General features: G+C 36.2%; 1 protein-coding gene and 2 long non-coding RNA genes across 5 annotated transcripts; 1 reads left to right on the top strand and 2 right to left on the bottom strand.

The window, feature by feature from the left end:
* Positions 1–33058: 33058 nt before the first annotated feature.
* LOC134478203 (uncharacterized) lies at positions 33059–38777 on the bottom strand. Its single transcript, XR_010050688.1, has 3 exons — positions 38250–38777; positions 33759–33926; positions 33059–33159 (listed from the first exon to the last, which is right to left on the bottom strand). It is a non-coding gene; the product is annotated as an uncharacterized LOC134478203 (long non-coding RNA).
* Positions 38778–81239: 42462 nt separating this feature from the next.
* LOC134478285 (uncharacterized) lies at positions 81240–238212 on the bottom strand. Of its 3 annotated transcripts, XR_010050799.1 has the most exons (7): positions 237551–238212; positions 196298–196465; positions 195212–195402; positions 190084–190159; positions 189412–189513; positions 90979–91224; positions 81240–86631 (listed from the first exon to the last, which is right to left on the bottom strand). It is a non-coding gene; the product is annotated as an uncharacterized LOC134478285 (long non-coding RNA). The 3 variants fall into 3 exon arrangements; XR_010050797.1 differs by lacking the exons at positions 81240–86631; positions 90979–91224 and adding an exon at positions 170590–176435 and having other exon boundaries at positions 237551–238207; XR_010050798.1 differs by lacking the exons at positions 81240–86631; positions 90979–91224; positions 195212–195402; positions 196298–196465 and adding an exon at positions 170590–176435 and having other exon boundaries at positions 237551–238202.
* On the top strand, positions 235719–254414 carry Rnd3 (Rho family GTPase 3). Its single transcript, XM_003478700.5, has 5 exons — positions 235719–236156; positions 236608–236695; positions 246567–246676; positions 249508–249642; positions 251164–254414. Exons 1-5 carry the CDS (start codon positions 236007–236009, stop codon positions 251413–251415), a joined length of 735 nt encoding a protein of 244 aa, XP_003478748.1. The 5' UTR covers positions 235719–236006; the 3' UTR covers positions 251416–254414.
* The last annotated feature ends 33944 nt before the right edge of the window (positions 254415–288358 follow it).

Below are 288358 nucleotides of genomic sequence, written 5' to 3'. Positions count from 1 at the left end.
ATACCTAAAGTTCTACCATTCTTCACTTGAAAGGACATCGAGATATACTACACAATTTACATTCTGCACTTGACTGTACTACTAACATTATGGTCACAAAACTGAAGTAGGTCAGGAAGCTAAGACACTAACAGTAAGTAAATTTGATTTAAAGATAATTTTTTCACTTAAATAAAAATGAAAATGATCACCCATGAATGCTCTTACTTGTGTCTTCAGGTTATATTCTAAAAAAGCAATAAATATTATAATTAGAAGCCCACAATTTCTTTTGCTATTCTGTCATTTATAAACTATATGCCCTTAGTAAGTAATTTTTTTTCCTATGGGTCTTTCCATTCTTCAGTCTTGCTTCATCTAGAAAGAATTCTAAAACAGATCAAGATCATTAATAGAATATTGTGAGTGATAACCTGGGGTTGATGAGACTGTACTAACTCAAAGAATTTCTTTCATTCTTGGATGGGATATAAACATCCTTGTTAGAAAATCATCTGGCAAAACTAAATAAAATTTACAGCTCTCTGAGCAGTGATTCCACTTCCAGTAACATAAGTTACTGGATGTGACTGTATCACCATTTAAACACATCTGTCTTGGACAGTTGTCACATTGGTGGAATAAAATATCTGATACCCACACTTCAAGAGAAGAGTTTATTTTAGCTTACAATTTGAAAGGATTCAGTCCATGGTTTGCTTGACCCCAGGGTAGAAACATCATGTTGGATGTGTGAGGTTGAGCAAAACTATTTAGGTTATCACATCTGAGAAGCAGAGCAGGGTAACAGTGCCAGAGACCAGATGTAGTAACCAAGAATATCCCTATATAATTCACAAACACATGTGGAAATGTGCTTTATTCATTTCTTAGGCAAGTTTCAAGCCAATCATATAAAAATCTATGTAAGAATTTATCAAGTTGTTATTCTTGGTAGCCAAGAACTGGACAACCTCCAGAGTGTTCAATAACACTATAGGTGTTCAGAGAGGTAACTTGGTAGGTAATTAATATTCTAAAATACTATGAACCATTTGAAAAAGATATAGGTCAATGTGAATTGACTTTGAAAAATATTCACAACATATGTAAAAGATGAAAAGCAGTTTACAGTTAACCTGTTTGGTATTAAATATTTATATTTTCATATGTATGTTTTATATATGTAATAAGGAAAATGAACACATCCTGAATTAGTAGTAGATAAACCACAGGAAATGGAGAACTTATTACTTCATCTCAAGATTTACTGTGTGTATACATGAAATATGTTACTTTTATTTTTTATTTTATGAAAAAATAAAACAAAATTTCATAATCAAGTAAAAAGAGAACAATAATAGGTATTACACTGTGTATTGTTGTCTTCAAAGTAGTTACTCAGAGTACAACATATATACTAAAAAGATTTTTACAAAAAGAAGCAAACAAAACAGCATAAAATTTTGTTTTTAATTAACTAAACAAAACTAGTAGCATAAATTAAACCAATTAGTATACACATTCAATTCATGATGGCTTCTGTTTGCAAACAACATGGTTGTCAAACAAAAGTGTTCAGCAAAATTTTGCTTCCATTTGGAAACTCTGCATCTGGCAAAAGACCAGAACATGGATATCTTCCCCCAAATTGTAAAACACATTAAGCTCAAAGCATTTGAAATATTTTTAAAACAGTGTAATACATTACTTTTAATACAAATGTTCTTTCATATATTATGAAAATTGTAAGCATTCAGCAAAGCCCTAGTAATTATTGTATGTAGCCATATATTCACACTACTTGAACTCTGACCCAATAAAAATTTACTGTACTTTCTTTATCACGTATTAAACAATTTATCCATCTTACTATGTATCCCTCATTCCACTTTATTTCCATGATGCATTACAAAACAAATTGCACAAATCATTCCATGTTCTTCTAGTATTTTATCTTGCATAAGAAATGACATTTTGATAGAAATCTAAATACAATAAATTTTCAAAACAGTTGCTGTGAGAGTTCTGTTTCTGGTTCAATTTGTTAAGAATTTTGTGTTATCCTTCTCTCCTTCCTCTCCACCCTTTCAAACCCTTAACAGGCTTCTTAAAGTCTAAGAAATGAAGGCAAAATTGAGTGTCAAAGTTCTGAGAAGGGATCTTAAACATATTAGGAAAGTTAATATTTTTTCTGTGCTCTTTGGGAATCCACAGAGTGGCATACCTTTTAGTAAATGTTTTCTTGGAATTCAATGTAAACAATATGTTATTGAGAACATGAGAATGAGGTATCTCCGAGAAGATTTCAAGCTTTTGGAGATATAGTTGTTGTATTGCTATGAATTTAATTGCCAAGAATAGAAGCTACCGTTTCTCAGCAGACAGTTATTAGAAGGTATTATAAGAAGTACAGACTAATTTTCTGATGATAAATCTATTGTTGAAATTTTGAAAAGGCCTTGCCAAATCTACACAATAGAACTAGCCTAGGGAGGTACATTATTTGCTCTGGCCAGAAAATATTATAGAATACTAAGTGCGTCTTCACTTTGTAGGCACTTCACTACTGCCTTCAAAATGATACTTCTGTCTTTGTCAGGAATCTTCCCAAGGAGAAAACTCCCTGTGGAGTCAGAAAGCCAACATTGAAATTATAATATTCCAGAACCAGGCTCTCTTAACCATATTCTACCCCAGCAATTGGGAAGGCCCTTACCCTGCTTCCTACTGAAAATGGGCAGTACTAAAATCAAGATAATATCTACAACTTCACTAAAAGAGAATACAGAAGATGTTTTATGAGAAGTACTAATTAATTGTTATACAACTCAATTTTTTTCTTGTACATATTGCTAACTAAATTATGCTTTCAAATATCCCTTGCTCAGAGAATACTAAGTGATCCTTCCTGCAGATCGGTCCGTGGGCCTCGCCTGGAAGAAGGGATGGTGATGAAGGGCTGGGCAAGAGAAAAGAGAGATGGAGACAGGTTGAGATTCCAATAGGGTCTCATTTATTCAGGAAGTGTACATAGCTTATATAGAGTCAAAGGGGACTTGGCCTTATAGGATGGGCCAGCTTGGATCTTCTCATATGCAGTGGGCCTACCAGACTAGCAGGAAGTCATACATAGGCACATAGGTAAGCGGAGGTGATGTCAACAAGAGGGGATTATGGGAGAAGTAGGATGAAGTGGGAAGTTGCTCACGTCATGCACACGGTAGGCAAGGAGAGGCTTATGGGAAATGTAGGCTGACACACAAAATGCCCTCAGGTGGGAGGGACAGGGCAGCAGCAGCCATTCTGAGCCACTCCCTACATAATAGAAGTGTATATTTGTCTATGACAGTGCTCATACCCCAGTTGCACTTCCTTACATTTATCATGACTGATATCTGGGCCACCTTCAATCACACAAGTGACAATGCCAGTGGATATAGAGCTACTCAGGATGCAGAGCTACTCAGGTAAAGCATTGATTTCTTGCAAGAACATAATCAAGTAAAAAGAAAAAAAGAAAAAGTAAAGAACAGAAAAGAAAAGAAAAGAAAAATGAAAAGCATAAACTAGGAAAATTGAGAGACAAATTTGAGGGCAATTTTGAAGGTAAAATGAAAAAGAATCACTAACTCATTGAATGATAAAGTAAAAGAGATAATCTCTAATTTGCAAATTGAGTTGAAAAAAGCAAATATAAACAAGGAAGAGAATTATGTTCATGGAGTAAATTAAGTAATAGAATTTGTCTTTCAGCCTTCCATTACATGATAGGCTATGCAAATATTGAGTATCTACTTGCAAATATGGGTCTGGAAGATAAAAGACTCATTAAGATACTGGTAATTTAGACTTGTGAATCACAAGCAATATAAATTACTGCTTCTCAAGGCAATCTGAAAAGCTTAGCATTAGAGGTACTTGCCTTAAGGTATTTCTGAAAAATAAATGTTCTTGGGCCTTCATCTGGATATAGTCAATCAGATCTTACAGAGAATGGGGCTGAATAATATGTCTTTATAGAAATATTCTTTATTTTAATGTTAAAATTTTGAGAACCACTGCCAGCATAAAAGCAATAAAAAGAGAGTTCAGTGGCAATAAGAATTCCTGGCAGGAGGTATGTCTGGTGGAGAGAATGTGGATAAACACATGTAAGAGAATAATGGCAGATTGCAGAGATTAAATAAATTTCTCAAGGAGAAGGTTTTGGCAGAGTAGAGAATTAGTAGCGGGAAGAGAAATCTTTTAGAAGGGCAGTGAAGATTCCAGGGAAAGTAGCAGGATATCCCTCCAAGATTGAACCACAGTAAAATGTATTGGCATTGTGTGTTTGTTGCCCATCTTTGATCTCTGGTCATAATTTCAACAAATTGATGGGAGCGGAGTAATATAGCACCAGGAACCATTGAAGAGCTGAGGCTCCAGGGATGGATTATGTCCTTCATACTTTAGTCCTTCATATATATTTTCAGCTTCCACATACACAGGTTTGAGCAACTAGAGGTTAAAATTTAAAAAAAAAAAAAAAAAACCCAAAAAACAAAAATCCTTGCGTCTGTTCTGACTATGTACCTTGGGGTCCTTACTGATCCCAAAGTACATATTGACCACTGATCTCCTGCTAAAGGGTAGGATGACTGAATAAAACACAAATGAGATTATCTATCTATCTATCTAATCTATCTATATCTTTTTTAGTTCCAGGAGAACCATAATGGTCAGATTCTAAAAAAAAATTAAGACCATGAGTCAGGGTGTCCCTGGCCTTTATTAGGTACACAGCTTGATTGGAGGGTGTACTGCAGGGAGTGATGGGGAGAGACAAAACTCAAAGATTCAAAGAACAAAGGATTTTTGCATAAACACACAGGAACAGATCACGATTAACAGGAACCTGCTTATCTGCTGACAGTATTGAACTAGAAGGAATTTGGGTGAGTTAAAGCCTTCAGCTGTAGTGGTTTTTTGCTTTGAGGCACCAGAACTTCACAGAATGTTTGCTCATTTTTTTTTTTTTTTCAGTTGTGGCTTTTGGCCTAACCTGACTGTCAATCTCACCACAAGTCACTCAGGCCTAGGATAGACTCTTGATTCAATTTATTTTTACATCAATTTATTATTGTCAGACACTGTTTGCTCTGCACCATGTCAAGATAGTCCTCAGCAAAGTACATCCCTTTTTGTTGCAATTATTTCTTAATTGGTAACAACTACAACATAGCATTTAATTTGTAGTAGAGCTTATAAGCTATCTAGAGATAATTTAAAATGTAGGACAGGATGCATGTAGATTATATGCAAATACTATGCTATCTTATATGAAGAACTCAAAAATCTACAAGTTGTTTTAGAGTAGGAGTGAGGAGGAATCTGAAACCAATCTTTTATGGAAGCTGGGGAGTGACTAATTTTTTTTAGGAACAGTAAATATTATTTATCAACTAATATAATTTCTATTTCAAATTCTTAAATAGTTAAGCAAGAAAAAATGTAAACTTAGTTGGTAATTTATCTGTATACAGTAGTTTTTTCTCCTGCATTTGCAACCTCTTTTATCGTGCTCAAGAAGCATGGATAGTATAGCTCTGACCCCATTTTCAAGGATCTTTCTGGTCTGACAGCTTTCTTATTCTTGCTTCTCAAGTAAGGAAATTCTATGGGTCAGACATGGCTCAGTATACATCAGTATATCACATAGTCACTTTGCTTGTAGTTAATTCTTTTTTTGGGCAATTTGTTCTTGGGCTTAATTCATGCATTCTGCAGTTCTTTGTTTCTCAGAAACCAGAAATGTGGCTCCTGCTTCTTCCTTTGTGATGTTTTTCCTCTGTCCCAGAGGCTTTCCAAATGCCTCACAAACTTCACAAATGCACTGCCTACCTAATCTTCAAAACAGTACATGATCCTTACTTTTATTTGGTGTTTATATGCAGAAAGAGCATAGTTGGAGTCTAAATTAGGACTAAGGAGTTTGTGTGCTTTATTCAGCTGGAAAATGAAGAGGCTGCAGGTGAGAGAGTTCTCTTTATGATGAAGCAAATAAGCGTGAAAAAGAAGAGTTCTTTTTAGGGGAAGAATCAAGATTTTATTCATGTAGAGTATACAAAAATGATTTCATGGACAGTATACTGTACACTGCACGATCTCGGTCGATGTTTGTGCTTCAGGGAGTAAGGCAAAAGAATCAGTAAAAGTTAAAAAACTGCTTTCTTCAAATTCCCATGGTCACTGATGTCCAAATTGTCAGCTACAGTGAGAAATAAGTGATCCTTGCAGTAACAGTAGTAGTAGACGCAATATTGACTTCCACAGCAATACTGGTGAGAGTGATGGTGGTGCCATTACAGATGGAGGCATCTTTATGTTGATTTCTTCTGAAATTTTCCTTTGGCAACCAGTAGCGTTGCTAAAAAGCACTCTCCAGTCTTGGGCGGTGATATTTATACTGTCTTGGAAGGCAGCAATGGGTAATGCTGGCACTGATGTCACTGTCAGACTCCTTAGAGAATAGTGATGCTACTCTGGTGGGCTACATTAAATGGGGGAAAGATGGAAGCATGTGTGTTACAGAGAGAAAGAGTTCTTGGAGCATAATGAAGTAGAAAAATTTCAATAGCCTTTCAAAGAGAATAAAGGTCACATAAAGGAGGTCAGAGGAATAGTCATACGGTTAGGATACCTTTGTATCAGTTATTTTTATTCTACTTTTGCTTTTCTCAGGTTTAGTGAACAAAATATATTAAAATGGTGAGAAAATTGAGGCCCAGAGGGTTAAGCTAAGTATGCACAAACTTGTGTACAAATGTGGATTCATTTGATTACTCACTCTGCCATCATATCTGGGAGGTAAACAAGATGTCAGGTGGAGAAAAGATTGTGGTTATCTAAAGTAATCAATGGCATTATCCTAGATAAATTTGGAGATGATAGGATGAAGCATATGAGGAATTAAAGACACTTTGAGAATGAAATATAAGAAACTCAAACAGAAATATTTCAGACAAAAATTATAAACATATAGAAGTAGATAATGACAAACCTAACAGAATCTACACACAAAAAAAAGGCTGTTACACAAAGACGCCTGGAACAAAAGAGAAATAAGAAAAAGAAGAGGAAATAAAAACAGGTTTGAGATAAACTGGCATATACTGGTAAGCTAGATTTCTTTTTCTTACTTTTCCTGAAATAAAGTATATGTTTCTTAAGGAAAACTTCAACTATTGTATATTTTAACATGTTACGTTTATTTCTGGAAACATCTAAATATTATACAAACCTAACTGTTCAGGCAAATTATGTAAAGATGATTAACAAGCTCTGTTTCTCATGTCTGACAGCAAGTGTCTAGCTTCCAAAAAATCTAGATTTTATGTTCCAACAAAAATCTAAGTCATATCCACAAAAAAGTAATGAAAATGGCTATTTGGAATAGTTTTCTAGAACAATGGAGAATAAGTAGAGTACTACCAAAATATTATTATCACGCTTTTCATATAACATTAAGATATGAAATAAGGCAATTTTCACAACAAGAGATAAAGATATTGTTGTTTTGTTTTTTCTTACTCTAGAGGTAACCAAATATGTACAAATGATGAGACTACCTCATTTTACATGGATTTTTCTCATTTATGTTTGAAGTGTTACTTTAATTTGTGGAATGTCTTTGGTGATAACCTGAACTACGTAGTCATGCAAGTGATTGCTGACATGATGTTATTTGTAGGGAGGCATTGAAAAAAGGGAGGCATTGTTCACCTCCAAATGTTTTTCCCATTACCTGATTAGATTTGGAATTACAAATTACTATCATTTTCCAGAAGGAAAGGGGACTCAACAAATGAATAATTCCACTGTAAAAATATCCTTTTATTCTTGTTTAAGAGTGTATTACTTAGTCACAGGTATCCTTTTAAGTACTTACATGGAAAGTATGTAAAATTCAAAGTCTCTGGGCATGAAAGCAAGCAGAAATTTGAAATAAACATAAAATTCCTGTACTCAATGAAATAATCTTGCAACAATGATCTGTGGTTGTAAATTCTGTTATTTATGGGTAGAATATGCACAACACAACTTGCTATGATTCTGAGCAAGCTCTTGTCCCTAGATCAGTGCCAAATAAAGATAAGTTCAAAAGCACACTTGAACGTAAATTAATGCCACATTGTTTTCTCTTTAACCTTCCAAATACTGAATGTCTTGGGAGAACTGAAAGGAGTCTAAATTCCAATCATTAATTTTTATTCAGTTAGTATTTACTGTGAATCTAGTAAGGATCAGATTCTTTTTTTAAAGTATTGAATTTTCAATACTTATCGAGTGTTTATTAAAAACCACAATTTTCAATATTGACTTTTCTGGTGTGTATGGACACCAAATTCTGCCTGCATGTCTCTGCTCTGCTGGCTGCCTGCAGGAAGCAAGCTTTCTGGCAGGCAGAGACGGATCTGTCAGGGTGTAGATTTTTTATTAGGTAGTGAAAACATAAGAGCAAATACACTAAGTTTTAAAAAAAATCTCTTTCCACCCCACCTAAGTCTAAAACAATAAAGTCTTATAAGTAGCATAGACTATCTGTTCAAACTATTGCTGGAGTACAGAATAAGGGAACAAATCTGGAAATATTCAAAGAAATTACCCTGAGTTTGGTGAGTTGAAATTTTCAGTAAACAATCAGGTGGCCTTTAAAAAAAAAAAAAAAAAAAAGGAAAAGGAGCATAGTAAAGTAGCAGGACTCATTAACTTATCAAGAATGGATGTTAAAAACAGTAATATGCTACCTCTAAGTAAGGGCTCAGAGATGGTCACACCCAGTTGGTAAGTGTAATGGTTGATTGATTGTGTCAACTTGAGAAATTTAGAAGCTTAATTTAATTGGCTCAGTAATTCTACACCAAAGGGTGTAGATGACCTGTCTTGGGGCAGCCCTTTGCTTGCACAGCATAAAGGGGAACTAAGAAAGGATGGATTTGCTTCTGTTCTTCCGAGGATCTCTAGTCTTCACCTTTTGCTTGGACATCATTTGCTGGGTTTTAGTGCAGACTCTCCAGATTCCACCTCAGATCCTTCAGCTTCCTGGCACAGACTCTTCAACCTTATATCACACAACCATCGGCCTCTTGATATGAACTTGCGCAGGACACTGCAGTGAACTCCAGACCTTGGATTAAAACCTTCCATCTCAAGTATGGAAACACCCTCTGCATAATTTTTCATCTGACTATGTGTCTGACCACCATACATTTGTGTATTTTGTGTTATATCTGTATCTCTTGTAAAACACTGACTGACACAGTAAGTTTCTCTCCACTGGGATGTGATTCCAAGGAGGATGCCACAGCACTAACCTGAGCATCAAGGAGGCGATGGGGAGCCTGGTGAGCAAGTAACTGGGGAAAGGTTGCTGATAGAAGCACAGGTGAAGTCACTGAAAATACATTTTACTTTTAAAATGCCTTTTCTTAGTATTCATCCTAATCAATTTCGACTGACTAGAAAACATGTATCCAAATCAAGATGACATTAAAAATATGGAAAAATCAAAAATCAGTATCTATGGCTCTAACAAATAGCTGAACTCAGCATGTATCAGAGAAATTGCCAAAATCTCATGCTAGCCTTGTAAATTCTAGAGTGTTGAGCTTTGCAAACAGGCTGCATCTGCTCTGGAATTGCACGCAATTATTGTGAAAGTCAGAGTACACTCCTGACACTGTTTACCTAACATCTCCGTATGCAGAGTTAACTTTTGAGGCCAAATATATATTTTTTGTTTACTTTGAGTTTTCTCAAGGCATCTGCTCTATAGTTGTGAAGGGTCACATTGAACCTTTGGCGATTTTTGTCCTAGAACCAGCTACTGACAATCAAGATTGGGCAGACTCTCAGAGAAAGTCTGAACAGGAGCACAGTGTTAGGGTATAGTCTTAGGGTATAGGTATCTCAGAAATAGGACGTTAAACACTACATCTCATAAGTGACATTTAGCTGCTAAGAACAAGATTGCGCTTCTTTGACTCAAGAGAATTGCTAGAAGCTTCTCTACAATAATGGATGTGTGAACTTGGTGTAACTGAAACATCTTTTAGCAGGAGAATTTGGCTGTATATAGGAAAAGTAATTAAAAATAAGAAACAATTACTAGTTTTGTAGAAGTAAAGCAAATTTTCCTGCAGACAGCAAGAAAGTCTTCTTGTTCAGAAAGACAGATAAAGAATGATAAGATTTCTATGTACCTTGGTATAAAGAGAGCCACTGACTAAGTGATAAAGGACTGACTCATTTTATTGAGGACTCTGCAGATGCTATTTTGGAAGAAGGGATCGTCTTATGCCCTGGAAATTGCACCACAGCGGTCAACATTCATTCTTGAATCCTTACAGCAATGTACTTCTACTTGTAAGGTTATGTATTTTGAAAGCTGCCATTATTTGCCCCATCTTGAGGCTCCTACCATTGCCATTCTTTCCAGGTAGAATCTAATGTTGACAAATGTTTTTGTTGCTCAACCTGACAATTGCTAAACCTAATCTTGGAGTTGGAAGAGAGCTCTTGAAGAGAAAGCAGTATCTCTCAAGTGAGTGATGTGGTGGCAGCTTCGAGAACCATGTACCAATATAGAGTATGTTTCAAATCCTTTACATATATTGACATAACTAATCTTCACAGAAATCCTATGAAGTAGGTGGTATTAGTATTATGCCTATTTTTTATTTTTATAGTTCAAAAATATTATTGTCACTATAAAGGATTTACAAAGCAAGTTTAGAGTTGCTATCTACGGAGTCAGGTGTGGCACAGACTCGTCAACTTTATATTACATACCCATCAGCCTCCTGATACGAATTTGCACAGGACACTGCAGTGAACTCCAGACCTTGGAGACCTTTTACTGTGGTGCAAAAGCTCTGTCTGCTTGCTGGAGAAAAAATTTAGCAAAAATTGAAAGGGCTGGAGCTTATGGCACAGTCCCATGTGAATCCGTATCAGGAAGCTGAAGGCTCTGCTCCGGAAGGTTAGGGATGTCCAAAAGCCATGACTAACACTAGAAGTGAAAAGTGAGATTGTTTTTCTTTTTTCTTTTCTTTTTATTCTACCCCTAGTATAAACTTAATGGTTGGTGACCTCCAAACCCACAGTAGGTCTTCCTTCTTCACTAAGTCTATCATCCAACCATGCCCAGAACTATGCTAAACTAAGGTACTAGGTGTTTTTTATTCAAGCTGACAGCACAATCAACTATCACAGGAACACACATTATGCTTGTTTCAAAGGTAAGTTTTCCAAGGTTAGATAAGGGGTAATTATCTGAGCTGGCATTTCAAACAATTCATTGGAGTCTGAAACATGTGCTTTTCATCATCGTGCAATATACATGTACATATATGCAGATACAGTTATATAGGTAATTTTATATGTAGGCAGTTGTTTCTATTTCCTTCGCCTGTAGCTACCAACCCAGTTCTTAAGAGTACAATGATTGCTTCAGTATTTTCAGTTATTGTATGATCTTGCTTTCCTCTTATCATTTTTTATTAATCTTGTGAAAATTTCACCAAAATACATGTGCCCCAGACAATGTGGGAAGAAACAACTATTAATTTGGCAAATAGTAAAAGAGCACCTATTCTAACCACAGAATTATTCTAAGAAAAGAAAAACTGCAAAGGCATAGATCAGTGTCTCTGAACTCAAATTGCTAAATACCTTTAAAGGAGGATCAGATAAGACGTAGGGCAGGAAGTAGATTGCATAAGAGCAGGATCAATCACATTTCCCGCAGTGTTAAGAACAAGGCCCTGGGAAGCCTAGAGGTCATGAGGATTTTGGCAGCAGGACTGAGTAGGCGCACTGCTGCTGCCACCTTGCCATGCCCCAGCTTCTTTTCTCCGAATGCCCGGCTCAGGTTCCCTTCTTAAATATATTTATAGCTTTGAGTGTCTTTTTTCTTACATTTACAGAAGTTTAAATTTTACCTACGTGCTATAGGACTAGGCTATTTTTGGTCACATCAGTTGTCTGGCCAATATCCCTGACTCAGAATACATATGGGATAAATATTTTAGTTTATTTGCTGCCAAAGCAAGCACGTAGTGTGGGATGAGTATCGCACGTGCCATGAAATCTTTTCTCAAGTGAGAAAACCTGTGTGCCTAGTAAGGGTGTACTAAGGGAAGAGTCAGCTTAGAAGGAGCTACGGCTGGCATACAAGTTGGGTCTCCATTAAGAATTATAAACACTAGTGGAAAGTGAAGTTGCAGAAACTTTTGAGGAAAGAGCATCAGAATAGCAAGTAGGCAGAGTTGAAGTTTTATCAGAATGCAGTGTAGAGCTGGATCAATAAGGAGCATCAGTGTGGCCCCAGAGGAGTCTAACCAAAAGCATGTTTTGTCTTCTACTACTTATATGTTGCCAAAGAATGGGGCCATGCAGCAGTGTTCCTTCATTCCCTTCCCTTCCCTCTGGGCTATGTGGATTGATTTTTCTTTATACGTTTTTCTAAGGCCAAAAACTAATAATCCAGTCCTTAAACAAGTAAGGGTTTATATTTAACAACTAGGGAGCTACGGTTATAAAATAGAACACCATTCATGTTGAAGAAAGAGAAGATACCAGCAGTGTCTTTGCAGACTATGCAGTTTGATTTGAGGGAGTTCTGTTTCCCATTATTGCTGTACTTGTGTTTGCTTCCCTGACATCTGAATTTGCAGCTAAGAAAGGGATGCTTTTTACAGAGGCTCTGTTAGAATGAGATGAAATTCTGGAGACTCCAACTCATCTGTTTTTCAGTTCATGATTGAAGTTTCTTCAGGGTTAATGTGCTGTCTCTCAAAGTGACTTCTGTCTGCTTCTTCACTGATCAGTCCACTGAAGGCTAGCAGCACACCAGCATCCAGGAGGGGAGGCCAAGTGTGCTTTTTTTCTGAATTGGAGTCAAAATGGAAATTGAAGAGTTTGTTACTGTCGCTGTGTGTATCAGTTGTTATCACAAGTAGGCATGGGAAGAAACAGGAAATAAAGAATGTATTCAACATAAAGGAATTATTTCAATGACCAAGGACTTAATATAACAATTGTCAGCTTTATTACTTTTGCTGACAATCTTCCCAATATCACTTGGTCTGAGAGTTGACTGAGAGTGGAGGTTGATTTCTCTTACGTAAAGAATACTTTCTAGAAAAAGGTAAGCAGGATGTGAATGCCATATAAGACACTGGAAAAGAGTAAATTGTAAATGATGAGACTGTATGTGTACCAGGCATTTGAATATTCCATAAAAGATTCTACTGGGGAAAGAGAAACTAAAGGTGTAGAAACAAATTAGAATCACATAAAGAGTAAAGAATAGTTTATATGAGAGTGGTGACCATTAGCATGCCAAAGAAAATGTAAGTATGAAAATATTCACTAAGAGCAGGCAAGACTTGCCAACTGACATTAGATGGCTAACAAAAGACACAAAGGATGCAAAGATAATTATTCAATTAGAAGATGGTAATAGTGATAGAACATGAAGACAGGAGGAGCACATTGAAATGAAAGGATGCTGGCACTGTATTGGGCCAGCCTGAGTTCAAGGCTGTGACTCGGAGTAAGGCGACAAATGTGTAGTAGGTGGCGGACAGTATAACTTTGGACTGGGGAGAGTTTCTAAGGAAAATGGAGAGCTTACAGAAGCCATGAGAGGAGACCAGATGTTATCTAAGGGCTTCACATAGATAAATTGGATAGTTTTAAGCAAAATGCTAACAACTTCAGATTCTGCAGGCATTAGGGGCTTTGAAATTAATCACAGTAAGAGTACTATGCAGAGAAAGAAATAGGGGCTAAAAATGAAATTGAGACCTTGGAGACCATGAATATAGACTAATTTTCTAGAATTTTGGCAATGAAAGAAAAGAACTAGTTATGATTGCTTGATGGGCGAGTCCTATGTACAAAGAAGGATTTTAGACTAAAGATGACCTGGACATGCTACAGGTAAAGCAAGTGGGGTACAGAAATGAAGAATAACAAAATTCAAAATATTCCTGTAGAGGGAGACAATTATTCATGAAGCCTTATTGTAGAAATAGCATTAAAGCAGCAAAATGAAGACAATATTCACAAATAGGGTAGAGAGGACTGTTATTCTGAATCAGGAAATGTGAGATAAAAATTATGGAAGATATAAAAAGAAACTGTGGAGAAGCAAAGGAGTATAAAAAGATTATACTGAATTTTTTCAGTCTTACAGCAATAATAGAAAACAAAGCCATGCCATTTGAGACAAGAACTGTACTCAACATTATGCAACAAAAATGGACCGATACTTGTGTTAGCTATGTTTTAAATTTTCTGTATTCTGACACTTTGACACCTACGGTCTCATCGTGGAAGAAACTGCCCCTCCTGGGTTTAGGTAATTCCTAGAGACAATAAACAGTTCACCTTCAAGTATGCTCTTCAAATGCAAGCTCACCAACCTAGAGTTCATACCTAACCCACCTTCTTCGTGGATTGCACCCTCCTAGCCAGTGTCTAGTTTTCCTAATCACCGCAGGCCTCAGTACCAGATTTCTAAGAATAGAGCCCGGCCTCCGGGCCCACCGAAACTGTTTTCCTCAGTCATATGTAAGCCTGATTGCCCTGCTTGGTCCATTCTTCCCTGAACACATCGTAGTACAGACTCTTGGTGCCAGGCATTTGAAATATTCCATAAAAAGTTTCCACTGGGGAAAGAGAAACTGAAGGTGTGGAAATAAATTAGAAACACATAAAGAGTAAAGAATAGTTCAAATGAGAGTGATGAGGAGAGAAGACTCTCGCCTTCTTTCTTCATCTCCAGGGTTTGATCTCTGTGCTTTCCAGGTGATTTGCCAGGAGCAGAGTGCTTCCTTTCTGGAAAGCTGTGATAGAGGAACCATCATTCCATAGCAATCATTTTTAGGTTTATTGGATATATCATACCAAAAAAAGTTTTTTACTTAAAATTAAGAAAATTAAAGTACCTCGCAATTTTATTTCTCTACCTAATTGTAAAGCAGATAGGCATAAGTGGCGGCTCGTAAAAGGATAATGAATAGTTACTTTCCAAATCAAGTTTCAAGAATTGTTTTATATCATTGCGGACACTCTATTGCCTAAACTATTAGAAATTATAATTTGTGATGAAGCACATATTGCTTTTTAAGTATTTAAAGCATAATGTGTGTCAAATTTGAACATATTTACATGATGCATGCCTTACAGTAAAGGCTTATAAAGAGACTAGATGCACTAATAGCCATGAGAAAGTTGATGCTAGCTGGCAATGTGTGATATGTTAAATTGCAAAAGCAAAATTGCCTCTACTCTACTCTAGGCCCTGCATGGACAGATAGTAAAGGGCTAACAAAGCCAACAGTGAATTCTAGAATGATAGCAACATTCTTTCTGCCCTTATCTATTTGCTCTTAGTTCGTGGTACCCACCACATTTTATAAGCAGTGTTCTTTGTGATGGATTAAAACACAAACTTACAGTACACTGATGCTGAGTAAGATTCTATAGCTATATTTTTCTTTTGCAATTTGACATATCACACATTGCCAGCTAGCATTCTAAACATTATATGTTGCAAACATGAGTTAAGAATAATACTAACAAGAATGCAAATAGAGAAAGGAGATCTAGAGACAGAAGGAGGCAGGCGAGAGGAAGGGGGTTAGGAAAAGAAACAAGCTGTGTTATGCACATGAACCTACTCCTGGGGATGAATGTAAACTGCATGTGCTACAAACATGCATTAATAAAACAAGAATAAAAAATTAAAAAATATTTCAACCAGCAGTGTTGAAGGACCTTTAAACTGAACTGAATTATTTTTTACTGTTCAGAATATGGTCACTGCAGTGGTGTGACCAAACCATTTATTCAGTTATCCTACTGTATTATATCTCACGTACTCCCTGTTTCCCATGCAGTTTTGTCATAATGAATGGAGACTTTCGTGCATTTTACAATTACCAAAATCTCCTATCCGAAGGTTGATGTTTATTGGGGTAAGTCAGCTTCCAGTAGGATTATACTTTGTGCTTATGTAACAGTTGAATGGGCCAAAAATAATCCAGGTTCTAGTGTACAACAAAGAAAGAACTGCCATGCGTATACTCCTAGTATATAGTAAGTAGCTACACTGATTGAAGATTACCAGATGTTAGCAAGAACAGGGAAAAGGGAGAAGGGAGAGAGAGGGTGAGGGAAAAAAGGCCTCAAAGGTGTAAAGGAAAAGGACTAGAGTGCAAAGCAGGAAAAAAAAAAAAAAAAAAAAAAAAAAGGCTTGAGAGGGAAAATAAAGAGCCTTGATGACTCAGGCTCCCAGTATTTGTAGAGTCAGACATCACTCATCCAAGGTGCCTCTCACTGGCACTCTGGTGTCAGAAGTCTGCCCAACCTCTTAAATTTAACCAGGATGATTGGGGTGGCGTGGCGTTTACAGCGAAGGAAGGGAAGGGTGTGACTCTCCTCTCCTTTGTTTCTAACTGTATTACCCAGAGCAGTGAGACACATCCGAGCCTCCCACTGTCACTTCACATATGATTCTAATAAGTGATTACTTTGATCTTTCTTGGAAGATCTGCTGTTTCACTTCTGTAAGTTTTGCAAAGAATTGGTAACAAGCAATTACTCTAAAATACACTGGGAGAAAAATGATCTTTGGCTCTCATTCTTCTATCAACATCTTACTTTGATTTTGATTAGAAATGGTGGTGTCACCTACAAAAACCTGAGGAATTCAGTAATAAAAGGGAAATTTCACAAAAGTGGCTGTGAATGTATTTAATGCCATCATAATAATGGAACTTACCATTTCAAATAAAAAAGATTACTTGCATATTGAAACCACTATTGAAACTGTGTGCAGAATTATAGGGTTTCTTGATTAATTGATGAACTGAGTTTTAGTGAAGTATTCCACTAGGATTGTGAAAAAATGATCGGCTTAAATATCTATTATTTCTGTGACCTCCTGCCAAACTCATAATTCACACAGAATCCACCTAGTTGAACAATATTTTTCTCCAAAGTTATATTTGTTTTTGAAAATGCTATTAAAAGCTCTGTGTGTTGAAACTGTAGACAATTTATCTAGCAACGCCTTGTTCTATGAATATCAACATTCTTCCAAAAGCTGGGCCCAAGGTCTTCTGAGGGTTATCACACACACACACACACACACACACACACACACACACACACACACAAATCCTTTTTGAGACAGGGTTCCTCAATTCAGTCAGGCTGATTTTGAACTCACTTTGTAGCCCACGCTGGCCTTGAACTTGCAGAGATCCTCCTGCCTCAGCCTCCTGAGTTCTGGGATTACAGGCTATCATGTATTTTCATTTAATATGCTTTGCTTGATACTCAGAAAGGACTTTACCACAGAAGAAAATGTATATCAGGAGCTGAATAGTTCAGAGCGGACTTTCTTTCTTCCTCAGGTGTTTATCTAAAGAAGGTAGCTTTTCCTTTGGTTAATTTATATGGCAGCCTATGGAAATAAAATTGTAGACATGAGGAGCAAAAATAGTATGTACTTATTATTATACTTTATTTACCAAATTTATTTTACTAAGTAGAGATGATAACAACAGGAAGATAATCTGATATATTACAGCTAATGCCTGCCCATTCTCTTTAAATCTTCAAAGTTAGACTAACACATTTGTACAAATATATTTTGGGGAGACAGTAATATAATACAGCAAACAATGTGAAGAATTTAGGAAGGACACTGAAAGAAGTAAACTCTTAAAAAAGCACCTCATTTCTTTCAGAATGTTAGTGCCCATGTAGAAAAATAGTCTTTTCCCTTTCAATAAGCAGTGCCCAAATCAAGGGTTAGTAAATGCTTTCTGTTAAGGAACAGAAAGTGAACGTGTAGCTTTCCATAGACCAGGACATCTGTTACTTTCCCTATACAACTATGCACTTGTAGAATGAAAGTAGCCACAAATAATTTATGAATGAACAATGTAATTGTTTTCCAAACGATATTTTTGTGAACTCTGAATTTCATTATTTTTATATGTTACAAAAAATTATTATTTGGATATTTTTAGTCATTTGAAACTGTAGAAAGCATTCTTTACTCACTTGATTTACACAAATCATGGACACTGGATTTGACTGTAGTTTGTAGTTTGTCTTAATACTGGTTTATTATGATGTTATAATTTCATCAGAAGATTCAAGTATAAATTACACTTTTGTTTTCTTATGAATGCATCTCAGCCCAGATAGTGACAATAAACTTTCCTCTTCATGGGATCTTAGAAAAATGAAGAGTGACAGGTTAACCTGATGTTCAAGGGTTCTCCAAGGCTTTCCGGTGCTTCCATGCAGTATGCATAGGCATTATTTATAGTTTTATTTGTAAAGTTTTAGTTTATTAGAAATTTACAGCATGGTTTTTAAACCCCCTGACCTTTTTCTTCTTCTTTCTCTCTTCCATAGCCTCTTTCTCCACGTAGGTGATTATGAGACTTCATGGGACAAAAAGAATTTTCATTTGATGAAGGAAAGCAAGAAATAACAGAGAACAGAGAACTAGTGGGGGCAGAAAGGTAAGAGAAAAGATGAAAGAGAAGCACAAGAGTTCTCACCTGGAGAGGCTGTAGAGACACAGCACCCTGCCCCGTGCGCCTTTCTTGGCCACTGTTCCCTTTCTCCTCTCCCTGTTTCTCTTGCCTCATTCCCATCTTGCTTAACTCCTGTTTTCTAGCATTTTCACCTCATTTCTTGACTCTGTTGTTTCATTTCCTGCTTCTCTCTGACCTTCGTACTGAATTCATTCATTCCTCCTTCCTGCTTCACTCTTTGGTTCTTGCCCTTAACACTGGGCTCATCTCTTTGTGTGGCTAGACAGCCTTCCACCTGCCTCTGCTTCTGAGGTTCCAGATAACTGCCTCACGGGCTCTGATTGATCTGCAGACCAGTGCCAGAACCCCCGACTCCCCGTCTCTGTTCACTGAGGAGCGTGGTGGCAGTGCAGACTTTCTCCCATACTTTTGCAGAAAGAAAAAGTTCAGTTGGGCTTGCACATTTGCAGGGCATATTATTATTCTGGTTTCACCAATCTCCTATTTAAGTACAAAATTTAGGTTTTATCATCCTTTTCCTTAAACTTTATTGACTACTTGGGAACTCAGATATTGACTTCTGGTACCATGTTAGAGCTCAAGGATTTAATTACAATATTTCTTTTTTTAAATAAGTGGACTAAACAATGAGACAGATTAAAAATAACTATCATTTTTAGCATCATTTGGCTTCAAGTAACATATGCACTATTAAGAATTTCAATGTAGGGACTGGGGATTTAGCTCAGCGGCATAAACGCCTGCCTTGCAAGCAGGCAGTCATGAGTTCGATCCCCGGTACCGGTAAAAATGAAAAAGACAAAAAAAAAAAAAAAAAAAAAAAAAAAGAATTTCAATGTATACACTTGAGCAAATGAAACCAGAGCCCCCTATGAATGCTATTTCTTAGAAGTCATCACTTTTAACATTTGAGAGTACAATCTCACAGGGGCTGGATAAATATTCTGAGGCTACGGCTTCTGTACTTCAAGTTTCAAGACTTCTTTTCAGGCCAGTATAGTTTGACAATTTTTCCATTTATAAAATGAAAAATGGCAATATTTACCTAACAGGATTTTTATAAGTATCAACATTAAATGAAAAAAGTAAGTAACATAACAATGCAGTTAAAAGTTTGTAGAAGAGCTCAATAAGTCTTAGGAGTGATGACCATTAGTAATAATAATAATCATAGTGATTATTACATTTTCCTGTCACTGACATTTACTAGCTGCAGATAATTTACACAGCTTTCCTAGACTCAGTTCCATCCCTTGTAAAACGAAGCCATTGCTACTTACCTCAAAGTGCTGTTGCAAAAATTAAATGACAAAGTAAATCTAAAATACCTAGCACAGGAATTGCATAAATGTCATGCAGAATGAAGTCTATGATAGTCCTAATGTTAAAATTGCATTAGCCTCATCATCTTCATTTACCTCCATGGTGTTTGTTTACATAATTTCGCCACCCTAAGCTTGAAAACTTTTGTTTCTGCCACTCAGCATAGAATTTTACATTTATTGCTCTTCTTTTCCACTTAAATTTATACACCATATCTCAGAATACCAAGGTTTCTTTTAAACTTAATTCTAGTTCTAAAGTGGTAGTTATTGTTCCTTGCTATATTAATCCTTTGAAAAATAAAATCCACACTCCTGTGAATCCACATGTCTTTAAAGGCTGAGCTTTGGCTTGCTGTTTTCATAAGTCGGAATCTGTCACATACTGACAGAAGTGTGTGGCGCAACTTGGAGTTGAGCAGAACATAGTCAAGGACATGTTGTGAGTAGTCTTGACCTTTGGAGGTCATGAATCTGAGAAATCTACTGAAATCAACTTACTTCCTTTACAAAATACACACATGTACACGCATGTGCGCGCGCGCACACACACACACACACACACACATACACACACACAGTCTTTTTATTGCTTTAGCTATTGCTTTCTTTCATAGTAGACTGGAAAACTATTTTCCATTTTTTTTCAAAAATTGCATTAAAGCTAAAATGTAAAACTTAATCATGCTTAATTTTAAATTTAATAAGGAGACATTTATTTTTGGCTTGAATAAGAAGTAAATACTGTGGAGTAAACTTACATGATCTTGTGAAAATCATCTTTTGACAACCAGTTTTGATTTTTCACTTTTGTGCCTGCACTAGATACTCAAACTGACAAATGTCTATAATAGCAAACCAAATAGAATCAGACCCTACACATTAGTGGTTTACTAGATGGGAATGACTTGTTTCAAGAAGTAGAATTATTAGGGCTTCAGGAATAATTTATATCATACCACATCCTGTGCTCTCTAGTCAGGAAGGTGAACTTTTGTGTCTGCAGGTCAGCAGAGTAAGCATTATGAATCCACATCCACTTTCAGGTCATTTAAAGAGAGTCAGTCTTCTAAAAATATTTTCTGGGGTTTCCAAGTGTTTGTAGATTTTGACCTGGCTAAAAATTGACACAGAATTTTTACTTTTGATTTCAGCTTACAGAATCACTTCTTCCAATGAAAGAAAAGTCTTCAGAGCTCTTTGTTTCTGGTCTTTTATTCCATAAAGCCTATTTGGCAAAATATCTTACAGTTTTACAACACTATATATAATGCTGACTATAGGGTTTTAATGGAATGGTTTCCACTATTCCTGTCACCACTATTTTGTCAAGTGAGAGGTAAACTAATTCAGAATGACATTCTTATACCATTAACCATTTATAAAATGAATTTCTTCTGTCAAATAAAAAGGGCAATAAGTGAGCAAAAGTTCAACATTATGGTTCACCATTATGGTTTGGATTTTAAATGACTCCTGAAACTCATGTCTTTAAGACTTGATTCTTGGGAGATGCTAGAAACTTTTGGGGTGGGACCTAATTAGAAGTAGATCACTGAAAATAATACCCTTGAAAAGTATATTTTTCTTTAGCTTCTTCTCTCTCTGTCTACTTCCTGGATGTGATGAGGTTAAGAAGTTCCCTCCATCATATACCACTGGCTAATTGCCTAGAGTTGACAGAGCCAGGAGACCAGGCACTGAACCTTTGGAACTGTAAGCCAGAATAAATCTTTCCTCCATTTAAGTTCTTCTTCCTCAGATATTTTGTCACAATGATAGAAAGCTGACTAACATAAGGATTTTGTTTGTAATGTGTGAAAGAATCCCATATTCTGCTCTTATATCCCATAAAGCCTCTTGGTAAAGTGATTTCTGTTCCTAACTATGGGACTCTAACAGAAAACCTGAGATAGAATAACTTTAAAGAAAAGAGGTTTATTTGGCTCATAGCTTTGGAGATTTACAGTTCAAACAGTATGACACAGTCTCTGAAAAGGCCCTCATTGTGGATGGTGAATATATTTGTGAAGAAGGATGACATTTAAAAAACAGGAAGATAGACTGGATGGAGTCAGGCTCAGGCTTTTATAAAATGCTTCTTAGTATAACTAATTGGAATCTCACGAGGAATACTTCAGTTTCTGCCAAGAGCATGACCTCAGCTGACCTCCGGACCTCCCATTAGGCCCTATACCTTAAAGGTTCTATATCTCTTCCAAAGAGCACTTGCTCTCTGTAAAGGAAACTTTGGGAGCGTACTTCATACCCAAACCAAAGCACACCCCTTTTAAAAACAGATCAACAAGAGAGAAGGATAACACATTAATTTAACCAAGGTTTTACATGACAAAGGAGTCTCTAGAACTTTAAGCCCAGACACAAGGAAAGCTAAATATTTTTATGTAAAATCTAGTGAAACAAATGAAGAATTGTGGATAAAAATGAGTGGAAAAAGAGTGATATGACTTAATAAACTAGAGTATGTGGATTCAGGCCTGTTCTTTTCAGATTCTTTCCTGTCTCTCTTTCCTCTAGTTTAAAGGTCAGAACAACTGTTACCTGAGAATTTTCAGGATGGAAGGGAAGAGGTGATGGTGTAACATTTCTAGGTTTTATGTGCTTTAGGGGAAAAAGTTCTGATTTCTTTGAGTCTCTTATGGGAGAAAAGGGCCAGAGAAAGAGAGACTGTTCTGCTTCTTTGGTATCTGGCATTTTCAACTCCCCTGAGAAACACTAGCCAGAGATCCTCAAGGACAAATGTGCTACAGAGGTGGCATTTACCTGTCCTCTGTGTCACTTCTCACTGAAAGAACATAGTGTGTGCATCATTCACCTTTTCAGATCACAAGCATAGAATAATTGCTATACATTTATTAGAGTACTAAAAAGATGAACAGAAATAAGCATGCTTCAAATAACATCTAATTTATACAACTAATAATATATCATTATTAATAATAAATTGCATTGAAATGTTTACTTTAACTTTCATTATTATAAGCCATCTCAGTTATTGGTTAAATATGATAGCTATAGCAAACTTGTTCAAAAATTTTCTTTTAATTTCCTCCAATTAATGACAGTTGGCCAATCTGCTTTTTGGCTCAAACTTTATGGGCAGTTTTGCTTTCATTTTATATACACTTTTGTTTATGATTTCAACTTTCACTGCCACAGTGTTTTCCTTCCAAATTCTTTCTCATAGGCCAAACTAGTGTTTATATGGTTATTATTTCCATATGGTTCTCGATGTTACTGAACATTTCTATTGTGGAAATTTTCTTTTTGGCTTTTTCCTTCTACTTACTCAAATGTATCATTACTTTTATTTGAAACACTGGGAAAAAAAAGGCATTGACCAAGATTTCTGTGGTCAACTATCATTCATTCAATGTTATAAAACAGTGTGTAAATGTCTCTCTATTCTCAAGTTAGAAATTTTCCTGAGACTACTAATTGATGTACAAAACACTAATTTTTCTGTTAGATTTGTTTTGGTTAGTTTGAGACAGTGTCTGACTATGTAATCTGAGCTGATCTTTAACTCACTATGTAGCCTTGGGTGAACACCATCACAGGACTACCCTCCTGCCTCAGCTGCCTGAGTGGTAGGATTTTAGGTATGTTTCACTTTGTGTTTCTGTCTAATAATGACCATTTTCCATTCTGCATTTCTAGCTATACTATCAACTACAAATAAGTCATTATATAAGATAATATTTACTTGACAGTATCTAAAATTTAATTTTAAATGTTTAAAATTTTAGCTTATAAAAGTCTTAGAGAATTAGAATTTCTTGTTTTCTGTTACTTACTTGAAACTTATTGGAATATTATTATTTTATTCTCATCTTTATTTACATATCATCCTTATTGTTCACCATTTTTCTTTTTGTTCTCCTTTCTGAAACTATTATTTTAAAGCTTTCTTAATTAGATTACTGAATTAATGAAATTACTGGCAAACTGCAGACTTTCAAAAATACTCTTTGTCCCTTTTCAAAAGAGGAGTGAATTCAATAAGTATAAGAATGAAGTTTTTTAAAGGTGGAGAGGCACAGAACACTAACTTCCTATTAAGGAAATATTGTTCATTTCACTTGTTTATGAAACACGTAAGCCAAGGTCTTTGAGTTAGGGTGTGTGTGTGTGTGTGTGTGTGTGTGTGTGTGTATGCATGCACATGTGTGTGCAGACAAAGGAGGTCTTCTCTCCCTTACATTTCCATGGATGTATACAGTTTCTACAGAGCATTGCTTGAAACCACACAGCTGTTACTTTTCTCAAATTGTTGAGACAAAATATTTGATGCCCAAAGTGAAGCAAGGGAAAGTTTATTTTGCTTACAGGTTTTTGGAGGTTTCAGTCCATGTTCAGCTGGCTCCAAGGCACTGTGTTGTGACTGAGAGGCAGCAAGAAACAGCAAAAGCAAAAGGGGAAAGAAAGAAAAAAAAGGAGGCGGGGGAAGGTACACCTTCTTCCCTCCCCTACACTGTACGTCAGTGATCCGCCTCTGGGTGGGTACAGCACTCACACCACCAACGAATCAATCACAAATGCTGGGTTCACCTGCCTTCATGACTGCATGAGGCTTGTGGGGCTACCCAGACACAAACTATAAAAGTTGTGCTGAACACAGTTCTGCCTGCCATGGTGAAATTAAGCAATTGTTTCTTTTTATGGAAATTATTTTCTTTCCTGAGCAAGACTTGAATGCTCACCACTTGGAAAATGCTGTGTTATGCATTGCTTATATCCCACTCTCATTTCCAAAATGATACCTTTATGCTAGAAGAAGAAATGAAAACATTATATCCCCTTTATCTCAGAAATCTGCAGGAACCCATTCTGGGCAACTTTGGCAATCACATTGTTGTTAAAGTAAGCACAAAATAACATGATAACCAGTTTCCTTTTAAAAGCCTTGAACCTATCCATTAAATTTGAATGTCATTCAACTGAAGGCATGGCACATACTGTGGAGGACATGGCTGCCCTTGGCACTGAGGATTCCTCAGTTCTTTTGGCTGTGTTTCCCCAGGGCCCATCCCCCAATTAAAGCCTCTGCCTGTCCTGCATGCACCTCGCCCTGCTGTACACCTTTATCCATGCTGTCCGCTTTAAATGGGCTGCCGATCCTCTTCTTTTTGTTTATTAAAATTCTGTCCTTCAAGTCTCCCCAGTCCTGTCAGTCAAAAATAATTGTTTTCTCTTCTATGCAACAAACTATACCTTATTCTAAAACCACACATTAATCCTTTTATTACATCTATTTTTATATGTTTTATGTTTGTCTTCTTCCAAATTGGTAAATGTCCCAAGGACAGAAAGTTTTGCCTCAAGGGACTCATTGAAAAATTTGATTACCACAGGTGCCTTGTCTACTTGTTTGCTTCTGTAAACTAAGTAAATTTTACATGGATACACAAAAGGGGGAGAAATACAGGCAGCACAGGCATCATGTTTGTGTCCCTGGATGAAATGATGCATCTCAATAATAGGGTCAGCCATTTTCTCTCCACCAAATGCCAATAGAATTTTAGCCCTTCAAGAATGGGCACATTTGGGAACATTGTAAGTGTAGTTTCTGCAAGGTTTGGCTTTCTCATGATGAACACAGAAGCCAGGAAGACAGTCCCAAGAAAACAAGACACTGGTCAGAAGGAGCTAGCATGGGGCCCGAGGAATTTGCAAAGCTCTGTGCGGTCAAGAAGTGACTGTGGTTCGTGGATACATTTAAACACATCGGAGAGACATGGATACATTTTAACACATAGGAGAAACCTGCACTGGATGATGGGGTAGATGGAAGAGGGTTTGCATGGGATTAAAAGTCATAGTTAGCAAAAATAGATCTAAAAAACTGAAATTTGAGCATAATACTTGATACAAATTACTATATATCTGAAAACCAATGAGATACTGAGATATTTGAAATACATTCACTTCATAGAGAATGAACAGGATTAGATAAAGGTTATTTGAAGGCAAAAGATGTGGTTTAGTGGTGAGGTACTAACATAGTATGTGCAAGAATCTAAGTTCCATCCTCTGTACTGTAAAAAAAAATGCTTTAAAAAGAAAAATCTATAAAGATTAAGGTAAAAGCACATGATCTAATTGTATATACACAGTGTGTACATCATGTGTGTACATCTGTGCTTCTCTTCTCAAGAACAGATTTTGCTAAAAGGCAAAAATGGCTAAGCAAAGCAGACATAAAAAGGAGAAAAATGGATTTTCTGAGGTGTTGGGAGCTGCAGCCCCGAGCCCGGTCGCCTTACTTGGCGGACGTGAGGCCTGTAGGAAAGAGTAAAGCCTGAGGTAGATTACCCCTCCCATCGAGCACGTTAGTTTCCTGCTTACCGCGTAAGCAACCCGCTCAACAATATAGTCTGCCTGGCAACTGATGATGTTAGCCAATCAGCTTGCCTTGCTCACTTTAACATGATTGGACACTGTATCTGTATATATACTGGTGCCACCCCTGGGGGGGAAGAAGAAGCCCGGAAGTAGAAGCCCAGAAGGAGCCGCGGGGAGCGGACCAAAGGAGGCTTTGGCTGGGAGCGATCCCAGGGCAGGCTGTACGGAGAAGGAAAATAAAAAGAAAAGGTTGTCCACTGCCAGACTTTGTCGTGTGTCCTTCCTGCCGGCCAGGAGCGACATCGACATTTGGAGGCCCGCACGGGGACTGATCACCCCCGAGACGTGACAGCGGACAACGCTCCAGTACAGAGCTGCGAGACAGGTGAGTTGGGGATAAGCCTGGGCTCTGGGTGGCGCGCACCTACAGGGCTTTTAGACTCCCCTCAGGCTCACGCGTAAGTGGCGGATTCCTTGGGCCTCACGCGGTGAGTAACATATTAAAAGATGGGAAACATGCTAGGTAGCAACACTAAGAGCGAGGGTGGTTGTGGAGAAAGCTCTCAAGAGCTTACAAAAGTACGCAGGGTATTTGAGCAGGCCCAGTCGGGGAGCTCCCGAGAGGGGCCCGTCAAGGGGAACAAAGATGCTAAGGAGAAGGACGGGGCTCTAGCCTCGGAGTCGTCTGACTCCGAGGACGAGGGAAAGTTGAATGGCAAGGAGGCCAAAGAGACCAGCTGTCAGGAGCCTAAGTCGCTCGATAAGGAGTCGCAGGGTTCTTTCCCAGTAATTCAGGGTACCACAGAGCCATTTGTTGACTTTGTGGCCCGAATGCAAGATGCTGCCGATAAGATATTTTCTGATCCGGGAGTGGCTCGACCGCTGGTAAGGCAGCTGATTTTCGAGCAATGTACAAAGGAGTGCAAGGCAGCGATAGCTCCTCATAAGAACAAGGACCTCAACGCCTGGATTAGGATATGCAGAGAGATAGGGGGGCCGCTCTCCAACTCGGGAGTGGCTGCTCTCCTGGCCGCGGCTGTACAGCAGAGGGGACCTCGCGGGTTAGAAGGGGAATGTAAGGCTAAAGGGTGTTTTGCCTGCGGGGAGCCAGGACACATTAAACATCATTGCCCAAACAATGCAGATGCTAGGCCTCGCCCTAGGAATGAAGAACCATATGTTTGTGGGCGATGCAAAAGGGGATCACACAAAGCTGAGGAGTGTAGGTCGGTCTTTGATGCTCAGGGCAACCGTATTTGTGGACGAGATGTTAGAGGGCCAAAAAACGGCCAGAGGGGGCCCCCTTCACAGGCGGGCCCCCGCCCCAGAGACAGGACAGCTCAGGATGGCAGCCTTCAACAAGGGCCACCCCTGGGTCAGCAGGTGTGGACCTCAGTGTCGCCTCCAGACTTATATTAGTGCCTGATATGGGTGTTCAAGTGGTTGAAACCACCTTTAAGGGACCGTTACCCAAAAATTCCGTGGGTCTGGTGATCGGGAGATCCTCCACGGCCCTTCGGGGTCTCATAGTAGTCCCGGGGGTCATAGACTCAGACTACACAGGACACATTAAAATTATGGTTCAATCTCTTGTGGGTACTATGGTAATCAATAAAGGAGACAAGATAGCGCAGCTCTTGCTGCTCCCCAGTCTCCACAAGAGATTCCCCTCAAAGCAGAAAATTAGAGAAAGTCAAGGTTTCGGTTCCTCAGGGGAAGTCTTCGAGGGACTCCATATACTACTTGATAAAAGGCCCATGCTCTCACTTAAGGTCAATGGCAAGAATATAACAGGGCTCCTAGACACAGGAGCTGACCGTTCCATTATCTCTAGAAAGGATTGGCCCTCCAACTGGCCCACCAACACTGCAGATAACACGCTGCAGGGCCTGGGGATGGTGTCAGCTCCTCAGGTTAGTGCTTCAACCCTGCTCTGGTGCGATGAGGAGGGTCATCAGGGCCATTTCCAACTATTTGTGTTGCAGTTGCCAGTGTCTCTATGGGGAAGGGACATCCTCACTCAGATGGATGTCACGCTTACGTCAAACTGCTCCCCCCAGGCTAAGGATATACTCAGGAACCAGGGATATACCCCCGGCAAAGGCTTGGGCAATGCCCTACAGGGTCGGACATCCCCAATACCAGTAGAGAACAAAAAAGGTAGGCAAGGGCTGGGTTTTTCTTAGGGGCCGCTGAAGAAGCTCTCCTACCCACTTCGATCAAAATCACCTGGAGGTCAAATGATCCGGTTTGGGTACCTCAGTGGCCCCTGCCTAAGGAGAAGCTATTAGCCTTGTCAGAAATAGACAGTACACAACTTAGATTAGGACACATTAAGCCGTCAACCTCCCCATGGAACACCCCCATTTTTATAATTAAGAAAAAGTCTGGCAAATGGAGGCTGCTCCATGATCTAAGGGCGGTCAACGCGCAGATGCAGTCCCTGGGGGCGGTCCAGAGGGGGCTGCCAGCTCTCTCAGCCATCCCTCAGTCCTGGCCAGTTTATGTTATAGATCTTAGAGACTGTTTCTTCTCAATCCCCCTGCATCCAGAGGACACTCATAGGTTCGCCTTTACTTTACCCACCATTAACCAAGAAAGCCCTGATCTCAGATACGAGTGGATAACGCTGCCCCAAGGTATGGCCAACAGTCCCACTATGTGTCAGATTTACCTTGATTCCCTACTGGCCCCCCTACGGAAATCCTTTCCCAAGATAAGATGTGTGCATTACATGGACAACCTTTTGCTCAGCGGCAGGGACCCAGACATGCTAAATAATATGCTCGGCCAGTTGGTCGAGGCCCTGAGACAAGCTAATCTGCATGTTGCCCCCGACAAGATTCAGGGAGGAGAAATGGTGACCTACTTAGGCGCGAAAATCTCCCCTATGCTAGTCTCTCCACAGAAGGTCACCATTAGGACGGATGGCGTTAGGACCCTAAATGACATGCAAAAACTATTGGGAGACATTAATTGGATTAGGCCATATTTACATATACCAAATTCAGATCTCAAACCCCTGTTCGACCTTCTAAAGGGAGACCCAGATATAGCCTCCCACAGGAGGCTCACTCCTGAGGCAAGAGCTGCCTTACAGAGAGTGGAAAAAGCCTTAGGTGGGGCTACCTTACACAGAATTGAACCAGGGCGACCCTTTGATGTCTGTTTGCTACAGACTAGTCTACAGCCCACAGCGGTGATTTGGCAGAAAGGACCATTACTGTGGATACACCCTAAGGTCTCACCTACAAAAGTCATAGAGCATTACCCGGAGGCAGTCGCTTCATTGGCCCTTGAAGCGCATGATAGAGCTGTCCAACATTTTGGCTCAGGACCACAAGCCATCTGAGTACCCTATACCGCCAGCCAGATCAAGACCCTGGCTGCCTGCATAGATACATGGGCCATTCTGAGATGTGTTTTCCATGGGGATATAAACAATCAATACCCTAAAGACCCTATCTTGTCATTTGTCACTCAGCACTCTATAATTTTTTCAAAGGTTACTGCCTCTGAGCCATTAGTCCCAGCAACTACAATATACACAGATGGCTCCAAGACGGGGATAGGCGCCTATGTGATCCTAGGCAAGCCCCCGGTTACCATACAATTTGAACCTGATCAGCCTCAGGTGGTGGAACTGCAGATCGTTAAAATGATTCTTGAACGGTTCTCAGAAGCCATTAATATTGTCTCCGATTCTAGGTATGTGGTCAATGCTATGCAAGTGCTTGAGACTGCCGGTTTAATTAGATCCACTTCCACAGTGGCTGGGCTGTTCCTGTCTATCCAGACATTGCTTCAGAACAGACACCATAAGGTCTTCACCACCCACATAAGAGCACATACATCCCTGCCGGGGCCCATGGCACAGGGGAATGCGGCTGCTGATACTGCCACTCGCCCGTTATGGATTTTTACCTTACTAACACCAATCGAGCGAGCCCGTGCCTTCCATGATAAGTTTCATGTCAATGCCAGGACACTAGCAAACCATTTCCATGTTTCCAGAGCAGATGCACGAGATATCGTGCGACTATGTGACTCCTGTGCCACATACAAACCTGCCATACCGATGGGAGTAAACCCTCGAGGTTTGATCCCTGGTGATGTTTGGCAGATGGACATCATACATATACAGGAGTTTGGGACTCTTAAATATGTTCATGTTTCCACAGACACCTGTTCTCACGTCATATTTGCAACAGCAGAAACAGGTGAAAAAGTGTCTAATGTGATCAATCATTGCCTGGCGGCTTGGGCCGCATGGGGCAAACCAAAAATATTAAAAACTGATAATGGACCAGCCTATATAGGCAAAGCCTTCAATGAGTTCTGCAAAATGATGGAGGTTCAATTAAAACATGGTATCCCATACAATCCCCAAGGTCAAGGAATCATTGAGAGGGCTCATAGAAGCCTCAAAGAAATTTTACAAAAACAAAAAGGGGGAGTAGGCCAAGGCCTGGCCCCAAAGGCACGATTATCCATGGCACTATTCACACACAATTTTTTAAATTTAAATAATGATAATTGCTCCCCAGCCGTGGAGCACTGCAACCCTTCCCCCAACCATAAAGGGTGGGTGAAGTGGAAAGATGTCCTGACAGGACAATGGATGGGCCCGGATCCAGTGGTCAGCTGGAACCGAGGCGCGGTTTGTGTTTTCCCACAGGAATCGGGACGAGAACCACTGTGGGTACCGGAGAGACTGACACGGGCGACAAAGCCCTCGACTGAAGATCAGACCTGCCCTACCGGAGATCCATCACAGACCAACCAACAAGATGAATAGAAATAGCGGTAGCCCGAAATGGACAAGAAGATCCTCAGGCATATGCATGGCTCGCTCGCCTAGCCTACGACCGAGTCTAGAGGTGGTGAGCTTCCCACACTCCTCCTCTAAAAAATTATGACATAGCTGGGTAGGAGAGTCAATGACGGGTAAGAGCGTACTCCCCCGGTGCGACTCAACCTAAGCCAGGCCCTACCCCATCCTGCACGTAAGCCGCTGGACTGTTAGATGCTGCCCAGGTCTAAATTTCTCTCCGAGGGGATTTCTTTACGGAGAGGAAATGAGTGCAAGCTTGTGTGCATCCAGGTTCCGTCCAGTTTGTGCCTGGCCCTAGAAAAAGGACAAGGGCCTCAGGGCCTTGGCAGACCATGGGACGGCCGACCAGGGTCTAAGCCAAGGACCTACGGTGGGCCTACACATAGGGCATAAGCCTCTGCACCCAGTCTAGGAAGGGCTACGATGCGCACATTTATAAAAAAAATAAAAAAGGGGGAGATGTTGGGAGCCGCAGCCCCGAGCCCGGTCGCCTTACTTGGCGGACGTGAGGCCTGTAGGAAAGAGTAAAGCCTGAGGTAGATTACCCCTCCCATCGAGCACGTTAGTTTCCTGCTTACCGCGTAAGCAACCCGCTCAACAATATAGTCTGCCTGGCAACTGATGATGTTAGCCAATCAGCTTGCCTTGCTCACTTTAACATGATTGGACACTGTATCCGTATATATACTGGTGCCACCCCTGGGGGGGAAGAAGAAGCCCGGAAGTAGAAGCCCAGAAGGAGCCGCGGGGAGCGGACCAAAGGAGGCTTCGGCTGGGAGCGATCCCAGGGCAGGCTGTACGGAGAAGAAAAATAAAAGAAAAGGTTGTCCACTGCCAGACTTTGTCGTGTGTCCTTCCTGCCGGCCAGGAGCGACATCGACACTGAGGATTCTTAGGAAGCAAATATACTCTATTTTCCAATTTTGACTGTGATTACCCATCTTGCTAAGCTTTCTTTCATATTATCTTAACACTTTGTCCAACTTGCTAAAAAATAGATTGACAGGAAGAGAGAAAACATGCTTTGGACAAAAATTTGAAAATACTTGTTCTAAAACCTTGGAAATGGTGAGACCATAAGGATCACTATAAACAGATGTCTCTGAAAAAGTGTAAGTCACAAAAATTCAATTGTCCTGCTATTATTGGCATACTCCTCTTTGATTGTCAGTCTGTCAGTTATATATAAACTTTTTCTCAAAAGTGCAAATATTTGGGACTGGTGGATGTCTGGATCATCTCTATGCTATGTTTCAACCAAAAACTGTTTTGGATAAAGTTAAGCCAGTGCCTACAGTTTACTACCATGTGAGTTGTTTCTGGCCCTAAAATTTTTTAAATTGTGTGGATTCTTTTGGATTTCAAAATGAAACATAAGTTTACTATTGCCTCATTCTTCTCATTGATTCAACTGCTTTTCAATATGTTTGGAAGAAACATAATTAAATCTGTGCTAATTATACTTTGAGGTAACTGTGAATAAAACAGAATCATAGACAGATATCTGACCCAATAAAACCAGGTGGAGACTTATGTTTTTAACTCTCAAATCCTTGCGAATCATGTCGATAATGTCAAATCATTTGGATTAAACCGAGGGAAACAATGGCCTAAGTTTAGGGCACTTCTTTTCTTTGTAAAGTGTATTTTAAGCTGTTACTATGGACTTGCATGCTATATATTTTAAGTATAAATATAATTATGTACAAACTTTGATTAACATGTTATTCCGTGAATTGATTCTTATTCTTTGCTATATTGCCTTTGAGAGTTACACAATTCAAGGTGATACTGATGGAATAAATGATAACATAATATACACTGGTAACTTTTAGTGGTATTTCTAATTTTTTATTTATTTTTTTTATTTTAAAGAAGATAAAACCAAGGTAAAGAAAACAATAAAACCAATCAAAATAAACCAGGATAAGTGATATAAGACTTCAAAATCTTATAAAATCAAGAATAGTTACCATAACACCTTTTGTTGTCTTCAAAATAGCTGCAGATATCTTCAGACATACTAAAAATTGAACAGAACAGAATAGAATATAAACAACAAAAACAAAACAATGAATGCAATAAACAAGCCAATAGTAAATCCAAAATGGCTACCATAATATGTCTTGCCATCTTTGAGATAGGTACTCCTGTCATCAGATTTAACATACTCAAAACAAAGAGAATAAAACCCAACCTACAAAACAATGAAATGATACGGTTTCCAGGCAGGAACTGCTTCCAGTTGAGTCTTGTTCTCTCCATCTGCAGTCTGTGAATGGCACTGACTCACAGAGAGAGGCTTGGGTGTGGATGTCCCTGTTCCAGCAGTGGCCCGTGCATGGCGCTGGTTTCCAGTGAGGATCACTTCCTGTTGAGGCTGTTCCCCTCCCCCTGCAGTCTGTCAATGGCACTGACTCATAGAGAGCTGTATTTCTAATTTTACTATCAGTCTTGGGGTTCATCTTGCTGCTTGGTACCAAGCAGACAAAGACTTTCCTGGTAACCAAATACTCAATACTCAAACATAGATGCGACATGGCTGCACACCTCCAAGAAATTGACTTCGTGTACCTAATAACTTAGGTAAAGATTTCACAGCAGGAGACATTGAATGCTTACCAGTCACTCTATTTCTTTCTTGCTGAAACATTCCCAGTTGTTTGTGCTCCATCACTAACTCAACAGAGAAGAGGAGAACTGCACCAACTTCTGCCTCTCTGAGCATTATGTGGAGATGACCCATTCCTCACGTCATTCCCCTCTATCAGTGACTGGATTGGTACAGTCCTGGGATGAAGAGGCATTTAGAACAATTCAGTCAATGCTGTGAAAAGTTAGATGACCAACTTAGGATTTAAAATTAGCAGAACTTTTTCTTCACTAAGCACTCACTGTGGGAAAGAGGAAGTATTTTATCCACTAATAGCTACATGTCCATCAAGCCCCACCTCTCTAAGACATAAAATTGTAGACTTTCTTTTGTATGCTGGGCCTTTCTAGGACATCCTTCAAGAACTGCATTTTGGTCAGTAGAGAAGGAGTGGTTTTGTTCACCTCAGGGAGACGGATGGAGGAAACTGTGGGAGAAGATGTAGGAACAGACTCTGTAAAGGTAACTAGAAAAACTTAGGAAAAAATTCTTTGAATGATGTAAGTTAGTGAAGGTGATCATTGTTATAGGAAAATACTGTGAATCAATCATTTTATTGAGATTTAAATTTTGTTTCTCTAGATACCAACAAGAAGTAGAATTATTGAGGATGAAGTATTTCATTTCAGATGTTAATTCTCAAAGAAAGACCTTTCTCCCTCCCCTCCTGCCCCCACCTCTTCCTCTGCTTTTTGCATTGTATGCGTCTCACATGCGTCTGTGAGGTTAGTTGGTCTTTGACAAAGTGCCAGTCTGAAAGTGACAGAACAGAAAGGAAGAGCTCCAAGCTGCTACTGATGCCATCGAGTTGATGATTTAATCAACCCAGTGTTGCTTTGCCTCAGTATTCCTTGCTCTATGAGGTAATTAAAGTTCCTGTTGCTTAGGTCACCTTGACTTGAAATTTCTTTTATTTGCATTCATAAGCCATCTTATTCATTGTTAAATATAAATTTCTTTATTATTTAATGGAAATAATGGTACTTAGAATACTACTTGTTCCATAAAAAATATTAAATGAGCAAGACTATACATTTCAGCTGAAGAAATTATTGTCTGAAGGAATAAGCAAAATGACTGGGATTATCATTAAGAAACATTTGTGGTAAAGCAATACTGCTTTTAGATTAGACAATTATTTTCAAGAATGTGTGGTTGTTATGGTTGATATGCTGTGTCAACTTGAGAAATTCAGCAAATTAGGAGACTAGGCAGGAAGTCAAGGTTCTTATTTTGTAAATATCCTCGGCCTGTGTAAAGCAGGGCAAGGAGATTTTGTGACTACTACATCTGCCCTCAGGGTGCAGGGTGATCTTCATACACTATAAGGGAGGAGAAGAGGCTTGTTTTCCCCTTTTTTGCTCTGGCTTCTGACTTGTAATGTTTCCCCAGTGCCATGGCACCCTCGCTTAGAGCCAGCTGATTATAGACTGAAACCTCCAAAGACTGTAAGCTAAATAAACTCTTCCTTGCTTCACTTTTGGCATCAGGTATTTTGTCTCAGCAAGGAGAGAAAAATAATCAAGATAGCGGTTTAGGTTGTTATCATGCATTGATATCTTAGATTCATGAGATTTCCAGAGTCAACTAAACAAACTTGGTAATTTATGCTTAAAATACAACTAAAATGCTTTTTTGGGGGGGGGGGCTTTTCATTTTTAATCAGTACCGGGGATCAAACTCACAACTGCCTGCTTGCAAGGCAGGCGCTTATGCTGCTGAGCTAAATCCCCAGCCCCTAAACTGCTTTCTTCAAGGTATATATTTCCTCATTTTGAGAATCAGAATATTTCACAGAAACATTATTGAACAAGAAGAAACTACTAGTTTCTTTAGTGGGGAATGAATGGTATCCCAAGGCACAGCATCTGTATTCACCAACATTAAATGAGTGTCGTAAAAAGCAGCCTACTTTTCGCACCAGTTTTGTCTCTGGACTTAACCTGTTGAGGAACATGTTTTGTGCGGGAGTCAGTAAATTTGTACACAATGAACAGGGTGGGAAAAACTAGGACGAAATTTGGGAAATCTAGGTTAGATAAAAGGGGAGAGTTGGATTCTAACTGGTTTCAACCTTATTGGAAATGAAATTGGGAGAAGCTGTCAAGGTTCTGGAATTTAACCTTTCTTCAATGCTCTTTATCTCTGTTTTCTCAAACTGAAAATAAGGGTTTTATTTGCTTGTGTTCAAATTCAGTGGTGAAATGGGGGATGCTGAAAACCTGGGATGGAATCTGTAGTCAATTGTGGGAAACCAGAAACTAATGAATAGTAAATCTATGTGCAGCTTGGAAGGAGGAATCGAAGAAGAATAGAAACAAAAGGGGTTCCCCAAGTGGTTTTCCGCAGAACAGTCTGTGTAGTTTGTGAAGGGAAGGCCCTAGTGAGTTAAGTCACAGAGGTCATCAAAACAGGACAGCAGATATCTGGGAACATAGCAGAGCCTTGGACCGTGTCTTATAGTGTTGCTGGAAGTTGCTACGAGCACTTAAAAGGCTTTTATTGGAAAGGAAAAGGTCAGCTGTTACAGAGTCCACCAGATGGAAGACTATCTGGATAGTGGAGGGGACTTTGGGATCTTAAAGGTCATCCTGGCTACCTGCCTTTGTGCTCATTTCTATCACAGCATTGGCCACTCATTCCTTGAGGCTGATAGACCCTCCCATCGCTATTGAGTGTACTGTTTAGCTCAAGACCCTTCAACATTTTAGAGATTTAAAAAAGTATCTTTTCTTCATTCTTTTACTCTAAGCAATAACCTTCACTGTAAATTAAACAAAGTTTTAAAGAAGCTTCTCATTACCCAGCTGCAATCTTAACTGGGTAAATGAAGGCCACACTCTATTTTGAACATCAAAAAGCAAGAAGCACTGGGGATCAGCTGAAGCTATAGAGGAGATCTAAGAGACTGGTTCTGAGGGAAGCGAACATTTTGGACTGCTTCCTGAATATTTTGGCTTCCTTCACACCAAAGCTCTGCCATAGCCAAGGCGCAGAGAGTATGCAGCTCATTTGCCGCTGAGCCCTTTAACATGTAGGATTTGGTAGCATGCCCTTAGTTGAAGGGATCAGTTCTGTTAGCCAACTGAGTTAAACTAGAGACAGCTCAATTTCATATTGTTCCAGGAGCAAAGATGGTTAGAGTCAGATGTATGTATTTTTTAGTTTTATTGAAGGGAGCATATTCTAGAATTTTGTGGTTAAAAGTTCCCTGCTGTCATCTTTCCAAAGTCTTAAGATCAAATTATATTTCCATTTGTTTTTATGTGAAAGATTGAATAAAAGAGGGAACCTGAAGAAGTTCAGCTGCTGTTGTCTAATCTCTTCTTCATACTTTGGAGAGTATTTTTGTATCAAACAAAATGCCAGGGAACTCAGTAACATCTACCATGCACATTCAGTTTGTTAGGTATTTCATATACTAGTACTTTATTTAACCATTATAGAAGTCTAGTCAGGTTAATATTACTTCCAATTTATTGAAAGAAAAGTTGGGTATACCTACCCGAAGACAAGGATAGGAAATTAGACAGGGATCACTGAAGGTCTTGAAACCATGTTCTTGATGAAAATAAATGTTTGTGTAGTGGCATTTCACAAGTATTATATCCTTCATCTCCAACAGCCTGATAAAATAGATTTTAATCTCACTACTAATTATCAGTAAGAGTATTTAAGTTTAAAAGGTTCATGAATTTGTCCAATGAGAAGCATTGTGTTAGTAGTAAAAGCGATATTTGACCACAGGCATTTTAACTGCATACTTTCACTTATTAGCATACACAGTCTAATTTGTATATGAGGCTGCCTGCTGGATCTTATTAGTGTAGTGATGTCTGGAGTATTTTTCTAGCAATTGGTATAACTTTCTACAGGCCTTCGTAGAAATAAATTCAAATTTTTTCACAGATAAACTTTTAAAAATCCAAACTAATTATCAAATCATAATTTATAAGCTCAAAGTAATTTCTGATTGCCAGAACCATCATCAGAACCATAGTTTTAGGAGAAATTGTAGCATGGATAAGGTAATTCCAAGCACACAATAGTCCTAATGTCCAGTCATAACTTCAACTCTGCACTAGTATTTTTTTTTTTGAGACAGGGTCTCACTATATAGTTTGAGTTGGCCTCTCCACATTTTGGTACTTTACTATAGGTGACATTATTTATGTATGTGTATTGTATGTATAAGACAAAAATTAAATCAAAACATGTTATGATATCTCATCTTCCAAAGACTCCTCCATTCTAACATTCTGTGAATTTGTATAGCTGATAAGGTTGATCATCTGCCCAGATCCTCTTGGACCTCATTTTTATGTTTTACCATTGGAGCGTTTTTATGGGCTTCTAGAGGCTTTGTATCTGGGTCTGAGGGCTGAAGTGCCAGGTACTTGTATCCCAAGAGTGTTGAACCACCAGTGACTTTCACATGTAAGAGTATGACAGCAGTATACCTCCTGTCTTGTGTGGGAATTCCTTAGTGAAAGAGTTCGCAACTGCAGTTTTAGCAGGATCAGATTGCCACCAGCTCTGGGAGACTCTGGCTGAAGCCATCTCTTACTTGCATTCTTTCCTGTTTCCATCTTGTTTCCGGCTCCTCTCTGGTTTCTCTAGGAGAACATGACATGGAGTCAGTTAAAGTAGATTCATCTTCTCAAGTCTGTGTCTGAGGAGAAAAGCTAACAATGTATCTCCTGGTTCCTATAAGAGGTAATGAGGGAAGGAGAGGAGGAAAGAAGGGAAAGGGAGGAAGCAAAAGAGAAAGAGAGAGGGAGGGAGGAAGAGAAAGAGCAGGCAGAACTAAGGCACACAGCAGTCCTAGAGCCCAGGAGAGAGACAGAGAGAGAGAGAGAGAGAGAGAGAGAGAGAGAGAGAGAGAGAGGCAGAGGCAGAGACAGAGACACAGAGAGAGATTTGTTTGTGCTTCTAGGTCCCACATGGGGTGTCAACATCAGGATGACTCAACATGAGAATTTCAACCATTTCTTTTTCTAGTCTTCTCCTAGTGATATAGGCTCAAAGTAAGTCCACTACCTAAGTAGATATCCAAATGAGAAATAGCATGTAATCTCTATGACACATTCTCTTGAAGTTTCCATGCATAGCCCTCACATCTATAAAAGGAAATAATTTCTGAATTCTAATACAGTGTCTGTTATGAGGCCAAAGCTAAAGATAATAATGACTCCTCCTTTCTCTATGTCTGAGATTTTAAAATAAGTGGATATCTATAGACTGATAGACAAATAGATGATAGATAGATAAATTGAGAGGGTTTTGCTCAGTTATGATAGATACATAAAAGACACCCAGATAGATGACTGGTGAAAGATGATAAATGGACAAATGATCAGATAGGTAAGTGTATTAGCCAGTTAGATAACTACATAATTCTGCTTTTCTCTAACTACATCTTGAAAAAGTGTGTTTGACCCTCATTCTTGGTGGTTCTTTTCAACTAAGGGTGCTGACCACATGTTGTTTGGTCTGTGCTCTGTAAAGCAAGGATCAGCAAAAACTATAACCCATTATACACGTATAATCAGTAGTCTATCTTTATATGGTTTGACAACTAAGGTTGAATTTTTATTTTTAAAAGTTTGTAAAACTCAAAATGGCAACCACAATGGCAAAGTCTAAAATGTTTCCCTGTCGATCATTTACAGAAAAAGTTGATTTTTAAAATGTGAAACCAATATCAAGCTTACAGGAAAAATTTCTCTTAACATTCTTTTTGACATTTACTCAAGTAAGGAGAAGAGATATTGAAGTGGTTTTTCAGCATTCCTCTTTTGTCCATGGAAAACATAAAATTTTAAAAGCATTTTAAAAGCATTTAAATTCCAACTGTGAAATTTGAATGTGATGGTCACAATCAATGTCATCAGAATTGAACTTAGAGAGCTTCAAACTCAGGAAAACTTACATCATATATGTAAAATGTTAAATGATAATGCAGACCAATCTATGAGTAAGTATCTAAAGAAACGCTTAACTGTAATTGCTGTGTGATTAAGATGATTACAAAATCTGTGTAGGTTGAAATAAGTAGGGAAGTATTAGCCTTGATTTGTATGTCAAGACATGTTTAGAGCTGTGTAATTCCCAAAAGACTGAGAAGTCATGATTTTAAGTGCTCAGAATTTCGTGGAACTTGGGAATATCAGATATCCAATGACTTAGGAAAATAGGATACCATTTTTCTAGGAGTCTTAGAATTCTATAAATGATTAGCAGTAACACCAGTTGAATAAGGATTTGCTGTTGCTCGAGGTGTACTTATACAAATAGCACGTAACCTTTAGTGATGTTGCAAAAGCCTAGCCCAAGGATGCAGGCAGTGTTCTGAGGATCATAAAAGATGGTCACAGTCTCCTCAAACTTTTATGGGAGAGTGGTAATCATACTTCCTCATGTTAAACCAAGTGTGTGGTTAGTATAGCTTAGAGATGTGTGTGCTATTATCTTTGGAAGCAAGAGATGAGTCCCACAGAATCAGTCTGTGTGTGCTTGTTGTCAACTATGGTTGCATGTGACTACCTGTGTCAGCAGCTACAGCTCCACCTCTTAACTCTATCTGCATTCATAAATATACCCACATAGATACCCATTTCATATTATGCTGGTGGTTTTTCAGACTTTTAAAAAACTGTTTTAGTTTATAACTACTTAAGATAACTTCAGGGAAATGTTTCTTTCTGCCAAATGTGCATTTTTGAGATTGCGGGGGAGTAGATCATTATAAGCAGAACCAGGGCCTGGAAATATGATCACATCTGTGTTTTATAATGATTTTGAGCCTAGAGTCTAGAAGGGATTTTTGTTTATTCTGCAGAGGTAGTAACGTGCTTATCATAAAACAAAGTAAAAACACAAACAACCAAAATCAACCACTAACAGAAAAGAAAGGAGAAAACACAGGCATGGCTGAATAGACTAGTTTTCTTAATTTCCTTGGCTTTTAAAATCCTTTCCTGAAATTCTGCATTGACCATCATTTTCCTTGGTATACAATTACAAAAAAATGGTTGAATTGATGTGTCTTGCTAAGCCAACTTTATAAAAGCAAAACAAAAAATAAAAATACTTTGATAACATTAATTTGGTGAACTATCTCTTAAAGTACTGGGTGAAAGAGGCATCTAATCTTTGTTGGCTATTCATCAAGTCACAACACTTGGGGAAAAACATCTCTATATGTAAGGCATTCCAGAATATTGACACGATGCCTATGAAACAAAGCTCAGAAATCAGTCTTGCGTAGAAATAGAAAGATAATTGACTTTTTAATTTACAGAAGGTTTTCAATAGAATTTAGTTAATGAAAGTATGTTTTGAAATCTTATAGATCTAAAGGTGAATCTGGTTTGTGCTTTTTCTCTTGAGGATATTCCTTGACTTCACTGATCTTATTTATTCCTTATCCAATTAGGACTCTACGTTAAGATTCATATATACAGTATATTTAAAATTTTTAAATCAGAGTAATTAATAAGAAATAATTACTCTTTATACTTCCACATGTCCCACAAACAGTTCTTAGAATATATCCTAACTCATCAAACTGTAGAATGGACACCACTTAAGAACACATGGATTTCTAAATAACTTATGCAAGCAGTCTTAGTTTAATTGTCTTTTATACTAATGTTGTGAATGCTAGAAACCTGCAAATTATTTAGCTTCAGAGAGTCTTTTCTTTGTTTATAAAAAGGTAAATTTTTACAGTGGATCCAGACTAGTTTGGAAGACAAAGACGATGAGTGTTTTGGTGAACTTCCTTTCCTGTATCTCTTGTGATTGGCGTATCTTAGGAATACTATGTGTGTTCTTACAGAGAAATTCATAGCTCATACTTGCTATGAGTCTTCCCTTATTTATCCAAAACCACATAGTAGCAAAACAAACACAAGCATTAAAATGAATCCTAACTCTTAATAAATATTTTCGGTGAGTGAAAAGGACACACAGAAAACACCATCCTGATGCATTAGTTCTGGTAGCTCCCCAGAGCTGAAGCCACTGTTTTTTAAATGCCTTCCATAAAATTCTCCTCCATAAAATAAGGAAATGTGGAGTAACCTTGACCTTTTTAGGAATATAGGATATTCTGGACATTGAGGTTGCTTTTTTTCCCCCCGCAGTGAATAGAGCTGTTTATGTTCATCAGTAAATGTCCGGCGCCGCGTCTGTCCCGCAGAATGAGGCACACGAACACTTTGTCTCTGCAGGCTCCTTTATTGACTGGGCTACAACCTCAATACACGTCCGTCCTTGACGGCTTCCTACGTGTTGTGCGTCGGGCACTTCCTATTCTTGGGCTTATATAGCTAATGTTATCCAATCATGGGATTATACGTGGGGACAGGGGATTGGGCGGCAACAAGGAAGCAATCAATCATTACCATATATGGCGGGGACAATAAGCCGAGCAAGAACCAGGAAGCAGGATGTGTGCGCCATCTTGGGCACACGATGGGCGGGGGAGCAGCGAGGCGGTAGGCGGATGCCATCCTGTGGCTATATTCTCATGGGTAATACGGCAGGCTCCCAACAAGTAGATTAGAAGGAGAAGGAGAAGATGCAGAGGAGAAGTCTCCAGCTGGCAACCAAAGATGAATTATGCTTGTAGACTTGTTTTGTTGAATCCAAAAAGGGTTAAAATTATATGTTAAGTTAGCTGCCAACTTCATATGCAGATGTGAACTTCCTGCATCTTTTGAGCAATTGGGAGATTTGGCAACACAGTACTTATATTTTTATTTTCCAAATGCACTCTGCACATGACTAGTATTTGTGGTTCAAAGAAAAGACATAAATTTTCCAACTTTTCCTTACCTCTGGCCTGGATCATTTACCTGGCATCTGTAACATCTGAAATTGTAACCCTTTGTGCTAGACATTTTTGTATTTCTATCTTTGTACATTTATGCAAAGCAATACAAATAAGAAACCAGAAAAAAGGACAAAGATTGCTTCTCATTTAGGATAGAAAACTATTAAACGTAACTATTCTCTGAGTAAATGCACCAGACAAAAAGAAACATGCAAAAGGTGATGACAATACAGAGATACGACTAAGGCAGTGACTCAGTCCCATGCCAGAGGAAGTTCATCATTCTACAGAGAGAAAGGGCTGATGGTCAAGCTGTGCTTGTATCTATTGTTGCTTCTGAGTTAATATAAAGACATTTGCTGAAGAACATTCATCACATGTGAAACTTAGCATGCTTCTTATTTCTTTTATTTTATTTATTTTAGTTGACATATAACATTTGCATGTATTTTGAGTCAATGATAAAATTGAGATAATTTATTACCTTGAATTAGAAACCTTCAGAGTTCTTTTTTCTAGTTATATTGAAATATGTCACAAGTTGTTATATTCTTAATTATCTACTATAGACTGCCAGAATGTATTCTTTCTACCTGATTGTTTTAGTATCCATTGTCTAACTTCTCTTCACCTTTATTTCTGTCTCCCCTTTCCAGTCTCCAGTCACCACTATTCCACCCTTTTTTTCTATGATATATACTGTTTCAGATTCCACAATTGAAATTAGATACGAGGTATTTGTCTTTCTGAGTTACATTTATCTCATTTACACCTTCAGTTATACCCTCATGGCCAGGAATGATGAGATTTAATTTTTTAATGGCCAAATAATATTCTAGTATAACATTCTATCTATGTATCTATGTATGTATATCTATCTACCGATCATCTATTTATCTATCATCTATTTATTTAGTTTCTTTGTCCATTTATCAGTTGATAGATACTTACGCTGTATCGATCTCTTAGCTACCATGAATATGGCAATAACGTGGGAGTGGAGGTACCTCTTGAATATAATGATGTCATTTCCCTTGGGTGTATACTTTATAGTGGAATCGATGGATTTTTCTTTTTTCAAAAAGCAGTAGCAAAATTTAATTAAAAAAGTGAAAGTAAAGAGTAGGAAAGAAAATGGCTCTACAAAAGTGAGCTTGGGTTGAGTAGACAGAAAAAGAATACAAACAATGATAAAATTACATGCTGCATCTAGAAAATATAGAGTGGGTTATCTTGGAAAATTATGCTAGCCCGCTGGATCTTTTGTAGCTCTATTTTTAGTTTTTTGAGGAATCTCCACGCATTTTCTGTGATGGTTGCTAGGAAGCTTCACTGAAGCATTAATTTGTAGGAAAAGAAACAAAAACAAAGATATCAAGTCACATATGGTAACAGAATTGGCAAACAAATTAATAATTAGTGTTATCTTTTGACTAGATTCTATTAAATTAATCCTAAAATCAATTTAATCAAACATTGGATTTCATCAATTCCTATGAATTTTATATAATATATATAAAATTATAGAATAGTATGATGACTTTCAGTGTACCCAGCATTCATTTTAAAAAATAATACATTTAAAAAACAGTTGAGGTCTCCATAAGCCCCACCTCTATAATATTTTTTCTTACTTCCATTCAAGGATAATCATATCCTGTATTGAGTGCATTTAGTTTTGCATATGACTTTAGAGTAGATAAGGAGGTTCATTAATCAAATATATTTCTTTTCATATTTTAAGATTCATGAAAAGACACCAAAACAGCATATTATTCTGTATCTTGCTTTTTTTCACTTAGCTTCTGAGATTCAACTACATTAATACTTGGGTCTTTATATTTTTGGCTGCCATGTAGAATTTTCTTATATGTATGCTGTTTTTCTACTTTTTTAGTACAGATATTTCTGAAGTTGACATTTTTGCACTAGGTGTTTCAATATAGGAGTGCATTTGCTGTGTAGATCTGTATATCTTTCTCACAGTGGCAGATTTTGTCTAATTCTTCCCAGTCAAGAATATAAATGTGTGGTCCTGTCAGTTTTGGAAAAGAGTTGCTTTGTTACAATCTTGCTAGTACTTTTTTATTATTTAACAAAAACCGAGGGGGTGTGAAACTGTGTGTCAGTATTGGCTTAATTTTGATTTCTCTGATTATTGGCACAGCTTAATACCTTTTTATGTGTTTTTGGTTTTCTTATGAACAGTTGCTTCAAACTGATTGGGCATTTTTTTTTTACTTTCTTTTTTACCTTGGATTGTTAATTTTTAAGAGAGTTTGAGTTTTGAAAACACAAATGCAAATAAACTGACTATGCATACTGAGGTAGTCTCAATTTTCTTGGTCTTTTAAGAGCAATTATGAAAAAATAAAACTAGATATAGATTTTTGTTGCCATTGAAAATGTACCAAAGTAAATGGGTCTAGTTGCACTTTATGATCCATAAAATGATTAGTGTATTCTCTTCTTATATAATAAAATATCTTTGATCTTTAAAATTGGTCTCAGTATTTTAGAAAGATTTTTATCTTTCTGTATTTCGCTATTGGAAGTTTCTGGAAAAACTGCAGTGTAGAGTAATTTATGTTTACTTTCAATTTTATCCCTGATGGTTTCCAAATTTTGTCTACTTATTTCTTATAAAAATAAATACTTCATTTAACTACACATGGGGACAAATCTTTTTACATATTTAACATCTGCTTTCTACATCAACCATTGCTTCTAAAGCTCATTCTTTGGATGGTAAATCATCTGTTTTTGCTACAGAGGAGACTTTCTTCATTTTCTTTTCTTTTCCTTTTGCAATTCATTAAGGTAGTGCTTGCCATTATGGATAAAGTCATGTTTCTCAGTTGTATTTCGTATTATAGTAAAGCTACTCAGCATTAAAAAGGCATAAATCACCTCAATTTATTTTCTTGACCTAAATTTGAATGATAGTAATATGGTTATTCTTCATCATTGCTCTGTACTTAGAAAGCTGTGAGATAATTATCCAAATTATAAGTATACAAATGCTGGGTTTAAGCCATTGTATTTGTTTATAAATATATTTTGAACAGGATGCATCAAGATCTCTGTGATATGAATTCATTAGATTTGTAATGTCAACATTTCCTTGCAAAGACAGCCAGAAATGAAATCCAAGGTAAACATTTCAAACTCAGAAGACAAGTTCAAAAGATTACGAAGCATATACAATTATATAGTCTATTTAGAGACAAATGTAAAATTTAACATGTATAGAGATTGTTAAAAAATAAAAGCTGCTTAAAGTCACTTTCTGAATCAAGGCAAACAAACATTATAGTTATATATATACAACTAAGGTAACCAAAGAGCACTTTTAAGAAGCTTGAGGGTCAGTGATTAGGAATCATAATCATATCGTTACTTAAAAATTGACAGAATTCTTCTGTTCTTGTAGAACCTTATGGCACCATAGTGACTGACAAAAGTCAAAAGGACAGAACTGCAAGTCACAATGTGAGGACAAAGAAAGAATTCCCCAATAAACTTCCAAAATAAGGCAAGATATCTGCTTAGAGGGAGAAACAAATGATATACTAAATTGTGTTTTATATAGGTTAAATCACTAGAATAATTTTAGTTAGGAGTTGCATAATACACTAATGTGACATAACAAAGGAAAACTATCCAGAAGGTACCAGAGGACAATGTGGCAATATATCAGTTAGCAGTATATTGGAACACTAAAACAGAGTTCTGAGCTAGCAACAGCAGTATTATCTTTAAATGTAGACAGAAATATATTTTTAAAAAACACTAGTGCTAGGTCAAAAGAGCTGAGCCAAGAGGGTTTGGGATGTTTTATCATCTGTGACTAATTTTATAAACCATTAAGTAACATTTTGTTCAGTCTTCTTATGTATTAGAAATCTTTGATTTTTGCAGATTATTGTCTCTATAAAGGTACATTACATAACTTTTGTACATTTTCTAATTTTGTTAGGTTTATTTTTAAAAGAAAGTAGTGAAAGTAGTCTGTTATATGACATTGTAGTCCTTATTATCCTTGAACTCAAAATGCATTTCTTTATATGAATTCGTGAATAAATATAAATACCCTTTGTATTTTCTATCTGTTATTTCTTAGCACCCAGTACAACAGAAATGACATAGACGCTTGGGGAAGTAGAAAACTAAAAAATCACCTTACTCCTTGACATTTAGGTGAACTATTCTTTTTTTTTTTTTTTGTGGGGGGTGGCATCAAACACGAGCTTTGCAATTTATCTTAATGTATCTTAAGCAATTTATAATCAAATCAATTTTTGTTTCTCTGAGATGCATATACTCACCCTTTGTCTCTTTATTCCCTCGAGGACAGTGGTGGTGAACCTTTGGTATGTGTAGGACAGCAGGCTGTCTGCATCACTGAAAGCTTTAAAAGATTTACCGTTATTGCTCTAGGGTATATGGTAACCCTCCTTGCCCTGCAGTGCTGCCTGTGCCAGAAGTGTAAGAACAAAGAACCTGGTCCTGCCATGTAAGATCATTCACTTCACAGATCCTAAATGAATACTGACGAGATGCCTGTCACTAGGCAGGGTTGGAGGGTACAGCAGTGAACAAGATGCAAGACTTTAAAGGCAGTACCAAAACCCCTTCTTCCCAGAAGAGAAATGGTATAGATTAGTATTTCTGTACAGAGTTCTGCGAATATTGCCAAATAGAAAGGGTAAAGGTCAACTCAGAAGGCTGAAGAGATCTACAGATAGTAGAAAATGGGTATATTATTTGCATGTAAGTGTATCAGTCACTAACAGGATTGACAATGCAGGGTAACTCTTAGGTTTTAAGTTTCTCCAAGCACTGGACTGTGCTTTAGATGTCACAATTTTAAATCTGGGACTATTGACTTAAAAAAAAAAAAAACTAAAAAGAAAGGAAGGAGGATGTGAGGAGATCAAAGGAGTATGTGAGGATGAATAAGCCAAGAGTTCCAGAATGCATTGCAAGGTTTTTAAGGGTGGCCCAGTTGGGAGATACGGAGTGAAAAGGCAAATGTGCAGAACTGAGTCTGTGGGATGAAGGGTGACTCAGGAATCTCAGGCTTCCTCAGGTGGTTAACATGACAGGAAGAGAAAGCATAAAAAGAATTACCTACATAAAAAGAATTGCCTCAGAGCGCACAGTGGGAGTTTGTGAATATGGAGAAGAAAGTCAGATGGCTGTAAACAGGGTCCCGCCAGAAGCATGATCAGCTGTGACCCCCTCCAGTGAGCCATGGAGGCTGGAGGAGCGGTTCTTCCCTGGCATGTGTGGAAGTGCCAGCTTTGTGCCCTGATGCGTGTTGCTGCCATCAGTGCCATTTGAGTTTGTTTCTCATGTCCCCGTACACTGAGAATCTTCCATCTCACTCCAAGTGAAGGTTGGTAACATTTAGAAATAATATTATTTTGGAGATTTATTTATTTTAGGATGGGCATTATTCGAGGATGAATAAAAAGTTACTTTGATGCACTTAAGCCTTAGCTTCCTTAGTGAGGTACAAGCTAAAACTAATTGTGCTTTCTTTATATGTATTGTTTTGATATTCTAAAGTTGCCATTCTTGGAAAAATGTATTAAAACATTCTATTTCCATGTTATCTATTCCAGACAATGCTGTGGCCAATATTGGTTTCTGAGTGTGGTATCCCAATCAAATCTGTAAATCTGTTTCAAACAGGCACACTTTAGAAAGCCAGAGAATCCAGTAACCCTCAGTTAAATTGGGTTCCTATGTACAAACTATAACACATGTTCTGTTTAAGTAAGTATTAGTTTGGAGGGATTTTACACATGCACTTTAACACACTACTTTAAATCCTGTTTTGGTTGTGGAAAGCACTGTTCACCTTTGTTACTATCTTATATAATTTTTTGGGATTTTGTTATCAATTTCTGTTGAACTAGCTGATGGAGCCTGCAGACATATGTCTCTCACACAGTTCTGTTGTTTATTCTGAATCTTGCACGCCCCAAACAGTTGTTTTGTTTTTTTTTTTGGCAAAGTTTCCTTTTCCATAAGTAGAGACGGTTTGGTTTTGCTACATTTCTAACTAGGCTCATTTAAAGAAAAATGTCCTTTTCCAAGTTGGGATAATTTCCCTGGCTGCAAGACAACCTTACTATTTAAAGAGGCCAGGAATTTCTCCCTGTTGAATGTTCTGAACCCTGAACCCTCCCCAGAAAACAAACACAGGGTAGAAATTATTGAACCACTATCTTTACAGACAAGACAAATAGACCATAATTTGTCATTTATTAATTATGCCTATCTAATTTGTTTCCAGAAAGTAGTTTATGATAAGAAAAAAATACAATCAAGCTATTAAAATTAGTAGAAACTGAAAATCCAGATAAGAAAATAAGGCATTGCTTGTTAACTATCCTTTCTAATGAGTACTCATGATTAACATTAATTTTGCTTCTGAGCCTCCTGGAAGTCAAACCAAAACTGGGTGAATTATAAACTCACCTAGTTATTGGCAAAGAGCATGATAATTTTAGTGCCTGCCATGTGTCACTTTTATTCTAATATGAACATTACAGAAACTCAGAAATTAGCTTACCACCCCCATTTTAATATGACATAGTAGGGGCTGGAGATTTAGCTCAGCGGCATAAGCGCCTGCCTTGCAAGTACAGGGTCGTGAGTTCAATCTCTGGTACCGATTTAAAAAAAAAAAGATTAAAAAAATATGACACAGTATATGGAGATTGATAAAGGGAAAATGCCTTTAGCAAGGCCCAATAGCTAGAAATCACTGAACTATTTTGTCTTGAGATATATCCTGCCTTTAGTGCAGTGCATCTAAAGTATACCATAAAATTCAGAATCATGATGATAAATTTTAATTTAGTGAAAGTGCTCCTAAAAATCGTTCACTGGTATCATTTCCTAGATATCAGATAACAAAAATGGGATATTCGGGGACCCAGTATTGTAGCCTGTGCATCATTCTTTTGCTCTCTAGGACCCATACCAGGTGGGAATGCCCGCAGCAGTTTCTGCTTTCCAGCAAAGGAAAGCAGGAAAGGAAGTTAGGGTGAGCTTGCTTAGGAAGCGGAACAGAGTGCAAGCACGTGATTCTTCTTCCAGAGGGGCTTTCTACACGCCAATAATAACTGACTTATTATTTACCTTATGTTATAGTCAGGATTTGCAAGGGAATAAATTCAAGACAGGACAGTAGTTTATAGGATTATTTTATAATATTCACCCAAAGAGTCAAGTGTACAGGGGTACAAGAGATCTGTCCATACAACAGTGACCCAAAGAACCCAGCTTGTGGATCCCGTGGCAATGTCTACATGAGTCCAGCTGAAGACCTGGAGTTCATGGCAAAATCCTCCATGAGTCCAGCTAGAGACCTAGAGCTCACAACAATCTCATGCAAGTTTGTATCAAGGATCTGTTCTGGGAAGGTCCAGAGGTCAATGGTGGAAGCTCGAAAGTCTATGCCAACAGAATGAAGGATCTGTTCCAGCAGGCTGAGGGGTCTGCACTGGAGCCAGGAAGTGATGTTCAGGGAAAGGACAAGAGCTTCCCCAAAGAGAACAACCACCAACCTCAGCAATAGCAAGGACCCTACCACCTCTGATGAAACAGCTGAATTTACATCACGAAAGCCAAAGTGACAAGCTTCTCCAGGAAAACTGACAGCGCACTCTCTTGCTCTCCTGTTCTCTTTTTATGCTGTTGCTAACAGTTCTCAAGTGGGCCATCCACACCCAGCACAATGCTGATTCAGTTCAGCTGGGTGTTACAATTTGATTATTAGTTAATCCACTGCATCTTATATACTAGTTTTTTTTGGGGGGAGGGGGGTCTCTAGTTAGAAATTACCAGAACTAGGTAGTTTAAAAAGAAAAGAATTTGTTCTTTCATAGTTCTGGAAGTTAAAATCAAGGTGTTGGCCAGTAGCTTTTCTTGAAGACGCTTTAAGGGGGAGATTTATTCTGATCTACCTAACTGTTTATGGCTGTCAGCATTCTCTGTCTTGTGGCTGCATCCTTCCAAAGCTTATCTCTGTGGTCATGTTACTTCCTTCCCTTCTGTGTTTTTGTTTCTGATTTTGCATTTTTGATGTAAAAAGACCCTGGCGATAGGTTTTAAGGCCAACCTGGATAACTCAATAAAAGGAGGCACTGTTCCCAACAACCTATTTGTCATTTCCTTGTCAGCAGTTGCATGTTCTACCAACATTCTGCTCATGACAATGTGTATGTTTTTTTAGACAATGGAAGCTGTCTGCACTGTGTTTCTCATTCTTTCAGTCCTCACCAGTAGTATGTGTTACACCATACTTCTTCCAACCTTCTGCTCAAATTAATTTAGTTTTTACTTTTATATACTTTATAGTTCTTCAGATGTTATCCATTATCTAATTACAAAATCCCTCTCAAATTTACATCACCCCAATTCCTGGTATCTAAATCTGTGTTTCCTTTCTGGGAATGTTGTAGTGAATTCCTACATATTGGATGGCTTCAAAATTACATGCATGTGTAGTGGTAGTGCACTCCTGTAATCCCAGCTCTCAAGAGGCTGAGGCAGGAGGATCATTTCAAGTTCAAGACCAACTTAGTCTATGAAGTGACAAGGCCAGCATGACCAGCATAGTGAGACCCCGCCTCAAAAAGACAAAAACAAAATGCAAAATAAAACAAAAACCCTACATGAACGAATTTTCTCACAGTATTGGAGGTCAGCAGTCCACCACACAAAACCATGCTCATAGAGGGGCTCAGAGAAAGATCCATTCTGTGCATTTCCAGCTTTCTGTTGCAATCAGCATTCTTGGTTTGGAGCCTCACGGCTCTAATCTTGGTGTCATTTTAGTTCCTCCCCTTTTCTGTGACTGTCCCTAATTTTACTCTGCCTTTCTATTGTAAGGACACTCTGATGGCACTTGGGGTCAACAAGGATGGGTTGTCCTCTAAAGACCATTAGCCAATTCTTTAACTATATAAGGTGATATTTTACACTTTAATATAAAACACATTTTAGCCATTAAGGCACTATTCACAGGTTCTGGGGACTAGAAACCAAATACATCCTTTTGTTTGAAAGTAGGGAAAGAACATATCATAGCCTACCATACTCTGGAAAACGTATGCCCTTCAGAGATGAAGAACTTCTTTTAAGACCATGTCACCAAATGTGAGTTTGATCCAGGTTATCAGTTAATTCTTGTTTAGAGGAAACATTTTGATTTTAAGCCTTAATGTACAGATTTCAAAAGTACAGAGTAGAAAGCAAAACCAGGTTATTATTTTATGATAAGTCTCATGCTTCTCTGTACACAGACATAGGATTTGAATGTTGAGGGCTAATGTGAGAATGTGGAGAGGCAGAGGCAGAATGAGACATCCTGTTGCTATGGAGATACAACTAGTATTTCCTTTAACGTCCCTAAGAAACCTTGCAGGCAACCTTTCTACATACAGATATTTGGCACAGATTGAAATCTTTAGCTTCCTTGGTTTAAAAAAAAAAAAAAAACTTGTTTTCTTAAACAGAGAATTATGATGTCCAGCAAGTGTTTTCTTATTGTTTCTCTTCTTCTTCAACAAATAGAAGCGCGTGCACACACACACACACACACACACACACACACACACAGTTCCATGTGCACATTTTGTAACAATATCTTTGTCCTTCATTGTGGTAATCCAGAAATTTTCAGTCTTGGGTGCACACTGTTATCTCATGCTGAGTTATTTATAGACACAAATATTTAGCTCAGGTCAAAAACAAAACAAAACAAAGCCCCTCAAACAAACAAACAAATATAAACCACAATATCTGGTGAAGAGGTACAAACACACGGATGCTGACAAACTCTGTTGAAGATTAGGTTGATTTATCAAAGTACAAAAGCCCCTTGGTTAACTTAACTTTGATGCCTCCTACTGTCAACCCTAAGTCACTGTCTTAAGTCATTGCTTAGTATCCTAACTTTCTCTGTGTCATATGAACATAATTTCAAAACTTAATTGAGATTCTGAAATAAGATTCCTAATACTGTAATATTTGATGCCAACTTCTTGTTTGTATCTAATATCTGCTAACAAATTGCCCTGATATTTGCACCTGAATAACTGTAGGACTGGTTTCTCATTGTTCACCTTCTGGACTGCTAAAAACTAAATGCCTTGAATTTCTTCTGTTGCTTAATAATGTACTTTCCTTTATCATCTGTGGAGCTTTGAAAATTGGGTATGATTTCTTATGTATGACAATATTGAATCGTGTCATTAAGTCTTGTCATTTAAGAAACATGGGCAGGAAAACAGAAATATTTCAACCCTTGTGGGTTATATGAACTTTTAAAACAAAACCACAAGATCATACCCAGATCATACTCAGAATTCTGAATCACTGTAGTCAGTTATCCATAGTATTTTTCCTTCAAAAACTAGGAACTAGGATAAATGATCCATAAAGCATACTGTAATTTTCTGTGTCCTTGTCTGTAACTCTTAAGAAAAACACTCATATCTATATTTACACTTATATTCCCCATATCTCATGTTGTACGTAGCATATAATAGTTACCTAACCAATGTCTTTTTGGTAAGGAAATTAGTGAAAGATTAGATAGGTACAATTACAGTGAAAAAACTCTCCACAATTCCCTTCTTCTTTAAATGGTACTTACCTTTTCTCTCTTCAGTAACTGCCTCGTGTGAATTTAACAAATAAAGTCCAAATAATACATATCCTGTGTATTTATTACACTACCAAGAACCAGGCCTTTCTACCTATCAATTTATAACAAAACAAATTGGCAAAGGTCAGCGAAGTCTTCCATATTTTATCACAGAAGGCCTTATTGACTCTCATTCATTGGTTACAATAATCTAGGCACTAGGAGTGGTGTCATTTTAAGCAGAATAGAGTTTCTTCTCTTAAGTTTACCAATGAATCATGCAGATCTGAATTAGTTTTCTAGGTCTGCCATATCAAAGTACCATAGGCTGAGTGATTTTAAACACAGAAATGTATATCACAATCTAGGAGGCTAAAAACCTAAGGTCAAGGTGTTGTTGGCAGGGTTAGTTTCTTCTGAAGCATCTGTTCTTGACTTGTAGGTTGTTGACTTCTGTGTCTTCATATGACCATGTGTCTTAATTTCCTTTTTTTATAAGGACAATAATGGCTTTACAATAAGGCCTACTCTAGTAACTTAATGTGACAGTTAAGCTTACTTGTCAACTCTATTGATTTGCAATTTCCCAAGGGAGATTAGTAAAACACATTTCTGAGTGTGCTTGGGTCATGGAGGTACGACCTTTGTACTGTGCAGTTCATGATCTCCTCTTCTGTGATATTTACCTGCTCTGGTTTCCAGCTTCCATGAACTAAGCAGCTTGTTGTGGTATGACTGACTTGCCTGCCATAGAGGCAACTGGCCATCTACTGCATTCTCTGAAACTGTGAGAGTCAACTAAACCTCTCCTCCTTTAAATTTTAGAAGTTGGGTAAGTTGTTCCAGCAAGAGGAAAGTGACTTTCCCATTTAACTACATTTTTAGTTATCTTACTTAAAAGAGAATTCCATTCTCATATTCCAAGAGTTGAGCATTCAATATAGGAATCCCAGAATGTAAATTTCATCTCTAACATCACTACAAGCCACAGTTACAGTTCCACTCCATGATCAGTACAAAACACTTGTGGAACCTACCCTTTTTTTTCTATATTGGAATAAAGATCTAATTTATTAGAGAAAATAGTACAAAATGAGGTTTTAGTTTAATTACTTAACGTCCATGCTACAGTGTACTTCTCTACTAACAACTCTTGAAATAATTCTGAAGAGGTGGATCACTGGACTTTCACAGTGCTTTTTGCTAACTACTTTTACATTATCTCCAGACTATAATCTTTGAATACTTTCCTAAAGAAATTTGAATTGAATCATTAGACTTTAGTTGATTTAAATTCCATAAAAATGAAATACTGTGTCATATATTCTCAAGATGTTATGTTAAAATTTCTTTTAGTGTTCTGGATCTACATGACTCTTCCTTAAGACTTTGTCAATGTCAGTTTTATTTAACTAAAATTTGTAACACTTTCTACAATTTCTAGAGTTTGAATGGGCAACAAAGAAGTAAGATTTCCTGGCACATTCATATCACTATTTTTCTTGAATAGCTGGGAGTTATTTTCCTTGAGGAACAAAATATCATTTATCAAAACCAATGGTGTTCTCATTACCCCTGTTGCTAATTATTTCTATATGGGCTTATGACCCACATTTCTATCCAATGAAAACAAACAGAAAAAACACTAAGAGCGCAAGGGAAATATTTGTTATACCTAATAGTTAAAAATATAAGAAAGAGCACCTCTTCCTTTTTGAACATGATCAATTCTGAAGTAAGTATAGCTGTGTACTATTAGTGTTAGGCAAAGTGAAGCACAACTGAGACCACTGAGACAGGCGAGGTTGAAGCAAATAGCAGTAACTTTCTTGCAGATCAGGTGAGGTCAGGCCAAGGACAAAATGACTATTGGCTCTGAGTGAGGAAGGAGAGTGTGTTTTATAGGGAAGTTTAGACATAGGAGGGGGATTTTGCTGAGAGAGGTAAAAATTTGGGGGCTTTCTAGTAGTGGGGGATTGAGTGGGTGCAGGATGTCATCAGTGATTTTTGGCATCAAACAAGGGGCACAGGATGTCTTCTGTGGGCTCCTTGTACCAGAAACATGGAGTGCAGGGGGCTTCCTGTGGCAAGGTATGAAGCATGGAGAGGTTTTACTATTCTGTTTGGATGGGGCACATTCTTGGGTCCTAACAATTAGCCTATAAGTAAAACTAGCAAACAGAAGAAAGAACACATGAGAACCCAACAGACCATTCTGAAGCTGCCCTATTGTTGGGCTTCTGATTGAGTCTTTGAGATAACAAAGTTGAAATAAAAGTACTATTTTCTCTCATACTATTCTGATCTTGCTATAGTATTCTTCAACCTAGAATTGATAATGCCTTCATCCAAAGATGATAAATGGTCAGATAAAAATTTTACACTTAGAAATTTAGGAGAAAATGAAGCCAAAAGACTACCTGAAGAATTATGGCAAACAGAGAAAGTGTTTTTAACAAAGACTTTTCTATAGTTCAAAATGTTGTGGCACTCCGGTTATGGTTAAGGTTTAATAAATCCATTAAAGCCTGTTTCTCCCATTGATTACAACTAAAACAATAGGCAAGGTATAGAAAAGCAACTATCCAAGGACTCTGAAAATTTTATAATAAATAGCACAAAGACAGAGAGGATCCAATATTAGAAAATTGACATTTGTGAACTGATTCTCTAGACATGGAAAATAGTCTAAAATAAAAATTTATATAATTTACTAGAAGACAAGTCAAACAAAATGAAGGATGTATAGAAGAAAATAATCTTAATAATTTTAAACCTATAATACAAAAAAACCTTTCAGAAATGAAGAAATTTTGGAAATGAAGATCAAAAGAACAAAAAAGAATCTCATGCAAAATTATAAAGAATAAAATATTTTGGTAATATTTCTAAGTTTCAAGGATTAAAGAGATTTAAGTCAGAAAATAATAAATGTTGTAACTATAAAGGAAAGATCTTAATTATTTTAGAATTATTCATATGTAGAAAGATTGCTAAAGTTCTGAGGAAAAATGTGTGATAGAAATATTTTACATGCTAATATTTATTTTGAGAAAATAGATATCTAAAAGTCACAAACAGCAAATGCAAAGTCTATGAATCCTCTTGGGAAAAAATACTATGCAAGGAATAAAAGAGAGTAATCAGGATCTATCAAATTTAGAAACTCAAAAGTGCAGAAAATATGAACAGAAGTCTTTACAAGATGTGATAAAAAAATATGGTGAATAATACTGCCAACCACCATCCAATGGGAAAGCAAACTTATAAAAACAAATGTATCTTATTCAATACATCTGACATCATATAATTTTTGCCTCTTCTCCAAAATCAAAACAATGGTAAAAGATAAACATTTTTAAATGATTCAAGATATTGAGATCCCCAGGGCAGTGCAACTGAAAACATTCAAGAAAGAGGCTTTCTAGAACTGCTTCAGAAAGTAGCAACAAAAATGGGATAAGTGGGGGATTATTTTGAGGGATATTAATAGCAATGTGTCTTTTACTGTAATAATGTTTTAAAAACTTTAAGCATTCACCATATTTGTTGATTACACTTTGTCTTAGTTACTGTCTTGGGTACCTTTCTCACTGCTGAAATAAAATATATGACACATAAAGTTAAAGGAGGAAATGTTCATTTGGCTCATCATTTGAAGAGGTTTCAGTCTATAGTTGACTGGCTCTGAGGCAGGTTGGCATAGCAGAGAGACATCACAGAAGAGAAGCAGTCCACGGCAAAACAAGGCAGGCAGCAGGGAGCAAGCAGCAAGCAATAAGCAACATCACTTTCTATTTCTTATATTTTATCCTCTTACACCCTAAACCAAGCAATGCCAGTATTACCACTTTGATAAAAGTCTTGTTGGTAAAGACCAAGCTCAGGAGGTTTCTGCATTGGTTGTTGGAGTCCAGAGATGATGTGTGTTATGGCTTGGAAAAAAGTTTATCTAAATTTGCTCATTTCTTGAGATTTTGCCTGAGACTAAGGTTAAAGGTGGCAGAAGAAATTCCAAGGCAGCCAAATGCTGAGGTGGTGCGATGGATACTGTTGGTGGCCTTTAGCCAGATTTAAATTGTGAATCAGGAGCAAAAATAAGGATGATTTAAAATGCTGTGAGTTTTGCCAGAAAGGAAACTTCAGGAAAGCTGAGGAGATCTAGATTGCTGAGAAGGAACAGGAGAATATAAAAGATGACATCACAAGAAGCACAAAGTCTCTACCCTTTGCAGCCTCAGAACTGCAAAAGGCTTTGCTTTGAGAGGAAAGCCACAGATCACCATGTTCCAGAATGGCAGCAGCATCCACATCAGGTCCAAAATGGTAATGGCCACACCAGATTCCAGAATGGTGGCTGCATAGATAATTTGTTCCTCAGAGTGAGATTCACAGTACTCAGCAATCCAGGCACTTGACTCCTACAGCAAAGAGGGAAAAAATCCTGTTAACTGCTCCACCTGGCAGCAGACCTTGGCTTCATCTACGTGGTACTGGTTTTCGGTGCATGCACAGTTTTGAGGTTACAAAGGCTTCCACCAAGATTCAGTCCTGGAGACTAGGCAGTTTGCCCTTAAGAGGGCAGTGTGTGAAGCTATTAATGCGAAGCCAAAAGTACAGTGGAGAACCCACAAGTTTGAAAAAACCAGGAATGTGGACTGTCCAAGGAAACCTGCAAGGAGGGAGCAGAGCCAATCCAAGAGAGCATCCATGGGAGCTATAACCACCAAAACTGCTGTGGGGATGGAGTCACTCAAATCCTTTAGAGCTCACAACCAGAGTGCTTCAGATGCTAGATATGGAACTACACAACGTAATGTTTGTCCTGCTGGATTTTGGACTTACTTTGGTCCAATTCCTTTGTATTCATGTTTTTACCCTTTAGAATGATAATGTTTTTCTTGTGCCATTGAATGTTGGAAGTGTTTGACTATCTTTATATTTGTACAGGAGCTCATAGCTAAAAGTTTGCCTTAGAGCTTGTAGGAGACTTGAGATTTAGGTTTTTGCTGAAACTGTTGGAGATGGAGTAAATATCTTTTGCACAAAGAAGTGTGCATGAGTCTTTGGGGGCCCATAGTGGAATGCTATGATTTGTGTCTAGATGTCACCTCAAACCCTTATTCTGTCAAGGGGACAGGTTCCTAGAGTTTGTGACTGATTCATAGTCTAATGCTGGGATTATGGATATGAGTGCCATACCCACCTTAGGATGGACAGGCTACCTACAATATAAGGGACAGAAAGAGTCTTTTCTCATGCTCCTCCATTTTTGCTTTTGTTGATTTTGCTATCTTCTGCCAACCAGAAGTGCTACCCTTGTGCCATGTCACCCTGCCTTGGAGCCAGTTGATTACAGACTGAAACCTTCACAAACTGAGCTGAATGAAACTTTCTTTCCTTAATTTTGGGTGTCAGGTATTTTGTTACAGCAATGAGAGAAAAGTAACCAACAAAACGTCATTTCCAAAAATTGTTATACTGATTCAGTAAACTATTAGACAAATGCACTATCTTAATTTTTTAGTGCCAATATGCATTTATATAATTTTAAAAGCTTGTATTTTTTTATATTTAAAATACACTTCTAGCAGTATATGTGTAAGTATGAACCCTTTTCTCATGATTTCTATTTTGGATGGATTATGACTCAATATTTTTTACACATTAAAGACGTAAAGACTTAAAATCATCATTTACTACTTCAAATATGATGTACAATATTTTTCTATTACTTTTCTATTGATCATGAAGAATTAAATACAGTTTGATCTGTCTTTCTTATAATATAAAAAATACAAGCTTTTAAAATTATATAAATGAAGCTTTCCTCATCAGTGTTGATAAAAATCACCCGATTTCTTTTTAATTTTTTGCCTTAGAAATGTTTAAGAAATGAGGCAAATATTCAACTTTATTTTCTTTTACACCAAGTGGCCTATTATGTTCAGGCAACATTTTTTGAAAAGCTACATTTCCTTACTGACTTGTGCCATTTCTACACCAAGATCTCATGCGTATGTGAAATGGTTACACCCTTGTAATGGAGCCAGTGTGAATAAGGTAAGGTGGAGGAGGAATAATGGATCCATTTTGGGAAATATTTGGGAAACATTTAGGAAGGACAGACAGAGAGGCCCATTAGACACTGGTGATATCTGTGTTTTGCCTCATTTTAAATCAGGCTTTCATTAGAATTTAATCACCATTATGAAAGGCTGGTCAAGCGGATCACTCCAAATATTTTGTCGTCAGTTTCACCATGCTTTGTTTTTTATGACAGGATTTTCAGTCTTGGCATTACCATAATTTGGAAAAGTAAAATGGTTCTATCTCCAAGTAAGCTGGCAGAGAATTTACCCATGACTTTTTGTATTTGATTTTATGTAAAGAGAAACAGCTTAGGAAGGCAACTTTTATGAACACACAGTTCTGGCAAGATATAGCCTTATATAACGTTAAAATGAGTTATTTTTGAAGTATTGATATTTTCCAGGCACATTATGTGAAAGGTAACTCTTTATGGAGAATATATGAAACAATCACCTTTTTAAAAAATATTATAAAATTGTATTACTTTTTAGAATCCAAAGACTTGAGAACTTTGTTTTTGCAAAATGAACAATGACAATAGTTTTATGAAAATCTTTAAAAATTTTATTTTGGCCAAGAATCTTATTGGGAAAAAAATTCCTGAAGAAACCAACGAAGTTACTAGCTTTATACTTCTGATTTAACATTGTACTGAGTGAAAACAGTGATTGATTGCAATCCCCTAAAATCTCTTTGTTATTAATTAAAAGTTAAACCTTTCTTTTGTATTTTCCCTGATTATTTCTAGATAAAATTCAGTAGTCAGCCAATTTGTTTTTGAATTTTAATTCAAAAACCCATCCTTTGCATAAGCACAACTCCTTTTGAAATGAGTGTGCACACACTGAGTCATTTTGTGTTAGATGCAGTGGTATGTATGTGCCTGATTGCTACACTACAGTTCCTACTTCTCAATTTTTCCAAGCCTCTAGATTTTATGACTAGATTTCAGATTCAGCCAAGAAGGATGCCAGTGCGTGAAAATTATTTTAACTGAAGTTAAAAAGTAGATAAAATTACCACCAGAGGATCAGAAAGCTGATCCTTTGTCAGAATATTAGAAGGTTTTAAACAAACACAACGAACCAAGTGTAAGCCAATTTTCAAGATATCAAGAAATGAAAATATTTTACACAGGAAAATGATTTAATGAACTCATGGAGAATGCTAAAAATGAATAAAAATGTTAAATTGAAAAGTGTAGACTAATGGGCGTAATTATGGACTTGTAACATACAGTTTCTACTTTCTTAGCTACTTTTTATAGCTCTTGATTATTAACTGCACAACTACCCAATAACATAACAGGCCTTGGAGTGTATATATGGAAATCTTGAGTAATAACACTAAACAATGTATCCTGTTGTTATGATATTAGGATCTAATAGTAGCCAACAGAGCAATTGGGCCTACATCCAAGTAGTATTCCTTTAAGGTTCTTGCCAGTCATGAGATGTTTTATTCTTTGGAAATAAGATGGTTTTCTAAACAACTGCTCATAAGCCAAATGAATAAATTTCCAAATTTTCAAAGTCATCCAATTCTTGTTGAGAATTACTGATGTTTCAGGTTCATGGATGCTGTAAGACTGGATATTTATTGATAGAGTGTGCAATATCACTAGAACTACTGGGTCATGGTCTTCAGTGAGCTATGGACTGAAACCTCACCAAAATGGAATTAAAAAAACTTCTTTAACTTGTGGGTATCAGATATTTTGTCCCAATAAGTAACTAAGACACAAGGTAATGGAGAACAGTGACCACTTGGAAGATTGGAGTATGTGAATTTGTGGTTATCAGTTATATATAGACCTGGGAAAATTGATGAAGAATCATGACATCCCATAATACTGCTGCCACAATGAATGGCTGCTAAGTAGTTTTCATGGTTCTTTCAGTTGTTCATAAAATCTTCTTCTGGTTAGTCACACTGCTAGGCACAGCACTGGGGACTTGTGTCACTAGCCTACTGGAAAATTGCCTAGGGTATCCCGAAATAGTCCTTAAAATCTAAGTTGTTTTTACTCACTGAACCATTCTTTTTTTTTTTTTTTTTTTGTCTTTTTTCTTTTTATTGGCTTTCAAGGCAGGCACTTATGCCGCTGAGCTAAACCCCCAGCCCCCACTGAACCATTCTTTTCTTCACTTGGAAACACTGTTTGTGTCACATTCACTTATTCATTCACTCCATTATGCATATTGAGCTTTTTTGTATGTCAGGTATTATCTAAGATATTGAGACTGAAGAATGTTAATATATTGTACCTTCCCTCATGTAGCTTAAATAGGATGAGAGAGAGATGAGCATTCCAACAATAGAATGATTTTAAAATAGATGCACAGACTCAAACAAGATCCCCACAGAAGAGACATAGCTGATTGCCTGGGGAAGCCAAAGAAACCTTCTCAGAAGAGGTAGCATTTGATTGGAGATTTAAGAATGACGAATTTGTTGGGAACATGAGTAGAGGAGGATGTTTTATGCAGAGCATGTGTAAGGCAGGGTGCCAGCAGAGAAATTGGTGTGTTCAAAGAAATCAAAGTGGTTCAATATTGCTGGCTTTCAAAGTGCAAAGCAGGAAATCACAAATGAGACATTACATTTGGGCAATGACCCAATCTTGAAGCTCTTTGTATGCCAAGTAAAGGAAGTTTATAGTTTATTGTGCAGGCATTTTAAGGGAGTTAAGTCAAGGTTTCATAGTTAGATTTTCATATTGGAGCTATCATATTGACAGCCTTATAGAAGATGGATTCCAGGAAGCTGATAGTAAGGCAGGGGCCCAGTTGGGATTCTGTGACTGGGGATTTCTTGGCACTGGAATAGCAATAGCCCTGGCCTTCTCCTATGGGTCTGGGCCAGATGTCATGGAATTGCAGAGTCCAGTGTTGAGTGAGATCAAGAAGCTGGTACAAGAAAAGCAGATTGTCTTAGTCTGCACAGTGAAGGGTGCCAAGGGGAAGAGAAAGGGTTGGAAATTTGAGCCATGTGTGTTTTTAGTGTGGAAAATTTTCTCATTCATTTCACACATTCAAGCAAGAGCAATGTCACTCGCAAATGCTGAATTTTACTGTCTTAGCACTGTTGTTTTCATCACAATGCTATAAAATCTGCTGAGAGGCCAAACAATTCATAATTCCACTTTGTAATCCTGCCACTTACACTGTAGCCAAGTGAAATACATAAATGGAATCTACACTGCAGGCAGTATGTTTATGTTGAGTGTATTAGTGTTCACTGTGCTTTTACTTATTTCAGGCAATCCTTGATTAAATTAGCCTTAGTTTTGTAATGTTTATGCCATAAGTTCCCTGAGTTGATCAACAACAAGTTCATTCCTCACTTTCTCTAGAGGATTTATTCACACTCATCCACGCACCACACCCACATATAGCTCAGAAGTACATTCATATATATGGAAAAGTTGCTGGAGAAGATAAATTTTAAATTGTGACTTAACGTCAGTTGATGCTTTTATAGAAGGCAAAGCCTCAATTTAATGACCTGAAATCACATTTTAAAATTCATCTCCAATAAGTTTTCCAAAATATTCTAAATATTTAAGCCAATAAAGTTTGTTTTTCATGCTAAATTCATTGTATCTCCATTTTGTTGCTTTTTTTTTTTTTTTTTTGGTTGTCATCTCCTAGCAATATTTCTAGCAAGGTCAGTATTAAAACAAGCACTGTCAATACATGCATTTGAAAGGTGTTGAGACCCTGGATGATTTTCTTACATGAGTCATTCCCTCAGCATTCTACTCATGCAGCTAATTGGTCTCCAGTACACTGGCACATTAAAGTGATATAATTAGTTGAAAGATTACTACTAAGCAACATGTACTGTCTTATTGTGTTTTTCATTGGATTTTGTGTATCTCTGGACACATATATAAACCACATAGGAACTTCTGTACTCTCTGACAGCTTCTAGCTCTAATTTCATGTTTTAATTACACACTCACACATGTCTCTTAATAAAATAAGCCCATCTGAAATGAAGGGAGTAAAGTGGAAAACATGGCAGAGCTGAATGCCACAATACTGATCTGTATATTCCTGGCATGAGCTAATGCCTCAAAGACTATGCTATTGTGCTGCATGTCGAAACTCATGAACCTCAACTAACAGTCATTGTCCCTGAATGTTTCAAGGCAGTCATCATCTTTGTAACTAATACGAATTTGTAATTTGGCAATGTAACCGAAGATTAAGACATCTACAGAAATATAAGTCAGGAAAAATTATTATTTGTCCATACATGGTATCTTAGTTACTTTTTACACATTGAGACAAAATACCTGATGCCCAAAGTTAGGGAAGGAAAGGTTTATTTCTTATAGTTCTTGGAGGTTTCAGTGTATACTCAGTTGGCTCCAAGGAAGCATGGTGTGGCAGGCCAGCCATTCATGGCTGTTGCAAAACAGCAGAAGTGAAAGCAAAAGAGCGAGACACACCTTCTTCCTGCCCTCACATCATTATGTAAAGCTTTATGGTTCCACCCTTAGGCAGATGGAACACTCCCATCGCCAATCCCAGCACTACACAGCAAACCAATCACAGACTCTAGATTCAGCTGCATCCATATTACATGAGGCCTGGGGGACCAAACTATAAGTAGACATGTTAGAGTTAGACTGACTCATGGGCTCATATTATAGGAAATTAATCACATGATCTTGAGCAAAATTGTTAACTTTTATCTTAGTTTTCTCATTTGTAAATAGAAACAAACCAGAAGAGGTAAAATAAATACTACAGTTAGTACCTCATGAAGGTTGGTTCTTTTATTATTATTTATCTAACTTTACTCTTGTCTTATTGATTTAACACTTTCAGTTAATGTAATACCTTAAAATTTATGAAGCCCTTTTATATTTATTAGCACAACAGCCTTCAAAGAGCCAATATGAATTCCATTTTTCTCTCATAGACTAACTCAATAAATTATGATTATATAATAGTACTTTTGCCACAAGGAATTCTTATTTTCAGAGTATGTAGTATTGTAAGTCTGTTAGAATTATAGCAAATACAGCGACAAGGTGGCTTGTAAACTACAGAACTTTATTTTCATAGTATTGGAGACTATGAAATCAAAGACCAAGGTGCTGACAGATTTGGTGTCTAGGGACACCCTGCTTTCTAGTTCATAGACTGTGAATATTTTTTGTATCCTCACATAGTATAAGGGTAGAAAAGAAATCTGGTTTTGTATGAGCAGGAATCCCACTCATGAGTGTTCCACCTCCATGTGATAATTACTTTCCAAAGTGTTCATGCTGTAATTCATTACCTTTAAGGTTAGAATTTCAATATATAAATTAAAAGAGGACATGAACAATTTAGAAAGTAGCTAGTCGTGAATGGTGATCAATTAAAAATGTAGCCCCTTGACAGGCAATTGCTGATTAATGATAATAATATTTATTCTAGAAAAGTAGGAGAAAAAGAAAAAAAAGTTTGGCATCAAAGTAAAAGCATAGAAGAAATACATGGTATGACACTTGAAAAATAAGAGTCATGTATAAATTTGCATTGTGTTTTCATTTTATTTCATTTTAGATAGAGATAAATGTAAATTTAAAGGAAAAGTGTTATCTTTTTAGAATGACAAGTTAGTTAGCTGGCCATACTCTGAAGAATTATGTGATGTAAGTGGTCTCTCTTTGAAAAAATTTGTGGTGGGATTGAAATAGTTGGAAAACTTGTATGGGTGAAACAAATGAAAGTTTTGGGTTTTTTTCTTTGAGTTGCTTTTGAATTTTGCTTTGAGTCTAGTTACTCTTAATAAATTTTATATTTGAAAAATAGTTCAGAATCTGAAAAATGCTATCTCTTTTTACTCCAGCAAATTGAAGATATATAAAATGCTATTATTTCAGAGGATCATAATATCTAGCCATGAGGCTTAACATTAAGAAACACAGTTTAGATTACTTTAAAAAAGTATTTAACACTCTTTGTATAGAACTACAAGTCCAGTTTTTTTGTCTGTACAGTTAGCATGGAGTTGGATTATTTGTAAATCAATCATTTTAACATATAAACATTCATTTATCTAGGAGTTTATAATAGGCTTTAACATACATATATATATTAATGAGTGAATAATTTTAACTAAACATGAACAAGGAAAGGGTTAATGCTACTGTATTAGTTTCATCTCATAAATACCTAACATAAGCTTGCTAGATAAGAAAGCAGAACACTAAGCTAAATTTGAATTTTAGATAAAGCACAAGCATTTCTCCACATACATATTCCCATGCTGGGAATTTCCTTAAAATTCAAATATGTCCCTGTGCACCAGTGCATATACCACAGTTATACTAGAGAAACTATTCATTTACTATCTGAAATTTAAATGTAAGTAGGTATCCTGAAATGTTCCACAATTCATATTCTTTCCCATTAGCAAGTAAAGACTGTTACATTTTCCCCTACTCCCACCATGTCTGTTAAAGACCAGAGGAGAAAATTGTAATGAAATGTTCTAAATGAAAAAATAAGAGTTCAATTTTAAATTTTATATTTGATTGGGATATTGTAAGTCTCTAGGATAGCCCTGAATTCCAAGTTAGTTTTAATTGAAATTGCAAGATAAAATTTGAACTGATATCTTCTTAATTTCAAAACTCATATTTTTAACTTCCATTAAAGTTCTCAAAGGAGAAATGCTGTATCTCAGGGAGTATTTTAATTAACAGGGGTAATGTGAGAGATGGAGAGTGAAAACAGAGAAAGCTATTGGAATTTAGTGGGCAGGAGCCAGGAATAATATATATCCAGTAGTGTGTGAAGACACCCCCATAGAGTAATGACTAGTTCTGGTCCCACAGGAGTTTTGACAGATATTCACATGAGAAATAAACCTTAAAAATTCCCTGAAGCTAGAACCTAACTTTAGTTGAAACATGCAGACAAAATTTTGCATAGTTTGAATAAACAGTGATTTTTCTATAATAAAAATAATGTGTAAGTCAAGAGGTTTTATATGTAAAACTCTATCATTTGATAAATGAAGTAAAACAAAAAAATACAGTAGTGTATAAAGTACCAGATAATCTTACTAAACATTAATGAAATGATCAAAGTACAATCCACACAGCCAGTTTGGAAATGATGGCTCCAGTAGCTCAAATGCAAGATCTACAATCCAAATGCCTTATTTTGCAGATGTGATGTGGCACTAGCTTCAGGCAGTTGTTTGCTCCAGATTTACACTGTTGCAGACAGCTATAGATATTGCAGTTGGCTGAATCTTCAGGAACAGCAGCACGGATTCCATAAAGCTTATGACTGTTTGATATTGGTTCATAGCTCAGTAGGACAGTCTACTTTGCTTAAATATTTTTCTAGATCCCATTTGCCACTTAGCTTTGCTTTTGTGTCTTGTGTTTAATTGTCTTCAAAATAAGAACTTTATTTATCATTTATTGACAAGGGTGCTAGGCTGAGGATGGAAATAAATTTTTTATCTGTATTTCTCATTTTGTGAATTTTCTGTATTTGTTCTGGAACTTGACTAAGAGTTTTTCATCAGTTTAGAAAAATCCATTGATGGTATTTTCATCAGATTTGTTCCTTTAATTTACAGTTATAGCTATCAAATTCAATTATATACAAAAGGTAAAATATCTGTTAAATGTTTTTATTGAAGTCATATTGAAATGCTAACTATACTAGCATATATTATAAATTATTGTTTTTAATCTTTCTAATATAAATCGGATTCTATTTTTCAAAATGATACATGTATATAAGTATATTACATATAAATATCATTTGAGAATATTTATTGAGAGCTGCTGCCTTGAGTTATCTGATGGACCTATCTATCTCAAAGAGCACCTATCAATCTGAGAAATGTCCAACATTTAGTTGATTCACCAATTGGCAGATTAGTTAACTAGAGTATCAAACTGTAGCTCAAAACACAAACAAACAAAAAAAAAAACTGAAACAAACTTCTGCCACAAAGACAATAAGAATAAATAATATTTCTTGATACATATTTTCTGGAAAATTTCTCTACACATATATTGAAATCATTTGCAATTTACTGTGTAATTATATATCTCTCTTAAGAATCAAAAGTTCTTATTATATCAACATATATACTTCCATATATGCCAATTGAATAGAAAATTCAAAAGAAGTTAGTATTTCTTATGGTCTTGAGGTTGCATTGGTAAAGGGCCAGATCTCTTTCTTATAAAAAGTCGGCAGGCACTTCTGGACCAACTGTTATTGAGAAAGGGTCACCTTCTCAGAACTGTGCAGGACACCGTGCATTTTACTAGATACAAGATGCAAAGTAGTGTAGTGATTGAGAGGCTCACTTAGAGTTGGACAGCACTCAGCTAGAGTCCCAGGTGTGCCACTTCATATGCCTTAAACGTTTGACTTAATCTCTCTAAGGTTCAATTACCTCCTCTGTAAATGAGGATAATTGTAGGTCTTCCCTCTTATCCCTACGTAAAGTAACACATTTAGTGCTGCACTCAGTCTGTTCAGGCACCATAAAAACTACCATAAACTGTGTGACTTCAACAACAGGAATTTATTTTCTTAGGTAGGGACTGGGAGTTTTTGATCAAAGTACTGGCAAATTCGGTTTCTGATATGGGAGCTCTTTTGAGGGTTATGGAGAGCAGCCTACTCTGATTTCTTTCTTTAGTTTATGGCAGAGAAACAGGGATAGAGACAGAAAGAGATAGAGGGAATGCACTGTTGCCTCTTCTTAGGGGACACTAATCCTATCAGAACAGGGTTCTTTCTACCCTTTCAGCTTCACACAATTCAATGCCAGACCCTTAGCTGCGTTAGTAAACACTGAATATTACTAACATCTGATTTCAAATAAAATATAATCCTACTGTGAATTAAGCATTATTATCTTCATTTTGGGCAGAAAGATAGACCCACTGCCTCAGAAAAGTTGGCTTATGTACTTTGGTGACACACTTTGGCATAAAACATTCTGAAAGAGGTGATATCAGAATTTAAAGTTAGTTCAGGCTGATAGCAAGACATAGGTTCATTTAATTCCATACCTCATAGCTTCTCAAAATAGTGGTGTTACAATTATTCATAACTAGCATTCTTACAACACCCAGTAATTCATCAAAGATTTTTCTGGTCTTAATTGTAGAAGTTGTCTGGAGATTACAAGGTGCCACAAAGGAGGCCAAGGAAAAGGATCAAAAGGAAGAGTGAGCGTTAGGAAAATGAACTGAGCAACAATCAGAGTAGACTTGGCATCACCTGTGAGGACCACAGTTAGCCACTAGTCAGCTGGGTGCCTCAGGTAACTCAAGCAGACTGGGAATGGTTGTGTGCAGCTTGTACTTTCTCTAATCTATTAGAAGAATCAGGAAGTGGGCAGAGTGAGTGTTCATCATGACAGAAAAGCCCATTGTTCCTGAGATCACGGTGGCGTGAGTGTTGCATCTGGAGTCAAACTATCTTTCCCAGTGGTGTGGGTTGTATTAAATAATATACAGGACATTATGTGCTTAGCATTGTACCAAGGTTGCAGAAAAACAAGCAAAGTCCTAGCAGTGAGAGCAGTGATGATGATGGTGAGGGTGTTGATGATGATGATTTTATCCTTAGGATGATTACATTATGGATAATGTATATTGAAGCCATGACTGTGACTAAGCACTTCAGGTGGGAGAGTAGAAGTTACAATATTTACATAAAATGTTTTTGTGTGCTTCCTACCTTGTCTAGGAAGTCCTCTGGAAGACAGCACAGACAGTGCCTGAGTTGAGAAAGCAGCTCCCACAGAATATCAACTAAACAGAGCAGTGAAGCTCATCATAATGGTAAGAGCAGAGCATCAAGACTCTGAAGCCAGCTAGCTGGGCGTCCTGGGCTGGGGTGGCCTGCTGTCTCATGCTTGATCTCCTATGCTGCTTCTGTAAGTCTGCTTCTCCAAGCCAGAGAGTAGTTACTGTGTATCATCTGAACTGAACCACTTTCCCTGTTCAGATATTTTGGTTCTAATATGAATGAAAGAGAAAATGACAGAAGAAGAAAAGGAAAGGGAAATGTTGGTGATCTCAGAAAGAGTTTCACAACTATTACCTTTTGAGAAAAAGGACTAGCATTCTCATTTTATAACTAGAAAAACTGACATATGACCAAGGTTTTACAGTTGAAAAGGGCAGGAAATAGATCATCAGTTCAGCTCTACTAACTCAAAATTGCACTGACCTATCATATTAAATTCTCCTTTAACCTCACAGAGTATGGGAACATAAAATGCTAGATGATGCATGTATCTGTTTCAACATGCAGCTCTTATACAGAGAAAAATGGCTATGTGTCTGGTGCATTGTGTTTGCTTAGTTGACTGAAGTTTTATTTGAAAAAATAATAATTAGTTTCTTGTAGTATCATAAGTAAAACCAGTTTGTTGAACATCAAAACTTATGGTTAAATATTTTTGAAAATTATTTATAAAATAGAAAGATAAACTTAATAGTTAATCTGTTTCTCTTTGTATGACTTCATATAAAAATTTGTAGATTTAAGGTATCACAAATTTCTTAATTGTACATCATGGAAACCACAAACTCACATACTTTATTCTGCATATAATTGAGGTCGACCTTTGGAGGAAACTGGGACATCTCAATTGTACAACCTCTATTCTTATTATTTATGTCCACACTATTCTTATTATTTATGACTTCAATCTTGTTCTATATTACCCTTCTCTAAAATAAGAAATATAACATGTACTTGCCATGGATGAACCTTGATTATTTTTTTCATTAAAAGAATTATAAAATGTTGATGTAAAGTAACATGGATGATGTCAAACGAAATATAATTCCTGAAAAAAGCAAGCCATGAATCTTGCAAGACTATCTTTAGAAAACAACTATTATGATCATATACTTCTAGAGAGATGTTCACTTAAATCACATGGTCAGAAGTCTGAGTGCCTTTTACTTCCTAGAGGGATGCATATATCTGAACTCTGGCACAACCTACCAAATGTCAGTGCATTACATATTGCAGGGAGAACAATGAAGAAAAAGGAAATATATGAAAATAGACAGATGAATTTGAGAAGCTTACTGGCCTTGGGGGAAAAAGCTATGAAATAGCTGCTAGCATCCTTGAAAATAGTGCTTATATGCCTCATTATGCCACCTAGATTTCCAGCCTGTCGCATCCAATGAGGTCTTTGCAAGCCAATGATGCTGGGACTGTCAGTCTGATATTTTGTAATTTGAAATGACTACCACCCCTACCACTTTGTACTGCTTCCTGAAAAGCAATGGAGGGAGCTCTGCCAGATAAGTCTTGAAAACTCCATTTAGTAAGAGTATTTTAAGATTTCAGTAAGAAAACTCTTTGCTATTGATGTGCTAGAGTATTCAGTCCTTCTCTGTATAATTCATGCTTTTCTAAAAAACTAGTAGAAATTAGACTTATATGGCACCCTCAGATTCACCAACCTACTTGGAATTTGGGCAATCAGCCTAATCTACTCTCTCAATTCTGCTGCCTTTTTGATGATGTTCTGATTGTATCTACTGGGTCAGTTTTTAAGAATTGGATGAACATACTTCTTTGAGAAAATGAGTATCGTCTGGGACTTGGGTAGCAGCTGCTTAGCACATCCTGGAGTTCTCCATGGGATTCCTGGGATTCCATGTAGTATGAGGAAAATAAGCTTCTCTTTCTCCCAGCATGTGGTCAATGGATGGGATTGGGTGGAGCTTGTGTTTTGGAGCTCATCCTAGATTTTGTCTTAGTCTAGGTTTGAAGGGATACTGGCAGACACATCCAGTGGCAGAAGCCCCCACAACTGTGGAGGGAAATCAAAGTCAGTGGAGAGTAAACTGCTATGATTCAGTTCATGAGGTGATTATAAAGTGACTGTCAGAAGCATAAATTATGAGAAGTGTTGAGGTCAGAGACCACTTAGACAGCTATTCCTATACAGAGGGAGGGGATGAGTGATCTTTCTTTCTTAATTCCTGAAAGGAAAGCCACCTGCCACCTACCACCCAACTTCTTTTAAGAACAGTAGAATTGAATTGCACATTTGTAATGCATCTAGAAAGATCATTTTGTAGTAGGGCTCATTTTCCTTGCTTCTTAAGCAGGTATGGAGTATGCTTCATATAGGGAAACATTTGATCTCACTCTTTTGAAGAGATCCTGATGGACTCATTGGGAAATAATAGAGGAAGCAAAAGAGAAGACAAAAGTGCCTTAGACAGCCCTCTAGTCATGGCTAAAAATTATTTTGGGAATTGTCTCTTCCTCTTCCGCCTGTTCTCTCAATGAATGTGTGCCCTTGTTTTTTGAGTCACACAAACATTCAGATGTCCTTGATGACCTCAGTTTATTTCTCTTCCTAGACAGCAGAGGATAATTATTTCTGTTCACATTTCCCTCATTTGGCCTTTCTCACATCATTAGGTTACAGTTATATTCCAAGAATGGTGACCTTGGTTTATGTGTATTTTCTAGGAACATCGTTCTCATTACTTGACTGAAGAGCAGTCTCTCTTTGCTCTCTTTTTCTCTGGATTTCTTCCTCTAGTTTAGTACAAAGAATCAGCAATCCACTTTCAGTCTTTACTGTTGACACATCAAAGAAATATGGCTTTAATTTTTCAAAGAAAATATGAATCATGCAGTGTTCCCACCACAGACAGTACTCTCCTCTGTTAGCTAGCTGCGCAATCAAAAATTCTGAGCATCACTTTATACATCAGTGACGGTCTGATTAGTGGGGCCAGGCAATGAAGAGTGCTACCATACCAGGATGTGACCTCATCTGCTGAGAAACGAAGTAGGGTTGAGTTGGGTCAGTATTTGTAGGAACATGTTTCCGGTGAATGTTGAGAATCTCAGAAAAGGACAACAATTTCTCATTCTGGACAACAGCCTCCTTTGATGAAAATACTTCAGCTGAAAATTCAAAATCAGCAGTAAATTCATTTCTGTCACAGAAAAGCTAGTTAACAGAAAACATGCTCTGTTCTTACTACCAAACAAGGCATATCAACCAAATTGCATAGCACGAAAGTTCTTATGTGGTTCATTTAGTGCAAGTAACAGACAAATGCCAGTAAATGGAACTCAGATTTTCACCCAGATTATCAAATTCTAAGATACAGATGTGGTTAGAACAGTTTAAGCTTATTTTCTGTAGATTGAATGCTTTATATAGAAGGTGGGTTTTGCTATAGATGCCTCTGTCATTACAAGACCTTGCATGTGCTTGTGACTCACCCAGATACTTTGAAAATAAATCTACCAGTAAATGCAAAGCATTCACTAATCAAAACGAAGCACTGAACTATTGTGACAGTACAAAGGAATGAGAATATCTCATGAAACAAAGCATATCATCCTCTAGTTGCTCAAATCAAAAGGGACTTACTGTCTTGTGATGATGAGGCAGAAGACCTGAGGTAGCAGATGATGAGTAATCAAGAGCGGCACCTCAGTCTGAATCTTATAATGACACTCTGCCCACCACAGGTCTGTAAATATCACTTGGACATAAATCCCTCTCATGACTCATCATTGTATCATCCCCAAGCTCTTATCCAACCTACAGTGAGGGGGCCGTATTCCAAAGCTGAGGGAATGACTTCCTGAGTAGGGTGCAGGTGAGTGGGTGCATTTACAGTTGCAGGCATTCCAGAATGTATCAGTGACAGTAAGATACCCCAAGTTCATTTCAGTTGCCTAAAAACTACTTTGATGAATATTTTTTGGGGGGATGAACATGCGCCTTTTAAAATTTTTTCATATTAGCATACATTTGTAATATGTAATAATTACATTCATCTTGGAGGATTAGTACATGTAATTATTTTAATGCATCTTAATCATTTTTACAGCCTGTTTCCCACCCTGCCTTGTGTTGATTCCATTTTTTTTGCATGTTACCCTTTATTGTAGTCACTGTGGACACAGTGAACACACACACACACACACACACACACACACACACACACACACACAGACAGACTCCTGCTCCTGCAGCCCATTGAGCAATCACACATAGCTCTTAGGTGAGCTGGGCTAGATTTAGTTTCTGGGATCAGCTGTAGGCAGAGAAGTATTCTAGATCATGTGTGTATTCTGGGAGAGGATGGAGGCTGATTATATGTAGCAGAGAATATTTTATCAGTCCAATCTAATAAAATGTTTTATTAACCTGTATTGATGTCTCAATGAAAAAATATAAAATAAAAACCCACTAATAGACACAATTAAATAGCAGTAAAATACTATGTACATCATGAGAATTTTATAAAGAAAAGGATAAAAGGAAGAATAAAGGGAGGTGACTTGGAGAAAACTGTAGGCAAAATGCTGATTCTCTGGTAAATTCTAAAAGAGATGACCACAAAGCTAATATTTTTTTGATCTTAAAGGAGAAAAATGAAGTTGGTGTATTTAAGGCAAATGGATGCCCAGGGGCAGCATGTCCAAAACTGTCACTCTTAAAAGGCATGCAATATTCAGAAGCATTTCCTGTATTCTATGAAAAACAAGCCCTGGTTTTAGAAAGCAAGAAACTATGCCCTGGCTTACAGGTTAACAAAGAACATCAGTACCTTAAGGGTCCTGAAAATGCTTCTGTAAGACAGTTTTCTAGTTGGTTTTAGTTCTATTTCTCCCCACCAAACTTATTAATATTATTTTCTGGTCCTGGGAATTGAACTCAGGACCTCATGCTTGGCAGACAGGTATTGTGCCACTGAGCTATATTTCTGGCACCTCCCCAAAACATAACGCTTATAGTAGGTCTGCTTTTGATTTTTCAATATTTTGCTCTTACTTTCATTCTTTTGTTCTTTTGCCCTCTACCTTCCCCAGAGCACTGAGAAACTTCTGTGACACTGGGTGAGATGACTATAGTGAAATCATAGAAAAAGACGAAGTTAGGTACTTGTCTCATCCTACTCGCCCTGCTAGTAGAACCATAGAAATGATCGTTCCAAAGCATTTCGTGAGTTTGTTATTTTCCTGTTTGGTTCCTCATTTTGCCTCTTTCTTTTAAAACTTTTAATGAGCCAATTTAATAGCATCAATTATTTTTAAAATACTAACAATTGATTGCCTTCATTGAACAGGTTTCTGTAATCTTTTGAATAATTTGCTTCTATATTAGATTGTTTAGGATCGGTTTATGTTAAAGAGTATAAAATCAGGCCTGTGAAGAATGCTTCAAACAACTCCTATCACTCAAAATATAGCACAAGGTCAAGTATTTTTAATGGATTCAGTTATAAAAATTATTTTTATTTACCATTGTTTAACATCAAATCTAGTTACTTCCTTGTGTGTCATAGATTTGATAATATGCACTTGGTTTCATCCTGAAACGTCCCCCTGGGTTTTGCAGCTTTCTCTCCTGCTTTTCTGTGTACTAAGCCTACCAGCTCTTTTCACTTACTCAGTGATTCTTAATTCTTTCCTGTCACAAAACCTTTGTGCAAATGTCCCCCCCCCCCCCCGAATACCCTTTCCTTTCTGGTAGGCTTCCCCCAAGAAGATTTACTTAACATTCTTTGTAAGTTCAATTAAATCCCATCAGTTTTTCATGTCATAATGTACTTTTTTTTCAGTTTCCTTGCCAGTTTGTCATAGTCATATTATGTGGTTCTTAATATTTTCCTCTCTGTCAGAGCAGTGTTCATGCAGGCAGGAATTTTATCTTTAAAACAAACAAGCAAACCAATTAATGAAACCTATTAAATCACATTATAGTATGATACTTGACAGCATATAAATTATTTTTGAATGAAAAAAGAAATACATTAAGCCTACCCTGGTAATTCTTGTTTTTAAAAGCACTTCTTTATTCCACTTCTGGGTCTCCTGAAATATTCCAAAGTAAGCTAAAACACAAGTCTAAGCAATCACAGAACAAAACTATTTTAATTCATGATTTTGAATAATATTCTGAATGAACAGAAACATCCCTTGGTGCCACTTACAAGGGTAAGTTCTGTTCTCAATTTCTCTGTATCCGTAAGAGATGGGTATCTCAGTCCTGCTAAACATTAGTGCTGCTACAATCCCAGCTATGAGGGGAGCCTTGTGCTAAATTGTGCTGTTTTAACTCATATTTTATTTCTGACAATTTAAATTTTATGTCCTACTATTTTTATATATATATGACAACAACAGATCTGTTCTTATATTCTCCAAACTTAGAAGTTTCCCTTTGATGAAGAAGTTGGTGAGATGAGAATGCAGGAAAGCCTCCTACCAAAAATAATTCTCTAGGAAAGAAAGAGAAACAGAAATCTAAGCCTGTCTTCCTGAGTCAAGTACTACTTGCATTTTGCAAAAGATCTTATTAAAGTATTCCAAGTTCCTAAGTTTCCTTTGGCTTGCTTTAATTTACCATTTCGGCTAATAAAATCTGCATTTTATACCAATTTTAGAAGTATTTTACATTAAGCACTAATTAAGCCCTTTGAAAGGCTTCACAATAGAAAGTAGGTCATTAAATAAAAGAAAGAAATCTATTAGATAGATTTTAAGATATTAAAGAAGACTTCAACAAGGAAGCAATAGAAAATATAGGGAAAATATTGCCTTAGATTCATAGGATTTTTTTTCTCTAGAGTTCCAGAATGGACATATTTTCATTATTTTTTCTATTTTTCTGTAGGTTAAAATTCTCAAAACTGAGTTCTAATTGCACCAGTCTGAGTGAAGCTTCCACACCAGCACCCAAAGAAGCATTATAGAAATAGTTCTGTGAATGGAGCAGGTATTTGTAGTAAGTGCTTGGACCACACATCAATGCATGTTCATTGTGCCTAGCCAATAAATTTTGTTGAAATACTCACTTGTTGATTGATACTAACAAACTTGTTATTATAAGGGGATACTCACTGAAACTCCGAAAAAAACATATTTGAATAATAGAATTCTACAATAAATTTTGTTTAAATATAGAATAACACAAGGAATCCATGTTCTTGAGCATAAAACATTGACCAGTAAGCAATATGGCTTCATATCTCTCCAGTCTCCTTCTGGATAAGAGAAAGAACATTTTCTGCTACATATTGTATCTTCCTAGGTTGGACTGCTTTTCTCTCTTTGCACACATCCAAAGTTTTACCATCAGTTCTTTTTACCCTTTTGACACTGTCCTCCCTTATCATTGTCATCTCTCTTGATAGCTCTAACATCATCACCTCTTTCCCAAAGGTTAACATTGCTCATTGAGTCTTCTGTTCTACAGTTATCCCCACCTGTATCCCATCTCACTCTTAAAACTTGATGTTTGCATCAAGATAATATCCTCAAAAAACATTTAACTCATCTTTGTCTCACTTAATTCATTGTAATCTCTGTTGATCTGCTCAAATCCTTTGATAATTTGGGCACCTTTATTCACACTTAATTTCTACTCTTGTTTAGTATGAAGACGTGTGTATCATGTCAGTTTGGCTCCTTATAATCCTCTTTCAATCACTGAATAGTCTCCCATCTACTCCTATTCTCAGCTTTCTTTTGCTTACTTACTTCACTAAGAGATATTTCATCTCACATGTTTACCTATTTCAATTCAAATTATTATTCTAAACTCACATTAACTATTACCTAAAATGAGATCTCCCTCATGCTTCCTATCCTATTTTTTAAAACTTATTTTACTTTTGAATTTATTATTTTATAGCTTTACAAAAGGTTAATCTGTTTTAATAAATGTACAATTTATAAATTTAACATAAAAATGTGAAGGATACACCTATTTTCATTAGTTATTTTGAATAGATAAGTATATCTCTCACATACCTGATGTTCTGGATAATGCAAAATAGAAGGAGCAAGCAGATGGGGACATCTGTCCTTGGGGTACTTAGTTCTGTGGGAGAAGACAAATTGCATTCAGGGCAAAGTGAGAAGCGTCAAGAGATAGGGTAAGAGAGAGAGGTGGGGTCAGACAAAATAGAAAGATGGTTTCTCTTTTTCTTCCACCTCTTCTCTTTCTATGCTAAGCTGTAGGGATTTTTATTTCAAGTGTAGTGGATGATTATTGACTCCTGTGTCAAGGAAGGCAAAAGGAAAAACACGGGGCATAAATCTAGGAAAGAGTTTCTGGTGGCTTGGGCCAGGGCAATAATAATGAAACCAAGCAATTATTTCATATATTTATGCATAACTACTGTATTAAAATTCACCAAAAGTAGCTAACATATCTTAATCCACAAAATATTCCACAGATAAAAGTACATACCAGACACTTTATACATTAGCAGAAAGACTGGATTTGATTTCACTTCTGCTTTATTCTTTTTTAAAAAAAATTACAGATGGAAAAAGTTATAGTATATAACAAATGAAATTTTTGTTAAACATTTCTCTTCATCATCATCACAGATACATGCACAATTTATTTGTTTGGTTATTCAGTCAAAACAACCAGACTACTAAATTGAACTTTGCTAATATTTTTCAGTTTTCTCATGTGTCCTCAGTATGTCATAATATTTTAAAGACTTTTCATAAGAAAATCTCAAGTCAAGGTAGGATAGCTGACCACATTTTTCTTCCCACAAATGCATTCTTTTTAGCTCAGTATGATTATTTGCGTATATTTGAATGCCATGGCAATGTTTCAAATGAGTACTTAGTCCCCAATGTATAGTTTCTGAGTAGGATGTGCCAATGATTAAAAATCTATGTATGGAAATGCAACTGCTGCTTATGAAGGTGCTAAAGCTCAAGGCTGAGCTTGGGTGTTTTTCTTTTTATAACTGTAACTTGACTATTTGAGAACTTTTTCCAAGTAACTTTTAAAAAAAAATTAAGTATTTGAACAAGAGTGGCACCACATAAATGAGATGACCCAAACATCCATGATTTGTCCCTTACAGATGAAATATATATATATGTGTATATATATATATATATATATATATATATATATATATGTATATGTATGTGTTTATAGATATTATATGTTTGACAGCCTAGGATATTTGAAATATTTTAAGAATCATCTAGGTAGACAAAATAACAAACACAAAATCACTTTGAAAAAATTAAATTACATACATCTTTGGCAGTTTTTTGTTTAATAAATCACAATAGCTTCATTTTATTCTTTATTCATAACAGTTCCAAACCTTGAGTTTGTTGAAGAAGCTGTGTGGAGCTCTCTTAAACAATGTCTTCTACGATGATGCCTCTCAAAACAATTCATTTCTGAGTGACTCGTTGACAAAATAATAACAAGACCTCAATTATGAACCCACTGGAATCAAACCACTTCTATAAAACTTCAGGGTGGACAAGTAGAAATCTTCTCCTTAAATTCCTTTGTCATATAAGTAATAAAAAGCAAGTTATTGGGCCAGACAGAGGAACGCACAACTGACAAAGATCCTTGTACAGCTGTGAGCCCTGCTTACTGTAAGTCTTTTGTGGCAGAGTTAAGGTTCGACCTCAGATTTCCTAAATCCGAGGCCAATATTCTTCACTGGATCCAGCTTCTTTGATTATCTTGTGTTATTGAAGCCATTTCATTAACTAACATGCAGACAATGAAATAAAAATGCTTCTGTGGACAATAACTATTTTAAGCACTCTGCATCTGTCCAAGTTTTGCCATTATTGCAGTCTTATTATGTACGTACCATTGTGATTTCCATTTTACAGATGAGAAAAGCGTGACACAGAACAGTTGGTCATTCATCAAAGTCAAAGGACTAAACTATAGAATAAAGACGGCAAAATAGAAACAAGGCCTTTGTAAATGAGGAGAAGAGAGATTGAAAAAAGGGAAGGAGAATGGGAAAAAAGAAAAGAATCAGTTATACCATGAAAAAGTACAAATTCCTTATGATAAATGTGATCATTATGTATACCTAAAATGTATCAATAAACAATAAAAAGTAAACTATAGAATATAGTATGAATTCATATAACTTATGACTATCCAAGGTCATTAACTTAAAATCATAATAAGATTAAAAATAAATTATGTTCCTTAAAATAAATGACATATGAAAATTTGATATGGTTATTTTTTTGGAACATAGTAATTTTAGGTTTAACTTTCAACATTAGAACTCTAGTGTACCATCAAAGAGGGAATCGTGGAAGTAGTTCATTAATTTGAAAAATAATATTTATGGAAAAGGTGTTGCATATGCTTTAATCTTGTCTGTATATACAACTGTCAACAACAAAGGGCTTAAAGCATAGAAGTTCAATTATATTTGTTGAATTAAAGAAGAATTTGATGGAGGAAAAATTATTGAAATGCAAACAAATTTTATGTCCAAGAAATATTTAAGATATTTATTTTATTTTATTAACACATTGATGATTTTCACTGTGATAAACATAGTTATTAAGGCAGTTCTGATGACCTGGAATTATTCATATAACTCCCTTAACTATTATCTAATTTATAAGATGTACTTTATATAAGTTATGCTAAGCAAATAAGAATTGCTAAACAGATTTATAAAGAATTGTATTGTCTTTTGCTAAGTATTATAGCAGTTTCATTGTACTTTTAAAATCCAAAACACCAGAAATACTTATGACAAGATAATATTATTTTTAAAATCTAATTTTCATTGTCAACATAATTGCTTTTCTCGCCTACCAAGTAAGTTTCCAATCTTTGTAATCAATCATATTAAGTAGTGAAATAGCGATTTAATCTACATATTTAAAAATATTTGCCAAGTAAATCCTTCATTCTTTTTGGTTTTTGTTGAATTCTGCAGTGGTAACCCAGGAGGCAAATAAATACATACTTATTTCATTTACTAAGGTTTATTCTGTGTTGATAATTCCAGATATTTAAAAGTCCATTTATTATCAGAAATTTCCTACCCAGTAACTTTCATAACACACACAAAATCAAATACCATGGAAAGATAACTGGCAAGTTGATGATTAATAGCAGCAGAATGTTGTGTAGGAAACCCAAAACATAAGGTTATTTCATCCATATTGCATTCTTTTTCATCTGGGTCATCTTTTTTTGTGAAATAATAATTTTTTATTATTAAACATTTAACATTATAAATGTTAAATTTTAGGGCAATTTAAGCAACAATAGGTAGATCATTCAATTATTGGAACTGTTATATAGCATCATTTTGTCAGCTATTTTAATTTTAATTTTTCATAGCCCAGGTTTGCAGTACATAATGATCACATTCATGGTGGGGAATTACTGCCCATACGTAGCGCATCTTAATTCTTTTTACATCTCTTTTCCCTCCACACTCTCTTGCCTCCCCTCATCTTTGGTGCCCATTCCATTTGCGTAAGATCATCCAATATTTTTCTCCATATTGAATTCTAGTCAAGTGAGTCAATGCAATACTCAGAGAAAACTATATTTGGCCTCATATGTTTCAAATATTTAGATAGTTGCTATTTTAAAAACCATACCTGCATTATCTGACAGTCCTGAGTGATTTCTCTTGAATAGCAGGGAGAGCTATTTCTGCTTAGCTTTACATAACTAGAGAAGCCTTGTGGCTCACAATGATGCACTGCATACTACAGCTGGGTGATCCGGAAGAATCTGCTAAAAATACATAATTTTTGGTTGAATAATGTTAAGATTTTTATCTGCAATAAGATTGTAATAATTTTAAGATTTCCAAGCCACTGTTAAAAGTGATGAATTATTTCATTCATTGAGTGGAAGAGGGAAGAAGTGAATTTTAAACAGATCTTTCAGTCTGAGATTCTGCAATTTTTTAGATATTAACAATCAAGTTGAAAAAATAAGCCTGAAAGAAGCTGACTACAGAAGCCTATTATCTGTAATTCCTTAATGAATGAAGATATAGAAAAAAAGAACATTAAGCAAATGGCATGGAGGAAGAGAAGCAATGTGAAGTTTAACAAAATTGGTGTACAACAAATTTGTTATGACAGAATATTTTTAAAAGCTTCCTCAATAAGAACTGCATTTACAAGACAGATCTCTATGCTTCTCCCAATAGATTTTATATAAAATGATCTACTAAATTGAAATTCATTCTAGTTTTTATATATAAACTCTATAGATTACTAAATTATGTAATCCTAACAATTCTACTAGATAACTGTGATTATCTGGATTAAATGTTTGTTTTTTCTTTCTTTTTAAAAATATATTAATGCATATTAATTGTACAAGTTGTGGTGTTCACTGTGATACTTATGCACACATACATCATGTATTGATTATGTACATTACTCCTTTATTTACTCCCTTCTCTGCCTTCTCACTCTATTCTCCACCATCCATTTGTCCTCCTTCTCAGTCCCTTATTGTCGAGGGTCATTCTATATAATTGCTAGGGGAAAATCATTTTATAATTAAATTGTGACCATGGCTTGTCTGAGGCCTAGTATCTTGCCATGTGGACCAGCAATGGTATGTAGGAATGTAAATCTATGTGTTTCCCGTCACAACTGAGACCTCAGTGATCCTGAGATGCTGTGATGCACAGGGCAAGAGTAGCTGAAGACATCCTGGTTCCTTTAGAACCGAGTAGTAATAAAAACAGCATTTCACCTTGGGGAAAGGACAAACTCTCCTCACCATCCTCATCAACCTAGAGATTCTCATCAGCAGGAGATTACCACTGGCCACTGAGTCCAGTACTCTTTCCCATTATGGTGTACACTTGGTAAATAGTGGCTATCCCAGAGTTCCCTTGTCTCTGCCCATCCTGAGACCTTCCAGTCTCCTGTCATGCATTTACTGAATTCGTCTCTCTTTCTTAGTTCATCCTTTCACCTTACCCCTTGTGCAGGCAGCTGGGAATCCTGATCAGGTCCCTGATACTTTTTAATCCTTTTTTTACTTTTAGATCATTTGCTGTTTTATTTATTTTTGTTTGATATTGTTTCTGTTTTGTTTTGTTTTTACTTTCCACAAAGAAAGAAAACGTGTAATACTTGTGTTTCTATATCTGGTGTAATTATATTATTTATTTTATTTTTGTTTTTTTTTTTTGAGAAAGGGCCTTCGTAGTTCAGGCTGGCCTTGAACTCATCACATAGCGTAGGTTGATCTCAAATTTGAAGTGATCCTCCTACCTTGTTAGTGATCCTCCTACCTCTCAAGTGTTAGGATTACTGGTGTACTGTACCATGCCCAGCCAGATTTATTTACTTTAATATGATGCCCTCCAGTTGTACCCATTTTCCTGTGAATGATAGGATTTAATCCTTTTTATTGTGAATCCAAACCATATTTTTAAAATTCATTATCTACTGACAGCCACTTAGACTTATTTTATGTCAGCTATTGTGAATAGTGCCAAAATATTGGGCATGTGGGGCTCTCTTTCGTATCTTACTCCACTTTCTTTGTACATATGTCCAAGGTGATGTAACTGAGTAACATCATAAATTAATTTTCAATTATTGGAGTAATGTTTTTTTTCCACTGGCTCTACCATTTTATATTTCCACCAAAAGTGTGTAAGTGTTCCTTTTTCTCCATACTCTCATCAGCACTTTCTTGTTTTTATTTTTGTTATTGTTTTTGTATTGATATTGGCATTTCTTACTGGAATCAGATGAAATCTCAATGCTGTTTTAATTTGCATTTCCCTGATGTTCAAATATATTGACAATTTTTCAACTATATATCGGTCATTTTTATTTATTCTTTTGCAACTTGTCTATTCAAACTGATTTGTGCATTTTAAAAATGAATTTCATGATTATTTTTTGCTAATTTTTCCAAGTTATCGGTGTGTTCTGAATATTAATCCTGTGCCAGATGACAAGTTGGCAAACGTTTTCTCCTATTCTGTAATTTTTCTCTTCGCTGTGTTGAATGCTTCCTTTGCTGTGCAGAAGCAAATATTTCTTGATTTCAGTAAATAATATCATATCCTCTGCAGTGGGTTGATTGCAAGATCATTAACTTTCAATAATAGGTTTTCTTATATGTCTTTCAGTAATAATTGAGCTGTTTCTATGATATCATATTTCTAATATTAATTCTCAGAGAAACATTTTATAAATATTCAAAAACCAATTTTCAGTATTATCTCTTGCTTCCTTTATTAGTCATTGGTATTTTACCCAATAATGTAAACTTCCAACTCAAGTGGCATATATTACAAGTGTATGAAAAGCTGAAACAACAATGATGTCTTAATACTATCCTGTCCAGGCCTTTATTGTACTTTGTGTTGCATTTAGTATAATATTTCCCTAAATCACATTAAAAAATCCTCACCTTCTGTTCCACCCATACACTTTAGCTTTTCCTTCTATCAGTCTTGTACATTCCAGTGGCCATAAAGGTTGTTTTCTAAAAGCTCCTGGTTATCAAAAGCTTCAGAGAATAAATGTAAACCTAACTTAGGAGGAAGCACAAAAGGAAGTTTAGAAAATAACCTCACTGTAAAGCTTACAGGTTGAACATTCGTTGAAAACAGTCACATCTTGACCTGTATGGCTTGGCCATCCATGATGGCAGATCACTGGTGGAGGAACCTGGTGGGCCATTCCTGATCCCTCCCTTAGGAAAGAGGTCTCCTCCTTGGGTAGATCTCTTTGGCCTTTATCTCAGATCTGGGAGAAAATTGCTTCATCTATTATTATTATTATCTGTCTTTTCTGCTTTCCAACATCTTTTTGTTTCTGTTTTCTTCCCTGTCACTAGAAACTCTACAACATATTTTCATTTATTTGTTTAGATACAAAAGCTTAAATAAATAAATACCTACGAAATGCATTGGTTATCTGTGAACATGAGCTATAACCATTTGCAGATGAAATTTTTAAATGAGATTTGTGATTCCGCCACTGACTCAGATACACTGAATTATGAAGAAAGGCTAAAAGAGATTTTAGGTGATTGCAGTAACAGCTTTTTGCATCCTTTACCAGAAATTAATTCAGAGTCCTTGCAAATTCTCCGGAAAGAAGATTCTTTTAACCTTCTTCTAATTTTTTTTTTTGGTCAAAGATTCCTTTCATATTTTTGAAAAAATCTTTTCTGAACTCAAAGAAACACACACATAGTAATATGTATCTTACATATTTAAAAATTAAATTTCATGAGCACTTTTCTTCTTGTGCCATGATACATAAAAGGCTTCCCATATTTCAGGAAAGTACCTGATATAAATGTCAACCCAACTTCCTGATGACTGCTTTTAGGGGAACTATTGATAAGTACATGCTCCTTGGACAGCGCCATGTTATCTTCCAGAAACACTTATCTAGAATATCACTGAGTTATAACCCCACATAAACAGACAAAACCACAAACATCATTCTTCTGATCAGCAATAAGGCACTTTGCGCGTGATTTCAGACCTCATCAAAAATGTCTGCAGGCCAGTTCATCACAGTATCTGTGACACTCCATTAGCTATGCAAAAAGGAATGCCACTTGCTCTGTGTTCTGTGAGGCAGAACAATGGGGCACTCTCCTCTGGAATAGCTGCTGATTCCTTCAAAGTTCAGTCAAAGCCCACAGTTTTCCCCTCTGAATAATGTATGAGTTTGGTTCGCCCACGTGCTGCTAATCTAGTATGGAAGAAACTTACAACAGCTTCTGTCTTCTTTTCTGATGTTACACACACACACACACACACACACACACACACACACACACTCCTCACTGGTTCAGAGAGACTTGGTTTGCTTCTATTTGGCAGAGGGATGTGATGAAAGGCAGGAGTGGGAGGAACCAGAGGAGCACACAAGTAGCATACAGTTGAACACATCTCACCCTAGGGGCTCCTCCTGGACAGGAATGTAAACCCAATCCTCAGTGCATGGCAGAGAGCAGATATTCCTTTGAAGTTCCTATTGCATCAATCCTTTAAGACACTTAAGGACCACTCAATGGCCAACTCTTAAGTCTCATTATTTCAAGATGATATAATAACCTCTAACGTGCATATTATTCTTAGGCTTACCATAACAAATCACCACAAGATGGGTGGCTTAAAACAACAGAAAATTATTTTCACATACTTTTGTGGGCCAGAAGTTCAAATTCAAAGTATTTTCAGATCCATGTTTCTTTGGAAGCTGTTAAGAAGAATCCTAGCTGGAATTCCATGGCTTGCTTAACTTCAGACTCTGCCTCTGTCCTCATGTGAATTCTTTCCTGTGTGCTTTCTCAAATGCACCAGTCATTGGATTTAGGCCCCACTTGAAGTATGACCTCATCTTAATTAATTGTGCTTGTTTCTAAATAATACTGTATTTGGGTTCTAGGATAACTAAACTTTGGGGGGTGCTTTTTGATGCAGTGCAACCTGTAAGAGAAGAAAAGTGATCCATAATATATAAATTTCTATACTACATGCTAGAAATGCCTTGGAGGCAAGCTGAGTATATAAATATTCATGAAAAAAGGGTCACACCCTACTCCTCAGTCAGAGGAGGAAGCTTCCATGTGTGCATGCCTGCTTGTGTCCCAGATAGAATACCCCATCGATTCCAACCTATCTATCATTAGGTATTAGTTGACTATGTGAGAGACATTTTTGCATACATCAGAGTGGAGGATGGTTTTGGAGTGATTCAATCATATTTTTGTGTAATTTATTTCTATTATTGTTGTCATTATTACATTGTAATATGTAATGAAATAATGACACAACTCACCAAAATGTAAAATCAATGGAGGTGTTTCTGGTCATGGTGGTGCATACCTGCAATCCCAGCATTCAGGAAGCCAAAGCAGGAAGATGGCTGTGCATTTGAGACCAGCCTAGGCTACATAGTAAGTTCAAGGTCAGCCTGCAGTATATAACAAGATCCTGCCTCAAACCTCCACTCAGCCCAAAAAATATCAATGGGAGGAAATGATCTCATCTGGAGGTGATGATGAGAGATGCTGACACCTGAGGTATATTTCATATCTGCAGACTATTCTGTAATCTCATTTTGGTTTCTGTCATTACAGAAAATCCTGTTTCTTGAAGATAAGATATTGGAAATGGAAGCAGATTTTTCAGTGCTTTCATGGCAGTCTTGAGATTGTATGCTTGGACTTTAATTTAGAACACATGGAGATTTGCAGTTGTTTCAAACGTACTTTTAAGGTAACCATCATTTCTGATCAAGCAGTTGATTGCTTTTAATATGGACAAAGTTCATTCATCTGACTTTCTCAGAAGTGGATTGTGGATCCATTCCTTTCCAGTTCAGGAGTCTCTTGTGGTTGGGACATAACGCTCAAACTCTCCTGAAAGCTGAAATAAGAGATTATGCACCAACTAGGAGAAAGAAGGCCGTAGCTCATTTTCTTTCAAAATCTCTGCTAATGTTTGAAACATGCCAGACATTTCAGTGTTCACTCCATACTCTCAGAATTCCAATTTGGCTCTGGATGCAGGCACTTTATCTGGCAAACTATACACAGTTGTTGTTCTCCTCCAAGTGGAGGATTGAGAGGTTTTTTTTTTTTTTATTAAGTCGAACATGTCACAAGAGTCAGCAAGTTTTGTGACACATTCTGTGTCAGTGAAATGAACTGCCAGTGGTGAGAGTTTTTTCTAAAAAAAAAATATCTCTGGAATGGCTCCATAATTTAAAAATTCTGGCCAATGATATACTTTAAGAAACCAGCTCACTTATGTGTATAAGAGAAGATGTATGTCCATTTCCTCTCAGAGCTATGTGAACAGATGTGAGTTAAGAGTGTGTGTTTTAATGCGGTTTATAATTTTAATCACACCCTACAAAATGTGGTTACATGCTGTGCACCTCTTTTCTTGACTAGCAAGTGTTTTCTATGGATGAAACAGTGTCTAGACTCATTTTCAGAAGTGGCTTCTGTGATCCAAGTAGTGAAACTTAAATTCATCAAATTCACCTGCTCCCACCATGCATATACTGAAACAAAATAACAAATTAGTTTTTCTGATATGAAGTCGTTCAAAGGCTTAAACAGTCCTGTGGCTGTAGTATTAATGGGTAACAAAAGTTCACAAAACATATCCTTATGAACATCCTCCTGTTATCTTCCCATCACATAGTAACAAGCATTTTTTTTTTTGTTGTCAACAATAACAGGCATGTCAACTTGGATTGTGTACCATGGTAATTCATTAATCCTCTCTAACAATTGTACTTCATTGTCTTTTGCTATTTCATCAATTCTCACATCAATGGTGCTAGCCAATAGAGAACCACTTGCCACTTTTTGAACTACAGCCTGTCCTAAAGTTTATGATGAATGTCCTTAGTAGTTGGTAGGATCAACTTCACCAATGGTAGAAGGCTTCTTAACTTTAGCAATGTAGTTAGGTATGGAGAATGATGCTCCCAGGGCACATTTAAAGAAGTGATAGCATTTAATAATCATTGTTTGTTGGGTGTGGTAGTGCACACCTGTAATTATAGAAGTCAGGAGGCTGAGGCAAAAGTTCGAGACCATACTGGGTTTTACAGTGAACTTAAGTCATTTGAACTAATAGAGATACCCTGTCCCAAAAAAACAAAAGGAAATTGTTTTTGTTCTTTGTGTTCACATTTTTTCTTTTGAAAGACTCTGGTTTTTCATTTAGTGCCTGTGGTGATGCAGCTTTGAAGGTTTCATGGCTTCCCTGGATAGTTGGTTGCCATATGTTATACACAGTACGTTTGGAAAATGTGAATCACTGTTGCAATGAAACTGTAATTTAACAGTGATCCTTTTATATTTTCTTTTAAATTCATCATTTTGTTGGCAGATTTAGAGTCTTCTGTGTCACTATTGGAACTTCCCTTTTCAAAGAGCTGTCTACTGATGTTTGTTTTTAAACAATTTTGACTAGGGTTAGATTGTGGGCTTACTGGAACTGTAACTTAGGCAAGTGTACAGGAAAGAGGTACAGGTGGAAAATAATGATTGGGCCACACGTGGACCAAAATAAGTGTCAGATTCTAATTTAGTCTGTCAGTAGATACAACTGTATAATTGAAGTATATGGATTCACTTGCCAGTATAAAGATCCCATCAGGTACAGCTTAATTGCCATTTGCCTCTCACTGATAGTTTTGATATGAGTCTGCAAGGAAGTGATTTATTATGGTCTCTGTGAACTCAAGCCTCTGTAACGTTAATCTGTATTGCAGATGCTTCCCAGTGTTAGCATCATTGCCTCAGCTCTATCTCAGTTTATTAGGCAGTGGATTCCTTCAAGAAATGTGCAAGCTAGGTCTCTTGCATGTGCAGTTCATGGTAGAACTCAGACTCCTATGGGAATCAAATGCCCTAGCTGTTATGATAAGAGATGGAGATCAGGTGGCAGTGTGAGTGATGGGTACTGGCTAAACACAGATGAAATTTTATTCAGTTGCTTGCCATTCATCTCCTGCTGTGTGACCCGGTTCTCAACAGGACATAGATCTGTTGGAGCCCTCTCAAATAACTTTTCTCCTGGTTTGTCAGCAAACACAGTTTTAATACCTTTCTCTTATAAAAATTCTCTCTGAAGCTGTTTTTCCTAGAAGGTGTTATTCTTCTTTTTAAATTTAATGTAGAATTTTAAGGTTCTACAGCTTCTTATGATCTCCAAAGGTTCAATATCCCAGGATGTCTAGGTAATAGAGGTAGGAATCAGGGAGTGAAGAATAATAAAATCTCAAATACTTGAAGGAAATTGGCCAACCAGTTTTTTTTTTTTTTTTTCTCAAGAAGGTCAGTGTGCTCTTGGCGGAGACCATGAGCATTAGCAAGAACATCAGCACCCAGGTAGTGCACCAGAACTGGCCAGCGGCATCACCCCCCAGTACAAGTTCTTGGAGGTGACTGGATGTGGTGGTACTAGACAGAGCAGTGGACCTGGGATCGGCCCCTTCCTAACTCCGTGGTCAGCGAATCTTTATGTAAACAGTATCTTAAATTTATTAGTTAGCTTCAATAACAGAAATGGATATGAACAAAATTTAAGAGATTTGGAAAATGGATTATTTCTAGAGATTAGAAAAGTAATTTTTAATGTTGGTGGGAGATCCCAAAATAAGCTTCATTAATCTTAGTCTATTTGTGCTGCTCTTAACAGAATACCACAGATTAAGTAATTTATTAAAAATAGAAGTTCATTTGGTTCATGATTCTGAAGACTGGAAGTCCAAGACTGAGTGGTTACATGGGGGGAATGTCTTCATGCTGAGTCAAAACACAGTGGAAGACATTACCTGATGTAAAGGAAAAGAAAAAAAGGAGAGCAAGAAAGGGATGTGAACTCATCCTTTTGAGACAGAAGGGTGTGGCAAACCAGCTGTGCACGTGGGCATCACCTGTTAATTATGGAGATTTAAGTCACACGCACAAAACAACTGCACTTGATACCAATCAGAGAACTCAAGCAGGGTTTTTGCCAGGATGGCCTAGATCTGACGTCAGAGCGACAATATAAATGACTGTGGCCATTGGCCTTGTGGCCACTGTCTTCTTTCTTTCACAGTGGCTCACTCTGTTGGCGGGGTGTACTTTCTGTCCTCATACTCACTCTGCAAAGCACTTCTCAGAGCACTTCTCCCTTCTTGTATCTTTGGTGAAGGTAAAATACCTTACAACTTCATTTTCTGTCTTAGTCTTTTTTTCAGGACAACAGAGCTTACAAAGGACCTCTGAGAAGAATGCAACACCCCAGTCTCTGGTAACACTTATTAGGAAAACTGCTTTCAAGATATTGATCCAGTCTCATGATAGTGGCATTACCCATTCATGTAGATAGAGTTATGCAGATCTAATCATCTTCTGAAGGTCCTAGCTCTCAACACTACCACATTGAGGTTTAAATTTCCAACCTACGAACTTTGGGGAACCTGTTTAAATCATATCCTTGCCTACTTTATAACCTAACTTCAAACAGTCCATGCAGCTCACAGTGACCTCATTCATCACTTCAGCTCGTGGGCACCTAAATATCATTGTGGGTGTAGGTGTTGTGTTCAGGTTATGTGTTATAGTTTACTAATTTTACCCTACTTGAATTCCTAAGAGCAGAGCTCTTAAGAATTGAAGAATGCGAGGGGGTGGGATGTAAGGGCATTGTCTATTCTCTAGTTCCAAAGAACACACTGTCTCTCTCATGTCCCACACAATAGCCAAGAAAAATAGGAACAGCATCTTCTCAGTGAATCACCACAGATTTGCACATTAGAACCAAACTTTTCCAACTTTATCCATTGTTTTAGTGCCTTTGTGAACTTTTCCTTCAGTGTAATCTTTCTGATTAGTTAGAATACTTTCAGCTGTAATTAATAAAACCTACAAAGAAAAAAAAATAGCCTTTAAACCTGTGGTCTATTACCGCATGCAATAGAATTCTTGAATTTGGTTAGTTTCCAAGGTTAGCTCATTTGGTAGCTTAATAACAACAAGGGAGCAGGTGCTTTTTATCTTTCTTTCCTAATGTGACCCTGTTTCCCCTGTATCCAGTTTCTCCTGGCTGATACTAATACAGAAGACACTTACAGATATAAAGACTGGGCCAGCTTTATGGGCTTGCTTTGTGCACACTCCTAGCACACCCATGGCTTAGAAGGTTCCATACTAAGGCATTAACACTCTGTGATCAACATCTTGAAATTGATAGTAATTTTACCTTGAATTTGTGTTTTTTAAGTGAGGTATGATGGGACAGAGAACAGTGTATCAAAGTCTTAGGGATCCTTAGTTCACAGGCAACGCTGAATCACCTTCTCCCCAGGAAAGATTCTAGACCATCTGCTGTCCAGATTTCCAGCTTCTGCCACCTTTGGCACACCATGGAGCTCAAGGTCAGAGAGGACACATTCTGTGAGCTGAGTGACAGGATACAGCTCCAGGTGTCAGCGGGGGCACTCCACATCTATGTAGCAAACAAGAACCAGTAAGAGGGAAGATCAACCAAAAAGAAGAAGCTTTTCTGTTGCCTTTTGAATAAAGATCTTCACATTGTCAGTTTTCTTTTGGCTCCACAGGTTACGTGGGTGACCATAACACATAATTGCAGCAGTGGAAACAGACTTTGCTCTAAGCTTCTTTTCTCTAGCCAGGGAAGTCTTTTCCAGACACTCCTGGTAGTTTCTAATTTCACATAGCCCTGTTAGAACACACTTTCATGCCTGTACCAGTGACTGACTTGCAATTGAGGCTGCTCTAATTAGCACAGACTCATCAAGACTTCCTTTGGTCAGTGGAAGGCTGTGTCCCTGAATCCATACCTGCCCCAAACATTAGAATAAAGTATCATTTCTGCAAGGAAAGATGGGGGGGGTGGAGTAGGAAGTAAGAGGTATTAGAAAATGAGCAGTATATATCATTTCATTCTTTCCCTGATTCAACTTCTTTTTCACTTTCATTGTATCAGCTTGAAACAGCTGAAAATGATCCAAATAAAACATGCAGATGTGAAGACTAGGGCCATAAGGATCTTGGACATAATCTGAAGCCTTTCCAGTGCTTTTTTCAGTGCAAACTTTTCTCCAAGAGAAATAGACAGTGAATCTTAATATTAGAGAGCATTAAGGAAAATAAATGGTAGCAATTTTGATTGAAAAAAATGAGCATTTGGGGGGTCTTGGAAAATTAGGAAAGTTTATGAAAATAGTATTATGGTCACTCTGTATTGTTCTCTGAAAATTTTCTGTGTACCTTACATTTTTTGAAACCTTGTGTATATCCTCAAAATTGATGTATGGTAAAACATATGTGCTCTATGGTTTAATTTATTTTCTAGTTCAAGGGCAACTTTTAAATTATTCTTATAGGACTGATAAAGTAATCTGTAAGAGGAAATGCTATAAAAATTTTTTAGTTTAAGTCTTATTTTATCTAAGACTTACTATTCAATAAAGGTTTTAAGTTAGGTCCTCATAGCCTATTTCTGAAACACCAGAATTACACTAAAATCTCTAATTATTTGGGATTGGCTGATTTGAGACAGTCCTGAATGTTAGTAGTTAAGAAACTGAATAGGAAATTGATTTTGTACTCTTGTAATATTAAACTTTCAGCCACCAGAACAGTAAATATCACATTTTTCTTACTGTTTCAGAAGATTTTAGTACAACCACTCAGGTAAATTCATACAGAAGTACAAATGCAATCAGCTGAAAATGTCAAAAGAGGAAATCCAAGTCTGACTGAACATTTGGGCTTTGGAGAAAACATTTGGTAAATTGGAAAGGTCTCAGTAGAGTGCATACTAACCCCTCCATGTTCCATTCGCCACTTTACCATGGTACAAATTCATGTACCCACTGTCTTGCCCAAAAAATGCACACTGTAATCCATAAAACTGCACCCCAGTGCCCACACAGTCAGAAACAGAAGATTTCTTGTGCATAAGAATTATGAAAATAAAGGTCAGAGTCTGAGGTTTTTTTTACCACAAAGATTCCACTAGGATTAAAACAGCTGCCTGGGAAAGAGAGGAACTCAGGTAGGTGAAACACATCACAGAAGCTTAATTGAGTGTCACAAGCAGGAGAGAATAAAGCACCTAACACTCAAGCATATTGCAAGCTCTTATGTACAAGGGTCCAGTTCAGAGGGGCTGGTGTAGAGATTTAAAGTGTTGTTTGAAAATATCACATTTCTTAGCTTTTTCCAGTCTTAGGTGAGTGGCATGACTATTTGAGACCATTACCTAGAGTGTAAAAAGAGGGCAAATAAGTTATGGCATAAATTAGTATAGAAAACAAACAAAAGCCAATGATTAGAATACTTTGCACTTAAACAATATCTGTGTATTATATAGAAGATGTAGAGGAAAATAAGAATCAAATCCTACTTCAAGGCTGTGAGGGCTCTTCCTATCCATGATCAAAGGATATCTTTCCATTTTCACAGTACTATAATTTTCTTTTTTTTTCTGTTTCACCTTCTTTTTTTTTTTATTTAAAGCAAGACAAAACAAAATAGGAAACGGGCAGAAATAGCACATACTTTCAAAGAAAAGAAATAGTAATAAATCACTAGCTGATGTATATACATATTGTCCCCCTATAAATATACACAAGTGGAACATATAAATAGGATTTCAATGAGGGAGACTGCAAACAATTCTGTTCAACAATCTAACTAAGTATTATGGCTATCAATCCTATACACTTAGACATGTACGTGTTTATCCATATCTTCATTTATGTTGAGACATAACAGAGTATATTAGATTAAAATCCTTCTGAACAAAGATTGATAACATTACTGGATTTCATATCATAACACTCTGGAATCAGGATTGGGTACTGCAGTGCCACTATATTAGAAATTATATCCAACCTTCTCTGCCTCACTTCTGTTGAGCTCTTTTTCTGTCATTAGTTGTCAGTTTGTCTTCTTCATTTCACTTTCTGCTCCATTCATTGTGGCCTCTCTGTTACTGTTTTTGGAATCTTGCTATTTTTCTCTTTTACAATGTCCTGCAGTATTCCCCATAGAGTTGAATTAGTGGCTGCAAATTCTCCTAGATCCTCTTTATCCTTGAAGCACCTTATTTCTCCATTAATTTCTAGGGACAGTTGTGTAGGATATATCAGTCTTGGCTGGAGGTTATTGTCTTTCAAAGCTTGAATTATTTCGCCCCATGCTCTTTGTGATTAGATGGTTTGTGCTGAGAAGTCTGCTGTAATTCTGATGGGTATTCCCTTGTAAGTGATCTGTTTCTTGTATCTGATGGCTTTTAATATTCTGTTCTTATATTGGATTTCTGGAATTTTGATTATGATATGCCTGGATGTAGTTCTGTTTGGGTTGTAGGTGGCTGGGGTCCTGTATGCCTCATACATCTGAGTATCTTTACCTTTTTCTAAATTAGGAAAATTCTCCTGGATTATTTCTGTGAATAGCTTTTGTAATTCATTTGTTTGTGTCCCTACTTCTTCCTTTACATTCTTAATTCTTAAGTTATAGATCCTCTTATCATCTTTTAGCCTTTGTATTATTGCTGTTTGTTTCCTTGTTATTTTTAAGAAGTTTTTCATTTCATGCTCCCACATTACAAATCTGTCCTCCAGTTCAGATACTCTATCCTTAGTTTCTTTCAAGCTGTTGTGCCAGCTTTCAATAGAGTTTTTAGTTTCCTGGTAATCTCTTTGAACCTGCTTTATGTATTCTATGTTTTCTTTATTTTCTCCATCAAACAATTCTCCCCTTTTTTTCTGTTCTTCCATTCCACCATCTGTTTTTTCTTGGGCAGTGCTTAGCATTTCTCTAACTATTTTACTTATATTTTGCTTTACTTCATTAAATACTTCACTTTTGAACTCGTCTATGAGGCTCCGGAGATATCGCTTTATGTCTATTGGTGCTGTTTCTAATATTTCATGTTTTCTGTCCTCATTCTCCTTTGCATTTGCTTTTCCTGGATCAGTGTTCTCAAGATTGGGGACCTTGTTGGTCCCTCTTCCCATACTTTTTGTTCCTTCCATACAAGCATATATAGGAGGCCCACTTTCTTTCTTTGTCAGTTAGTTTGTTTGAATCCGCCAGCTAGGTGTTCCTGCTCACTGCAGTGTACTAGGAGACACAGACCTGGGCAGCCTCTGCTGGGCCCACCCCTCCAGGTCAACCTACTGAAGGCTTCACTGCTAGGGTGCACCATCAGGTGCAGGGACCTAGTTTGGGCTAGCCTACTGGGTCTTAGTCCACAGCTTCACCCAAGTCAGGTACTCTCCACCAATCCCACTTGAGAGGGGAATATGCTACTGAAGTCACTGCAGTGTCCTGTTCTGGCTAGTCTGCCTGGTCCCAGAATGTCCTCTGTTGGAGCCTCCTTATCTATGGAGGGGTCCCCATTCCTCTCAATCACCACAGGTCGATGTAGGGCTCCCCGCCAGTTCCGTTATCAACTCCATTTGCCGATTCCAGCTCTCAGAGCGTTCGCACCTCTATCCCTGCTGTGCCGTTTCAGATGCAGCAGCAGCAGCAGGAAATTCAAATCGTGGTTTCCAGAGGTGCGGGTTCCAGCTTCGGCACTGAGATTTTATCTATTCTGGTGATAGCACTGGGATTACATTTCCAGTTTGGTTTCTCTCAGCTTAGTTCGTTCCTGGGTTGGCAGGGAATATCACCCCTTGCTAGGACTCCCCACACCACACCATTCCTGGATTCTAAGCTGGCTATCTCAGAGAGCCTCTGTAGCTGTTATTATCTTATCTGCCATGTTCTCTAGATCCTCTATAATTTTCAACATATAGATCTTTTACTTTGTTACACTGATTCCTACATTTTTCATTTTTTGTATGATGCTGCAAAAGGTGTTTCCCTAATTCTCTTTCAGTGAGTTTATGTTGTTTGTGTATAGGAATGTTATTGATTTTTGAGTGTTGCCTTTGTATCAGATATGCTACTGAATTTGTTTATTAAATCCAGTAATGTTTTGGTAGAGTTTTTAGAATCTTCTACGTAGAGTATCATGGAATCTACAAATAATGATAATTTAACTTCTTCCTTGCTTATCCTTATTCCTTTTATTTCACTCTCATGTCTAATTGTTCTGGCTAATGTTTTCAGAACTTTATTGAATAGGAGAGGTAATAGTAGACATTCTTTTCTTGTTTCTCATTTTAGAATGAAAGCTTTTAGCTTTTGTCCATTTAGTATTATGAAAATGACCATACCCACAAAACTCTTACACAGATTTAATGCAATCCTGATCAAAATTAGCATAACTCACAAATCTAGGAAAAACATTTTTAAAATTTATGTGGAAGTATAGAAGACCTAGAATAGCAAAGGCAATCCTGGGGAACAAAAGCAAGGCAGGAAGCATCACAATGCCTGACTTGGAATTAAACTATAAAGCTACTACAATAAAATCAGCATGGTACTGGCAATAAAATAGACCTGAGAATCAGTGGAATAAATTAGAAGATAAAGGCATAATCACAAACACACTGTCAACTTATCTTTGACAAAGTTTTTTGACTAAAAACTTATCAGTGACTAACATGTTTACTGGAAATAAGGTACACTAATAAATGGTACAGGAAAACTGGATTTCCATATGCTAAAGACTTAAAGTAGATCCATTCTTTTCACCAGGCACTACACTAAAGTCTAAATGGATCACAAAAAAACTAAATATTAAAATAAAAACACTAAATTTACTGGAAGACATGGTAGGTAGAAATCTTGAAGACATAGTGGAAGACAGAGAGTTCATGAACGACACACAAACAGAACAGGAAGTACTTCAAAAAATTAACAACTTAGATTGCATCTTATTAAAAGTTTTTTGCATGTTAAAAGAAATCATCAACAGAGTGAAAAGACAAGGACTTCTATCTAGAGCATATAAAAAATTGAAAAAGATCAGGACTCCAAATTCAAAGACTCGGTCCAAAAATGGGCATCTGAGATGATTATACATTTCTCAGATGAAGAAATACAAATGAAAAATAAATACATGAAAAAATGTTCAACATCATTGGTCATTTGAGAAATGCAAATTAAAACAACACTGAGATTCCATCTCACTCCAGAAAGAATGGCTGTCATCAAGAAATCAACTGATGATAAATGTTGATAAGGCTGCGAGGAAAAAGGAATTCTTCTCCACTGTTGATAGAAATGTAAACTGTTGCAACCACCATAAAAATCAATGTGGTGATTCCTCAAAAAAACTAGAATTAGAGGTCCCATTTGACTCAGCTATTCCTCTTCTGGGTATTTTCCCAGAAGAAATGAAAACATCGTAACACAGTTATATATGTTTACTCATGGTTATAACAGCACAATTCATAATAGCTAAATCTTGGAATTAACCCAAATCCCCATTAACTGAGGAATGAATATCAAAGATGTGTTATTTTTATATAATGTAGTACTACTCAGCTCTATGGAAGGATACACTCCAGGCTTTTATAGGTAAATGGTTTCAACTTGATATCTTATTTATAAGTGAAATAAATAAGACTAACATTTGTAAACATAGTATTGTCTCCCTAGTATAAAAAATTGAAGTAAATAAAGTCCAAAATGTATAATAGATGTTGTGAAAATGAAAGGGTAGTAAACTGTTCAAAAGAAAAGAACAACTGGGATGGGGATAAGGAGAAAAGGGAAAAAATATGACATATAATTCTACCAATCTCTATAATTTCATCAGAAAGAATGGTTTGTGCTTTCATCATTTGATCATTTTTTCATGCCTGTATCTTGTAATCTGAGCAACTACTTTGAAAATAATAATACACAAAGTATTGTTAATCTCCTATTATTTTGTTTTGGAATTCTATATCATTATTTTTATTCTTTTTTCTCTAAAAAAAGAAAAAAATATTGTGAAGGTTTCCATGATGGTTCCAGAGTTTTGAATGTCATTTAGGTATCTTGGAAATGCACTATTCATCTAAAACCATAGAAAAGCAACACAGAATAATAACACTTGTGAAAATGCTTTTGAACTAAGAGAATAACTTTCCTGTTATGTAGTCTGAGCTCTCATTTTCAGAATCAATCTAAACCCAAAGAAAATTTGTGACTAGGCTTGGGTCAAGGAACTTTGGGTCTCCTGGCTCAGTCCAGTATAAAAAAGCAAAATGTGTATGTTTACAAAAATTATGAGCATATTTTCTTGGGTTAACTTGGGAAAAGTTAACTTTTCCAAATACATTTTATGTATAAAATATCAGTAATTATACTGTTAGGAAACTAATATTAATAACTGTAGTGAGTCTTAAATAGAACTTCTTTGAATTATCATTTTCATATTACCTGGATCAGTTAGGTGATTTTCCAACTCACAATTACATAAGTACAAAAAATATATTATTTGTCTGCTACATCCAGTCACCCTCTACCTGTGGTTTCCTTGAAGACTGAAGAGACATAGTCACTCTCTGGTAATGGCTGCATGAACCAGAGCTGAGTGAAGTTTGTTAGTGTGTCATTCTGAAGGACATTTTGTTCCCCATACATCACTAGCTTCCTCAGTCACTTTGGATGTGCCAATTTCATGGTCCTTGTTATGGTTTGTGTTTAAATGTCTCCCCCAAAGCCTCATGCGGTCATAGGAGCAGTTCTTTTGAAGGCGTTTGTGAATCTACCATTTGTGATTGGTTCTTCATCTAGTTCTGGAATTGGTGGTATCAGTGCTGCACCCGCCCAGGAGTGGGTAGCCCACATACAGTATAAGGGAGGGAAGGTTGCATGCTTTCCCTTTTTGTCTTTTGCTCTTGTTTCTTTTGGTATCTGCTACAGTCACCATGTTGACCCTCAGCCTAGTCGCCCTTACTTAGAGTCAGTAAATTATCGACTGAAACCTCCAAAACCTGTAAGCTAAATAAATCTTTCCTCCCTTCATTTTGGGCATCAAATATTTTGTCACAGCAATGAGAGAAAAGTAACCAAAACAGTCCTCAAGTTTGAGTTAACAGGCCTTGGAAGTGATCACAGCTTAAGCAAAAGAGACAGAGAGAGAAATTAAATCCCTGTGTTATTTCATTGGTAATGTTGAGGAGAGTGATTATAAGAAAGTAGGGAATAATTTCTTATTAAGAAAGGGACCACTTTATGGAAACTACTTTTATTTTTTATTTTTTTAAGAATTAAAAGCTAAAATTCAGTGTTTGGCTCTAGTTTTGTTACTCCCTTGCTGTAAGTATTGTATAATTTAAATGACACCTTTTTGACCTGCTCCTTCTTAGTCATTATGTGTAATCTTTTTAGTCTTTCAGATTACAGGAATGTGTTACTCAGGGATTTCTCATAGTCTTTTAGTAAAGAGCCACAAATAAATACTTTAGGCTTTGTGGATCATTGGAACTCTATTGGTACTACTCAATGTTGTCTTTGTAGCGGAAAGCTGCCATAGTCTGTAAAGATGTAAACATTGATGGGATCCAATAAAACTTTATTTACAAAAACAACCAGCTGGTTGGATTTGACCTGGGAGCTACTGTTTTTTGAATTTGGCTTTTATTCTTTTGAAACTTCCGAACTTACTATTGCGAGTAAGAGAATATCTTTGAAGGAATTCTGGGAAACAGCAATATTAAAGTGAAAGAAGGATTGTTCTCCACTAATCCTAGCCATCTGTAGAAGTCTAAGAAGGGAGAGATTTGAGACCTTATGAGGTACTCCTAGAATGATTTAAATACCTCTGCATGTAAGCAAATTGGTTAGGGTTGGAGGTTGTAGCTCAGTAGCCTGGCAAGTGTGAGGTTCTGAGTTCGAGTCTCAGTAACAAAAAAATTGTTTAAACTGATCCTGCTACCATGTTCTACATGTTCTTTTTGCTAAAGATAGAAAAATCATCTGAGATTTCATCTACTACCATCTTGAAACTTGTGAACACCACTTGACTTGAATTGCACTTTAGTGTAAGCTTATAGATTTTGAGTTTATACTCTAATATGTAGTTAATTGTTATTTTGCTCAGTGCAATATAGCTTGCAGGAAAAGAAGCATATGGCTTTAGCTCTCTCTCTCTCTCTCTCTCTCTCTCTCTCTCTCTCTCTCTCTCTTTCTCTCTCTCTCTCTCTCTGTGTGTGTGTGTGTAGTATAAAACAATGCCATCTGACTAAGCAGTAGGCTTGGTGCCAGATGCCAATATATCCAAGTGAATTAAGTGAACCTCAGACTCCACTTCCTTCTCCCCCAGAATCTATTTAAAGACTGAAAAGGCCTTTTAGTGACACAGTTGGGACATATGCTAACATGCACATTCTGATGTATCAGAACCAGCAGCAGCTGCAGTAAAGTTTCAATGACAATTGCTCATACTTCTATACCCCACCATATTCCAGGATGTAGAAAAGTAAAACTCTGGACTTCCAGGATGTGGAGACTACTATGAGCAGTGGAACAAAGCACACATTATAGAGCCGTAGGAGACAGCTGTGGGGATGCGGAAACTTTCTTTGCCACAGATAAGTGACAGAGACTGAATCCACTGGTGACAAACTTTCCTCTATTTTGCTTCTTAAATAAAACTAGGAAAAAATAAATGAGGTGTCAAAATTCAGTCTTTAATTAATGCTGGAGAAGATGCCAAAATTCAAAGGATTATGACGTTTTCCAGTTCTTCCCCATAAGACCCTAAGAAAATTATCAAATAGTATTTTTGTATTAAGTATGAATTATGGAATTTCTCAAGCTTATAAGCATGTACTAAAGTATCTATTATGCAAATATATCGGGTACTAATGAATCTGTCATACTTGCATTTTTAAAGTAAATAAGTAAATAAATAATAAAATATTAAAGATATAAAACATGAGTAATTTGGCTAACGCTTTCCATGTATCTCTTTCTTCCCTAGTTTCTTTTGTGTTCTCAAGTATAACTGCAGTAATTTCTGAATTTGGTGCATATTTCCTTAATATTTTATATAATATAAAATGGAATAGACACAAACTATACATAGTACATGCAAATAATATAGACATACTAAATTCACCCTACAAATTTTTAATTTTTACAAAACTAAGCAGTGTTACTTTGATGCTTTTGTTTTGCATAAATTAAATTTTAATGTAGTAAAATTTAGCAACATTTCTCCTTTTGAAATGTGTGTTTTTCTGTCTTGATATGTTTGATGCTATAGCATATGAAGTTATATTCAAATATTTCAAGGAAAAATACACTATGGTAACTACTATTAAGTCATGTTATTTGGTGGTGAAGCACTAGGTTGCTGGAACTGTCATGATTTGACCTGTATTGTTATGTTGTTAAGCCCTCTTTTATCTCAACCTCTCCCTTATTCATTAAAAAATTATTTAATTTTTTTTTTCTTTTTTAAACTAAGGGGAAAAATTTTTAAAAAATAGCAGGATATATTATAGTAACCTTCTTGATTTCCTAATAACTTGATTTGAAGTCCTGTAATACTCCCACTATGTTGTTTTGACTGATTAGACTCTGTTCCACTCTGTATGATAGTATTAAGTATCGGAGTATAGGCAACTACTTTGAAGGCAATAAGATTCACTTGATGCCCATTCTGGTTTGACTATTATCCTCTTTTGAAGTTCTGTAAGGTTTACAATGTTTAGGTTTTATTGGACTTGTTCTCTACTGTTTTGTTCAACTTTATAATACCTAATGAGATGGACAATTCTTCTTAAGGAAGCAAGAGGCATTATGGTAACCGTTGTTGATAACCCATATTCTGTTTTTACATCATGTGCTATGTCTATCCTTGGTTTTGACTGACAGCTTTGTTTTATCATGTTTGATTTTATTCTCTTACAAAAAAAAGTAATAAGATCTATGGGAGCAATAAAACCCAAAATGTGTAAATTTTGTTGTAATAAAGAGAGAGAGAAAAAAAGTTCCCAAAAGGATACAATAGCAAGTGTGTTTAGGTACGTTAAATAGATGACCATATTAATATTTTTGATTGGATCATTGAACACAACTATTTGCAGTCTCACTGTTTGAATGTTCACTTTGTATGTTTGATCCTGTGACCTGAATCACCGTTTCAAAGATGATAGTGTGTAATCTATTAACTGGTGATATCTTACTGGTTTTTTTTCTTTTTGTAGTTCTGTATTACTTGTACCCTTACACTGTTTTGTTTTGTTCTATTTTTTTCTCTTTTTCCTTTTAAATAAAAAAAAAAGAAATGTGTGCTTTTGTCTTTTTAAAGACAACATCCTTATCCTGAGATTACATAGTATTTTCTTATAAGTATTACCCTGTTTACATTTAAGTTTTAAATGTAAAACTCTGTAAAAAGTGCTCTCTGGCACTGCTTTTCTCTGATCCACACTAGTGAGGTTTGGTTTATTTTATGACTTTCTATTCTAGGGCAATTTATGAAATGACCTTTTACTTCTCCATTGACCTACAGGGCCCCATTCATAAATAGGAGCTTCCCCTTTAAATGTGCATCCCTCTACTTGATAAGAGGCTGAGCATTCCTAGCGGTCTGGTAAAATGCTGCATTATCTTGTTCAGCAGCAGAAAGAAACTTAATCACTGCAGAAAATCTTTCTTTATGTATTTGTAACTTGTGGTAATCAAACTTCAGAGACAACTTTCTGACTTAAGGCCTGTTTAAAATTCTAGGTAAATCAGCCATGCTAAGCTTGCGTGCTATTGCTGTGAGCTCCAGCCTTTAACATCAGGGTGAGTCACAGGCAAAGTGAAGTCTATTCGACTCTGCCTTCAAATTCATAGATTCCAGCCTGGAGAAATGTAATTAGTAGACCTACAATAAACATACTTTATCACTTACGCATGTTTTGGTCTGTTTCTTGCAAACTGTGAGACATTTTCATTATAAATTTCATACATTATTAAAAGAGCTGCTTTTTTCTAAATTGCTTGGCAGAATAATATTGGAATTAGACCAATTCAACTTTCTGGACTTTAAAGTGGCACAGATCCAGAGTGAGATTCAGAAAAAATAAACAACAATCCTCAGCTATTTTAATTAACAACCACAATGACAACAAATCAGCTGTTTAAAAAAAACTTCACAAATATCCTTATGGTAGATATTTCTGTTAAAGGAAATACTAAGGTAATGCCAACCCAATGAAAAGGGAAAAGAACCTAATTTTTGCTCAACACCACTGTCCCCACGGAAAGCAGTTTTACATGTGCTGTGCCAGTTAGAACTTACCATTGCCCTCCAAAACATAAACAAAACTCCCATTTTAAGGATGAAAAGCTGAAGTTTAAAAATCTTGATAGACTTGACAGGGGAATGGAGCTAGGAAGTGGTAGGGCCAGTCTTCAAATCCACAAAAATCACTTAGTATTATTTCTCATTCATTTTTCAATGTGGCTTCTTACGGCTCTTGAAAATGTTCTAAAACAGAACCACTCACAGAACCACACAGCTCAAGGTGAAGTCAGACTGGAAGTGTCTGTTTTGGAGTAGACTCAGTAAGACTGAGCCCATGATCACTTCATTTCCCCATAATCCTCACTCAGACCTTTAGCAAGCTATCATCTGATAGTCTCTAAACAGAGTACACAAGAATCCCTTCTATGTTCTAAACCCCATTATACCTCTTCCAGATCTAAAACAGTGTATTGAGATGCAGCAGCTTTGGATTTGAAGAAGATAATGTATTATGCTAGCAGTTACTGTAGAATATGTCTTACACAAATGAAATGGTGACTCATAACCTTATAATTGCATTGATATTTCAGCTGTACAAAGAATACATATTTTCACTAAATGAGACAAAAGCTAGGAAAAAACCCATGTCTGCATGTTCAATTAAGATAAAATTTGCTACTAAATAAATTTAGAAAATAGTTTTAGTATTTTGGAGATTTTGAAATTGCAGATAATGAGCTAAGTACCCATTTTGCTATACCTGGATGCTTCTGGAGAACTACAATTACTGTTTGGAAAGAATAAGAGAAGAAGCAGAGTTTAACCCCTGAGTAATACTATGCTGTTCACAAAACCATTTTCATGTATTATCGCATTCTCAGAGTAATGATTTGAGAGTATTTTATTCTATTTTACTAAGGAAGCTGCTCTAGCTTAGAGTACTTGAGAAACTTTCAGTGTCACCAGCCAGGAAGTAGTAGGATTTGACACACTTAACACTTGACACAGGGGATCTAATACTATGTCCCCTTTCCAATTTAACCCTTTTCTACGGTGGATTCTGTGCGATCAACCTCACCAAATTTGGGTTTTTTGCTTGTAATGTAGGAACAGTGATCGTTCCTGCCTCATTTAAGGGACTGTAGTGAGAAACATATTGTATTGTGTAAATAAAAGATATTATTATGATTTTGCATGAGTATCACTTGGTTCGAAGCTCATATAAGCCTTTTTAGGGCAGAAGACATTGTCCCATTCCCGGGTAAGCTCATCAGAGCTCTTTGTCAGAAGGCCCAAAGGAAAGCTTTCCTCTCCTGCTAGATATACATACATAGCACAGCTGCAAAGCCCTGATATTTTAAAACTTTTCAGTTGATCTGTGAGCACATTCTATTCTCACTATGTGCAGAGTTTAAAGGATATTTCCTCCAAGCATGTTGGCAAAAACACAATTTCTTTTATAGTCTTTGGGCCACAGAATATGTAACTCAGGCAACAACAACAACAACAACAACAAAAAAAAACACAGCACATCCCATGTTTTACTGTATATTTACTTATTATTCAGAAATAGAAGTTATTTTTTCATTAGTCTTTTTAGCATCTCACTAAAACATAGAAATGCCAAAATCTGCTTCATTAGAAAAGTCTTGAAGTATACCTACAAAAATTCTCTAAAGGATATTATTATGCCAGGGATTTGGTTAAAATGCACACCAAACCAGGTCTCATACATATATTTTGTACATTACCACTTGTACTTTAACGTTGTTTTACGCAGCTTCTCCATTGTTGGGCTACAGTGCCTGACATTCACAGCTTATGGAAGGAGAAGTGTAGTTTAGCTGTGGTTTCAGGGGAGTCTATAGCACCAGGCAGGAACAGCAAGGTGGCAGCATGTGGCAGAGCAAAGACACTTACTTCATGGCACCCAGGAAATAGAGCAGGGAACAGGGTCAGAGAGAAAGGGGCAGGCACCTGGCACAGGCCCTCGAAGATCAGCTCCCATAATGCACCCAGACACACTCAGAAATGTGCTCCACTAATCTCCCAGGCAGATCCCAAAGCCAATCAAGTTGTTACTCTACTCAGACCTCCACAAGCATAAAGAACAAATAAGTTATTAGCCTGTTTTCTCAACACTGCAAGGTGAAGGAAAGATTATAGTACATTTGTCATTCTTCCTTCTGATAATATATGCACACCTATCTATCTGTCTGTCTATCTATATCCTCACATATATATGCATAAATTATACATATATGTATACATACATATACTACAAATGGTCATTCATTCAATAAGTATACATTAGTCACCTTAAATTAGCTCTTATATGAAGCACTGGAGAGACAAAACAGATCAATCATAATCTCATTCATAATCTCTAGCAGAAGGATGATCAAGGAACTGAATAATTTGATCAGTTAGTATAAGAAATTATGAGTTTTATTGCTATTCCACAGAAGTTGCATAGAAGAGGCTATATATCTTCTCAATTAGCTGTCAGCCAAACTCTAAGGAATATAGCAATACTACTTTACTTATTTTTAACACAGAATATTGTTGTGTAAACAGTATATTCTCACTTTGTGTTTTATTGATTAATAATATTTGGTTTTTAAAATCTGAAAAGCATTATTTTGCAGAAGTGAGAAGGCCGAATTTGAAGTTCATAAAGCAAGTGTGATTTGTGCATATAGGACACTCAAATAAATGCTTTTTGTTTAGTCTGTGAAAACATTAAAGTGTTTTTCCATGTGTTATTAAATTCCACATGTGCATGATAAAAAGCAAAAAAATAAACAAATTAAATGTTTATAGTTTCAAAGTGAGACACTCATTTCTTTGCTATCAACCTTAATTTTCTTGCTAATCTTTGTTACTAACATTGAATATATCATGTCATATCTCTGTTGCTTTTTGGAGATAAGATGGAAACAGAAGGTAAAGAGGTAAGATGGAAAAACACTTTTAAAAAGCATGATTGGTTATTTTATAATCTCTACTTATGCAAATTGAATTTGCTGGGTATTTTTGGTCTTGCAAAGATTAATAACAAACCGGTAAGTCTTTGCCGGCTAACGTGTGAACTTTTAACTAACAATAGTGGAAGTAAGATTTACTTTTTTCATAGTTGGAACATAGTAAGGAGGTATAAATGAACAAGTAATATTTAAAATCTACAATGAACACAAGGCAGTAGAAAAGTAATGCCATTAAACTACGTTACAGAGTTTGAAAAATTCAATTAGTCTTGACTCTAGGTAGAGAATGCTCTATCAGTGCACAACAACTTTCGGGTATATTCACCTTGGTCTAGGTCTTAATTTCCTTATGGAATTGCTATATATGCACACACAGTTCTTTGCACTACTCTTTATCTAGAAATTTAAGATTTTAAAATGCCAATATGTTGCTAGTTTAGAGGTACTGCTACAAGATATCTCTGAGGTAACTTTGAGTCTTGAACAACATTTTTTTTGCATGCTATCATTTGTAACATGTTTTATGAAAATTGTTATAAGATCTACTTCCAAAATTAAATATAATTAAAGATTGTTTGTTGGATTCCATGAAATTCGGCAAACTGAAGTTGACTCTGACTAAGACAAAGGAGGCTAGAAATGCACTCTACATAGGCTGAAAGAAAGAAAAATTCTTCTCTGAAATATTAAGTTAGTGGCCTGGGCTTTTGTTTGCCTTATTTGTTGTTAGGACCTTGGGTAAGTATAGAGACAGAGTTGTCATTAATTTCTGTTCACGAGGCATTCCGAAGATATTGTGTAAAAATAATAAGCAGCATTGTTATTTTCAGGTATGTGAGCTGTAAAGCTGACATTTTAGCCCTTTGGCCATTTTTCAAGACATTACCTAATACATTACCTCATAATGATGACTAGAGGGAAACATTTTCAAAAGCTCAGTCATAAAGTGCTTTGATGAAGCCCACCCTAGGTCTTGTAGGAAAACCTAGACATTAATATCTCCTTAAATGAGTTACTGTCTCTGTGAACTTGCTGTAGTATCATTTATACTTTTCACAATTCCTGGTTTCACACTGGAACAGAAGTCATGGCAGGTGGGCTATGTGACATAAATTGTACCTACTTCTGGCCCAGGGGAGAAGAGCCCATGAGCAGTTGTGACAAACAAATCTCTCTCTCTCTCTCTCTCATTTTTATTCAAGGTGGAGACTCTAAGCAATAAAGTCTTACTTTTCTTCCATTCTGCATCTCAGAGGTTTTAATCCCAAAGAAGCAGAAAGATTGGAATGCAAAGGCACAGAATATAGACAGTGGCCTACCAAAATAGCACTAGGAATCGTAACACATTGTAACACTTATGCCATAGTCAGGCATAAATGACTGAGGGCTGGTTGAGGGATTGTAATTAGCAAGGACTGATGTGAAGTATATTTTCCATTTGTACTCAGAGAGTAACAGCCATGTTTTCCCATGCCCATTGTATCCATTAGCAAAACCTCAATTTTATCCTCCTTATTGTACATATTTTAGCTCTGTCTGTGTATATCATACCAAAATTTCTGGGAAATCATCCGAGAGGGTATTTTTAAAAATCTGATTACATATTAGAATAACTTGGAGTGATTTAAAAGGATGCCAATACAATCTTCTGGCAAGTAACATTCTATATCCTCGTGTGCTGATTACTTAGCATGTACCAATACTCATTTTGTAACATACTTAATTTTATTTATTTATTTTCTATCAGTACCAGGGATCGAACTCACAACTGTGCACTTGCAGGGCAGGCACTTATGCTGCTGAGCTAAATCCCCAGCCCTGTACCAATACAATCTTGCTGCCTGGCACTTGGTGTATTTAAAACAGCTCACCAGTTAATTCTAATATACAACTAAGGAGGCAGAGCATTTTTTCATCAGTAATACGTAGCTAGTAATCCTTAACTGTGAAGGAAAGGGTGAGAAAGATAAACCTGGTGACATTTTGCAGGGTACTTCATGGAAGGGAGATATTATGTGTAAAACTCATGGATTCATCAATCTTATCAACACTCCACAGAGTTTCAGGTAAAATGAGTCCACTCAAAATCTTATTTAACTCTTATTAAGTGTGTTTTTTAAAGGTCACCATAAAATACTTTCTTCTGTGGTAAGAGCTGAAACATTTTCAGAAATATACTTTTGAGGAGAGGCTATAGCTAAAAGTGGTTTGAAAATATAACTAAGATGAAGTACATTGCATGTCTATACATTTTCAGTTTAACTTCCCTCAACATAGGTAGAGATGATTACTCTTGAATCTATCTTCCCATGTGTGACTATTAATCATAATATGTCAACTTGAATGGATTAAGAGGCACTTAACAGATTAGTAAAGTTCCGGGTGGGTCTGTGGATGATTGACATGTAGGTCAGCAAACTGAGAAGGGAAGCCCCACCCCAGTTATGGATGGCAGCAACAAAGGGTTGCAGCCTGTATGGAATACAAAGAGAAAGACTTGTGCTCATCTTGAAGAGCCCTGTCTTTCTGAGTAGCTATGCCACGTGCCGCTTTGTCTTTAGACAGTGGCTCTATTTCTCTGGTTTCTTCAGTCTTCCAACACAGGCTCACATCAGTGATTCTCCAGTTAAGTTTGGGCCTTTGACCTTGGACAAGCTTTGCATGTTTCATGCCTCTTGTTCTGTGCTTCCATCTCCTTGGAATGAACAGCTACTTAGTTCTCTAGCTCTCTAGTACATAGATAGTCACTGTGAACTCTTCTGCCTCCAAGCCTATAAACCTAACTAGTAAATCCTCTCACATAATTATATACATATTTTCTATTGACTTTGTTCTTTTCTATTGATTATTTTTCATGTTGTTTTTCAGAGTCAGACAAATCAAAAGGATGGACATAATACATAATGTAAAAACAAAATACAAGGTGATCAACAATGGTTACCATAATGCCTCTTGTTATCTTAAAGAGAATTGCCTATATCATTAGTTATAACAAAATTGAACAAAACAGTAAAGAATAAAACCAATAAAACCAAAACATTGGAGACATTAGAGGACTTCAAAAGAAGATAATAGTCAACCAGAATGGGCGTCACAATGAATCTTATTGTCTTCATAGTTGTTGCCTATACTTTCAAACTTGGTACTATCAAGCATAACAGAATAGAGGAAAATCAGTCAAAACAAGATGGTGAGAGCAATACAGAGTTTCAAATCAAGTTAATAGGAAATCAAAGTGGGTTACTATAATATATCCTGCTATTTTTTATTTATTTTTCCGTTAATTAAAAGGATAAAAATGAAAAAGTAGATAATAACAAGGAGATTGAGATAATAAAAGGGGGCATAACAACAAAACAGCACAGGTCAAAACATAATCATTCAAGCAAAATAGTGTTTCACCACAAGATAATCTCGACATAATAGTAGTTACCATAGCGTCTCTTCCCTTAAAATCTTTGGGTATAAATTCATATACTGTAGTATCAAACATGTCAAGACAATGTAAAACCGTTCAAGAGAATGACAGTATTACAGGGTATTTAGAATCAACTAACAGAAAATGACCAATGGTTTCTGTATAATCTCCTTGTCTATAGAAGTTTTTATTTATATTATCACATATAATAAAATCCAATAAGATACAACACATTAAAACCAATGGACACAGAAGAACAAAAGCTTGATGGTACTTCAAAACAAGAGGATATTAAATCAGCACTACCTATTATAATGTCTTGTTTTCTCCAAAATAGCTGTCCCTACCATCCAACCTTCTCTGGATTATTTTTAATGTAAGGTGAACTTCTCTGTCAACTAGTTTGACTAGAGACCAATGTAGCTTGAATCATTTAAACTGAAGATTAAGGGTTATAGAAAATAATGCTGTCTGCTTGCTCCAGACCAATAGGAATGCAGGTACAAAAATTATTGCTCTGCCAAGATAATTTTACTAGAAACTTTGAAAACTTGGAGGAGTTAGTTATACATCATATCCATGCTAATGACATGGAAATATAATTACCTGTCTCTATTGCTCTTTCTTGCAAAATGGAAGACATCAGAAAGACATTGCTCCAGTGTGCCAGGTCAAGGATAGAATGGTGTAAACTTTCATTGAATCTGTAGTTTAGTCTTTAGAAAAAAAGTTCATTTAGGTGAAATTAAACCACTATGCCATTAAAAATGGAAATTTTAAGTGTTGTTGTGTTCACAATACTACATACCCATCACCTCTATCTAAGTCCAAAGCATTTTTATCACCCAAATATTTATTTTTAAATTAATGAATCACTGACTGGTTAAATAAACCCTCTTGCACCAAGCACAATAACTTACATAAAAGAATAAAATATAATTTATATTGCAGAGAAAAATATTTATTAGATATCTTGATTATTTTACTTTTAAAATTGAAACTAACATGTAATGAAATCAGTTTTAAAATGATGCTCACTAGGGAATAGTCAACTTTGATTTGTGGTTGCCAGTTTGTTGGATATGAAAAGCTTTCTAAAGAAGGCTGCATTTTAGATGGGCTTCAAATGATGGTGGAGGGGGAGCAGACAAAGGATGGCACTCTTTTTTTTTTTTTTAAGAAAAAACAAAATAAGGTAGATTAAAGCCAATGAAAACAGAAAAAAATGAAAGCAATTCAGGACTTCAAAACAAGATAATAGGAAATCACCAACAGCTATTATAATGTCTCTTGTTTTCTTCAAAATAGCTGTCCATAGCATCAGGCATAATAAAATAAAAAGAATAAAACCAATCAAAACAAAATACTGAAAGCATTACAAGACTTCAAAACCATATAATAGAAAGTCAACAATGACTACCATGACAATCTTATTATCTTTGAAATAGCTGCCCATTCCATGAGGCATAATAAAGGATGGCACACTCTCGGTAGAATGAATATCATGAGCAAAGTGGAGAACCAGGAATCATTAGGAAAACGCAGGGAGTGCTGCATAGCTAATCCCTATGCAGGGATGTATAACTCAGGGTAGAAAAGCAGATTGAGCCAGTGTCGTGGGGACACTTGACTAACTCCATCAAATAATTTAGTTTCTATATGGTAAGCTACTGACTATTTTTAAGCAATACAAAATACAGACAATGCAGTATTTTTGAAAGAGAAATATAATGACTGGGTATAGGTTGGATTAGAGAGAAGAAAAGTTTTCATTTAAGAAATTCTAACATTGTAGAGAAAACTGATATGCTAGGGTGCAAGTTATGCACTCATGAAAACAAGCTGGTGGAACCTAAAGAAAGAGGATTTAATGTGCTTCCAACTCATCATCCTGCTTCTAACTTACTGCTTTCTGCTCAAGCCAATGTCTAAATAACAGTCCAGTGTTGCTGGTAATTTACAGAGCCAGTCTTACGGTTAGTAATCATCTTCAATGATAGTGTCTCACAGGAGTCTGGTCCATGGAGTTATGGGTCGCTTGTTCTGTTAGTGGCAATGGTGATTGTTAAAACCCAGTAATGAATGAATAATAGTTTTCCCTTCAATGGTAGCTTATATTCTTATTTACAAAGAACCTCCTTGCATGCAATATACACAGTTTTGTTCCACTACTTCTTCATTTGCCTATTGTTCCCTTAGGATCTAGCTCCAAAAGACTGTCAGACCCAAGTCTATTTCCCTACTTGCCTAGTCCCTAGATGGGACACGACACATGCACCATTACTCCTGGATTCCAAGTCTACGAGGTCATGGCGTATCTTCCCACTCATCTATCTGGTCAAGTATGCAGTCCTGCTCATCCCAGAACTACAGGCAAACTGTACAACTATGATGTACAAAAACATACAATGCATGTTAAAATAAATACAAAATTAATATTAAAAGACATATTGCCATTAATGCCCCTTAAAATATTTTCCCTCAGTTTGAACACACTTAGACCATCATCTTTGCCACTGTCTGATTCAGTTTCAAAAATTTATTTACGTGAATTAATTGTGTTACTATGGCTCTCTTGCTGTCTTGAATCAACTGACAACATTTCACATTTCATGATCATTTTGATTCCGGGGAACAGTCAAAATTTGCATGGGGAGCCAGCTCCATGAAAAAAAGTGATCAAAGACATGCTATGATATTTTTATGTTTTTCTATCAGATGGCACTCAGCAGCACCATTCGCTGTATTTCTGATCTTACCTCAGGCAGTCATAAAAGAGGACTTCCAGAATTTCTCAAGAAAGCAGCAAGTATAATAAGATAGATATATCTGAAGTAACAGGAAACAGTTTGAGAAAGATCAATGGTGGTGTGTGTTTTACTCTAATAAGTTTTTTAATTTAAATATGCATTGTATTTTTAATTTTAAGATGAAAAAAGAATAAAAATGATGATGTAAAATTTCAAAACAAAATAATAGGAGATTAACAATGGATAATACATTATGTATTGTTATTTTCAAAGTAGTTGCTCAGACTACAAGATACAGGAGTGAAAAAATGATCAGATGAAGAAAGCACAAACAGTTCTTTTTGATGAAATAATAGAGACTGGTTGAATTATATGTCATACACACGCACACACACACACACACACACATATATATTCATTTGTCTTCTTTCTTTTCTCCTTACTCCCATCCCAGTTGCTCTTTCCTTTTGAACAGTTTTTGCCCTTTCACTTTCACAACATCAATTATACATTTTGGATCTTATTTACTCTCAGTTTTTTATACTAGGGAGACAATACTGTGTTAACACATGTGAATCTCATTTATTTCACTTATGGGTAAGATCTCAAGTTTAATCCATTTACCTATAAAAGTCTGGAGTTTATCCTTTTTTAGAGCTGAGTAGTACTCTATTATATAAAAATAACACACCTTTTATATCCATTCCTCAGATAATGAGCATTTGGGTTGTTTCTAAGAGTTAGCTATTACAAATTGTGCTACTATAAACATGGGTAAACATATGTCGCTCTGTTATGTTGTTTTCAGTTCTTCTGGGAAAACACCCAGAAGGGGAATAGCTGAGTTGAATGGGTCCACCAATTCTAGTTTTTTTGAAGAATCTCCACATTGGTTTCTATGGTGTTTGCAAGAGTCTACATTTCTACCAACAGTGGAGAAGGCTTCCTTTTTCCCGATAGCCAATGGCTATCAAAGATGACAGCCATTCTTTCTGGAGTGAGATGGAATCTCAGTGTTGTTTTAATTTGCATTTCTCAAATGACCAATGACGTTGAACATTTTTTCATGTATTTATTTTATATTCCTATTTCTTCATCTGAGAAATGTAATAATCATTGCAGATGCCCATTTTTGGATCAGGTCTTTGAGTTTAGAATCTTGATTTTTTTTTTCAATTTTGTATTTGTTCTAGATAGAAGTTCTTTGTATGAGGGATAGTTGACTAATATTTTTCCCATTCTGTAGTTTTCTTTTCATTTTGTTGGTGATTTCTTCTGAAGTGCAAAAACTTTTAATAAGACGAGATCCAAGTGGTTGCAGTACTGCCATGTAGTTTGTGCTTTGTTCATGAACTCTCTTCCTTTCACTATGTCTTCAGTACTGCTACTTGCCATGTCTTCCAGTAGATTTAGTGTTTCTGTCTTAATATTTAGATTTTTGATCCATTTTAGCTTCAGTTTAGTGCATGATGAGAGACACATGTCTAGCTTTAGTTTTCAGAATGTGAAAAGTCAGTTTTCCCAGCACCATTTATCAAAGAGGCTATCTTTCTTCCAGTGAACATGTTTAACTCCTTTGTCAAAGATAAAGTGTCTGAGTGTGCCTGCAGTTGTGTCTACATCTTCTGATCTGTGCCACTGATCCTCAGGTCTGTTTTATTGTCAGTGCCATGCGGATTTTATGGTAGCTTTGTAGCACAATTTCAAACCAGTGATTGTGATGCCTCCTGTCTTGCCTTTCTCATTAACCATTGTACTTCACAGGGGCAGCCTCTGAATTTTTTGTTATTGTGGTTTTATCACACACCAACTTTGGAACATGTGCTCAGTTCTGTCTTTCATTACTAAAAGCTTGTTCCAGAGCAATATCACTCCTCTAAAATTTACCCCATTTGATTTCAAATTTCTCCTGTGTGTAATCCTCCTGCTAACTAGGATATTTACAATGCAGAAGATAGATGTATCTACTCCTCCTGCTTGATAGTGTTGCCAATGCCCAAAGTTTACCTCATACTTTTCAGGAACAGTTTAAATGTGTAGGACCTTAAAATGTCTTATATGATCAGAAGGCGTTATTTCCTGCTGTTGCATGTCCTAGATGCAATCATATCCAATGATGCATATCAGTTTAGTAATTTTTATGACTCATTTTTCCACCTGCTAATGGCCTTCAGGTACTGAGATGGCCCTCTTTTTAGGTCTCCTTTTTCTTGCATAGAACCTCTCAAAGATTTCTTTCATGGGTTGGTTTAAAGACCATAAGTAAAACTCTTTGCCATTTCAAACTGTGGAGGTGCCAGCTTATCCCAATTACATTTGTCTTTTCTCTCTGCTACCAACTATAAGTAATTCTGGACATGGATTCATACTTTGAAACTTTTGGGGAAGGAGTCAGATTCAAGTTCTTGCATTTTTAATTGTTCAGGTTCTCTTAGGACTAACTCTGTAGCCAGCCCTCTCTTAAACTGAGTTAAGTAATTCTTATGACTTTGATGAGTGAAAAGTTATGAGTGTCCAGAAATCAAGAAACTCTCTCTTTAAAGAAATATTATTATCAACATTTTTAACCTGCAAATGAGTTCTTGACCATATTTTCTATAGCGTGGAGATACATAACAGATAGAACCTGCCAGAATAAGAATCACAATCTCCAAGTTTGTCCTAATAAGAATCACAATCTCCAAGTTTGTCCTATATTGCTTGTTTAACATTTGCTGTAGGCTGTGGGAGGAGGTATTGCATTTTTCTTCCTGAAAATCCATGACAATGGGAAACATCAAATTTAAGGTCTAGGGATATGCCACTTTTTGTGAAGTAAAAAATCACAAAAGACTTGTACACTATTTGTCAACAGTCCTGCTTCTGAAACTCTATAAGGCAAAAAAAGTCTCTGAAGGCACAAATTTGTATTTAGAAAACAATGTGGCGCATATATCGTGCAGTATGTCATATGACACATCAAGTTCAGAGGTGACACCTTATAATAAAGTCCAGAGAAATTTGTGTTCTTATACATGCAAAATAGGGTAAAGAAAGTGATCTCTTATTGGTTCTGGTTAAATTTGCCTGGCAAATGACACGTTCCTTGAGTGAAATCACTAGTAGTAGGGAACAGACGCTGGTTTCTCTCTTTTCTACCCTCTGGTCTCCCACTGATGATTGTCCATGTACCATTAACCAATGCAAGAAAGCCTAGGAAATACAAACCATGGGATTATTATCCCTAGGACAAATAGCAGGGAGGAAGAATCAGAAATGGATATGAAACAAGAAAGTCTAGGACTGCCACATTCACCTTGTTCCCTTAGGCATCCTTTTCAAGAATCCTAGACTTATTACTCATTCATCTCACTTTTTGTTATTGACATCTTTTCTCAACTAACTCTAACTGAAACCAGATAATCTTATCTCTGATCAAAGGGTCTCCTATTATCTCTTAAATCACATGCAGCCTCTGAAAGAAATATTGGAAAGTACATATAGTAATTTTATATCATAAGAAAACCCAGGGAATTATATCTGTGTTGGTTATAGAGCTACCTTTCTAAAAATTTGACTCAAAGATTCAGGGTGAATGAAAATATGTTATATATGGATATATGTTAAATGGTTGGCAATTTAAAGATTATAAAAAGAAAATATCAAGACTTACAAAAACATGCAATTCCTTATGTACATGACAAAAGAAAAATATCCACAGTATAGACATGTTCTTACTTTGTCCTGTTATTGAAGAAGAATTCATGTTAGTTCTTTACATGTTACTTTCCAGAAGTGGAATGAAGGACTTACCTGAAAGAGTAAACCAATTTCTTTTGAAGACACATGCATATTGCTATATACAAAATATTATTTTGTTATATATAATATAAGTATATGAAGAAAGAAGTGCACACAGGTGAAAGATTCAACATGGGTTCACCACCTGGGGAGGTCACAGAGATGCCCAGGCTTATTAGAGATATTTTTATAGGATCTTATAAATGTGTTTCTTAGTGCTATTTAACTTTATGAGTGCTTTTGAATCATACATAATGAGTGTTAATGTGTTTTTTCTCAGTTAACCAAGATTCTGTTGGAATCCAACCAATTCCAAGTATGTAAATAGAACCAAAGCAAAAACACTTAGGAAAAAGAAAGTCAGCCTTTGCACTTTGGACTTGAAAACCCAAGCCTACAATATTTCAACATGAAATCATCTAACAAAATACACCTAGGTCTGTGTATTTAAGGTACACTTAGTGTGTATTTAAGTACAACTTAGTGGTAGAGTGCTTACTCAACATGCTCAAGGCCCTGAATTCAATTCCTAACACCAAGAAAAAAAAAGTATTTGCACGTATGTTTCCTAGATTGTAAGTGTTCTGTGTTCTTAACTTGGAAATAGTCACAGTGCGGTTTTAAAGGGCATTCCCAGGGAAACATTTTAGTCAAATGTCTTCATTGTGTGTGATAAAATTTATGAACAATCCCAGGATTGAAGTCCATAAATTTCAAAGGCCACCCCATCAGGTCTGTTTACTTCCAGCCCCAAATCCATGCACAGAGTGAGGCATTGCTCCTGGTCCCTCTTTGCAAAATTTACCAAGCTGCATCTTTGACACATGAGTCTTTGTTCTGCCTGAAGGCTTACCACATCCTCTCCATTCCCAGAAGTTTCAAAAACTGGATGTTAATTTCCCATCCCTTTTCCAATTTTTCTGTTTATAAGAAGGAATTTCTGGTTATTTTCTAGACTAACTACTGGCTGAGTGGCTGATACATTCTACTGACAAATTGGAGTCACTGTGTTTACATCTGCTCCTTCTCAGGGTACCTAGTCTTGGACTGGATGTTGTATGTTACAGACTTCTTCCTCTTTGGCCAGATCTGTAGTTTAAAACAATGCAACCTCCAAACTTGGCCAAGGCATTTATCAACACTTTTGTCAGGAGCATGATGACAGGTGACCAGGGATTTCTTTCTGCTGCGTTCTACCTCCTCAATACATAGAAGATTATTTCCCTTCTCTGAAGTAGTTGGAAAAACTTCCATTGTTGCCTTCACTGTCTTGATCCAGTGCTTTATCTTGGATTATCAGCCTTTGCCTAATTCTTTGTGAGTGAGTGTGTGTGTGTGTGTGTGTGTGTGTGCATAGACCTCAGCAATTCAGCTGCATTTATCATTTTCGGCTTCTCATTGTTATAGTTGTAAAAAAACGTGATTGTGTATATGCTTCTTTAGGATGATAGGCTGTGATCTTTGTGTTTAAATGATAATTCAGCTGTAAAAACATCTAAACTAGTTGACAAATATTGCTGATTAAAATGTATTTGTCAGTTACATATATTTTATGTAAAAGAATGGATATATTATTTAAAGAAAGAATAGTGTTGGTGAATGGATTAATTCAAACAATAATTCTTTACTTTCCAATTATTGGCTTTTGGTAACCTGTGTAATTTAGTAAGCCTTCGCAGCTGTCAAGGTTGTGACATTGTGAAATGGAAAGCACTCTAGATCTGACAAACCTGTGTTCAAACCCTGGCTGCCACAACTCATTAGCTCTCAGGGGCTCCTTTCTTCATTTATAAAATCGGAGTAAATTTTATTTTGTAAGATTGGAGCTTAGGCATATCCTTATATAAAAAGTGCCTGGAAAATAGCAAGAAATGTACTTCAAATATTGGAGCCACTTTTAGCTTCTGACTTGTTTTTTTGAGCCTCCCTCTGATGCCCTCATCAGTGTGATTAATTATTATTCTTGAATGTTTGGCTTTAATGAAATAATACATATGTACATCTGGACGTAAGTGTAAGAAAACAAATATAACTATACAGAATGACTAATGACCTCTTGGGAGGAGCATAACACTTGACAGACTGAATATTTTTAGGAAGAACATAGAAATTTTGTTTGGGGATAAAAAGAAAAACAATTCCTACCTTATCATTTAAAATGGTGGCATAAATACATGAACATATTTACAGTATATTTCCAGGGGTCTATTTCTGCAACTCCCCAATCTCTATTTAATTTATTTATCTCCTTTGAGATAGCAATCTGGCTTTGTAATATGATAGGTCTAAAGAAAATTTTCATTATCTAACACAACCTTCAAAGGTTTTCAAATGAGAAAGTGTATGGTGAATGAGTTTTAAAGAATTGTTTTTTTTGTGATGAAAAGGATCATTTCTCAAGAAACAGTCATTTGTGGTTCTTTGAGTAAAAGCAAAACAATGCAAAACATGGTATAAACTGGATAAGAATCTTTAACTTTGGCAGAGAAGCAAACCTTTACAAACCCTAGCACTCTTAGGAATCTCTATAGGCTAAGAGATTCATATTAGCATCAATAGCTTTGTCAGGAGATCAGAAGAATATTGGAACAAAAAGAGTTTCTATGAAAATCATAACAAATCATGTTTTTGGAGGCATACTGAAAATATGACAAATAGTCCAATTTTGGGGCAATTATTTAATAAATTTACAGCTTACAATAAAATCCACAATGTGTACAAAACTTTGCCAGGCACTATAATATAAATAAATGAAAGAGAGATGATACAAAACTAGAAGATGGATTTTGAAGATGGAGAAAGGTACCGTGATCACAGGGGAAGGAGAGGGAAGTAAAGATATGAAAATGATGAGAATATATTATACGCACACACCAATTTCTCAAAACGAATATGCATTTTAAAAAACAGTTACTGAACCAATGAGGAAGAAAATATAGCTAATTTCCAAAACAATATTTTTGTTATGCTCAAAATAATTCATTGATATCCAGTCTTTTATTGTCTTATTATATGTGAATCTTTAATAGAATATTTTAATGAAGCAAGCGTTGTTACCTCCACAATAATTTCTTACTTTCTTAATACTGTCCCTATCCTTTCTAAGTACTTTAAACCACTTCCCCAACATTTTAAGAACAAGTCTATTTTAAGTAACTTGAATATACCGCTTTTCATGTGAGCTCCAACCCATTGTCCTCAAATGATGTAAGTTCTGTTACTGTGGAATTTCCTAGGAAAAGTAGAGTTCTTTCAATTAACAGCTAATTTTTCAGACTTCTACCATCTTTTATATTTCTTTAGGCACAATGTGGATTGACAGTTGTTAAGCTAAGGGAAAGCGATTGTTTAAAGAAGGTGGGACAAGATTAAAGCTGCTGTCAGAGAGAGCCTAGGCCCCGGGGGCCTCAGAAAAGCACAGCCCAGTCAGGAACCATCAACTTTGACATCCATTTCGCATTTTCTCCAGAAGGTGGTGCCTGTTGGTCACTCCTGGGTGGTTGTGAGGTAGGACTGTGCACTGATTCCTTAGATATTCTGAATGTCTAAAAGCCCCCCTCATTAAAAGAAGTCAATAAGTGCAGAAGCATTGCTAGACTGAAAATAAAGCTTAATGCTTTGGTCTTTTTGCAGTTTCGTTATATCAGCACCAGAAGGGTTTGTCTTGAGGGAATGGTTGGTGACACATGAACCATCAGCACTATGAAAGAAAAATTCACAGAATCTTAAAATTTTAAACTGAATAAAATTTCAAAGGTTATTTTTCCTGAGTTATTAACAAAGTCACATGAGATACATAGATTATTTATCAGGAGTATAAAAAATTTTGAAGTTTGCAAATTTTCTGTGCTTGTTTATCTATGAAGAAAGTTCCCTGTTTTCATTATATATTTATATATGTCTCCAAATACATAAAATGCATTAAGTTATGCTTATTTTATGGAGGAGGAAGCCAAACACAGCCCGAGTGACTGATGTGTTCATGTCCCCTCAGACTTGCAGTGGCTCACAGAGAAGTAACTTTATTTTTCCTGGGATTTGTAACTAAAGAAAATTCAAAAAAGATTTTTTTCATTTTTAAGAAATGCAACTGTTTTACAAGGTATAGTATTCTGCTAAATTTATTTCTGACTCACATCAAAGCAATGAGTTTTAGTTAAACATACAAAGCTATTAGCTTTATGCTAATTACTTAGAAATGCTTATGTGACCAAATGTTTCTGTTTTGATTGATTATGTTGGCATTAGTCAAGCATAATCCAAATAGCAGCACACTCCCATGACTACGATCCCGTAAATATTCTGGCATCTCCCACATTACCAATAAAATGATTCAACACAAGTATGTAACATAAAAGAGGTAAAAAAATGAGAAACATATGTGGAGTTCTCCATGTGAAATCTATATTTATTAAGGAGCTGATTTCCATTTGTTCCCTGAGCATGCAGTTTGTTAACAACCCTGGGAGTCAGAAAAATGAGAAGGAGCAGCATTTGAAGATGCATTTCCAAAGAAGAGAAAATCACAATCATTTTTTCTAAAACAAAACAACCCAAATGCTAAGTATTCATACAGAACAAGAGAAACACAAAATCTTATATTTCTGTGTTATGATGTGACTCCTAATGATTTAAAGCAGGGTAATGAGAAAGCAAGTAGTCTGAGAAAACCTACAAACTAATAATTGTGGGTTTAATAATAAGACAAATAACATTATTAACAGAAATATAACATCTAAGATTAACAAATATCACAGGTTAACAATTATTATTAACCTGAAAATTGTTCATATCCACATCTGTGTGAGCCATTTACTCTCCTGCCACAAGAAAAGTTAGAATACATTTTTTCTCATAAGGAAATAGTGAAAAATAATCTGAATTCCACCCTAAAGTCGCTGTTTGGAGCACGAGCCTGGAAGTGAGAGCTTACTTGAGAGTGCAGGTTTCATGCTGTAATGGGACACAGACGCTCAAGGTGTCATGAGTAGATGGCAGGAATAAGAGAATTCTGTGGGTATTAGAAGCACAACTAGGGTTGGTGATGCTAGAAAATGGGAGATGAGAGAAACTACTGGGAACCCTGACAATCTTAAAAGATGCAGAGTAATGCTTGGCCATGCCTATTTAGGAGATGTTTTCCTAACTGTAAGTCTGGTAAGAGAAAAAAGCCATCAAAAGTTTATGAAACACATGCACAAGCAAAGAGAGAAAACAAATTTTATTGTCTAAAAGCAATGAAGAGGTAGCATTTGCATTTATGACACAGATATGGCATGTGTGACCTAAGTTTTACTATGAATCACTTTACATTCCATGTAGTGGGCCTGTTTGTCACTGTACTTACCCAAATACAGGTGTTCAGTGCACAATAGAACCTTATAATGATGGCTAGGACAGGAAGGAGGTGAAGCATGGGAAGGCACAGCTGGACACACCATCACACAACATTTAGCATCAAGGTCAATTGCAAGTTTCGGTGCTTGGTAACATCAGGAAGTGAGCTGGATTAGAAAATCTCTTCTATATTTGGTATGGCTGCTATCTACATTAGTCAACGTTGGAAACACTTGGTCTTTTTGTTTGTGATATAAAGGCCAGTGGTGAGTATCCGCACTTGGTGAGTGTCCGCAACCATGAAGCAACAGGCTTGTGCCTGTTGATATAATAGCTCTCTGTTTCCTCAAGTCTCAAAAGTCTTTGCTTTAGTGACCTACTTGCTAGGGAAAACTTTGAAACGGAACTCACCACATGAGATCTTCAGACTGTAATTCCATAGACATGACTAGGAAAGAACTGCCTTTAGCATGAGTCAACTATTCAGGCTTACTGTTTATTCAGTAAAAGAAATCTTCAAGTTTTTGTGGCCAGCTATCCAGAAAAGATCACTTCCGTGGAACACATACACCTAATTGTTAGAAATAGGTTTTTAAACTTGCCACATTACCAGTACTCCATAAAGTGTTACTGAATGCTACACTGCAGGTGACCTTTACTCACTGGTCTCTCACCAGTGGCAGCATAACTCCAGGTAAATTTTACCCAGGTTAGCTTGTGTGATGTTTTTATCTTGATCAATATTCTGGAATTCTTCCAAGTCACAAAACAATTTCACTGCTGGAGGATTAAACTAATGGTCACATTTTCTGTTCGTCAGATACCAGTTCTCTTCTCCAAATTGCCAGAATGATGTTTCAAAGCAGGAGAGTCCTTCTGCCTTAGAGCAAACAAATAAATAAACAAAACTCCCACTCTGAAGGATGAATCTGGGGTAACTGAGTTTCACAATGTGGCCTGTGAATACTTTTGCTCAAAGCCTATCACTAAATAATCTTCACCTCTGACCATCAGGAAACTCATTCTGCTTCTTCTAGGATGGCCCTCCTTCCAGTTTTTCCAAGAATTCCCCCTGTGGTGCTCACATGTGTCCAAAGAGATGGTCTTGTTTTCTCCAAAATAGCCCTGGAGTAAGGCTCCTGCACATGCTTCTCAGCTTGGAGACCATCATAACCAATCTTCTAGACCAGCAGCAATACTGTGAGCTCGACGCAACACACTGTGATGTAGTGCAGTTGACAAAACTGGAGACCCACTGGGCATTTCACCACATGGACAGAGGTCTGCCGCTACGATGCAAGAACATGACATGGCACTTACTACAGGAGAAGAACTGTTTGCATCTCATATTTTAGTCACAAGTCTTTTCCTAGGCCTCAGGTTTGCAAAACCTGAAATTTCATCGAAGGGCATCTAATTCTAAGAAGCATCTTCTCCTTAAAGCTTCTATATTCACAGAAGCACCTTCCCAAAAAGTGTGACTAAGACTAGGAAAGGTTTTAGTGTTCAGATTCTCAGTGGATAGGTCAGACTACTGACCCTATTTCCTTTTGCTCAGAAAGGAAATTTTATTTCTGGAGCTTTCAGAGTTTTGCCAACCACTGGACATTGGTGAAGATCACAAAGACAAGTCACACTAGTTTGAAAATAGAGCAGAAATTTCAGAAGATCTATGGCCCTGTGAAAATATTCCAGTGCTACCTCTAGAGATCATACAAATTTGTATATAAATAGTTGTATTCTCTTCATCCTCCATAAAAGTCCCCTTGACTATATAGTTCACTATGTAAGTATATCATATGGCAATATAAACATCAGAATTGTCAAGTTCTAGATTATACTGTCAACACCATTCTAATTATACATCCTTGAGGGAGTTAATTGACCCTATTAAACTTGAATGCCAGCTGGACATGGTGTTGTGTACCTATATTTCCAGTACTCCAGAGGCTGACGCAGGAGGATCTCTGTGACTTCAAGGTCAGACTGAACTATATACCAGATTCTGTCTCAAAAAATCAAAACCAAAGCAAAAGTAAATCAAGTGAGGCAAACATTGAGTTTCTTTACCTATATGTTGAATACAATAAAAGTGATAATAATATTCTGGTGTTATTTATCAGATTCAAATCAGTTAAAAATATAAAGAACTCAGAGCAGTATTTGGCATGTACTGAGTGTACGAAAAAAGGATCTCTTATCAATAGTGGTTGTAGCCTCTAATAATCACCTAGTATATGCTGAGGTGTGGTGCAGTCTCAAACAAAGTTTATGAAGGCATTTTGCTGGAAGGGGATTCACCTGTCCTGCCCAGAATTTTGACCATAATAGGCAGGTGGGGTCCTCTCTTTCCAGATAACTATCTGTAATGATGCCTGGCATGCTCCTTAAATGAGAACGTTGTGAAGATAACAAAATTATTATCCGAAAATGACTGGGCCCACCCAGTGGAGTGAAAATTACGAAGAACACACTACACAGTTACCTCCAGCATCGTAACGCATAATAAGCGGTAGTATTAGTGTTCAGTGTCACCCCAGTAGAGAAGCTGCTGAACTGTCTTTGCTTTTGTTATTTTACTAGCTTTTTTAATTTTTGCAAAATATTTTAGTATTTCACAAGGGTTTTTATACTAAGACAAGGTAAGAAAATTTATGAATATCTAAAAACAATAAGAAGTTAAATTTCAAAAATTTCAGAATTGCATAAAAAATAAGAGGTACCTGTTTGTCTTTTTTCATGTTCTTCATTATCTGTTGCACTAAGAAACAGACTCTGTAAGCAGTTTTATATATAAAGTTCATCATATTTTCTACCCATGTATTAGTGTGTAAGTAATACATGTGTCCTTTTTAAAAATAATCATTAGTATTAACTAAACATACTACTCCATAACTTTCTTTTACTTAGCAACATATTTCGAGCAACGGTTTATAACTGTATGGTTTAGATATTCCTAATTTTGGTCTCCATGTTATTTAGACTTATAAACCTAGCAAATAAATACAAGTTCCTATATTTTGTGGCCTTTATTAATCCTCAGTATTGTTTGCGATTTTGAAATTTCTTCTTGGAAGACTTAAGTATTGTGTCTCATTTTTGTTTATAGTGAAGATATGCAATATTAACTTTAAAAATGTGTTATGCTTCTTTCTATATTACCTGAATTCGCATATTTTTGTTCAATAGCCTATAAGATATTTTGACTGAGTTTTGATCTTTTTGTTTATTAAATTAATCCTTTAAGAGTCCTTCATGCTTATCTAGGCTGCTGATGTTATTGTCTTACTTTTTAGTAATTTTTTTGTGCAGCAAAAATGTTTGAAAATCTTAGTAGTCAAACTTACCTAGGGCTTTGCTTATGACAGATTTCTGTTCATACTAAGAAATGCCTTTTCTAGTCCAAGATTGCTAAAGAAGAGTTCATTTTTTTATTCATTTTTTTATTTAAACCTTTAGTCTGTGTGCAATTTGTTAGAAATAAGGAAAACTTATTCTATTTTCTTCAAATACCTATGTATTTGAAGAATTAACATGCACTGAATAGTGTATTTCTTAAGTGTTTAGCACATTCATTTCATTATGTACTAAAATCTTCCCTTCTCCATGACTATATTTCTGAGAACTCTATTCTCAGAGACTACTTCTCCATTGACTTTCTTGTCTATCCTTAGACCACCATTTTAAATATTATCTCTTCCCTGAAATATTTTAATATTTTGTTAGTTTCTTCTTTGTTAGACTTTGTCATATTTTTCACCTTTTATAAATTTATTCTTTGAAATAGATGTTAAAATATTTTCATTAAAATAGTTTGATTATTTTAACAGAATTGATATGATTTTAACATTATTTTAGAGTGAATTAATATCTTTATAATATTGAGTGATACTTTATCTAATGATAAGCTTATGCTTTCCCACTTAATTAAACCTTATTTACCTGACTTTGCAAAATATCAAGATTTCTCTTCAGATAGATTTTGTACATACCTTGCCGATTATTTGATATTTAAATAGTTTGTTGTTATTTCAAATGAGATCCCACATTTAATTTTATTTTCTATGGCTTATCTTAGATATAAAATGTAGTTGCTTATTATGCTTGGTATTTTTAACTACTGCTCTAACTAATTTCTCCGCTTGTCTGTAGTGCCACACTTTCTTCAAGTGTAAAATAATACTACCTTCTTGAGTTTAGGTTGGTAGATATCTAGGTGTTTACTGTTATTTCTGTATGTTTGAAAAGCATCATAAAATAATGAGGATAAAAGAATTTTATGTGATTGCAAGAGCCTACACTGCATATTTTCATACACCTGCTCACAATTATATAGGTACATAAGACATTATTTATCTAAGATCTTATTTTGTAAAACAGTAATTAGTCTACTCATTACCTTTGCTATCAGGTACATTTCAATATGTCCTCCACTTCCTTTTCATTGGCATGGTGGCTAAGAAATTTGACAGTCAGAGCTCACTTCATTTCTTACATTGAGAAATTTTCAGAAAACAGTGCAGCTTTAAGTTATTTTTACATCATTTGTTATTTACATTATTAACTTATTATCATTTGTGAGCATGTGCTACACAAGGTCCCTACTCTGGGGAACATATCAAAGCTCCTATTTAATTATTATCTTGAAATTTCATGGTATTTTAGGTAACAACAGAAGCTGAGAGCCTAGAAATAATTAAAGTATGTAATTAATATTACCAGTTCAGTGAAACTATACACAATCTTCAATTAGCCAAATAAATAATTATTACAGTTTCCAAGATTATTAAAATTAACATCTGTTGGGACAATTTAACAATAACCTCAAGTCATGATGCCTTATCATTTATATGTTATTAATTTTATTATTTTTATGCTTCAATGCTCAAACACAATAAAAGGATTAATTCTGGTTAAGGTTTATATGAGAGTACATACACAAATGCCAGGTTTATAAAGCAGTTCATTAGTTATATTATGCTACATATTTCACTGAGAGATTTCAAAGCAAGCACATTGCTACACTTCATATTTTAGGCAAAGCCAAGCACACAGACCTGATGAATCCCTTAAGGGATTATATTTACATGTACATATAGTGACCCTCACTAAGATGAATTTAATAAAATGCTATATTTATTTGCATTCTTTGATATGCTTCCAATCATTCTTTAATCACATGATAGAAATGTCTTCCATGTTAGTTATTAGGTTTCTATGCAACAAAAGTACGTTCCTTTCCTTTTGTACATGTATGAACCAACAAAGGTATTGCTTTGTTCAAACAGAATTTTCATTAAAGTATTGTATGCCTGAGAAAGCTTCTAGAAAGAGTAGAGCATAAAAATGTTAAACATTTAATGCTCTTCTTAAGTTTAACTCTGTTAAGAAGAAGGTTGGGAAGAATTCTACTAACACTCTATTGGTATTTGAACACGTGCCCTCTAAGAACCTAAGAGGGTCACAGAGTCTCAACTAGGTCCATTCATGCCCAGTTCTGTTTATGAGGGCGGAAACTTTGATTTTATATGCAACAGTAGTTCCACAGCAGAGAAAAGGGTTGGAAAACAGTATAGACTATCCATTTTTCAAAGTTATAAAATGACAGCAATCCCAAAATGACTGCTTTTAAGTACCTGTAATGGTTGATAGGGCGGAGATGGTTGATAGGGTAATCTGTAATGGGTAATCTGTAATAGGGTATCTGTAATGGTTGATAGGGTACTTGTCTTCAGCAACACAAGCACCTACTTGGCACATGCAAGGTCCTGAGTTTAGTTCCAGGTACCAAAAAAAAAAAAAAAAAAAAAAAAATTGTGGACCTTCAGAGCTTGGTGGCATGGTTGCATCAATTTGAGAAGTTTAGAAGTTTAACTAAGTGACTCAGCAGGGGGCCAGGATCTTCACTTCCTGAACATCCTCATCCTGTGCAAAAGGGAAGCACAGAGATGGTGTGAGTGCTACACTTGCTATTGAGGGCTAGCTTACTTATAGTATAAGGAAGGAAAAGAAACTTGTTCTCCCCTTCTGCCCTTGTTGGTTTTGCTGTCTTCTGCAGCCTTGAACTCTTGCCCCTGTGCCATGCCATCCAGCCAACTGATTATGCACGAAACCTCCACAAACTGTGAGCTAAATAAACCTTTCCCTCTTTAACTTTGTATTGTGTCCCAGCAATGAAATAAAAGTAATTAAGACAGTATCTATAAACCAAATGAAGAATGTAGCTCAAACCAGCCCCAAAGTGGAGCATATGCTCAGTGACCTGACTCCAAATCCTGTGCTACAGATGCTGCAGGAAAGTGCCTTCAAAATGCTCTAGAATACAGGACAGCCAGGAACTGAAACTATAGCAGGAGCTGTGGATGAAACCACAAAGGGATGCCTAGTTTTCATACAGCCCTACATTTTTTTCTTACTACATAATTTGTATTCTCTATATTTATGGTCTTTTTACATTTTGGTATTGTTTCCTCCAGAGAAAATTCGCCTTCAGGACATTGTAGCACTTATCTTGATTTTCCTCCAACTTTCACTTTTTGCCTCCTAAAGTAAAGTCATGGCCAATTTTAAAGGCTCCCTATCAGTATGGAATGCTATGATTTGAAAATAATTCTTTCCTGGTCAAATCTTTATAGAAATAGATTTCCAATGTATTTTAGATTTCTTTTTTATACCCCATTTGTGATTCCAACTGTCTTTTGTTAATTACATTGAGTTGAGTATATGTTGTTAAAATCTATTGATCAGGGAAGGGCATGCAGTTTTCTAAGTGCTAAGTCATATAAGGATTTTACACCAGGTGTACTGTCCATTCTGATGGTAGTCCAGTGAGTATGTCTCTGGATGACAGTCTACTATACCTGAGAGATCTCTTTCTTGGCATGTTAGTATCTGGAAAGCAATCTTCATTCAAAAAGTTTGAGATTGTTTCTTTTGTTGGACCAGCTTTTGTCAACACATGAGCTGTTGCAGTTATTTTTAAGAAGGAATTTTATTGTGAACATTTAATAAATTCTGCCCATGGAATGGAAGACATGTTCACTTTTAATCTGCCAAATGCACTTCAGAAAGATGAATAAACATTGTTCACATTTTCCTGTGTCCTATTTCTCCTAATCTGTAAAGAGTTGTTTTGGAAGTTAAGTTGATCTTGGTTATAGTTTTGTTTATTCTGTAATATTTAAATTGTGATTTTGGATTAAAATGTTTGATATAACCACAGGCACATGTTGCAAATGGATTGTCTAGTAAAAGCCTTTTTTAAGCACCAGACTAATGATAGCAGAGAGAGCATTTTTATACCTAATTTTACTATGCCAACTTATTAATGTGCACAATAGCTCTCTACAACAGTTTTATAATAAACCCCATGTTATAGACAAACTATGGAGGTGCAAAGTGGTTTAACTCAAAGTGGTACAGATGGTAATGTTTGAGAAATACATTAAATTTATAGGTTGTTATCTAGGATTGATTATTCATTGCATAACAGTTTCCTTCTACTTGATTATATAACCCTCAGCCCCACATTGTTATGTACTTAGGAAGCATCCTAATTGGTCAGTGTCAAATATGGCAATTTTGTGTCTAGTGATAGAAGCACAGTCTGCTTTTGGGACACATTTCCCCCTCTGATGACAAGGACAGCTTTACAAAAAGAAGAGCTGCATGTTCCCTTCCTTCCTGTTCTGGACATTGTCATGTGAGAAGGTAATGCTTGAAGCTGCTATAACACTGTTGCATGAGTGACAACCCAAGAGAATTTACAAATGTTGATGCAAGTGCTTACTTTATAGAGTCACTAAACCAGTGAATCACATCAATAGACATCTATGATGATGAAATATTTTGTGATTTAAGCTCTATCTCTTTTAGTTGAAATAATTATATCTGAACCAAAAGTAACTAATGAAAAGTTATTGGATATTTTAATCAGATCTAATAAAATATTTGCTATATTTCTTTCTGACATTTTTCTCTGTATGTATTCATACCTAATTATTATTTTATAAAACTAGGATTGTATTGATACAGAGTTTTGCATTCTGATTTATACTTATATTGTGTCTTAGAAAGTCACTTAATAATTACTAAGACCATGATTTATAATAATACAAATGTGTCACGGTAAGTTTGCACAGTGTTTCATTTTCTTATTTAATATCTGGGTCACGGTACTGTGCCACTTTCAGGTCAAAGACTAGATAGAAAGTAATTGTTAGGGAGGAAAACCTTTAAAGGAAATGAAAGTATAGCTTTTCTTTAGAAGATTGATAGTTACACAGGAAGTCAGACAGACAAAACTCAAGTTGTGTATGACATTTGCAAAATACAGCTGTGAATAACTTTAAAGAGCTAAGAAAAGAAAGAGTCAATTTTTGAATGTGAGAATAAGCAATTGATTTTAGAGGACATTTACTCAAAGGAATGATCAGTGTAGACCTTTACTCTGTTTTCTACCTTCAGATGTAACTTTTAGCTTGGTTTAAAAAAATAAAAGGTGCACATGCAGTGCTTCTGAGCATATGTGTGACAATAAATTCTTTTCCTTTTCAGGAATTATGACTGATAGAACTGTCAACCCTAGTTGATATTACTCAAAAAATCCTGGCACATTTCCTCCTATATATGGGAATAAGAAAGTACACTAATGAGAAAGGAAAGTTCTTTAATTCATGCAAAGGCTCCCCAAGTTGAGCTAGTCTGTATTTGACTGATACAGGAGCAGGCACTTGCTGCTAACAAACTGTCTGGTAGAAGGTACTTTAAGCATCATGGCTAATGGTAACAGTGGGAAATTTCATTTTGTGGCTTTCGTACACCTAGCTTAACTATAGTGACTTATTAATGCACACAATAGTTCTCTGGAGGCTGTATTAGAAGCCTCATCGTATTAACAAAACGTGGAAGTACAAGGAGGTTTAGTTAAAAGTAGCACAAGTAAAAGTAGACCGGAAGTCAACTTTCTTGATTGTTAAGACAAAGATTCTCAGTCTTTCTTGCTTTAGAATGCCTTTAGTGTTCCAATAAAGTTCTTCACACTCTCTAGGTCAAGGGCTATTCAAAAATTCCATTTATTAAAGATTTAAGTCAAGAGATTACTTTCATGTATTAACCATTTAAAAATATAGTATGTGTACATTGAAACAAAGTGCTTTGGCTTGAAATGAGTATACACCCACATGAAACATCCTACAAGGTCCACGTGTTAAAAGATTCATCCCCAGCTATAGTAATACAGGAAGGCCATGGAACCCTCACCAAATACGGGGAAGTTAGATCATTGGTGGCATGTCCTTGAGGGAAATATTGAGAATGTGGTCCTTCTTATTTCTCTCTTTGCTTCCTAGTCACCATGAGTTAAAAAGGCTTCCTCTGTCAGATGCTTCTGCCATGATGCACTGTGCTGCCACAGGCTTGCCACAACAAGACCAAATGACCATGGACTGACATCTTTGATACCATTATCCAAAATGAACATCTCGTTTTATTGATTATTTCAGATATTTTGTCATAGTGATGGAAAGAAGACTAATACAGAAAATATACTTTACTCATATATAGCCACAATTAGTTACAAATGTGCTATGTGTACCTCTTGAGTCCTGCATGATTTAAATATTGGAGTCAGATTAGATATATTTTCTGATTCCTTTCAATTATGGTATCATACTTGATTTTATTATAGTAATTACCAAAATAGTTTTAAACAATAATTTGTCATTGAAATTAATGTAACATGAACTGATGCTTAAATTTGAGGTAACTTGATTAGTGGTTCTTATGTTTTTGATGGATGTTATTAATTACATATTCCTCTCCTAAACCTGAAATACTCTTTGTAGCTCTACTCTCTGTGAGATCCTTGTATCACCCTGGGGAACTCTGGAACAGTTTGGGAACTGTAACTGTAGGCAACATTGCCACTTAACTGTAGGTGACATTGATACATACACACACACACACACACACACACACACACACACACACACATTTAAAGGAGCTGTTTACTCAGCTTACCACTCCTGCAAAAAATATTACAAATCTTAGTAATTAAAATGAAACAATTGAGTTACAACCATTTTGTATTTCTATAGCTAAAAACATGGGTTGGACTAAATGCTCTTTAAAATCCTTTCTAAACCTCTAATATTGCAATTTACATTGCTTTTCCATGTGAGGATCTCCTCCATTCCAGTTTCCTTAAACACTGGACCATAGAACCATGATATTATAAACAAACTACACCTACACAAGGAGACCTCCTGGGTTCAGGAGGTTATACTGAGCTTCAGGGCCTACCATCTATAATCTCTAGGACAAGTCACCTTGTATTTTTTGCACTCATTTTTTTAATATGTAAAAGTGTGACAGCAATATTTGTCTCATTACATTGTGGGAGGTTAAAACAGTGTGGATGTGGTAAACTCTTGAAACTGTAAAGCACTGCAGGTGTCTGTTATGAAGATGGTGACTTTGTGCTTACAGGGCTAGAAATGTTAACATATGTCCACATTAATCAGGGTTTAATAGAGATTTAATAGAGGAAAAGATTTGATAGAGGATCCATAATTTATAGGATTATTTTACAATATTCATCCAAAGAGTCAAATGCAAAAGAGTGCAAGAGATCTGTCCATATGCTAGAGGCCCAAAGAATCCAGCCAAGGGCCTGAATCTCATGGCAATGTCCTGCACAAGTCCAGCTTGAGGCCTAGAGCCCACAACAATGTCTCGTGCAAGTGTGCATCAAAGATTTGCCCTGGGAAGGTCCAATGGTCAGTGAGGGAAGTTAGAAAGTCTGTGCCGGTGGGATGAAGGATCTGCGTCAGTAGGTTGAAGAATCTGCACTGGAGCCAGGAAGCAATGCTCAAGGTAAGGACCATAACTCCTCTGAAAAGCACTGTGGCCATCCTCAGTGACAGTGAGGTCCTGAGTTTCTTGAAGATGAGAACAACTGAGTTCATATCAGGAAAACCAGAGTGAGGAGCTTCTCCAGGAGAACCAACAGTTTCCCTCTTTCCTTCCAGTTCTCTTTTTTATGCTGTTGGCAACAATCCTCAGGTGAGCCTTCCATACCCAGCACTATGCTGACTCAGTTCAGCCAGATGTTACAAGTTGACCATTAATTAGCCATGTGGTGTTAAGCCATCACAGCACCACCAGTGGGGCTGGTGACAATTGTAAGATTTTTAAGGGGAAAATGTCTTTGAAAGTTTCTTTAATTATACTCTACGTGCTGATCCTGTGATTATTTTATTTATTTATTTTTTTTGAGACAGGGTCCTCTATAGTTCAGGCTGGCTTTGAATTCATTAACTAGTCTAGGCTGACCTCAAATTCTGACCTTCTGCCTCTGCCTCCTGAGTGCTGGGGTTACAGTCATGTACCACCATGCCTGGCCTGTGGTCATTTTAATGCTACATTAATGGAATAAAAATTTTTAACACAGTATATCTCAATGTATTTTGTTCTTAGTTCCTGTTCACTTTAGTGGTAGCCAACAATTTTTTAAATCCTTTAAATTCATTTTAAACAAAAATAGACACATACCATAATATTTCAGATTCACTCATTAGAGCTCATTAAAAGTTAAAGCCCATTAAAGTTTAAAGTTCTCTAATTATTGACCCAACCCCTGAAAATGAAAACATCACTCTGCATTTAGACTGTATAAAGATCCTCTGTGACAAAAATCACAGAAGTCAGACAGGAACACTTTGATATTTAAAGGAAAATATTTTTATCTGATTCAATGGGTTACTGAGATATCATTTATTGTATTTTAGTTTCCTCTCCAGTGTAGCAGAATTGTGTGGTTTTTTTAATATAAAAAATGTCATATTCTAAGAACTTTGGGGTTTTATCTTTTTTTTCTGTTTGGCTTTTGGCTAGTCATTTAAAGCTAAAGCTTTCTCATCTTATATGCTAGTGTAACTATTAATTTCAGAAAAATTATTGACTTATTTTCTCTTTGCTCAAACCATTTATTTTATTTTATATACTTTATGCGTTGTTTAAAAATTCACTAATACTTTAAAGAACAAGCCATGAAAAAACAAAGACCCTTTATCACATAGAAAATTATTTAAATGAATGGAACTATACTTAGCCAGATTTTTTCAGGTCATGTCATGATAAAAATCAAGTGAGTAAGAATAAAATGAATGGTACATCTATGAAGGGTAATCTAAGGAGATTAATAAAAAGAACTATCTACAAAGTTGTGAATAGAAGTTAAGGAGCCTCGGATGAGGGCATGATGCCCAGGATTACTGAGAGCAGCAAGCTTTCCACCTCCAGGCTTGAGGTGATAAAGGTAAACCTGGAACCAGAAAGGGCAGTTGTGAAAAACAGGTCATCTGGCAGCAGCTGGGCCCTTTGCTTGTGTCTCTACCCATGTAGGAAACCTCCCTGGGAGGAAACCAAAGGGAATAAATGCCCCAATATTTCTTGCTTTCTATCTTTTGCCGAATGTCAAAGGCAGATGTAGGACAAAGAAACCTATTCACCTGGTACATGTGGACCAGCCTCCGTCTAGGAGCACAAATTAGGGGTGAGCAGAGTGGAGACAGCCTTTGTAGGTGTAATTGGGAGATCTCTACCATATAGTTAGAGCTACAGTTTGGATCTTAAATATCTCTGTCCCTGTGTGTTAAAGACTTAAAATCCAGAGTGGTGCTTCTATAAGATGGAGAAACCTTTTATAAGAGATGACACCTAGTGGAGGGCCTGCCCTTGAAGGAAATTTGGGGTTTTTAGCCCTTTATCACCATCTCTTTTGCTCCTCATCCATATGTTGAGCAGTTTTACTCTGTCACATGCTCTCATCATAATTTTTTTTTTTGTCTTTTTCTTTTTTATCGGTACCGGGGATCGAACTCACGACTGCCTGCTAGCAAGGCAGGTGCTCATGCCGCTGAGCTAAATCCCCAGCCTGCTCTCATCATAATTTGCTCTTTGTTCACATGCTCAGAAATAACAGCCAATCATTGATGGAACCAGTCATTGACGGAAACTTCAAAACTCTGCACCAAAATAAATCAGTCCCTATCTGAGATAATGGATTGATTATCTCAGATATTTGTTATGGTGACAGAAAGCCAACTAACACAGTAACGGAAATAAATGATCTATAAGGAGATTAATGTATAGATGGTTGATAAAAGGAGCTTGATGTCACTATACATGTATTTCAATAAGCAATATTTAAGAAACCCATGATCATCTAATAGTATAATCTTTGGGATATTAAAAAAAACCTATCCTTGAGCATATGTAATTTCACAATATGAAATAAAATTAAAATGTATATCATATTCTCATCATGAACAAATTTCTATGTATGAGAATAACTTACATGTTTTGCTGACTCCTATGTACACATAAATTTAAAAATTTTTGTAAAATGGAAAAGCTTTATGCGTTTCTGTTTTCTGGTAATATACAACTCCCAGAGCATTAAATGAAGAAACGGTAAGACGAAACACACTTGAATTAGTGAAATTCACACATTAAACATTAGGAGACTAATTCCAAAATCTTTGATGTGGAACATTTAGAATCTGGAGTTTCTTTTTCAGCAATATAACGGAAATGAGACTTGAATAAGAATGACAAAAACATTCAGAACTATTTTTTAAACTATTTTACATTCTATTAGTTTAGTTTTTTCAATAATCTCCAAAACCTAAGTAAGACATTGCTATTATTATTATTATTATCATTATTGTTATTATTATTTTCCTGTTTGGTTTCTTTGCTCTATAGACCCAAAATAAACAAACAAAAACCCAGTTTTTCTCAAGAAGGAGAAAAACACAAAAATGGAAGGCAGAAAATAATGAAGGAAGGATGGATGAAAGAAGAATAGAGGGAAGTTGCAAGGAAGGGAAGATGGGAGGAAGAGAAGGAAATTAAATAGAAAAGAACATTTCATCCTTTGAGAGGGCATGATGAGCATAACCAATTGGGACAGACCTAAATGAATATACTCAGCATCATGATTCCTTGCTCTTCTGTCACTGAAATATTTACCATTGTCACTAGTTTTGATAATTGAGGTGTTTTTTTTAATTAATTTTGCCACTTGATCCTATTTGTGTTCTCTGGTTCATTTATATTTAAACATTTATCATTGAGTTAAGTAATAGAATTTTCTTAATTTGAAGTATTAGACTGTTGTTTTTTCCATTTGTGAATTAAATCAGATTTCAAATGCTACTTAGTTACAACCAAGTTTACTGCATATTAACTTTAATTTTCTTTCTTCACAGCAATCAACAATTAAAGTTGCCTTTTTAGGCAACAATTTTAGTTGCCTTTGGGGTAAAGACTGCTTGAAACACAATTGTCTTTCATGGTCTATCTTAAAATCTCTGTCAATACAATAGCATAAGTTCATTCCTTGTTACATTGATAAAACAGAGTAGGCGGCATTTGCCTTCCATTGAGTTCTCCATCATGAATGCATCAGGTTGCTTAAATTCTTGATCTAACATTCAGGCATTTTAGAAACCCGTTATTTCCTCTTATCTCCTTACTAAACAATACTTGTGATTTTCTAATAGGCTTCAAGGCATGTCTCCCAGATCATTCAGTTCATTGCTGAGAAGCTTCAGTTTCTGAAATAATGAGCTTTTACTTCTTCCTGATAAAATAACAGCTTTGTTGGGACACGCCACTGGATACTTACACCTTAGCCTGCAGCTGGATTGTCTTACACCCGAGGAAAAGTGTCTACAGGAACAAATAAATGGAGGTGACTCTGAAGGTCATGGGAAATTTCCCCAGCATACAGAACAATTTGAGATATGTCGAAGGAAAATATTTGGCTTCATAGTCTGAGAATAGGATTTCATTTAGCACTTTTAGAGCATGTGTTGAAGTCAGGAAACGGTAGGATTTGGAAAAAAGTTCATGCATGTTTGGGCTTTCAGTCATTCATCATTTGCCCTGCTGATCATGGAGTTCACAACAGTAAGAAAGCACTGCAGCCCTGGAACCACCGGACCACACTACTCATTTCTTAGGGGCTACGTGTGTAAGTATCAGTTCCTTTTTTTTTTTTTTTTTTTTTTTTTTTGTCCTCGTTACATGCAGAAGTGGCCACATTGTCATCTTCATTCTTTTAGATGATCAGAGTACACTATCTGTGTGCCATCCTTACATTTTCTAACCTGTTATGAGGGAGCAGATTGCGAGGGCAATATTTTAAATGTGTAAAACCTTTACCTTGGACTTGCCGATTACTACTAGGTTCTGGGTCAATGTGAGCCAAGAAAATGGGGTCTGGCCTGAGACTATCTAGAAATATTTGATATTCAAGGAACTTATTCCTATTTTTATGGATCTTCCCTTCCCTCCCTGGTTTTGTTCCTTCTAGAGGCTAACTTCTGTTATTCCCACCAAGCCAACTGCCAATCAAAGTGAGCTTTGGACTCTGTAGATTATCTGTCTGCCTTAGGTGCTGGTCAGATGATGCGTGCCAGGCTGACTCTACTACCTACGCCTGGCTACAATATTAAAAACAGAGTCTGCCACCATCTATTTTACTTCTGACATGATAGTTCTGAAAAGCACTTTACTATTGTTTGGAGTGACTGAATGTTTTGCTTGTCTCAGTAAAACCTAAAATATCACATGTAGTGCCTACGTCTCTTTTAGATCCACATTAATTACTGAATATTAAATTCCACTCATTGTACTTAAGCCACAGAGTTCACGGAGAGGAGATAAGATTGCACAGTAGCTTAGTGCCAGGACTGCAGGAACAGAGCATGCAAATTTCCATCCAGCTCCACCACTTGCAGGCTAGATTGCATGACCTTAAGCAAGTGACAAAACATTATGCACCAGGCATGGCAGCTCACATTTGTAATCCCAGCACACAGAAGGTGCTCCGTGAGTTGAAGGCCAACCTGGACTACATAGCAAGACCCTGTCTTAACTCCTCTCCACCAAAAGTTGTTTTTCCTTTTATAAAATACTAACAATAAAAAAAGTAATTTGCTAGGGACAGTGCTAGCCCACAAAAACTGTGAAATGAGTCTGAATGATTGTCACTAGTTTTTAATAAACTATGATTACAAGGCCATCCTTGACCAATACTTAGCATGTAGTGAAAGCTTGCACGTAGGCAGAATCCTAGCATTTCATAGAGTTGCCACATTAGAACTTCTACTCTCTGTTTTCCACGCAAAGCACAGTGCAGTTCTCTTATAAATGAGCAATAAACTATATATGGATGACAATAACTTTGCATTAAAGGAGACTTAAAAACAATATTCCACAACTTCTAATGACAAGGAGATGCTCACAGAAGGAAATTGTCTTATATCTTACCTATATCTTTTGTACTGCAATTGAGACTAATATCCTAAATTCACTCTTGCTAAGAGGACAGACTTTTGCTCATGAGTTTGCAGATGATGATTGGCTGGAGATTAAGTGGGAAAAAAAGATATAAGAACAAGCAACTTGTACTACAAGATTTTGATTCTGGACCCAGTTTTGTGCCAGCCAGCTGAGTATTCCAGAACAACCTCAGTTTTCTCATCTGTAGATAATCGTCTAAGCTCATTTCACCTCCAACCTGCAGAACTCTCCTAAGCACTTTGATGTTTGACTATTGCTTTTTAAATTGCTTTTTAGAGATCATAGTAGTAAATTGCTTATTACAGGGCCTGGCAGAGAAGAAGAATGCAATGTGAATTTTTTTCCATTTTCTCTTTTATCTTATTAGTATAAGAGAATCTCTACTATTATAGAATGCTTTCTGGGATTACAACCATTTTAATGCTGAAATCACTCATATAGTGTGACCTAAGAACTCTTTACCAACAGACACTAAACATGGTATCTTCCTTGAAAAGAGTGAACAAAAAGAACACCAGAGTAATGCAAATTATCATTTTTCTCTCCAGTGCCTGACTGGGGAAGATGGTATGAGTTGAAGATGGCATAAAAGATTTATTCTACAATCATGGCTGATACTCTGTCTCCATTTACAGTTGCTTTGCTTAGTCTTCCAGGGTAAATTAAAATGCATGTGGTTTGGTTTCCAAATATATTTGAACCCAGCAGTAACCCCACAACCACCTCTACAGGAATTTGCCCTAATTTATATTTCTTGCACTGAGGTTTTTAACCATCAGAGCTAAATTAACTTTTCTCAAGTTCATCTGCCTTTGCTGAATATATTACTTGTGTGTGTATGTGTGTGTGTGTGTGTGTGTGTGTGTGTGTGTGTGTGTTTCGAGCTGAGGAAACAGAGGAGATGGAACACATGTTTAATGAGCTCAATTATTTTCAGCAATATGAGATTTCAAAATATTTCTCCTGCCAGGTTTTACTGACTTGCATAAAATTACATCTGACCCACCCTTGATACTCATAGATTAAATGTGAGTGTACTCAGGGTAGAAACATAATATTTTGCAGAAGAATGTCTCCAGTGCAAAGTCTAATGCCAGTTTTAACCCTTACAAGGCAAAAAAGAGTAACTAATGTTGAAATATTGCTAGAAGAGCTTGAATAAATATGGTCTACTTGAGTGATTCTTAAACTTGGCTCAACCTTGGAATTATCTAAAAAGGTTTACAAAATACTGAGGCCCAGATCTCACTTGCAAAGTGTTTGCTGGAAATTATCTGAGGTGCAGTACAGGTAGGAGATTTTAAAAGCTCCCTAGATGACTCTAATGTGTAGCCATATTCTAGAATTTACACTTGTGCACCTCAAATTCAGTTTATCACAAAATTCCTGTAGAAAGACAGGCAACTTTAAATGGTGATTCTTCAATGACAAGTCAGATTTTTTAGACTCATTAAAATCAATATTTTTCTCTTTAGCTGGAAATGTGAACACTTTAGAAATTGAGGCAGGAGGACTAAAATAAGTTTGAGGCCAGCCAGGGCTATGTAGTGAGTTCAAGTCCAACTTGTACTGCATAAAAAGATACTGTCTCAAAATTCGAAACAAAACATTACTACTCCCCTCTTTACATGACTGTGCTGCAGAGAATTAGAAAAGACTTGAAAATAAGGTGGAGACACCATGTCCTGATTAGAGAACTGAATGTAACAATGAAGAGAAGGAGACAGAAGTTGGGATCACTCTGTTGCAAAATGTCTGGAGGTATGCAGACCCAACGCTATAGAATGGCTCCACTGATCATAGGGATGCTCTCTCTCTTTATGTTTTGCTTTTAGCTTTAATAATATGTTTTCTCATGTTTGCCCAAAATAGTTACTCAAACTCCAGACACCATTACAGGGAATAAGAAGCAAAGCATGCCTCATTTAAAGTTGCTTCCTAGAAGTAGCACAGGATGCCAGTGCTTTCATTTGTCTCACGTGGTGACTCCTATCTGGGAGAACTTTTGCCCTTTGGGCAATATTTGACATGTTCAAACATTTTTGACTGTTACAACTGACTGGGCTGAAGGGTGGGGCAGTGAGAGACTATTGGATTGTACAAAGGCAGGAATGCAGGAATGCTGTTCACTATCCCCCTGTGCATGGGATAGCGCCTCAAGAAAGGATTATCCATGCCAATGTGTCAATAGTGGCAATGTTGACGATGCCTACAAAGTTTAGCTGTAAGTTGTTCATATGGCCACAAGGAATTGCAAGGGAGATTGGAAATTATAGTTTATATTCTCGGAGACCACATGCCTATTTAAAAATCAGGAATTTTATTACTAAAAATGGTAGAATGGACATACCCTGGGGTGACTGTTGGTGCCATATTGTCCTGTACATTCTATCTTTTAACCCCAGCCAAAGAAACATAAAAGTTGAAGTTTGCTCATTCATTCTCAATACATTTACACAGCCACGTTCCAAACTTTATACTCAGCAGTGACTGCAGAGTTTTTGAAACAAATCCAGTCATTTTCACAAACCAAAAGACAATTTTAATGAGGACTTTTCTGGCTACTCTTCCTAAAACCTGGCATTATATTTTAATGAGTAATCTCTCATGAATATTTAGGGAGAGACTAAAATGATAGACTTTGACTATATCAGTAGTGGGTAATAAAGGGAGTTTCCAGCTTAGAATGTTCACTCTGCACGTCCTCTTTCTTTGTCTTTCCCTTTAGATGGAAGTATCCAGGCATTAGTGGAGTCTTAGATGTCTGTGTCCTGTGCCTTGCCCAGCGCTTTGTGTGTTGGAGACAAAATAATAGAATAAACCTGGCTTTGGAGTACACCTATTCCAACTTTATTTGGTGGATAAGAAAGTAAGTTCCAGAAGAGACTGAGATTCTAGTCTTGGCACTTTTTGGAAGTGCAAATATGATCTTAGACAAGTTCTCTATCATCTCTTCACACCCACTCATCTGTAAAATGAATGAATAGATGGTGTCTTGAGTCTCTTGTGACTTTCAAGTTCTGTCATGAAATAGTGACTCTGAGTTTTACCTAGACATGCAGAATGAAGAATAAAGTACTTGAGTTTAGAACTTGGCTTCTGAATTTGAGCTCACTTGTGCATTTTGTACTTTTTGCTTTGTTCTCGGATTTATATTGGCTGTCAATTAGCATCAAAAGAGTTTAAATTTCTCCAGAGGCCAGGATTTCCTTGGTGACAGAATTTTGTTAAATGATGTAAAATATGGGATATCTCAAAGTGTTTGTCAGTTCTATTTCAACTCAATCCAACTTTAACTGTAGGATGATAAAAATTCGCAGATAATAAATAAAATTACCTGAACTGTGAAAGAAAAAAAAAATGAAATTCTGTCTGAGGCAATTCTTATAGTGCATGTCATTTATAATGACTTTATATATAATTCAGATAAACTTATTCTGTTTTTAATATCAAGGCAAAATATAATAGCTAACATAGATTTATTATTTATTTGAAGAAAATAAAAGAAAAAAATCAAGATAGTTTTCAGAAGCATACTATTAAGTCTTTCTGAGGTGGGAGAATTTTCCTGTGGGTTCATTTCTTTCCCTGATTGGCACATTTATGCATGCAACCTTCGATCTTTGCACAGAATATTCCCACAAAGTGTTGCTTAGAAAAGAATAGAGAAGGTTTAGATTTTTGGAATATTTTTTCCTGGTTGTGATATCTTTTTGGCCATAAATACAGCCATGTGAGGCAATGATAACATCCTACGGGTGGGTTTCTCTTCAAAAACTACGCAGCTTCCTTCACAAAGATGAGGGAGAAGACATTCACTGAAGTGAACATGGACGGTTCCAGAGATGGATGCTGCCTGTGAAATGTGACCATGCGCAGATATGGAAAGAGTGTTCCCTTGTAATTTCTATGTCATTGTTACTTCCCATGTCTTTGGAGAAAAAAGCTCGAGTCAGGGCTTAATCTCCTTCATAAGTAAAACTGCCTAAAAAAGTTTGATATGAGTTTCTGCCAGTTTACATGTGTCAGGCATAATTTAAAATATGAACTCTAGAATAATGCTGGACTTAGTTTTGCTGCAATCTCTGTGTTCATGTAATGTTTTCAAGCATTTCTTGTGTTTCTTCTCAAAACATTGATCTAGTCTTTGTTCAACCTTAAAAAACTAGTTAACAAACATTTCAATGAATAGGGCTACTTTTGACAGGCAGATAAAAATGTTTTAGTCCAAATCAGAGAGTTTTGGGAAAGTTAGTAAATTTTTAAAGCACTCTCAGTATATCCAAATATTTTAAAAAGTGAGTTCTTGGAAGTTTCCATAGCAGCAGGCATTTGGAGCTGGAAATATCTTTGAGATTATATGTTATGTTGGTCTCAAAATTGTCTTATTATAGAAAATGTCACAAATTTTCTATTCAACATTACTTAGTAACAGTCACGGTAGGAAAGAAAAATTTGACAAAAGTAGCTGGAAAGTCAGCAATTGCTAGGACTTCTTTATTTAACTTAGTTTTCCTAGGCAATTTAGAAAGAATGAGATATGTTACCTGGTGCATATTTCTTTCATTCAGAATAACTCTGTTTTGTTGCTAATGTTATTCAGCACATACCAGGTGAAGCTGTCTGCCAAAGAGGCAGATTATGCTTCACATAATATGACCAATTTCACTAGGCTAGTTTTGTAAACAGACTATGATTACTTCTTCAACAGAGATCAGGCAAAGTAAAATAGCAGAAATGCTGGATGTTTCCTCTATGATGGCATCCAGGGAGTCCCCTTCAAGGTTGATTAACTTTACATAGGAATCTAAAATAATTATGACTACACATGCTGGAGAATGAAATGTTCCCATCAGGCAATGATTACCACCAGCATCAAGAAAGAATTTCAGCTGGGCAATCAAAAATCACCAATTATGCTGAGTATCTGCAAGATATGGTGTTGTTAGCTTGTAAAAGTGCAGAAATGAATAACTGGAAAGGATTTTTAAAGGAAGCCGATGGGCTAACTTTGACTTTTAACAGTAGACTTAGTGAAGTATATGCACATATTCATACGGATTTTGACTCATAGTTACAACTAACTTGTAATATCATGTCCACTGTTACTGCCACTCACATTCTTCAAGTACTGAGATGGAAAATAAAGCAGAACAATTCTTTTTCAAACTGACTCTATTCCCCTTGTGTTTTGGCTTGAAAGCTCCTTGGACTTTCCCAAAGCTTCAATTCATAATTTACCTATAAGTGAGACATATGACAACTACTTTTTTGGCCTGTATGTTTTTGAGATTATGTTGTCTATCACAACAGTAACCACTCTAACCATCCTCCCTTAGGATTTACTCTGTTGACTCCCATCTTGAATCTCCACTGCTTTCTGACAGCTCACAGTTGGAATTAACCTATCCCACAGCACTGGTTAAAGTTCACCTTTTCACATAGTTCACCTTTTCATGTAACTCAATTAACTAGTAGCAAGACCAAAACCATAACACTGATGTTTAGTTATCTATTGTTGTCTAACAAAGCACACAAAACTCATGAGCTTAAAATGGCAGTGATTTATTTTTTATGATTTGGCTGGGAGGGATTTCTTATAATTTGGCTGGGAGGGTTTTCCTGTGGCATCCCTTGGCATTACATGCATAGTTTCATTTAGCTACAATTACAATGGGCCAGAAGAAATATGATGGCTTCCCTCACTTGTGTTGTTAGCTGGTCCACTTAGTTTTCTCCTCATGGCCTCTGATCCTCAAGGAGCCTGGGTCAGCATTCTTCCATGGCAGTGTTTCAAGAGAACAAAAGTAAAGTTGCAAAACCTCTTATGACCTACACCAGGGACATGCACTGGCACTTCTGTCTCATTCTATTCATTAAAGCTAGCTGTACGGACAGACTAGATATAGCAGTGTCTCTTTATTTGTGTTATCTGTTTCTGTTACTTCAGTTAGTGGTGATCAATCGTGGTCTGAAATATTAAATGAGAAGTTCTAGAGATTATAAAATTACAAAAAAAATGTGTAAATCTTAAATTGTTACTGTTCTGAGCAGCACAATGAAATCTTGTATCACCATCCTGCTCTGCCTTCCCAAGTAAGTGAATCGTCTCTTTGTTATGTACCCCACATGCAGTTTTCCCATCTGGCATTCTCTTTGTAGCCATGTTGGCTATCAGATCGACTCTTGAAGCACTCCAATGCTTGTGCTCAACTCACCCTTATGTTACTTAATTATGATTTAAATGTAGAAAAAGACTGACGGTGGCAGTCTGGCTATACCAAAACACTTCTAATAAATGTAAAAGTGAAAGTCTCACTAAGAAAACTAAAAGTTCTGAGTGCTAAAATCTTTGATAAGAACAAATCTATCTGCTACATTATGGAAAAGGAAAAAATTGTGCTGGTTGCTCTTGTAGCCCAAACTATAAGAGTTACAGCAACAGTGGGTAAAAATGTATAGTTAATATGAAGAAGCACAACATTGTGCATGAAGACATAAACAGGAAACAGGCTCCAGTTGAAAGTGAAATGTTGCATCAGAAATCACTGAGCCTGTAAATAGACTTCAGCATGACAGTCCTCAAACAAGGGAAACCAAACCACACACTACAAATAAAAAATGATAATAAAGATTTAAGAGTAAGTTCCAGCCACAAAATACAACACTGCTTGTAGGCCTATGTCTGTTGTTGCAGAAGCTGCCCTGGCAGATGTGAAGATTGGAAAGTAAAGGGGAAAGAAGAATTTCCAAATGCAAGTCTTCATTTAATGTAATGAAACTGGGTTATTTTGGAATAAAATGATGAAAAGAACATACATTCATAGATGTGTGAATGATATGCCAGAGTGTTAACATGCAGGGAGCACAACACTTATCTCCGTTCCTTACTGAGCAAAACTGATGACTAATAACATGTATGAAATTAATGTTTTCCAGAAACCAGGACATGTGTAGTGCATTTACACTTCGTGGTGCCAGATTAAGTCTTGGTTTGAGTTCTACATATTTACCTACCAGATGAAGCACCTTCAGCAAGTTGTATAACTTTTTTGAGCTTCAATTTCCCCATCTTTAAAATAAGGCATAAAAATGGTAACTGTATATAGGATTAATGAAGAATTTAATCAGATACTACTTTATCATCTAGGTATGCATCTAGAGGACAAACATAGCATACGTAGGATTTAGTATTATCTATGATTTCAAACATATTTTTGGAACATGTTACCACAATAAGAGAAAAATGAGGTTCACTTCTTAATGGGAGGTGAAACAAAGAAATAATCACCAGCATGAAAGGAATTGCTATAGAATTATTGAGAATGCTCTTTGCCCTCAAGTTCTCAATTCTAATAAGTAAAAACAATATTCTGTGAGCAGATTCCTTCACCATCTGCATCAGTGTGGTTTCACAGCAAATGTATAGATTTCAGTTCTTCTGTAAACACTTGGCTGTTAGCCAAATTGTAGGGAAACCTCCCTGATCTTGGTGGACTTTATATATCATTGCAAACTTTTAAACCAGCTAGTAAATGTATCTAGTCTTTTAAAATTAACTTGATTCATAACCTAATAAATTTTATAAAGTAATAAAATTCCAAGAGAGTCTTTTACTGCTCTTAAGTAGAATCTTTTAAACTTTGATTGGATTCCAACTGAAAGCTGCCAAATTGCTCAAATAGCTCATGTTCACAGCTTAGGGGATGCCATTTGGTGACCTGAAGGTGGCAGATGTGAGGCTGACAGTGGAGGACAGTGGTGGGGCCAGGCTAGGGGCCTCCAGCTGCTTTCCTGATGGGTTCTTTTTCAATGTCTCTCTTCCAAGGAACGTGACTGTGTGCAAGTGACTGTAGGTCTTAGAATAAATATTTCATTAGTTGTGATGGTTTTGAAAACTTAAAGCTGTGAAGGACACATTGGAATCTCTGTGATTTATGATAAAGCTGGAGGAAACCTGATCATTTCAGTCCTGCCATATGTAGCTCTGTGGAATGTGCAAATGAATTGAACTAGCAAACCCCACAGATTTTGTTACTTGATTAAAAAAAAGTCTTAAGTCAGATCAGCTAACAGGCAATTTGAAACAAGGAATTAGCAAGGCAGCTGTTTCAGATGAAATTCCTTCCAAATGCTTCTCTCTTCCTTTCCCCTTCCGTATTTTTCTTGTAAGGACTTAGAACAGCTTGTCATCCAAACTTTTCTTGGTGCTGCATATCAGTGATTTAAAAAATATCAGCTTGGCACAGTCCTGTAGGTGCATATGTTAGTTCTCCATCATTTTGCTCTAAGTAACTCGTCTTAGCCATCTTAGCATGACTGCCTAATCTTCTGCTCCGTGCATGACAATTCTTTATGTGAAACATTCAGAGCATTTAGCACAGAAGCTCAATAAATGTACAAATATGCTTTTTAGATATTCTTAGATTTAATTATTATATGTATCAAGACAAAAAGTCAGAGAAGTGGCATAAACCAGTTAAAACCCAAGTCTCCAGATTCATTTGTCTATTATATTATGATGGGTGTTCAATATGTATTTACTGAATGAATGAATTAATGAATGAATGAATGAATCCTCTAGTGAACTGTCTTTGTTCCTGGGCATTGTAGCTTAATAAACATAAAATTTAGGCATTTTAGAATCCAAATGCTGATTGCTCGTTTTATTGTAGAGCATTGTGATTCTCTCACTTGTGTTGTCAGTAGCCCATTAATAGACTAGACTGGCTGAAGAGAAAGGTGGGGTGATTCACAGGCAATGATGGACTTCAGTTCTCTATGCAGCCAGTCTCTCCAAAGGCAAAGATAGGTGCTACGACACGGTCATTCTGTGAGCTGAATTTCTTTTCTCTGTGGTGCAGATTTACATTCCCATATCCTAAACCCTTAGAAAAAAGGCATATTTTAGATTTTAATAGGATATACAGAAACTATTAAGAATATTGCATAAATCTAAACCTAAGGCATCAGCACATAACAAATAAAGATTTTTGCAATGGAATGAACATTCTCTCTTAGTAGAATAAACTCCATAAATAGCCTCATACCACATTAAGGCGAATTCTTTTCCCCAATGAGAACTGAGATCAAACTTTCAAAAAAAAATTACACCTTTAGAATTCTCAGTTTTACAATTGTCAGTAACAGATTAAAGAGTTAAATTCCAGTGACAAGATTGGCCATAGGTAAATACTTTCCTTGAATTAATTTTAAACATTTGGAAACCAAACACTACCTTGTCTTGTGCCAACAGGAAAAAAAATGGCAGTATTTCTTTTCTAGATTACAAAAGGGATTTCTAAAAGAAATGTACATTTCTTCACTATGTCTCAGTTTTAAGATCCTACCTTTATGGGGGACAGCAAATAGCTTGAAATTTTTAAATGTTCATTTTATTAAGCTCTGTAAGTTACAAGTATTTCCAGAAGAATCCACAATTTATTTTTATTTTACATGAACCAAATGAATAACACCATCTTTAGGTAGGCTTTTTAAAAACTGTTTGTGCTCATTAACCAAGGACCCAACTAACAGATACTTTTTTTGGCCCCAAAGCAGTCATATTCCCTTAAGACCTGTCCAACCCAGAACAGGATCAATGTATAATCAGAAAAGACACTGTAAGTATTGGAGAATCTATCAGTTCAACCTTGAAGAAGAAATCAGGGGATGGCATGTTTTAAAATAGCTTCTTTAAAAAAAACCTACCTCTTGAAATCAGAGTCCAAACTTTCTCCATGTCATTTTCAAAATTGAGAGTTATTTTCTTAAATTACATTTTATTTTTCTGGGAACATTTGCCCTGCTGGTTTCATCTTTGTGTAAATGGACTACAATAGCAACAATTTCTATCATCTTTGATCTGATCTGGAATCAAAGTTGCTAGAGAACCTCTTGAGAAAATGTAGAGGGAACTGTGGATCCCGGAAAAACTTGAATTTTACACTGCTTTCACCCAGATCCTGGAAAATGGATATTTTCCTACTATCATCCTCAACAACTAAATTATCTCTGCATAAATCACACATTTGAGGAACTCCCATTAAATATCTAGCTTCAGATAAAAAGCATTAAAAAATCAATGTTTTCTAAAGAATTGGGCCTGCACTGCTTATGAAAGCAATTGGATAAGTAATGACATTAATAAGAAATTGATCAAAAATTGCAAATAAAGAAAAAAAACAGCTGTTTGTATACTAAGGAAACTATGATCTTATATTATGAAACTGTCAAAATGACACTGAGTTGAAAAGGAGAGAAGAAACTACTGGTTAGTTTCTCTCAAATTCTGACTTTGATCCTTCACTATAGCCATAGCTATAATTGCTTCAAATAGAAATCAGAGCGTAATACTCCCATGCTTGAAACTCTTTGGTGGATTCCTACTTCACTTAAGAAACAGCAGAGCTTCTAAGCACAAGGGATGTATCTCTGAAGACTCAACAGGTGCCGCCTACACCAGTCACAGATTGGCTGTATTCTCTGAATTTCCTCTAGGTCTTAGAATGTGCTACTTTCTTTCTGGCTTCAGGCTCTTTTCCTGTACTGTCTAAAATACCTTTTCTCAATTGCTGGTCTTTAGGTTTCTATTTGAGTATCTTTTATTTCCCCAGAAAATTTTCTCTAGCTATATAGACTTGATTCCCCTTACATCCTTAAAAAAGTTGTGATTTTCTTTGAAATAATTCTCTATTACTTCGTTTCATGGTCATTAGTGCAACTGTGAGTTCATCATACACACACACACACACACACACACACACACACACACACACACAGTCTTGTAAGTTCTTTTAAGTTCAGAAAAGCCTGCTTACTCCTTCTAGAGTTCCTTTACCAGAAAAGCTTCTGAAACATAGAAAGCGTTGATGAATAGTTAAATAAGAAAGACAGTTGTCGCCCTTATCACATACATATTTTCTTAGAGAAGAGCCATTCACCTTGTGCCTTGTAAAGCCCTGTTTGTCTCAGAGGTGGAATGAACATGATGAAACTTCTCTGATCATGTAGATGGCAGGTAAAGGAAGAGGTATACAGTGCTCCGGAAAAAGTCCTCACGAGAAATACCTTACCTGGTGTATAACTCATTAAATAACTGCTTAAAGCGAGCCAGCTCTAACTGACAAAAACAAAGATACTAAAAAGTGATACTCAGAAGCTAATTGGGAAGTTAACAGGGAAGCAAATGCACAAATAATGTTTAAAGGAAGAATGTTGATATTTGAAAGTTAGAGGAAGGAAAGAGCTGGAAACAATTATTAACTCTTTGTCCTTTAAAGATTTGATGTGTTTATCTTGGAGTCAGAAGGACATTGGGCTGCAGATCATTTCTGATTGGACATTTTTCTTTGCCTACTCAACCATGGTTCAGTGCTAATGTGTGTGTGTGTGTGTGTGTGTGTGTGTGTGTGTGTGTGTGTGTCTGTGTGTCTGTGTGCACTTTAAAAGGAATGGTATGTTTCTTCAAACAAATAATCTCAAAGCCTCCAACAGCTGTTCTTGATTTCTTTTAATAATCCATGACAAAAGTATTGAGTGTATAGTAATGCAAACAGCCAAACAATGAAATGAAAACAAGCAGAAACAATTATTTGCTCTAACTTTCTTCATTTTATTTGAACACAATGAGTGGGTTGAGATGTTGAAATAACTGTTAGTATTGATTGTGGCCCCCATCTTTCATATATTGCGAATGCTTTTTAAAATTCATTCTTGGATTGAATTGGAAGTCAATAGTTACTTTTGTTCCAAAGGAACTATTTTTTCTTTTTGCCTTACTTTTTGTTTGTGCCTTTTGTCTTTAATGTGTCATCTGATTCATTATGAACTCAACCAGATATTGGAAATCCTCAAATGTCAAGTATATAGGTGAGTTAATATCTGACAGCAGACTGTAGATTGGGAACTGTTTGGTGTGGGCTAAAGCTCCCCATTTCTCTCTTCACTGAGTCCTGGACACTTTCTTGCCTCTGAGCCTTTTCATGTGCTGCCAACAGGGCCCTGCACATATGAATAAGAGGGCAGGAATTAGCATAGGAAAAGGAAGTGAGAGTGGTAGATACAATATATTTTAGCAATGAGTGGAGAACTGTGTATTTAAGATTCATATAGTTCCTTCTTTGTGTATGAATTTGCTGAGTTGCTGTAACAAATTTCCACAAACTGAGAGTTTTAAAAAATTAGAAATTCAGTCTCTCACATTTCTGAAGGCCACAGGTCTGAACCTATGGGGTCACCACTACTCTGCTCCCTCATAAAGTTCTGGGGGAGGATTTGTGTCTTGACTTTTCGATCTTTTGGTGGCTCAGGCATTCTTGGTCTAGTGTTCACACTAGTCTCCAATCTCTGCCTCTCTGCATACATTGTCTTCTCCTCTTCTGTTTTGCTTCTTTAAGGACATTCGCTATAGGACGAAGGGCACATGTGTATCCTAAAAGATATAATTTTCTCATCTCAAGAATCTTCAGTTTAATTATGTGTACAAAGATGTAACTTTGGGTGGCCATTATTTCATTAACTTCTTCAAAGTATTCAACTAAATATGACCCTCTGTTTCTTTTAATGTTATTTATAACACTTCCAACGCTGAAATTTTCTACTTGCATATTTTTTACATTCTCTATGTTTTCATAATTAAATTAGCTAATGAATTTGATAGGTTTCTTAACTCATAGATTTGCTTCTTAATTATATGATTTCATTATCTAATTATATAGTTTTTGCATTTGTCTTAATTATTTCTACTTTCATTAGGTTTGTTGTGGATTTTTTCTAACTTTATTTGGGTGTTTGTGTGAGTGTGTGTGTGTGTGTGTGTGTGTGTGTGTTAGAACTATTTCCCTAGATCTTTTAAATTTTTTGAAACAGGATCTCCCTAAGTCACTAAGTTCCTCCAGGGTAGACTTAAAGTTGTGATCCTCCTGCCTTATCACCCCAAAGTCCTGGAATTACAGCACCAAGCCTGGTCTATGTTTTTAGTATAGATGTTTAATTCATCTGTTTGTATTCTTTCTTATTGATTTATGCAAGATTTTAGAAAGAAGTATTTTCCTCTAAGAATCTCTCCAACTAAATTTATGTTTTAATATCTATTAGACACTTGAACGAAGAGATTTTAAAAGACTTTTCTGACTTAGAGACAGCACATTTTTGTTTGCTTCCTAATCTCCACATTAATTTTACGGCTAATAGATAGTTACTAGTCATGGTTACCTTTATTTTTATTTACTATGGGGGTTTTCTTTGTGGCCAGGTTTTGTGACTGTTCCATGGGCTTCTGAGATTTTTACTTTTCTGGTTTCAGAGTTGAAAGTCAAACAGAACTTTCTTGTTAATAAGATTATTTAGATCTTTGATGTGCTTATTTAATTTATAGTTTTATCAACATAAAATGATGCTGAGTGGAAGTGTCAATATGACTCTTCCTTTTTGTGTGTTTCTTGTAGTATTTACTTTATGATTAATAAAGCTTCAATGTCTCACACAGGAACATTCATAACTACTTACCAAAATTATAAACTTCATCTTTTCCCCAAAAAGTTGCTTAAAATTCTATCACTTACTGTATTTTTTCTCTTGATTCATTCTTTTCTGATAGTAAAACTGTGACCCCTGCTTTTGTGTTTTATTGCATTTCTATTACATGCATTTCCTGTATTTTGATTGTCAAACTCTGTAAGTTATTTTAAGTATTTATTAGGTTAAATATATGATTGTGCTTAGCTTTTTAATTCTAAACATATTCTTTTCCATTTTAATTAGCAAAATTATTTATTGTAGATGTTAGTATAAAATAATGTTTGATTTTAGGTGTATATAATTTCTATGACATCTTTCTTTTTATTCTTTGATTTTGATAAGACCTACACTTTCTTTCCTTTATGTATTGACAATCTGAAAAGCCTCATGTCTATTCTCTATCTCTATGCAGCATTCTTATTTCTCTACTTCTTTCAAAAGATTATTAATTCCTCCCATGAATAATGACAGGTTATTCATTGTTCCATTTCTTACCCCTTTTTCCTGGCACTATCCAATTTTTGTGTGATCATAAATATTCTACCTTAATCTTTGCCATTTTGTCTTTATGCTTTATCCTATGTTGCTTAACTGTGCAGATTTAAACAATGTTTCACCTCTTAGCTTGAGAGTGATCTTGGATTGAGCACCAAATTTAGCTTTCACTGCAAGCCCTTTCTGAGTTGAGTGTGTCACCTTCACTTTGACAGAGCCCTGATGCAGAAGAGCCAGGAGCTTGCACACAACAGCATCACCGGCAGAGGTGGTCCAGAGGGGTGCTGTCAGTACCGAGAGCACCTGCTCCTGTGTACACAGCGAGGTGGGTGTTAGCTCACACAGCACAGGCAGGCTTAGCTATCATGCTTGAGCCTCAGGTTGCATCATTTCGATGACACCAGCAAGCGTGGGAAAGGCTGGGACAAAGGCAGATCAGTTCACACAGCCTATCTTTGGGACTTATCTTTGTGTCCTGAGCAACAGGAACTGTTGCTGCCATTCTTGTTCCCATGAGAACAAACACAGCAGTGTGGCTTGTGAAGGTACACTCCAGTTACTGCCCCATCAGGAGACGGCCCTGACACTAGATTTAGTTAATAAGAAACACATAAAAAATTACATTTTTTTGGTTAGCAACATAGCTGGCCAACAATGGTTATCAGAAATAAGATTTTAAAAATTACATATAAAAAGACACCCTAAGTATCTTTTTTCTGATCCAAAATATACAAAATGAAACAGATGAACTTTTTAGATTTCTTAAATTGCTAAACTGCAGTTATTAAATGCATGTGTTCTTGAACCTAACTTCTGGATTAAAATCTTCTACATATTAACCTCAGACAAGTTACTGAAATTTTCTGTGATTCAATTTATTTGTCTATAAAATGGAAGTAATGAAATACCTACTGCATAGTATTTTTAAAATAATATATATAAAACATTTTAGAGCAGTGTATACCTAGTCCATGGTAAATATTGAATGTTCTATCTTATTATTATTACTTTTACTGCACTTCTCAGTTTACATGACAGGCCCCTTTTGTATCTATAGTGCCTTTCTAACAGTTATAATTACTCATATAATACCTACCCTACATTGTAGACAACATTATATGAAAACAAGGGCCCTATTTACTTAAGCCACAGCTTTTTCCTGCTTAGTAAACAGTGTGAAACATACTATGGTTCAATACACACTTCAGTTTCATGAATGAATGAATGAATGAATGAATCATTCAGTCATTCTAGTTAATTTCTGTTATGTACCAGTTTTTGAAACAGAACATATATTATGCACTCAATCACTCATGCATCATACAGAAGCATTAATTTCTGCTGTAAGCTTTGAATATAACTTTTCCAACCATACTTGTACTTTTAGTCATGAGACTGAGATCAGTCTACCCAACCGTCTCCTCCTATGTCACCATGTACACACTGGCTGAAATCACTCGTATCTACCCTACTTTTTTCTTATTAATTATTCAGAGTGCTTGTGCAAAGGTCCAGATCCTGAGCACAATGCTGAGAGCTTCCCAGCTGGATAGAATGCCTTGCTTTAGGATTTATACCAACTGCAGCCTGCATGAGTAGGATCCAGGGAGAGCTTCCAGCTACACAATGTTTTGAGACTTGGTCTCATTGTTGTAGATTCTAGGGTTGAACTCTGTGAACCTGGATGGCAAAGTGGTGAGCAGGAGAGGAGCTTCTCTGACATTTGGTGCCCAGACACTAGAAGATAGCAATGTGTTAAAGAGAAGAAAGAGAGAAGTGGGTCCCAGGACCCAGGAGGGATCTGAAGTGAGAACTGAAATCCAAAGGGAGAGTGAAGAGACAAACTTCAACAAGAAGAAAGAGGTGGCAGGTGATGTTTTCTCTCTGAGCATAGACTCACCATGTGGGAGGAGCAGCTTGAAACTCCAGATGCACAATGAGTGCTGGTGACACCAGAGGCCTCCATGGAGAGGCACACCAATGCAATGGAGCAGCGGACACAGCAGGTTACAATGGCTGGTGAGTTGTTCATGTTTAGAAGCCCCTAGGAGAGGGCAGTTTTCCAGCATCCATATTGGAGACAGGTCAGCTGAGCTCAGAACTCAGAACCGCTGCTTTTCAGGCTGCCAAGTTCAAGCTGGCAGGAGTTCAGCGAGCTGAGTTCAAACTGCCTGGGATTGGAATTCAAGCACGCAGGAGACTCACGGTCTGTTGCAGGCTGAATAAAACTGGTTGCAACCTCACAGCCAGAAGCAAGCCTGAACTTCAGTGGAAATAAAGGTGTGGGCTTTCTAGTAGTGCCTTTCTAACACTTACTTATAATTACTTATATTCACTAGATTATTTACTAGTCCACCATAAAGCTGCATCTGGTTTGGTGGCATTGATGAACTTAGATCTGGATCCGGTCTGCCCGTATCATATACCGGTAACATCAGAGACACAGCTTCAAGTGGACATTTTTAAAATTTTCTCCTCCTCTTCCTTCACCTCTCTCTCTCTCTTTCTCTCTCTCTCTCTCTTCTCTCTCTCTCTCTCTCTCTCTCTCTCTCTCTCTGCTTATTTATTTGCTGGGATTTTTGGGGGCTTGATTGCTTACTTTTGTTTTTATATAAGTTTGAACACAGGTTGCAATTTTTGTTGTTCTGTTCTGTTGTTGTTTTTATTTGTTTCTTTTCTCTTTCTTTTCTGTCTTCTTCATGAGTTTCCCAAACTTTACATGATCTTCCTTTGTGGTTGAGTCTTGCTTGTAATCTCTTCCTTTTCTTTCATTTCTCTATTCTTTCCCTCTAAACTCTTATAAATTATCTCTTCTGAGAATAAAATCACCAGATTGAGGGCTTAATTGCTGAATACAATTTTATGGTTCATTTTTTACTTTGTTGTAGGACCACCAATGTTGTTAGAATGGTTAAAGGTGGTAAAATAACATTTACTATAGTTTGTCTATGCTGTGTTTGATGCTATCATAATTGCTGTTTGTACCACTTTAGCTAAGGTGACATAATTGTTTAATCAATTCTTCCTATTATTGCAAGCTGAGATTGCCGAAGGGTCATAAAAAATACTATAGATCAGTGCGAAATAACCAGGGGATGAGCCACACAGGCAGGCGACTTTTCATCTCCAATAAATTAAAATGGTAGTATCTTGTAACACATGCAAAACCTAAAACCCAACTTCACCAGGAAGATGCCTCCAAGAAGTAGTCATTTCCTAAGGTTCTAAATACTAGCCATAATGATACTCACTAGATGCAATCTACATGAATCAACCCAGGAATTAAACTAAAAAACAAAAATTTGAAAATGAGAAGATAATTAAGCAAGATGTAACCCCAGACTTTCAGCTTACCAAAGGCAAACCCAGGGCACAGTGAAGTGGAACAACCTAAAAGCTACCCACCTAGGCTCTCTGAAGTGGTAACAACAGAAGTAACAAAGTAGATGAATGAAACTCTAGAAAAATCAAATCAGAAATAATCTTTCAGACGACTACAAAAAGATGATCATAATGAAAGATGTGCTTATTGACTCTAGAACAGATACAGACTTTTTAAAAAATAGAGGAGCTTAGGAAAATTATTAAAAGCATGAATGCCCAATATAGGAAAGAAGTGAATTTCATGAAACAGATTCAAACAAATATCCAGAAGCTTAAAAATTTTATTGAAAGTATACATAGCAGAATGAGTCAATGTGAAGACAAAATCTCAAGTTGTGGTTAGCAATCATGAAAAGACAAATTTCTTAAAAATAACAAGGGACCCTGAGAAATCAATTCTGCAGTTCCTAGATAAAAATAATATAAGATTAATCATGAAAAAGCAGGGGATAGCACAAATGATATAAAAACCTGTCTACAGAAGTCATGGCAGTAAACTGCTGGAGCATACAAAAACAATTTGACATACCGATACACAGGGTTTGCGGACTCCAATTAACCATAATCAAAAAAAATATACCTATATATATATTGCAATCTCACCACCAATATAGGTTGTTTTCTTTCTTTGGTGGCAGTAGGAAGACCTCATTTATATAACACAATACTGTTCATATTTTATTTTAAAGATATTTTTCATTGAAGATTCTCTCATGAGGTGTTTGACTGGGAGCTGGGAGGCTAAAATGCTCAGGTCCTGGCTCTTCAGTGAACTTAAGTGTGTGACCTTAGGCAAGTCACTTAACCTCTCTGTGCTTCAGTCTTTCTGTCTTGTAAAATGGTAGTAATACCTACCTCACAAAATCCAACAAGAGGTTGGGAGAATTAATTAGAAATAATGTCTATAAAGCATTTAAGGTTCTTGAAGAAGTCACTTTATAAAATACAAAATGACATTAAAGTTGGTTTATTTGTGAAGTAAAAGAAAATAATCTACATCAAGACATATAACAATCAAATTTCCAGAAATTCAACAAAAGAACAGAATATTAAGAGTTGTTAGAAACAAAAAAACAAATCACTTATAAAGAAAAGACCATCAGAATCACAGAAGACTTCTCAATACAAACCCTCAAGTCAAAAAGACCTTGGAGTGAAGTATTTCAACCCCCCCCCCAAAATAACTCCAAAGCATCCAACACAGGTTGATATTCTCTGCAAAATTATCTTTCAAAATTGATGGAAAAGGGGCCATATTTTCACCCAGGTCGATCTCCCTAATGAACATAGTTGCAAAAATCCTCAGATAGATACTAGCATATAGTTTGCAGCAAATTATCAAGAAAATTATACACCATGATCAAGTAGGATTGATCCTAGGGATGTAGAGATAGTTTAACATATGTAAATCAATAAATGTAATATAACAAATTAACAGAAATAAGAATAGAAATCACTTGATCATCTCAATAGATGCAAAAAAAGAGGTTTTGACAAAGTCCAACACTCGTTCATGATAAAAACTCTGCAGAACATTGGAACAGATGGTCTTTATCTCAATCTCATAAAAACTATCTATGATAAACCAATAACCAACATCATTTAAATGGACAAAAATCAAAAGCTTTTACTCCAAAATGAGGAACAAGAAGAAAGGTGTCCACTGTCACTATTCCTTTTCAGTATAACTCTGGAAACAACAGCCAGAGCAATTAGACAAGAGAAAGAAAGAAAGGAATAGGGATAGGAAAGGAAGAATGTAAATTATCATTAGTGTCAGGTGACATAGTACTCTACACAGAAGGCCCGAAAAACTTCCCAAAAATACTTCTACCTTTAATAAATTCAGTATTGTAGCTGGATACAAAGTCAAGACTCAAAAATCAATAGTCTACATGTACACAGACAAAATCTTACTGAGAGAAAAATTAGGTAAATAATACCTTCATAAGAGCAAGCAAAAAATGAAATACTTAGGAATCAATGTAACAAAAGAAGTAAAAGACCTCTACTTTGAAAACTACAGTACTCCATTCCACTCTAGAAAAAGGAGACGGGAGAGGATAAAAGAAAGTGGAAAGATAACCCCTTGTTCTTTTTTTAAAATTTTTATTTAAAGAGGAAAAAAAAAGCAAAACAGAAAGGGAAGCAATAATATAGAATTTCAAAAAAAACAGTAAGAAATCACTAGTTAATAAACTACATACTGTCATCTTAAAAAATAGTTGTTCAAGTTACAAAATTAAAGCATACAAACTGGACATTCAAACAGTGAGACTGCAAACAGTTCTGCTTGATGATCCAACAAAAACTTAGTAATTTACTTCTAAGTAAACTTAGTAAACAGAGCCTTTCTTTTCCTCTCTTTTTTACAATAGAAATTACACATTTTGTGCTTTATAACTCCTATAGTTCTTATTACTTTTACACTAGAGATACAATGTGATATTTATAAATATGAGTCATATTTATTTCACTTATGAGGATAGTCACAAGTTGCCTCCATTTACCTATGAAGGCCTGAAGATCATCCCTTTTATAGCTGAGTAATATTCCATTGTATAAAAATACCAATCTTCTTTATTCACTCTGCAGTTGGTGGACGTTTTGATTGTTTCCAAGATTTACCTATTACAAATTGTGCTGCTATGACCATAGGTGCACATATATCATTGTGACATGACCTTTTCAGGTTTTCTGGGAAAATACCCAGGAGGGGAATAGCTGGATTGAATGGAATTTCCAATCCTAGTCTTCTGAGAAATCTCCACAGTGATTTCCATAGTGGCTGCACCAGTCTGCACTCCCACCAACAATGGAGCAGTGTTCCTTTTTCCCTGCAGCCACACCAACATTTGTTATCAATTGTTTTCTTGATGGCAGCTATGTTTTCTGGAGTGAGATGAAATCTCAATGCTGTCTTAATTTGCATTTCTCGAATGACCAGTGATGGTGAACATTTCTTCATGTATTTTTTTGCCATTTGTATATCTTCATGATGAGATGAAAATTGTGTGTTCATCTGAAACGCCCATTTTTAGAGAGGATCTTTGAATAGGGTGGATATAAGTCCTTTGTCTGAGGGGTTGCTGGCTATAATTCTTTCCCATTCTGTGGGTTTTCTTTTCACACTGTTGGTGATTTCTTTTGAAGGGCAAAAACTTTTCAATAATATGAGATCCAAGTTGTTGATTCTTTGAAGTTTTCCTGTGCAGTTTGCATTTTGTTCATGAATTCTCCATCTACCCCTATGTCTCCAAGACTTCTACCTACCTTATCTTTCAGTGGATTGAGTGTTTCTCTTTTAATATTTACATCATTGATCCATTTAGACTTTAGTTTTGTGCATGGTGATATGCATGGATCTAGTTTCAGTCTTCAGCATGTGGAAAGCCAATTTTTCCAACACCATTTATTAAAGATAGCCCCTTGCTCTTGAGTAGAAACAATCCATAGAAAGAAATTGGCCATACTCTCAGTATTGTTATATAGACAATACAATCTCCATAAAAATTCCAACAGTATATCTCACAGAATTAGAGAAAACTTTCCTAAAGTTAATTTGGAATCAGAAAAGAACTAGAAGAGCAAAAAACAATATAGGATAGCAAAGACAAAGCAGGGTGCATCACAATCCCTAACTTGAAATTAAGCTGCAGAGCTACTATGAAAAAACAGCACGAAACTGGCAAAACAAAAGACAAAGAAACAAACAAAAGACCTGTGAATCAGTGGAATACGTTAGAAGATGCAGAAATAAATCTAGACATACTCAGCCACCATGTCTTCGAAGAAGTGGCTAAACATATTCACTGAAAAACAGATAGCCTCTTTAATAAATGGTGTTAGAAAACCTGGCTTTCCACTTGCCAAAGACTAAAACTAAACTCATGTCTATCACCGTGCACTAAACTAAAATGGAAATGGGTTAAAGATATAAATGTTAAAACAGAGACACTAAATCTGCTGGAAGAATAGGCAGAACTGTTGAAGACATTGGTATAATTAAATAAAGACTCGTTTTATTAAAAAGCTTTTTCACAGCAAAAGAAATCAATATAGTGAAAAACAACCCACATACTGGGGGAAAATTTGCCAACTACATCTCCGACAAAGGACTACTATCTAGAATATATGAAGAATTGAAAAAATTAGATCTCCCCAAATTTTAAGACCCCATCCAAAAATGGGCATCTGAGATGAATACACATTTATCAAGTGAAAAAGTATGGATGCAAATAAAGATATGAAAAAAAGTTACTGGCCATTTGAGAAATAAAAATTAAAATGATGCTGAGACTCTAGCTCATCCCCAGAAGAAAGGTAATTGTGGAGAAACTGTCTAACAACCAATGCTGTACGGAGTGCGGGGGAAAAGAAATACTTTTCCACTGCTAATGCAATGTAGATGAATGCAACCACTACAAAAGTCAGTGTGAAGATTCTTCAAAAAATTAGGACAAGAAGTCCCATTTGATCCAGAAATTACCCTTCTTAGTATCTTCCCCAAAGAATTAAAAGCGTCCTACTCCAGTGCCCTAGTGATATATGCACACCCATGTTTATTGCATCACAGTTTGTGATACCTAAATCTTGGAAACAACCCAAATGTCCATAAATAAAGGAATGGATAAAATTGTGTGGAATTTTTCTTTTTATGCAATGGAGTACTACTTAACCATAAAGAAAGAAACTTGAGAGATTTATAGCTAAATGAATGCACTTCGAGACCATAATCTTAAGTGAAATACTACATGGTCTCTCTGGTATGAGAAACTGAAAGTGTAAATAAGAACCAAAATGCATCATAGATATTGTGAAGTAGGAAGATTGTTCAGAACAAAAGGGGAGCTAGGGAAGATGGGAAGGAAGGAGGGAGAAAAAGGAGAAAAGAAGGAGAAAATAGAAGACAAGTTTTGTAAATAAGAAGGGGGAGAGGAATTGAATGAACAGGAGGATAATGGATTAAAAAAGAGATATATATCAATATGTATTATATACAGGTACAAACTTCCTATAATGAATATGATCAATATGTCTGTCTACATTGTTCTAATAAACTTAATGATAAATTTTAAAAGATAAATAAATTATCCAGAGTGTGTGATCATTCTGATAAAATTTTAAAACAGATGGTCCTCCCACCCTACATGCTTCTGTTGCCCTGGTAAATAATCACTAGTTCTTCTGCAGTTGTATAGATAAATGAATTAATTTCTAAAATCTTCATTGTACATAATTATTCTTTCTTTTGGGGGACAGTATTTGTTACTTTCTTTGAAATGTGTGCTCCAAATCTGAAATTGATTATATTCATACTGAATGCTGAGACACTGATCAAAGATTTCTGATTTTCAGGCAATCTGAGATGACTCAAAAGTGTGGGCACTGCAATGAGGCAATCTTTGATGAGATGAAACTGTCCTTTGCTGGAGACCTGGGATTCTTTCCAAGTACACGGAGACTCTGCATCCAACTGATACATTATGGATAAGTCATCAGCTAACATGTGAGTCTGACACAAAACTTGGAGGAGGTTACGGTGGATGGGAACTGACATTTATGAGCCCTAGTATATGGGGTGCAACATCTCATTTAATCCTCACAATTATCCTTTGAATACTATAATTACGTCTCTCTCAGATGGGTGGCAACTGAGATTCAAAGAGTTGAGTTTATTTTTTCAGGATCGAGATAGAAAGAAACAGCTGATCTTTGACCGTTCCTCACTGCTGACATCAGCTCATCCCAAGTCCTCAATTACATAACTATAGTGTAGCTTCTTCCCCCTGGACTCTGTATTTCCCTTCTGTTGTGTCAGATCTCCCACTCTAGGGAGGGCCTCCTTTGTTGAATCTGCTGTCCCTTCCATCCATCTGTCCCCAGACACTGTCTTCCTGTCAAACAGCCTTGTTTATATAGCACTTTGATACTTTGTCCCTCCCAGCAGGTTTTTTGGGTAGAATGGAATTTATAGCAAGTAACTGATGGTTTGCTTTGGTATTAAGATTATGAAATGTGTAAACCTCAGTATGACATACCCTTTTCTTTGTCAGTTTTTTGCTGAGTTCTCCAAATTCTGTTTTGATTTTTCAATATCCCTTCCTGATTCATATCCAAAGGACCTGCCCTCTCCCTCTTTTGTGAGCTACCTCATGTTCTCTTCTGAATTAAGGTTACCATTTGAGGAATCTTAGCATCATTTCTATTCAGGTGAACTGTGTCATTGTTTCTGACTTCTCTGATGAGATGAAGACTTGAATTTCCAACAACAAATTGAACATTCAATAAATTCTTGGGTGTGCATACTTTAAAGCTATCAATTTGCAAACTTTCAATTCATCTCTATATTGCTTGTTCATCTCAAAATGATGCCAAGTTGATGCTTCAAAATCAGCAAGGTATGTATGTCTTTCTCCCCTACTTTGATGAATGGTATCACTTTGTCACCCAAGCTTGAAGCCTCACATTTACTTTTGTCCTTCCTTCTTCCCAAAATACCCACATCTTTTAGGTCAGCATGTTTTGTGGTCTCTCAATGATCATATGCAGCCCCTATTTTCTTAGTTTCTTATTAGGATTCCTAGTTAATCTTAGCACCTTTTACATGACCCCCTGTTAATTATTCTTCATTGTTTCACATCTTTCTTTGCAAGTCTGTTGACCCTGAAATCAGTTATTTTTCTAAATCACAAATCTTACTTTGTTTCTAATTTACCTGAGAAACTCTAGTTTTACTCTTTTGACTCTAGAATAGAAATCCAGAGAGGGCATGTCAAGCATTTCAGAGTCAGCTCAACTTACTTTCTTGCCCGACCTAACCAAGGGCAGCACATTATCCTGAAAGTGTCCAGACTGACATGGTACGTCCTGAAGACTTCGTACGTCCCCCTTTCGCATGGCCACATCCTGCCAATGATGAACCCTTTGTTTGAACAATGTTCTCTCCTTTATGCTTTCCTGCAGCCCAAACCATCTTTCTGCTTTAATACCAAATCCTCTTCCTCTCAGAGTTAAGTGTTCCCTTATTTATTTTTCCATAAAATCTTTTCTTTTTCTACTACCCCTCAAGCTTTCAAGCAGAAATCCTCTAATAACCATTTTTCTATATTGTGCTACACAATGTAATTCTAGACAAATTCTATATTAATTTCCAAGTATTTTGGATTTAGGATTTTACCAATAAGGCACCTATACTTAAGGATCTTATACTTAAGTCACACAGCACCATTGATGTTGCTTAGGGATTATGAGTTGTTAGCACCATTTGAGAGAGGAAAGTAAGGTACAGAAATATTTGATCAAAATCAATTAATAGGACTATGAAAGATCTTAAAATAACAATAAGTGCTCCTCACTTGTAGCACTATTTCTGAGACTTGGACTGAGACAAAGCCAGCAAAAAAAAAAAAAAAATTTTCAATTTAATTTAACAAATGTAAAGAAAAACATTGAAATTTACTAGAAACACTTCAAAGTCTCAATAGACACACAAGGTTAATGACTACGATAGTGCATGGTGCTGATGTTCAAATTTCCATCTTCATAGAAAGTTGTTTTCACTAGAACTACTGTATTCCCTTTCTTTGCTCCTTTGTTGCATGCGTTTGCTAGTGCTTTTCCAATTAAGTGAAGCTGCTGCTGATTTTTTGGTGTTCTTATTTTTCTTTTTTGTTTCACTTGTTTCCATAATGTCAATTCTGGAACTGGGGTGTGTCAAAATGAGTAAGTAGCACATGATTTTCCAAATGCCTCTCATGTACTAGCCTAATTTTTTCCTTGCTCTTAAAATTTCCTTTAATCCAGCTTCTTCTTAGCTGAGATCATGTGAAAATGAGTAACTTCCATGTGATAATTTCCTTAAGAAGTTAAACAATAAATTATATGATTTTGGGCAAATCCATGATACATTTTAATTGTAAGTCTTTATGACTCCTAGTTCATTTTTTCTGTGCTGGTTATCAGCATAAACCTGTACAAGTCAACTTTTACCCATAAATGGAAGTACCAGCACAGTACCAGCAAAGAAAGGAAGAACCAATGGCAATTTGGTTCACTGATAAAACATGGGAGGCAGAAAAAGTAAAATTTTATACCACACTCTTCATTTACACACACACACACACACACACACACACACACACACACACACCTTTAATCCTGCCTTATAACTTACAAATAAGAGCATTGAGGCTCTAAGAAAAGCCACAAAGTAGAATGCTAAGATCTTTTGTCAGTTGTACATTCTGAATAAACTTTTTTTTTTTTTTGGTAGCAGGGATCAGTCTCACAACTTTGCATTTGCCAGGCAGGCACTTATGCCACTAAGCTATATCCCCAGCTCCCATATTTCCTCTTATTTTAACATATAAGAGCCCTGAACTTGTTTTCAGAGCAATTATCCTGTCCATATCTGTACCAGTTCCAGGTTGTATATGTAGTTCAAATGTCATTACACACATTGTATTAGCTTGCACAGTTATCCATTTGCACTTACATCTTTCTAACTATATTGTTATTATCTAGCCCAGATGTGCCTCTTAATTTTTCAGCATTGTCTAGCACACTGCTGTGTAATATAGAAATGCCAGTACTGCTAACATTCTGCAAGTCTAGAATTATCTTGTTTCCCTATCTCTAGCTGCATTTTCTCTGCATTACAATGTTTCAGGAAAAAAACTTCCCTAGAAGCAATGTTGAGCATCTCTCTTTCTGGCAATAGACAACTCTGCAAAATATACTCATTTTCAAAAGTCACTTCCTCACTCCTCCTTAGCCAACAAACCAATAAAGGGACAATGAAGGAATCTGTGCCCTTGAGCAGTTCCAGAGCTGTCTTCATGCTGGGAATTGGCTGGAATGTAATCGGACCAGACTTTAACAGTGGCTTTGCTTCCAAACAGGTGAAGGCGATATTGAAAGTGGCTCACCACCTTTCTCTATGCAGGCCAAACACAGCACTTTCCTAAACGCCAAAAGCATAACCGAAGAGGGTAGTGCTTCAGGTTTAGCTGGAAGCAAAATTATGATTTTTTTATATAAATTTTCTCTTTTGAATGTCCTTGTCTTTATATACAAGTCATTAATCAAGCTGAAGTTTTGAACTGACTACAGCTTTTGAAGACTCAAGAGATTTAAATAGCCACTACATTATTGATAATGGTGTTTCCAACAGGTTGGATTTTACTCAGAAAAGTAAGCACAGAATCTTGAAATTCCTATATCATTTCATTCATAGTTCTGATGTGCTATAGCCCATTCAAATTGGTAAAAATAATTTGTTTAGCTTTCAGATCAGAATCTAAAAGCTGCAGAAAAATATTTCACATTTTCCTTTCAAAAAGAAAGAATTGCAATCTGCTCAAAGAGTTCCATCAAGGCTTTTTATAACATACGGAACAACTGAGTTCTTTCCACAAGGGGCAAGTTTTATTGACCAAATCTTTAACCACTAGAAGAAAGGCTGACATATAACTGAGACAAATATTTAAAGCAAAAATATGATGTTCTTTTATTTAATTAATCAATAATTTAATGGCTTAAGCTAGATGTTTAGCACTACATTTCTTTACCAACAGAATTTGATCTATTACTTAGTCAATCTGATTACACAAAATTGTTTATTATAAAGATTAACCAAAAATCAGAAAAAAAGAGTAGAGATAACCAATTAAAATGCCAGTATAAAAACAGAGCCATTGATGTTAGGAAGACAATATATTATTTAATGATTTTTCCCCAAAGCTTCCTTTTAGAAGGATAATATTGATCTGTTTTTGGACAAAGGCAAGTATTTTTTCCCTAAGCCCAGCTTATGCTTTCTAAAGTTACCTGATTTATTTTTGAAAAATATTCTTTCATTGGTCTAACATAGCCCATCTCTGAAACTCATAAATAATACACAAAACTGTGTTTCAGTGTCACTGGAGACCAGGCCAGTGCTTCCTTGGATTAACTCTGTTCTCTTTGCACTTTCTTGTTCATGATTTCCTCCATCCTTTTATGTTTAGAGCTCAATATTAAAAAATCAAAAAAAAAAAATTGAAATATACCAGAAGATTGAAAATAGGAAAGATCTAAATCTCAGCAAATGGTATATGGACCATGCATTTTTATCAAGCCCATGTCTAGCTTGCTTTACAGTCAATCTAGGGTGTCATTTTATTAAGCACAATTTTATAAAAGATGTTCTCTGTTTCTGCAGAGTTTAAACATAAGGAAGCTGGTTATACCATACTGCTGAAGAAAAATGAGTATTGGAGGACTTTGATGCTGACTTATCTATTTAATATCCAAACTGACATCCTTGAAACTCTGGCTATATTCTGTACAGAATGTACTGGAAGCTGAATGTCTGTCTTAACTGGCAGATAAAGATCTGACATTGGGAGTACACACTTTGGAGCATTGCTTTGGATCATCAAGCAATTGTGAACAGCAGATAAGCATTCAGGCTTTCTTGAGAGTCCATTTTCTTTTTAGAAAATATAGATGACCATAGTACTAGATCAAGGTTACATTTGCACACATTTAGTGTCTGTCTTAAACTACAGGAGGTAAATACCCCAGACAATGCATGCTTAAAATTGACAGTTACATGAAATTTGGAGAGGGAGAGTAGTGATTGTGTAACCAGATTACAGAGGCCAGCCACATTCCAAAGTGTTTACATTTACTCAGCATATGGGATTGTTTAAAGCTTATAGAAAATGGGAATGAATGTTGACAAAAGTAGAATAATATACATAAGGTTTAAGGATAATAGAAACAAACCCCTATAACCAGTGACATTTTACATGAAGCTTTTAATAAGAATAGTCAGAGCCAGGTCTGGACACAATGTTCTTAGTGTCTAGACATTTGTGTGGGATGGAAACTAACCAAGTGTTCCATCTCTCTCTCTCTCTCTCTCTCTCTCTCTCTCTCTCTCTCTCTCTCTCTTGCACTGATTGAATCTAACTACAGTGACTCAGCCTGTCTTAAGCAGAACAATTCATTCTTCCTCCTCTACTGTATATAAATTTCACAGTTAATATTTTAGGTCAGGAAAATTATAGACAACACTTGAGCCACGAATGAAAGCCAGAAAGGATATAGTGGTCCTGAAACTTAGCTAAGTGTTTTCTTTGTGTACAGAAGCTATGTTTTTCTGGAACTCTCAACCTTTTGGTTCACTGCTAAATCCAGCCACCTATCTCTAGAGTGAAAGCTGACCTGTACCAGCAAAGCCTTGCAGACTTCCAACATTCAGTATGTGGGTTGGCAGGGACTTCTCTTGACTTTTTAAAACCGTTATTTGCCTTTTTGTATAGATCTAAAACAAATTTTTAATGAAAGGAAGATTTAGGATGCCCTTATCTTTTCCCTCTTTATTGAAATTTTTGGACACAGCAAGGACTGAGGTCTAATTTTGAACTAATCTGAAGTCATGTTTTTATGGTTACTATTCCCTAAAGATTAAAAATTAAATTTGGATTTTTGAAAAGGAAAATGATTATGGACATATATACATTATGAAAGAAGAAAAAGCATACTGTCTTATTATTTAATTAATTTTCAATAACATAAAACTTTAAAGTGATGTTTTAAAATTTGCATACTACCAACAAGTATTGGTAGATTCTTGTAGGAAAAGGTTCACTTAACAGAGAGCAAGGTAAAGATTTAAAAGAAAAAAAAGTGCCCACTGAATCTCTTATGCTCTAAAAGTTTTTCTTTTGCCAGTGGGATGTACTCAAAACATACAATATTTTCAACATGTATGACATTAGGTTTTTCAGTGCCACTGCCAGGAGTTTTGTGTGTCTTGAATTTTATTGTTCCCATTTGAACTATACCCTCAGTATAAATAGGAAAAAAACATGAAGAATACTACACTCACCAATGACTCTGAATTTATAAAAGAGATACTTGGCTCATCTCTAGAAGTACAAAGTAGACCTTATTCTCCACCTGCAAAGTCAATCTTTTGCACTGTGTTATTGTGTAACTGTTGTGTGAGAAACAGAACAGAAACAATACATGTCTGGACATAGAGAGAAAGAGGTTTATTTTAAGGTATTTGCTCTCATGATTGTGGAGGCCTGCTGAGTTCACAACTGATGGAGAAGGTTGGTGGTCCAGAGACTCAGGAAAGTTTTGCATTTGAATCCAGGGCAGTTTTCTAGCAGGCCAGGTAGGCTCAAACTGCAAGTGAGGTTGTAAGACTGTCTGCTGAAGGGCTCCCTGTTGTTCTGGGTAGGTCAGCTTTTCAGGCTGTCCAAGTCTTGAACTGATTGGATGGAGTTCATTGATAGTGTGGGAGGCAAGGGCTTTTCTCAGAGTCTGATAATTTAAATACAAGTCTCATTCAAAAATGTCCTCTTAGAAACAGTGTATTTGGCAAATATCTGGGCACTGTGGCCAAACCAAAGTGGCACATAAAATAACCCATGGCATTGACTTTGAGCATGTTATTTAACCTCTTTCTGCCTCAGTGTGTTCCCTTATAAAAGAACATTAACCGTATAGGATTAATGAAATTATGGGTACATCATAGGATATGAGGGCTAAATAGGCCCATTTCTAAGGGGAGTGTTTAAAGAAGTGCCTGACATATAGAAAGTACTTTATTGCAAAACATTTGAACAGAAACGAAATTTTGAAATATCAAATCCAATTGATGGCAGAGAAATTTTATCAGCGATGAAGTTAGCCTTCTAATGGCCAAATACCAATCCAGCTTCCACTGCAGAAGTCTGTCCTTGTTTCCTTGACTGGGTAGACTCAGTACCAATACAGCAGGAAACATGTATTATTACTGAAATTCAAAATTTCTGAGTTTGTGTTTGTTTGTTTGCTCGCTCATTTGTCTTTGCTGTAATATGCTGGAGATTGAATTCAGGGCCATCACACTGAGCTACCTGTCCAGTCCTTTTAAAAAAAAGTTTTGAGATAGGGTTTTACCAAGTCACTAAATTACCGAAGCTGGATTAGAATTTGCAATCACCCTATGCCAGCCTCCCAAGAGTGCTCTTAGAATTCCTTAGATTTTGAGATATTTTAAAAGTAGTTATGTCATAGCTACTATGCAGAAATTTATGTTTCACTATTTATGTCTGTGCGATACTGAAAACTCTCTCTCTTGTGCACTGTGTGATTCAGCAAAACAGATTCTCCCATGCTTCTGCTGTTCTGCATTAGTCACTTTTTCCCAGGATGGAATGAGCTCATGCTGACACCTGGTATCTGACACCTGGTACATGCACAGATCCTACCTTCTAAAATTCAGTGAAAGTCAAGATACATTACTTGGAAAGATTTAAATAGTTTGAATTGCGTGTTTCTCTTTTTTAAAGAATTAGTTCTGCATTCCATTCTGAGCCTGCTGAGAAAAGCTCTCTCCAAAGTCTTTGCTTCCTTCTTTTGTAAAGAGTTATTCAATCTGAGATTCTAGACCACTGTTTCTCCAAGTGAGGACTGGGTTCTAATTATCTGGAGAGGCTGATAAAAAGATAAATGGTTAGTGCTATTGAATTACTGACTTCGAATGTCTAGGGGTGAGACTTGAGAAAACCACGTTTTAAAACAAGTTCTGTAAGTTGATCCATATGCTACAGGAGCTTCACTGCCCTAGATTACTTTGATCTTGCTAATAAAGAAAAACCGTAAGAGTTTTTTTTTTTTTTTTTTTAAAGTTCTAACAGTGTCCGTTAAACTTTCTAGGTAGAGCTATCTCCCCCTGTTTAATTATGTTGCATTATACATTGCTTCTAGCTGAAACACTCTGGTTCTGCTGCATTAATGAAGCATAAATATGCTCACAGAGTATTTCCTGATTTGAGCTTCTGGGCTAATGATCTTTGTTAGCTTTGCCTAAAAGAAGGTCCAGGAAAAGCATTGCTTATTTTTAATGCTGACTTTTAACATTCAAGGTTTCTTACATTTACTGCCAGCCACATTTTTAATCACTCAGTGTGAAAGTTCTCATTTTCAAAGCATGTTACATTCTAACTACACTCTAAACTGAAGTCATATTCATTCTCAGGAAATGGTTTAGTAAATACCTATTTCAGGGAAAAACTGAATGGGTGCTCATGAATAAATGCTCATACTGAAGATGTAAGCTGCCATTAAGAAAAAAAAAAAATCTCTGTATCCTTGAGATGAAAATATCCGCTGAAATTGACTCTTGTCTCACCTGTTACCACTAAAAATACTAAGATCAAGAATAATTTAATATTTAGGGAATGCTTCCTATGTAGAAGAGTGTTACAGGCAGGGTTGCGAGGAGAACAATTAGAATCAGGACACAGAATTCATAACATTATTTTATGATGGCCACCCAGAGTTAAACACAAGAAAGTGCAGGAAATCTGTCCACAACACTGAAGACTCAGAATATTCAGCCAAGGGCCTGCATCCCACAGCAATGTTCTATGAGTCCAGATGCAGACCTGGAATGTTCTAGAGCCCATGACAAGGCCTCCCACAAGTCTAACTGGAGGTCTAGAGCCCACGAGAAGGACTCACATATCTGTTTTATGGATCCGTGCTGGGAAGGCCCAAGGGTCAATGGTGGAAACTAGAAAGTCTATGCCAGAGGGGTGAAGAAGCTGTCCTGGCAGGTTGAGGGTTCTACAATGGAGCTGAGAAGTCATGCTCATAATAAAGACCAGGGCTGTCCTGAAAAGCACCACAGTCATCCTCAGTGACTCAGAGGTTCTGAGCTCCTCCATCGATGGATAAAGAACAGTCAAGTACATACCAGAAAGCCAGAATGATGAGTTTCTCCTGGAGATTAAACAGCACACATCTTCCCCTCCAGAGCTAGGAAGTGATGCTCAATGTAAGGACCAGAGATCCTCAAAAGTGAACCACAACCATTCTCCCCAACAAGGTCCAAGCTCCTCCAACAAAAATGGTTGAACTCACACTGGGGAAGCTAGTCATGATAAGCTCCTCCAGGTGAACCAACAGCTCAAACAGCAACACTTAGAGAAACCCACAACACCTAGCTCATCTTCTCCATGTCTCTATGCTGGAAACTTTTCTCTGGTGGAACATCTACGCTCAATACCATGCTGATTTAATTCAGCTGGTGTTAAAATGACCATCAGTTTTTAATACATAACAAAGAGACTTCTGTATATTATTTTATTCAGTCTTTTAACAACTCTGTATATGATAATTTTATTTATGTTTGGTTTTTTCAAAGGTGAAACTAGGCCTTAAAGAGGTTGTGTCTCATCTACAATCATGTAGCTCCTTAAGGTAAGAATAAGTATCTGAAAACTGGACCATCTGACTGCAAAGCCTGTGCTGTAAGCCTGGTTTTAGGCTTACTAACTCTCTGCTTCTTTTTTCGGTTTGACTATTTGCATGGAAAACAACAGACAAAGAAATATGGGCTGGAGTCTTTGAGAAGAGTAGCATTTTCTAGACTTCTTTAATATATAGCTATTCCAACAGTAGAAGCATACGCTCATTATTTCCTGGCAGAGGGTTATAGCACTACCTGATGTCTACTGACCTGAGCATTAGAATATCTCAGTGATTAGCTTAATGTCAATGATGTACAAGGCATTTAATCTCTTTGGAGTCCAAAGAGCTCATCGAGTCTGTGCAAAAAAAAAAAAAAAAAAAAAAAAAAAAAAAAAAAAAGGAGCTGGCATCTCCTCTCTTCCAGCTTATGTTATTTCACAAATACTGTGATTTTATATATTTTAATAGACATTTAGATCTGGCAGAGATTATCTGGCTTGGAATCCTTTGGTTTGTAAGGAATGGATACCTATTCAAACTGGATTTGAGAAAAAAAAATTATTGTAAAGAAAACGTCATATGTCACAGGAACCATTACAAGGTAAACCAGACTTTCCCAGAAGTGAGAAGTCATCGTTTATCTTCGCTCTCTCTCTTTCCCTCCTGCCCCTCTGCTTTCTGCATGTCCATTTTTATATGTTGGAAATTCATCTTGTCCATCTCTTCAACTTTGGTTCCTTTCGTTAGGTGCTCCTGGAGTAACCTGGCAGCATCTGACCCTGAGTATGAAATCCAGGCTTCAGGTTAAGAGCATCAGAAATGATCAAGTGTAGATCACAAGTCTGAGATCAATCCCATTAGCTAGACCAGATATTGGATGACACTGTTTGATGCTTGCTGCAGCCCAAATGATTCTGATCATTTATGCAGAGATTATACAGTTTTTGGGAGGCACTCAGAATGAATCTTTAAACTATAGTTTGCCTTAGGAAAACTTCCAACGTCTTTTACTTTCTAATACTGTATGTTTTGATACCATTTTTTCTTTCTCTTTTTCAGTACCTTAATTTTGCTTTCAACTCAGGCTTCTCTGGTCTCTCTAGTTTCTTTCCTGTTTTATGAAAATCCTCATTTCTTTGGGGTGGTTTTGGCAGACTTTCAAGGTAGCACCAAAATAAATCTAATGAAGTAATTCCCATGTAAAGTTAAAATAAATAATTGTCCCTATTTACTGAGTAATTACTATGTGCCAGTTCTCATGCTAACTCTTCTGTTAGTCTGTTTTATTTATTCATTGCTGTCAACCCACAAAAAAGCATGAATTTTAGTTTCCTTTTTAGAAAATGGAGGTTATATGTAGCTCAGTAGTCTGGATAAGATCACACAGCTAGTTAAGTGGAAGAGCTGGGATTTAAAAACAACCTCTCAAACCTGAGCCACGATGGGTCACCGCTGTTATTGTCATGATATGCTTGCTTCTGGTTCATACTGATTCACAGCAGCTATGTATTAAGTTTTGTGGAATTTTTGAGATTCAGATTTTAAACAGCCTTTATTAAACTACACATTAAAAACTTATAATTAATTTTTAAAACAAATATGAGGAACACTCAGAATTCATCATCTTATACTTGTTCCACTACATTTTCCATTATATGCATTTGGGTTTACTTGAATTCACCATAACTATGAGGTAGGAAACCTATGTAATGAGGCACTGCTATCAACCACTTCCAAAGTCCATGTTTGTAAATGTCATGTTGGTGGCTTGAAACTAGATGTTTTCAAAATATGTACACCACAGAAAAACAAACAAACATTGAACATATGTACACTACAGAAATTGATTGCTGCTCATCTAAATCCATGTGTACTTTCTAAAAATGAATAAATAGCCATGTTCGTGGGCCACAGGAATATACTAAAGGTTGAACGGCACTCGGAGCTACCAGTTTTTGGCTTCTATTTTAAACAAACACTTCTTTAACTAATAAATCTCAAGCTCCTACAAGAGCAGCCACTTCAGTCAAGGCCTCTATCACAACCACATATGCAGTTAACAAAGACTAACCCAGGAACTTCCAATAGCTCATTGCACAGACAGAAAAAGAAAGTGTTGTTAGTCCCAGCAAATGGTTGCCTGTTGCTGAAACTGAGGCCAGGCTAAATTTTCCTTTACTACACATTTCTCTGTGTCTTGGCAGATGCAGAATCACCTCAGTCTCTGCAAAGCATTGGCTGGGTCCTTGACTGAGCAAGGATGTGGTCAGCAAGGGAGGGTCATCCAAGGATTAAATATTTGCTTATCTAGTATAGTGGCACTTTTTATGTACTATGCCTTTCCAACTGTTCTAGAATTTATACATTCATCAGATCATTTTTCTGGGTCAAAGAGAAGCCAAAAAGAAGAAGGTCTCACAGCTGGAGGACATAAATACACGAAGGACATGTGGGTGCGCATTTAATGCTGCTCTCTGGGCTGAAATGATGTGGTTTCTTATGTTGTCCATGGAACTAGCAATTATCCCTCTGTCTTTGACTGAAATAGTTATTTTTGGTAAAAAGCTATTAAGTCTTTTGACTAAGAACATTTTGGCTACCCTGTGGTTGGTTGGCTATGTTTAGACCACTTGCTCTGTGACCTGGGACAAACCTCCCAGTCTTTCTCTTTTCTCTTTTGTCAAGCTAAGAAACATAGAGTGATTTGTCAATGTCTAGACAGTGGGATAAAAAAATTAAAAAATTTTAAATTTCTAGAGTGTTATTTCATTTCTTCAATCCTCATTCTAGCAAAGAAGAAAACATCATATTTATGAACAATTACTCCCCCCCTTAACAGTTTTATGCCTTAGACACTGCATCATGTCCACAAGGTATCAAAAAAATTAGTGCAAGAACCCTATGGTTAGTTTCCTAAATGTTCTTGCATTCTGATTATGTGTCTCAATCCAAATTATAGTGTATTGTTTGATGTCATAAACTTCAGTGTTTCCCCTTCATGGATTTCTAAAGTATTTTCACTTCACCTTCCCATATGAATTTAATCAGTAACAATAATTTATTAAATACTCATATTTTTTCAGCATAATTTTATTGCATTTTGCTATGAAGAAGCTGCTACAGGAATCTTAAACAATGTTCTTGCACTGTGAAGCCAATGAAAACAGTTTACACAGGAAGATAATTATCCCCAAAAAAGCAGCATATCATCAGAGCCAAGTAACGAGTTAAACTACAAATATAAATAAGAAGACTCTCTCTTTACCATCTACTTAACCAGTCCTTTGGGATAATGTCATTTCTGTTTCACTCTGTAAAATACATTGCCTTTTGTCATAGCCTACTAAACTACGCCTGGGTAGGGGGTCACCCTCTAGGACATCTGAGCCTTTGTTTGGGCCAGTTAAGTAGTATGCTGTCCACGTGTGTTTCTATCAAACTATCACTAGTACTTGTCATTAAAATAATATAAAGTATGTTAATAAAGTATGTGGGACATAAAGCAAATATTGGAGAAGGGGCTAAATGGAAGTTAGATTGTTTTGTAAAGACTTGTAAACATGAATTAATAACAATACTGACTAATTAACTTAAGTATTGCCAGAAAATGTCAAAGATTAACCGGAAACAGTACAGAAACTTAGAATTTTTGTACTCAAAATACTTGGAATGTTCTTGCTTTACTTTAAATAAACCAAGATGAAAGTTGTGGGGGATGTACCATGGATATGTTCTGTATAAAAAAGATGCTATGGAATTCTTAGGAGCAGGCTCTTAATTACAGAAAAGGTTCCTATATGAAAAGCTTAATAAGCAAGCAAGCCCAATCTGGGAACCAGTGCCATGTGAAACCTGCCATCAGATGGGGAACTGTCAGACCCATGCCTTTCCCCATGAGTCAGTGCCATTCGTGGATGAGACAGAGAGAGAGAGAGAGAGAGAGAGAGAGAGAGAGAGAGAGAGAACAAGGTCACACTAGCAAGCAAGCCCAGCCTGGGAATCAGTGCCCTGTGTGGGCCTCCACCAGGTGGGAACAGCCAGAACCCAGCCCCTTCCAGCACAAGTGCTGGCAATCAGAAGTACCAATCAACCCCTTCCCTGACCTTGTGTAAGAGACCAGCTTATTCAGAGAAACACAGGCTGTTATGATGGCTACTGATGTAAAATGAAATTGGATGCCTGTGGTGCTTTGGTGTTACAGTATCATTGCAGATCTAAGGCCAGTGGTCTGATCATAGGTTCAGAGAATAGTGGTATGCAGTGTGTCATCTAGGGGAATCTCCTTCTGCAGGTTACAGCCATTGCTGGTTCCCTATGGTCTTGTTTTGAGGTCCTTATATCATTTTCATTGTTTTGTTGGGATGGGTTTTATTCTCTTTTGTTTTGTTTGATTATGTGAAATCCAATGGCAGGAGCAACTATTTCAAAGATAGAAAGACATATTATGGTAGCAATTTTGGACTTACTATTGGCTTGTTTTGAAATTGTTTATTATATTCATTGTTTAGTTTTTATTGTTCCTGTTCTATTCTATTCTGTTTGATTTTTTCTATGCCCAAAGTTGTCTGCAGCTATTTTGAAGACATCAAAAGACATTACGGTAACTATTGTTGATTTTGTAAGGTTTTGAATTCCTGTATTTCTTACTCTGGTTTGTTTTGATTGGCTTTATTCTGTTTCATCCTCTTTAAAATAAAATAAAAAGTTTAATGTAACTACATATTTTATAGTTTGAACTGGAATATTTATGATATAGATATGTTATGATTTTTTCTCTAGTCATTCTTTTTGTTTAGTGGACTGATGAATCAACTAACACTATTACTCTCATCAGATTACAGAAATGCCTCTAAACTGACAACTTGGAAAAAGAAATTAATTGTGAGGCAGACTTACAATGATTGGTGTGATATCATCACTGTGGAGAAGCAAAGCATGATTTTTTTTTTTTTGTCTTTTTCATTTTTATCGGTACCAGTGATCGAACTCAGGACTGCCTGCTTGCAAGGCAGGTGCTTATGCCACTGAGCTAAATCCCCAGCCCCACAAATCATGATTCTTACATGAAAGCAAACACATAAGTGGTCAGAGAATGGGAAATTCAGAGTAGGGAAGGTAAAAGCCCAAGCAGAAGAGTAAAGAGAGAGGAAGAAAAAATTGGGAAGAAATTTTGTGGTAGGTCTTGAAGGAACTAAGAGACTTAACAGGCAATATTGAGCTGCTGGCTAATTTTTATCAGGATAGTGAAATTATGAAAATAATGTTTCACTGCCTGGTAATAGGCAACAGGATGAGATGGATCATCAATGGCAATATGTTTTCTTTCTTTTTCTTTTTCTTTTTTTTTAGTGCAAACTCAGATGACTGGAAATGTTTGCCTGGAGCACGATGATGAGAAATAGAAGTGTGAGAGTGGCCTCAAAGAGCAGAGCACAATCTTTTAGATTTACAGTGCCTGACATGAGAAGGCTGCAGCAGCTGCACCTTGTGTTTGTGGGCCCTTGCTCAGATGAAATCAAAGGTAGTGGCTGCAGTTGTGACTGTATAAATAATATGAGAGGGTGGAAGAACATGTAAAAAGCTTTTTTGCAAAGAAATATTAATTTTGTTCCAAAGACACAAGATTGGTATTTTGGATAAATTTATCTTAAAAATGAAATTTTAAACTTGCTTTCTGATGTCAAGGAAGATACATTTCGTCATGAGTGACATAAGGAAATCATTAGAATACAATTATTCAGAGCACAAGTTTTAGAGTAAGTCATAATTCTGCTCAAAAGCTTAAATTACTATTTTTCTAGATAAACAATTTCATTTAAAAATGAATATGAACTAACTCTAGATAGAAATATGTAATCTATATTTCCAGGTTTTAGGGAATGAGACACCAACATTTCTTTTTCCACAAGAACCTACAAATTATAAAATCCCTCCCCTGTCTGGTCCACTGTTTGCAGAACATTTATGGGAATTAATGCTTTGTAATCATGGTTTTGAAGCTACAGCCTGAATGGCAGGATATTGGTGTACACTGAAGTAAATTTCCTCTCCCATCTCTGCGTGGTGAGCAGTGATTCCTTGGCAATGCACATAGAAACACTGGGCATCCAATCACAGACTTTCCCGATTTACTTATGACTTTTCAATAGGATTTTAGCAAGTGCTTGGCAAAAATTTTCTTTATAAGAAGTACAGAGCTTTTCATTTGGCACAAATCTTCAATATGTAGGTTTATAGTTCATGTTTTCCAGCTTCCTTTAAAAAAAAAACAATGTTGTAGTAACACACACACAGTCATTCATTAAGCACTTTGAAGCGGCAGTCTGTGATATTTCCAAACAAAACATTATTTTACCAACATGGTTGACTGTTTCAAAGTCTCCTTTCCAAGGAATTCCACTAACTGACATTTGAGACAATAATAACAGAAAACCAAAACAGTAGGTTTTGGCTATTTGTATAGGGTTATTTCTGGTATAGAACAACTCAGACCAATTGTAATTTGAAAGAAATATCATGAATCATCATATTATTTCCATACCCCATCCACTGCAAGGAGAGACTTACTCAGGGTATAAATATCTGGGACTGATTTCATTCTAAAGCTTTTTCTTCCCTGTTAATTTTTTTTGAAACTATTTGCAAGTGGTAAACTGTTGGTTGCAATGTGAAAGTCATGAAGCTGTGATAAAGTTCTTAGTTTGCATATGACTAAAAAATACTTACAGAGTCTGACATCCAAAATGCTATTGCATGGAAATAAATATGTAACTGGATTTAAGAGTCATCCGGTAGTGTTGTGAAAAATCTGTAAAACTTTCTCTTTTTATAATATAAGTGGAAGGAAATTCCACCAGTAAATGTCCTATCCTAAGTGCTCTGCCCTCAGGTTTTCAAAAGACACAAAAATTGCATCCAGAAAAGCAGCTCTGTCAAAATGACTTAAAAAGAGGAAAGAAAGTTGCTAGAGGGGAATTTATAGCCCTGATAAAAAACAATTTTAAGTGATCTCCTCTGGTGGCCTAGGTGTAGACATGGAACAGCCCAGACTGCAGCTTTCCAAGAGGTTAAATTTCAAAAAGAAGAAACAACAGCAAACAAGCTGTCAGTTTTCTCAACCATGTCACAACTGGCTGGCGGTCTGTTCAAAGTAAAATAGCTGATTTACAAATTCCTGGATCCACCTTACTCTTAAATATTAACACTCCTTAGGAAACTTTAGAGTTTGCTTGTCACATTTATGACTCCAGGGTAGAGGTGACCCTGTGCAAACCTGGTCCTCATGACAACTCTTCTTCACCCTGTAAATAGTACCACAAAGAAGCCACTGTCAACTCAACCTTTGATGGCAGGGACAACCCTAGTGCCAAGGACACAGGCTGGAGTTAATAATCAATGAATTTCCAAATGTTATAGGTTAGAAGAGCATGTTTACAATACAATTCCCAAATGGCTTTCATGGGAGAGAGAAGATTCCACATTGTCAGCATTGACAGCAGGTTTGGGAAAGCAAGCCAGTTACGTCATGGCTCAGTTTCCCTCAGATCTTCACTACAGGCAAATATCTCCATTAGTTGGCAGTTCTAAGATTAGGGAAACCAATTTTGAATTCTGGGGGAAAAGGAGAGAGAAAGGACTCCTTCAGAGAAGATTGTTAGAGAAGAGATGGGAACAAAACTATGCAGAAATATGTGTCAAACAGTTAATGATTCTAAAGACTGGAGTGCAACAGTTTTGAAATATCCATATATCCCCAAAACAGTGCTTTCTTCCAGAAAGTAGGAAATTATCCAGATCATTCACTTGTACACAAAGCTGAGGATACAGTCAGAGAATAAATTTAAAATAGGACTGATGAAGATTGCAGGATGAATATGTAAAAATGATAAATATATTTTTAAGAAAGAAAATAATTCTGAAATGCATACTTCTTTAACTTGAAAAATATTTAGATGTGATTAAAATATGTATGCAGAATCCTAGGAAAATGCAAAGAGATTGGACTAAAAGTTCCAAAGATACAAGATTAGTATTTTGGATAAAAACAGGATAAATTTATATTAAAAATGAAATTTTAAACTATTAGTTCTATGGCTTGCATTTACTTTTGTTGTTAGTTCCTATCTATCTATCTATCTATCTATCTACCTATCTACCTACTTATTTACCTACCTGTCAGTCTGCTCAGTTCTCTTTGGAAAAAAGAAAAACTATAATAATAATAATAATAATAATAATATATTAGGAGAAATAATAGTGCTAGTCACAACTATTGTCTGAAGTTTCTATGATGTCACTAAGTGGTTTCTAATAAATCTCTGTTAATCACCCAGAACTAAAAACATCTATGCTAGTAGAACATAAACAGAATGCCTAATTTGTGATGCCTGTTTTCTGTAAATTGTAAAGTAGTAACAGATTTATTCTTTTTTCTCTTCTCACAGTTTCTGTACTGAGCACTTTACACATATTCTGCCCCTGGATCCTTACAAGTTTCCCAAGGAAATATAGGCTATTATTACTGCCCTTTTCAGCTGATGAGTCTGAGGGTTAGAGAAGCCTTTTAGTTAAGGATCACTAAGTACAGTCATGTATTTCAAGTGACAAATGGATTTGATCCTAGGTTTAATCGTTTTTTTTTAATAATTAGTAAGACTATAAATTCTTTCTAAGGAGATTTTAGAAGAATTAGCTAAGGGAGCAGTGCCTGAGAAAGAAGCCCATTGGGCTAAAGAGTTCCTGAAATTTGGAAACAGATGGCTTGGGTTTGCTTCTGACAGTGATACTTCCTATCTGTGTGGTTGATTTATTGATGCTTTTGAAAGCAACTACCTTGCAGAGTTTAACACTGTCAAATGAATAGACAACTTTAACATTTTCTTAGTTTTCATATAGAAATAATGTTTAATTAGGGTTGTTATCCCAAAATACACAAAGCAAGGAATCCATTCTTTTCTCCTTTCATAAAAGTAAGTAATCATTTTCAAGGAGTATTTCCAATTGGCCATCTTATCATGACCCCCAAAATTATCCAGAAATATTTATTTAGAATATGGTCCACAGTTAGATATAATACACTATTACTTTTGAATTACAATATAAGGAAAACTTGAAATTTTTAAGAAAATCTTTCATGAAAAAACAGTTCAAATTTTAAATAATAACATTCACCAGGAATAATAAAATCAGTTACCCTATAAGTAACCTTTAGATTACTTCTTTTATATTACTTCTCCAATTTAATCAAATGTCATCTTATGTACAATTTTATACATAAAGAAGCATTATTTCAATTTCATTATTGCTATAAGTATCTCTGAAAATCTCTTTTTCTATATTGAGAAGATAAATTTGGTGTGTTTCCCATATCAAGTCTTAGGAGTATGGGACTCACCAACAAGTGGAAATATGCACTTTTAAATATAAGTAATCATGTTCAAAAGATGTGGCACTTTTTTGATTAAAAAATCAAATGCCCCAGATAAACTCTCATGCCTCTGAAAAGTGAAGTCTGCCAGTCTATGTGGTAAGATCCTCCTGTATATTTCCTTTCCAATTTTTCCTTCTTACTCTCTCATTCTATTCTGAAAGTACTTGCCTTCACCCTGTGTCTGAATAGTCTGAGTTGTACAGCCTCTATTAATTGTTCGAGTAATTAGAACATAGATTGTCCCCACAAGCAAAATAGGTTGGGAGTTTTTGGTAAACTTTCATTTGGACACAAAATTTGGCCAGTCACTACTGGGTACTGAGAAGCAAGTATAGTCATTAACCAAAGACTATTTTTCTGGCACTAAAATTGAAACTAAAATATGTAGGTACATATATATAGAAAGAGAGGGATATAGATATAGAGCCAGATGCAGATATAAATAACACATATTGATAAAGATATAGATGTAAATAGAAATACAGGCATCTTTAGAAGACAGATTCAAACAGTATAAATAAACAAAAGAAACTTAATTCTACTTCCTATGTTTCCAAAATTAAGTGTGTAAAATGAGATTATCTAGTTTACAAAAGGATAAAGGCTTCTAGCTTCTTACTTTCTAGGCAGATTACAGCACATGTCACAAATGGATATAATATTTAGTCTTAACTAAGATTGCTTTGTTTTACATTTAAGACAGGGAGGCATCACCTTCTTTAAAAGATATAGTAGTTGGTGACATCCAGCAGAAAGATTTGTTATAAGATGGCAGATAAAAGGGAGAGTGTTCCCAAAATCCATGAGCATGGTCATGGGCAGAGACGGTCATATTTGACTCACAAGCCTTGGACAATTGAGAACAAGTCTCCACAATTAAGAAAACAACTAAAGGGAAAATGTGTGCTATCATTGGGCTGAATGAAATACAGTTGATTATTCTTAATACTTCCCTGTCATTAATATTTTCCTCTTTATATAACATATGATTTCATTAATTTTATACTCTTAATATCACATATGCAGTTGTTTCTTTCTTAGCAATTAAACATTCCTAATCAAGAGAGACAGAGTAGGTCAAAAAGTAGAAGCATTAGACTATGAAGTTATGAATATCTTGATATTTGCCTTGTTGGTACCTAAAATTCTATATTAATTTTTATTATTTTCATGTCAATTTTAATTTTATGTCATCTATTTTATTTTATGCATTTAAATATAAACATTTCTGAAAAAAACAATTATTTCAAAGGGCTCATGAATCATGTTTGCTTTTAGGACTTATTAGAATCTTTCCATAAAGATATTTTGATAAGGATAGAAGCACAGGTATGGGGAAAGAGGTTGCGTCAATGCCATTATAAACATGCCAATTTTCTCTGCCCTTACTGCTCTTTATGACCCAGTCCTTTTGATATAGGTATACAGAGATGACAGTTTGGATGCATGCCACTTGTCAAAAACTGAACCAGGCATGTATACAGTATGTTAAGGCAGGAACTACTCACAATAACTTTCAGATATTCACATTATTATCAATATTGTACACATGAAGATTTGTAAAATAAAAAATTAAAGGTTCTCATTCAGAGATACAATATGAAAAGCAAAATCAAAGAGATGCTACACTTCTGGCTTTGCATACGGAGGAACGAGGCTACAAGCTAATGGATGTGAGCAGCCTTTAGAGTTAGAAAAGATAAAGAACTGGATTCTCCCCAACAGTCATCAGAAAGGAACACAGTCCTGCTAGAGCCTTCACTTCAAACCCATGTAGCATATATTGTACTTCTGACCTACAAAATTATAAGATAAAAATCACTGAAACTTCTGATTTTAATCCATTTTAAAAGTAGAAAAGAAATTTGCTTGGAAAGGATGACAATTAGAATCCATATCTGGCTGAACCAAAACCTGTACTTTAAATCATGAATTTAACAAGAGGAAAAGTAGGGAAATGAGTAAAAAGAAATATCTGAAGGCATATGACATTTGCATTATTTAACTCTTTGTCCAAGAACTCTTATAGAAAACTATTTTTCACATTTATAAACTATAACAATATATACTACATTAACTGTGAAAAGCCCATTATATTACTGCAAATAAATATAATGCAACATAATATTTACCTAAATTCTTATGTAGATTCCCAGTAACACTCTTATTTAGATGTCCAGTCACACTCTTTAAATTATCACAAAATGATGCAGTTTTGAGGAACTTTTATTTACAAAAATGCTTAAGGTAACAGTGTATAGGTAATTACTAAAATGAAAAAGATGAATTTAGTCTAAAAGTACATAAAAAGGATAAAAATTCTTTAAAATATTAATTATGGAGTCTCATGTTGAACATGTGTGAGCTGATTCCCAGCACACAGGGGAAGCTTTGGAACATAGCTCCTAACTGGTATGACTATGCCCAGCATCCCAAATCACCAAAGGACTCATATTAGGTCCCTGCAGGGCTAACTGGGCCACAGCCAGTGATCTCCAAGTGCCTAGCAGGGGCCTGAATCCAGTCCTGCGAGCAGAACATGTGTGAGCTGATTTCCAGTGCTCAGGTGAAACTTTGGAACATCGCTCCCAGTTGGTAAGACCACACCCAGCATCCCAAATCACCAGAGGATGCATAGGAGATCCTTGTGAGTCTAACTGGGCCATGTTCCATGACCTCCAATCAGCTAGCAGGGGCCTGCGTTCAGCTCTGGGAGTAAAAGGTGGGCCAGGTGATTCCCAGCACATGGGGGGAACTTTGGAACATTGCTTGAAACCTGGAAATGTAGGAAAATGACAAAATGAAAGAGAAAAATGCAATCTCAAACTTCCAGCCCAACCCTAGTAAGTCTAGGAGACTTAGAAGAAGACTATAGAAGAAAATATAAGCCATACACCTGAAACTCCTGAAATGACAACAACTGAAGTAAGAAAACAACTCTGGGAAGCTATAAAAGAACTCAGATCAGAAATAATCTCTCAGGTAAAAGAAGAAATGATAAATATAGTGAAAGAAATGCTGAACACACCTAAAGAAGACACAGTTAAAAAATTAGAGGAACAATACAAAAAGATGGAAACCTTGAATGAACAATATATGAAACAAACAGAATGCATGAAGCAGATTCAAAGAGATATACAGGAAATCAAAAATACCACTGAAAGTTGGCAAAACCACCTCAATGAAAGTGAAGATAGAATTTCAGACCTCAGAGACAAGATTGCAGCTAGTGAACAGGAAAGGAAAGATCTTTTGAAAATAACAAGGAATTAGAAAATAATTCAACAGCTGCAAAGAAAAACAACATAAGATTAATAGAGATAAACAAAAAAGAAGGTGACAACACAGATGATATCAAGAGGCTACCTACAGAAGTAATAGCTAAAGATTTTCCAAATATGACAATGGAAACTGACATACAGATCAGTGAAGCATATAGAACTTCAAATAACCATAGCCAAAAGAAAACTACACCCAGACATATAATAATCAACGTCACAGAAATCCAAAATAAGAACAGAATATTAAAAGCTGCTAGAGAGAAGAAATAGGTCATCTATAAAGAAAAGAGTATCAGAATCACAGCAGACTTCTCAACACAATGATGTCAAGAAGAGCATGGAGTGAAGTATTTCAGATCCCAAAGTAAAATGACTTCCAACCCAGACTGATGTATCCTGAAAAACTGTCCTTCAAAATGAATGGAGAAATAATATACTTTCATGACAAAGAACACCAAACCAATCCCTCAAAAAATACCGAAAGTTACTCTAGATAGACATAGGAAAAAACCACTAAGCAAAGCAAACAATTAAACAGACTGGAAAGTTAAGGAATCAACAGCAGAAAGATAACATGTCAAAAGTAAACCAATATATGTCAGTTACAACCATTAATGTAAATGGCCTCAATTCCCCAATTGAAGAAACAAATTAGCAGAATCAATCAAGAAACAACATCCGACCATATGTTGTCTACAAGAAACCCATCTAAGCCAAAAGCAAACTCATAGACTGAAAGTCAAAGTATGGAAAACAATACTTCATGCAACAGGATCCACAAAAAAAGTGGGGGTCACTATTCTGTTTGCAGACAATGTGAACTTCAAACCAAGAATGATCCTAAGAGATTAAAAAGGTCACTACATGCTAGTTAAGGGAAAATTTCAAGAAGAGATAACAATCTTAAATATCTATGCACCAAATTGGGGAGCACCCAGCTATACAAAACAAATATTAACAGAAATGAAAAATCAAATAAGAAATAACACAATTATAACAAGAGACCTTAACATGCCATTTATACAAAAGGACAGATCAGCTAGACTGAAAATCAGCAAAGAAATAACAGAACTGAATCACACTATTCCATTGGACTTGGTAGATGTATACAGAATGTTCCATCAGAATATACATTCTCAGCAGCACATGGAATATTCTCTAAAACAGACCATATACTAGCCCACAGAACATGCTTAAGTAAATTCAAAAGAATTGAAATAATCCCATACTTGTTATCAGATCATAGTGCTATGAAACTAGAAACTAATGACAAAAGAAACTGCAAAAACCCCATAAACACATGGAAATTGAATACTACACTCCTGAGCGATCAGTGGGTCAGAGAGGAAATTAAAGAAGAAATTAAACAATATTTACAGGCAGATGAAAATACAAATGTATCTTACTGGAACCTGTGGGATAGAATGAAAGAAGTCTTCAGAGGAAAATTTATTGCACTGAGTTCCCACATCAGGAAAACAACCTGATGCTACACCTCAAATATCTAGAAAAAGAATATCAAGCCCAAAGCCAAAAGAAAGGAGGAAATTATAAAGGTCAGAGCAGAAATCAATGCAATAGACTAAGAAAACAATACAAAGAATTGAATCAAAGTTTTGATTCTTTGAAAGAACCAATATAATTGATAAGCCCTTAGCCAACCTAATTTTAAAAAGGAAAGAAAAAAACTCAACTTCATACAATAAGGAATGAAAATGGTTAAATCACTACAGACCCTCTGGAAATACAGAAAATCATCAATACCTATTTTGAAAGCCTCTACTCTCATAGGCTTAATAACACAGAAGAAATGGACACATCCCTAGAAACATATGAATTACCAAAGCTGGGTCAAGAAGATGTAAAACTGCTGAATAATCCAATTTCAATTAACCCAATTGAAAATGTAATTAAATCCATACCAACAAAAAAAAAGTCCAGGTCCAGACAGATTCACTGTGGAATTCTACAAGAAATTCTAAGAAGATTTAATGCCAATACTCCTCAAAATATTCAAGGAAATTCAAAGGGAAGCAATTCTCCCTAACTTATTACTGGTAGGAAATATTACTCTAATAAAAATTACTCTAATATCTTTGGTTGGTAGGAGAAAGAACCAACCAAAAAAGAGAACAATAGGCCAATCTCCCTAATGAACATATATGCAAAAATTCTCAGTAAAATATTGGCAAACAGGATGCAGCATATCATCATGAAGATTATACCCCATGACCAAATGGGATTCATCCCAGCAATGCAGGGATAGTTCAACATATGTAAATTAATAAATGTAATCCATCATATCAATAGAGCAAAAAATAAAAACCACATGATCATTTCCTATAGATGCAGAAAAAGCTTTTGATAAGGTCCAACACTTATTCATGATAAGAACCTTACAGAAAATTGGAAGTCTTTACCTCAATATGATAAAAGCCATGTATGACAAACCAACAGCCAGCATCATATTAAGTGGCTGAAAACTGAAAGTCTTTACCCTAAAATCAGGCACAAGATAAGGATGTCCATTATCACCACTCTTCAATATACTGCTAGAAATACTAGCCAGAGCAATTAGACAAGAGAGAGAAATAAAAGGAATAAGGATAGGAAAAGAAGAAGTTAAATTATCATTATTTACAGATGACATGATACTCTACATAGAAGACCCCAAAAACTCCTTTGAAAGACTCCTATGTATATTAAGTAAATTCAATAATGTAGCTGGATACAAAGTCAATACTCAAAAATCAGTAGCATTCCTATATACTAACAACAAAATCACTGAGAGAAAAATAGGAGAAGGCATACCCTTTACAATAGCATCCAAAAAATGAAACATTTAGGAATTAATCTAACAAATGAAGTAAAAGATCTATTCAGGGAAAATTGTAATACCCTGAAAAAGAAATTGAAGAAGACCTCAGAAAATAGAAAGACATCCTTTGTTCATAGGAAGAACAAATATTGTGAAAATGCCCATTCTCCTAAAAATGTTATACAGATTTAATGCAATCCCAGTTGTCATAGTTTATGTCTGTGTCCTCCTGGCCTCACGAGTTTGAATTGTGCATTTGTTACTGGTTCATTGTCTAGTGCTTGGATTGATGGTGTCAGTGCTCCACACACACAAAGGGGTGGAGCCAGGATGTGATATAATGGCAGGAAGAAGGTGTGTCTTGCTCTTTGCTGGTTCCTGCTTGCTGTTTGCCACTGCCATGAACTGTGGCCAGCCATGCCTGCCTGCCTTGGAGCCAACTGAATGTAGACTGAAACCTCCAAAAACTGTAAGAAATAAACCTTTCCTTTCCCAACTTGGGCTTCAGGTATTTTGTCTTAGCAACAAGTAAAAAGTAACTAAGACACCAGTGAAAATATCATTAACATACTTCACAGATCTAGATAAATCATTCCTAAAATTCATCTGGAACCAGAAGAGACCTAGAATAGCAAAGGCAATTCTAAGTAACAAAGGCAAGGCAGGGGCATCACAATTCCTGACTTGAAGTTATATTGTAAAGCTACTGTAATAAAATCAGCATGGTACTGGAATAAAAACATACCTGAAGATCATTGGAAGAAAAATATTGCCTTTCATAAATGGTGTTGGAAAAACTGGCCCTTCATATACCAAAAACTAAAACTAGACCCATGCCTATCACCATGTAGTAAACTAAAGTCTAAATGGATCAAAGATCTAAATATTAAAACAGAAATACTAAATCTGTTGGAAGACAAAATAGGTAGAAATCTCGAAGACATAGGGATAGGTAGAGAATTCATGAACAAGATTCAAACTGCACACGAAATGGCTCACCGAACCAATAACTGGAATCATATCCTGTTAAAGAGTTTTTGCATGTTGAAAGAAATTTCCAGCATAGTCAAAAGAAAACCCACAAATTGGGAAAATATCTTACTGAACTGTGCCTGACACAAAGGACCTCTGTCTAGAACATATAGAATTACAAAAAAATCAGACCCCCAAAATTCAAAGATCCAATCCAAAAATGAGTGTCTGAGATGAATACACAGTTCTCAGATGAAGGAATACAAGTGGCAAATAAATACATGAAAAATGTTCACCATCGTTTGTCATTAGAGAAATGCAAATTAAAACCACACTGAGATTTCATTTCCCTCCAGAAAGAATGGCCAGGATCAAGAAAACTACCAATAACAAATGCTGGAGAGAGACTGTGGAGGGGGTGGGGAACTCTTTTGCACTGTTGGTGGGAGTGTAGACTGGTACAACCACTGCAGAGGTCAGTCTGGAGGTTTATGAAAAAGCTGGAATTGGAAGTCCCATTCGACCCAGCTATCCCACTTTTAGATATATTCCCAGAAGAACTGAAAACATCATACCACAGTGATATATGTGCACCCATGTTTATAGAAGCACAATTTGTAATAGCCAGATCTTGGAAGTAACCTAAGTGTCCATCAACTGAGGAATGGATAAAAAAGCTGTGGTATTTTTATACAACAGAGTACTACTCAGCTATAAAGAATGATCACACTGAAATACAAGTAAATGGATGCAACTCGAGATCATACTCTTAAGTGAAATAAATCAAACTCACATGTATAAATATTATAGAGTCTCCCTAGTGTAAGAAACAGTAAGAGTACATAAGATACACAATACTCAATAAATAAAGCAAAAGGATAAGAATATGCCTAAAGGGGGAAAATAGTATCTCAGGGAAATGAGGAAAAAGAAAAAATGTATAAAAACATATAAACACACTTAGGATAGCTAAGATGATTATGCTATAAATTCTGCAGTTTGTTGGAACAAAAAGTTAACATTTACAGGATTGGAACAATTATGTGTATTATTGTATGGTGATCTGAGGAACTCTAGAAGATCATTATGTAAAATAACAACTCTAGTTATGCTTCTACTACTGTGTTTTGAAGGCCTATATTGTCAGTGTGTTGGGCTCTTTGCTATTGTTATTTATTTGTCTTTTCTAGCAATTTGTTTTGTTTTTCCCTTTAAGACAGAAATGATAGGAATACATGTAGGGTTTTATACATGCATAGAACATCTCCTAAACAGTTTGAGAATCAATTACATAATGTGTGATGAAATGAACCCCTACTTTGACGAAAAAGAGACACTATCATATCCAGTGCTGATTTTGTAGATTATTCTTTGTTCAGAATGATTTTAGTCTGCTGTGTATTGTTTAATTTCAACATACATGAAGGTATGGACAGCTATTTTGAAGAGAACAAGAGACATTATGGCAGCCATTGTTGATTTTCCTATTGTCTGGTTTTGAAGGCCTGTAATGCCTTCATCATTCTCTTCTGATCACTTTAATACTATTTTGTTTTATATGAATTTATTGTGTGAGAAGATATGCACAACTATTTAGAAGAAGACAAGAGACAATATGATAGCCAGAGATGATTTCCTATTGTCTTGCTTTGAAATCTGTGTTTCTTACATTGTTTTCTTCTGGTCTGCTTTGTTCTGTTTTGTTTTAGTCTCGTTAAAATAAAATTAAAAAATAAAATATGAATTATGTGAAATTTGTTATTTAAAAATAAAAAACTGTCCATTCCATAATTTTAATTTGAAAGTGTTCTCTTTTTAATCAGCTTGCATAACAGTTCCCACTGGGAGCAGAAACTTCAGTGGGAGACACTTAGCCCTGTACCATTGGGCATTTCTCTAATGTTAGTGTGATAATTCATCTTATGTATAGAATTATGTGCTCTTTTAACTTCCCTTTTGTAACAGGTTAACAATATGCTTGTTTACAATTGATAAATGTTCTTTTTTTGGGTAACCTTTATTTTAAAGAGAATAAAGCCAAGCAAAATAAAACAGAATACATGGCGATAAATGTTCTCTCAGGTGATAATCTCATGCAAGAAGTCCTTTTAGGAATGAAAATAATATGACTTTCCTCACAAAAATACCTACGGGAAGGGAAAATTTTATTAAGTCAAGTTTTGTATTTTAAGAAATGTAATTGTTAACATGGAGTTCTTTAGCACAATGTAATCTACTAAATTAGGAGAAATTTTTCCAAACTCTGATTAGCAAAATTTTTTTTTAAATCACATAATTATCTTGGTAGTTCAACATTATATGCTTAATATTACATAACTCACTTAGAGAATTACCTACAGGGCAGTAATATGAAGTGGTACTTTCACAATTTTACTTGCCATTTCTGGGATTCCAGGTTTGAAAAAGAAACAATGTCTCCTCATCTAGTACTACAAATGACAGATTGTCAATTGTTCAGTTTATGTTGAGTACAGATTTTCTGGCTGTATAGTTTCCAGTAAAAGAGGATTTCTGGCATAGTTAAGCTTTTGTGTTAACACATTTAGTCACACAATTGCTCACTAGATTTGGAAGCTCTGGTTGACAAGGTCTGGCATTTACCCACAAAACTTGAAGTCAACACCAGCAATATAGCTTAAGACATTTAAAAGAAATAATTACATGTAAGTCCTCATTTTGCAGACAAGAAAGATTAAGACAGTTACTCACCTTATCCATGACTACTCTCTCTTTGTTCTTTAAACTGTGCTACTGTGCAGGATATAACAACTCTGTTACATCCACACTTGTTTCCACAGCTTTCAAGGAATACTGTAAAGAAAATGTTTGTGTTAATTCTTGTATAAGAGTTTAGATTAACCAGTTGATTTAAAATAGGCAGAAATTTAATGATCCATATAAGATACAGGGGAGCTCAGATTTGATTCTAATCATTTCCTTTAGGAATGAGAAAATAAACAATAGTCTATTGTAGGCTCTAAGGTTAAAGGAAAAGAAAGAAAGAAGAAAAGCCCAAACTGTATCATAAAACTAGATAATGTATCTTAGACATTTTCAGAGATCATTCCTGTCACAGGAGTAAAAAAAAAAAAAAAAAAAAAAAAAAAAATGCAGAACTCAAGGTAATTAATTTCCTCCCCTGTAGCTCCTGGATTGATTTGCCACAGATGATGTGTTATAGTGAACACCTGGGGTATTTATCTGTCCGGAAATCTAAATGTAAGAGAGTGAAACATGAGAGTGAGAAAGAGACAGAGACACAGAAAGAGACAAAGACAGAGACAGAGACAGAGACAGAGCAGGAGGGGGAGGAGGGAAGGGAGAAGAGGGAGGAGGGGGCGAGAGAAGATGGGGATGGGGGAGAGGGAGAAAGAGACTCACTCAAACTTCTTTTCACACTACTTTCTGTGCTTCTAGCTTCCAGTATGAGGACCTTTCTCCAGTGGTTCCAGCTGTCCTGTACAGAACGGAGATTTCTTAAATTGTAGCAAAATTACTATTGCCATCAGATGTAACAGTCCTTCCATAGCAGAGCTGAAGCTACAAAGCCTGTATGTGCTAAAACTGACTTTATTCCCTGTGAGCCATCGGAACTTGGCAAAATCAGAGCTACTGAGTAGCTCATACTTTGCTGACTGTGTTCACAAAAGGTTTTTCTTCTATGTTCAATATAAAATGTGGACTTAACAAGAGTAACTACTTAGGAAATAAAATTTTATCCAACTATTTAAAGGTCCTACTCTTCACTAATTGCATCAATTTATTTCTACACCAAGAATCACCCCTATTTTGAATTTAATCATTGTGATATATTTTTTCTCATTCATTTTTATATACTGACTCCTAATAACGCTTAACATGTATATTTTATAACTATATTGTAATTAAATAAAAAATGAGTGATCTTTCATTAAATGTGAAAAGGATACTTCTGTAGTAGATAACATACTATGGGCAACTTTACTAGTAATAGTTTAAAAAAATCCAGAATAGACTTATTTTGAAAATATTTTTATTTGGTGTTGGATGTACTTCTTTTCACCCCATATTTCTATTCTCCATCAAAATTGAAATTTTATCCCCTGTTGAGGGTCAAATCATACAAATTGCCCTTTACACTGCCTTTCCTCCTGTGCTGTTGCTACCTAGCTTAGCTGTCTATAATAACTGGCTGATGGGCTTTTCCACAGAGTAATCTTGGTAGGGACTAACCCCCTACAGGAGATCATCACCTCTTATTATCGCTAGCCACCCTCCACCCTTAGGAATGTTTCCTCAGACTTTAGCTCTCTAATCTCATGCCTGGAGATTATGAACCTGGCTACTAATACACTGATAATTGAATGGAAGAAGAAAGCCTGAGAGTCTCCACTTAGTATGTTAATTTTTACCTAACACTCCTGTTTTCATTACAATACAGCAGAATGACTCTCAGTATGGCGGGTGTACCAAGTGTTACAGCCTGTGTGAAACCATGCGGTCTTCTTTCGGGAATGAATGCAGTGATGATCTGGAGTGGAGAGTAGTAGCTGAGGGGATAATTTCTCTTTTAATAGATTTTCAGCCTTTCTTTCTGTTTTCAGTGCCACAGGTAATAGAGGTCTCAAATTCATAAACCACTGCAAGGTTTTCCTCATTGAGTAATAATTGCTTTCCGATGGTGTCAGGGTGAGGGTATACCATCACCCTGTGAAGGTCTCCCTTCCTCTCTTTCGTGGGTTGCCTCAGTTACCATGCAAATATCTGCTTTCTTGATCCTCATTCTTGAAGATAACTCTCATCTGCTGCATTACTTCCCTAGTGTCCCTAGTGGTCATCTCTCTCTTGTGTTTATTTAGTAGTGTGCTGCTAAATGGCTTTCTAAGGGAGAAAGGAAAGAAAGAAAAAGCTTTGTTCCATAGCATTTGAAGGTATTAGTGTTGTAAACATTGTAATATGATTATTTTTTAAGCCACCCATAGTTTGACAATGGCTTGCAGGAGTTCTGAATATTTAACAATAGTGTCTTTATAGCAGATAAGAGCTGGCTGCTGCCCAGCACTGCTTATGTTTCCTTAAATGTTACTGTCTCTTTCATAGCATTTTTGAAAAGTTAATAAGTTAATAAGGGGTTAGAAACCACCTCATCATTTTTAAATAAAAGTTTTAATTTCTTATTTACAAAGATTATATAAGCATGAGCAACATGACTAGGATAATTAGTCACTTGAATAAATTTTGAAAAATGGAAATTATGTGTAATATATGTATAAGAGGTTGACTCTAACTGTGATGAATTTGATTTTTCCCTCTTTCATTTTACTGTTCTGTCCTTCCTTGAATCTAATGGAGTTTCTTCACTCATTTTTTTCTTATATATGATGATAAAAATTAAAGGAAACAAAGTTCACTTCCTTTAAACGAAGCTTGAAACTAAAAAAGAATGATGAATATTAAAAGACTGAGGAAATATGTAGGCCATAATGTCATAATATAAACTCATGAGTCATTATCAGTTCTCTACCTCTTGGAAGTGTGACACAAATAAACTAAGATATTGAAATAATATTTGCCTTCACAGTCACTGAGTACTCAGATGTATAAATGACAAAGGATATCTAACTGGGAAAAAATTAACTTATTGTTTCTAATTAGACTGTAAAATTTCCATTACTAGTTCCATTTCAAAGAAAACCTAAGGCAACCCTGAAAAACTCCTGCAAAGCTTCATAAAACTGTGACCACTGATCAATGATGCCACCTCACAAAGAACTGGGAATCACCCTGGAGGGCATCACTCCAGTTTGGAAACGATAAGAATCACGGCACAGAAGTCAATACATTTACACAAACATCATAATAAGCAAAATAAATGTTCACTTCTTTTAGCAAGACAGTTTATCACCTACACACTTCAAGTTCTGGAAGAATCATACAGCTCCCAATCTAGAGAGATAACAATCTTGGATATTGACTTTTCGCAGTTGGTTTTAGGAAAAAAGTTGAAGCCCACAGTGGGGAAACTGTTATTGGTCACTTATTTCCACATGCTTAAATTCTTTGCTCACCACTGGTCAAATAAAATATATTTTCAAAGCCAGCTGCAAAGGGATGAGTGGCCTCACCACCCAAATCACCACTGCACCATGTTAGGCCGTATTATAACAGAACAGTGTAGGAAGGAAATGCAATAGGCATAGACACGTATAGCTTCGTTTCATCCCTGTCTGGGTCCCTGCCACCCCTACCTCATTTCCTTACCTTCCTCGTGGAAATGAAACTAGATTTTGACTTCCTGATGCCAGCATCTTCAAGCTCCCTTCACCTGGCAGAGGAGAGTTACAAGTGGTGGTTTGTGCCCTACACTTGAGGAAAGCCGCGTTTGTCTCCAATGGGAAAAAAGTCTAACTTTTAAAGTTCCTGTTTTCTGTGTCAGTTAAAAAACCAGTGAGAGACTGGGGCTTCACAAGACTCAATATTCCTACTTCACACTTGAACGTTTTATGCCTCAGGATTTCTGTTATCCCACAAACCTCCCCCAGCATCAGGAGAAAATGAAACTAGGATATTAACATTTCATGGACTTCATATGGAAAGAATGCTTTTGTTATTCACTAAGCTATCCGTATGCAATTTTGCAATGTTTCATTTGTGTGAAATCATTAAAATCCATGATTCTGAGGGCCATGTTTGTTTATGCTATGAGTTTCGTTATTGCTCATCACAAGACCTCGAAACAAGTGACTATGTGGGTTAGGAATGTTGCCTCTGGCTGTCTTATATCCTGTGTTCAGAATATAGTGTGGCCAAAAAAAACTTGAAAACTCAAAAAGACTGAAGGTGAAATAAAACATTGCAAATTTCAGTAATTGTTTTTTTTTATGTGAACATATTTCTAGATTTTTATGAATACATTTAGATTTTAAAATTATGTAATTTCTTTCCTAACTAAATGTTTAAAGCAGAACTCACAATGGAACCCAGCCATATCTTAGCATTTGTTGTCATGTGTAGTATGTTCAGAAAATCTGCTTTGGTTTATTTTGCATGATGTCATACTATATAAAACAATCTTAAATTGTAGTTTTTCTGAGGGGTTTCAAGAGAGAAGTGTGAAAATGTGCACATGGTTAGAAATTACTTTAGAACTAAAAAAAAAGTACTAAAGACAAAAATTTTCCATTAAGTTAAAAAATAGCCCTGGCACCTGTAAAGCCTAGGTGAATTCTGATGGATAATTACTTGCTTCTCTGATCTTCCAGGAGGGTCTGACCTTTCCAGACTTTTACTAGCAATAAAAGTTCTGAATTTGACTTCCAATGAGTGGTCTTTTAGGTGTGGCTGGCTGATTAAATTGGAATCCATCTATTGACCATTGTTTATATGCTTTTCATGTTTTTTCTAAGTTATTTTCTTTGGTTTCTCTTCCAGGAAGTTGAGGGTCACCACTTGTTTAATGTAATCATGGGTTGACAAGGGTAGGCGGCCCTACAGAGGTTAAACATCCTCTTAACATTTTGTCAGAATTTCTTTCAGTTCTTGTATACGTGATGATTCATGATTTTCCTGATGTCTTATGACTGTCACATGGAGAAGTTTTGTCATTTTAAAGCTCTGATTGAGAAAAGGAGGATTCCCACAGGCCATGGAAAAGGGCAGGAGATGATTGTTACCTGGCTTTTCAACCATCAAGGAATTATGATTTACCAGGGAAAAATATTAATATTTCTCTGTAATCAAAGGAAGTCTATATAATAACCAAGCGAAAAAACATGCAAGGCTCTGTTCTCTTAAAAAAATAATACCAGGATTACTAGTGTTGATTGGAGGGATAAAGTGAGGTGGGTTAACAAATACAAAGTTACACTTTCATATGGTTAAGAAGTTCTGGTGTTGGGGCTAGAGATTTAGCTCAGCGGCATAAGCACCTGCCTTGTAAGCAGGCGGTCGTGAGTACAATCCCCGGTACTGATAAAAATGAAAAAGACAAAAAAAAAAAAAAAAAAAAAAAAAAAGAGAGAAGTTCTGGCGTGCACCAAAGGGTGAATATAGATAACAACAGTGTACTGAATGTTTCAAAACACTAGACGGAAGAATGTTAAAGGTTTTCACCATTAAAAAATGATAATTTTTAAGGAAATAGATGTCTAATTTAATTTAAAACATATAATACATAATGTATCAAAATATCACATGAGACTGCATTAATAGGGCCATTTTTATGGTTTGATCAGCTATAATTTTAATTTTACATTAAAAATATTACCAAGAAAACTAAAATAAAATTCAAGATATGTCTAGACTCCTTTAACCTTTTGACTATTGCAATTCAAAGTAAATATTCAGAGACAAGTAGAAAAATTGAGAGATAAATAAGCACATAACCAAATATATACATCATTTCACACTGTCACTAATGCAGGAATTAGACTTATAGAAGAATGCTGCCAGTGGTGTGCTAGAGTACTAATTGCTCCTTATAATTGTTGAGTATCTTTATTAAGATTATTATATTTAAGAATTTACTTACATATATGTTGGTTCCATTGGTCTTTTTATTTTTTATTTTTTTAAGAGTACTTCTACAGGTCTCTTCTGGACAGTTTTATTTCAGTAGAGTAGAGGGTTTCATTTTTCCTGGGACTCCTCTAATATCTACCTCTTGACCTGTTGAAGGTCATGTCACACAGGTATTTGAGTCTGAACTGGCTTTAAGATTTCCTGTTTCCAAAAAACAATAAAATCATATGAAGACCTGAAAATCTGTACACAACGTTTTTCCTATTTAATTGTAACTAATTTCCTTTTTTCTCATCAAAGCAGAGGAAAATTACCAACAAATTCCAGCAGTGCTTCTGTATTTTTGGTCAGCAGATTAATATGGGCAACTTCTGTTTTTTCTTCTGTTTGTCTGTTTTAATGTCTTTTGTTGTTGCTGGATAAGTTGAGTTTGGTTGTCATGTTAAGGCTTTAATTGTGAGGCAGAAGCTGCATTAACTAAGCACAGTGGGCACAAAAGTTAGCATTTAGCTGGGGAACTACTGTCCATTTTGCCTGACTGGCTACTTGGTCCAGAAGGCCTGTCCCAGGGCATAAAGAGTGATTTGGACAGATTGAATGCTGCTTCTATGTGAACTGAAAAGTATAGTAATCCTACAGTGTCAATAGATTCCAAGAATCTAGGCTGGGCAAAAGTGGCACAATTGGAAACCATCCAGTTTGGTACAGAAGTACATACAGGATGCCAGGAGCTGATGAGACAATTCAGAACATCAGTGAGGGAGCAGATTCCTTCTGGTTCTCCCAGAATGTTGTAATGGCCGTGGGGACAAAATTCCCTTAAAAATCACCATGGTTTAAACATATTCTTCATCACCAACAGCACCATTCAAATCAATAAACAAAACAGTAACAGTAAATTTGATTTTCTTTGTGTCATTTCTTTTAAGGGACAAACAGCCTTATGAAGTGTTTAGGCAAGTTCATCAAAGAGCATTGAACTGATGTATTTTTCCATTTTTAGCCAGTATGTTGTCAGTATGATGAAAGAAAGATGCAGTATAGGGTGATGTTGGAAGAACAGGGCCATAAGTTCCCTGGCCATGGGTGTGCATACCTTATAGCATTTGGGAAGGGAGACTTGTCTACCAGGCGCTTATGGTGATTCCACCTTTGTGATGGTTGCTGTGAAGCTCGGGGATTCTCTTGTCAAGTTTCTCCACTATAATTTATAAGTTCTTTAGGGGTCTGCTCATTTTAAGTCAAAGTTCACATAGATCAAGATCTGCAGGTGAGAAGCAAAGTTATACTTTCTTTTGCTTGTACCTAAAAAGTTGTGATGTTGACATTTTTATGGAGCCAATGCAAGAATAAGGAAGGAATCTCTGTTTTGTGGTCAAACATTAGAGACCACATTACAGATGCTTTGTAAATTCCAAAATACTGTTAGTAAAGTCAGGAATATTAAGTAATCTGGGGAAAAATTATAATGAGGACATGAGCAATAGAAAGTGACTAATTCCTGGCATTATAAAAATTTAATAATTATCATTCAAGAAGGTTGTATTTTTTAACTAAAGAAAAAAATCCACCCCAGTGAAAAATTTGAACAATCTTTACTGAAGTGTGGCAAGCAGTTCCTCCTACTTCTCATGGTCACAAAGCCTCTCTATATATCATGAGCGGTAAGAAACTTAGGGCTCTGTGAGAAACCATGTGCAGGTAGGTTGGCAGCTTGTTCATACGGATAACAGAGACAAGGTCTAAGGAAACTTTAAACCCCCTTGTGCCCCAGTTAAAGGTTCGATTATAAAACAATAAGTGTAATTCCTTGAGGTTTGGCATCAGCCTTGAATAAAATACCAAAGTGCAGTACACAGTCAGAGGTTATAAGGACTTGAGTGAGGAGGCTTCATATGTTGAATAATCTGATTACTTGATCTCTCAGGCTATGATTGGGTTTGAGGATTACCCACCACTGGGATGTCGGTCTACTTTGAGTCTATTTTCTAAGTCATTTCCTCTAGTCAGTCTCTAGAACTTTACAGTATTCTCCTGCCTACGAGGAACTGTAGGAGAGAAGGGTGATGCATCTTGTTTTAGTTGAGTCTCACAGAGCACTGTGTATCAATGTTGCACCCTAAGCAGCTTTTTGCTGGTCTTTTTAGAAATTTTGGAATTGCTCCTATATAGGTTATGGGTGAATTAAAGCATAGGATAATTGAGAGAAACTCACCAACAATGCCACTGTTCCTAGCATGGGAGGGGAATGCGCTCTTTGTATTTTTCTAAAACCTCAGGTGTGCACACATTCCTTTTGAAAAGGCTATTATACATATAAATTAGGGAAAAATTGAATAGCAGAGCATATGTAAATGAAATTAGTATAGTTATATCACAAAAGTGGTGGAAGGATGCATTATTGAGATATTAATATCCTGTTTCCAAAACATGTTGGTAGAAGATGTTTTACACATATTCATGCACATATGAATACACGCTCCTTATATACTCCTTCAGCGACTAGTAAGAGATTTTCCAGGTCACATATTAGAAATCTTAAATTACTCAGGGTGATATATATGTATAAAATTGTACAATTGGTTGCTTTGGGGACATTTCAAAATTTCATACACAGCTGAATTTCTATTATGGATGCCATCCCAGGACTTGTCCAGATTTTTCTAGAATAATCCTAGATATTTTTAAATAAGAAAGTAATTAAAACTCTGCAGAGTTTGTATATTAAAATTTCCTGATACCACCTTTCTTTTTGTTTTTTCAGATCTGTTTAATATTCCAAATCAAGAGGATTTTGCTAGAAATTTCCCTTATAGCTTCTTTAAAAATCCATGTATTGGGAGGTAATGTGAACCACGTGGTCATGATTTGGTCTCAATTTTTTCATCAGAATATTACTTTCCACAAGCAATTTGATCACTAGCAAGCTATGTGAGAGTTTTAAAGGTCATTTTTTTCCTAGAAAAAGGAAACCACATTTGATCAATAACACAGTTAGTTGTAAAGTCAAAGTACAGAAGGTCTTATGAAGATATATTGTTTCACTATTTAACTTTAATAACTTAGGCTCAAAATATTTGGAAACTCACCAATCATTGTCAGAAAAATGCACTTCGTTGTTTTTCCTTCACAAGCTCAAAATTCTTTTTCATTTGTAAGATGCACTTTATCATTTCATTACCCTAGCATTTTTGTTTTAAATTTGGTTCTTAGATTTTCAATTAAAATTATTGCACACAACTATGTATTGTAATTATCTTGTATTTCAACATATCTGTGCATATAAGTATCCTTTATAAACTTGAACACAGTTATAAAACATGGCTTTATATACATGATTAATATAAAGAAGATATTCTCTAGACTATGAGCTCTCTAAAGATATGTCTTCTTTATCTTGGTATCATAGAACCTTGATAAATATTTTGATCATACGAAAACATGTTAAACTAATACTAACAGAATAATTATAGCAAAAATCTGCTGTTTTAGAGAGATGACAGTTGAGCAAAAAATAATATGTCAACAAGATACAATAATACACCAACCTACGCTTTACCTTTGTAATGGATGAAAAGCACAAGACTGAGGTCTGAGGGGCTGGCAATCTCACTGGCTCAGCTCTTCAGGCTGTGCCCTGCTCCAGCAAGGTCCTTGCTGGGAAGAGGAGTTGGGAGATAGAACATATTGTAGGGTTTTCAGTAGTTTATATCCAAACTTCTAATGTTAACATGATGTTTGTGACTCAGAAATAGCTACATTTAATTTATGTACACTGGATTTATACAATTTACATAAATGTATAAGTACATATGTTGTGTGCATTTGTTATTATATATTTTAATTCTATATATAAATTTTGTATATAGCTTTCACAATACATATGTTATATGAATACTTACTGTATATTTTTATTTATTAGGTAGAGCAATGTAGGACAATATCATTGCAGCTCATGTATTCTTTTATGTCGTATGTTATTGACCCAATGAACTGTTTTATGTACTGTTCATATTAGATTCTTCTGGCAACTTCTCTGGTATCTGAAGTTTTTCATACTCATAACTATGGGAATTGTCAAAGAAAAAAACATGAAGCTCCCTAGAGATACTTAAGAAATTCAAACCTTGCTTAATGGATATAATCAAATTTCTGGAATCACAGGAGAAAAAGAAAGGTTTTCTTCGCATTATTTTTGTAAGCTGTAAAGACTACGAAATAGAGACTAAAAAGGGGATCTTAGAGCAGCATTTTCTCACATACTATGCATTCCTGACTTCCATACCCAAAGTCATACATCAGAATGTCAAGCTTAAGATTTCACTTTTTCCACAGAAGTGGTATTCACCTTTGTACAAAAATGTTGATTCATCATATAGACATGGTGAAGAATATTTGGATGGCTAGGAATTTTTTCCACCCTAAATACCAGATGTGGAGAACAATGTAGAGAAAAGAACCTATGAAAAGTAGAAATGTATAATTTGCCATGGTGCAAGATTTCAAACTACAAATAATGCAACACTAAAAATACTATATGTTATTCAAATTGTAGTGGACATTACTTTAGACAGGCTATTGTCATTCTCATTAAAATTAACTTCTGTGTTTAGCCTTTCTCATCATCCACCTCTGCAAAGATGTTATAGTGAAAGTACTCTATAAATCAGTAAAATATCGTGTGGGGGTAGAATGGAGGAATGGGTAAACAGCACAATTTGGAGACAATTGCAAATAAAAAATAAGATGTAGGAAAGTGTCCAAAATGAACTTTATCTATTCTAGAATTTTGATAAAGCTACAGCAGGTACCAGAAATCTGCCTTCTTTTCCTGAGTTCTTCCCTCCTGTACTATTCCACGCCATCAGAATTTTTCAAAAAATGTGTAAGAAGAACAGGGAAAATGAGTATGATGGATTAAGAAAAGGAAAATATTTCCGTGACTCTGAGAAACAGTGTGGTGTCATCATCATGTATGTCATCTTTCCTTAGGGATGGGAAAATTAAGGCAAATGTACTGTATAAGTTTAGGCACTGAACAAGGTTTTTGATAAACATGTAGCCGAGTTGAGATGAAGAAAGCTGCTGAAGCTATGATTGAAATGGAAAAGTTACTAATGGAAATATAATAATTTATATATACGAAGACTGCTTTTTAAAGTTAACATTGTTTTTATAAAGCTGTGTGAGGAATAATTTGTAGTGAAATTATGTCAATGAATGTAAAATAAGATATAACATGGAAGCAATTATTCAAAGAAGTATAACCACCAAAGAAAATACAAAATATTTTAAATAAAATTTCCAGGTAAGTAAATAAAAACTTATTAGGCTGCATGATCTAAACATATTTTCCTCAAATTCTTCTTCTCCTATTTAATGGGTAAAGTCCACTGAAGGAGGCTTAATTTAATTCTTTTTAGAATGTTTTAAGATTACACTGAAATAAAGCTGTTATTGAAAAATTTATAGAGTGTTTACATTCATCTTTATTTTTGAAGAAAAAAGCAATTTTCACAAAATGCAAAAGAAGACAATATAAATCACTTGAATTTAAAAGAAGTTATATGTCTTTATGTAGTTACTTTAGGAAGTGAAGATTAAATACTGAATTAAAACAAACATATTATTTCAATCACCTGAATGCCAAGATATTGTCCAGATGTTAAAATCACTTCTTTGAATATTTTCTCCTTCTTTGAATTAACAGTAGAATTTATTTGCTCACAGTGTTATTTACATAGTTCATGATAACAATAGTAAAAAAAAAAAAACTTGTGATGAAACTATTATCTGAGTGTGTCTGGATATATGTAAATATTTCGTATGATTTTTAAAAAATTCCACTGCTAGAGTGCTATTTACCAGAATTGGTGGCAGCTTTAGTAACCAGAAAGATACTGGTTTTTCTGGTTTGGAAGAGTGAAGAATGTTGACAGAAAGCACCTCCCCATGATTCATGTGTCAGGACAAGGTTTAAATCATTCTTCAGTGAAATTTCTACAGTTATTCCTTTGTACAAGCTTAGTGTATACCTTTGTTATTCTCATGCTTACTAAAAAGAGAGAAAAAAAGCAATATATAGTACCTCAAATTGTAACTACTTTGCTGTTCAATCCCATGCACCAAGAAACAAACAAACAAACAAATTAAAAAAAAACCCAAAAAACAAAAAACACCAACAAGATACTTTCATCTGAACATTATCTCTTGGATGGTTTCATTGTTTTAAATTGATTTGGGTAAGACTTGTCCTCTTCCCTTAGAGAACAATGCAGAAATAGCCACAGGCAAATAATGCATACTTTCTATAAGCCTGATAATGAAAGCTAGGATCATATGTACAGCATTGTTTATTTATTTTATTTTATTTTATTTTTGGTACAGGGATCAAATTTAGGACCGTGCACTTGCAAAGCATGTGCTTATGTCACTGAGTTAAATCTCCAGCCCCTAAATTTTATGCCACTGAGCTAAATCCCCAGCCCCTAAATTTTAAGAGACTTCTTAAAAAAATCAGTATCAGGGATTGAACTCACGACTACGCACTTGAAAGTTAGGTGCTTATGCTGCTGAGCTAAATCCCCAGCTATAATAAGTACCTGATAAAGCCATGAGTTTTTTTTTTTTTTTTTTTTTTTTTTTTGTTTGTTTGTTTTTTTTTTTTCAGTCAGTACCAGGGATGGAACTAACAAGCACAAGGCAGGCACTTATGCTGCTGAGCTAAATCCTCAGCCTCTACAGCAGTGTTTAAATAATCTGAAGGCATTGGGAGAGCAGGAAAATTAACCATACAAAGGTTATCAGAGAAATTGATTTTTTTTTTTTTTTTTTTAAACAAGATGGAAAGATGAAACAAACGGTTATTCAAGTTAGGTCGTTGGGCTGAGTGAAGCAACGCAATAATTCTTTTCAGTACCTGTTAATGTGGTTACTATTAGCTTTGCAGTTAACAGGAAACATTAAATTACTATAGGACAAACTATTACATAATACCATTCACTGGTCTGCTCAATTCTTTTTCCCCCCCTCAAAGAAAATATGAGAATGCAAAGCAAACCAAGTAAAAAAAAAAATGTATACCTTGTTTTACTTAATCTATATGAATCTAACTCAGTGTTAGAGTCAGCTCAAACCCACTGTATTGTTAATCAGAGAACAGAAGTTATGAGGTGTTTCCAGTAAAGTTCTTTCCACTTAGTGCCTAGACTACAACACAACTGAAGCAACAAGATTTTTTTTTAACTTTTGTGTTGTCTTTAGTGTGGACAATGGATGTGGTATAAGATTAAAAGCTGAATGTTAAATCTTTGGTTTTTTGCAATTGACAAAGTGGAAGAGCTAAACACATTGTTCTATCTGTTTCATTCCTGCATAAAGGAATGAAATGAGAACTCAAAAACGGAAGAATTAATACATATTCAATAGTTACTTCCCAGAGGTGAACAGAAGATGTAGGAATAACAAGATTTTAGCAGGTGCCAATAAAGGGGAACTTACTACAAGTGGTGTACACAGCATCACCAAAAATATGTTAGCTGATGTTCCAGCCGTGAGTTTATAGTTAGTGTCACAGAGCAAATGTAGACTGAGTTACAGATACGTAAGTGGGAGATCGGCAGCATATAAAGGATAATTTAATGGAGAGGCAAAATGTTAGTTTAGGAAAAATGTGGTTCAACCTGAATAGAAAGGTTTGAGGTGTCTTTTTTTTTTTTTTAAGTAGTGATTGAGCTTCCTAAAATGCAGTCCTAACCAGACTGATATCTTGAAGAAGCGTGTACAGCAATTGCCAAGATGGGAGTTACAAGGCTATGTGAGTTGTGGTCTCCAGAAAAGCCCAGGGATGTCTTCTAACACCGTATACTGAGAATATCCTTTCCACGTTCTCCTCTAAGACTCGTAGCATTTCATTCCTTTCCCCTCACCACCATCCCCAGCCAGTCTTTGTATGTTTGGCATCCAGATAAGCTCCTTACATCATCGGTCCTTGTCACAATGAGACTGTCTCATAAACAATGCACATACTATACAGCATTTTTTTTTTTTTATATCTTAGTGTTTAGATAAAGAATGGGCAACGATCAACCTGAGATCAGTGAAATGCTTTCTGGATGATACAATGGTTAACTCCAGAGGAATGTTTTACATTCCTTGTTTGAAGACCATTGCCATCTGCTTCAAATTCTATCTCTGACCTCAAACAGCCTTGCAAAGATCATTGGACTTCTTAATATTCAGAGGATACAAATGGGAGTGTAGTAAACTACAGGTAAAAGGACATAGTGGACAAGTAACCACAAGAGAGTATCTCAAATAGGTACCCTAAGGCTTTAGACCTTAGATGTGACCAATTCAGTGTCAGCTTCACCTCAGAAATACAGAAACCCATACAGCCTTCAAGTTCACAGAACAACACTGCCTCCAAGATTGGCTGTTGGGAAGTGAAACATTTAATTTATGTTATAAATCATCTAATTTGTGTATAAAACATATACATACATACATACATATGTACATAACATACACACATGTATACATACACAACATAACACACCTATATCATATATGGAATATATATTACATATGTAATATATAATATATGTAATATATATTATAGAAACAGATGTTTAGTACAGTTGTGGCATTAAATTGTCATGGAAGAAATTTTATTTACTTAATATTATACCAAGACAAAATGTCTTAACTTTGTCTTCTTAGGAGCCATGATGAGAAAAGCTGGCAAATGGTATCACAGAGGCCCCAGCAGGTTCATAGAGAAAGTGGAGAGAATGAGAGAGGAAAATCCACCTGGATTCCAAGTCTTGAACTGAAGCAGAGCTGTCCAATATTGCAGCATTGGCTCAGACAGGCTGTTCAGCAAGTTGAGGCAGAAGAGGAAACTCCTGGTCTTACAGGCTATGAAAGCCCGCTGGGTAGAAACTGGGGATGAGGTATACTGTGTGTTATGGTTTGTGTCTAGATGGCCCCTCAAAGCCTCGTATGCAGTCATAGGTGGGGATTTTTCAGAAGTGGCTCCATCCACAATGTGTGATTCTGGGATTTAGGTGTATGATAACTAAATCAGTCCACTGATTGGTTTGGCACCACCCTAATCCTAATAAAGGGGCAGAAAGAAGCTACTAAGGTCCCCACACCTTTCCTTGTTGCTTTGTTACCTTGTGCCCGCCATGAATGTTTCTCTTTTATGAAGCCTGTCTGTATTCTGCACTGCCTTTGAGCCAGCCAATCATGGGCTTTAACCTCTACAAACTGTGAGCCAAACAACTCTTTTCCCCTTTAACTTTGGGTGTTAGGTATTTTTGTCTCAGCAATGAGAAAGGTAACTAAGATGCTGAGCTGGTTTAGGAGTGGTGCACTGAGCTCAAGGGTGCGAATTCCCATGACCCTCAGGTTGTCATGACAGTGACAGGGCTTCCCTATATTGCTCTATGCTCACAGACAGATGTGCAAAGCCGAGCTTGCCCTTAAGTGCTGTCTCTTCAAAGCATTTGAGTATTGCTCTTCTCCTCAAATATGAAAGTCCTCTAAAAGGAAGTGTTTTGGCTATGTTGGGGCTTTTACAAGCCACTAGAGTGGCATACAAGGAATTTTGGTGATAAACTCTGCTTAGAGTGAAGACACATAGTCCCATTTGTGATTGAGGGACAAATAGATGGAGAGAGCCAGCAGTCATCTTGGACCATCCATGAGATCAGATGGAGTCTTTGTTCTATGAGAGTTTCTATGTAATTGTTTTGTCCACCCACAAACAGCTGGAGTCATGCCCAGTATCTGAGACTTGGGAAAGGGTTAGGAAAATGAATAGGACAAGAGCAGGGGAAAGCAGATTGTTCTTTAAGGAAAACATGAAGTATGAAGGATGGTGGAGGAGGGGGACAACAGGTCAGGGTGAAACTAAGGAAAATAAAGGTAGTGTCGTCAAGATCATTTGGGTTAAGGGAGAAGAAGATCTTTCTGAAGGCTAATTGGCTAGATGTGTAATTTTCTCTAATTATGTCATATGAAAAACTTATGCATATTTATATCTGCCAGAGACTAACACAGTTCCAATCAAACATGCAAAAACATGCATATCTCACCTTATGTATATATACGATATTTGAGCACATAATTTTCTAATTTGATAATTATTTAATGAAGCGCTTCTGTCATGATACTTTCCTTTGAATTTCTTTTCATATCCCTGTATGTAAAGTAGAAAGTGAGAGGATACTTCCAAAAATGGAAGTGCATCAAGGGAGGCAAGAAAACTTGATGAGGCTGTCACTCTTTAGATCTTTAAGGGGTTTCTTGTAAAGGATGAATAATACTCAATATAATTACTTGCTGGAGGATTAGGAAGTAGTGTTTAATTATAAGTTTATTCACATAAATGTTTGTGGGCTTGCACCGACAAGCCTCAAGAGAGGTAAAGAAGTTGTAAGTCCTGTGGGAGAAGAAACAGGTCCACAAAAGGAAGTAATATCATTGTGCCACATCATTTCTTGTGAAGTCGGCTGTAGAATTCATGTTCATGCCTTTTATGGTTAAAACAATGGAGACCTGATTTGCATGCGAAATAAGTGCTCAGGTTCATATCTAGTTAAATCCAAAGCAGCGCACACATTTTGACAAGACTCAAGTGCAGATAAAAGTAAAGATTCTCAAAGTCATTCAGACTAACCTTATATTTATGTCTGCCAAGTGTGTTGAAGGGGGCGAGGGAACAGAAATTTTCAGCTCAAATCTAAGAAAAGAAACATCTCAATTTTCCATATTTCTGACATTTTCTAAACCTAGGTTGTCCACATTATTATTCAATTCTGCACTTATTTCAACAATCATGTGGAAAAATGTAAACACAAATAATGGTAATGTCATATTTACTACTTTGTTAAAACCATTCAACCTAAGTTTCAAAAGGAAAATTAATGATATGAGGACGCCAACATGGCATAGAGGAAAAAAAATTCTCAGTCATAAATCAAGTATACACCATTGAAACCACATGCTTTAAAAACTAATGGCTTCCATCTATACAAAACGAATCACAGCGTTTGAAAATTGAAAGCTATTGTACCTAGCTCTATCCATCCTACTTAGAGGTGAACCGTCTACCTGTCATCAATACTCCAAAAATGTCTCTGTATATATGAATCTGTGCCTTTTAAAATGGTGCAGCCAGAAAAGCCATGCTCATTCCTAACAACATAGGGTTCCAGTTCTGAGACATACTCAGAGAGCTTTGATCTCAAAAATGACACGTACCTCGGGAGAAATTTTTTTTCATAAGCTATGCCTACAGCATGTGTTGCTGAGTATGTTCTTTGTTTGTTTGGTTGCCATGTATTTACTAATCTTCTCTACATAATATCTGTGAAGGAATCCACTAGTGTCATTACTAAACTGAGATTCTAAATGAGTATTGAGGTATAACAATACTAAAGAATGTGACACACATGTGCTTTGTCCAGGCTCAATAAATCTGCTCTGTCATTTCCTTTCAAACATTCCTAAAGAATGTCTTGCAATTAAAACCTTTTGTTCATAAAAAGTTACTCCAATCTGTTTTTATTTCATGAAGAAACAAGGGTTACAACAGGTAAGCAAATGACAGACTTATGGGAATTTTATTGTTCTTTCTTCCCTTTTGTTATTCGAAGAATTTGGTGTGGTTTTTTATTTTCTCTTTTTTCAAAATATAATTAATACAAACCCTTGTTTAGTTGAAGAACCTTGCTCTGATGTCATATAATGAGTCATTCCTCAGGAATTACAAAGTAGGAATAACATGAGTAGCTACATTGTAATTATTAGATTGTCTTTCCACCATGATAAAACTCAATATAAGGTGAGTTACAAGTATCTGTTTTTTAAGAAGTGAGTGAAAAAAGGGGGGAAAAAACACTAAAAGGCACATGAAAAATTGTGTTGTAATATTTACCAACTAAAATCAATTATCATCTATCTCTCATAAGAGATTTTGATGGAAAAGCAGGTTCCAGATAGAAATACACACATTGTAAAATGATTGGTTTTTTTTCAGGGAAGGTTCAGGTTTGAATATGTCACACCAATACTGAGAGGCTTTCTTTTAATAAGTCACACATTTGCCCCTTCCTGAGGAGAAACAAACTATATAAGCTATTGATTTTTTTTAAATTTATTTTCACAGTATTCCACCCCTAAACACGCTACAGAACAAAGATAAAAGTCAGATTCGAATTGAAAGAGTAGATCATTTCCTAAGACCTGGGTCGCTATGGCCACTATAAATACAAAGCTGAAGATCCTGAATCATACAGGAATGAATGCCAAATGCATCTCTCGCTTGCAGGGATAACTGAAAGAAAAAAATAATTCTCAAAGTATGATGTGTTCTGTATAATCCTGGGAACCTATAAAATTATTGGACTGTAGGAAAAAAAATCATCAAAAGAAAAAAAAAACTTTATTTTTCATGTTAAAATCTAAAATTAAAAAAAAAAAACCCTAGAATATCATGAAAGAAAAAGACATCTTATTTTCTCTAAATAAACCTGTAAACCCCAATTAAATCTAGAAAACTAGAAGATTTCAATTACACAAATTGTTAAGAATGATTGCAAAATTACTGAGAAAGAAAATGATTGGTAAGCAAAACACAAGTAAAGCTTTTATGGCTTATGCATAACCATTCAAAAATTCTTCAGAATTGCTTTAATTTCACTGAAAATTCAAGAGGCATTTATAGTAGTAAATTATGCAGCAGGAACCCACTCAGCCAAAACTTATTAAAATCCATTTTAATGACGCTACTATAACTTGAAATATATTTAAATTCAGATGACCATGACAAAATGTACTCTCAAAAGATTATCCTATCATGTTAGCCCTATTAATAATAATAACCCATTAGCTGGTTGATCTGGTGACATTTAACATGTTTTCTAGAATATGATCTTCCAACTATTAATACAACCACTAATGAGAATGTCTGCAGGATAAAAGAAAAGTTTTAAAATATTGACTTCGGATAGTGCAGGTCTTTCTCCAAGTTTTCTCATTACTCTGTATATCTATATGTAGATTATACCTAAAAATATGTCTCCTAAATTCCAAGGTATTTTGTAGGTGGTAGATTAAAATACCAAAACATATATCCATTTAATAGTAATAACCCTTAGAAAACTATTTTTCATCTGTAAAATCAGACAGAATTGATTGATCATGATAATCCTTTCCAGATTTACAGTTCTTGTTCTAACAGCAAAAGAAATACAGAGAAGCTTCAAAGTTGGACAGGAAGCTTGTATTTGTAATGTCACACAGAGAGATTAGCTTAGCAATTTCCATTAATGAGAGTCATATGGTGAAATCTCCCAGAGCTATTTAGAAACAAATCTCTGATTGCTTAGAACATAGGTAGAGCCAATTTACTTGGACCTTTTCTATTTAAAAATTCCAGGCATTCAGAGGTTATGCTCTGAGTTGTTGGAAAGGGGTAAGAGGGGAGACACTTGGAGGACAAAGTTATGTTTTTCACGTGCACATTGAGACAGACTGAAAAGAATGTAGGACAGGGTGCAAAACAGGGTTTGTTGTAACGATCACAGCAACAAAACCAGCTGTGCCTTGGCATGTGACAAGTAGTTCAAGAGCCTTGGATTCTTGATGGTGGAATGCTAGCCTACCGCCTGAACTTAATATCCTAAGCAATGAAAAAGTATGGAGACAGTATAAGAAGTTGTGTTTGTCATTGTATTTTGAGCTGGTCTGGATAGTTTATGCAGGACTAGACAAACACTAAAGACAAAGAAGGGTAGACCAATCAAGGAAAGTGTCCAAAGATTTAAAATAAGCACTGTAATATTATTGTTTGATGGTGTGGTTGCAAGACATTGGGAGGAAATACTAGTTTTCAGAATCGTGTATTTATAAATTTTTTCTTGGAAAACAGTGTAATTGTGTCTAAAAAGTTGAGAGGTGTCCATTTTTCTGTAAGAATGAAAAATCAGAATAAATATACTAAGATGTATGATTTTTAAAAAAGGAGATACATTTTCCTCTTTTATAAGAATCATTCTTCAGTGGTTCTTAGAAATTCATGATTTAGGTCAGGCATGGAAGCACATGCCTGTAATAACAGCACTCAGGAGACTGAGGCAGGAAGGTCACTCTGAATTCAAGGCCAAGCTGGCTACACAGTGAGTTCAGGCCAGCAGGACTGTATAGTGAGACCTTGTTTCAAAAAGACAAAGAAAAAAAGAAGAAAAGAAGAAGGAGGAGGAGGAGGAGGACGAAGAGGAGGAGAAAGGAGGCGGGGCAGAAGAAGAAAAAGAAAGAAAGAAAGAAAGAAAGAAAGAAAGAAAGAAAGAAAGAAAGAAAGAAAGAAAGAAAGAAAGAGAGAAAAGAAAGAAAGAAAGAAAAAAGAAATTCATGATTTAATAGCAATATGGTACATAGATTTGGAAAGGTTATATTAAAATAATTGAAGATAATTTTTTTAAATCAAGTCTTCTGTGGATTTTCAGATTTACTTGATTTATACAAAATTAATAATCATAGTTAAATCTATCTAATATATATATATATATGAAAGTTAAAAATTCATAGAAATAACAAACATTCTTTTTTCTCTGTGAATGCTTCTATTATAATCCATAAGTAATTTTAATATAAATAATAAAATTGGGGCTGCTGGACCATTCTTCTTCACTCAATGGATTATTTATTTATTGTCTTTGTTAGATACTATCTTTCTAGGCAGTTCAGGCTGGCCTTGAGCTCACTTTGTAAACCAGGCTGGTCTCAAAATTGCCCCATCCTCTTGTCTCAGCCTCCTGAGTGTCTTTATTTTTAATGTGGATGAAGACACTCTGATTAGACAAATAATTAATCTTAGCCAATTATTTAAAACCCTAGATGGCAATGATCCAATCATTATAAACTAAAATGTTCAATAACTATTTGTGAAAAAAAGACTTGCTTTATGTATAATAAAATGAATATTCCTAAGAGACAAAGAATTATATAATTATAAGAAAAAAATAGCCGGGCGTGGTGGCTCATGCTTGTAATCCCAGCACTCGGGAGGCTGAGGTGGGGGGATCATTGCGAGTTTGAGACCAGCCTGGGCTACAAAGTGAGCTCAAGGCCAGCCTGTTGCATAGCGAGACCCCGTCTCAAAAAAGACAAAAAAAAAAAAAAAAAAAAAAAAAAGAAATAAACAAAATGGGCAAATAATAATTAGTACAAATGGAATTCGATTGGTTCTATTAAACACCTGAAAAGAAGAGTTATTAAAGTCAAGTTTAGAAAAGGCTGACCCCTGGGCTTTCTCATTTCACAGAGCAAAATTGTAAGTGGCTGATAGGATCAAAGGTTAATATAGAAGTGGGAATCAGCTACTTTGTGTTTTAGTGGGCATTTAAAAAGTATAGTGTACTTAAGGAGTTTTCAATGTCTGATCTACTAAAACTTGTGACTCATGTCCTGTGAACTACCAATTTCCCATATTGAAACTGATCTTAAGAAAAATATTTGTATAAAGAAGTATGTACCTAAATGTTTCTGGAAGAGTTTTTGTTGATGCTGGTGTTATATTAGTGAAAAAAATGGAGATTCTTTCATTTCTCTGCTCTACTAGCTCCTTGATTCTTACCCTTAAATAGCTGGTGGCTACAAGTGACTTACATAAATATGGCAACATTGTTAAGAGAATAATGCAGGACATACCTCACAGGTCTCTCCAATGAAATACTCATAATGAGAAATACTCATAACACACCTTGTCTTACTCTGGGGCCATTCCACTGGCCAGAGTAACATCCCCAACAAGAAAAGACATTATGCTTAGAGTTTTATAGAGTCGACTTTCTCCAGGCTCCATGAATACATATAAAATCTGGGTTTTCTTAGAGAGGAAAAAGGGATAGCTACTGGAGAGTGAACCAGCTGAATTACAGTGTATCATAAAAAGGAGTAACCATTTCCACCTGCATAACTTCTTTCCCTAATCCCTCATGAAGGAATAGCTTTGAAATCCTTTAGCTGTCTTTAGACAGTTACTCCTATCTATCAATAGCATGCTTCATTACCATATTTTGATTTATTAGCTTTATGTTTATCTATGAAATTTAATAGGAATTTAGTGTATTTACATTTTATACCACTATGGCTACTCTTTCCCAAAATAGAACTATGTCATTATTTTGTTCCCTCTAAACATTACACTTATTATGACCATAAAAATGCATTTACATTTTATAGTTCTTGTTCAATCCACAAAGACAATATTTTATAACTTGGGACATTGTCAGATGAGGGATCACCCTTCTATAGCTTTTTACCCTCAGACTAAACATAACACCATTTTTAAAAAACAACATATAATTGTAGTTTACACTGACATGCTTATGTGCTATGTTATAATCAAAGATAAATTTACTTTCAAACAGAGTTAAATTTTCTGTGCTTTGGTTGAAACTCAGTGTTTATATTCAATTAACTATATACATACTTCCATTGTAGTTTCCTTTTGTATAATTTTTTGGCACTTTTGCTTTTTTTCTTTTTGATCTATTTACATTTATCATATTCTCTATTGTTGTCAGTCTTCCTTTATCACTTCTCTGTAGTTCTGATTTTTGTCGCATCAGAGATGTCCTTCTGCGAGCTGTTTTTGTCTTCCATCAGCCCTGTCACTCTGTGAGCCTCCTGGGCAACTGTCTTTCTAGAATCTTCTACAACTCTTTTCCCAGTGTAGCTACCTCTCTTCTTCTTAACCTATTTTCCCATGTTACTGAAAAAATATCCTTTAAAATCCTGAAAAAAGATTTTTGAAATGTTAAATCATTAAAAAGCTTTGTTCTGACCCAGGGTATTATGGTGTAGACCTTAAATATTTCCCTAAGGCTATTGTACTAAAGTCCTGGTCACCAGCTTGTGGTGCACTAGTAAGTGGTAAAATCTTTCATAGGTGGCTAAGAGGGGGCCTATCTGGAAGAAGTTAGATCATGTGGGTGTGGCCTTGCAGGAGATATTAGGACTCAGGTGTCCCCTCCCACTTTGCTTCTGGCCTGACATGAAATAAGCACTTTGCTATGCAAAGAGCTCTCTGCCACAATGCTCCACCTTGCCACAGCCAGGAAGGAAGCCAGCCAACCATGCAAAGAAACCCCTGATGCCAAAAGACAAAATAAATATGTCTTCCAATTTGCTTCAGGTATTTTGTCAGAACAATAGAAAGCTATCACAATCACATTTAATAGTTTGGTTGGGTTGGTGACCACCTTCCTGGTTTGATGGCTTTGTTTTGTTGGTTGCTGGTATGCAGAGTGATAAACACATGCTTTCTGTGGAAGCTTTGACATCTTTCTGTTGGAAATGTTCCAACATTTCTAACAAATATTGATCAAGCATGTATTTTGCTTTCATTTCATGTAAATGTCATTGTGCCCCTTTCATTAAACACTTATGCTATTCTCTGATAAATTAGTTTGTATTATTTTAATAAAACCTTTCCCATCTTATTTTACTATTCTTTCTGAAATTCATTATTTGAACAATACTTTTACATTTTTTTATCTTTCACATGTATCTTTTAATTTTGACTCTATTTCCTAAAAACAATTTCTTTCTCTTATAAACTCTGTATTGTTATTTGTTTTCAGCTAGTTTCAACATCCACTTGTCAGTGATTTCATTTGTCTTCCAAAAACCTGTCAAAATCATTTTTCTGTTGATGCATAGTCCTGGCCATTGTCTCATTATTGTAATTGTATATCTTCTTCATTCTCTACTACTATTTTTAGTGCCATTGCAAGTGAGGTAAGATGTAAGAGAGAAATAAATATTTGTATTACATCTATCATCTAGAGTCAAGAGTTGCAGATAAGCTAAAGACAAAGTTTTACCACCAATTTAACACATTTTACAGAATGATTTACCATTTATAAAGCATATTATGAAATTGTTTATTAAATCTCTACCACAATTTCATGATAAACAAAATTATCTCTAATTTACAAGTAATAAAAATTAGATGCAGTAAGATTCACTTTGTCAAGGTTAAAACACTAGTTAGAGCTCCGAGTTCAGTTCTGATCATAATCCCCCCATCAATTACGTTGCTACCAGCAATGTAGCAACTCATTAAGAGGTGGTTCACTCATTGAGATAAGCTTCAGTTGCTGGTATTGTAGGATGTATGATGGTATATTAAAGAGGCCTCAACTGGAGGAGTTAGGAGACTTAAAATCTAGTATTATTTCTGTTATATCCCATCGGCATGGACATTTATTTTATCAACTGTAAAGTAAGTGTCAGGTGAAATGACATTTCCAAAGTTTTTTCCAACTTTCATGGTTTATGTTCCTACACACATTTCTAGATGTTCACAAATGATATAGTTTGAGACTTAATGAACCTTATTGTCAAGTGTATTCTCAGCATCCTGCTTTAGATTTAAGTAGACAATGCCCTGCCCTTAGTGGGATGGCTTTCATCACGGGTTTTCCTAGGGCATCAAATTAAGTCTAATGATAGTTAATAGTGAGGACTCTTGCCTAATTAAGACAGTCATGCTCACTTAATTGAGATGCCTCTAGGTAATTGTGTGGCTATCTATGGAACTCGAGGTGACCAGGGACAAGTGATGTTTTGGACTCCTCCAAATAACTGTGAATGCCGACTCAGCAGAGCAAGTGCAAAACAAGTAAGTTTCTTTGGGAAAATGATCTCTTCTAAGTCTGGATTTCTCCAGAAAGAAAATTATTCTTCAATTCTCTAGAATTGATCAATTAGTAAACAGGACTCTTGTGTCCAGAGAAAAGGTTGTATCCATTGATAGGCTGCCCCTATCTGTTGTGTACTTGGAAAACCCCAAAAGAAATAGTTGTGTGGCATCCTACCTTGGACAGTCTTACAATCTACACTAAAAGATAAACCTACATAGAGAAGAGAGAAAGAGACCAAACATAGAGTTTTTGAAAAAGGAAGAAGAGCAAGCAAGCAAGCAAGTGCAAACACACACACACACACACACACACACACACACACACACAACTGACAGAATTAAAAAAAAAAAAAAACGACACAGGGTCTTCTTTACAAAGTCCATAACGTCAATGGCAAGTGCTGAATTCGACACTTAGCTGTTTTTATCCATCAACTTCTCTTTGAGATAGAATTAAGCCTTTGTTTGTTAATTTGTCACTATATTGAGGTTTGTTAGAATATTGACTTTTTTTTAGTTTATTTCATTCTATTTCCTCCATTTGGTCTCTGTAATAATATTTTCCTGTAACACTGGTAACACTGTTCCTAGTAACACTGAAGAACATCTCACAATCTAAAACTTTATTGTATTAAGATTTAAAAGAAAGCACATTTAAATTTCTCTCACTTCTTTTTAAACACATAGGCACTCAAATACGAGCTGATCTTTTTTCCAGAGAGATTTTGGTTTCATCTGATATGTTTATAGCTTATAATATTGGAGCACATACTAGAAGAATCATAGTATTTCTTGAGCAGTTGTATACTCCACACATACAATTTATTCCTAATCCAAATAATCCCTAACTACATGTGCCATATAATCACTGTAGTTATTACCTGTAAACTTACTCTGCTTATTTTTTTCCAGAGAGATGGACCTTTCCAAATAAATAATCCATTTAAGCATAGTTAAAAAGTATAAGTTTAACTATTACTTTTCAGTCATTTGCATGACATTTGGACTCAGTAACACCCCTGACATATCTTCCACCCAAAGTACAAATATTCCATACCCTTGATTTAACCTCTTCTGAACCAGACACTCACCTACACTATTATTAACAAAGTATTTTATGACTCATGAGAATACAGGTTTAATTTTCTCTACCCAACTCACTGAGGTACTCGAGCTAGTGCAAGAACACTGTGGCGGTTAAGAAAACTATTATGACAAAGTCAGGTGGACTTTGTGTCCCAAAATGCTCAAGTAGCACATTAACAAGACAGAGGAGTTATTCAGGATCTTTTTCCTTCTCCTTTGGTTCTTCTTCAATCCCTATGGCTAATGTGTACTGTGAAGCAAATTTGAAGTTTTTACCATAATTCTACTACTTTATAAGTAATAAAATAGCTATTGTTTTTAAAATATCTGTTATTTTTATTTTTAGATTTTAACTGCTGACTGTGTTCAGCAGTTTGAAATACTTAAAGTGCTACTGGAATATTGTAGGCAATTTGGAAAGCTGTGTTGATGGTTTTCTTTCTTTCTTTTTTTTTTTTTTTTTTTGCCTTTTTCATTTTTTATTGGTACCAGGAATCAAACTCACGACCGCCTGCTTGCAAGGCAGGTGCTTATGCCGCTGAGCTAAATTCCCAGCCCCTGTAAGGTTATCTTATGACACACTGAATTATAGCAAACATCTATTTACTCTGAAATTCAGATTTATTGGATGAATTTATAAGGACAGGATGTGCTATTGCTTCATACGTACCAGCACCCATTCAGTTATAAACTCAAGTTACACTTCAAAAGCACTCTTAGAAGTTTTAAATCTGATTCTGAACTCTAATAATATTTGGATGGGTACAAGAATGGTTGTTGGATGGAGAAATACAGAAAATGTGGAAAGCAAAGTAAAGAGAGTCAGAAGCTACAAAGGGCTGAAAAAATACTTTAGCTGCTAATTGTCTGTGGTGGCCATCAGACCTTCATTTTGTGATATGTGGGGACGGTAGGTTCAATTTCTGAGTCAAAGTTCCTATTACAACTTAGAGGAGAAGTGGATTTTTTAAATAATTTCTTTTAATGAGTTGATATTACTCAGTGTAAGACCATCTAAAATATTATTTTTTAATACATTAAAACCATGTCAAACAACCAAATGTTACAGTATCCTTGTTTTTTCTCCTTTTATAAATTAAATAGGTTACGAATAGGTGACACGTTCTCCACATATGTTCAAAGGAAATAAGCAAATTTGTTTACTTTCCTTGGTTGGCTCTCATTTTGTTTTCTCTTACAGAGATGCATTCTTAGAAGAAAAATAATATTTGGTTGTATGCCCTTTGTCAGAATCATTTGTAAACGTTCTTCAATAATCAGAAAGAACCAACCTTAAAATAAACTAAAGCACAGTTGTTTAGGACTTATAGCTCATTAAAGATAGGATAATGCAAAAAATTTTGACCAATGATAAAGCTCAGGAAGTTTTATTCAGAAATAAGTAATTCAAAGTACACAGTTAATTTGTGGCAGAACTGTATCTACAATCTTGCCTCTTAATCCTTGTTTATAGTTCCTTCAAGATTTCAGTGTATATCAGGAATGTTGAAATTAGAGCAGATGAGGGAACATGCAGAAAGGTGAGATTATTCACTTTAGATACCTAGCATTTTTGCTAGGTTAAATATCAATATCTATCATCAAGCATATGAAATTTTGCTTATGTAAAATAGTGTGGTTAAGACACTCTGTCTTCTTTAACAAGGGACTTCATTGCCACTGAATACTAAACGATACAAAATACACAATAAAGTACAACAGGAGGAATTTAGTAAACACGTTCCAAATAACACTTATTACATAGTAGTATCAAGGCTTATGATATCTTCTTAGAAGTTTCACTTTTTAAAAATAAGTCATTGTTTATATTTAGGGCCCACACCGTAATTTTTAAAATGGTTCCTGTAGTAAAAAAAAAATTAGTATAGTCTTCGTCTCTCACATAATATCCATTTTTAATTTCTAACGAGGCAGGAGCTAGTTCTCCAAAGAATACATCTAGTTTTCTAATCTAATCAGGGAACCTAGAACTAAATCCAGTACACTCATGTCATGCATAGAGGTTACATTATCAACCTAATGTGCTTTACTCCTATGTCTATATCTGTCTCACAATAGTACTTTTAAATTAAGGGATTTCCATTGTGAAAGAATCATTTAATTATCTCTGTTGATCTCAAAATTTTTTCACTTCTAATCTTAATCATCCTATTATCTCTGACATGTTTAGCTTTATTTTCCAGCATATTAGTTAATGTTCACATAAATGGGATTTCTTTGTTACTATTTCACCAACATCATTTTCTATTATCTAGGCAACTCAAACTAGCTAATGCTTCCACCTGACATTTCATCATTTACTCCCTTAATTAAGTCTTACAAATCACCAAAGAAAATATTTACTACTGCTAGGGCAAAGCTAACCCCAGAAAAGTACCACTAATGTTGACACTGATCTTCTGATAAGACCTGCCTGCATAATGACTATAAATTATGTGATCCACCCTAGAAGCTAAATTTGTGAGTAACTTATTTAGCATTTAGTTGTTTAGTTGATTCTAGTTAGTCAAATGGAAAGGGAAAACATAAAAAAATTCATAACTAATTGAACTATATCAATTACTATATTAAATATAAATAGATTAACCCTTCAGTTAAAAAAGGTTAACCTATTAGATAATAACACAATACCCAACTATAGACTGTCAAAACCAATCACACTTTTAGAAATGAGTGGCTTGAAAGTAAAATGATCAGAAAATACATTCAACACTAACCAGAATGCCCATGTGACCATGTCTGTATCAGAGAACATAGGCATCAATTAGTACCATACAAGATAAGGAGAAATGTTTTGTAATGTTAAAAAAGCTGAATTCATCTAAAATGATAATTCTGAATGTGAAAAATCTAATAACAGAGCTTCAAAGTATGTGAAATAAAAATTAACAAAACCAAATGGGAAAACAGACATATTTACAGTCATATTTGGAGACTTCAATAACCTAATCTTAGCATTTGATATGATGAAAACCAGAGAAAGGCCCAACCAAAAAAGAGAATCAAAGACAAAAAATCATATGACCATCTCGATTAGATGCAGAAGAGGCTTTTGGTAAAGTCCAACACTCATTCATGATTAAAATCCCTACAGAAAATTGGAATAGATGGTCTCTACCTTGATAAAAGCCATCTATGACAAACCAATAGCCAACATCAAGGAATAAGAATAGAAAAAGAAAAGTTAAACTATTGTTATTCACAGGTGACATAAGACTCTATACAGAAGACCCCAAAAACTTCACCAAATTTAGTAGTATAGTTGGATACAAAGTCAACACTCAAAAATCAATGATATTCCTGTACACAAACAATAAACTCACTGAGAGAGCAACTAGGGAAACCACACCCTTCACAATAGCATCCAGAAGAAGATTACCTAGAAATCAATCTAACAAAGGAGGTAAAGGATCTACACAGTAAAAATTACAGTCCTCTGAAAAAGGAGATCGAAGCAGATATCAGAAAATGGAAAGATAGTCCTTGCTCATGGTTAGGAAAAACCAACATAGTGAAAATAGCTAGAGGTCCTAAAATAGTTATCCAGATGCCCACCTGGCCTGACTCCCTTCTTTTGATAGAGGAAGCCTGCAAGGGAGATGTTTGCAACAGGGCAGCAGAGAAACTGAAAGGGCAGAACTGCAAGGGTATTGTCTGAGTTGGGATTGTCAACCAATGGGAAAGAAAGGTAAAAACAAAACAAAACAAAAACAACTCAGTCTTAAGGTCCTGGAACCAGACTGTGAGTAAATCATCGCTCAGTGAGTTGCAGGAATAGGTGAACTTGTAAAGGCTATGATCCGAGGGAGAAGAGATGACCCTGGAACAGTGTCAAAGTGTGCATTATCTTATTACACCCTCCCAAGCCCTGGGATATCCTGCCCAACTTCCCACCTTCCAGATGCTGCAGATCTAAGTGCACACATAGGCACAATCTCACTGTCAGCCAAAGGCAAATGAGCTCTGTGAGCTCTATGTGTCACTGATATCATGGACTGGATAGTGATTCTGTGGGAGTAGACAGAAAGTTTCCTGCAAAAAACCAGAGACAAACAATCTAACCAGAGGAGGTTTCTGTAGTGCACTCACCCAGAATGGTATAGAAAGAGCAAATGCAAGCAGCTTCAGGGATTATTGTGAAGGGAGAGAAGAGAGCTTGACAAGTCTTTAAAGAGATCAGTGGAAGACTGAATAGTTGACCAGCCACATTGTTACTTCCTGCCCTCCAACACAATTGAATGTGTCAGGTCATAAGGCAAAGGCAAAAGCCTCCAGTTAGCCATGTCCACAGGAGTGCAATTAAACCAGCAGAGCACTGCCTGCAAAGGGAGAGAGAAACAGGTTCAGTGGTCCATCCAGATCCCAATCCACTGTCAGGCAAAAGAAAAAACTGTAGGAGGAGAAACAGCTCAGGCACCTCAGACACATCCAACCGCCTAGACACAGCCAAAGGACTACAGGTCAGCCCCGCTCCCCACAACTCCCCCGCTGTCCTTTTTCTCTTTTCATTGGTGTTTGTATTGTGTAACTAGGAGAGTAAGAATGTATTGCTGTTTTAGTCTAAATCATATCTTTCATGGGAATGTCAGATTAACTCTTGGAAAAATATTGTATATAAGGGATTCAAATGCAAGCTTTTATCAGCGTATTAATTTGTTCTGACATCATAGCTTTCTTCAAGTTCCAATCATCTCCCCTTCTTCCTTTCTCTTGCCCTTGCAAATAACCTTTCACACTCCCTCTTCCCCAGGCTCCCACCTAGTTATAAAATAGCATCCACAAAGTCTGATCTCTTGTTTTTCCTTCATTTTCTATTACTTACTTTTTCAGTATTCCTTCTTTCTAATCTATTCTCTTCTTTTTCTTCTTTTAATATTTCCCTCATCCTTTACATCTCAAACTACTGTCATCATTACTATATCACAGTGTTTCTGGGTTACTGAAGAAAGCCTGACACTGTTAAACTAAGTTTTAAATTGCACGGCTGATATATGCTTGACTCTGTAAATGCTAATAGAACTGTCAGAGGTTCCCCCTCTTCATCGTAGTGAGCAGGACTGTTTCCATTACACTAGGTAATGAAGCAATGTACAGATATCAAATACAACCAAAGCCAAGATCCAACCAAAAGAAAATACGCATCAACTAAAGGTATCCTCACAGAAAGGGCAAATTTTTTCGACCCTAACTGATTCTCAACTCTTAGGACAAAAACAACAGAAATATTAGAAAATAAGGCAACAAAATATCTCCAATTTTTGTCAGTTCCCAAAAGCTGACCTCATGGACACTGAAGCAGAGGAAGTCACAGGCAAAGAACTCAAAACCAATGATTGTAGTATTTAACAGATCAAAGAGGAAACAAATAAACCCATAAGATGTTCAGTGAGCTAAAAGATAATGTAAATAAACGGATAAAGATACAATTAATAAAATATTCAAAATATTAAAAATGCAAGCAAAAGCTGGCTGAATTAGGCAAGACATAAATAAGATGTGAATTATCATTTCATAAACAACTAGAGATCATGAAAATAAATCAAGTGGAAACTCAGGTTATAAAAACTTTAATTGAAAGTATGGTCAGTATGAGGAGAGTGTCAGAACTAGCAGTAGTCATGCACTTAGCAATACTCTAAAAACAAGACACTATGGAAACTGGATCCAAAAACTTCTAGATGATTCAGAAAACCAACCTAAGAACTATAGGAGTTAAAGAAAAGTTAGAAGGTGACACAAGATATATTTTTAAAAATATCCTCTGAAATCTTGTTAGAAAATTTCCAAATCTTGGGAAGGAGTTCAACTTCCAGATAAATAAAGCATTTAAATTCCCAATTAGCTATGTCTAGAAAAGAACTTCTCAACATATCACAATGGAAATTCCAGAAATTCAGCACAAAGAGAGAATGCTAAAAGCTGTTAGAAAAAAAAATCAATTTGTAAAGGCAAACTTGTTAGAATAATAGCAGACTTCTCAGCACAAATATTAAAGAGCAAAAGAGCTTAAAGTTTTTCAAATCATAGGAAAAAGCATCAAATTAAAAACTTTCAACTTAGATTAGTATAACTTGCAAAATTATTTTTCAAAATTGATGGAGAAATAAAGACTTTCCATAACAAAAAGCACCTAAAGAAATTCATGACCATCAGCACTGCAGAAAGTACCTAAGGGAATTTTCAATAGAGAAAGTAAAGCCAACATTCTAAAGAACTCAAAAGAAAAAGTACATCTCACTGGCAGAATGGCTGAACAACGAAGGAAAAAAGAATCAGCATGAATAATAATGTAATGACAGGATTTAGTAAATACTTTTCAGTAACAATTTTCCATATTAATAATCATAATTCCCCAATCAAAACACAGCAACAGGCAAATAGTATCAAAAGGCAACACTCAGTAATATGTTGCCAATAAGAGACAAATTTCATCCACAAGGAAACACAAAGACTGAAGTGAAAAGATAAAAATCCTATTCCATAGAGCAGGAGCCTGAAAGCAAATAGGAGTAGCTCTTTGATTTTCAGACAAAGTGGACTTCAAAACAAAACTGATCAGAAGAGAAAGAAGGTCACTATATATTCTAGCAAAGGTACGAACTCAACTAGTTGACCTAATAACTGTATAAATGTATATGCACCAAATGAGATCACACCACATTTTATAAAAGGAATAATATTACAAATAAAAGGTTAGATAAACATCAACTCAAAGATAGTAGGGGACTTCAGGGGCCCTACTCACAAAAATACATAGGTGAACCAGACAAAAAATATTAACAAATAAGCATCACAGTTGAATCACACTACTAAACAAATGAACTTAAGAGATATCTACAGGGTTTCACCAGGAGTAACAAGATGCACACTGCTCAGTAACACATGGAACTTCCTCCAAAATAAACCACATCTTACGTCATAAGGTATGCTTAAATACATACAAAACAATTGAAATAATCTCTTGGATACAATCAAATCATAGCAGAAAAATAGAAGTTAACAGCAAGGAAACCAAGAAATTATGCAAATACATGGAGGTTAAACAATATGCTGTATGATAATTTATGAGTCACAGAAAAAACCAAGGAAGAAATTATGGAGATTATAGACTCAAATGACAGTGGTAGACATAGTGGAAGAAATTCTGCAATTGAAGTTTAAAGCTGCAAATGTCCACATTAGAAAAATAAAGAGGTCCCAAGTAAGTAACCTACTAGCTACCTTAAAGAAATAAGAACAATTCAAGTCCAAAACTTCTAAAAGGAAAGAAATTATAAATATTATAGTATAAATTTAAAAAATTGAGGGTAAAAAACAAGGAAAATGATTGGTGAATCAGAGTTAGTTCTCTCAAAGGATAAACAAAGTTGGTAACTTTTAACCAAACATTAAAAGAAGGAAAGAAATGACTCATATTAATGCAATTAGAAATAAAAAGATGAAATCCTTTTACTGCCAAAATTCATAAGAAATTACTCTGAAAACTTACATTCCAATAAACTGGAGAAACTAGAAGAAATAGAAAAAAAATCCTAACACATATGAAATATACAATTGAGCAAAGAAGACCTAAAAAACCTGATCAGACCAATACAAAGAAATTAAAGAGAGGCAGTAAAAAAATATCTACCAACTAAGAAAAGCTAAAGACTCAATGAACTCACTACTGAATTTTACTAGAACCTCAGGGATGACCTAATGCAGATACTTCTCATACTCTTCCATTAGATTGAAAGGGAAGTAGCACTATCAAACTATTCCTTTTAGCTAGTATTACTCGTATTCCAAGATGAGGAAAGGAATCAAGAAAAAAGAAAACTAAAAGCCAGTGTTTTTAATAAACATGAATGCAAAAATCTTCAAAAAGATACTGCAGATAAAATGCAAAAATCACTTAAAAAATCTTGTATCATGACCACGCTTTTTCATCCCAGGGATACAAGGATGGTTCTACATACATAAATCAATAAATGTACCATATCACGTAAGAAGTGTGGATAAAAAATACATCATGACTAGTGTTAGTCACTTTTTTTGTTGTTGGGGCACAACGTCAGATGCCCAGAGACTAAGGAAAGAGAGGTTAGTTTTGGCTTATATTTTCAGTCCCTGGCTCATTGGCTCCGAGACAGAGATAGCATAGCGAAAGTGGCTGACAGTGCTTATATTATGATGGCAAGGAAGCAGAGAGAGAAGAAAGAGATACAGGGCAGGGCAGATGCCCTTCCAGGCCACAGCTCCAGTGAGTTGCCCCTTCTAACTGGACCCCACCTCTCAATAGCAAGTCAGCTCTAGTGCCCCCATGATCCATCCCTTTCCAAAAGCTCCACCTCTGAACTCCAGATCTACACTATAAAATCATCTCAAAAGATGTAGAAAAAATCCTTTGACAAAACTCAACACCCATCCATGATAAATCACTAATGAAAATAGTTATAGAGAGATCTTTCTTTAAACTGACAAAAACCATTTATGATAAACCCACTGCCACCATCATTCTGAATGGGGGAAAACAAAAAGCTCTCCTTCTAAAATCAGGAATAAGAAAAGACTGTCTGCTTTCACCATGCGTGTTCAAAATGGTGTTCAAAATTTTAGCAAAAGCAACTAGATAAGAGAAAGGAATAAAAGGGATTCAAATAAGAAAGGAAGCAAATTGAACAATCCCTATTGCAAATGACATTGTCTTTTATGTAAAAATTTTAAAACTTCCACCTGCAAAAGTGTAGCAATAGTAAATTCAACAAGTGATAGGATACAAAATCAACATTATTCCTGTACGTAGACTATGAGCCCACCAAGAAAGAAATTTAAAAAGCAATCCCATTCATAATTTTTTAACCCAAAAATTAAAGGCCTCACCAAGGAGAACAACTTCTATAAATGAATACTATATTGCTTTGAAAACAACAGAAGGAAGAGGACATTAGATAATGGAGCTGGGTGTGGCAATATACACCCTTAATCTCATCACTCAGGAGGCTGAGGCAGGAGGATTACCATGAGTTTGAGGTTACTCTGGACTACCCAGAAAAAGAGAGAGAAAGAGAAAAAGAGAAAGAAAGAAAGCAAGAGAATGAGAGAGCAATGAAATTTATACTGTTTTGGATAGGTAGAGCCAACACTGTCAAATTGGCTATATTATCAAAAATTATAAGGAGAATTAATACAATACAAATCAAAATATCATCAGTATTTTCCACAGAACAGGAAAACACAATATTAACATTTAGACAAAAGCCATAACATGTCCAGACTAGCCAAAGTAATTGAGCAATAAAAGCACAGTGGAAGGCATTACAATCCCAAACTTCAGGTTGGACTACAAAGCTACAGTATTAAAAATGGCATGAGCTAGCACTAAACAGAGGAACCGAGCAACGGAATAGAATAGAAGTTGCAGGAACAACTCTAACCACCTACAGCTTGCAGATTCTTAACAAAGGAGACCATAACTTGTGTTGGAGAAATGACAACCTCTCTAAGGAACATGCTGGAAAAATGGGTTATCCACATGCAGAAGAAAGAATCTGGATCCGAAGCTCTCACTTTGTACTAAAAGCAAATCAAAATGAGTGAAAGACCTAGATATAAAAGCAGAAACACTGAATCTTATGGAAGAAAAAATTGGTAAAACACCAGAAGTCAAGAACTCTCTAAACAGAACCTCAATTGCACAATACTTAATACTAAGAACCAACAAATGGGTTAAAGTAAATTAAGAAATTTCTACTCAGCAAAGGAAGCAACCAACAGAATGAGCATAACAACCTTCAGGACAGAAACAATTTTTTGCTAGCTACTCTTCTGACAAAGAGCTAATGTAAAGAGCATATAAATAATTCAAAATATAGATCCTCAAAATAAAAATCCAACAAAAAACTGGGTAACTGAAATAGACATTTGTCAAAAGAAGTACAAATGGTCAATAAGTACATAAAAATATTTATCCTGTTTGGCACTGAGATTAACAACACTGACAGTTCACCTAACACCTTTAAACATGGCTCTTATCAAGGACTCAAAGAGCTGGGGATTTACCTCTGTGGCATAAGTGCCTACCTGGTAACTGCAAAGTCATGAGTTCAATCCCTAGTATCAAAAAATAAATAAATGAATAATAAAAACCCAGTAGATGCTGTTAAGGTTATGACTAAAAAGGAAATCTACATTGTTTTGGGGTATGTAAATTAATACAGCCACTGTAAAAATCAGTATGGAGATTCTTCACTGTCTAAAAGTAGAAATTCCATTTGACCTAGTTATACCTCCTCTAGATATCTTTCTGAAACAATTAAAGTCATTACAATGACTCAGGTTTACAGAAGCATAATTTACAATAAATAAATTATGGAAGCAGCCCATAAGCTCATCGAGATGAATAGAAAAAGTATATATATGTATATATATATATATATATATATATATATATATATATATACCATAGATAGTATTCATACATATACAGTATATATATAATATAGTATAGTATCCATAATATACATAGTATATATAATATAAAGTATTCATGCATATGTATTTAGTATTGTATATACAATGGATTACTTCTTAGCCATAAAAAAGAATATATTTGAGTCAATTGTAGAAAAACAGATGGATTTTGAGAACATAATGCTAAGTGAAATAAGTCGCAATACATATTGTATGGTTTCTCTAATATGAGAAATGCAAAATATAAATAATTTAAAGAGTGAAGTAGTTGGTAGGCAGCAGGGAAATATACTCTGTGGAGATGGAAAGGGACTCTGAGGAAGAAGGAAGAATAGAAGAAAGAAGATGGGGTAGAAGTAAAGATTAAAAAATATGTGATATGTGTCTGTTTCAATTATCTGACACAAGTGTAATTATTATGTATCACAAACACATTAATAAAATTTCTAAATACATTAAAAATAGTTCAGGCTATGGATGGACATAAAATATTCACAATGCACATAATTTGGATCCAACAATATTTTTTCTGAAACTCCTACAGAAGAATGAGAAGATAAATAAATCTAATAAAAATGGGCAAAACTTTTCTGTGGACAACTTCACAAAAAGCTATAAAAATATCTAACAAATGCATAAAAGTATACTAAACACTTTAGAGAAATGAAAACTGAAATTATAGGGATACATGTTAGAATATTAAAATTAAAATGAAATCAAATACAAGAGAGAAAGTTGAACAATGAACTTATTCAAACTTTGCTGGTGTGAAGTACAATAGTATAAGTACATTGGAAAACTGTTTAGTCACTTTTCAAGTCAAGCATACACCTCAGCTTTCTAGATATTCACCAATAAAAATAAAATAATGTCTATAAAAAGACACATACAGAAATGTTCATAGTGATTTTATAATCATAAAAGTTGGAAATAATTCCAACATCTTTCAACAGAAACATAGATAAGCAAACTGTAGTATGTTCATACAATGAAATATTACAGTAAAAATGATCAAATTACAAATGCATGTAATCACATGGATAAAGCAAAACAACATTATATGAATATTATGCATTCACAAATAAGCAAAACTAAACCAGGCCTGGTGGTGCACATCTGAAATCCCACCACTCTGGAATGTGCCAAGATAGAAACATGACAAGTTCAAACCAAGTTGGGCAATTTCCAGCTTTGCAAGATCTCATCTCAGGATAGAAAATAAAAAGAATTGGAAGTGTAACTCAGTGGGAAAGCATGGGTTGAATTCCCAGTACTGAAAACAAAAACAAAAACAAGCAAAAAACCTCATCCATGGAGAAAACATCAAAATAATGTTTTTTTTTTTTTCTCATAGAAAAGAGACTGAAGAGAAACATGAGGAAATCTTCTAATGCAGCGTTTTTGTCTTAGATGGGATCTTGATGACATGAGCTTATATGATTATCAAAATTCATTTGCCTATATACTTTTACTACATGTAATTATATTTCAATAAGGTAAATCTGCCATGTATGATAGAACATATTTGTGCACACACATTTTATTGCACATAGAGAAATCAGTTTACTTGACCATATTGGAATCTACTCTTCTGAATTGGACTCCAATGGGTTTTCCCTACGGCATTTTAAGTGATAATGCCTTAGATGAGATGGAAATCTAGTGCCTTATTAGCCAATGATCTCAGCATGCCACATCAGGTTGAATATGGAACTGACAATGAGGATCCAAGGCCTAGAAAAGTGGGGCAGCAGTTCAAAATCATTTCAGAGCCTTGATGCTGTGGGTTCTGCAGAGCAGGCAGGAGAGGATGCAATTATCCTTCTTGATCTGAAAATGATCTGAGTCATAGGTCATGGCATATTAGAGCCTTACAAGATTTCAGAGGTCATCCAATTCAGCATTGTAATTATATAGATGGAGAACTAGACTTCCCGAGAGGTTAAATATTTGTCCAAGAACACACAGCTAGTTAATGATGACCTGAAGCTAAAATCAAAATATCTTTATTCTCAATCCCATGTGAAGAAGTCACTATATATGGATGCTTTTCTCAACTATAATTATTCGCCATTTTCAAAACAAGAATGGACCATCATGGCATTGAGTCTAAACATTGACTTTTGAGGCTCTCCCACCCCTTTAAAGCTTGCTTTGCTCTGTATTCAAACCAGATTTAAATTAGAAAGAGTAGGACTAGTAACTATGCTTCCTTCCACTTCTAATCTGCTAAAGCTGTCTCATGACTCAGAAATAATTTTGTGCAGGAGGACTGCTTTCAGATTCTTATCACAACTTCTCCACAGTGCTTTAAAGATCAGAGAGGGACATACAGTGTGGAGTGCATCACTGAACTTCCTTTAGTTTCCTTTAGTTCCATTTAATGTAAACACAGTGAAGTAAAACATAGTAAAGTAACTGGCTCTTTTGCTCTCTTTGAAATTTAAGGATCATTTATGAATTTTAGACATTCACAAAATTATTCTTTCCAGATTTTAACTTCATTATTTGCAGTCACTGTGTAATTTTAGACTGCCTAGATGTTGCTTATGTCCCAGATTTCCTTTGGAGAGTGGATTTACAGCCTAATACTCAGTGTATCTTTGATGCAAACTGATATTGTCCATAGTGAAAGCCTTTGAGAAGCTTCTGAGTGGAAACAGTGAATATTAGGACCTGAAATTTTCCAGATAATTTGCTTTACAAAGGACTGTTGTCTTTGCTTTCAGGAAAATGCCTTGTTCTATGGCTGAGACATTCTGGATGGTTACATAGAGAGATTACAGGAATTTAACTGCAGTTCACAGAGTTTCCAGTCCTTCATCTGAGAATCTCTGAAAGTCTTATGATGAATTCTTCAGCATCAGTTTGTCTGGGAATATTCAGGAAGTTTGATACTTCATGGGCTGCGGCAGGTAGGCAAGCTCCATAGAACTGCAAACTTCATATTCTCTTTATTTCCAATGCTTTTTGACCTGACTTTCCAGACTTTGTGCTAACTGTCTGCAGGCATATAATGTGAGGAAACCCCGACAAGGGAGAGATTTTACAGGAACTAATTGAGCAAGAAGAATGACTGAGAATTGTAGTCCAGGTAGAATTCAAAAGAGTTTTGGAAACACAAATAGAAAGGTTTTAGAGAAAAAAAAACCCATGGATTTTATATATATGTACTTATGTAATAGTTTTATGTAAACTTTTGAAAAATTCAAAATACCACTTCTAAAAATTTTCTAAAATATACTAATTGGAAAAGAGTTAGTTAGCTTTTTTGGAGAATGAAACAAAGTTAGATGATTTTCATTGTAACATAATTAATAAGCCTCTTTAAGTTATGCTAATATGCTGTTTTCATTCTCATGCTTTAATAAAAATAATGCATTCACATTTTTCCTATGTCTTTTTTTCCTCACTATCTATTATCTCTGATGAAGCCCAAAGTTTAGTTTCAAATGTCTGTTTTAATTGTATGTGAACCACTTTAGGTGCTCTTGTGCCAATCTATTAAGAGCCGTTAGTGACCTCATTTAATACTGACTTAGACTTATATACACAGGAGTTGATGGCATGGGACACTCCTGAGAGCAGTCACTTGACTGATTCAGTAGTGTGTGACAATGGAGAATGAGTGGTGCATTTTCAGAGGTGACATAAAGACTATACTTGAGAACAAAGGGTACTGGCATAAATGTTAGTAAATATTTCAGTTCAATGGCCGCATATATGTGCTGATGGTAGCTTTTTGCTTTGATTTAGAATTAAGAAAGATTATATTATTAGTGAATTAGGACCTCCCTTTTGCTTTTAAAGCCAGGACAGTATTGCTCCTCACATACTTTATGTATCTTGGTAGTTACCCATCACTGCATCATAATACTTACAAACCCACTTAATCTACAGCTAGTCTGCTAGGGTGTGGTGATAATGATGTGACTTACAGAAAATTCTTGTATAAGGGCTAATATCAGATTTTGATGACTTATTTGTCCTCAGTTTAAATGGTCAATCAAGGCACTGGCAGTCAGTCCATAATCACATTCTACAGTGCTCAGTGAATGAGCAGTATTGCAGCTAGCACTGGAAAAAACAGGGCCTCTCAGAGATTCTAGAAGCTGTGGAAGAAAAGAGAATAGATGGTGCTTATGAAAGATAAGAGTCTTTTTGGCAAAGGCAGAGAACAGAGTTGCAAAATACTTAACCCAACTTGCCCGTGATAATGTATCAAAAGAAAACATTCCTCACCACCCAAATGATCTAGAGCATGGGTTATTGAATTCTGAGTAGAACACACTAATAAGCCATTAGATAGTTTACTCTCCACTTCTGCCTTTGCCTACGCTAATGACTCTTTTCAAGTTACTTTAGTCAGTGATTTCTTGTTTCCTCAAAACAAAGTTTTGAGAAAAACAGTAGTTATGGGTGTTTTAAATTTGATCTAACAAAAATTGCCTTTTTATTAAACAAGTATAAACTTTGGCTAAGTTTTTACATATCCTTGTGTTGAGTATTTCAGCATAAGAGATAAGAATTTCCAAAAATAATTCTTCCGGAAACTTAATGGAACGTCTTTATTTTATTCTTTAAATTTTATTTATTTATTTAATTTTTTAATCGATACTGGGGATTGAACTCACAATCACCTGTTTGCAAGGCAGGTGCTTATGCCGCTGAGCTAAATCCCCAGCCCTATCCTTTAAATTTTACATTAAAATATCAAGTGTTATTTGCCTACACATATACCTATAAATAATTCATTCAGCTCATTCATTACTGATGTGGGGCAATTTCTGAAAAAATAGTCTGATTGGTGCTCACTAATAATCTTTGCTTTCCTTTAACTACCTTTAAAACACTGAAAAATATCTCTGGAACTACTGAATGCTTTTCAGGAGAACAATGTATAAAGAATTCATTCTTTAAAACATTCGTATGGAAGACAGTAAATGTTTTTTATATTATATGAACAAGTCAATACAAAGTATGATTGGATATTTGATATGTAATCAGTCAGCTGATAACTTTGTATTAACCCATTGTCTGTTTTCTTCTCCTGGGTAATAATAAAGTATAAAGAAATGACATCAAAACACATTTGAGACATTTGCAGGGAAATGGCTACACCCAGAAAATATAATGTTGAGTGAAGTAAACCAGATACACAAGCTTAAATACTGTAAGGTAATTCTCATTGTAGTGACACAGAGTATAAGCAAAGAAAATGATAAAGGATGAATAAAGAGGGATAAGGGGATGGATTTCTTTCAATAGGAGGTTTTCCAAGGGAAATGAGAATAAGGGGAAAGGGAAAGGGAAATGAAAGGGATTAAGATATGCTAGGTATAGGAGCCTAATAATCCCAATTAATGTAAACATTATATGCCATAACATGAGACAAAACAACTAATATCGACAAGTATGAAAAAGAGGATAGGAGAAACTGGAGGTAGGGAGAGGGAAAAGGAATTAAAAATGAAAAGAGACCAAGTTAGAATATGTACATATAACCACTCCCAAGATGACTGTAAACTGCATGAATTGCAAACATTTACTAATAAAATTTTTTAAAAATATTTAAATGAAATCAAGAATTAAAGACACTAGAATGTAGGAGAGGATTAGCAGTTATAAAGGATTGTGTGTGACCTATAATACAACAAAACCAAAATTGTGTGGTCTGGTTCTCCAAACAATGTAACAAATTCTTCCTCAAGTTTGTTATAAATTGAGAAAGGGATGGTCAATTGGGCAATGACTTATTATTTGGCATTCACACAGCCTTGTCATATCCTGTTGGCTGAAGAGACAGTCTATATCCACACAGCAGCAGTAAATCATATTAGCAGTCAGCATTAAGAAGAAAAACAAGACCAAATACTCCATCCAGACTGCAGTATTCCTACCAAACAGCATACATAACTTATCATGCCCCTGACAGGACAAACAGGCAAAATCAAGAGAAAATAAAGGAAAATGTTCTCTTCCGAGAAAACAAATTCTTCCCAAGTGACAAGTTCAATTTACTATTGCATTTTGTGAACATTTTTTCTCAACTCCTCTTTATCAAAAGACAAAAATATGAACAAATATATTGAAATCTATAAGACCAGTAATGGATCACCTCATTCTGGCCACCTGTAAAAGAGACAAATGAAACATTTCAGTACAGAAAAGTTTCTAAGTTTGTGCTCTTATCCTTAGTCTTCACACTTCTAAAACTATTTAATATCCATCATCTTATAAAATCCTCAAAGAGAACGCCCATGACTCGTATTCATATTTTGACATAATGTCTGTCAATGCAGATATCCTGCACATTTTCTTGTTTTTATGCTAGGATTCTCTTTACTTTGCTGATAGTACTTAGAAGTGACCTGTGTTTCTCCTCACTGTGTATTTGCTTTTTCAAAGGTTTCTGCTGACATCTGAAGAGAGGCAGGAAGCCATGAACAAACAATCAGGATTATGGTTCACAATATTCTACTGTGAGTCCAAGTCTCTGTGAATACAACACACTTGAAAAGGGAGGTGCCTGTAATGCATTTCTAAAGAAGAATGTTGGAAAGTACAGGGCACATGATTTGCTAAGCAGCCTTATTGTGCCGATATTATTGACACATAAGGATGAAACTGAAGAAAGGAATTCAGTCAGTGTTTGCCCAAGGTCAGACAGCGTGCTGGTTCAGCCTGGTCTAAAACTCAACGCCCCAACCAACCCAGTGCTCAAAGAAAGAAAGCACTATTGTAGCTTCTTGGTCCTCTGTCATCCCTAGGTGCAGACTCTCTCAGTTATTCATCTCTCCAGGCCTGAAGTCACCCCTTTTTGTGACAGAGATAACGTTTCTCTGTGAGGAAAATTTTCCCTAATAATTAAAGAGTTTAACCACAAAAGAAAGACTTGTGAAGTCCAAACCTCTTCCCTATTTGTTTTCTTTTCTCTTGATCTCAGTGGTAAATCTGAAACAGAGAGCAATAAGAGACAAAGACAGAAAAACAAAAATAACAAAGAAAAGATATTAGGTAATATATGATTCCCTGGATGAGGATTTACATCCTCTGAGTGAATATATTTCTTAGAGGAAAATTTTTCATCACAGTATAAAATTTTAGTGTTTTCCAGAATGTGATCTATATTTGGAGCCTAACTCCTCACAGGTGATGAACAATTCCATCAAAGTTGTGCAGCTAGTATGTGACAGATGCAGACTTAAAACGAGAGTGGTTGGTTCATTCATTCATTGGTTCATTCACTCATTCATGTAATCAGGCTGTGCTGTCTACAAGACCTCCTTTCACTGACTTCATACTGCTGTTAGGATAAAATGCAGATTTCAGGACCAGTTTTGCAGCCCATCTCTTCCTTCTGTCTCCCATTTCTGCTCCCACCTTCAGTGGCATTCAGGCATCTGGCTTTCCTTCTGTTCTACAAACCTGCTGTCTCCTTCCTTCCACATAACCTTTCCACTGTCTATAACTTGCCTGAGATGCTCTTCTGCTGGACCTCCTCACGGCTGGTGTGTCTTCATCATTAAAAGCTATCTACTTCCAAAGGTACTGACAGGCCACGAAGTGCAAGCCTCACTGTATTGTGCTCTAACATGCTGGCCCTCTCTTCCCATCATAGAGTTTACACATTCACTCTTATGTATGTACTTGTTTCCTTATATTTTGTTTTTCTCTTGTCTGGAATGTATGTTGTGTGACAGGAAATAAAATAACAGATCTCATGTGTTTACTGCTATATATACAGCACCTGGAATACAGTAGATACCTAATAAACAATTCTTAAACTACATCTCCCATAAATTTTCAAATATGTTCAATAAACATTACACACCGCACCAGAGATTCAAAAAACAAAACAAAAACATTTCTTACCTTAGTCAAACCAGGTATCTTTAGGCAAGTGATTTTCTACTGTATTACACATCTACTGAATTACACATCTATTGAATTTCACTTCAGATTTCACTCAGTATTCCTAGAGATTCAGGTCACCTCATTTTCAAAATTAGTTTTCCTTTGTGATTCCAGATTATTCATTGGTGAAGTGACTATTATGCTTCTTATTTTGTATTTTTGTGGCTGTGACCCTGCCATTGTCATTGTTAGTGTTCTCTTTTGCTCTCGGAAGTATCTACATTTAGATGAATATATGATTGTGTTCTTCATTGGTCAATCAATTCAAAATAATTAATAATTAATGCTAGCTAGGATCGTTTAACTACATCAGCTACACCAAGTTAAGCATACAGCAGGTCAAGTCATATTTCTGGCAATCAAAAACTTCCTAAGTTAAAAATAAGAGACTGGGGGCTAGGGATTTAGCTCAGAGGCATAAGCACCTGCCTTGCAAGCAGGCAGTCATGAGTTTGATCCTGGTACTGATAAAAAACGAAAAAGACAAAAAAAAAAAAAAAGAGAGAGAGAGAGACTCATGGACCTAGTGCTAATTAGTAAGCCCACAAGATTCCTAAAGATATGTTGACGTGTTCCAGGAAGAGAAAAAAAAAATGTTATATTGAAGTATAAAGTAGGTGGAGCTCTTTATCTCAACACAAACTGCTCTGAAACTTTATTTGCATCTCCTCATAAATATTATTATGATTTCTCTTTTTAAAATAATGAAATTGAGACATGCAGAGGTTAAGTAACTCATCCAATGACCAGAAGATGTGAAGCTCAGGAGTAGGATATATCGTTGTCATCTTTTGCCCAACTATCATGCCCAAGACTTCTCAAACAGACCTAAGGTTACTGTACTTAAGTAGATTTTGGAGGTGCTAGGTTAAACAGTGTTAGGTTGCTTTTCTACAGGACTGTTGGGTGTCTGTAATACACCTAAGTACTTGATACCATAGTTATCCAAGGGAAGATATCTGCATCATTTGGGTAAGCAGGGCCAAAGCTCTCCAGAACAAACTGCAAATGGTCCTCTGAAAACCCTAGCAGGGCAACCTATACCCTTCTGTGTACAGCAGACAAATACATCCTGTGTACAGCACTTTCCTTTGGAAGAAGGTTCCAGTGTTCTCAGCTCTAAAAGAAAGAGAAGTTTATCCCAGAATCCCCTAAACTTCACGGTCTGACCATCTGTTATTTATATCAAGGCTTTTAACTACCGTTCATTATGTCTCTTCCAGTTCTACACTAAACTTTTCACCTCAACTTCTTACCTACAGGTCAAGAAGTTTCTACAGGGGATCTGTAAGTTAGTTTGGGCCAAGGTCCTTACTTCAATTTAATAAGTGAAAACTGCCATTTGCCGTTTGGGGTACTGGAGATGAAGATCATGTTCTTAAAGAGACAGAGAGAGAGAGAGAGAGAGAGAGAGAGAGAGAGAGAGAGAGAGAGAGAGAGAGAGAGAGATGGGCTATTTTGGTCTTTCCTAAGACTGCTTGAGTGGAAGAAGTGTAAGACCAGGAAAATGGATGTGGAGGTGACCTAGAGGTGGAAGCCTTCTGAGTGCAGCCACGGGTGCTTTGACTTTTGAAAGACAGAGGATAGGGATACAGGAAATAAGGACAGAATCCCTCCCTCCAAATCTTGCTGCAATGCAGGCAGTAGGTGCAACTTCTGATGCTGTTTGGGTCCCTCGTGCAGTGGGTCCCTTGGGTCCCTCTGCCACTCAGTTATAAGCATCTTCCACTTCTCCTCTCTTCTCCCACTCCCTTGACGCACTTCATTCCTCAAAACTTTTCTTCCTCCTCCTGAAAGACTAAAATTGACAGGTCTGGCAGTGCAGTACACTCGCTTCCCAAACAACCTCAACTGTTTCATAGCATATGCACCTGACGCAGACTCTTTTTATTTTTTTAATGCAACAACTTTACCCTTCTGCATCCAAGATTTGTTTCTCACATTATGCTCTGACTGGGGTGGGAAATCATTTTTTTTTTTTCATAATTTCTGAGGCTTCTGAAAGGAACTCACATAAGGCCACCCTAAAGGAATTCTGATGCAAATTGCTATGCACAGATAGCAGGGGTGGTTTTTTTTTTTTTTTTTTTTTTTTTTCTGTTTTGTTTTGTTCATCTCCTCCTGGATTTGCACAGTCGTATCCATCATCAAATCGTGTTTGGGGCCTTCAAATTGAACTAAAGCTGTCCTCTGAAATGCATCCTGCACCATCACCCTAGAGGGCGCGCTTCCTACATTTTCTGCAAGCAGCGAGACAGCGCTCGCTCCCAAGCTCCATAAAAGGGGAGGAGGCGGATCAGTTCCCTTCTCTCATTGAGAACGGAGAGGATTGGAAGGCCGGGCGTATAAAGCCGCGCAGAGAGCGTGAAACAAAGCAGTCGGATCGGAATTGGACTTGGGAGGCGCAGCGTGGAGTCAAGCATAAAACTTGTCGGAGAGGAGTAACGAGCTGACTCCTCTGGTTCTCCTCTTCGTCTGCGTTGCGCTTCAAGGGGTTCCCACCAGCCTTGCGATTTATTTTTATATCTTTTTATAGAAAGAAATATATATATATATATTTTCTTCTTAAGAGAACATTCCTGTTCCAAGAGACTGTAAGGCAACATCAATGAAGGAGAGAAGAGCCAGCCAAAAATTATCTAGCAAATCTATCATGGATCCTAATCAGAACGTGAAATGCAAGATAGTCGTGGTGGGAGACAGTCAGTGTGGGAAAACCGCGCTGCTGCACGTCTTCGCCAAGGACTGCTTCCCCGAGGTGAGTGGGGTCGGCCGGGTTTCTGGGGCTGCCCGTGGGGATCCCCGCTTTCGAGATAAGCTTCCCTTGCTTCTTTCTCTCCTTTCACCCCACACGTTTTTTGTCTTTTTTTTTTTTTTGAATCGGCTTTCTCACCCCTGTCTGTCTTCCCCCAGGTCCGACTGCTCGGAAAGGGAAAGTGCGCTGGAAGCGTGTGGGGTTGGGGCGCGCCGCCCGGGGAGCTGATAGCTCCGAAACTTCTTCGCTTGCTCGCGGAGCCGGGGGGTGGGGAGACTTAGGTCAACCTGTCTTTGAGAGCCCAGCGGGGATGAGGGTTTCGGAAGGGTGCGGCTTTTATTTTAAATGGGGGAATTAAGGGGTTCAATTTTCAGAGTGTTCGATGAGTGACGTGTATTTTAAAATAACCTCTTTGCTCCCTTTCTTTCCTCTCCTGCCCATTCTGTTTGTCTAGAATTACGTCCCCACTGTGTTCGAGAATTACACAGCCAGTTTTGAAATCGACACACAAAGAATAGAGTTGAGCCTGTGGGACACTTCGGGTAAGAATCACCCGACCGCGTGGCGCTCGGGGCGGGTTTCAGGGTCGCGGCGGGAGTGCGCGGCGGCTCTCGGGACCCAGCGCGCCACAGCTCCCGCGCGCCTCCTTTAATTTTGCCCCTCCGACGGATTCCCACGGTTCCCGCTGGAGGAAAATTTTATGCCTTCTGGGTAGGGGCGGGGGGCGACCGCGGGAGGAGGTGGGGTGGCAGTGGGGAGAGGAGAGCGCCATGTGCCCGCAGGGTGACCCCGAGGTTGGAACCGCGTGTGGTCAGGCAGCACCGCAGTCTGCCCTTGGACCGCGCCCGAGTCGCCCGCCCCAAGGCGGTCCCGAGGCCCGGCGTAGGGGGAGTGCCTGTGTCCCCGCGGAAGCACCCGTCTCTAGAGGCACGCGCCCAGCTACCGTCCTGCAGTTTGGCGGGGAGGCGGGGAGCTCGAGCGGCCGTGGGAGGTGGTGGAAAATCCCTGCAGCGTCGCAGTTACCTGCGTATTTCATGCTTGGAGAGAGTTAGCAGTAAACCCAGGCTGCCAAGGCGCGGTGATGTCTCCTCCCAGGAATGCGCCAGGCGGCAGCAGCCCTGGCTCCTCCTCGCCCAGCCCGCACTGCCTCGGTGCCTACCCGCACCTTAGCTCCCCACCTCGTCCTGTCCTGCTGTTGTTCACATCTTGGTCTCTGGACCTTCCCAGTCCCTTCCTAACGCTGTTGCACCACCCTCAGTCCTCCTGCAGGGCTGCGGGCAACACTGTTCGCCTTTGACCTTCCTGTCGACTTGAATTATTAGCGTCCTGGTAGGTTATTTTCAAAGGTCTGGGGTTCAAAGGCAGGTTATTGCCTTCCCATGCGCCCACCCACCTACCTGGCATGCGGTAGCAGAGTGGATGAAATACACCCGGTGGGCCGGCTCTAGCTCCATGTTGAATTCGGGGTTTGGGCCAAGTCAAGGACGGTGGGGGTAGGCCACCACCCAGAATCTGGGGATAGGACCTGAGCTTCTCAGCATTGCCCAATGCGAGAGCACGCTGTTTGCAGGAAAATAAATAATCAAATAAATAACAATAATAAAAAGGCGGATCTTCTGTGCTAGAGCTGGAGCTGGAGCTACCAGGCAGGCACGTGCACGGCCTCTGTGCGCGGGGTGCTGGGCCGCAGGGGGACCCAGCCAAATCCTGGGCGAAACTCGCGAGGAGGAGCGCAGGAGCGCACAAGTGCCAACACGCAGGCTCGGCCGTCTGGCAGGGAGGCCCGAGGTGGAGCCCGCTCCCGGGAGCGGCCTGCTGGAGGTGCTTCTGTGGGATTCCCACAGCCCTCGGTTTGAGTATCTGCAGCCAGGTGGAGACGAGGGGGATTGGAGAGCAGGCGAGGGGGGAAGGGGCCAGACACATAGGGTCGCCAGAGGCAGTTCCCTCACAAAGGGCAGGGAGAAGTCTCACACGAGCGCCTCCCACGGTCTGTGCCAGATGCAGTGAGAAAGGCCGATTAAATTTCTCCCCGGAGAGCTAGGCTCTTCCTCCCAGCTGCGCCAAGGGCAGCTGAACCTGGACCTAGCTGCTTTGTGTTTTGTGCTGGGGCTTGCACACTAACAGACCTGATACTGTAGAGAAGGTGTTGACGGATTCAATTGCAGTGGTTTCTTATTCAGTAATTCCAATCATCTGAATTATTATCCAGCCTAATATTTAATGGGCTGCATTTTCCGGACATAGCATGGTAATTATGCCTTGTGGGCAGGACAGCTGGTTGGGTACCAAAAATTAGCACCGGTACTCCCTCCCTAGCCCTGTTCAAACCTAATGCTTGATAAGAATGATTTAGGCCTGGGATGGGGCAGTGAGTCTGTTCCAGTCGTAGATAAGATGTATTGAGATTTTAGCTTCTGGTTACAACGGATTTCTGCATGCAAATCCTCTACTTCCCTGGTTCTTATATTCATCATCTGTAGAAGGGATCCAGAGCTACATAATGTACAGGGTCTCTCCCAACTCTTCTCTTCTTGGCTTTAATACATGTGGCAAAAAGAGTCTTTTTGTTTCTTAGGATGTTAGTTGGCATCAGCTGTTAGTCCCAGTGGACCTGGTATCCAGTGCTAGGGTTTTCAGTGCCTACAAAGCAAACCAAGCTCTGGGCAGGGTGAGGCTTCCTGGTGAATTTAGGAATGAGACTCAGGAGGGAGAATGGATGGGCTTGTAGGAATGTTAGGTCTTGATCCCTGTTTCAAATTTCAGGGGTTTCAGGACCACCAGTGAAGAGTGCAGATTAGGTATCCAAAGAATGAAATAGACCTTTTTTTTAAGGAAGGAAAAGATATATTTCTCAAACTTTGAAAAATGAAACAAGCAAAATGTAGACAATTTATTGTTGGAGGCTGTCCTTGGAACATGCAGATAAAAGTCACTTCAAATATTTTGACAAACAATACAAACTCTAGTTTATAATCTCTAACACATAGCATAATGTCTTACACGCAGTACTCACCCAATAAAATCTGATGGGTAAACAAATAAATAATATATGTCTTTCTAAAGATGAGTTTTTCTGAATTTTATTACCATTGAATTACCTATACTCCAAGAATGACAACTTATAGATACTAACATCAAATTCATCAAATTAAATTAATCATAAGCAAATTAAACAATCACTTGGAATGAAGTTTATAATGAAATAATCACTGGTATATTTTTAATAAAACAAAAACATAGCATACGTTTAAAATATGGTTTGAAAACTGATTAGCAACTGTTGTACTGCACGATTATTCTTTAATGAAGTCTTGAATTTAGATTTGTACAAATAGGAGAAAGAGACATAGGAAATTACTTAGACTTCTATTATGTTGCTTGTGGGGTGAAATACTAATTCAATAGTCGACAAGTAGTTTAAATTCTAAGAACAACCTGTTTTGACCAAAGATGGTTTGTCATTCATGAATAAAATACATCCAGCAGGAATCACTGCATCAGCAACTAATTATTCTGAGTACCTTTTAACATTTTTCCATTTCATTCCAAGTTTTTCAAGGCAAATTTCTAAACAGAATTTCTTTGTCAAGTGTTCGATATTTTCTTTGCTCACAAAGACATGTGCTTAGCCCAGGTTGTGAAGATAACTGCATACACATAGCTTTTGATGCGTTTTTTTTCCTCGACTGCTTTTAGTTTAACTCTGAAGAGAAACACCCAAGCCAAGTCCATAAAATCCTTAATGTCAATCATTTTCTTCCAAGAACTTTGTGAAAGAGATTGGAGAGATTGGAGGTAGCTAAGGACTGTTTCATAGAGATGGTATAAATTCTGTCCTTGGGAATTCCTGTTTCATTCAGTTGAGGGGGAGCCATTTAGGAGTCAGAAGTGTTCCTCCCTTATCTGGCCTTTGTTCTTATAAGGGATCAACTTTTTCCTCAGCAGATAAATGATTATGCGTAGGCAGAATGTCAATTTAGATGCAGAAAGAACAGTGAGTGAAAGTTGGATGTGTGGGGTGTCTTTGTATGAAGAACCAACAGGTAAATCATTCATTCCTCACTTTTCAAAGCCCATTAATTTATTATTTCCTTCCTTTCTCTCTCCCTTCCCTCTTTCTGCATCTATTATAAGTAGATCCTCTGTTAGACCTTAGACCTTGCTAAGTATAGGGATAGAAAGTTTTCATTTAGTGTGTCTCTTTGCCTTTAAAGATTCCAGTATTGTCAAAATCCTAAACCCTGATGTCCAGTTCCACTTGATTGCTAAATATATTTCCCTTATCTGGCTTCTAGGTTTTTGTTGCTGTTATTGTTTTTATTTCATTTTATATAGATCCTCTAGAACTTCAGGTAGAAAACAGCACATTCCACCCCCCACCCCACCCCACCCGGCCCAAGCACATAGCAGTTAAACAACCAGAAATGGCACTTTGTCAGTTGACTAATTGTGGCTTATGGAAGTACTTCTCATCCCTAAGGAAACAAAACTTTTGAAAAAAAGCCATGGGAATCATCTAAGAGGGGAGACTGTAAAAGATAGTTACAGCACAGGTAGTTTCTGTAACTTGTTTGTTTTATTAAAAATTTCCTTTTCATTATAAAAGAAACACTTTTGCAGTAATACGTTCAGAAATGCACCGAATGATTATCAAATTCCCTCGATGAGTTTCTGCACAACAGTGGGTAATGGTTTCAACGTTTCAAAGTGACAAGTGAGACCAAAGTAGTTCTAGTGTTTTGTACTTCAAAATCTGCCACATTTGCCAAGCACAGAAGTGATTTGTAGCATGAGGACAAATGCCTACTAATAATAGAAACTTAGTCATTTAAGAATCACTACCTTTTCCTAGGAGATCTGATTGTAGCGTAATTTTGGCACATGTGATTGAGAGAATAATAATCATTTATGCCAGCTTTTAACCAAACCAAGCTAATGTACATTTTATTTAAGGTGTATTATTAGTTTTAAATCACTCGATTCAGCTGCTAAAATTCCCCCCAATAAGTGTGATTGCCTCGTGAGCACTTCTTTGAATCTTGTGGTGGGACAGACTTCTTTTAGACTTCTAAGTGCTAAACTTAGCATTTCCTATTTAAATTTTTAGCATTATTAGCAGTGAATATAATATTTTTAAAAATTTCTATTTAAAGAGTTTGGAAAGAAAAAGCTGATTTACCTCATGGCCTTATTTTCAGGACAAACTCCTCTATACATGTAACTCTGTGCACATTGTTGCATGTATAGCTCAGATGTTGAGTTTGAGCAAAGACCTTGGTGGCAAGTGTGCTAATGAAGTAGTTCTTAACAGAAATGGAAATAGTTCAGCAGTTTTGAACATTAGTATGTAATTAATCCAGGCAGGCAACTTAAAAAGACATCATTAGTTTTTTTTTTTTTTTTTTTTTTTTTTTTTTTTTTTGTGGCTTAACATACAGATGAATACATATGAGCAAGGTGTAAGCTGTGAGTATGAAATGAGCTAATTTGCATAAGAGAATACTGTGCAGATGCTGTTCTTGCTGTGGAGAGGAGGGAGCCTGGGAGGGGGTTCCAAGCTGGGCAGGAGCAGCTTCTGCCCTCAGGATGCTCACAGTCTAATTAAGGTGACAGAATAAGCTGAAGTAATGAAAATATAGGTGGCAATAACATTAGAAATGCTCAGGCTTTTCCAAAGTAACAAAAAAATCAGATGTGGAACCTAGATCAAGTGTCAGGAGTTTAGGTGGGAGGAAGTTCCGGTGAACAGGAAAAGGGGTTACTGTGAACAGGAAAGGGGGTCCATTGAGAGCTCTTCATCTGGCAGCCTTCTGAGAATACCCCAGGACAGATGGAGACGTGGAAGTACAAGAGAGATTACCTGAGGTGTGGAAGCTGAAATCACCATGGCAGGACCATGCTGATCCCAGGCAGTTGCTGAAGGCCACATGGTCAGCTCAATTCCTGCAGGTCTTCCTGCTCACTGAAGCTACCCGAGTCCCCTTTCTCCTCTATACATGGACCTAGTTCTTTGTGGCTTCCAGTTGGAAACAAGCTTAGTCTTTATAGCTTCCAGGGAAAGCAACATTCTGAAAGTTAAGAAGTTCAAGTTAAGTGAACCTTCTTAGAGCAAGAGAGGGTGTAAATTTAAAAAGGAGTCAGAAAAGCGCAGGTACTTGTGATACATCAAGAGAAAAATTGCAGAAAATCAGGTACTTCATTAAGTAGTATCTATCTCAAGAGCTTAAGGTTTGCAAGCCAGGTTCTTGACTTTCATGCTTTGTAAGAGACATAGGCTAAGGCAAAACAGATAGCCATGGATGGTGAGTGGTTTCTTCCATTTGGAGATTTATCTAGTAGGTAATTTTTTCCAATTAAATAATGAAAACCTGCCCTCAGAATCAGGAGGAGGCATGAATTGCTAAGTCTTCATTTGCTTCCAAGTACTTTTTAAAAATCTCATTTAGTGCTAGAATTTTTTCCAATCTGGTTCCTTGCTAAATTGCGTGTGTCAGTGAGGTATCCAGATTGGTCATGCTGATGCCACATGAAATAACCAGATGTTTTTTCATTAATCTAGTTCTTTTGCATGTAAATATGACACGGAGGACTAATAGTTTCTCTAGTTAGCTGTGCTATGCCAAATAAATTATCTGTGCCTCAGTTAAATTCTGATGTCCTCGAAATGTCTTTTTAGTTACTTTCTCAGAGGCCCTGTAAGGGGGGGGGGGCTGACATGCATGTAAGCTGCTTCAAAAATCTCATCAGGTGTTGTGCACATTTTGAAAAATAAGCCCTATGACACAGTGTGTGAAAAGGTAAATTCATCCTTGAGCCTCATTTCTAAGGATTCTGATTCATATATCTGAGATAACAGCTTTGATCTGTTACTGAATGATGTAATGTTCAAATATGTATAGATGTATGTGTATATATATGTGCATATATACTTTTATCTCTCTGTTTCCACTGTCAGGAAATTGTTTGGACTATTCTGTATTTTTAATTTTTTGATAAGATTAGGAATTTAAAGCAAAAGTTTTAGCTAAAGCTTTAAAACAGTAATTTTATTTCTACTTGTCTCACTTTCTACCCAATGGTGCATCTGCATTGCCTCTAGAAATAGAAAATAGTGATTTCAGTTTTTATAGAAATACATAAATGCCCAAAGTTTTCAGAAACTCTGTTTACAATTTTTATTCATCTGATTCTCTAGAACAAACCAAATACCATTCCTGGGGCTCTTTGTAACATGTTGGGGGGCATGGTTTTTTTTTGTGTAGACAATTGGAAAAAGAGTTAAAAAGGTCTTCTACTGAGCCATAAGAATTCTGCCTGGACTTAGTCCGCATTCTTGAGATTGCTGGAAATGGAAAGCTCTCGTTTCAATTAAGAGTAACATGAGGAAGTGCACACTTGTGAGAACTGGGCAGTTCATGCAGTCTCTCACTTTGGCTTCTGCTTGGCAGAGATGTGCTCTTGGTGGTCACGAAAAACGTTAATGTATTTTTCCATGCCAAAAATCTATAGTTTTCCTAATTTCCTGCTCTGAGTAGGAATTTCTTATAGGGAAAGGGAATCTTTTCAAACTAAAGTTCCAAGTTTAAGAAATTATACTTAAAAAATATTGGACAAGAAGAGTTTCTGCTCTCAGTCTCCTAAAACCCCACAGTGTTTGAACTGGTTTTGCAGAAAGTCCATGAAGCCTCCTTTTTGGACGTGAATCTTCTTACATATGCATTTAATTATGTACATATATGGTATGTTCTATGCCTGTGAAAGGGTGACTTCAACGGGCAGGTATGTGTCTGAAGAATTAGTTTCTGGGTGAGGTGCTGTGTGACTATTCTTGGGCTGGAAATTGTACTCTCACTTTAATGATCTCAGTGACAAAGATGGGTAAAGCTACGATTTCAAATATCTTTTAAACTTTGCTCATGTTTGTCAAACTTGAGAAACTAAGTATTTCAGAAGCAGACTTACTTGAATCTATGCCCAAACAAAACCTTTGAACTATATTTTTTGGTGGTGCACATTTTGCCTCTGCATTGTTCTTACATATTTACAATGGAGTTTCCTACAGTTTCCTTTTGAAAGTATGGCTATTCGACAGCTTTGTGGGTTTAACATTTCTATTAGAGTACGGATTTCTTGTACATCAGTGTGCCCTAAAGTTTAGTACCTACATGCAGCTCTCTTTCTTGTGCTTTCACAATTAGCTTTGTGTGCATTTTTTAAGAAAAGAAATCTGTAAGAATTGACTTTTTTACTGTTTACTTTTACAAAGTTTCATAGAACTTTTCTGGAGACATGTAAGAGCCCTCCCTGGGAGATATTGTGCCTCCTTTATGGACTTTGTTCTGGCTTTTCTTCCAGTGTCACCTCTGCCTCCCTGGGTTGCTTCTCACTGGAGCAGCACATTCCTGGGATTCCTCTCCATTCTTTCTTGGTTTGGGATTGCCATTCTGCCCAGCTTTGCTCACCTTGCCTCCTTCCTGAGGTCATATGAGCTTGATCAGACGAACAGGAGAGTGTGCAAAGTGCTTAAACAGAGTAAACACTAAAGTCACAGAATTTTTCTTTTTCTTGAAGTTTCTCCTCAGCCAATGAATTTTTAGACCCTTTCTGATGGGCCAGCCCTTTTTTAATTCTATACAAGTTTTCTTACTGTGAAAAAATCGAAGCAGTGATTTTACTATTGTCCCACCCCATAAACGTTTTAACTTTAACCTATCAAAAAAATGTAATGACTAAGTAGCCTTGTTATTTTTAATGTCAAATTATTGGTATCATTGGTGGTCAGACAAGTTGTACTTATAACTAATAAATGTGGGAATCTGTTTTATTACTATTTTTGGATACTCTTGCTGATTTAAAACCAGCACTTTCTTACCAAAAGCAATAAGATCAGATCAAAGTATCATTCCCAATTAGATCTTGTTAAAGCTCTTTATAATTACTTTTTTACCTCCACATGCAGAGTGATTTATTTCTCATGAACCTTCACAACACATATGTATTTTCATTCAGAATGTTGAACCAGATAAAAACAAAAGCAGAAACAAGCTTCTATGAGAATTTGATTTAACTTCAAAAATCTGTTTCATCTTAAAATCAAGCCAGAGTCTAAAATTTGCAGATATTTGCATATACCCGGTAAGCACAGAATCCTAGATCTCCAGCCTTTGTAACAGGGCTGAACATAAAGCCAGAGAGATACCCATTTTGTGGCCAGAAAATGGCTGGGGGAGGGGAAACTCTGTACAAGAAGTGTGGGGCATTCTCAGTAAGCCACCTTGTGACCTGAATATTGAAGGAATATTGAAGGACAGTGTTCTAGACTTTCCTGTAGTTCAAATTTTAAATAAACTACTTTTGCCCTTTTGGATTTCCTCAGCCACCTTTCCTAATTTATGTATTCCTAAAAGATGGGCTCCATTGTCATGTAGAGTAGTCTTGGCATGTGCCATCCTGTGTTCACCATCCTTCAGAATTCTTAAAGGAGTAGAAGAAACTTCCTAAGAGACTAGAAAAGTTTTGTGACTAAAATAATTGTTCGGTCATTTGAGCTTTTAAGGTGACCAGGGTTTAATACAGGCTAAGATCTTTGGATCATGCTGTGGTGTCACCTTTAAAAACAGAACTGTATAAGAAAAAAGTGACATGATCCAACATGGCATTGATTACAGTCTTGGCTGTAACAGAAAGAAAACCTATAAGAGGTGGGGCTACGTTTAAATAAATAGACTTGAAGGTCAATGACTTGTCCAAACTTGGAGATACCTTGGAGATAGGATGACGATGATGTGGATTACCAGGGTTCTCTTTGCACAGCTGAACCTACTCTTGTCCTCTTTCCTCCATCCACTCCAGTCCTACTATTGGATTGATCTTCTTTTGGTCTCTTTTCTAAGAAATGGCTCAGTTGATGCTGCTCAGTTTTAACAACAGAGGTAACACATCCTTAGTTAATACTTACTGTGCCTTTTGAAATGCCAGATGTTTCCTGGATTTATTTAATCCCAGACAGCGTGTTGTCCTCATTTTCATTTAATGAATGAAGACTCTGAAGCATAGTCTTACAGGTACTTGGCTTCCTCCCCTTTTATGGTGGAGGTGGTTTGGAGTCAAAGCCACTTGGCCCAAGGTGCTTTCGTGTTTCCACCAAGTACCTTCCATCTCTAGTCTCTGAACTTTGCCTTAAGATCTTGGTCCTCCTCCAGGTCAGATACATATATGTTATGACTCATCTTCTGAAAGAAATGAATACATTGCTAGCCTGGCTTTTGTGTATTTGCATTTCTTTTCTAAGAATTAGGGGAAGCAAGGATAAGAATGCATTGGAACAATAAAGAGATTTATCTCAAGATAGAAGAGTTACTGCATGACAGACAAAGGGACTTTCATGTTAACCTGTGTGTCATTTTTTCCTAGGTTCTCCATACTATGACAACGTTCGTCCCCTCTCTTACCCAGATTCGGACGCTGTGCTGATCTGCTTTGACATCAGTAGACCGGAGACTCTGGACAGTGTTCTAAAAAAGGCAAGTGTTGGGGCTTCAGCACAGTTCAGTGCTGGAAGATAGGAAAGATAGAAATGTAGTTAACCAGGGAGCTCAAAGGCTCTAACTGATTCCCTGCCTCATGTTTCTAAATAAAATACTGGAAAACACACTATCACAAGGTTCATGCATGTGTTTCACTAGTTTTGATGATCTTTAAGTTTTTATTTCATAAAGCAAATACTCTTTATAAGCATCCATATTTGTTTTCTGGGACAAATGATGTAGCTAACATAGTTATGTTTTAGTGCTGTCATATTCATATCTGACTTCATTTCATCTTTCCATCTATCTTTCCTCCTTTCCTTCTGTGAAATAGATTTTCATTTCAAATATTGAAATGAACACAGTAATAGTTATATTAATAAAGAAACTTTTTAGTTATGATACTGTTTTTTGTGAAATGTACTAGTGTGAAAAGAATAAAAATACATCTCCAGACATGGTACTATATGATTTATGATTAAATACGTGTCATACTAATACTAATAATTAAGGTAGACAGGTTCTGGATAGTAGCTCTGGATAGAAGAGGAGGTCAAACGGGGGAGCACTTGTTAAAGATGAGGAAGGAGTCCTAAGGGGGCCTGGGAGGGAGGGGCAGTCCTTGGCCTCCAGCCAACCTAGGGCTCAGCTCACACCTACTCAGTGCCTGGTGTTCAGGGGAAAGCACTGATTAGCACTTTTCTTGCCCTGAACTGTGCTGTGAATTTCAGAGTCAGACCTTAGTGGGGTACCCTCTTCTCCTAGCACTGAGGCATAGGCACAGGAAGTGGCTGAGGACAAGGAGCCACCCATGTGACCCAAACAGAGTGAAGGGATTGAGAAGAAGAAGCACTGTTAGAGAGGATCTGGGTTTTTTTTTTTGTTTGTTTTTTGTTTTGGTTTGTTCTGACTTGTTTGGGTTCTTTTGCTTGTTTCTTTTTATCTTTTGTGTTTTAATTCTGTGTACTTTTATTTTGTTTTTCTTTATGATATGTGATCGCTTGGCTTCTGTGTCTTTATGAAATTAGGGTGTGATATATAATCATCCTTCTCTGTTTTCACTAAACATCATAAACACAGTTCAGTGAAATATGACTTTCTTAATAGATCAAAGGCTTGTTTTAAGTCCTTTTAGTTTCGAGTGCTGTATATCAAGCACAAATAGGGCCAATGTTTGCTGGATTCTGGCAGGAACATACCTTTCCTGTCTTTAATGCTTGTAAACAATTGCTAGACAGGCAGAGAGAAGCTACAATCATTACCCAGCTGAAGAACATGTCTAGTTCTGTCTATAGATAAAAGAGCTTGCTTATTTACTGGAGGTTTTTACTTGATATACTATCAAATTATATCATGAAAAGTCATTTTCCTGTTCTATTTTGCTTTTGTCTTCTAAGACCAAATGAATAGTGTCTTTGGCCTTATGGATATTAATGAGTGTGCTTTCCATTCATTGGAGGTTTAAGGCTCGTGATAACCCCTCCTGTGGTTGGTCTTGATTTATTCAGTCCTTGAATATCAAAGAGGTTAGAGTGATTTAAAGCAGGAAAGACCTTGTACTCCTTTTTTTTTGTTTTCTCATTTTATATTTCAATTCTGATTCCAGTGCTGTCTAACACTTCTTCGTAAATGATCTTAAATCACTCTGTAAAGAAAGAAGGAAGGAAGCTATCACTTTCCCCAAATTAGCTTCTGTGGGAAGTACACTGCTTCCCTGAATACCCTAGTGTCCCCAGAATTCACCTTTAAACCTGGAATGGTCTCCTCTGGTGGTCTTTAAGTTATGCTTGCAGCATGTCCTTTTTATCTAATATTACATTGGATGCATGACTTCATTGCCCTTGCTCTTCTGTGAATTCCTTTCCGGAAGACACAGCTGTGTCTTAATCTTTTTTGTCATCAGCACAATACTTCATAGAGCACTTAAGACATATTTATGGATGTGGGTTGAAGAGTCTCAGCCCCTATAACCCCGGTCTCCAAGAGCTAGAGCTCTCTTGTGAACACTTGGAATTCCCGATCCCATCCTGATGATGGGGAGCTCATATGGGAGGAAGCAAAGCCACAAGACGTCATCTGCTTGCTTTTAAAGAGGACAATTAGAATTCCCTGTGAGGTTTTAATAATTCCGTGGAGGTTATGAAACAACTGGTCAAACTAAACTAAATTGAAATTGTTACAGTTTACGCAACTTTAAAAGAACCAGCACCAAGTTTCTTCTGCAGGACGTAGGAGATTATTCTTTGCGCTTGAGATCTTCTGTGTTCATTTAATTACTTGAATGAAAGGAAGCTCCTTGAAGGCAATACATTTTATTTTATTGTCACTAAGGTGCCTGTTAGAGCCTGCAGCAGATGACTACATGCTCAATCTTTCCTGATGGAATCAATGAATGCATACTTGTGCTGGGTTTGGCTCTCTTAGGCCCAGCCTCTACTTGGAAAGTATTAGCTCAACAGATCCAATGGCATAGTCACTGGTTAGCCTATATAATTACTGTCTTTCAGAGATACCACCAATAATTAAGAAATTGTTCAAGCTACTTTCTGACAACACCCAATAAATCTCTTTCAGTAGGGTAGATGAGTCACAGAGTAGTTAATAATATTCATTGGCATTCTTTAATGGATCCACTTTAAAAAGTAGCAGGAGTTAATATCCATCTAGGAAATAAATCTAAGTTTATGCCTTCATTTGAAGTAACACTCTTTTCAATGTTTTTTTTTTTTTTTTGAATACTCCTTCCAATTTCTGTCAGTGGAAATATCATTTCATCATCTGGATTCCAGTATTTGCTAATTTTTCTTTTTTTTTTCCTCCCTTTATAGTGGAAGGGTGAAATCCAGGAGTTTTGCCCCAATACCAAAATGCTCTTGGTTGGCTGCAAGTCTGACCTGAGGACAGATGTTAGTACATTAGTAGAGCTCTCAAATCACAGGCAGACACCAGTATCATATGATCAGGTACGTATGGTATCAGTGTGTAAAGTGAATTTCAGGGTAAAAGAAATGGATTATAACTCATAATAAATATAATGAAAGTAGCTGCTTTTTTCTATGACGTGAACTGCCCTGTCATTCAATAGGTAAAATCACATGATATTTGCACACTTAAATAGTTGATCATGTGCTACTCTGGTATATCCCTACAACTACCACTGTTTTTAAAACTCAGAAGATTTGAAAAAGAACATGGTCAAATTTACTAGTTCTCTTTAAGAGTGCTAATCTAACTATATTCAGCAGCCTAATAAAATTCTAAAACAAGCTGTTGCCAGTAGATTAATTCATAAAATCATCTTTTAGTATTTCTACAGGTGTTTCCAACCAGCATTAGAAAGATGAATTAATTTCTCTTAATACCCACAACCAGATCCTGATAAGGGCTCATCTTGAAATAGCTAGAATTGTATTTCACATTCATCATTTAAAATAATACAACCAGGACTGGGGAGTTAACTCTGTGGCATAAGCGCCTGCCTGGCAGCGCAAGGTCATGAGTTTGATTCTCGGTATCAAAATAAATAGATAATTAAAGTTAAAAAAAATACAACCTAGGGCTGAGGCTATATTTCAGTGGTAGGACACTTGAAGTATTGGATTTAATCTCTCAACACCACAAAAATTTAAAAAAGAAAAAATACACTGCAATGTTGTTCATCTTGCATTTGTAATTTAAAATTTTTTGATTATTTAAATTAATAATTTTGATTATGTACACTTTTGTTATTATGTATCCTGACAGCATCATCCACACATGCAAATTACATATTTTATGTTTCACAGAGTAATAGATGTCATGATCGTATTCCTTTTCTCAATTTGTTTTGACTGTAAGATGCAGTTGCATAAATTGATTTATTTAAAATTGATTTTAAATTCCATCCATTGCCCTTATATTTTGCACAACCTGTTGACTAACTTTGACTGATATGTACAGTAAAGAAGAGAAAAAGTGAGTGCCCATGAGCGGCCAGGCACAGGCACTGAAGGCCACACTGTGCCCCTGCCAGAACTATTTGTAAAATATAGCTTGTGCTTCAGCTGATGTACTTCGGCTGATGTCCTGCACTAGGAAGATTCTGTGCTTGTAGAGATTGTGCAGTCTTCCGGGGTAACCAGTTACTCTTAGTTAAATTTGTTATTGAGAATGAATGGTCTCCTTAGCTCCTCTCCTAATTCTTTGTATCAACTCATAAGAAGTATTTGATGATCAGAACCCTCATATACTAATGACCCAGTAACTTCAGATGAGTAGTAATATTTGAGCACCTTAGGCCTGGGTCTTGATTACAAATATTCATGCAGTAATAAATAGAGAACTGTAGTTATGAGTAAGTTTTGTTTGCACCAATACTTGGAAAATTCAGTCGACATATTAGAAAATGATTTTGCAGTGAGAATTGTTTTGTGTTATTAGAAGACACTGTATAGCTTTTCCCCAAGGTCTTATTGCTAATTAAAATCCCCTCTTTTCTTTCTCAGGGGGCCAATATGGCCAAACAAATTGGAGCAGCTACTTATATTGAATGCTCAGCTTTACAGTCAGAAAATAGTGTCAGAGACATTTTTCATGTTGCCACCTTGGCATGTGTAAATAAGACCAATAAAAATGTTAAAAGGAACAAATCACAGAGGGCCACGAAGCGGATTTCACACATGCCTAGCAGGCCAGAACTCTCGGCAGTTGCTACGGACTTAAGAAAAGACAAGGCAAAGAGCTGCACTGTGATGTGAACCTTTCGTTATCTTTAATGAGGACAAATGAATCTAGTGTAAAAACAAGAGCAAAACACAAAGGTGAAGTCTGAATGAAGTGCACAGCCAAAGCCACCTACACCGCAGACTTAGGAGGCCCCTGAGAGGGCGCCCATTGTTGGAATCCTGTCCTTAAGCTCGGCAAGCAGACCGAGTGTGAGAAGTGAATACCTTGAGGTGTTTTGAAGTGTGACTTGAAAAATATGCCAAAAAGGAGTAATACAAATGGGCTAGAGATAGGTGAGGAGGAAGGCGAGTACCTCCAAGAAGAAAATGACACTCTGAGTGGTGCTCGCGTTTTTGTTTTGTTGTTTTCTTGTAACATTCTATTCATGGATTTAATTTTTAAATGTTTTATTCTCCTTTACAAAAAAGATATAGTACTGTACCATCTCATTGGGGAACTGGCACTGTGACCTTAGCATTTAGTTTTCTAGAGGATGTGATCTAATTTCCTCCTAGCTCATCATTAAAGTGGAAATTGTATCAGGACCCGTGGGATTCCAGAGGGAAACTTCATGAGGCTTTGAAATGTTGCCCTCCTGAAGATGACTGCTGAACAAGATGGTTCGAGAGGAAGGCGTTTTCAGCCTTGCAAGATGCGTAGACCAGCACTACAAAGATTGCCTAGATCAAATAGAAATGTTGATTTTTATTCAGTCTGATGGTTCTGTTCAAAATTGTGATTGTCAGTTAACAAGTGGCAAATTGCTTAATGTAATATTTTTGTGCGCTGTTTAGAAAAGAGGGTGTGTGGATTTTTTTGGCCATCATTGATGAAAATAACAAAGTCAAATGAAAGTGTCTTGGTTTGTGTCATAGAATGATCCAAGGGAGAAAAACATAGGTACTGTTTTCACCAGGAGAGGTAATGAATGAAGGAGTAGAATTAGAAAGCACAGTTTGTGAGTAAAGGTGAGAGGAAATACATTACCAAATGTACAAAGCAGAAGGACTCTTATTTTGTGATGAAGCTCCAATTGGCAGCATCTAGTGATCTGTTGGTTTATTTCACTTTCCTTAAATGAGCATCCATTTGAGAAAGACCCACTTATCCGAGCATTAGAGAATCCCTAGTAGAAAGTTAAACAATGCCAGTCCTGACATTACACTAGGGTCTTTCTCTTTCCTTCCTTCCTTTCTTCTTTGTTTCCTTTTTTTTTTTTTTTTTTTTTTTTTTTTTTTTGGTGGGGGGCATTTCTAAGAGAGAGAGTGCTAAGACTCACTTAACCAGATTCACCCAGGGTCCAGAATTAAAGCTTGATCTTCATTGTTACATAAATAATCAGCATTTAAAATAGTTTACAGATAGATTTTTGACCTGTTCTATCTAGGGATTCTTTCAGAGAAGAAGCCAGATCTGACTTGTTTATTGTTGGCGCTTGTTAAAAACGAGCTTTCTTTCCAATGATAATGCTTCATTTTTGAAGTGTTAAAGCTGTGCTCCCATTAAAATGTGGCAGGAGAGTAGATTAAGGTAATTACAACACTCAGTTCAGTGTCTTACAAGCACTTTGTTTTGTCTCTGCAAAAAAAAAATACCATTCAAGTCATTTCCCACAAAATATAGACATTTTCTGAAAATAATGTCCTTTGGTTGATGCAGCATTATGCTTTGGGCAGTATTACAAAATAGCTGGCAAGTGCATTCTGTATTTAAATATTGTAAAAAGAAAATAAGTTATAACTGTTATAAAGCAGAATTTTTGTTGCATTTTTTAAAATGTTGAAGTCACTTTGTATGTTTGTTTGGTCAGTGTTTCTGCAGTATTTATTAAAACATACTTTTTTTTCCCCTCTTCAAATAAAAACGTAACCATGTCTTTGTCTAAATGTGGCCTAAATGGTCATTTATTCTCTACTTCCTAATTTTCCCATTTCACTTTGTTGTTTAATAGAGACGATTTTAGAATCTGGCTTAACTTTTTCTGAATAGGCAGGGTTTGAAATTTTTAAATTCTCAGCAGTAGGAATTGTCAGAGAAAGATAAATCTGAATTGAAGGGGCTTTTATGATGATTTTAAATCATAAGAAAACGAGGCATATTTAGATTAAATTAATTTTAAAAGCCAGTATACTGCCTAGAATTAAGCCAAAGAAAGGATAGAAATTTCCTGAAGTTACTAGTTAAACAGTGTGATCTGTTCTCAGACCACAGACTTAATTCTTTCTTCCCTCCTCTTCTCTCCTCTCTTTTTTCCTTTCTTTCTCCCTTTCTTCCTCTCCCCTCCCCTTTCCTCCCTTCTTCTTAGTAGCAGAGATTGAATCCAGGGCCTTTGCAATGAGGTATGTCCTCAGCTTTTTGAAATTTAAAATTTGGAGATGGGGCCTCATTAAGTTACTTCATTATTGAGGTTTTTCTGGAACTGAGGATCCTCTTGTCTGAGGCTTCCTGAGAGACATGTTTAATTCTAATGTGACCATAGGTAGCTACTTTGTTTTCTGGGGCTCTGAGTGTTGATCCCTACCTCAGCTATCCACCTTGACAAGGCATATTCTTGTTCACATTAGCCAATTTTGTGGATGATTCAAGAGTGAGCAATTTGTGGAAGGAAAACACTAGTCTCATAGCATCCTAAACGATACAACAGTATCATACTGGTTTCCCTACTGGCTCAAACAAATTTAGCATGGAATAGCTGAGGATAGAGGCCTTGGTGTCCAGAGCTAAAGTCAATTCTGTTCTGTTAAAATCCTTACTTTACATATGCCCAAAGACATTCCATGTGGAACTCTTTCAACACAGTTATGACACTTTGTGTAAAAATCGCATTTTTGTGTATTTTTTAAGTGGCTTTAGAAATTTTTCAGTTCACAATTCTCAGAAGCAGAAAGCAAAAAGGAAACCAGAGAATTCATGAATAAACAAGTAAAGATAGCCATGTAAAAAACAAATGTAAAAGCACAAGGATTAACCGAATATCTTTGTAATTCCTTCCTGTCATCAAATACTAAAGAGAATAAAAGTACTTTCCAAATCCTTAGTATTGAGTAACTTCTAAACATAACGTCTAAGTCAGGCTTACAAAAAACTTGTTTCTCAACAATCACTAACATAAAAAAACAATCACTAACATAAAAAAAAAATAAAATGAAACAAAACATACAACTGAGTTTCTGCTGACCTTGGCAATATTTTATACATCATACAGTAATGTTTCCCTCTGGTCAATTGTTCTTTCTCACTAGCTTTAATTTGTTCAAGCAAAAAGAAAAAAAGTTTGTCTTCAGCTTTGAGCATGTATGCTTAACAAACATTTCTTCTATGTATTCTGTGAAAATTCCTTTCTGTTGGATAATGATCATGATTAATGCCTTTTGAAATACTAAAAGGTGATTTTCAAGCCCTTAGTAAGACTTCAGCTATGTGTTTTTCACCTCTATTAATCCTTTCCAGGAACCATTCATCAGAAGATACTAGACTTACTGGGAACATATCCTAACTGTAAACTTAGAATGCAGGAAAGTTTTATTTGAAGGGCTTTTTAAATGACCTCATGCTCTAAGCCTTTTTAAACTCTAAAACTTGTTTTTCTTCTTTTTGATGGATTACTTTGACATTAGCATTCTGTTAAAAACCACAGTGTTTGTTTCCGTTATTTTTCCATTCAACAAAGACTGAGTGCCTAATGCATGCCTTCTTCTTAACTATGGTGTAGTGTTTCTTGGTTTGGCACTTAATCAGGTCTAAAACAATCTTTGTATAAGAGGGACTTTATTATCCAGTCAAGAGGCAATCACAGTCAAACACTGTGGTCTTCTGCCAGGGGTGATTGCTATTGACTCATGGATCCTGGGTTGGTAGTAAATACTCCAGAAGGTAGTTAATTAGGTATAGTAGTGCAATAGCTACAGGTAATACAGCATTTATTACCACTGCAGTACCATGGTGCAAGCAGAACTTTGGAGTGAATAATAATGACTGAAGTCCATTTAGGATGATTATGGAGCACTGGGAATGACTGTATCTCCGCTCACCATTGTAGCATGTGTATGGAATATAGATTTTTGTGGCTACTTAGAAGTCCAGTAGGGAAAGAACTCCACAACTGAGTGTGAACAGCTCCCAAGCAGTCATTTCATACAGTGTGCTGGCTCTGCTATAGATTTGTGTTTTCTCCCGTGAAATCTTTAGTTGCTGAGTCAATCAGAAAAGAGAAATTGAAAAATTTGGCATAAGTGAAATAAAATTGTACTACAAAATTGAAATTAATCCCAAGATGAAAAAATCTGAAGCAGTAATTACGTGAAGATAGAGAAACCACTCTGTAATGTTAAAATATATATATTTTGTGGAACCCTAAACAGTCTTTTAAAAATATTCACTAATAGAGAATGCTAAGGCTTTTCAACTCTGCTCCATCGTGGGAACACAGGAAACAAAATCTAATGAATCCAAAAATAAAAATTTTGTGGAACTTTCAAAGCCATTTCTTTTGAATTTTGGTTATTTTGAAGGAAATCATTAGTGCCTTTCTTCCATGATCACAGAGGAACTGACAGAGCCCTTCTACTTTAAAGCAGCAAATAGAAAGGGGAGAGAGAGAGACAGAGACAGAGAGAGACAGACAGATAGAGAGGGACAGAGACACATTTCAGAATAAAAAGTGAAAGTTTGGTTGATAAACATGACCACCTTCATTGCCAGAAAAATGGCTTACACTGAAATCGCCCAAATTATATGCAAGGCACTGTTCTAAATGGTCTGTATAACACACTTTTTCCCATCACAGCTACACACAGCACGTTAAGCACTATCAAGTTCCCTGTTTCACAGCTGGACACACAGGCATCTTCTCCAGGGTCACACAAGGGCCAAGACTGGAATGGGCAAGAGGCATTCTCTGCAAGGCCACTCTTCCACAACACCACCATTTCATGGGTAAACCTTCATACCTGTGGCGTGGTGTCCCGACACAGCAGTGTGTCATGGCCCTTCAGCTACTGTCTAAGATACAGTGGGTCACATCCATCCTGAACTCTCCATGTCTGCACACTGAGCCCTTCTCCTGATTCTAATCCCTGATTCCTACCCCTCTCCTAGTCCCTATGTCATCCTTTCTTTTATCCTTATCATTTGTCTGCCTTTGTGTGGTAAGACAATTATGAGAGAATGATAAAAAGGACCATGGATGGCTTGTACATGTGACACTCCACATCCAAAGATTCCTAAACTGTTCTAAAACCAGTGGGTTCTACAGTAATAGTTATAGAACCCTTAAACCTCAAATGGGGTGTGGAAGTGCCAACATTAAAACATACAAATTGCTGAAAAGAAAAAAAAAAAAGAATTGACACTGACTGCTGTGCAACTACAAATCTGAGTTTAATGCTTTTATGGGTAAGATGAAAAAATGATAAAGGGCAATATTAACCACAGCCTCTAGAAGCAGCTTCCTTATTTTTAAGAAGCTAGTTAAAAGGCATAATTACCTTGTTCACTTGTGGTTTCTCAAGGATGAGCACTCAATAAGTTGCTATTTATAATGCTGAAGATGAACTAAGATCAAGTCACTTTCCTTCACAGGGGCTGCTAATCCCAGAGAACAGGGAAGGACATAGAAAACTTGACTCAATTCAAACAACGAAGCGGGTTTCAGTTCAACTTTTGGTCTTCAGAGCAATTGGATTGTCAGTAGAGCTGGCAGAGATGGTACGTGTTACTTTTCATTAGGAGTATGTTATTAGGGTATTCTCTTCTCAAGGAGCCATTTCATGATTCTGGAAAATAAATTTATTTCACCGTTCCTGCTTATTTAGTACTTAACAGTCTCACCTGCTGGCCTTCATTTACACTTGAGCCAAGTGATCCTTTGTAGTCATTTGTTCATTTTCCTTCAATCATATTTTGTAAAAAGATTTCATTCCATGTGACTTTTGTGGTCTTTTTAATATCACCCTAAAATGACAAAAGTCTAAACTTTCTCGGTCACTGTGTAACAATCTTCACTCTGATTTTTGAATATGAACAGCTAGGTTCCTTCCTAGATAGCAGACTTTCCTTATAGGAGAGTGAGTACTCGTGGTCTTCTGAAATGCTCCAACTCTTAGATCCATAAGAAAGAGACTTGTTTTATCACCAATGTATACCCTTAACCTACTAGAGTAGGCAGTAAGTAAATTAATGAGTCAATCAACATATCAATGAATACCTTAAACTACTAAAAGAAAGGGTAGTTTTAGAGTTGCTGAGCCCCAACATGAATTATCACTAGCATTGGATTAAATGGAATTGTTGCTTTCTGTGGCTCCCAAGAAACTTGTATGGGCCTGGAAATGCCATAAAGGAAAGCAAGACTTACACACAGGAAAGACTTGTTCGTATGTGAAATCTGGTATGTCCTTGACATAAACACCCCCACCCCTCACTTTGCCCCTGCTTTGGCACAGCAAGCATCAGTCGTTATGGTCTGAATGTGCCCCCCAAATTCACACAGTTGGAAATTGGAGCCCAGTGTGGCAAGGTCAGGATACAGGTGTTTTTAAAGTATTCAACAGGCTCTTGCTCTCCAATGTGGCGAGGTTATTGTTTCAGTCCGTATAGGAGAGGGTTCACTCTTCTACAGCACTTGACATCTCCTCCTCTGCCGTGCCTTTCTGCCTTCTGCCACATGAGAATATAGTGTCACAACACTCACCAGATCCTGGTACAATGATTCTGGACTTCCCAAACTCTAGAACTGTCAGAAATAAGTTGCTTTTCTTTATAAATTACTTAGTCTCAGATATGCTTTTATAGCAGCAATGACTCAAATAAAAGCATATGAAAATGTGATAGAACTTTCCCAATTCATCACGGTGCTACAGTGTACCACTAGTGAATTGACATATTATTACAACATATAATTATATTATATTTTCATTATGACTTAAACTTCTCAATTTTCTAATCTTCCACAAGAGTAGTACAGAAATGGGAGATGTAATAGTTTTAGTGACAGGAGACTCTTTCATTTTTTTATGTTCCCCAGAGGCAACTGTTGACATCCTGAATTCTATGCTCCCTTCCATGCATCGTTCCGTCGTCCTTTTTGGTCACTTGTTTGTGACCCTTTTTTTTTTTATCAGTACCGGGGATTGAACTCATAACCACCTGCTTGCAAGGCAGGTGCTTATGCCGCTGAGCTAAATCCCCAGCCCCCATTCCCTTAACTATATAAATTCTCTTGCTACTTTTTCTGTTCTGCATGTATTTGTGAAAGCAAGTCTTCCCTGCAAAACTATGGCATAATAAATAAACACAAGTAAGGAAGCAAAGTATTGTGATGGATTGAATAAAAGGTCTTTATCTCCTAATAATAGTAGCTTTATTTAGTAGATGACACCCAAGGTGTGATTAGGTTAAAGACCTTGAGATGGGAAGATAATTCTGGATTGTCCTGGTGGGCCCTATGTAATCAACAAATCTTTATATAAATTACATAGGTGAAGTCAGAATCACATAGTGACAGTGTGATGCCAAAGGCTAAAAGACAGAGAAAGATTTGAAAAATTTGTTCTTTGAAGATGGAGGAGGGAGCCATGAGTTAAAAGATGTTCTTGGTCTCTGGAAGCTAGAAATGTCAACAAAAAGGAACACTTCTCTGATGTCCCAGGACTGCAAACCTATGGAATCTAAGTTTTACTTTAGACTTCTGTTAGGTTTGTATCTAGATCTTCCCCCATTTGAGCCTATGTACTTACTCAGGCACGGATACTGGAAGGTGATTGGAATATAGAATTTACAGTTGACTTGCTGTTAAGGGGTAATACCTGTTGGAAGAAGAGATCACTGAGGGTGTGGTTTGATTCCTCAGGGTTCCTCTTTCAATTTCTTCCTGGCCGCCAGGATATGAGCACCTCATGTCCCTGCATGTCCCTCTGCCATGCCATCTTGCTTGGAGCCAGCGGAATGCAGACTGAAGTCTATACACACCGTGAGCCAAAACAAACTTTTCCTCTTTTAAAGTGTTGGTGTCAGGTATAGTGTCTCAGATGACAGACAATTTTCATCTCAAAAAACTGTAAAGAAAATAAACGTGTGTTGCTTTAAGCCAAGTTGCTTAAGCATAGTGTATTTGAGGGAATATAACTATGTTCTTGGTAAAATAACTTTATAAAAATGTTCATTCAATATTTACTGTGGCCTTAACTCTAAGAATTCTTGTATAGAATTTATAGGAATAAAAGATCTAGTTCCAGATTCAAATAGTATGCATGATGTTTAAAATAGGAATAGGTTTAGAATATCATGAAGTGGTTTATGATTAACACAGAAAACGAACAGAGAAAAAAAGAAAATATTGTAAGCAATTGTAGTTTTAGAAGTCTTCAAAGTGTTTTCATAGTTTTATAGGAGAAAGGGCTATCAAATGTTAGCTATTCTGGAGTTTCTTTATCTTTCTTTTTAAAAAGTTAGTTCTCTTTTATGTTTTATTTGAAAAATGATAAAACCAAGGAAAATAAAACAGAAGAAAACCAATAAAAAATAAATCAGTATAAGTGATACAGGACATCAAAACTTTAAGAACCCACAATAGTTATCATAATGCCTTTTGTTGTCTTAAAAATAACTGCAGATACTTTCAGACATAGTAAAAATTGAACAGGTCAGAATAGAACAGAAACAATAAAGCTAAAACAGTAAATGCAATAAATAAATTCAAAACAGACCACTAGTAAATCCAAAATGGCTACCGTAGTATGTCTTGTTTTCTTTCAAATAGCTGCTCATGCCATCAGATTTAACATAATCAAACAAAATAAAAGAGAATAAAACCCAACCCAACAAAACAATGCAGATGATATGGTTTTCCATTTGGGATCACTTCCTGGTAAGGCCTGGATGTCTCCCCCCTCCCCACAGTTTTGGAATGGCAGAGAGGCTTGGGTATGACTGTCCCTACTGAGGCAGCAGCCTGGGCATGGCATTGTTTTCTAGGAGGGGATCACCTCTTGGTGAGGCCCCTGGTTCTTTACCCCTGCAGTCAGTGAATGGCACAGACTCATGAAGAGAACAAGTTAGTTCCTTTTTAAAGATACCTAAAGCTATGAACATTTTGTATTAATTAGTCAGCTTTTCACAGTTGTTACTGAAACGCCAGACATATACAACATGAAGAAAGAAATGGTTTACTTGGTTCATGGTGTCAGTGTTTTCAATTCCACTGTCAGCTAGCTCCAAGGTAAAAACATCATGTTGGAAATGCAGGATACCACAAAATTGCTTAGTTTATCATGAGATGGTTGGGAGAGCAGATGGAAAGAGTGCCTCCAAAGCACGCCCCCAGGCCCCTCTCATTAGGCCCCAGCTCCTAATACCACATTCAACTATAAACATGAGCAGATCAATCCACTGAGATTATAGCTTCCCAATGATCTAATCATATGTCCAGAAGTCTTTTATACCAGTCAAATTGACAATTAAGCTTAATCATTATGCCCTTTTTTCAAAAAAAGAAAGAGAAAGAAAGAAAGAAAGAAAGAAAGAAAGAAAGAAAGAAAGAAGGAAAGAACATTCACACAATTGCAGGAATGTCACATACTTGTCCTGACATTCGTTCACAAATCTATGCTTTTCAGGTTAGGAGCTCTTCTGCACAACTTCTTTATTCTACAAAGAAGAAAATGGAAGCCAGCTATATTCAGAGACTTCTCCAAGCTCACTAAGCTAATTACAGACTAAATCTTAGTCTTCTGATATGTCAGTTGCTGTCCTCACAGATTGTGACCAATGAACAGACTTGCATGAAGAGGCTTAGTCACCATGTGTTTGCCATTTGATGTGGCAAGAGTGCATAATTTCCTCTAAATCTGGATGTGGCACCACTGGCAATTGCAGAGGAATTTTTTCTCAAAGTGGAAAATCATATAATGAAAACAGTTGTTTGGATGATGCTTTCTCGTTTGTAGATCTGGTCATTTATGTAACCCACAAACACTTTCTGAATACTTTCTATGCGTCATATACTACATGCTGTGTTCAACATAAAAAGAGACAAATTACACCATATTTTTACTTTATGGAGGACTACGTAACAAATAGAAATTAAAATCAAAATTTAGAGGTATAAATAATTTTGGGTTGACATAAAAGTCCTCTTCTTTATTTATTGTTGTTATTTTCTGATAATGTTTTGAATCTCAAAGATTCTTAGAAGGATTATAGGACAAATAATGTGAGATTAGATTCTATTCAGTTGATATACTTCTTTCTCTATAGCTTATAGGGAATAATGAATATACTTGTCTTCCTTTGTCTGTAGGAGATATATCCTGAGACCCCCAAATAGATGCCTCAAACCAAGAAACCATGCCTCATACCTACCTATAATAATAATTATAAACGAAGCACAGTAAAAATTAATGAAAATAACTAATAATAAAAGAGATCAAGTTGCAACTGTAGTTGCAAACATTCACAGGTATGAATGGACCTCACATTACCAACATTGATAGAGGCAAACGAACCATGGAAGTAGCTCACAGGTCTGCCGAGCACTGCCACAGCTGTGCTGCTGTTTGGTTACTGTACAGAGTGACAGTGTATAGCAGCACGGTGCTCAATCAGAGCCCAGGACATCTGGAAGTAAGAGGAAAAGCAATATTGATGTAAAGGAGATGGCTAGGAAGCACAAAGCAGCTGATGTTTTTTTTTTCTATTTTTTTAATCGGTACCGGGGATTGAACTTACGACCACCTGATTGCAAGTCAGGTGCTTTTGCCATTGAGCTAAATCCCCAGCCCTAGAAAGCACAAAGCAACAACCATGAAAACAAAAGTGAAAATAATGAGAGATTAGACCGAGCCGAAACGGTGGTAGACATTGCCCCATTATCTCCCACCTGTCTTCCTTCTCTAGTTAGAAACTCTCTGCTTGTCAGTTCACTGTGACCATGGAATCCCCTAGATGCCAGTTGTTATACTATACTACTATTTTAAGGTAACTATTAAAATAGTTTATGTACAGTATTTTTGTGTTTTTTAAATGCCTTACATTACATATTTGTGTCAAAGGTACATAAGACTCACTTTGTTAGACTTTCCAAGGAACTGGAACTTCTTGTTTGTAATAAGTTGCTACATTTTACTATAACAATCTTCTGTGATGAAATCATCAGCATCATTACTCTTGCACTTAAGGGTCACTATTGGTCATTATTAAGTAAAGCATTTGTTACTTGAATGCAAGCACTTCCATTTCTATGACCAAAAGCAGAAGGAATATACAGCATAGATATGATGTACAAAGGAATAATTCATATTTGAGTTGGAATGGAGCAAAAAATATGGAATTTTACCACAGTATTTAGATTGTCATTTAAAACTTATGAATTCTTGATTTCTAAAAATTTTAATATTTTTACTTGGGGTTGACTGCCAGTAACTGAAAGCACAGGAACTTAAACCATGGATATGAGGAGACTGATGTAGTTAACTGTGTTGATGAAAATACTGTTTGTCTTTCAAATGAAAACTCAATTTTTTTATGGGAATAGAAAGGAGAAGACTCAGGTATCTGCTGACATCTATAGAAGAAAGAGGACATTAATTTTCATAATCAATAATAAAAGATTTAGCATACGTTTTCAACACCTACACACTATGGCATGAATACATGTTAGTAGACAAAGGAGAATATAGTTAACACAGCAAATCCAAATTAATAAGAGCAAAATAGGAGTAACAGCTGAATTGTGCTAAGGAACAGAACGTTGAAATTCAAATCTAGGTCTTTAATTCCTTGAGGAGGGACCATGAGAGTAACATCTTTCTTTTCCTTTCATATCTAGTTATTTTTCTATAGGAGACTTTCACCACTCATAATCTGTTAGGAACGCTTCATTTAGGAGTTAGCTATCCTTTCTGCAGTTTTTGAAGATGGTGGGGAATTCCTTTATACTGACTTAATTGTAAATAAATTGGTGTCTGGAGAAAAGGGGATAAACTGCTTTTACTCTTAAAGAGACTTAAAGTTTTAAGATGCTCCCGTGCCCAGAGCAGAGATAACAAGAGAGGGAGGGACCCCGTGGGAAGGAAAAGAACAATGCTATAAGAGATGAGGCCAAATCAATAAACGAAAAGAATCTATGGCTGACTTTACAAACCATGCAAAGATGTCTGAATAGGATGTCAGGCAATGAGAAGCCACAGTTTTAAGACAATTTCTGTTATTTCACTTGAAAAAGTATCAAAGACTGCATCCCATCCATTCTTTCTATTTCAAACAAATCTTTTGGCCTCCATTAAGCAACAACAATGAACAGGTGTAACACTTTAACCAACCTAATATTTATGAGAAACAATCTAATTGATAATCCTAGCGTGCTTTGATTTGAAAAAAGAAATATTCAAAGTTATTACCAAAAAGATTTTCTCAGTATCTAATTGTGGAAAGTACTTAAAATAATAAGTGCAAAACTTAGATCATCTGAGGTTCACTGTTTGAAACTTAAAATTTTACTATTTTGGCTGTGATCTCTCAAAAGCTATTGTCATTGCCCTTCCTTTTGCAACTTTATTTTTTTTTTTTTATCTCATTAAGGAACTAGAAATCCTACCCAATTTTCCCTTTGCCTAATGTCAAGAGATGCTAAGACAAACATTGTAGCGCTCTAACCAGAAAGTTATTTTCTTCCCACCATGTCAGGACCTCAGAGAAATAAAAGAAGTAGCCACGATGTGAAAGGAACAACTGACAGGGCTGGTTTTCTTTAGTTGACAGCTTCATTACAGAAGCTTTCTTTACGCAGAACATCCAAATATATAGAGCTGGAAAACTGATCCTGCAAGCAAGGTTAGATGTTCCAGTCGTTTGGACTTACGGTGTTTACCACATCGTGGGCTGTATCACAGTGCAAGGGAGACATAGCTACCTTATCAATCATTACGGCCAAGCACCTGACCTGGATCTTTACACACATCAGGCATTCAATACGCATGTATTTATTAAAAGAACAACAAAGCCAGAAGTTCTCTCAATAAAAATTCCTAGCAGAACAAGCTCACTTCAGCAGAAGAGATCAAACCATGTTTGTGCTCATTTGAAACCAGAGATAGAAATCTAGTAATTAATGTGCTAAATATAGTAGAATTGGGGAGAGGAAGGGGCATAGAAAACTGAAAATAGAATATGGAACATAATTAACTATATTTGAGAAAATAAGAATCTAGGGCATTTTAAATATGAACCCAAGTGAATACATGAAAAAAGCAAGTAATTATGTTTCAGAAAATACATTCAGTCTTGGAGTAGGAGGCATGGTAAGGAGGGAACTCGTCAGGAAAACAGGACTTTGCCTTTTATAAACCTTACAGAGGGACTTACACAGCCTGACACTGGAATCAGGCTGTGCACGTAAAGAAGGGGCTGAAACGATGCAGGGTGGACTGATCTTATTATAGAACAAGCTTGAGAAAAATAAGAATATTCAAATTAAGAGCAATGTCCTCACTGCCTTCTGGAAAGCTATGTGATTTTGTGGTGAGAAAATGAAGAAACAAAGGGGGCTCATGGAATTTAGCTTTATTGCTCAGTTGTCATTCAATTACCTCAGTACAAGGTTAACATTTTTTTCTTAGAAGTTATGTGACAGAGGCTAACAGTACATGTTGTTAAAATACAGTTTGCTTTAAAGAAGAAGCTTTGCCTTTGCTGGGATCATTCTTCCATTATGTTTATACGAAGAGATCACCAATACTTCTCTTCTGTGTTTGCTGGCTTGCTTGTTTACGCCTAAAACGAGTATGTATAACTTCTGTAGCTTCCAACAATAGTTCATAGGACAATTGAAAGTATCTGGGAAATGAAAGACTTCACAGTCATTTTCTCTGTGCTTGTTCCCAGAAGAGATTTATTTGTATTAGTTCTCCCATCACAATTTCAGCAAACCCTTCAGGCAAACATGCCTTAAACAAGTCTACCCAAACCGCAGGGACCACATCCTTAAGTAATGGATAATTACACAGTAGTAACTTTTTTTCTGGCTAGTTTATCTGTAATTTTTCATCTTCCTGTATTTTCTCATCATTGGATGGCCCTGTTATTTTAACCCAATGTAGCCACTTCCATTATTTTGTGTGACCCACCATAATTTTACTTGTCCTGGTAACATTCTCATCAGGACTTTCTATACTACTTAAGTTAAACAAAGACCCTGGTCTCCATTCTATATATCAGGGAAATTACATTTTTTTAAAGACTGGAATTAGATTCTTTAGAACCCACTTATCTAAATCTACATTCCTTTGTGAAATTTTCCAAAATTTGTCATGTATATTATAATAATGACTACTGAGTTATAAAATTAGGTGCTATATCTCAACACTTAACAGTGGATCTGGTGTGTACAATGATTAGCCAATATTTACCTGTTCATAAATGATGAAAAATATTACATGCTGAAAGCATGAACATCTTTTATTCAAACTTTTAGCAGCAAGCTGCACTTATATAAAATGTAAAAATGTACATATTTGTACTCTTTATAAATAAGAATCATTGAATTATTTTATGACATAGTGCACTATAGTATCTCATGAAAAAAAGATAAAGTGTAAGCCAGAGAAACAAAAAACAACTTACTTGCCATTGTGTTATAAGTAATTTATGTGGCAACTTACAAAGGAATGAATCATTATTAAAGTTATTCAAGTATTTTCTAAAATTAAACCTTAGAGTGCTGATCTGATGCTGTTCTGTTACATCTGTTCTAATCTTGAGTATTGTCCTTGTGGCTAAGTCCAATTCATGGCTTGTTAGTCATACAACTTTGCCTTGCTTGGGCCACACTGAGTAAAGAGGAATAATCTTGAGCTATTTATAAAGTACATAATACATTTATGTAACAAAAGTTCCTTTATTTTTATAGTTTATTTTATACATAGTCGGGTCCAACATGCAGGCTACAGGGTGGACACAATTACCCAGCATCTTTTATACATTCACTAAATAGTGTTACTGACTGATGAGTAAATAATGCAGAAGAATTTACCCAAGTTAACTTACTGCCTTTTTATCTTCTATTTCCTTTATTCTCCTGGTTTTTATGAGCAACGTGATTTAGCACAAAACTTCAGCATCATTCTCCCTTTTGCAAATAGTTCTATAAATACTTATTAAAGAATCAAGCTGCCAGGGATTTAGCTCAGTGCTGTAAATGCTCACTTGGCAAGAGCAAGATTGTGAGTTTCTGGTTTGAAAAAAAAAAAAAAAAGAATACTTCAAGAATCAAGCAAACAGATCTGGAGAACTGGGAGGATTGATAGGTAGCAGGGTAGAGAGCCTCTCTCAGAGAAACAACTCAGATGCTAGAATTTAACACCATGGAGAAGACCAGATGAAAAAGAGAGGGATTCTCATGACCTAGGAACAAATTAATGGAAAAGAAAGAAAGAAAGAAAGAAAGTAAAACGTGTACAGAAGGCTGAAGCCAGATGCGCTCTCACTGGAGCTGATCCCATGATGTACTGGGTGCCTTGGAGTTAGATGAGTCGCAGTTGTGCTGAAGTCACAGTTATGCTGAAATTGAGACTGGTGAGCCCAAGGCTCTTGGCAGGAGGATGTACCACAAAAGAGAATGGAATTGGTATGGAGAGCTGCTAAGTATCTCTCAAGAAGACACAGATGGGAGCATGGAGGAACACAGAAAAAGGAGAGAAACTTTTGATGAAGAATATAAAATAATCTATAGTACATGAAACAGATTCAAAGAGATTACCAGGAAATTAAAAACTCCATTGAAAGCTGGCAAAATTGCTTGACAGAAACTAAAGACAGCCTGTCAAAACTTGAAGATAGGTTTGCAATGTATGATCGCAAAAGGAAACATCTCTTAAAAACCACAAGGAACCAGGAAGTAACAATACAAAGGCTAGAAGACGACAAGAGGATCTATAACTTAGAAATTAAAAAAAGTGAGTGAAGAAGCAGGGGTAAATACAAATGAAATACAAAGGCTATTCACAGAAATAATTAAGGAAAACTTCCTAAACATAGGAAAAGGGAATGATATTCAGATATATGAAGCATACAGAACTCCAGCCAGCTACAACCAAAATAGGCGTATAAGACATCTAGACATATAATAATCAAGATCCCAGAAATTTATCACAAGACCGGAATATTAAAATACTCAGAATATTAAAAGCTGTCAGAGAAAAGAAACAGATCACGTATAAAGGAAAACCCATCAAAATCACAACAAACTTCTCAACACAAACCATCAAATCAAGAAGAGCTTGGAGCAGAGTATTCTAAGCCCTGAAAGAAAATACCCTCCAACCCAGATTGATGTACTCTGAAAAACTGCCTCTCAAGATTAATGGAGAAGCAAGATACTTCCATGACAAAGAAGTGGGGGAGTTTGTGACCACCAATCCAACCCTATTAAAAATACTGAAAGTCATTCTAGAGAGAGAAAAAATCACCAGCATTCCAGGAACAGTGGTAGAGAGGTCTCAGTGTATGGGCAGACAGTGGAATGAAGGAGAAAAGTAGACAACCAACAGCAGAAAGATATCATAACAGAGATGAGACAGAGAAAATTTGCTATAATCTCTAATACAGATGGCCTTGATACACTAACAAAAAGAAACACAGGAAGAGTAAATCAGGAGATAGGGTCCATCAAAATGCTCTGTATAGGAAATATAATCATCCTGAAAGAGGTTTTATGAACCAAAAGTCAAACATGAGAAAACAATGCTGTATGTGACAGGGAACCAGAGAGAAATAGGGATAGCTCATCCAGCAGTGGCAGAAAGGTTGGAAAGACATGACACTTTTTTGCCATGGAGAACTACTCAGCTATAAGGAAGGAAAACCTTGAGGCTTTAGTAGATAAAGGGAAGTTTGTGGCTTCTCTTATTTCTCTCTCAGTGATTTTGTTGTACATAGGATATATAGTATATAGGAATACTATTGATTTTTAGGTGCTTTGTATCCAGCTATATTGCTGAATTTATTTATTGTATCTAGGAGTCTTTCAATGAAGTTTTGGCTGTTGATTTGTCATAGATGGCTTTTATCATATTGAGGTAAAGACCATCCATTCCTATTTTCTGTGAAGTTCTTATCATGAACGAATGTTGGACCTTATCAAAAGCTTTTTCTGCATCTATAGAAATGATCATGTGGTTCTTATTTCTGATTCTATTTATATGGTGGATTACATTTATTGATTTATGTATGTTGAACCATCCCTGCATGCCTGGGATGAATCCCACTTAGTCATGGTGTGTAATCTTTTTGATTATTTGCTACATCCTGTTTGACAATATTTTATAGAGAATTTTTGCATCTATGTTCATTAGGGAGATTGGTGTGTAGTTCTCTTTTTTGGTTGGATCTTTCTCAGGTTTTGGTACTAGAGTAATATTTGAAACCAGAAATGACTTAGGAAGAATTGTTTCCCTTTCAATTTCGTTGAAGAGCTTGAGGAATGTTGGCATTAAGTCTTCTTTCTATTTCTTGTAGAATTCCTCAGCGAATCTGTCTAGGCCTGGGATCTTCTTTGTAGGTAAGGACTTAATTACATTTTTCAATTTCATTAATAGACATTTTGTTATTTAGCAGTTTTACATCTTCTTGACCCACCTTTGGTAGTTCATATGTTTCTAGGAATCTATTTCTTTTGTGTTATCAAACCTATGAGAGTAGAGGTTTTTGAAATAGATGTTGATGATCTTCTGTATTTCCACAGAGTGTGTAGTAATTTCACCTATCTCATTCCTTATTGCATGAATTTGAGCATTTTCTTTCCTTTTTAAAGTTAAGGTTGGCTAGGGGCTTATCAATTTTATTTATTCTTTCAAAGAACCAACTCTTTGATTCATTGATTTTTTTTATTGTTTTCTTAGTCTCTACTGCATTAATTTCTGCTCTGATTTTTATAATTTCCTCCATTCTTTTGACTTTGGGCTAGACTTGCTCTTCTTTTTCTAGATGTTTGAGGTATAGCATCAGGTCGTTTATTTGTTTTCATTCTGTTTTCCTGATATGGGAACTCAGTGCAATAAATTTTCATCTGAGGACTGCTTTCATTGCATCCCACAGATTCTGGTAAGCTGCATTTGCATTTTTGTTTGTTTGTCAGTATTGTTTAATTCCTTCTTGAATTTCCTCTGTGACCCATTGATTGCCCAAAAGTGTATTATTCAATTTCCATGGGTTTGTGGGGTTTTTGCAGTTTCATGGTTCTGTGATCCGATAACATGCGTGGGGTAATTTCAATTCTTTTGTGTATATTTAAATATGTTCTGTGGGTTAGTATACAGTTTATTTTGGAGAAGGTGCCGTGTACTGCTGAGAAGAATGTGTATTCTAATGTTGAGTGGAATATTATGTGTACATCTATCAAGTCCTTTTGTTCACAGGTTTAATTTAGTTCTGTTATTTCTTTGTTGATTTTCTGTCTGGCTGTCCCTTTGTGTCAATGGTGTGTTGAAGTCTCTTGTTATAATTGTGTTATTGCCTATTTGATTTTTCATTTCTGTTAATACTTACTTTGTATAGCCGTGTGCTCTAGAATTCGGTGCATGCATGTATATTTAAGATTATTATCTCTTCCGCTTGAAGTTTTCCCCTAACTAATATGTAGTGACCTTGTTTGTCTCTTTGGTCATTCTTGAAGTTCACATTGTCTGCAAACAGAATAGTGACCCCCACCTGATTTGGGATGTTCCTGTTGCATGAAGTATTGTTTTCCATCCTTTCACTTTCCTTCTTTGAGTTTCCTTTTGGGTTAAATGAGTTTCTTGTAGACAACATATGGTTGAATGTTGTTTCTTGATCTATTCTGCCAGTCTGTTTCTTTTAGTTGATGCATTGAGACCATTTACATTAATGGCTATAATTGTTGTATATTTGTTTATTGTTGATGTGTTATCTTTCTGATGTTGTGTCTTTTACATTTCCATTCTGTTTAACTGTCTGCCTTGCTTAGTGGTTTTATCCTATGTGTATCTAGAATGTCTTTCAGTATTTGCAGGGTTGGTTTAGTGATCATGAAGTTCTTCAACTGTTTTTCATGGAAGCATCTTATTTCTCCATCCATTTTGAAGGACCGTTTTTCAGGGTACATCAGTCTAGGTTGGAAGTTGTTTTCCTTTAGAATCTGAAATACTTCTCTCCATGCTTTTCTTGACTTCATTGTTTGTGTTGAGAAGTCTGCTGTGATTCTGATAGGTTTTCCTTTACAGGTAATCTGTCTTTTCTCTCTGACAGCTTTTCATATTCTATTCTTATTTTGGATTTCTGAGGTGGAGATTATTATATCTCTGGGTGTAGTTTAATTTGGTTAAGGCTCTTTGGAGTTCTATATGCTTTACTAATCCATATGTCAGTTTCCATTCTCATATTTGGGAAATTTTCAGCTATAACTTCTGTAAATAGCCTCTTGATATCATTTGTGTTGTCCCTTTCCTTCTCAATTATCCCTATCAATCTTATGTTTTTCTTTACATCATTTTGCAGCTGTTGAATTATTATTTCCTTATTCCTTGTTATTTTTAAAAGATCTTTTCTTTCCTGTAAACTAGCGGTAATCTGGTCTTTGAGGTCTGAAATTCTACCTTCACTTTCATTGAGGGAGTTTTGACAACTTTCAATGGAAATTTTGATTTCCTGTATATCTCTTTGAATTTGCTTCATATATTCTGTTTGTTTCTTATATTGTTCATCCAGGGATTCTATCTTTTTGCATTGTTCCTCTAATGTTTTAACTGTGTCTTCTTTAGATGTGTTCAGTGTTTCTTGCATTACTTTTATCATTTCTTCTTTTACCTTGGAGATTATTTCTAATTTGAATTCCTTTAAAGCTTCCCAGAGTTGCTTCTTTATTTCAGTTGCTATTATTTCAGGCATTTCAGGTGTATGGCTTGCATTTTCTTCTATGTACATGGCTCCTAGGCTTTCTTGGGATTGGCTGGAGGTTTGAGATTGCATTTTGGTCTTTCAGTCTTGTCAATTTCCTGTATTTCTGTGTTTCAAGTGATGTACCAAAGCTTCCCATGGGCATGTTGGAAATCACCTCTTATGCCCTCAGCTTCTGGGACTGAATGGAGGTTGCTGAGCATTGTCCAGTCAGGCCCTCAGTACCTCCTGTGCCACCTCTGGTGTTCCAGGAAGCTGGGCAGGTTCCTAACCACTATGGGTCCAAAGCTCTCCCTAGGCTAGCACAGATGCATTGGAACTCACCTCATGTGTTCTCAGCTCTCCTGATTGAATGATTGTCACTGGGTGTGGTTTAGTAGACCCTTGTAACCTCCCGAGCCAAGTATAGTGCGTCTGGAAGTTGGGCAGCTACTTAACTGTTGGGAACAATAATCTTAGACTCTTCTCACACCTGCGCTGGTGTACTGGAACTCCTGATTACTATTTTGAAGAGAATGAGACATTATGGCAGCCATTGTCAACTTCCCTATTGTTTCTTCTTGAAGACCTAAAATGTCTTCATCATCCTGTTCTTATCAGTTTAGCACTGTTTTGTTCAGTGTGAATTCATCATGTGTGAAGATGTGGACAAGTATTTGGAAGAAAACAAGCGACAATATGATGGATAGTGACGATCTCTGGTGGTCTTGCTTCGAAATCTGTGATTTTTAAATTGTTCTCTTATGATCTGTTTTTCTTCTGTTTTGTTATGTTTAAGAGGGTAAAATTATTTATTTTAAAATTATTTATTTAAAATTATGTATTTTAAAAATAAAAAAGAATCAAGCTAAATCTTCCATGAGTTAAGAATTAGTTGCTTGCACATTAACATAAAAACAGCATTAAAGGAAGTCCTGCCTTTTTTCTTCCTTTTGGATGCCCATATCTCTATAAAACTAGAAAATGAAATTAATCAAGAGAAACTATTTGTACAAAAGTCCAGTTCTCATGTATCTCTCTAACTATTGGATTATCTCTTGCATTTGGTCATTTTGAAAGAATTGTTTGTTTTGCTAACACCCAGTCATTTAAAATCATCCTATTTTACCAGAGTCTACCAAACTTTAGTGTCTACCTTATTAAGTAACATTTGTAAACCAAGTTTTTTTTTTTTTTTAAAGTGTTCTTTGGATTTAGACCTAGTTGTGTGTTTCTAGTAAGAGACAATGATTAACACAGTCTTGAGAATAGTGATTTATCACGTAAGACTTAAAACAGCCTGGGGATTCTGGTGAAAATAAAGTTTGGGTTCAACTACAAGGCTGTTTACATAATCACAGTGAAACAGAACTTTTAAAATGTGGAAATGTTGGTCCCAAAGTTTACTTTCTAGGCACCTGCACTAGAAATAAATTAATTTCTAGAATGTATTCTTCTTTTAGGAAAATGAGACACAGAAAACGAAGTAATCTGTGGTAACAACCTAATACAGTGCCTGTCTTCTCTTCCACATGCCCTTGCTCAAGATTTCAACTTTGCCTTGTTTCTCCCATGTTACTGCTTTCATTCACGCATAATACACATACACTTCATTTTTTATTACATTCACTTGCCCATTTATTTCTGACACTTTGCAGTGAATCAGGATCCTACTGACAGGACCACTTACTCGGGACATTGTAGAATAATCCTCACAATTCTCCCATGAACTCACTTCATCACAACCATTGCCTTCATCTTCCCCAGCAAGATATAATGACTTCACTGCTGTGGCTTCACATGTCCCCTTCAACTCTCTTTTCTGACTTATTTTATTTTGAAGTGCTTTTGTTAATTTTCTCCAGATAATGATATTAAAATTAAACACGATAAGAACAAATCTAGATTTATGGAAGTCATGTTCTTTGTGTGATGTCTTCCAACAAGATAAAAAATGAACAAACAATTTATTTACTTACATCTTGCCATACTCCAAAAATAGATTAAACATAGATCATGACATGTATAAAACAAGGAAAAATAAATAAATATACGAAAAAAATGAAATTGCATCAAAATTTATGGCATACTGAATCCAATTGCTTCAAAATTGACCACAATTTTAGCTCCAATTTTCTTTACAAATCAGAAAAGTAGGTATACTTTTAAATAGGTATGGGTTACAAAGGCCACTTTTTTTTATTTGAAGGAAAAAAACCCAAACAGTATAAGGGTACAAGTATTACAGGCATAGAAAAAAAAAAGGTAAGAAATCACTAATTTAATAGATTACATATTGTCATCTTAGAAATAGTTGTTCAAGTTACAGGATTAAAGCATACAAAGTGGACATTCAAACAGTGAGACTGCAAAAAGTTGTATTCAATGATCCAACAAACAGTAATATGGTCATCTATCTTACACACCTAAACACACTTGCAGTTGTATCCTTTAGAGCACTTTTTTCCCTCTCTTTTTTACAACAAAATTTACACATTTTGGGTTTCATTACTCACATAGATCTTATTACTTTTTTTGGAAGAGAATAAAACAAATTATGACAAAACGAAGCAATCAGTCAAAACAAAGGGTAAACATAGCACATGATGTAAAAACAGAATAAAAGGTTATCAACAATGGTTACCATAATGCCTCTTGCTACCTTAAAAAGAATTGCCTATATCATTAGGTATAATAAAATTGAACAGAACAGTACAGAACAAGACTAATAAAACCTAAACATTGGAAATATTACAGGACTTCAAAAGAAGATAACAGTCAAACCAGAATGGGTATCATATTGAATCTTATTGCCTTCAAAGTAGTTGCCTATGATGTGAAACTTGATTATCAAACAGAACGGAACAGAGTATAATCAGTAAAGACAAGATTGTGGGAGTATTACAGGACTTTAAAGCAAGTTAATAGGAAATCAAAAAAGTTACTATAATATATCCTGCTAATTTTTTTGATTTTTTCCCTTAATTAAAATAAATAAGTAAATAATTTTTTTATAAAAAATGGGGAGATTGAGATAAAAGAGGACATAGCAACATAACCATACAGGTCAAAGCATAACAATTTCAGCAACCTAGTGCTTCACCACAAGATAACTCAGTAAGATACAGCATGATAAAACCAATGGAGACAGAAGAGCAACAGTTTGGTGGGACTTCAAAAAACGATGATATTAAATCAGCACAAGCTATTATGATGTCTTGTTTTCTTCAAAATAGCTGTTCATTTCATCACAGGCAATAATATCAAATGGCCCAGAATAAAGCCATTCCAATTAATGAGTGAAAACTTTATAATGCTTCAAAGCCATTCCATAAAAGTATGATTACCACATACTTTTATATATTTGAATAATTTCTTACAATAGGGAAATTATTCAGTATTCTTACGTGTGAGTTTGATTTATTTCACTTATGTTTATGGTCTCAAGCTGTGTCCATTTATTTATAAATATTTCAATGTGATCCTTATTTATAGCTGAGTAGTACTCCATGGTATAAAAATGCCACAACTTTTTTTATCCATTCCTGTTGATGGACACTTGGGTTGTTTCCAATATCTGGTGATTACAAATTGTGCTGTTATAAACATAGGTGCACATATATCACTGTGATATGATGCTTTCAGTTCTTCTGGGAATATGTCTAGAAATGGAATAGCTGGAACAAGTGGGACTTGCAATCCAATTTTGAGAAATCTCCAGACTGACCTCCACAATGGTTGCACCACTCTACACTCCCATCAACAGTGCAGGAGAGTTCCTTTTCCCCACAGCCTCTCCAGCATTTGTTGTTGATGGTTTTCTTGATCCTGGCCTTTCTTTCAGGAGTGAGATGGAATCTCAGTGTGGTTTTAATTTTCATTTCTCTAATGACTAATGATGACGAACATTTTTTCATGTATTTATTTGCCATTTGTATTTTGTCATCTGAGAAGTGTGTATTCATCTCAGATGTCCGTTTTGGATTGGATCTTTGAATTTGGGGGTTCTGATTTTTTAAAATTCTTTATATGTTTTAGACAAAAGTCCTTTATCTGAGGGAGAGTTCATTAAGATTTTTTCCCAGTTTGTGGGTTTTCTTTTCACTATGCTGGGGATTTATTTTGACATGCAGAAACTTTTTAATTAGAGGTGGTCCTAATTAATGATTCTGGGAAGTATTTCCCATGCAGTTTGAGTCCTGTTCATGAATTCTCTACCTACCCCTATGTCTTTAAGGTTTCTACCCAATTTGTCTTCCAATAGATTTAGTGTTTCTGTTTTAATATTCAGATCTTTGATTCATTTAGATTTTAATTTAGTATATGGTGATAGGCATGGGTCTAGTTTTAGTTTTCAACATATGGAGAGCCAGTTTTTCCAACACCATTTATTAAAGAGACTGTTGTTCTTCCAGTGAACCTGTTTGGCTCCTCTATCAAAGATAAGGTGGTTGAGTATGCTTGTAGTTGTGGTTGTATCTTCTAATCTATTCCATTGATCTTCAGCTCTGTTTTGATTCCCGTACCACAATGATTTTGCTATGGTTGCTTTGTAGTATAACTTCAAGTCAGGGATTGTGATTCCTCCTGCCTTGCCTTTGTTGCTTAGAACTGTCTTTGCTATTCTAGGTCTCTTCTCACTCCAGATGAATTTTGAGAGTGATTTCTCTAGGTCTATCAGGTATGTTGATGGTATTTTTATTGGGATTGTATTGAATCTGTAAGAGTTTTCAGAGAATGGCCATTTTCACAATATTTATTCTTCCTATACATGAGCAAGGGAAGTCTTTCCATTTTCTGAGATCATCTTCAATTTATTTTTTCAGTATTTTATAATTTTCCCTGTATAGGTCTTTCACTTCTTTTGTAAGAGTAATTCCTAAATATTTCATTTTTTTGGTTGCTAGTGCGAAGGGTGTGGCTTCTCATTTCTCTGTCAGTGATTTTGTTGTTAGTGTATAGGAATGCTATTGACTTTTGAGTATTGATTTTGTATCCAGCTACCTTACTGAATTTATTTATTATATCTAAGTGTCTTTCAGTGGAGTTTAGGGGGTCTTCTATGTACAGTATTATGTCATCTGCAAACAATGATAATTTAACTTCTTTTTTTCCTGTCTTTACCCCTTTTATTTCTCTCTCTTGTCTAATTGCTTTGGCTAGTATTTCTAGTACTATATTAAATAGGAGTGGTGATAAAGGACATCCTTGTCTTGTGCCTGATTTTAAAGTAAAGGCCTTCAATTTTGGGCCATTTAGTATGATATTGGCTGTTGGTTTGTCATAGATGGCCTTTTTATATTGGGGTAAAGACCATTTAATCCAATTTTCTGCTAAGATCTTATCATGAATGAATGAATGTTGGACCTTATCAAAAGCTTTTTCTGCATCTATAGAAATGATCATGTGATTCTTACTTTTGGTTTTATTGATATGGTGGATTACATTTATTGATTTACATATGTTGAACCATCCCTGCATTCCTGGGATGAATCCCACTTTGTCATGGTGTATAATCTTCTTCATGATTTGCTGCATTCTATTTGCCAATATTTTATTGAGGATTTTTGCATCTGTGTTCATTAGGGAGATTGGTCTATAGTTCTCTTTTTTCATTGGGTTTTTCTCATGTTTTGGCACTAGCGTAATATTTGCTTCCAGGAATGACTTAGGAAGGATTGCTTCCCTTTCAATTTCATTGAAGAGTGTCAGCGTTAAGTCTTCTTTGTATTTCTTGTAGAATTCTGCAGTGAATCCGTCTGGGCCTGGGCTCTTCTTTGTAAGTAAGGACTTAATAACGTTTTCAATTTCATTAATAGAAATTTGGTTATTCAGCAGTTTTACATCCTCTTGACCTAGCTTTGGTACTTCATGAGTTTGTAAGAATCTGTTTATTTCTTCTGTGTCATCACACTTTGAGAGTAGAGGTTTTCCTTTCTTTCTTTCTTTCTTTTTTTTTTTTTTTTTTTGAAAGTATACAACAGAGCAAGTCAGAATAAAGCCAACTAATATCATACAGTGAAATTGGTACAGAACTTCACAGCAGGTTACCAGGATAACAGTAATAGGTATCACAGTATATTTTGTTATCTTTATAATAGTTGTTCTTTCAATCATGTATATCAAAATGAGATGAAAGATAAAACACTATAGAACTTATCAAAACAGAATATTCAATAAAGCAGTACCATTAATCAGAAAAGAGCAAAACAGATTTCTGGTTCCCATTTGCTAATGGGGGGGGGAAGGAGGATAGGGGAAGTGGGATATTTGACTCTAGGCCACGTAGCAGGAGGTTCACTATTGCTTAGCAGGGAGGCAGGATGGTCATTTGGTTTCACAGCGTCCTCAGTTCCAACATGGCATAGATCTCAGGAGCTGCTGCTGGTTCTCCCCCTGGAAGGGCTGCAGTCAGCCAGACCACCACCGATTAGGGAGGAGAGGTGCTTGCCTGGCTTCCCAGAGTCCTAAGTTTCAACATGGCATGGATCTCAGGAGACACTGCTGGTACTCCCCCTGGAAGGACTGCAGTCTGCCACACTACCTCTGCTTACCAGGGAGGGGAGGTGCTTGCTTGGCTTCCCAGAGTCCTAAGTTCCAACATGGCATGGATCTCAGGAGACACTGCTGGTCCCCCCCCCCCCCCAGGGCTGTAGTCTGCCACACTGCCTCCACTTACTAGGGAGGGGAGGGGAAGCACTGATTTCAAAATTCTCTGAGACAGCGACACAGAGCTACTTCATGTGTGCTGGGTGGGCTGGGTCTGCAGGGCACGCAGGAGATGCAGGTGGGGCTGGAAGGAAGCCTGAGGACTGGGGCTGTGCTGCACTGAGGGCGGACATGGGGGCCTCCAGGCTCCGGGGCCCACTGAGTGGTCCAAAAGGGCAGCAGAAGAACCCGGGACAGCTATGGCACTGCGGGTTCCAGTGTGGGCTGCCAGGGATCTGCATGCTAAGGGGCTCAGCGAAGGGGAAAGACACAGAGCCCAGCATGGAAGCTAACTCCTGCTGTAGCTAAGGCTGCAGCACTATGACCACAGTGAGCAGCCATATGGGCTGAGAGTAGAGGTTTTCGAAATAGGTGTTGATGATCTTCTATATTTCTATAGAGTCTGTAGTGATTTCAACTTTTTCATTTCTTATTGCATGAACTTGAGCTTTTTCTTCCCTTTATTTAATAAGGTTGGCTAGGGGCTTATCAATTTTATTTATTCTTTCAAAGAACCAACTCTTTGATTCATTGATTCTTTGGATTGTTTTCTTAGTCTCTGTTGCATTGATTTCTGCTCTGATTTGTATAATTTCCTCCATTCTTTTGGCTTTGGGCTTGACTTGCTCTTCTTTTTCTAGATGTTTGAGGTGTAGCATAGGTTATTTATTTGTGTTCATTCTGTTTTCCTGATATGGGAAGTCAGTGCAATAAATTTTCACCTGAGGACAGCTTTCATTGCATCCCACAGATTCCGGGATGTATTTTCATTTTCTTGAAGGTATTGTTTAATTTCTTCTTTAATTTCCCCTGTGACCCACTGATTACTCAAGAGTGTGTTATTCAGTTTCCATGTGTTTGTGGGATTTTTGCAGTATCTTTTATCATTAATTTCTAATTTCAAAGCGTTATGATCTGATAACATGCAAGGGATATTTTCAACTCTTTTGCATTTATTTAAATATATTCTGTGAGCTAATATATGGTCTATTTTAGAGAAGGACCCATGTACTGCTGAGAAGAATGTGTTTTCTGATGTTGTTGCATGGAACACTCTGTATGTGTCTATCAAGTCCATTTGTTCACATGTGTGATTCAGTTGTGTTATTTCTTTGCTGATTTTCTGTCTGGTTGATCTGTCCCTTTGTGTCAATGGTGTGTTACAATTGTGTTACTGATAATTTGATTTTTCATTTCTGTTAATACTTGTTTTATATAACGGGGTGCTCTGGAGTTTGGTACATATATATTTAAGAAAGTTATCTGTTCCTCTTGAAGTTTCCTCTAATGAGTATGTAATGACCTTCTTTGTCTTTTCTGATCATTATTGGTTTAAAGTTCACATTGTCTGCAAACAGAATGGCTACTCCTTTTTTTTTTTTTTTTTTGTTCCTGTTGCATGAAGTATTGTTTTCCATCCTTTGACTTTCAGTCTGTGAGTATCCTTCTGCGTTAGATGGTTTTCTTGTGGACAGCATATGGTTGGATTTTGTTTCTTGATCCATTCTGGCAGTTTGTTTCTTTTAATTGGTGCATTGAGACCATTTACATTAATAGTTATAACTGTTATATGTTGTTTTTCTTGTTGACATGTTATTTTTCTGCTTTTATATCTTTATCTTTCTGTTCTGTTAATTATCTGCTTTGCTTAGTAGTTTTTTCCTAATTGAATCTAAACTGTCTTTCAACATTTTTTGAAGGGTTGGTTTGGTGATCATGAAGTTCTTCAGCTGTTCTTTGTCATGGAAGTATCTTATTTCACCATCGATTCTGAAGGACAGTTTTGCAGAGTACATCAGTGTAGGTTGGAAATCATTTTCCTTTAGGATCTGGAATACTTCACTCCATGCTCTTCTTGACTTTATTGTTTGTGCTAAGAAGTCTGCTTTGATTCTGATAGGTTTTTCCTTTAGAAGTGATCTTTCTTTTCTCTCTGACAGCTTTTAATAATCTATTCTTGTGTTGGATTTTTGGGATGATGATTATTATATGTCTGGGTGTAGTTTTATTTTGGTTATGACTATTTGGAGTTCTATATGCTTCACTGAACCTGATGTCGGTTTCCCATCTCATGCTTGGGAAACTTTCAGCTATTACTTCTCTAAATATCCTCTTGACGTACTTTATGTCATCCCCTTCTTTTTTATTAATCCTTATCAATCTTATGTTGTTTTTCTTTGCACCATCTTGCAGTTCTTGAATTGTTATTTCCTGATTCTTTGTTATTTTTAAAATATCTTTCCTTTCCTGTTCACTAGCTGCAATCCTGTCTTCAAGGTGTGAAATTCTATCTTCACTTTCATTGAGGTGGCTTTTACAGCTTTCAGTGGAATTTTTGATTTCCTGTGTATCTCTGTGCATCTGCTTTATGTATTCTATTTGTTTCTTATATTGCTCATCTAGGGATTCTATCTTTTTGTTTAGTTCCTCCAATTTTTTAAACTGTGTTTTCTTTAGATATGTTCAGCATCTCTTTCATTTCTTTTACCATGTCTTGTTTTGCCTGGGAGATTATTTCTAGTTTGAATTCCTTTAAAGCTTCCCGGAGTTGCTTGTTTATTTCAGTTTCTATTATGTCTGATATTTGAGGTGTATGGCATATACTTTCTTCTATATACATCGCTCCTAAGATTTCTTGGGAAGGGCTGGATGTTTGAGATTGTAATTTTGTCTTTCTTTTTGTCATTTTCCTATATTTCTTTGTTTCAAGTGTTTCCAGTGTTATTCGAAAGCTTCCTCAGGGTCCGTTGGAAATTCACTTCTATGCCCTCAGTTCGTGGGACCCTGGCACCCAGTTCCCACAGGCTGCTGGACCTCTGGAACCAGTGGCACTTGCCTGCTTGCTTAGAACTCCACAGTCCCAAAGAAGCTGGGCTCCGGTGAAAGTGGGCAGCCCCCTGCTTGCTTAGAACTCCACGGTTCTCCAAGCACAGCCAGAATGGGAGGCACATGTGGGCACCACAGACCCGCCTAGCTCTTCCAGTGCACCCGGAAGGCTTGAGGGTCCCAAAAAAGCTGGGCTCTGGAGAAGGTGTGTGGGGCACTTACCCCAGGATGCTAGGCCTCTGGAACTGGTGGCGCTCACTTGCTTGCTTAGAATTCCATAGTCCTCCAAGCACACAGGCAGGCAGATGCAGGCACCCCAGACCCACCTAGCTGTTTCAGTGCACCCAGAAGGTGCGAGGGTCCCAAACAAGCCGGGCTCCAGGGAGAGTGGGCGCCCGCCTGCTTGCTTAGAACTCCACAGTTCTCCAAGCCAAAGGCCACTTTTTTTTTTTTAAAAAAAGGAATAATACAAATTGAGGAATAGTGTTAATTTCAAGAGTGAATTTTTAATGAATACTTCTATAATTGAGGAAGAAGAAACTATATCAGTTCAAATTTTTTGCAGATGCTTTATTTTAAAATGCAAATATCCTACAGAATCCCTTCCCTTTATAAAATCCTTTAAAAATGAGGAAAGTTGTCTTGAATATACTATATATCATTTGGTCAACTTGTGGGGAATGGAACTATGTAACTGTGTGTCAGGGGTTGTGTTATGTAGTCTATAGTTTCTGTTTTTCAGGACATCTCAGTCTAACAGCAAAAATAAGTGCACACATATGCACAACAGTTCCAGCAATGCAATAACATCTCATAAAAGAATAAAAGAACACACAAAGTCACTCAGTATATTGGATACTCAGTGGATTGTAAAAATCACAGAGAAAAGTTAAAATTCCACTCCTCACCCCATATATATATATACACATGTATGTGTATATATATATGTATACATATATATATATATATATATATATATGTATATTATAAGACTTTAGTGCTCTCTTCAAAGAGATTGATATGCTATTATGATACCTATAATACAGGTTTGCCACAAACCATTTAATTTCCTTTAAATTTTAGCAAGATTTAGATTTCCATTCCAGGAAATCTTTCTTAGCATTAGACACTGTCATATTCTCATAGTGTATCATGCCTTTCCTTAACTTATGTCACAGCTCTAATCTCATTTCTATACCTGCAATTTTTTTTGTTCAGCATTGTGTTCCTAGTAGATATCCTAGTTCCTGAAATAAAGCAGATACTCAAAATAAATTTTAATTGAATACATAATTGAAAAAATATATGTAAAGAATTAAATATTTAGCATGTTTAGCTCAGTGCCTGGTCTCTTGGTGATGTCATACCCTTGGCTAAGAAATTTCTTTAGGTTCATGGGAGCTGAGAAGCAGAGAGAACAGGAAAAACCAGAACCAGAGAAAGGGACTGGAAATGCGAATACACCCTTCCAGGTCATGCCCACAATGATCTACTTTCTCCAGCCAGGCCCCATCACCCAACAGCATGTTCAGCTATGAACTCATCAGTGGATGAACCCATTGCCCCCCTCATGATTTAATCCCCTTCAAAAACACCATATCTGAACACTTGAGTTTTTAGTAGTACATTTTTTTTTACCATGAATACACTGAAAAATATAAAAATTGCTGAAAAAAATGAGAATGTAAGTAAAAACACACCCATGTTCAGAGATTGAAAAAAAGAAACTTATTAAAATGATCATATTGTCCAAAATAACAATTAGATTAAATGAACTGATCAATATCACAAGGGCCTTCCCTGCAGAAATAAAAACCTCATTCTAAAATCCATATGATATATAGAGACAGGAGTAGCCAAAACAACAGTGAAAGAAATTTAAAAAAATAAACTATTTGGGCACATAGTTCCTTGACTTAAAAGTCATTACAAACCAATAGTAAACAAACACTGGTGATTTCATAAGTTTAGATATATGGATGTATATACTAGAACAGAGACCAGAAATAAGTACTTGCTCATAAGGTCAATTAATTTTTGACAAGTATGTGAAAACTATTTAACACAGAAAGGACATTTCTTTTAATATATGGTGCTAGAAAAACTACACAGTCACATGCAAAGCAAAGAAGCTGGATTTCATTTTATATCATATACAAAATTATATCAAAATCAGTCAAAGACATAAGATTTCAGATATTAATTTTTAAAGAAAAAAATACTTGACACTTCTGGAAAGATGGCAGAGTAGTAAACAAAGACAAAGATCCTCCACGATTGTTGCTGTCCAGACTCTAGAATGTAGCAACGTGAGAAACACAAGAAGGACCTGAATCCCATGGGGAGATTGAAGAGAGAGACTTTATCGAAGAAGAAGGAAGTAGCTAGCAGAATAGTCTCTCTGAGTTGAGACTTTTAACACAAACCTCAAGTCAAGGAGAGCTTCCATGGACATATTTTCAAGCTATAAAGGAAAATAACCTCTATCCAAGATTTATGTACACTGCAAAACTATCTTTCAAAATTGAGAAATAAGATACTTCCATGACAAAGAACACCTGAAGAAATTTATGACCAACATTCCAGGACATTCTGAAGAATATTTTATTAAGAGATAACAAGGTCTACAACTCTCTGAACCTCAACAGAAGAAATTCACTAGGCAAGACAAACAATCTAACATAGGGGCAGGGGAAGCCAACAATAGGAAAATAACATGACAAGGACAAGTGCATACATATCATTTATAAAAATCAATGTAAATATTCTCAATCCAACATTCAAAAGACACATACTAGCAGAATGGATCAAGAAGCAAGAACCAACAATTTGTTGCACATAGTAAATACATTTAATTAAAAAGTCCATAAACTGAAAGTCAAAGTATGAAAAACTATTACTCTATGGCACAAGAACTCAGTAAAAAGTATAGGTATCTATTCTACTTGCATACAAAGTGAATTTCAAGCCAAGATTGTTTAACAGAAATTTAAAAGTTCACTATATTCTTGTAAACAGAACAATTCAAGAGGAAGACATAATTATAAATATACATGTAAAAAATACCAATCTATGCAACTATATAAAACAAATATTCATAGACATGAAAAATAAAAAAAAAAACACCTAATACAATTGTGTTATGGGATCTCAATACTCCACTGTCAGAAAAAGACAGATGAAGCAGACAAAAAGTCAACAATGAAGTATTATAACTGAACCAAACTTTTGAATAAATGGCTTAGTAGATGTCTACAGAGTGGTCCAGTCCACAGCATCAGAATACACATTCTTCTCAGCTGCACATTGGATGATCTCCAAAACTGACCATTTAATAGTTCATAGAACATGCTGATATAAATTAAAGGAACTGAAATTATCCCATGTATATTATCAAGCCACAGTGCAATGAAACTGGAAATCAATGGCAAATGAAACAACGAGAGCCTCATAAACTCATGGAAATTAGCACTCTACTGAACAACTAATGGGTCTAAAAGTAGAAATTAGACAGTTTCTACAATTACATGGTAATGACAATACAATAGAGCAGGACTTATGGGAATCAAGGAAAACAATCTTAAGAGGATAATTTACCAAAATGAATGCCTATATCAGGAAAACAGAGCAAGCTCAAATAAGCAACTTAATGCTGAAACTCAAACTTCTAGAAAAAGTAGATCAGGACAATCCCAAAGCTTGTACAACGGAGGAAATTATAAACAGTAGAGTGGAAATTAATGTATTGGAGGCTAAGAAAACAATACAAAGAATCAATGAATCAAGGAGTTGGTTCTTTGAAAGATGACATAAAATCAATAAACACTTAGCCAACCTTATCAAAAAAAGGAAAGAAAAGACATGTCTATGCAATTAGGAATTAAAAGGGTGAAATCATATTGGAGCCTAGAGAATTCAGGAAGATCATCTGTACATACTTTGATAACTTGTATTCTAATAAGATACAAAATGCAGAAGAAATGGACAGATTCCTAGATGTATATGAATTACCAAAGCTGAATCAAGAAGATATAAAAATCTTAAATGAACCAATATCAGTCAATGAAATTAACTGTGTAATTAAAAATCTACTAGCAAAGAAAAGCCCAGGCCCTCATGGATTCACTGTTGAATTCTGTAAAATATTTAGAGAAGATATAACTACTACTCAAAGTCTTTAATGAAATTGAAAGGAAAGTAATAATCTCAAGTTCATTCCTTGGAGCAAATATTATCCTGATACCAAAACCAGAGAAGGACCCAACTAAGAAAGAGAACTATAGATCAGTCTCCCCAATGAACATAGATACAAAGATTCTCAAAAAGATCCTGACAAACAGAATGTAGCAACTTATCAAGGAGATTAGGTAGCATGTTCAAGTTGTATTTATTCCACAGATGCAGGGATGGTCCAATAAATGTAATACTCTGTATTAGCACAGGTGAGGAAAAAAAATCACATGATCATCTCCATAGATGCAGAAAAGCTTTTGACAGAGTGAAGTACCCACTTATGATAGGAATCCTACAGAAAATTGGAATAGATGGTTTTTATTTCAGTCTGATAAAGGCTATATAGGACAAAGCAAGATTCAATCAACATCATACTAAATGAACAAAAAACTGAAAGTTTTCACTCTAACATTAGGAAAAAGATAAGAATGTCCAATAGCTCTACTCTTATTCAATGTAATAGCAAAGGCAATTCTGAGTAACAAAGGCAGGGGACATTATAATTCCCACAATGAAATTAAATTATAATGCTGCTATGATAAAAATAGCATAATACTGGGGAAAAACAGACCAAAATTTCAGTGGAACAGATTAAAATATATAGAAATAACTGCAGACATACTCAAACATCTTCTCTTTGACAAGGGTGTCAAACATATTCACTGGAAGAAAGATAGATTCTTTAATAAAAGGTATTGAGAAAACTAGTTTTTCACATGCCTGACATTAAAGATGGACTCATATCTTTCACCATGCTCTAAACTAAAGTCAAAATGGATCAAACATCTAAACATTAAAACAAAAATATTAAATCTGCTAGAAAATAGAATATGTCAAACCCTTGAAGACATGGTGTGGGCAACCTTAAAACAAGACTCTGATCACACAGGAACTATCATAATTAGCAACCAGGATCTCATTATATTAAAAGGCTTACACACAGCAAAGGAAACCACCAATAAAGTAAAGCAATGACTCACAATGTGGGAAAAAATATTTGCCAGTGGTTCCTCAGTAAAAAGGATTATGTAGTGGTTAATTGATTGGGTCAACTTGAGACATTTAGAAGGTTAAATAAATCAACTTAGCAATTCTACACTGTAGGGTGTAGAAGACCCACCCTAAGGTGGTTCATCTAATCAAATGAACCACCAGGTTCATCTCCTGGATGGCATAAAAGGGAAGGAGGAAGAACAGATGAGGTTATGGTATTTGGAGGAGCTCCAGTCTTCACCATCAGCTTGAATATCATCTCCTGGGTTCTAGCATGGACCTATCAGCTTGCTATTTCAGACTTGCACAGTATACTGCAGAGAACTCCAGACCTTGGCATTACAGGTTCTTGGAGTTGGCTCTGCATAGTATGCAGCTACCACCTGTAAGTGGACAGCTGTAGCATTATAGCCAATTGCTGAAATACCCATAAAGGATAGTAATGAAGGGTAGTTGTCATGGTGGGCAGAACTTTGGGTAGTGCATTTGGTAGTACATTTTTCTTGAAAGAAGAAATAGCCAGATGTTCACCTACATACTGATTCATGAGCCATAGCAAATGATGTGGCTATATGGTCAGGAACTTGGAAGGAAAATAATTGGAAAATTGGTGACAAAGATAGTTAGGGAAGAGGTATGTAGTTAGACCATTTCGTATGGGTAAAGAATATTTATTTCCCATAAAAATGTTTCCCAAAAAGGAATATCAGCAGAAGAGGACTTTAATAATCAAGTGGATATCATGACTCGTTCTCTGGATAGTGGCCAACCTCCTTCAGCCATTCCTGTGACTGCCCAAAGGGCCCATGAAAAGATTGGTCATGGTAGCAAGGATGGAGGTTATACATGGGCTTAGCAATATGGACTCTCACTCACCAAGGATGATCTGGCTACAGCTGCTGAATACACAATACAACAACAGCAGAGGCCAACATTGAGCCCCCAGTATGGCACCATTTTCCAAGGAGATTAACCTGAGATGAGATGTGGTGGCAGGTTGATTATATTGGACCACTTCCATCATGGAAGGGACTGCACTTTGTCCTCGTTGGCATAGACAAATATTCTGAATATGAATTTGCCTTCATTGAATGTAATCCTTCTGCCAAAATCCCCATCCATGAACTCACAGAATGCCTTATCCATCATCATGGAATTTTACAAAGCATTGCCTCTGATCAAGGAAAAAATTTTACAGCTAAATAAGTAAGAAAATAGGCTCATTCTCATAGAATTCATTGCTCCTACCATGTTTCTCACCATTCAGAATCAACTGAATTGATCAAAATGTGGGAAAAGGCATCTTTGGTGCTGTTGGTTGTACCAGTGTAGACTGGTACAACTACTTTGAAAATCAATGTAGAAATTTCTCAAAAACTAGGACTAGAGCTTCCATTTGGCCCAAACATTGCCCTCTTGAATATCTTCCCAAAAGAATTAAAAGCATCGTACTATAGTGATATATGCGTACCTATGTCACAGTAGCCCAATTTGTAATAATCATATCTTGGAAACAACCCAAATGCCATCAGCTGGTGAATGGACAAAGAAGATGTGTTTTTTTATACAATGGAGCACTACTTGACCATAAAGAAGAATACAATGGAGAAATTTCTAGGAAATTAGATGCTCTTAAGTGAAATTAATCAGATACACATGTGTAAATACCAGAAAGTTTCTCTGGTGTGAGAATACAAAGTGTAAATAAGGACCAAAACATACAACACGTATTGCAAAATAGGAAGAAAATGTTCAAATGGGAAAAAGAGGGATAAGGAAGGGAGGTGGTGGAAAGAAGGGAAAAGTTAAAAATGAGAAAAGAAGAAAATATGGAAACAAATCTTTGCAAATGGAGAGGGGAAGAGGAGTTGCAGGGAGGAGAGGAGAATGGAGGAAAAAACTCATATCATAGATACAAACTCATATCATAGATACAAATTCTCTATGATAAGTGTGATCATTTTATATATTTTTAAAATGTACCATTAAAAACTAATTTTAAAAAAAGGAAAAAATATTGATAGCCCTAAATTTGGCAATGACTTTTTAGATATGGCAGCAAAGGCACACGCAATTACAGACCAAAAATTGACTTTAACAAATATTTTAAAATTTAATACATCAAAGATGCTCTCAAAAGTGTAAAAAAAATCTGAAAATTTGGAAAAAGTATTTGCAAAGCATACTTCTGGTAAGAGATTTATATTTAGAATATTAAAAACAAATTCCTAGAATAACACCAAAAATGACTGAATTGAGAAACTGGCAAATGATTTGAATAGACACTCCTCTGAGGAAGATGTACAAATGGCCAGCAGTACATAAAAAGTT

Source organism: Cavia porcellus, unplaced genomic scaffold (genome assembly GCF_034190915.1).
Source record: "Cavia porcellus strain 051 isolate PalLab524CR breed Dunkin Hartley unplaced genomic scaffold, mCavPor4.1 scaffold_12, whole genome shotgun sequence".
Taxonomy (NCBI): domain Eukaryota; kingdom Metazoa; phylum Chordata; class Mammalia; order Rodentia; family Caviidae; genus Cavia; species Cavia porcellus.
Note: the sequence above shows the minus strand (reverse complement) of the source record. Positions and strands in the feature narration are given on the sequence as shown.

What these genes read in the sequence shown, in the direction of transcription:
- Rnd3 (XM_003478700.5), top strand. Translation starts at nt 236,007, where the DNA reads ATGAAGGAGAGAAGAGCCAGCCAAAAATTATCTAGCAAATCTATCATG. An exon ending in CCAAGGACTGCTTCCCCGAG is followed by an intron (nt 236,157 to 236,607) that starts GTGAGTGGGGTC and finishes CTGTTTGTCTAG; the next exon opens with AATTACGTCCCCACTGTGTT. An exon ending in GAGCCTGTGGGACACTTCGG is followed by an intron (nt 236,696 to 246,566) that starts GTAAGAATCACC and finishes ATTTTTTCCTAG; the next exon opens with GTTCTCCATACTATGACAAC.